General features: G+C 54.1%; 13 protein-coding genes across 32 annotated transcripts; 6 read left to right on the forward strand and 7 right to left on the reverse strand.

Annotated features, from left to right (window-relative positions):
• Positions 1–26,188: 26,188 nt before the first annotated feature.
• Positions 26,189–34,372, forward strand: TNMD (tenomodulin). Its single transcript, XM_058847967.1, has 7 exons — positions 26,189–26,236; positions 26,360–26,494; positions 29,573–29,713; positions 30,496–30,597; positions 32,305–32,458; positions 33,613–33,785; positions 34,089–34,372. Exons 1-7 carry the CDS (start codon positions 26,189–26,191, stop codon positions 34,296–34,298), a joined length of 963 nt encoding a protein of 320 aa, XP_058703950.1. The 3' UTR covers positions 34,299–34,372.
• A 2,688-nt stretch (positions 34,373–37,060) lies between these two features.
• TSPAN6 (tetraspanin 6) lies at positions 37,061–42,265 on the reverse strand. The gene is made up of 8 exons (XM_058848185.1): positions 42,115–42,265; positions 41,832–42,020; positions 41,542–41,616; positions 40,913–41,011; positions 40,555–40,710; positions 39,817–39,900; positions 37,974–38,073; positions 37,061–37,768 (listed from the first exon to the last, which is right to left on the reverse strand). Exons 1-7 carry the CDS (start codon positions 42,199–42,201, stop codon positions 38,005–38,007), a joined length of 759 nt encoding a protein of 252 aa, XP_058704168.1. The 5' UTR covers positions 42,202–42,265; the 3' UTR covers positions 37,061–37,768; positions 37,974–38,004.
• Positions 42,266–45,090: 2,825 nt separating this feature from the next.
• SRPX2 (sushi repeat containing protein X-linked 2) lies at positions 45,091–51,444 on the forward strand. Of its 2 annotated transcripts, none has more exons than XM_058848233.1 (10): positions 45,091–46,050; positions 47,886–47,969; positions 48,051–48,242; positions 48,826–49,002; positions 49,318–49,444; positions 49,538–49,659; positions 49,766–49,945; positions 50,075–50,208; positions 50,276–50,397; positions 50,689–51,444. In XM_058848233.1, exons 1-10 carry the CDS (start codon positions 45,981–45,983, stop codon positions 50,867–50,869), a joined length of 1,389 nt encoding a protein of 462 aa, XP_058704216.1. In that variant the 5' UTR covers positions 45,091–45,980; the 3' UTR covers positions 50,870–51,444. The 2 variants fall into 2 exon arrangements, with proteins under 2 accessions (XP_058704216.1, XP_058704217.1); XM_058848234.1 differs by lacking the exon at positions 45,091–46,050 and adding an exon at positions 46,076–47,370 and having other exon boundaries at positions 47,480–47,969.
• A 359-nt stretch (positions 51,445–51,803) lies between these two features.
• SYTL4 (synaptotagmin like 4) lies at positions 51,804–58,621 on the reverse strand. Its single transcript, XM_058848134.1, has 17 exons — positions 58,538–58,621; positions 57,689–57,835; positions 57,342–57,557; positions 56,710–56,819; positions 56,434–56,548; positions 56,166–56,273; positions 55,800–55,914; positions 55,608–55,692; positions 55,331–55,434; positions 55,136–55,222; positions 54,626–54,804; positions 54,337–54,439; positions 53,352–53,513; positions 52,820–52,925; positions 52,620–52,719; positions 52,177–52,385; positions 51,804–52,064 (listed from the first exon to the last, which is right to left on the reverse strand). The coding sequence occupies exons 2-17, from the start codon at positions 57,796–57,798 to the stop codon at positions 51,922–51,924; spliced, it is 2,052 nt and encodes a 683-aa protein (XP_058704117.1). The 5' UTR covers positions 57,799–57,835; positions 58,538–58,621; the 3' UTR covers positions 51,804–51,921.
• Positions 58,622–59,362: 741 nt separating this feature from the next.
• Positions 59,363–61,996, reverse strand: TRMT12 (tRNA methyltransferase 12 homolog). 4 transcript variants are annotated; one of them, XM_058847832.1, is made up of 7 exons: positions 61,777–61,996; positions 61,503–61,650; positions 61,237–61,426; positions 61,008–61,158; positions 60,829–60,938; positions 60,358–60,515; positions 59,363–60,289 (listed from the first exon to the last, which is right to left on the reverse strand). In XM_058847832.1, exons 1-7 carry the CDS (start codon positions 61,857–61,859, stop codon positions 59,843–59,845), a joined length of 1,287 nt encoding a protein of 428 aa, XP_058703815.1. In that variant the 5' UTR covers positions 61,860–61,996; the 3' UTR covers positions 59,363–59,842. The 4 variants fall into 4 exon arrangements, with proteins under 4 accessions (XP_058703815.1, XP_058703813.1, XP_058703814.1 ...); XM_058847830.1 differs by having other exon boundaries at positions 60,829–61,426; XM_058847831.1 differs by lacking the exon at positions 61,777–61,996 and having other exon boundaries at positions 61,237–61,770.
• A 71-nt stretch (positions 61,997–62,067) lies between these two features.
• Positions 62,068–69,056, forward strand: CSTF2 (cleavage stimulation factor subunit 2). Of its 3 annotated transcripts, XM_058847827.1 has the most exons (15): positions 62,068–62,345; positions 62,468–62,546; positions 63,194–63,363; positions 63,833–63,969; positions 64,062–64,181; positions 64,275–64,430; positions 64,537–64,660; positions 64,969–65,031; positions 66,124–66,183; positions 66,781–66,922; positions 67,287–67,438; positions 67,735–67,997; positions 68,359–68,469; positions 68,612–68,737; positions 68,861–69,056. In XM_058847827.1, exons 1-14 carry the CDS (start codon positions 62,288–62,290, stop codon positions 68,732–68,734), a joined length of 1,758 nt encoding a protein of 585 aa, XP_058703810.1. In that variant the 5' UTR covers positions 62,068–62,287; the 3' UTR covers positions 68,735–68,737; positions 68,861–69,056. The 3 variants fall into 3 exon arrangements, with proteins under 3 accessions (XP_058703810.1, XP_058703809.1, XP_058703811.1); XM_058847826.1 differs by lacking the exon at positions 66,124–66,183; XM_058847828.1 differs by lacking the exons at positions 66,124–66,183; positions 66,781–66,922; positions 67,287–67,438 and having other exon boundaries at positions 62,163–62,345.
• Positions 69,057–69,538: 482 nt separating this feature from the next.
• On the reverse strand, positions 69,539–74,574 carry NOX1 (NADPH oxidase 1). Of its 2 annotated transcripts, XM_058847823.1 has the most exons (13): positions 74,454–74,574; positions 73,345–73,440; positions 72,573–72,683; positions 72,402–72,486; positions 72,183–72,325; positions 71,925–72,106; positions 71,602–71,740; positions 71,402–71,494; positions 71,020–71,246; positions 70,780–70,942; positions 70,550–70,696; positions 70,222–70,346; positions 69,539–70,051 (listed from the first exon to the last, which is right to left on the reverse strand). In XM_058847823.1, the coding sequence occupies exons 1-13, from the start codon at positions 74,496–74,498 to the stop codon at positions 69,925–69,927; spliced, it is 1,683 nt and encodes a 560-aa protein (XP_058703806.1). In that variant the 5' UTR covers positions 74,499–74,574; the 3' UTR covers positions 69,539–69,924. The 2 variants fall into 2 exon arrangements, with proteins under 2 accessions (XP_058703806.1, XP_058703807.1); XM_058847824.1 differs by lacking the exon at positions 74,454–74,574 and having other exon boundaries at positions 72,573–72,781; positions 73,345–74,381.
• A 286-nt stretch (positions 74,575–74,860) lies between these two features.
• XKRX (XK related X-linked) lies at positions 74,861–86,850 on the reverse strand. The gene is made up of 4 exons (XM_058847825.1): positions 86,755–86,850; positions 80,516–80,870; positions 78,343–78,602; positions 74,861–76,882 (listed from the first exon to the last, which is right to left on the reverse strand). The coding sequence occupies exons 2-4, from the start codon at positions 80,806–80,808 to the stop codon at positions 76,137–76,139; spliced, it is 1,299 nt and encodes a 432-aa protein (XP_058703808.1). The 5' UTR covers positions 80,809–80,870; positions 86,755–86,850; the 3' UTR covers positions 74,861–76,136.
• A 1,582-nt stretch (positions 86,851–88,432) lies between these two features.
• On the forward strand, positions 88,433–93,853 carry ARL13A (ADP ribosylation factor like GTPase 13A). Of its 2 annotated transcripts, XM_058847889.1 has the most exons (9): positions 88,433–89,248; positions 90,271–90,341; positions 90,568–90,817; positions 91,118–91,223; positions 91,634–91,773; positions 91,847–91,940; positions 92,022–92,226; positions 92,555–92,656; positions 92,959–93,853. In XM_058847889.1, exons 1-9 carry the CDS (start codon positions 89,190–89,192, stop codon positions 93,033–93,035), a joined length of 1,104 nt encoding a protein of 367 aa, XP_058703872.1. In that variant the 5' UTR covers positions 88,433–89,189; the 3' UTR covers positions 93,036–93,853. The 2 variants fall into 2 exon arrangements, 1 of the variants encoding a protein (XP_058703872.1); XR_009278538.1 differs by having other exon boundaries at positions 92,022–92,656; positions 92,959–92,996.
• Positions 93,854–112,565: 18,712 nt separating this feature from the next.
• On the forward strand, positions 112,566–155,150 carry ATP11C (ATPase phospholipid transporting 11C). 5 transcript variants are annotated; one of them, XM_058847737.1, is made up of 30 exons: positions 112,566–112,686; positions 118,740–118,859; positions 120,276–120,365; positions 123,816–123,896; positions 124,851–124,958; positions 125,511–125,639; positions 127,959–128,062; positions 128,638–128,688; positions 129,512–129,576; positions 130,113–130,197; positions 130,576–130,726; positions 131,501–131,698; positions 132,841–133,002; positions 133,103–133,260; positions 134,146–134,217; positions 135,090–135,163; positions 135,785–135,888; positions 136,440–136,621; positions 137,170–137,433; positions 137,773–137,947; positions 138,599–138,701; positions 139,233–139,378; positions 139,748–139,807; positions 140,854–140,981; positions 143,343–143,478; positions 145,210–145,275; positions 146,237–146,340; positions 147,706–147,859; positions 150,702–150,797; positions 151,920–152,051. In XM_058847737.1, exons 1-29 carry the CDS (start codon positions 112,579–112,581, stop codon positions 150,792–150,794), a joined length of 3,471 nt encoding a protein of 1,156 aa, XP_058703720.1. In that variant the 5' UTR covers positions 112,566–112,578; the 3' UTR covers positions 150,795–150,797; positions 151,920–152,051. The 5 variants fall into 5 exon arrangements, with proteins under 5 accessions (XP_058703720.1, XP_058703723.1, XP_058703718.1 ...); XM_058847740.1 differs by having other exon boundaries at positions 130,116–130,197; XM_058847735.1 differs by lacking the exon at positions 150,702–150,797 and having other exon boundaries at positions 151,920–155,150.
• Positions 155,151–158,326: 3,176 nt separating this feature from the next.
• LOC131583418 (basic proline-rich protein-like) lies at positions 158,327–158,962 on the reverse strand. Its single transcript, XM_058847460.1, has one exon. The coding sequence runs from the start codon at positions 158,960–158,962 to the stop codon at positions 158,327–158,329; it is 636 nt and encodes a 211-aa protein (XP_058703443.1).
• Positions 158,945–222,099, forward strand: MCF2 (MCF.2 cell line derived transforming sequence). 8 transcript variants are annotated; one of them, XR_009278533.1, is made up of 31 exons: positions 158,958–159,096; positions 170,215–170,283; positions 172,609–172,723; positions 179,841–179,931; positions 186,549–186,668; positions 188,559–188,675; positions 189,313–189,462; positions 194,755–194,879; positions 195,343–195,457; positions 195,816–195,935; positions 197,020–197,211; positions 198,449–198,640; positions 198,780–198,951; positions 201,604–201,692; positions 202,239–202,327; positions 202,551–202,617; positions 204,273–204,388; positions 204,499–204,568; positions 205,266–205,358; positions 205,668–205,760; positions 206,721–206,846; positions 207,568–207,789; positions 211,374–211,466; positions 211,743–211,821; positions 212,342–212,405; positions 213,064–213,170; positions 213,245–213,357; positions 213,612–213,724; positions 215,103–215,203; positions 215,455–218,398; positions 218,443–218,585. XR_009278533.1 is itself a non-coding variant. In XM_058847794.1 (30 exons), exons 1-30 carry the CDS (start codon positions 158,961–158,963, stop codon positions 215,505–215,507), a joined length of 3,399 nt encoding a protein of 1,132 aa, XP_058703777.1. In that variant the 5' UTR covers positions 158,957–158,960; the 3' UTR covers positions 215,508–215,555. The 8 variants fall into 8 exon arrangements, 7 of the variants coding, with proteins under 7 accessions (XP_058703781.1, XP_058703780.1, XP_058703783.1 ...); XM_058847794.1 differs by lacking the exon at positions 218,443–218,585 and having other exon boundaries at positions 158,957–159,096; positions 212,345–212,405; positions 215,455–215,555; XM_058847796.1 differs by lacking the exons at positions 215,455–218,398; positions 218,443–218,585 and adding an exon at positions 220,231–222,099 and having other exon boundaries at positions 212,345–212,405.
• Positions 222,100–223,106: 1,007 nt separating this feature from the next.
• F9 (coagulation factor IX) lies at positions 223,107–237,654 on the reverse strand. The gene is made up of 8 exons (XM_058848187.1): positions 237,334–237,654; positions 234,742–234,905; positions 234,392–234,416; positions 229,393–229,506; positions 226,780–226,908; positions 224,619–224,860; positions 223,983–224,106; positions 223,107–223,819 (listed from the first exon to the last, which is right to left on the reverse strand). Exons 1-8 carry the CDS (start codon positions 237,398–237,400, stop codon positions 223,272–223,274), a joined length of 1,413 nt encoding a protein of 470 aa, XP_058704170.1. The 5' UTR covers positions 237,401–237,654; the 3' UTR covers positions 223,107–223,271.
• Between the last annotated feature and the right edge of the window lie 35,490 nt (positions 237,655–273,144).

Below are 273,144 nucleotides of genomic sequence, written 5' to 3' on the forward strand. Positions count from 1 at the left end.
CAGTCCGGAGCGCCGGCGGGCGGCGCGGGGGCGGGCGGCGCGGGGGCGGGCGGCGCCGAGCCGCAGCCAATCAGCGCTCGGGGGCGGGGCCGGCGCACGGCGCCGCAGCCAATGGGATCGCTCCGTCGGCCGGGGGCGGGGCCGGGGCGGGGCCGCCGGGGCGGCGCGGAGCGGGAGCGGAGCGGGCACGGAGCCGCGCGGAGCGGAGCGGGCACGGAGCGGAGCGGAACGGGTCGGAGCCGCTGCCCGCGCCGGGATCCCGTTATCCCGGCTGTCCCTGCTCCCCCTGCCGCCCCGCGCCGCTCAGCCCGTCTCGCTGCCCGGGAGCTGCGGACGCAGCGATGTTTTGGCTCCGCGGCCGCGGTCACCGATGGTTACCTCTTCAGCGGGTGCGCACCGGGCGGTGGCGGATCCCCGCGGGCAGCGCGGGGACCGCCGGGTCCCGCGGAGCGCTCCAAGTCCGTTCAGTAGAGACTGAGCCCTCTGGGGCAGGAGGACCCCGCCCCGCCGGGCAGTGCTCCCGGGAGCCGGCGAGGGGCCCGGGACCGCCCAACGCCCCCGGGAGGCTCCAGCCCCGCAGCACTCGCTGCACCGTGCTGATCCCCGGAGAAACCACCTCGGCACCGTGTCCTCCTAACAATGAAATAAAGCGTTCCCGTCTGCGTGTGCCCGTGCCTTACCTCCTGTCTCCGTGCGCGCCGTACGCACGGTCCCGGGGGCTCTGTGCAGGGGACCGGGGACGGTCTCACCGGGAGGGGGAGGCGGCTCGGCCGCGGCGGGTCGCGGATCGGAAACCTCCCAACACGCCGTTCCCCTCCCCTGGTAAAAGGGGGCCGGTGCTGGCGCGGCTGTCGGCAAACCACGCCGCAGCCCGCCGGTCGGTAGCGGTCCGGCAGCGGCGGGGAAAGCGGGGCGGGCGGGGGTCCGCGGCAGGCACAGGTCCCATTGCGTGCTGGGCATCGGGAAGCGACTCCTCGGCGGTGCCGCGCCCCGCGGGCACGGCCCGGGGTGGCCCGGCCCGGTCCTCCCCGCCCCGTCCCGCTCGGCCCGGTCCAGCCCAGCCCTCCCCTCCCGGTCCCGCCCGGCCCGGCCCGGCCCGGCCGCGCCGTCGGGCCCCGCCGCGCCTTCCCAGGCACAAGGGCGCCATCTCGCGGCCGCGCGGGGGGCGGCACCGGCACACGGGAACACCGGGACACGGGAACACCGGGACACACGGACATCGGGACACGGGGACACACGGACACACGGACATCGGGACACACGGACACACGGACATCGGGACACGTGGACACACGGACACACGGACATCGGGACACACGGACACACGGACATCGGGACACGGGGACACACGGACACACGGACACACGGACATCGGGACACGGGAACATCGGGACACACGGACATCGGGACACGGGGACACCGGGACACACGGACACAGGGACACACGGACATCGGGACACGGGAACACCGGGACACACGGACATCGGGACACGGGGACACCCAGACACGGGGACACCCGGCCCGGGCTGGGCTCCTCTAGGGCACGGCACGGCCCGGCCACGGCCCCTACACGGCTGGGAGGGATAGCACCTGTCGCCAGGGACAGCGTCCATCCCCGCTCACCGTGCCCGGGATAGCATCCGTTCAGAGACTCCGTCCCCGTGATCCCATCCCGCGCCACTGCGTCTGCCCGGGGACACCAGCGGCACCTGTCCCGGCCAGCATCCATCCACTGACCGCATCCCCCGGCACAGAATCCCCCCGCGGACACCGCCCCGTGAGCTGCCACCCGCCCAGGGAGGGATAGAACCCAGGACAGCCGCGGGGAGCCCCCTCCTTCCCGCAGGGCTCCTCCATTTCTGCTGCCAGTGGGACAAAACCGGCAGAGGAAAAAGCCTTTGCCAGGTGTTCCTCTCCGAAAAGCAGCAGCGTAGGTCACTGTGACCCACGGGGGAGCGGCAGTGGGACATGCAGGGGTGGCAGGTGGGGATGGCACGAAGGGGCAAAGCCCTGTCGAAGTCTTCCGTGAAAAAATTAATTCTGATGACTTGAACTGTGCCATGCGGATTGAAAACCTGGCTGAGGGATCATAAACAAAGGGTAATTAGAAGCAGGAGGAGGTGTTTATGGGGTACTGCAGGGATCTAGGTTAGGGCTGCTCTCATTTAATACCCTCATTAATGACCTGGAAAGAGGGAGTAAACTACACATTAATGAATTTGGCAGATGATGCTATACTGGGAGGTGCTGTGAGCTCCAGCAAGCATAGAAAATTAACACAAAAAGGGCCTAGTGAGATTAGAAATATGGGCAGGAAGCAGCGAAAGGAGCTGCGCCTTGGACAGATGTGAGCGGGCGCGGCTGGGACGCAAAGGCGAGTCGGAGCGACAGCAGGACAGGCAGCGATGGCTGAGCCGAGCCAAGCCACGCCAAGATCCAGAGCAACGCCCCAGAGAAAGGCCCGGGGCCAGGGGCCAGCAAGGGGGACGCAGGAGCTGCTGTGTATAAGGACAACAGGGACAGGGACGGGGCAGCCCCCGGTGCCGGGTCCCGCTCGGCCGGGGGCGGCAGGGAGGGGCTGGGGGCTCAGGTGTGGCTGCAGCCCCAGCACGGGGGTCCCTCGGCACAGACGTGTTGGCGGCAGTTCAGAGGGAAGCCACACAAATGATCAAAGGCACGGAGAGACTGATTTCTGAAAGAAGATTAAAAGGCTTAAATATATATATTGCTCGGTTAAGAGCTGTCCATGGGGAGACAAACTAAGAGCCTTACAGATCTGGTTGGAGTAAATAGAGAGGGAGGGAAGGAATTATTTAATAGAGTACAAGGGGCATCACCAGAAGGGATGACAGGAAATGAAGAAATGGAGCATTTAGGTTGAATGTCACAGGGGAAAAATCCCCTCTGCTGACAGCGAAAATTATGAGGCTGCGACGTGGTTCCCTGGAGGGAAAAAGTCCTGTGGCTTGAGATATTTAAAACCAGACAGGATCAGGCTGAATATAAAGGCACCTGGGATCAGCTACTGGCAGGGGCCGTGCAGAGGAGCAAGAGCTGGGCTGGGATGCACCTCATTTCCCAGCTCTTTTTCCACTAAGTATTTCTTTATGGATCACACCTATAAAAGACCTGCATTTTTAAAATGTATTGCATATATGTATTTCTGCTGCTATAAAGGAAAGCACTGACACAATGGATGCTGTGCCAGTCACCTCATAGCCAGGCAGGGCTAAAAATGCCTTGAAATCAGAGGAACTTCACCTCTGTACAGATATAAAGGAGAATCAGAAGTGGGTGAATAACTGATATCAGGTTGCTGAGTGTAGAACCTGAACAGTGCCTTGGAGCACAAGGTCCCCAGGTTTGGCTTCTGTAGAACATCTCATCTCTCAGTGCTTTTCTGCAGGATGCTCTCCAGTTGACCAAGGGAAGCCAGGCCACAGCTGGCCAGCAGCAGAGCACCTGTAACCTTGGTTAACACTCCATCTGCTCACCCCAGCCAATGCTCGCTTTGGCAGAGGCTGTGACGGGATCCCTTTGGAGCAAAACAAGCATCAAATGCAGCCCCACCTCTTCCCCATCTCCTGCCTCACTGGAGGTCTGTGCGTGCTGTCAACAAAATGGATTAATAGTCCTATTATCAGTTCAGATGGATGGCCAGGGTAAGGAGAAAACATCGCGTCCCAGGGAACTCAAGTAGGCACATTAATAAAGATGCCACACGTTGGCTCTGAAATCCAAAAGCTTCGCTCCACTCCTTGCAACACAATTAGCAAAGCCCAGCACCCCTGTTGCAATGCACCTGATGATGCCCTTAGCATCTCTGCCTGGTGGCCTGGCTGGCAGGGAGGGAGCTGCTGACACGGTGGTCCCCACGTTCCCCTTGGCCAAACCCCCCTGCAGGAGCTGTCCCTGCAAGCCCATTTAGGAGCAGCACCTCATGCTGCTGCTGGGGAGCTGCATCATCCCCTTGAGGCATCAGGCTGGGGGCACAGGGGGGCACAGGAGGAGGATGAGGAGCAGGGTGGCACCAGGACCTGTCCTCACCCACCTCATTGCTGGGGCTGGGCAGCACGGAACAGAGATCCTGATCTGAACACGCTGTAGAATAAGGAAAGCTTTGAATTATAAGCAAGTGGTGCAGATTGCAGCCCTTTCTTTGAGCACTAATGTGAGGACTCCTCTCCAGCCCAGCATTTACAGCTGTCTCTCTCATGCCTGTCAAAAAGGAAATCTCAGCATCTGAAACACGAATATTTAAAACCACGGCATCGGCGGGCTGGCAAGCCAGGGGGTTTATGAAACATTCCTTGAGCAGGGATGAGGGAAAGGGACAAGCAGGGGATTGGCCCTTGCTCACAGATATTTCCTGCCTGAGCAGCTCCTGCTCACATCCCTGCCTCTCCTGGGCTGTGGGACTGCAGAGGAGGGTGAGCTCTGGGGTTCATTCTCAGCTTTACATCCCTCCCTAGGCAAGGCTCCCTCAGCTCCCTGCACCAGCTGGGACCCAAACCTGCCCCAATCCTCTGCTGGAGCCAGGGGACAGCAAAGCCATGCCCCAGACTCTCTGCAGAACTGGAGACAACACACACAAAATAGTTTGAAAATTTGAAATTTGTTTTAAACATCAAAGAGGAACTTTATCTTTTTAATTTTTCAGAACCTTCCTTTTAGTTTCTCAGTTCTGAAGTGTTGTTTTCCCCCTTTCCAGCACCTTTTTCTTTTAGCTACTCGGTGAAGTAAAATAAATGATGTAGGTTTATTTTTTCTTTTCTTTGCTTATCCAGTTCTGCACAACTTGAAAGCTTTTCAAAGTATCTAGTGTCAGGAGTTACAGTTTAGGTTTGTGGTTTTTCTTCCCCTAGAAATGTTTCTAATATCATGGTGAAGTAGAAAAAGAAAAAACCTGTGGCATAGAAAAAGGAAATGAAAAAATTGGAAAACTCAGAGCAAAATCCCTAGACCACTCAGCCATGAAACATCTACTGTGTGATGAGAAAGGGAAGCCCTAAACAGAGAAAAATACAAGTTTTATATATATTTAGGGGGGTGTTTGGAAAATAAGACAAAGTATTCAGCTTAGATTGAAACACGTTTTTTCCCTTTCATCTTGCAGGAATTCAGTGCCTGTTCTCAAGAGGGTTTGGAGTAAGATCCTGGCCAGCTCTGCCCATCAGCCCTCTGAGAGACAAACTTTATCGAGCATCTGCAGGACTTGCAGACATCTGTCTGTGTAACTCTGTGAGCAGTTTGCACATAATGCAGATAAGAGACCGCTGCTGTAAAATATTGAGTCTTTAGACTATAAAAAACTGTCTTTCTAAGCTGAAATCTAACTTCATTTGTACTCCTGCAATTCCACCCAAGTCAGCAGGGTTTCCTGGCTGTTAGCAAGGGCAGTGTCTGGCACACTCCTTCCACTGAAGAGGTTAAAGTGCCAAAGAGAGGACAACATCGCTCTGAGGAATTCGATAAACTCCTATCACTCAATAGTTTAATTCACTTTTACTGATGCAGCATCTTTTATCAAAGATTACATAATGCTGAATAATCATGAAGCACATAATGCAGAGCCAGACAGGCAGTCATAATCAGATTTAAAGCCTATATTAAAAAAGTGACAGGTGCAGGGCTAATTCTCTGCTCCAACACTGGTGTCGGTCCAGAGGAAGCCCGCTGGACTCACTCCCAATTTACACAGCCTGCCTGGCAGCAGAACCTGGGGAAAGGGGAGAAAGAATGGGATGGTGCTTTCTGAAGGTACCTGAGGAGCCAGGCAGGCACATCCTGTGTGAACAGAAGCAGCACAGGGCACAGCAAGGAGCTGGGAGGGAGCTGCCTCTCGCCAGCCTGCACAGGACAAGAGCAAGGCAAGGACAGCCAGCAGCACAGGATGGTGTGGGCTGGAAGGGACACGAAGGATCCTCCTGTTCCAAACCTCCCCACAAACCTTCCGCTGGCCCAGGTTGCTGCAAGCCCTTCCAAGCTGTCCTTGAACACCCACAGAGATCTATGGGGATCTATGGCTTCTCTGGGCAACCTGTGCCAGGGCCTCCCCGCTCCCATAGGGAAGAATTTCTATCTGATATCAAACCTAAATCTATCCTCTGTCAGTGGGAAGCCATTTCCCCTTGCTCTGTCATTCCATGCCCTTGTTCAAATCTCTCTCCAGCTCTCCTGTAGTGCCTTTAGGTACTGCAAGGGGCTCTAAGGTCTCCCTGGAACTGAGACATGAAGCAAAAAATACTGCATGATTCAGGGGGCTGCAATAAGTGATACAGCCTTTTCCCCCACCTCACTGGGCTGTGTCCTGCTGGCTGCTGCAGGATCACACCAAAAAACTGAGCAGCTTGCTTGATTTAATCCCATATCTTGCAAGAAAAGATGACCTGAAGGTCTGGAGAGGGCTGCTGATCACCCCGGAGTGGCTCCCCACAGTGCAGTAGCTCACCTGCACCTGGCAGCCTGTGGGGAGACACACATTCCAGCCATGCTGGCTAAATATTTCCCAAGCAATCAATTCCAGGGTATAAAACCATCAAACAGGATAACCTTGTGATCAAATGGCCAACAGAGAAAAGTGCTTAATATTACCCACTCCAGGTAATGAGCCGTATTTCCAGCTCAGGCCCCAAACACACATCACCGTGCGCTAAATGCCCTGCAATTGCTGCACAACAAGTTAAGCAAAGATTAAAAGCGAGGAGGAGCAAGGAGGGAGGGTAGAAAATGAAGCACAAGGAGATGGGGATGTGTGCAGGAGGTGAGCCAGGGAGCAGCTCACGGTGCTGGACCTGCCTTGCACACAGGCCTGGCTGCGGCACAGACTCTGCTCGGTATGGACCCTGCTCAGTATGGACCCTGTTCACTGTCCCCTGTTCACTGTCCCTGTTCACTGTCCCCTGCTCCCTGTCCTTGTTCACTGTCCCTGCTCACTGTCCCTGCTCCCTGTCCCCCTGTCGCTGCTCACTGTCCCCTCCTCACTGTCCTTGCTCCCTGTCCCCTGCTCTCTGCCCCCTACTCACTGTCCCCTGTTTGCTGTCCCCTGTTCACTGTCCCCTGTTCACTGTCCCTGCTCCCTGTCCCCTGTTCCCTGTCCCTGCTCCCTGTTCCCTGTCCCTGCTCCCTGTCCCTGTTCCCTGTCCCTGTCCCTGCTCCCTGTCCCCTGTTCCCTGTCCCTGTCCCTGTCCCTGCTCCCTGTCCCTGTTCCCTGTCCCTGTTCCCTGTCCCTGCTCACTGTCCCTGCTCCCTGTCCCCTGTTCCCTGTCCCTGTCCCTGTCCCTGCTCCCTGTCCCTGTTCCCTGTCCCTGTTCCCTGTCCCTGTTCCCTGTCCCTGTTCCCTGTCCCCCTGTCCCTGTTCCCTGTCCCTGTTCCCTGTCCCTGTTCCCTGTCCCTGCTCCCTGTTCCCTGTCCCTGTTCCCTGTCCCTGTTCCCTGTCCCTGTTCCCTGTCCCTGCTCCCTGTTCCCTGTCCCTGCTCCCTGTCCCTGCTCCCTGTCCCTGTTCCCTGTCCCTGTTCCCTGTCCCTGTCCCTGTTCCCTGTTCCCTGTCCCTGTCCCTGTTCCCTGTCCCTGTTCCCTGTCCCTGTTCCCTGTCCCTGCTCCCTGTCCCTGCTCCCTGTCCCCCTCACATGAGGAACAGACAGCCCCAGGCTGCACAAGGCAGCGATGCCACGGATGAATTAAGAGGCAGCCAAACCTCTCTCTGCAGGAGATCCACCCGCTGGTGAAGGTTATCCCAGGTGATGGGACAATCTCTGCTCTTTCTACCCTGCTTACCAGCAGCACATCTTAATTCAGTCTGCGGGCCCCTGCATGGACAAACAGATTGTGAAGGTCGGGGAATAAAGACACCTGGGGAAAGACAGTGATTTAGTGAAACAGAGCAGTGCAGTGTCTCAGGTCTGATCAGCTCCACAGATAACACACAGAGCTCAGCCAGCTCCTCACAGCCGCTCCAGCAACACCCATCCCATCTTTCAAAACACTCATGAACAGAGCTAAATCACTCGTTCTGCATTTCTCGTTCTTCTTTTCTCCCCCTTTATTCCTCCTACATGCTACTTAGTCTGCTGCTGACCCCATGCAAGGGGTCAGAGACACTGCAATTCTTCCAGCACAAACTAGATACCTGGCACTGGCAGAATGTTGACAGCTCCCAAACCCCACAAGCCTCCTTCCCAGCAGGCCAAGAGCAGGATGCATTTCTGGGATATACAGCCTCCTGCTGCCGCACTGAGCATCAGCTGGGGGATTTCAGCAGCATTCCTCAGCTGCTGTGGTTTGTCCTGGCTCCAGAGCTGCCGATGGAGATCCAGCACCAGCTGAGAAGCAGCCGTGGGGCTGAGACCAGGCTCCAGCTCCATCCCACCAAGGTGCCCACGGCAGGGAATCTGGCTCTGGTTTTGATTTTGGCATTCCAACGCTGCCTGCCTGCATCCCACACCCAGCAATTGGCAGCCCAGGCACCAGCCTGCACTTCCCTCCTCCCTGCCATCCCCTGAGCTGCAGACCCAGGGAAACTGTGGGATGCACCCATCACAGACCCAGCACTCCCCCAGCATCACTACGTGGGTCATTTTCACCTGTCAAACTGAGATGCTCACGTTATGGCTCCTCACCTGCACTGTCTGCAGTGAGCCTGATGTTCCTGCACCGCAGCACAGCCAGCAGAGCAGCGGTGTTTGAGCTGGGGTCGCCAGGAAAAGTGATTTGTCACATAACAGTACCTGTGAGAGAAGGCAGAAAAAGCTAGAAAAACGCCTAACAATTGCTGTAATTATGTCCTCTTGAAATGGCTACACCATGTCAGACAAGGGCTGGCATATCTTATCACAACTGAACCTGGGTGGATGCTGTTCCAAGACAGTGATTAATAGTCTGCAAGGATTTGTTTTGGCATGGTGGGGAAAATGAGTACAGTGTCTCAAAAAGATGCCAGATGGATGGCCTGGAGCAGAGCCCCCCAGCTAGCCACCAGAACACTGCAGAGCAAGGGCTTGCTCCTTATTTGTGGGGTAACAGCATCCTGGCAGGGACCAGCTCCTGCTGCTGTCCTGGCACTCCTCGAGCTGCTGCCAGTGCCTGGCAGAGCAGGTGGAATGCTGGATGCAAGGGGCAGCGTGCAGGCAGGGCTGCTGGCTCTACCTCCTGCAGCACAGGCATGTGCAGGCAGCCTTGTCACCATCCCTGCATCAGCTGCACCTCCACAAGTTCCTGGGTCTCATTTCCAACGGGAGTGCCATGACCAAGCCTTTCTTCTGCAGCCCAGGCTGGTGTTCCTCCCCTTCCCCAGCAGGCAGCACTCGTTTGCTCTGGGATGAGGAGACATCCCCGTGTGGGCACCCAAAACAGCAAAAGCACAAAACAGCAACCCAGCAGGGCAAAAGCACAAAGCACCGTCCCTCGAGAGGCCACCCACCTGCCCTGGAGCAGGGGTGCAGGGTGCCCAGCCTGGGGAGGATCTGCCCTGTCCCCAGAACCCTGGGACAATGTGCCACCACTGCCAGCATGGACCTGTCCTTCAGAGAAGGACGTGCTAGGGAGGTGGCAGCAGAGCCCGTCCAGCAGCTCACATCACTCATCCCTTTGGAAGGGAAGAGGCAGATCTTGGCTGTCCGTGCCATCAGGTACCAATCTCTCAGTGTCTGCTGATGCCAACAGATCCTGATTGTGAGGCTCAGGATAAAAGTGAGCCCAGCTGGGCCACAAGATATATTGTTTGGATCAGGCTGAGAATCACTTATGCAGTGTTTTATTAACCATAATGGATAGCTGTGCCTGGTAAAATGAGTAATAATCTTGTTTAAGGGCTCGCTCCTGAATCACAGAGTGTTGTTGCCAATACTGCAAACTTTTCTGTCTGCTCTGCAGGCCAAATTCTGTCCTGGAGCAAGCGATACCCTGAACAAAAGACCACAAATCAGACAGAAACAGCTTTCTGCCTTTTTTTCCATAAGAAATAGAGATAATATAATAGGTAACATCTCCCATCTCCCAGTCCCTCTGATTTTCACACTTCATCTCATCTCAGTCCATCAGCAGTGCTATCTTACCCAGCACTTACCCAGCCTGCTGCTCCACATCCAGCTTGGGTGTTTCCCTGGGACAGAGCTCTGCCTGGGGTAAATGGCTGCTGGCTAATGGAAGGAAATAGAGGGAAAAAGTAATTTAGATCAGCTAAGCATTCAGTACACTGTTATTTTGTGATCATCTATAATTTTGATCTATTAACAGTAAAAGGTGCATCTGTTCCCTGGGTTCATCTTGTTTACAGGTGATGTAAACAAGAGCGAGACACTGGGCTGCTGTTTGAGGCAGGTTTGGTGTTTCTGCAGCCATGAGTCACCCCTGCCAGCGAGGCTGGAGCATGGGGAGAGCCAGCACCCACCCCATGGAGGAGCTGCCTTTAAAGCAACACCTGCTCCAGTGTGTGACACACTCAGGAGTGCCAGGGGAGCGAGGAGACAGCACTGCCATCACCCCAGCTCTGGGGAAGGAGCAGAGGGAGGCACAGACACCCAGGCACTGGGCAGAGCTGGGACCAGAGACCCAGGCTTGGCACCAGTGGGGATCACTGCAGGATCCCAGGGAAAGTCATTGCCTGCAGCTCTCCCTCTACATCTTCCTGACACTTCTCTTCTCCAAGCAGGTAGTGATGAGACAAGGGGAAATGGTTTTAAACTGAGGGGAAAGGCTTGGATTAGATGTGAGGAAGGATTTCTTTATTCAGAGGGTGGGGAGGCTCTGGCACAGGCTGCCTGGAGGAGCTGTGGCTGCCCCATCCCTGGAAGTACCCAAGATCTGGATGGAAGCGGCAGCACCGTGCATGGACAGTGTCCCTGCCCATGGCAGGGGGTTCCAATAACATGAGCTTTCAGGTCCTTTCCAGCCCAAGCTTTTCTGTGATTCCCATGGCAGGGGGTTCCAATAACATGAGCTTTCAGGTCCTTTCCAGCCCAAGCCTTTCTGTGATTCCCTGGTCCTCCACACAGCATCCAGGACCCTCCTGCAGCCAAGCTGTGCCTGTCACCCAGGGCATGCAGCTCTGGGGCAGCCAGGGAACAAGTGACCATTGAAGTGAAGGCAGGCACCACGTTCAAAGGGAAAAGCAGCAATTACAGCCACGTCAGAGTACACAATCCACTGCGTGACAACACACCCTTCATGGCAGGGCTGCTGCACAGCCCTACCTGTCACCACTCTTCACTTTAATTAGTGGGTTTGTCAGCTGCTGGGGCAGCCAGGGGTGGCACTGGGTGACAGCTGAGGGGCCCAGTGGAGCCAGCCACCAGCCACAGCTCCTCACAGCCCCTCGCAGGACACCCCTAAGCCGGAGTTAAGCTCACAGGGTGCAGGTGGAGGGCTCAGCTGTCCTTGCCCATCCATGGGGGAACGCCTGAGCAGCCAGCCCGTGACCAAGATCAGGTTTCCAGCCCTGAAGAATGCAAACAGCTTGCTGAAATTGCGTCTGCCTGGGCAAACAAGGCTGGCTGCTGCTCCGGGCTGGGTGTCCCAGCTCTGCACGCACAGCCGGGCACTGCCATGGACTGCACGCTGCTCAGCCTCCTGTAATGAACAAATCAAAGCAAATAAATACTAATTAGGTCTTTTGCAGCGCTCACAAATGCCATGGGGACCATCCTCTTTAGTGTGAGCTGGCTGCCCACCCAGGGAGCCTCCTTTAAGCTCTGTTTCCCCCCAAGCCCAGCACTGCATTCCCTTTCCTGGCTGCTGCTGAGGCCAGCTCGAGGTGGCTGTCCCCTGCTGTCCTCCCCGAGGGGATGTTCCTGCCCACACCTGGAAGTGGAACATTCCTCCTGGGAGCTGGAATAAGACCCCTCTCTCCAGAAATCACAGCCACCAGCAGCAGCTCTGCCCAGCGGGTTCTGGCTGCTCCTGTCATTCTGGTGCTGAGATTTTCGTGGCTTTGGGCTCTGCAGAAGCCGAGCTGGAAACGGACAGGGCTGGTTTAGGCATTCAGCAAATCTGCAGCAAACAGCTTATTGGAAACATTTAGCCCTCTTTCTGTTCATTAACGAAGTTCAAACATGCTTTGATTTTCTTCATATTTGCTCATTATTTGACATTGCTCAGGGATGCTTTACCGGGGATGTTCTGGAGCGGGGACAGCCCGGCCAAGGCAGCAGCAGCCGCAGCACGTCCCTGCTCCAGCCCCGACACGCTCCACGGGATGGAAACCTGGCAGGGATTCAGGCTCCTGCCACCACCCCAGACCTCCCCTTCTGCTGCGAGCAGACTGCTCCAGACGCAGCAGCGCTCGCTGAGAGCGATTTGAAAGGGTTTGCAAACAGCAGCGTGGTTCCTGTTGGAACAAACATCCACCATGTGCGTCACCAGCCGAGAGCACCGGCTCTGGGAAACATCTCCCCAGCTGGGCTGGACACCGTGCCACAGCAGCAGCCCTGGAGCATCTCGGCCACAGGCAGCGTCCTGCCAGCCCTGGCCATGCCACAGGGCAAGAGGGGACACCCCTGGCCAAAACTGTCCCCGTGGTGGGAGCACCCAAGCCCCGGTAGAAGGTCAAGCACACATTCTCCACCCACAACAATTCCTGCATGGATAACAAAGCTCCACCAGTGTGAGGCTCCCACACAGGCAAGGAAAGGCAGAGCAGGGCCGTGAGATATCTCCTTCCCCTGCTGCTTCAGCCATCTCCTACCTGGCCCAGGAGGCCTGAGGTGACCCTGGCTGCTGAAATCAGGAGAGAGAACTGTGGGGTAGGACAGAAAGCTCCCATTCATCATGTGAAGTGTTGGTGCCCCTGCCACATCTCCCAGACTGCAGAGGATCTCAGCAGGCTTAGCAGAGCTGTCCTGCCCCTGCTGTGGGATCAGCAGCCAGCACAGGGATTTTCCAAACGAGGAGCCGATACCGATCAGCAAAAGGGTTTTGTGTGAATGCTCCCAACCACTGCCAAAACTCCTGCAGGCTGAATATTCCAGACCTGCTGTGACATTCGGGTTGCTTCACATATATTGCACAGTCTCAGTTTATTTTGGGAATTACATGGTGATGGATAACTAGATGTAAGGAAAGGCCATTATACACTATAAAAAGCTGCAGAGTCTTCCTGACTGCTCCGTGCTCTGTGACAAACCATCTGCTTCTCCTGCACCTCCCTTTGTTTATCCTGCTCAGCTCAGCTGAAATTAAAATTGACAAAAGCAATTTCTCCCGATCAAGTTGGACAGATAAGGAGAGGGGCTGCTGCACACAGTGCCACAGGAACCTGGGCTGCTCCAGCACTGCCTCCTGCCCGTGCCCAGCCCTGAAGAGCCCAGCTGCAGGGGGAACATCCCCCCTCTCCTGCCAAAGGAGAAACACAGATGGATTTAGCCACGGGAGATCAAGCTCACAAACGCAGCGCTGAGAAGGAGTTTTGTTTTATTCCTGTTCCCATCCCCTCCCCTTGGATTCAGAAGTACAAAGTGGCCCCTTTGATTAGAAAAGCACATTTGGATGAATTTGGAATAATTTCCCGTTCGAGGGAAAGGAAGGGGAAAGGCAACATATTTTGTTGGAGAACATTTCTGGGGCATTTGAGAGCCTTCTAGGTTATATTTACACTGCTAAAGCACTTTTCAGATCAAAGCACTCTGAAAAATACAGGTCCAGGCTGCAGACACAGCTGTAGCTCATCTCTGGCACCAAGCCCCCCGGATTCAGTCTCACAGCCTCTGACAATACACCTGGCAGGGGGGTTCAAAAGCTGGAGGATGGAAGAGAGCCCCTCATCAGCTCTCCTCAAAGGGCTGGGGTTCAACATTCCCCCTTTCAGCCCAGCAGGGTCATCTCCTGAAACCTATTTGCATCCCACAGCGCTGCTGTGCTCAGGCAGGAGCCCGAGGCAGGGAGTGCAGCTCTTAAAAGATGAGGGACCTTCATATTTCTACATCCAATTTCTTTAGACATGTTAATAGCACGAGGCCTTTTTTCTCTGAGATGCAGGAGCAGCTGCTCAAGTCTCCACTGAATTAAGCTAAGGGCAAGTTTTATGTTTTGAAGAGAGATTTTTTTTGGGTCTGGTATTTTTCTTTCAAACCTGAGAGCAAAGAAAGACATCACAAAAACATCAAGCTGCAAGACATGCCATTTTCCCTGTGCTGGTATAACTCAGGAATTGCTGAACAAAACCACAGTCCATGTTCCTGACAAATTCCCCAGTGGGCTGAGTAAAGGCCTGAGAAATTCCACCCCAGAAGGTAATTACTTCCTTTTTTTTTTTTCCTTCCTGAAATTATTAGAGTCACAGGAAGGCCTTGCAGCAGAAGCACCTTGGATGACAGGAGCAGCATCCCCATGTGTGCTGGAGCTCGCTGCCTGGGCTGCAGGACCAGCCTTTGCAGGGCAATGCAGCAAAGCAAGGGAACCAGCACATGTCACAGCCTTCTACTCCCTAAATTCACAGCTGGAAACCTCCAGGGCCCAAGACAAAGCCAAGGTGGGAGCAGGAACCTCGCTGACACAGAGTGCAGCTTTGGCAGGCATCTGTGGCTCCGTGGCCACCTTTCAGAGCAAAGGAAATGTCCCTGAGCTCAGGTGCAATGGGAGCAGGGGGTGCCTTGGCTGTCAGCCAGCGCTCAACCTCCTCCCTCTATTGTACTGCAGTGGCCTCAGGATGGAGCAGGAACCACTGCCAGAGCTGCTGACACTCACTGCCAAGAGTTCATCAAGATTCATCAAGATTCATCAGCAGCTTTGATTGCATTACACACTGAGGGGAGATAACGCCGATAAACCCCTCCCAGCCAGCCCAAACACGCCAGCAAATCCATGGAGCCACTCGGGATTTGCATAGGATGCATTTCCTTAGGATCTGGATCTGCTCCTGGGCTTGTCCAGGATAAGCAAGATTAGATCTGGATCAATCCCAGGCTTACTGGGGCTAAGCAAGATTAGACCACAATCGGCCTACGTATTGATCACGTAATTTGTCACTCCCATGCTTGGGAAAAACATTTCCCCAGCAGATGACAGAGGCTGCCCTGGCACGAGGGGGTGGCAATGCCAGCCCTGCTCCCCTTGCTGTGTTCATTAGATGTGTCACTCACTCAGCACTGCCACTCTTTTCTGTGATAATGTACTTAAAATTCAGCAGGGCACTCGTCCCCCACATTTAAACAGAAACAGATTTACTCTGAGACATGTATTTTGCATTAAAACGGTATTTTAAGAGTTGGAGTAAGGGTTCACAGCAGGAGTGTGCAGCCTGCCAGGGAAAGCTGGGGAGAAGGCAGCCAGGTACACAAAGAGAATGGGGAATGATCCACAGCACCACTGCTTGACAGCATCTGCTGGCCCCAGCCAGTGCCAGGTGACATTTTGGTGCCTGGGAAAGGGACATGGCTTCGTCCAGACCTTGCTAAGTTCCCTGGGATTTTGAAGGGTTGGATGGTTATAATAACTGGTTGGGGGTTTTTAGGGTTTTTTTTGTGTCATCTGCTTTTTATGCATCCCTGGCTGGAGGAGTTAGAAGGAATCAAAGACTTTCAAAGCTTCTGGCAGCTCTGGGGCCCACAGCCCACTGCAAGCAGGGAAGGGAGGGAAGAGCTCTCCTGGCCTCTGAAGTCTCCTCAGGGAGCGGTGGGAAGTTATTTCTGCAGAATTGCAGCTGGATCAACCAAGGAGGAGATGAGGCGAGATGAATGAAATAATGGTGTTCTGTGGGCTGAACAGGGAGCAGGGCAGGATATTGCCCTGGCAGCAAGCTGAGCACCAGGCAGGGAAACCAGGCACAAAACTTCTGCCCCAACCTTTTGCCTCTAGCAGCAAGAAGTTCTTCTGTCTGCAGCTTTCCTGTGCCTGGTCCCCTCCTGTGCAAGCGAGGGTTGTTTCCAGGTGCAGAGACAAGTTACTCTGATCAGGAGCACTGAACCCAGCTGGATTTGTTCAGTGGGATGAGCCCAGTGCTTGTTTTTATCTACCCAAGCAAACACCTCCTAAGGTGTCCCTGTGCTGCTCTTCCTGACTGTGCTATTGGAAGTTACCTGCTAAAGAAGAGCATTTTTGTAAGCGTGGCAAGTGGCACCAGTAAATCACTGCCTCACACTGCTGCCAGGGAGACCCTGATGGGCCACCTAGTTTGTGGCCCTTTCAACCCCCCTCTGCCCTCATTTTCCTTTTCCACACCAGGGTCTTCCTTTGTTGTGTGCTGGGAGTCCCTGGAGGCTTCAGCCACATCTGCAGACGCCAGTGTCTGCAAACAACCCCTGTGCAGGTTTTCTTCCCCTGCTTATCCCAGTAAATATGTTTCAGTTAATCCAATTTGCTCTTGCATTGAGTCACATCGAACACAGTGGCTGCCAGTCAAACACTCAAGGTACACAAAAAGCAGCTCCAGCCCCTTGCTCGTGGTTTGGGAGAGGAGGCTCCGTGTGGGCATCACCCATTGAGGGGGCAAAAAATTCCCTTGGCCCCCGAGACACAGCTGGGGTGCAGCAGCAAATAACACAGGGCAAAGGGCTTAATCACATTTGTACACCCTCCTCCACTGGGTTTCTCTGCGTTATTTAAGAGAAAACATGTTCTCTTCTAGTCTTCATTCTTTTGTACTCAGTTCCTGCTGCAGGCAGGTGAATCAAACCAAACCCTCCTGACTCTGCCTGGGACCATCACAAGACAAAACACGAGCCTGGGGTCCCCAAGGCAGGCACCACTCACCAGCACAGCCCCAGCTCCTCACTGGAGCTCGAGCTGGGGCTGCAGGACCTGCAGAGCCACCACACCAGGCTGTGCAGGTGAGCCCACAGGTCCCCCACACCTTCACCACCCTTGTGGCCTTGCAGGAGGAGCAGCACATTCCCAGAAAACATCCCCTCCGTGCCCAGCATGGGTGACACAGGGGCACCTCCTACACACTGAGAAAAGGAGGGGAGCTGCTTCCCCTGCTTGGCAGGGAGGGAATTCTGACCCCCTGAGGGAACCCATAAGGGCATGAGGTTAGAGCAGACACCAGCATCTCTATGGATAACCCACCCCTGCAGGGCAAAATTGACTTTTTTGCATTAATCTCTTTACAGAGCTGGAGTTGAGCTAGCTCTAGGTGCTATTTAAGCTGCTTTCCCTGTGCCTCATGTTCAGCATCTGCATGGGGGGATTAAATCAGATGGGGGAGCAGCAGTAGAGGTACAAGCACCTCTGGGTTCCTGAATCCTGCACACCCAGAGCAGGGTCTGAACCTCCTCAGAGCCCTCCATCCTGCGTGCCTAAAGCATCCCCTTGTCAGGGGAGCAGCAAAGCAGCCCCAAAAGCTTTAGGGTGCTGCATTGGAGGGTCAGACCCCACCAGCCTGAGGTGCTCCAGCTCAGCAGGACCCTCAGCACCCTCCAGCAGAGATCCTTCATGCTATGGAAAAAAGCTTAGCGAGGAGGATTTCTCCTCTCTGTCATTAACCTGACATAATGTCTTTCCTGCTGGCAGCTTTCAGGCTCAGCAGGTTTGTTATAAAATTCATTATCAGATATTGCAATCACAGTCACCTTTATTGGGCTCTGCATTTACAATAATTAGGCCAATAAACACTGATTTATAAAAATGACAAACAGGAACTCCCGGTAAGCAAGAAAAATGTGCTTTCTTGAGCGAGCAGCTTCTCACAGGACCAAAAAAAAATTGTAGAAAGGTGGAAACAAATCACTGTAGGTGACAACAGAGTAAAGCAGATTCTCCTGGGAATTTCCACATCCCAGCTGAGACATCAGCAGGGACAGAGGCAGGGTGCAGACCCCAGTGCCAGGGTCCCTTCCCAAGGGCTGCAGAAGCAGGGAGAAGGGGAGATGCTGGAGGTGCAGTGGGAAGAGAAGATCACAGCAGGTGGCACAGAGAGGGAAAGAGCAAGGAGGAGGCAGCAGGAACCAGGAGGGAGAGTGGGAACAAAGCAACGGCAGAGAGAAAAATCCAACAGAAGGGAAGCACCTTGGCAGGGAGGGAGGAAAAAAAAGAACCTGCCAGGTGTAGCGAGGGGAGAGCAGAGCAGTAGAAGAGAAAGAGCAAGAGATGAAGCCTCAAGCCTTAATGTCAAGGAAAAGAGAGGAGAGAGGGAGGTGTTATCTGAGAGAGGGCACTGCAGATGCTCTCTGTGTTTCCAGACTGCTCCAAAGGCACAGGGGCTGGGTCTCAGGGGGCTTCAGGAGGCACAGCCAGGGGGGACAGCGAGCTGAGCCCCCAGAGCAGACCCTCAGGGTGCATGGGGTGGAAGGAGAGGGCAGACACACCCCACACCACAGTGCCATGGTGTCCCCCTGCACCCATCTGCCAGCACACCTGCCTGGGGCATGGAGAGTGGCACAGGAGGAGGAGGAGGAGGAGGAGGCCATCCCCTGCCATCACCGCCCCAGCCTGCTGCAGGTGCCCAGAGCAGCAGGGCTGGTCAGTACCTGCCTCACTGCCCTGCCCCACAGCTCCCACCTCACCTGTGAGCACCAGAACCTCCTCCCAGCCCTCTTTCCTTCCTTTGCCAGTGTTTCCTCTCGCTGCTCCTCAGCACACATTGCTGCTGGGAGCCCTGCAGCCCCACCCTGCCAGCCAAGGGCACACCCCAAATCCCCCTGCATCCCCCCAGCCCCTGTGTACCCTCCCAGCAGCTCAGCAGCCTTGGCTCCAAGCACCTCTGCTCGTGAAGAACTCCTGATGCCCCAGGAGGAAGCGTGGCTGTCAGGAGTGCCCCCCATCTGGGCACCCCCAGCTGCCAGGGAGCATCCAGAGGGGAGCCAGCATCAGCTGATGAACCCCAAAACTCCTGGGTTACAGAGCCTTCCATCACTTTGTTCTATTTGAGGCAGACGTGGGCAACCACGCTGACTTTGGTTCATTTTATTTATTTTATTGATTTTTAAAATAGCTGGGTTTTTTCCAAAAGGGCCCTGGGGCTGTGAACAGCTTGACTGTACGTGTGAGAGCTGGGAAAGTGCAGCAGCAGAGCTGGAGGCCCAGCAAAACAGGTGATGCTGCATGGAGACTTCACCGAGAAAGAACCAGGCAAGCCCCCATCTCCTGAGCCTCAGAATCTCCCTTGGTGCACCCAGGAGACCTGGGGAATTCATCCCCCATCACTGGGCTGCAGCTGCCTGTGGTCCCAAAGGACAAGGGAAAAATGTTTGCATCATCACTGGGCAATTAATGGTAAAAGCCATCAATGGGAGGTTTAATGACAATCAAAGAAAAATTAACTGTGTTGAAATTCTTCAGTTTAATGGATCCTTTCTTGATTAGTAGCATGTGGGAGTAATCTCAACTCTTTCTTTACTTGCTTTGGAGTAAACAACGTTAATGCATGTATCAGGTGACAGTAAAATAAGGCAGGAGACATTGTGGTACTGCACTGATTGAGTAGGAAATGTTCAATATGTTAACATTAAACACTGTGGGTTTGCTAAGCAGTGACAAAATGCTGGTTATTCTCTTCAGAGCAATGAAGACCCTTTTACCAAAATTTGTCTCCTCCCTGTAGGCTTCCCCCTGGCAAGTTCTCAGTTGAGGGAAGACACTGAGCTGGCAGTTCCTCAGGTGGGACCCTGGTGCCACTCTGAGTGCTGGTGAGTTTATTGCTGGTACCCAGAGCATCCCTGCATCCTGCCCTGCCCCCCACACCTGCAGCACCACACCTGCACCTCTCTGAGCAGCCAGGCCGGCCTCATCCACCTCCTTCCCCTCAGACACAGTCATCACAAAATTGCCTGCTGCTAATGAAGGAGGCTGGCAATTAACTGCTGCCAGCAGAGCGTTGGCATCGCTCCGAGCAGCCGTCTGCTGCCGTGAGCAGGGAGCCCAGTAACACCTGCGGTGATTTTGGGTGATGGGGAGATCGCTGCAGGGCAGGGGACACAGCAACCCATCACCCCCAGGTTATCCCCTTCCTGCTCTCCTTTCTTGCACATCCCAGAGGAGCTGCCAACTATTCCTTAACAACCTCAATCCAAACTATTTTTAATAAAAGGCATTTTGGTGTGGCACCAACACACACGGAGCTTTCAATTACATTTTAGCTGTCCCAGTAGGAAGCAGCTCTTTATTGGGAAAAGTGACTTAAGATAGTGCAGGATTATGGGTTTGGTCTTTGCATTACAGGTATTCAAAGCCCAGTGAAAATAAAAACTGCTCAGCACACATTCCATAGCTGAGCTAAGCCTCGTGCAGGGGGAAGCATTTTGGAAGAAGTTAAGTGTTTGAAGTAAAACCGTGTAGTCATCTGGTAGAACAGAGACGTGAAATTGTTATTTATCAAGATGAAACTGGCATTTGGATAAAATTCTCCAGCGCTGTTAATAACTTGTGTTGATGAGGGAGTTGTGAGAGCAGCGCTGAGGCAGCTGTCCCCGGAGCCCAGAGTGGGATTTTTCATGGGCTGTGAGCAGGGGAAGCTCGTGTCTGCTGTAATAACATTCCAGGAGCCTCCGTCAGAACGGCCACCACGAATTTATCTTTTTCTGTTCTCTCCCAAAGCTTTGTCAGTTTTGAGTAATTTGCTGTGAGTAGCAGCTGCTGGAGTGCCACATGGCCACGTGCGTCTCTGACACGAACTCCAACTCCCTGAGCAGTTTTATCATAATGATTAAGTTTCTTAAGTTGAATCAAGGATGTCTCTGGAGTTTCCTACGACGATGTGAACTTAAGATAAACAATGAATGATGAATAGGCCAATTACTGAAAGCTCCCTTACTGAAACCTTGGGCTGAGGCTGGATGTGGCTGCTTGATAAGAGGAGGCACACGTCCTCTCATCTGGCAAATGTTACCCAAAATTGGACGGTTTGAAGCAAAGACAGCTCTGGGTAATCAGGCACTGGCTAATGAGCACCTTTCTTTTAGATGTGCTTTTTCCCTTTCTGTTTGCTGTCCATATTGCTGGAAGTGGAGAGGGAGCCATCAGCCTGAGCCACGTGCTGCAAATGCTTCACCGTGGCACAAATCCCTGCCCTGGGCCCCCACAGTGCAGCCCAGCACATGGCCCAAAAGCAGCAGGACACTGTCAAGGGTGGTCCTGCACATCTTCTGGGGTAAGGAAGCCTTTCCTGAGAGACCCACCCAAATGAGAGGAAGGTCTACCAGCAGTCTGATAAAACTTCATGGGTGCAGCTGCAGAGGGACACAGCCCAGCTGAGCATGGAGGGAAAAACACCTTGGAGCAGGGATGCAGCACTCCAGCCGTGCTGTCAGACAGTGTTCTGGACATCCCTGGGGCTGAAGCACCAAAAAGAGCAAAGCAAGAGGCATTTTCCCTATTCAGGGATCTCCCAGAGGCAGACAAAGGGGACAGAGGGGTCCCTCAGTGCTGTGGCTCTGTGCTGCTCCTCAGGAGCAGGTGTCACCACTGCCAGCAGTGAGAGCTGCATGCACCACGTGCCACAGTAAACGATATGATTTACTTACTACCTATGGAATTGCCCAATTAATTCACTATCCACATTAATATTATGGCTCATTTTTAACTTTACTGTCTCCATCGTTCCAATTTAGTGCTGCTCAGAGATGCTGCCACTGACCTTAATGGGTTTTTCATTATAACAAAGAGCACGATATTAATCACGAGGGGCTTTCAGCTGCAGGTTGCTGCCCAAACCCCACTGCTTTGAGGAGCTGCTTTTTAGTGGTTTGGGGACCTATTCTATTTCTGCCAAGCTGCTCACCCCTGCTCACACCGTGTACAATCCTTTGTGCTGTCCAGGAGGAATTTCTGGGTATAACATTTCCAGGCACAGAGGTTTTATGCGGCAGTCAGGCTGTGCTGCAGACATGATAGATTTTTCTGGGCAAATTGGAGCAAGGAGTAGAAAACTGAAAGGATGCACCAGTCATAGCCAATGAGTCTCCTATTGTCCTGCATAAAAATCAAATGGCTTTTAATCATTTCAAATGTTCTTCTGGGTATCAATTAGTCACACATTAATATCAGCATTGCTTCTCTTCCTCAGTTCACATCAGATTAAATTCTCCCCTGTCATATACACTCTCTCTCATTAGCTTCATGGAGATTAGTAATTGTTCCCTCTCCATTGGCACTGATGGGAGATTTTCTTCAGAACTGCTTTTTATACAGAGAACCTGGTTGTCGTCTTAAGGACACAAAGGGGTTTCCCCCAGAATTGTTGTCTTTTCATAAAAAATACTTTTTTTTACTTTTTTTTTCTCTTTTTTTTTTTACCCTTTGAAACCCTGAACCCCAGAGCACTGGGGAATAAGGTGAAAAACCCAACATTTTTCATGAGTGTCATCCTACAGTTTCTGTCCCTCTCTGCATCCCAGCTGCCACTGAGACAATATCCATGTCCTTGTCAGGATCCAGTGGCTCCAACACAGCCACAGGTGCTGAGGGGGGACACTGGGGTTGCAGGGGGATTTGGTGCTGTCAAAGCCCCCATCCAAGGCTGGCTATTCATGGCAGCCTCTGTGGAGAGCAGCAGTGTGGAGGGCTCTCATCCTGCTCCCTGCTCTCCCTGGGGCCAGGACAGTGTGGGCTGAGCTGCCCTGGGTGTGCCCGTGCTCACCCCTGCTGCCCCCAGCCCTCCTGGCAGCAGTGCCAGCTGTGCCAGCTGTGCAGGGGCAGCAGTGCCAGCTGTGCAGGGCAGCAGTACCAGCTGTGCAGGGCAGCAGTACCAGCTGTGCAGTGCCAGCTGTGCAGTGCCAGCAGTGCCAGCTGTACAGGGCAGCAGTGCCAGCTGTGCAGGGCAGCAGTGCCAGCTGTGCCAGCAGTGCAGGGCCAGCTGTGCAGGGCCAGCTGTGCAGTGCCAGCAGTGCCAGCTGTGCAGGGCAGCAGTACCAGCTGTGCAGGGCAGCAGTGCCAGCTGTGCAGGACCAGCAGTGCCAGCAGTGCAGGGCCAGCTGTGCAGGGCCAGCTGTGCCAGCAGTGCAGGACCAGCAGTGCCAGCTGTGCAGGGCCAGCTGTGCCAGCAGTGCAGGACCAGCAGTGCCAGCTGTGCAGGGCAGCAGTACCAGCTGTGCAGGGCCAGCAGTGCCAGCTGTGCAGTGCCAGCAGTGCAGGACCAGCAGTGCCAGCTGTGCAGTGCCAGCAGGGCCAGCAGTGCCAGCAGTGCAGGGCCAGCTGTGCAGGGCCAGCTGTGCAGGGCCAGCAGTGCCAGCTGTGCAGGGCCAGCTGTGCCAGCTGTGCAGGGCAGCAGTGCCAGCTGTGCAGTGCCAGCAGTGCAGGACCAGCTGTGCCAGCTGTGCAGGGCCAGCTGGGCCAGCAGTGCAGTGCCAGCAGTGCCCAGGGCTCCAGCCACAGCATCCCCCACACCCCCAGCACCCGCTCTGGCCTCTCCATCCCCAGCACTGCCAGAGCTGGAAGGGCCCTGTGATATTTATTGAGTTTTATTAACTCCCAGTCCTGGGAGGTTCTCACCTCTTGCAGCTGATTCAGACACCCGGCTCCTGATGGAGTTACAGTGATTGCCATTAAAAAGCTTGACATTTACCTTACAACAGTAATAAAATAATAATGCCTAATTTGGTTTATGAGTGGTATTTGCAGTGTTTCCTGTGCCTTGAGTGGGGGATATGGTGAAGATCTGCTGATCAATTATGTCTGCTTAGCAGCACTGCTGTAATTCTTTCCTGTAATCAGAACCATCTTTCAGTAGAGCTGCTCCAAAGTTTTCCTCTGAAACTCTAATTTTGACAAGAAAAGAAAATGTTTTCAAATACTTGAATTTCCAGTGAATAACAAAAGCTTCCAAGCTGGAACTTTCTGGAGAGAAGTGGAGACAGACAAACCTGGTGTCTGCACAGATTTGCTGCATTTAGATTTCCAAAACCTCTCAGATGTTTTCAAAGGCTGCCTGCAATTGCTTTCCATTAAAAAGGGTTTTTTTTTTTCTCCTCCAAACAACCTCATCAGTATGATTCCCTTCTGCTATCACCATCTCAAACATTAACCCCCCTGCAGGGTTTGACACCCCTGGTGCTGCTGGGGGGCTGTGGGGTGAGGAGCTGCTGCTGCTCTGGGGCCAGGGAGCCCAAAGAACTTTGCAGGGAGCAGAGAGACACCAGGGCAGCCCCAGCAATACACACATGAGCACAGTGCTCTCCCCAGGCTGTTCAGCATCTCTGTCCCTCCAGGATTTACCCCAGGCTGCAGGCAGCAGCATCCCAGGGCTCACAAAGCCAGTGCCAGACCTGCTAAAAGCAATTTCTTTCTCCATTTCTCATCCTGAGCAAAACTCGATGTGGATTTTCTTTTTTCAGTGCAATTTTAATTAGTGCATGATGCACTTTGGGTTTTTATTAGAGTAAACAGCTTGGAAAAAAAGTCCATGCCAGCTCTTCTACACCAGGGAGCCTCATCCTGTTCAGACCAGAAACCTCACACCGGATTTCTGAAAGCCTTTCTTAAGAAGGGTTCATTTCCATGAAGAAATGCTACGATTTCAACAAATGGAAAATTTTGAACATATTAAAAAAGAAAAAAAATTTAGTCAGGAAATTCCTGGCTAGACCAACTTAGGGGTAGGGCTGTGCACCAGGCAGAGAGCTCAGGCCTCACCCCACACACGTGTGCACGCTGCATGGCCAGGCACAGCCATGCACACCCTGCTCACGTGTCTGTACACACAGAGACACACAAACACACACACAGACACACTCACAGTGACACACACAAACACACACACACACACACACACAGACACACACACACTCACACACGTGTGCACACTGCATGGCCAGGCACAGCCATGCACACCCTGCTCACGTGTCTGTACACACAGAGACACACAAACACACACACACAGACACACACACACACTCACACACACACACAAACACACTCACAGAGACACACACACACACACACATTCACACTCACAAACACACACACACACAGACACACACACACACACACACACACACACACACATTCACACTCACAAACACACACACACACACACAGACACACACACAGACACACACACAGACACACACACAGACACACACACACACACATACACACACAGACACACACAGACACACACACAGACACACACACACACACACACAGACACAGACACACACACACACACACACACACACACACACACACACAGACACACACAGACACACAGACACACACAGACAGACAAACACACACACACACAAACACACTCACACACGTGTGTGCACTGCATGGCCAGGCACAGCCATGCACACCCTGCTCACGTGTCTGTACACACACACAGACATACACACACACAAACACACAAACACACTCACACACACTCAAACACAAACATTTACACACACGCACAAACACAGACAGACAAACACACACACACACACACACTCACAAACACACTCACACACACACAGACACACACGTGTGCACACTGCATGGCCAGGCACAGCCATGCACACCCTGCTCACATGTCTGTACACACACACAAACACAGACAGACAAACACACACACACACACATTCACATCACAAACACACACACACACACACACACAAACACACTCACAGAGACACACACACACAAACACATTCACACTCACAAACACACACACGTGTGCACAGGTGTCTCCCTGCCATGCCTGTGTCCCCATGCCATGTCCATGTCCCCTGCCATGCCCCTGTCCCCATGCCATGCCCGTGACCCCGCTGGCAGCTCCTGGGCTGTTCCCACACATGCACAGACAGTGTGGCAGTGTCCCTGTCCCCAAGCTCACAGGTACCCTGCAGTCTGGGCACCTCCAGCCATTGGCACACAGGCAGAAGGGAAGGGCAGAAGGGCAGACCAAGCAAGGAGAGAGCCCTGGACGTGTCTGCCAGCCAGGGCACCGTGGGGCCAGCCTGGGCACCTTGGGGTCACCCTGGGCACCGTGGGGCCAGCCAGGGCACCGTGGGGCCAGCCTGGGCACCTTGGGGTCACCCTGGGCACCGTGGGGCCAGCCTGGGCACCATGGGGTCACCCTGGGCACTGTGGGACCAGCCAGGGCACCGTGGGGCCAGCCAGGGCACCATGGGGTCACCCTGGGCACCATAGGGCCAGCCTGGGCACCGTGGCCCTGGCACTGGCGCGTCCAGCGGCCTGGCACCGGCCGGGCCCCATGGCCAGCAGCGCTGCAGGGATGCTGGCTGTCCCTCCGTGGGGGTGGCCGTGGCCCAGCCTTCCCCCTGCATGTGCAGCCAGAGCCTGTGTAACTCCACCTCGGAGCAGGCTGGCTGCTCACACACGGGACACCATGGGAGGCACGGCTCAGCGCAGCCCGGAGCGCTGCCGCGTTCTGCACGTAAGTTCATGGCTTTGCCTCGCCACCCTGCATCCCTGCGCTGCCACAAACGCCTGAGGAGTGTCCTCCTCCCTCGGGGAGCCCCCAGCACACCCTGCCTGCCACTGCTTTCTCACCCAATAGGCAGAAGCAGCCAAGCCCAGGAAGAAGAGCTGCCCCGGGTACCAGCTCTGTGGACTGCTCCTCTGCGTGCTGCTCCTTTCTCTTATTCTGATATTTTTTGGTGTCAAATACCTCTGGAACCCAGCACCCAGAAAAGTAAGTAAAAATTCTTTGATCCTGCATTTCAGAGCGTTGCTTCCCCAGAGCTGTCCCCCTCCCCTTGACTCTCTGAAACTTTTAACAACTCTCCAAAACCCAGGCAACTTCACAAAATGCATTTTCTCAGACCACAGGTATTCATGGGACTTTTAAAAATCTTTGCATTATTCATAACTAGCTTTTACTTTACACAGGCTGGGTTTTTTCCCTGTCACCGCATTCTTTCCCCAGTTGACAATTACAGGGGATGGGAGCTAAGCCATGAAGAGTTAAAGTTACTCTTATTTCACCAGCAGCAAATTTTATGACAAGTAAGAAAATATTTTCCATTTCATTTCAATTATCTTGCCAGAAACCGGTGGAAAAGTCATTATGCCACCGCATAAAGAGGAGAGAAAGCCAGGACGCAGCGGTGATTGATTGTCACGGATTATATTTCTTACTTTAATGTGTCTGCAATGTGAGGGACGGTGAGAAGGATTAGCTTCTGGAGGAGCTCCTGCTAACTGGATTGGGCTCTTTCATTCCCAGCTGCAGACGGACACTGCTGCAAGTGCCGAGCGTGTTGGGGCAGCAGCAGGACTGAGCATCTCCAGGCACAGCCTCTGCCCACTGCTGCCAAAGCCCTTTTTTATCCCACACCCCAAGTAAATTGTTTAACCTCGAAACCAGCACCCTGCCTGCTGCCTCTCATCCTCCTTTCCTTTGAATTTCCATGCTCATCCAGGAGGCCCCTCTTTGCACCCCATCACCAGTGGGTTTTTCTAGCTCTTCACATCTCCAGAATTCCTGTGCACAGCCAAGGCAGGCTCTTTCCCACGCTGGCATCTCCAATCTCCCCCCTGCCCTATCCTGGAGCTGCTCCAGCCTGGCCAGGCTGCCCTCCTGCCGGGCAGAGGAAGCACCCTGCTAGCTGGAAACTTTATCTTCTTATCAGCAAATGGAAATAAATACCCCCCGAAATAAAAGAGAAAACAATAAAAGCCATATGTTCCTCCAGAATCCTGCCAAGACGATTATAAAGTCTCTACTGTTCCTAGAAAAACAGGGGTCATGCCAGGCATGAGGGGAAGAGGCTGTTAACCCCTGGAGGGGCGGTTTTCTCTGGGCAGGCAGCACAGAGACAATGCCACAGCCCCAGAAAGGACATCCAGAACTTGGTGTCCTCACTGGTGGCACTGGTGGAGGATGGAGTCCATCCAGCACTCCCCAGCACCTGGGGCAGGCAGGAAGGGTGTGAGGTGATGGGAAAGCAGAGCTGTTCCTGCACTCAGACACTCCCAGAGCCAGCACTGCCCCGTCCCTGTGGCTGTGGGGCTTCTTCAGCCATAGGAGTCCTCAGGACACAGCAGGCTGGGGGGAGTGGCAGTTTGTAACGCTCAAAAATATCAGCCAAGGGGAATTCAACTCTTTAAAGAACATGAAACCCTTCAAGCTTCCTTTGTGTAACTGAAGAGTGGAAAAAAAACTTGAAAGAAGAGTTGTTCCTCTGAGGGGTGGCCTTGGACACGGCTCTGCCCTCTGCACAGCAGCCTCCGCGCTGGCCAGCGCAGCTGATGATTCAGCTAACGAGGGCTTCATCACAGCCTTGCAGAGGGACATATTTCAACCATTCACCAGCAAGTGTCATTTTTAGCCCTATAAAACATCTCACAGCTCTCTGAGCAGCACAGAGCTGGCAAAGCCCAAGTGGGTTAGCTGGCCGCTGTGCTGGCCAAAGTAATTCTTTGTAAATGGAGAGGCACTTGAAGGTAAGGTGCCACCTGGGATCCTTCCCTCCTTGAAATGATTTATGGCACTGTGTGCATTTTGTCAGTCAAAACCAGCAGCCTTCCACCCATCTCAGGCTTCAGACTGTTTTACCATATCATAAAATCCATTGAGAGCTATAAATCTTTACAAAGTCTTCCTGCAGACCAGCAGATGTCCGTGGCTGCCGAGGCACACATCACTCCTCTGACCTTTAAGCAGGGGTGACTGTACCCATCAGTTCCTGCCTGCACAGCCAGTTCTGCCCCCAGGGGGATGCCAAGCAGGGGATACCAACGCTGGGAACAAGGCTGAGAGACTTTGAACAGCCCCAGGGCAGGGATGTGCAGGAACCAGGGGACTGTGCAAGGGGGTTTGGGCTGGCACTAAGGGCAGAGCTCCTGCCCCACACCAGTGGGGCCAGCATGCTCCTGCCTGGTCCCATGGCCACACCCTGGGATGAACAGAGCTCTCCCATCCCTGTGCCTCCATCTCTGCTCCCTGCCCTGTGCATTTGAGGGGGTTTGCACAAGCCCTTTACATCCACGTGGCACTGTTCAATTTGGGAAGCGAGGCTCCCCAGGGCCTGCTGGAGCTCACCGTGCCAGCAGGACGGGCTCTGTGCTTCCAACAGCATCTGCCACTGCTCACCCTGTAAGGGCTGGGCATCCACAGGGACCAGGGACTGCTGGAGCACGGCCAGAGCTGCTCCTGCTCCCCTGGGATGATGCCGGCTGCTGCGCCCCGAGCTCTGCAGCAGCTCTCGAGGAGCTCTTTGATCCGCAGGCAATCCTTGATCTCCTCCAGGCAGAGAGAGGCTCCTGCCTCTGCCTTTCAGGAAAACCAGAAGGCTCAGAGATGGAGAGAGTAAGCTGGGGAGGACATGGTGGAGCAGGTGAGCCGGGGACACAGCGATGGAGCAAAGAGCCGGGGATGCAGCGAGGAACAAGCGAGCCAGGGAGAAGGGAGAATGAAGTACCCGTGGATTTGGGAATCCAGTCCAGCCTGGGATGTAACCAGGCTCATGCCACAGAAAGCACCAGCTGTGGCAAAGCTGCTGGTGCAGGTGTGGGATCTTCTCCCAGGCTTGAGTGGCATCCCAGGGTTGACATCCATTACCCCTCGTCCTGGCTGCAGCCTGCTCTTTCACCCAACCCAGGATCTTCCCTGGGAGCTGCCTCTCCCCCTGCTACCCTGGTGATTGCTCTGGCTCAGAGCTGGGCTGTGAGGAAGCAGCCAGTCCCCAGCAGTGGGGGTCACACAGCTGGGCAGCCTGTGAGGCTGGAGGGGTGCTGAGCTGAGCCCCGTGTCACTTTGGCCTCCCAGGTTTATGACATGGAACACACGTTCTTCAGCAACGGTGAGAAGAAGAAGATTGTGATGGAGATTGACCCACTGGCCAGGACAGAGACCTTCAGCAGCGGGAATGGCAGTGAGGAGATCCTGGAGATCCATGACTTCAAAAACGTGAGTGTGGCCGCTCGTCCCTGAGCCCTGCAGCAGGACTGATGGGATCCTGTGACACTGGAAATCGCTGCAGCAAGTCCCAGGACTGTTTATTCCTGCATCAAGGAGAGCAAGACCCAGACAGGCTGGGGATGCTCTCAAAGGAAAGGAGACATCTACATAAGATTCCACCTGTATTTAATAGTGGCATGGTTCAGTTCCAGTGAAATACATCTTAGAAACAAGACCTAGTTATTGGATTTACCCTTGCAAAGGAGCACAGTGATCATCAGTCTATCTGAGCCCAGTGCATTTGTCTGTCTGGAGAGCATTAAAACCTCATGACGCTGTAGAAGGCTCTCTATGAAACCTAATTAAAATTTGTAGGGAAATACCCTGTGCAGTGACATATGGCAAAATTTTGAGCTAATATCCTAGCAGGAACTGGGGGCTGGATGTTCATATAACCATAACGGTCAGATGCTCTTCTGCATATTTTTATTTATGATAATGAGAGCTCATGATAGTTAGGAGATAGGAGAAGAGGAGCAGAATAACATTTTATGGCTACCTGCCTTAAAATATTTGTAAAAAGCCCAGTTCTCCCAAACCATAAAATGCAATATCCCTTATGAGAACCTGTTAGTACATCTTAGCACCACTGCTGAACGGAACTGGCACAAAAATAGCAACAGGAAAAATATGACTAAACCCTCCTCCTCCAGCTGTACCCTGCCTCCAGTGGGTTATTCATCCTACTCTTTGCCCTCACTGCTTTTTGGGTGTTTACTTTGTTCCCCTAGGGAATAACCGGCATCTTCTTTGTGGGACTTCAAAAGTGTTTCATCAAAACTCAGACCAAAGTCCTACCCGAGACGACAGAGGCCAAGATCCCTGAGCTTGAGGTAGGTGAATAAAACAGGGCTCCCCTCTGCCCTGTGAAATCCACTCCTCTCCCTGCCACAGGGGCTGCCATTCCTCCCATCTGCTCCAGTCTACCCAGAGATGCTGCAATAAAGAAATAATGACTTGTGATCGCTTCATAAAATGATCTTATTTCAGAGCATTGCTTATAAAAACAAGTGAAAAGAGATGGGATTAGACAGCGACAGACAAAAGCACAATACCAGAGATCAAGAACAATAATCCTGTTGTAGTCAAAAGGTCGTAAGGCAGCTCAGGATTAGCAGGCACCAAAAAGTCAATTAAATTGTTTTCTCCAAGATTAGAGCATCATGTTTTCAAACAGAATGAGGCAGAAATAAGTGATTTAAAAGAGAAGCCACATTTAAGAAATGCAGATTGAGAAAACTCTTGGCGTGCAGACGTGAGAGGTGGGAAAAGCACCAGGCTGGGGCCACTTCCTTGTCCTGCATGGACCTTGATCCCACTGATGTGCCTGATGGCATCCTGCTGCAAGGAGCCTCATGGAAGCAAGTGTGGGCTCCAGAATTTAACCCCTCTCTGACAGTGTGACCTGGAGTGACAGCTCAGTCCCTTGACAGCGGTTGTCCTTTGTCCCTGTCCCCATCCCCGAGGCCCTGGTGGTGGCACAGCCTTCCTGCCTCCCCATTTGCAAGAGGATGGGTGTCAGCAGATTGAATCCCCCCCAGGGGAGCTGCTGCAGATAAAACGCCAGCAGGACACGTGTTTGAAATGAAGCGTGGGCAGAAACATTTCCCTGAATCATGACCCAAATTCCCAGACACCGATTCTTTGATTATGCCCTAAGAAGCTAATAGATCTTTTCAGCTACCGTCGTAAAAGGGATATAACTTCCCAGGCTTTAGCAGAACATTGCCCCGGGTAGAGAGCTGAAATGTAAAACCCAGTGAGATAAATGTAGATTTAAGCTCTAGTCATGTCCTCTCGGAGCCTGCACGCTGCCAGGTCTGCAGGCAGCACCTCCCCGACCCCGCGGCTCCCACCAGAGACTCCAGAAATGACCCAGACTGGGTCAGGTTGTGTTGGCTCCTTCCTATGACTTCCTGAAGCCGTAAGGAAAAACTCTATAAAAGAGATATACAGCTCTAGATGCCTTCTGGAGAGAAAAATGCTTTTTGCCAGCTTGCTCTATGGGCTACCACCACCAACACAGACAACGTTGCCTTGGCAGAGAGCTCAGCACAGACCCACCCAATAATCTTTATATATCTCCCTCCCTAAGTGCCTGCCAAAACACACCATGGACTAATGCGACGGCAGAGACATGTGGTATAAATTACAGAATACAGCCATGCAAAGAATTTCTGTGAGGAGTAAATTAAAGTGTTCCATCAAAAAATCAGTAGCAGAAGGAGAGAGGAATTAAGTCCTAGGAGCAAAGTAGAGCAGAGGTGCTTTAATCTTGTGTTTTAAATGACATGGGGGGCTCCAGAAGGTTCTTGCAGGAGAAGGGTCTTGGATGATGAGCTAAGAGAGAAGGGAGCAGGGTGGTGAGGGCTGTGGGGGTATTGTGTGTGCATCCCATGAGCACTGAGAGCCAAGGCAGGTGAAGTCCAGCTGCTCTCAGGGAGGGGAGAGGTGCCTCTAAGCCAAGGGGAGGAGAAGCAGCCAGTGGTGGGAGCAGGGTGTCTCACCACACCAGGGTAATGGCTCACTCTTCCTCCCAGGGAGAAGAAATCACCACCACCTACTTGGAGCAGTCTGTGGTCTGGGTGCCTGGGGAAAAGCCCATTCAGAACAAGGAATTCCTCAAGAGCTCCAAAATTTTTGACATCTGCAAAAATGTGACCATCTTCTGGATCCACCCCACGCCGATAGCAGGTACAAGGAGCCATCTCCTCCCCAGGGGGCTCCTGAGCCCTCTCACTGGGAACAGCCCAGTGACACACCTGTGGCCCCCCTGCCACCTCCCCCTCTGTGACACGGTGGGACACTTGCACAGCCTCGTTGTGCTTGGCAGACATGAACACAGTGCTGCCCACGACCGCAGGAGGTCATGGCCAAGGTAATAGCAGGGGCTGAAGTTTCTCTCTGCAAAGCACTTGCTTCTGCCGGCTCCCCGCCGCCCTGCACTTTGCAGAGTCACCACCCTCCTCATAACAAGGGGGAAAAAAGACAATCCCTTGTACCTGCAAAGGAAGCAGCGCTGCTGGAAACTGGGACGCCTAAATTCTCGTCACCACATGAACATCAGAGTGCGAGCAGACATCTGCATCTAAATCACACGGCGGGGTTGCCACCTCCAGCTGCTCACTACACAGCCCTTGCAGAGGTTGTGGCCTCTGAGATCTGCTGGTGTAATTACCCACTCTCTCTAACCCACTTCCAGCAGAATGAGGCAGTTTAAAAAGCCCTGCTGAGAAAACTCCCTCTGCTCTGCAGCCACAGGGGCACACGGCATCGCTCACAGGTACTGGCCAGCTCGCCAGTGATCCACAGGGCAGCTGGGCACCACAGCTCCCTGATGCAGGGGGAGGCTGCTGTCCTTGACTGCTGTCCCCTTGTTAGAGGACATCTGCAGCAGTGTCCTGGGCCAGTGAGTCCAGCTGGGTCACCAAGGTGCATCCAAAGCCTTTGCCAGGACAGCAGCATCCCAGGGCTGTCTGGCATCTTCCCTAGCACAGGAAAGTTTTGCTGCTGTGGTTCTTTCCTAAGCTAAGAGAGCTGTAGCTGGGCATGATCTGTCCCAAATGATGCTGCTTAGATGGGGCCCTACAAATCCACCTCCCACACAGCCACAGCCCCATGCAGGAGATACCAACACCACCCACCATGGGCTTGGGGATGGAATGGGCCATTGTGTCCTGCAGCCCTGCCCCAGGCTGGGTGGGAGCAGGAGGTAACAGAGCACTGCTTTGCCAGTGGGATTTTCGTGTACCCTGGCACCAAATTCTGCTAGAGACATTAATTCTTGCTGCTGCATTTGTCCGCCTGTTCCACGGTTATTGACAGCAATATTTGGACTCTTCCTGTAGCTCCTGAGCTGTCCAACCTCGAAGGGGCAGAAGAAGAAGACCCTGAGCTGCTGATGGACAACCAGAGCTGGCTGGACGTGGGGAGCGAGCGTGAGCTGGAGAAGGAGGCGCAGGCAGGGCCCAAGCGCCGGGCACGGCAGCTCACCGAGGAGGATCTGCCCGTCAATGACTACGTGAGTGAGGGAATCCCACCCTGGGCTGCCCTGGCCGCAGTCCTGGTGATCCTGGCGGCAGTCCTGGTGATCCTGGCCGCAGTCCTGGTGATCCTGGCCGCAGTCCTGGTGATCCTGGTCGCGGCCCCAGGCTGTCCTGCCTGTTCTCCTTGGGATGCCCTGTGCGTGTCCTTGGGGCGTCCCCATGTCCCCAGGGAGCTCTGCTCCTCCTCTGGGCTGCCCCCTGCCCTCCCAGGCTGTCCTGCCGTGTTCCTGGGGTGCCACAGGACCCCTCCCCGCACCGACCGTGTCTCTCCCCGGCAGTCGGAGAACGGGCTGGAGTTCCACCCTCTGTGGGATGAGCGGGGCTACTGCTGTGCCCGGTGCCGCCGTGCCAACCGCTACTGCCGCCGTGTGTGCGAGCCCCTGCTGGGCTACCACCCCTACCCGTACTGCTACCAGGGCGGGAGGGTCATCTGCCGCATCATCATGCCCTGCAACTGGTGGATCGCCAGGATGCTGGGCAGGGTGTAGCGCCCGCCGCTCCGCCCTGGGCTGCGCGCTGGCACGGGACAGCCCGGGTGATGTCCGGGTGATGCCCGGGTGATGTCCGGGTGATGCCCGGGTGATGCCCGAGTGATGCCCGGGCGATGCCCAGGTGATGCCAGGGTGATTCCCAGGTGCTGTCCGGATGATGCCCGCACACCTGCGGCCCCGGCACCTCCCGGGTGATGCCAGGGTGATGTCTGGGTGATGCCCGCACACCTGCGGCCCCGGCACCTCCCGGGTGATGCCAGGGTGATGTCTGGGTGATGCCCGCACACCTGCGGCCCCGGCACCTCCCGGGTGATGCCAGTGTGATGTCTGGGTGATGCCCGCACACCTGCGGCCCCGGCATCCCCCGGGTGCGACCCCCGCACCCTGCGCTGCTGCCGCGGGGCTGGGCGAAGCCGCGCCCGGCAGTGTAGCGGAACAGCAAGAGGCAAACAATAAACGTCTCGTATGAGCGATTGCAAAGAAAATGGAAAGTCGTTTCGTCTCGGTCTGATGCTTAATGGGTCTGCGAAGTGATCTAATTGCGCGGCTGCCTCCTCAGGAGCATCCATAACTCAGGTACGGGCACTGCCAGCGCAGTGGGAATGTGCAGAGGTCCCTAATTTGCTCCCTGATGGTGCTGGGGGCTGCTCAGCATGTCCTGACCCTCTGTTCCAGCGTGCTCTGACGTGTTCAGCTCAGGGGTTCAGCTCCCCTCTGGAGCTGTGTGCAGCACAAGGAGCTCCTTGAGGAGCCAAGCAGCCAAAGTCAGAGGGAATCCACACTTGTGGTGGACCCCAGGAGCCACCAGCTGTCCCCAGCCCTGTCACCAACAAATGGCTGAAGCCTGAGCTGTTGCAGGGAAGAAGTAAATCCTCAGCACTGCAGCTGTCCTGAGCAGGACACTGCCTGCTGCAGGGCTGAAGGCTTACACCAAAATCCCTGGGCAGATTTCTGCCCATGGCCTTGGAGCTCGTGCCAAAGCCAGGTCCCAGATTTCATCCCAGGGAGCCAGGGCTGCCGAGGAGCTGTGACATCCTGCAGGTGTCACCTCCTCAGTGTCACCAAGGGAGCACAATGCACATCCAGAGCAGGGAACAGAGGCAGGTGCCAGGTGTGGCACTCCCAGGGCTGCCAGACCCCCTTCACGTCCCCGCAGCTCCCATGGGGATGTGAGCACGTTTTAAGGGCAGTTCCCCTCCTCCCCACTCTTGGCTGCTCTGACAAAGTGGTTAAAACACTGTGGGCACAGTGCAGCACAGCTCCCCACACACCAACCCGCCCTGGGGACACCCAGCATTTCTGCCGAGTCCCTTGGGACATTTATCCCACTGAGAGGGGAGGTGCAAACACCGTGGGGGGATGTGTGAAACCCAGCCAGCCACAGCTGCTGTAGGAAACCAGAGCCCTGGGGCCAGCCAGGAATGCTTTTGTCCCTGCTCTGGGTGTCCAGACAGGTGACCAAGGTGCAGCCAGTGCCTTTGCCAGGACATTGGTCTCCCAAGTCTGTCTAGCATCTCCCCCAGGACATGCCTGTACCTTTAGAGCATCTCTCCAAATTAAAGTGAGTCATCTACATAAGTGCTATTTAACCAGATAAGATCCACACCCTCTGATGGCTGCAGTGCTTTTGCTGCCTGTGGGGATGAGCAGGCTGCACCAGCCTCCACGTTCCCCAGGTTGGCACAACTCATGCTGGCTTTCCTGCAGCTGCTTGGAAACCTCCAGGCTCCCCATGCCACCCTCTGCCAGAACCATCCCCATCCACCTGGCATCACCTTCACCAGGTGTCCCAGGAAGGAATCTGCCTGCAGAGGCAGGGCACAGCCCAGGGCAGGGTCCCTGTGTGCAGGCTTTCAGATGACGATGGCTTTATCCAAACCCATTCCTGCTTCTCACGTGTCCCTGCCCTGTCTCCATCCATCCGTTCACTCTCGGTAGCCGATTTCCAGCCTGGCTTCCGTGCTCTGACGCACTCTGCCCAAGCCAGGAGGCTCTCAGCCAGCCAGGAGCTGACAACCAGGAGTCTGATTTACTCACCTGGGATAAAAGCAACAGGAGGATTTGGGGCGTTTCCCTCCAGGTTCCTCCGTCAGTCATTGCTGGGCTGGGGCAGCTCACCCAGCACCCAGGCAGCTTTTGCCAGAGGGGTGACACTGACAAAGGGCCACCACTGCTCTGTTTACACCTGCCTCCTCCCCAGGAGCTGTACAGGGGCCCTGCATCCAGCCAGACACGGCTCATTTGAGTTCGGTGCTTGAGACCCAAAAAATCCCCCAAGCTTGGCAGAGGGGTGCTTCACCACTTCACTGTGGCACCAGGCTCACAAAGGCAGAGGCTTGCTGACAAAACTGCCCAAAAATGAGCAGTAACAAATGAATTCGAAAGCTTAAATCCACATTTCTTGCCCTGGGGAGCAGCTGGGGCCTGGCACTGCCCTGCCCTTTGCTCCAAGCCAGCAGCTAGCAGGCTGAGGATGCACATGTTCACACTGGGCTGAACTCACCCACCCAGCTCCTGGGCTGGGGTGCTCCAGGCCCTCTGCTCCAGCACTGTTACACAACATGTTATGAAGAAAATTCAATTACAGCAGTTATTTGCAAGCAGAAGTGCACCAGTGCACGTTGGAGGAATGCAAACTGCAATGGCCACAGGTTCCTGGCTGCCCCAGAGTGAGCACATCAGCCTGGGGGGACTTGCTGCTCTTCAAGCAGAGCAATTTCCAGGACATGAAAAGAAAAGTCAAGGAGGTTTCATAGAGTAAAATATCTTAATATTTATTGTGTCTCAGGACAAAAAGAATTCTACTTAATACATAAAATGAGTTGAAGCAGCATATAATACTGACAATCAAGTCACAGCTGAATCGGTGCAAGGACACCTACCAAGGTAAAGGCACCAGGAACTACATCACCAAACCTCACTACAGCTTACAAAGAACCACTACAGCCTGTACTTAAAGAAGTACAACTATAAAAAAGTATATAAAACCCAGGGGAGGGGTGAGACAGCTTGGCAACAACCTTGGTGAGCCAAGGCTTCAGGCAGGCAGGACTGTGTTTTAACAGCCCTGTCTCAAGAACAACTCTGTCTGGAGAGTGAGGGGATGTCAAGGGGCTTCCAGGGGGAAGGGAAAGCATCGCTTTCCCAGTGGAGGCACTGAAGGTGAGCACTGGGACACCTGGGAGGCCACCAGCACTGCCAGTCCAGCACAGTGTGGCACTCAGGGCAGGAGCTGGGGGCTGCAGAGCCTGGAGGAGCGCCCTGGCTGCAGCCACCACAGCCACACCAATTACCCCAGGCGGTGGCACAGCAGAGTAGTGTCAGGACAAGTCCCTGAGTGCACCAGGACAGCTGCTGCACTCCTTTCTATGAGCTAGTTGAGAAGAAGAATCAGTCAGTTCAAAGCAAGATTTCACGAGACGGCATCCGGAGGAAAACGAGGTGGAGGAATCCTCCCCAGCCGTTCCCTGCAATGCACACAGCAGAGTTAGCACACAGGATGGATTTATACACAGGCTAAAATGACCCAGGGTAAAATGATTCAGGGTAAAATGACCCAGCAGACACGGTCTTGCAGGTGTCCCCTGATCCTAAACACGTGGCACCCCCACCCCATGGGTGATCAGCAGCTGCCAGCGGGGCAGAGACAGCCCACCAAGCCTACAGACATACCCAGGCACAGGCACAGAGCGCTGGGGGCCAGCTACACCATCTCATACTGATTGTTGGTGATGTACCGGGACAGGCAGCAGGAGAGAACAATGCCAATCAACTGAAAAAGAGAAAAAACAAAGCCTGCATGTCAGAGGTAGCCAAAACCAGGGAGAGGTGTTTTCAGGAGAAAACCTGACAAATTGATCCAGGGTTTTATCAAATCCAAGGATGGACAGTGGGGTTCACAAACCACAACAAGGGCTGCTGCACCCTGCCTCAGAATCACTGGAAGTGGCTGAAGCACAGGATCCTGGCAGGCACCAACTAAACAAGCTCCTCACAAGAGATGCCCCAGGTCCCATCCCGTTTCATGTTGCTCCACGAAGCATGTACAGCTTTATGGTAATTGCAGAGATTACACAGATATCAGGAGTGTCACAGGCAATTACACAGCCACCGGAGAATGGCAGCACCTCTCCCTGCTGCAAGGACAGGGGGAAGCAGGGCTGCTGTTCTCACATCAGGAAGGCACTGCTGTTAACACAACACGCTCTGTTATCAAAGCACAGCCTCCCAGCACCTGGGCAGGCTTCAGGGCCAGATCCTGCATGACTCCACAAGCAAAGTTAGAGGCACATTGGCACAAAAGGTCCCCGTTAGATGCATGACCCAACCAAGCTTGCTGAAGAGGCAATAAAAGCTAGGAACTGGTTACAATTCCCAAGCCTGCCATCAGCTAAGTTAATGCTGCAGCTGGGAGTGTGTGTGTGCAGTTCACCATTCATGTACCAGCCACATCCCAAAGAGCCCAGAGCCAGCCCAGCCCAGCCAGGGAGGATCAGGGCGAGCAGCGGGCACAGCACAGCAGCTCCAGCTCTCAGGCTCTCCCGAAGCACTCAGGAGCACCAGCTGCAGCCAAGGGCTGCTGGCTCCCACCTCTGCTCCAGTTCAGTCCATCTGCTGTGGGAAACACGTGGTGACAAGCTGATTACAGCCCAGTATCTCGGCAGGTTGCCGCTCCCTTTTCCTTGACGCTCACATCACAGCCTCTCACATCACAGCCTCCAGCGCTGGCTCAGGGGGAGGCAAAGTTTGAGCCCCTCCAAAGTCAAGGCTGGCTGCTCAGAGCCCAGCAAGCTTCCACAGTGCAGCTGAAGGAGGGCCAGCTGCACATCCTGCAGCCCGGCTGCAGCGCATCGGAAAGCCCTCGGCACCTCGGGAAACACCAGCACAGCGTCAGCACCGAGCTGGGGGCAGGGGCCTCCCGTTTCCTGCTGGATAGAGCTGCTGGAGCTGGGCTGCTGGAGCTGGGCTGCTGGAGCTGGGCTGCTGCTGCTGCAGGAAGTGCCCTGCACATAAAGGGAAGGAGATGCTGGGCAGCACGAGCGAGAGGACACGGCGGCAGGGCAGGGTGGCCCGTGGGGTGGTCAGCCAGCAGCACAAGCGGTGCCAGGAGGCACTGCCAGAGACCCCACCACACAGAGCGATGCCAAACCCCTTCCTGATAACAGTGGTGGCTGGGTAGGAAAAGGAAGGGCACGAATTTGATCCCTGCCAACAGCAGGCGCAGTGAGTTTGTCCATCTCCGTTTGGTTTTTCTTGAAGTCTTTTGTTTCAGAGAGGAGCTCTATCCAAATAAACCTGAGCTCAAATAGAGCTGGGGCTTCAGCCCTGGGTGTAAGAGACTGGGGCCTGCACAGCAGTCAGATTAAATCCAAGGGGAATCCACAGAGTAGCTGCTCCTCCCTGACTGAAACCAACCGTGCCTTTTGGACACAGCAGACTGCACTGAAATTCAATTTCTCTGGAGATGTGCTGGCTTCACTCTGCACTCCTCCCGAGCCAGACAAGGGAGATTTACCTGGAAACACGCAATGCCAAAGGAGATTCCAGCCACAACGCTCATTTTGGACTCCATTGTTGATGTTACCAGGAAAAAACAACCCTGCAGAGGAAGCAAAGTAAGAAGGTGGGTGCAGTGCTTTCCATCCCCAGGAGTACAGAGCAGCTCCTCCCCACAGCACCAGCAGCTCCAGGGGAAGATGCTCCTGTGCAGGCAGCAGTGGCTGCTGGCTGCTCCCCTCCTTCCAGACCTCAGCAAAGCCATTTCCCTAGCAGGGCTGTCCCAGCCTGTCTCCCAGCCCAGGTGCCTTATCAAGGGGAGCACTGCCCTTGGGCTGCTCCCAACCTCAGCAAGGTGACTCATCAGAGGAGCTGGCTTGCATCACCCAGCCATCCCTGTGGATGTCACACGCCCTCTCCACCGGGTCAGGACTTTGCACCAAAGGGAGATGTCAGCGCTGCTGGAACAAACTCTCCTGGAAAACTACTTCCTTACTCACCTGTTCTTCAAAACACACATCCCCAAAGGCCAGTGCTCGGGTCTGGCTGCTCCCTGACCTCGAAGGAAGGAGTGGTGGAACCTCAGACAGAAGGGAGGATTCCATACCCTTACCCACTCCAAGGGAGTCCCTGGGCCACTGAACATCTGCATCAATAGGGCAGTTCTCCTTTCAAGCTGCCAGGGACAGACTAGCCCTCCTCCACCCACCCATCCCTGCCCAGGACTGGCAGGCGGATTTTTCTGGGCTCAACTTACATCCACAAACACTTTCAGCTTGGCCTTGTTTGGGTCTTTCAGATCTTCCTCTGAGCAGTCGTTCTGGTTCTTGCAACAGCTCTGGGGGATGCCCTTCTGGCTGAAGTATTCAGTCTTCTCCCAGTCAGAATAGCTCTGCACCCCGCAGCAGTGCAGCTGGAGCACATTTGGGGAGCCTGGTCACAGCAGGGAACTGACCCCTAGTCCCACCATCACCTCCACGGCTCCCCCAGCCCCGGGCAGCTCACCCAGCATCTGCCAAATCCCCAAGCCCGTGATGGGGATGCCACAGAGCTCCGAGGGGACACCCTGGGCCGAGGGGAGCATCCCCTCCTGCTGCCCAGCCCGGGGCTCTCACCGTTCTCTGGATGGTGTCCACGGCCTCGCTGTGCCGATCCGCAGTCACGTTGTAGTCCTTCAAGGCCAGCTCCAGGTTACTCTCAAAGTTTGTCTTTATCTGTAAGAGAGAGGTGTGAGCGGCGGTGCCGTCCCCTCCTGCCCTGCAGGACCCCATCCCGCGTTAGTCAGCGCTCGGTGACGGCAGGAATGACTCCGGCCATGGCCAGCAGACACTTGCCAGCCACCAGGCAATTAGAGGCTGTATTAAAGGGCGGGCTGGATGCACTGTGGCAGCAGGGATGCTGTCTGTAATAACAAGGACATGCACCAAGCCAGCTCCCTCCCAAGCAGGCACAGGAACCCTCCGAGGAGCTTTAATTACTGAAATTATTGCAGAAGATAGACCAAAGCCAGAAATTACAGTCCAGGGCTACTCTGCCTGTCCTGATGGAGGGATAACGCGCCGTGCTGGACTGACCCTGCACCCAGGCTCATCCTTCTGGGTCCTTACAGGGACCAAGCTGCTCTTTGTGCTGGTTTAACCCTAGTTTTGCTAAACTAAGCACTGCTGTCCCTCCAGTGACATCTGCACCTGCACTGGGGTGAAAGCAGCATCAAACTCACCCTGCAGTGGCCACCCAGACTCACCTCGTGCCTGAAGACGAAGCCCACGATGGCGGCCACCAGGACGATGAGGAAGATGAGGGACAGGAGCATGGCGTACTGCGGGCAGAAAGGATGGGATGGGAGGGGATGGAAGGGATGGGGCAGGACAGGAGGGGACGGGAGGGGACAGTGGAGGAGGAGAGGATGGGACGGGGTAGGGTGGGGATGGGATCAGACAGGAATAGGTCGGGATGTTTCGGGATGGATCAGGAGGGGTCAGGAAGGATCAGGAGAGGATGGGGCTCCATCCCGCCCTGTCCCAGGCCACCCACCAGCTTGAGCATCCAAGTGCTGCCGCGGCAGGTGGCGAAGCAGCCGAAGGTGCCCAGGAGGACAACGACGGTGCCAGCGCCCACCAGGACGAACGGGACATTGGTGGCTTTCTCGTCCAACAGGGAGAAGTAGACGGCCAGGCTCACCCTACCCCAGATGCCCACGGCCAGCAGCACAATGCCCGACACCTGGTGGGGAGAGGGGAAAGCCGCGGTGGCTCGCGACTATCGCGACAGGGCGGCGCAGCCGCGGCTCGTATCGGGGGTTAGGGCGGGCGCTCACCCAGAAGACGAAGGTGTAGGTGAGCAGGACGCTCTTGAGGCAGGTGATGACCGGCTTGGTCTGCAGCCGCCGCGAAGGGGACGCCATGGCCGACACGGGGCGACTGCGGGGCGGGGCCGGGGGAGGGGACACGCCCCCGACACGCCCCCGACACGCCCCCAGCCGGGCCGGTCCCGCCCCCCGCCGGACGGGCCCGAGCTCTCACGGAAATGACCGAGCGCGCCAGCAGGCCCGGTGCTCTTCCCTCTTCGTCCCGCAGAGGGCGCCAGGGACACCCCCTGTGCTGTGACACCCCCTGTGCTGTGACACCCCTGTACTGTGCCACCCCTGTCCTGTGCTGTGACACCCCTGTACTGTGACACCCCTGTACTATGCTGTGACACCCCCTGTGCTGTGACACCCCCTGTGCTGTGACACCCCCTGTGCTGTGACACCCCTGTACTGTGACACCCCTGTCCTGTGCTGTGACACCCCTGTACTGTGACACCCCTGTACTATGCTGTGACACCCCCTGTGCTGTGACACCCCCTGTGCTGTGACACCCCTGTACTGTGCCACCCCTGTCCTGTGCTGTGACACCCCTGTACTGTGACACCCCTGTACTATGCTGTGACACCCCCTGTGCTGTGACACCCCCTGTGCTGTGACACCCCTGTACTGTGCCACCCCTGTACTGTGACACCCCCTGTGCTGTGACACCCCTGTACTGTGACACCCCTGTACTGTGACACCCCTGTACTGTGCTGTGACACCCCTGTCCTGTGACACCCCTGTCCTGTGACACCCCTGTGCTGTGACACCCCCTGTACTGTGACACCCCTGTACTGTGCTGTGACACCCCTGAACTGTGACACCCCTGTCCTGTGACACCCCTGTCCTGTGACACCCCTGTGCTGTGACACCCCTGTGCTGTGACACCCCTGTGCTGTGCTGTGACACCCCTGTGCTGTGCTGTGACACCCCTGTACTGTGACACCCCCTGTGCTGTGACACCCCTGTGCTGTGACACCCCTGTACTGTGACACCCCCTGTACTGTGCTGTGACACCCCTATACTGTGACACCCCCTGTCCTGTGACACCCCCTGTACTGTGCTGTGACACCCCTGTACTGTGACACCCCCTGTACTGTGCTGTGACACCCCTGTGCTGTGACACCCCTGTGCTGTGACACCCCTGTGCTGTGACACCCCTGTACTGTGACACCCCTGTACTGTGACACCCCTGTACTGTGCTGTGACACCCCCTGTGCTGTGACACCCCCTGTCCTGTGACACCCCTGTACTGTGACACCCCCTGTGCTGTGACACCCCTGTACTGTACTGTGACACCCCTGTGCTGTGACACCCCCTGTGCTGTGACACCCCTGTCCTGTGACACCCCTGTCCTGTGACACCCCTGTGCTGTGACACCCCCTGTGCTGTGCTGTGACACCCCTGTGCTGTGACACCCCCTGTACTGTGACACCCCTGTGCTGTGACACCCCTGTACTGTGACACCCCTGTGCTGTGACACCCCCTGTCCTGTGACACCCCTGTACTGTGACACCCCTGTGCTGTGACACCCCTGTACTGTGACACCCCTGTACTGTGCTGTGACACCCCTGTGCTGTGACACCCCTGTGCTGTGCTGTGACACCCCCTGTGCTGTACTGTGACACCCCCTGTACTGTGACACCCCTGTACTGTGACACCCCTGTACTGTGACACCCCCTGTCCTGTGACACCCCTGTGCTGTGACACCCCCTGTACTGTGACACCCCTGTACTGTGACACCCCTGTACTGTGACACCCCTGTACTATGCTGTGACACCCCTGTGCTGTGACACCCCTGTACTGTGACACCCCCTGTCCTGTGACACCCCTGTGCTGTGACACCCCCTGTACTGTGACACCCCTGTACTGTGACACCCCTGTGCTGTGACACCCCTGTGCTGTGACACCCCTGTACTGTGACACCCCTGTACTGTGCTGTGACACCCCTGTACTGTGACACCCCTGTGCTGTGACACCCCTGTGCTGTGACACCCCTGTACTGTGACACCCCTGTACTGTGCTGTGACACCCCTGTGCTGTGACACCCCCTGTACTGTGACACCCCTGTGCTGTGACACCCCTGTGCTGTGACACCCCATGTACTGTGCTGTGACACCCCCTGTACTGTGCCACCCCTGTCCTGTGACACCCCCTGTACTGTGCCACCCCCTGTCCGGGGCCACTCCCTGCTTAGCCCGTGCCACCCACTGCCTCCCCTGTGCCACCGCCTGTCAGTGTCACTCCCTGTTTGCCCTGTGCCACCTCCTACCTGCTTGGCGCCATCCGCTGCCCCCTCCCCGTGCTACGTCTGCCACCCCCTGCCCCACCCGTGCCATCATTCCCCGCCTCCCGGTGCCACCCGCTGCCACCGTGCCGCTCCTGCGCGGTGCCAGCAGTCCCTGCTGTCCTGCTGCAGCCCTGTGCAGGTGTCCAGCGGGACAGACAGACACCCCGCACCGGCACACGGCACCACCGGCACGCCAACAACGCCGGCCTTCGTGCCCTGGGCGGGCTGAGCCTCCCGGGGGTGTCCCCGAGCTGAGCCCTCCCGGGGGTATCCCCGAGCTGAGCCCTCCCGGGGGTGTCCCCGAGCTCAGCCTCCCGGGGCTGTCCCTGAGCCCTCCTGGGGGTGTCCCCGAGCTGAGCCCTCCCGGGGGTGTCCCCGAGCTGAGCCCTCCCGGGGGTGTCCCTGAGCTGAGCCTCCCGGGGCTGTCCATGAGCTGAGCCCTCCCGGGGTGTCCCCGAGCTGAGCCCTCCCGGGGGTGTCCTGAGCCCTCCCGGGGGTGTCCCTGAGCTGAGCCCTCCCGGGGGTGTCCCCGAGCTGAGCCCTCCCGGGGGTGTCCCTGAGCTGAGCCCTCCGGGGATGCCCTGAGCCCTCCCGGGGGTGTCCCCGAGCTGAGCCCTCCCGGGGGGTCCCCGAGCTGAGCCCTCCCGGGGGTGTCCCCGAGCTGCTCCGGGCTCCCCACACTCGGAGCGGGGCCTCCCGCCTGCCCTCTCCTGCCCAGGACAGCGTGTTATTAATTAGTGCATTCAGCAGCCTGGCCGCCACATAATTAACCCTTTGAGCCAGCAGCACGTCCCCCCTCCGCACACCCCACTCGAGCGCTCCTACCTGTCCGTACCCGGCTCACCCCCGCTCTCCCGTGCCCTCGTGGCCCCGTGCTCCGGAGCCCAAATCCCCGGTGGTTCCAGCTCCTGTCCTGCCTCCCGCCCGACCCCGCGGGCTCCTCACGAGGGCTCTGCGGTCCCTCTGCCTCTCGGGGGCCGAGCTTCGGCAGGGAACAGACCCCAGCTGCAAGCGCCTGCCTCCGGAGCGGCTCCGGAGCCTTCCGTCTGCAGCGGGGTCTCTCCCTCCCTCCTGGCAGGAGGCTGGAAAGGGGACCCGGCTCCTGCGCTTTTGTGCTCGTCCCGGCAGGCCCCCCGTTCCCGGAGCCCGTCAGAGCTGGCACAGGCTCGGTTTGGCTCTCTCCTGTGTCTAAACAGGCTCCTGGCTCTTCTGCTCGCAGGAGAAATCCTCTTACAACCTTTTAAAGCCCCGGAGAAGCAGGAGGCGCGTTGGAAAACGGGCGATCCCGGGATTTATTATTTTTTACAATCTCATCATTTTGGGCCTGACTCACGGCTTTTGAATGTTTGGGATGGGCAGCCAAGGGGGAAAGTAAGTTTGCTCAGCACAAGCAGAGCGGCCAGGCAGGAGGGACAGACATCTGTGCAGTGACAAGGCGACAGGGGGGGCCGGCATCCTGCCTCCAGCTCCTCTCCATCCTCGCCAGGGCTCGCGGCTGCTCCCGGCCCCGGCCCGGCAGGCGAGCTGCCCCCCGCAGCCCCCCAGGATGGCACAGGAGGCAGCCCCCGTCCTGCTGGTTGTCCTTGCCAGGCTGGTGTCATCCACGTGGCACGAAGGTGAGTGCGGGGGTGTGCCGGGGGTGTGTGGGGTGTGCGGGGTGTGCGGGCACGGCGGAGCTCCGGGGGCTGCAGTTCTGCCGCTCTCCTCCTCCTGAGGAACCTGGTGGGGAGGGATGGAGGTTCCCGGGTACAGCCATGCCGGGAGAGCATCCGTGCCTGAGGTGGGGGTGAGCTGTGGGCACAGGGAGCGATGGAGGGGATGCTGGCAGGCATCCATGGAGCAGCAGAAAAGCAGCTTCTCTTCCTCCCTGCCCCGCCTGCGGGAGCGCCGGTTCGGGCTGACTCCCGGCCCCCACGGGGACCGTCGGCCCGCAGATGTTCGCTGGACGGAGCACACAGCCCCAACCGCTGGTCACAGGCCTTGTTTGGGGCTTGGAAGCTCCCCTGCTTCCATCCCCTCCCCTGGCCGTGCTGCCAGCACGCCCGGGGATGCTCCTGCCCAGCGCAGCCGGGGCTAAGCTGGCCCCAGGTGAGAAGGAAAAGGCAGCAGTTGCAGTAGAAGGAAACATCACCATTAAATGGCACATCTGCCTGCGGGGACACGGTGCGCTCTGTCCCCAGGGCCCCGGTGGCAGTCTTGGCAGCCCCCCCAGGACACAGCTTTGTTCTCCCGGTCACGGACACACCCCCACTGCCGCCCCCATGGGGACCGTCCCTGCTCCTCTGCCCCCGAGGATCCCCGGCAGTGTGAAAAGGCAGCAGGACAAACGCATTGTGAAAACCACTTGTGGGAAGCGGCGGGGAGCCGCTCCGTAGTAAAGTTCATTTTGGAAAAATATTCGTAATGGAGTTTCCTCCCCGTGACGGCGGGGCTCCTGCTCGGACTGGCCCCGGCGGATATCCCCCTCCCAAAACCCAGAGCAGGGACAAGGGGAGACTGGGTGCAGCCACGTCGGGGCTGCGGCCTTTCCTGGGGTCCCCCCGAGGCCGAGCATCCCCGGAGGGGAGCGCGGGGGGGGTGGGCTGGCGGCGAGGAGGGGGCAGCGCTGGCGGGGGCAGCGGAAACGCGGCGGAAACGTGAGCTCAGTGCTGGGGAATGCCGCGGCCGGCCGAGGCGCCGAGGGGACACGGGGAATGACGCCGGGCCTCTCCCCCTGCACGGCTCCCTCCCCACCGGAGAGTACCTGGCCCATGAAGGCCCGCGAGGATGGCGCAGGCTGTGCTCACCCCATTGCGGGGCCCCGCTGCGCAGCACGGGTGGCGAGGGGCCAGCATCTCCGGGCAAGCCCCTTCAGCAGCTTCATCCTTCCCTGGAGCACGGGCCAGGGGCTGCACCCCCGCCACCCCCGGCCGGGCAGCTGGGCATCCCTTGCCTTGGTGAGGGCATGGGCAGGAAAGGGCAGGAAGGGGCAGGAAAGGGCAGGAAAGGGCAGGAAAGGCAGGAAAGGGCAGGAAAGGGCAGGAAGGGGCAGGAAAGGGCAGGAAGGGGCAGGAAAGGGCAGGAAAGGGCAGGAAGGGGCAGGAAGGGGCAGGAAGGGGCAGGAAAGGGCAGGAAAGGGCAGCTCTCCTCCTTCCCTTGGGATGCCCCGTGGCAGTGGCGGTGCCATGGGAGCGGGTGGAAGGACTTCCCGGCAGCACGGAGCTGGGGGTCAGTGCCAGCCCACTCGGTGCCAGCTCCCGTTTCCTGCCACAGCCCCGGCTGCCGCTGTTTAGTCTGCGGCTGGAGCCAGCGCACATCGTGTCCCTGGGGACCGCGCTCTGCCCGCTTTAAGCCTTGCCCGCAGCCCCAAGGACAGGCTCTGCCCGGGGCTGGCACTGCTCGCTGGGAGCTGCGGGGCGTTTTGCAGCCATGAGCTACCCTGCAGCCTGCTCGTCTCTTCCTCCCTCCCCAGGGTCTGGCTACTACCTGGAGAGCCGCACCAACGAGGTGTACGCAGAAGAAGCCGCCCCTGAGCCTGCCCTGGATTACCGTCGAGGTAACGGCGCCCAACCTTTGGGTCCTCACGGGGAAACCGAGGCACGGCAGAGTCCTCCCTCACCTCTCTGCTCTCCCGCAGTGCCCCAGTGGTGCGCCACGCTCATCATCCACCGCGGAGAGGCCGCCTGCTACTCGCCCCGGGGCGGCTCGTACCGCAGCAGCCTGGGCACCCGCTGCGAGCTGAGCTGTGCCCGTGGCTACCGCCTGCAGGGGCCCAGCACAGTGCAGTGCTTGCCCAGCCGCCACTGGTCCGGGATGCCGTACTGCCGGCGTGAGTGAGCCCCTGCCCCACAGCCAGCCCCACAGACAGCCCCACAGACAGACAGCCCCACAGACAGCCCCACAGCCAGACAGCCCCACAGCCCCACAGACAGCCAGCCCCACAGACAGCCAGCCCCACAGCCATCCCCACAGCAAACCAACCCCACAGCCAGCCACACAGCCAGCCCCACAGCCAACCAGCCCCACAGCCAGCCCCACAGCCAGACAGACCCACAACCAGCCCCACAGCCAACCAGCCCCACAGACAGCCCCACAGCCAGACAGCCCCACAGCCCCACAGACAGCCAGCCCCACAGACAGCCAGCCCCACAGCCATCCCCACAGCAAACCAACCCCACAGCCAGCCACACAGCCAGCCCCACAGCCAACCAGCCCCACAGCCAGCCCCACAGCCAGACAGACCCACAACCAGCCCCACAGCCATCCCCACAGCCAGCCCCACAGCCAGCCAGACCTACAGCCAGCCCCACAGCCAACCCCACACCCAGCCACACAGCCAGCCAGCCCCGGCGGCTGTGCCCACTCCCACGGCCGCAGCCGCTTCCCTCCCCTGTTCGCTCTCTCCATCCCAGAAATCCGGTGCCACGTGCTGCCAGCGGTGCTGCGGGGCTCCTACGTGTGCTCGGCGGGTGTGCAGATGGATTCCCGATGTGACTACACCTGCCTGCCCGGCTACCAGCTGGAGGGGGACCGGAGCCGTGTCTGCATGGAGGATGGCCGCTGGAGCGGGAGCGAGCCAGTCTGTGTAGGTAAATTCTCACCCCACGCTGCTGGGGCACGCAGGGGCCCGTCACCCACAACTGGGGTGTCTGCAGGTGTCACCCCACATCCAACCCGGACATTTCCTGCGCCTCCCTCCCTTGGCAGCCTGTCCCTGCTGCTCCCCGCAGTGCCATTAGCCCTGGAGCACAGGCACCAGCCCGGGGCTGGGGCACTCAGCGCCGGATTTACAGCATGTCCGGGGAGCTCCGGGGTCCCTGCGGTGGTTCAGCACCGGGCCTCGCTCTCACAGCTCAGCCAAGGCATCCACAGGTTCCGTGAATCCCTCTCCTCCCTCTGGGCAGATCTGGAGCCTCCCAAGATCCGCTGTCCAGACTCCCGGGAGCGCATAGCAGAGCCGGGCAAGCTGACTGCCACCGTCTACTGGGACCCTCCCCGCGTCAGGGACTCTGCTGACGGTGTCATCAAGAGGTGAGGGCAGAGCAGGCGCTGCCAGCCAGGGCTGGAGGCCGTGCCGGTGGCCCTGCCCGGGATGCTGATGGAGAATGCCGTCTGTCGGGTCAGGGTGATGCTGCGGGGCCCGGAGCCCGGCTCCGAATTCCCCGAGGGAGAGCATGTGATCCGCTACACCGCCTACGACCAGGCTTACAACCGAGCCAGCTGCAAGTTCAGCATCCGCGTCCAGGGTGAGCGGGCTCCCGTGGGGCCGCTCGCTGCTGCCCGCAGCTCCACAGCCACGGCCGGGGCTGTGCCCCAGCACCCCCAGCCCTCAGCCCGCTCCCCTCTCTGCAGTGAGGCGCTGCCCCGTCCTGAAGCCGCCGCAGAACGGGTACATCTCCTGCACCTCCGACGGCAACAACTACGGTGCCACCTGCGAGTACCTGTGCGATGGGGGCTACGAGCGCCAGGGCACCTCCCTGCGGGTGTGCCAGTCCACCCAGCAGTGGACGGGCTCCCAGCCCCTGTGTGCTCGTAAGTGCTGCGGGCAGGGCAGGGCTTGCCCGTGGCCGTGCCCAGAGCTCGGGGGGACGCTGCCTGATGGGTCAGAGGGGTGATGGGGGGCACGGTGGCACCTCCCCACACGCCTGTGTCTTGCCGCAGCCATGCAGATCAACACAGATGTGAGCTCGGCCGCCAGCCTGCTGGATCAGTTCCACGAGAAACGCCGGCTCTTTGTCATCTCGGCCCCGGACCCCTCTAACCGCTACTACAAGATGCAGATCTCCATGCTGCAGGTGAGGAGACCTTCCTGCTGCCCCCTCCCCACCTCCAGCACCCCCTCACTGTCCCCCCCGTCCGCAGCAAGCTGCCTGTGGCCTGGACCTGCGCCACATCACCACCGTGGAGCTGCTGGGGCAGCCCCCGCACGAGGTGGGACGGATCCGGGAGCACCGGCTGTCCCTGGGCATCATCGAGGAGCTCAGGTAGCGGAGATGGGGCTGCCCTGCAGAGCCGGGCGGCTGTTCCAGGGGACAGGGAATGGGAATGCCTCTGGGAATGGCAGAGCATGAGGCTGCAGCTGGGTTGATGAGGAGCCCCTTTCTGCTGCACCGGAGGGGCTGGTGCAATGGGGGAGCCCCCTGCAAGTGTCACCAGAGCTTCCCAGAGCCCGCAGCCCCAGGAAGAGGTGGGAGCCCCTATTCCAGGAGGATCTGAGCATGTTGCAAGAGGTGGGCAGGCTCAGCCCTCAGAGCGAGCCCCCCTTGCACCTGCAGGCGCTTCCTGCACCTCACACGCTCCCATTTCAACGCGGTGCTGCTGGACAAGGCGGGCACGGACCGCGAGCGCTACATCTCCCCGGTCAGCCCCGACGAGCTCTTCGTCTTCATCGACACCTACCTGCTGAGCGAGCGTGAGGCGGCCAGGCGGGCACAGAGCGGGGACCCCTGCGAGTGAGCCAGCCCCGGGGAGACCCCCGGCCTGCCCCGAAGGGATGGACCTTCCCTTGCTGCTTTTCTAGTCGCCACCGTAGAGGAGGAGCAGGGGGGCCAAGGAGCTCCGGGGCAGGGGAGCCCCTCTCTGGCCGTTGTGGCACACAGAGGTGAGCCAGGAGCGTGTGCCAGCAGTGTCCCCTCTGCCCAGCAGCCAGGAGCTGTTTCCAGCTGGGGATGGTTCAGGACCCTGGCAGGAGACACTGGAGTGTCCCTGCTCAGATCCCAGGGCAGAGGGAGACGGGGGAGAGTGGCAGGGCAGGGAGGGCAGGCCGGCCAGCAGTGTGACAGCCTCTAACACAGCAGCTTCAGCCTCCCCACGGCTCACCCTGGCCACAACCTGGACCCGATGCCTCCCACTCTGAAAGCCCTTATTAAAAAGCAAATGGCCCCACGCTCAGCAGAGCCCACAGCAGCCAGCCAGCGCCCAGTCCCCCCTCCAGTGACCCTGCCACTGCCTCCCTCTCCCACCACCCACGGGGAACCCTTTCTAGGAGCTGCTTTGGCAGTAGAATATTAACTTGAAATAAATAAATTTGTATAAAAAGTCAGTGCTAGCACATGTGTCACTGAGAGGCCTGGGAAACAAATGTTTCCTGGAGACCACAATCCTCAACCCTCCCAGGCTGACCCCACACAGTTCCATCCATCCAGTGCCACAGCTGGGGCTGGGCTGTGTAGGGGGAAGAGGGTGGAAAGGAGAGAGCAGACCATGGAACAGGGTGGTAGGAAAAAGAATGGGAAGAAATAAAAACACAATGACATTTCAAAGCATTTTGCCTGGGGGAGAAGAAGGGAGGGTCCACAGGGACTCCCGTTCAGCCTGAAATTTGGTACAAGGCTTATGACAAGAGAAAAACCCTTTTAATGAAGCTAAACCAAGAAGACTTTCTGCCCAAGCCTGTTTAGAGAAGGTCATGTTTATTAAAGTGTAAGTAAAAAGAAATCACGGTGCGTATTTGGCAGGCTGTGCACAAGTGTGGCTCCCGACAGCGGTGCCAGTGCTGGTGCCACAGCCTACAGCCTCAGCTTGGCCATGCTGGAGCGGAGCTGGAGCGTCCCCTCTGCCCAGGAGCCCGGGTACTGGCACATCTTCTGCCACAGGTTCAGCTCCTCGCCCGTGGAGTCCATCCAGTCCACAGCCTGCCCATTGCTCATGCCTGGGGAAAAGGATGGGATCAGTCACTGCTGGAGCAGCCTCCTGCCCTCAGCACAGCAGCCCCAGCGAGGCTGCTGCTGCTGCTGCTGCCCAGAGCTCGGTGGGCTCCTCACCATTGCCCACCCCCAGACGGACACCCCCGAGGAAATCGTTGCTGGACAGCGGCTCCCGGTCCCAGACCGTCAGCTCCAGGCAGATGTGCTGCAGGTCCTCGGGGTTCACACCGTTGTAGACAAAGGTGTGGTTGTAATGAGGGTTCAGGGTCTTCTTCACCACAGGCGTCTTCCTCTTGGAGGCTTTGTTTTTGTGTGGCAGGAGGTAGCTGGGGGAAGCAGCCCCTTGGGTTAGCAGGACACGGGCACCAGCTCGGGGGGCTGGGGCACCTCAGCACCCAGGACCTGGCCTGGAGCCACCCTTCCTGCCTTTCCTGGCACAGCTCAGGGAGAGGGACCATGACACCCTGCAAGGGTTCCTTCTCCAGGTCCCCCAGCAGCTTTGGGAATACAGCCGGGGAGGACAGTGCCCTCATCACCCCTGCCCCAGCACCCTCACTCACCCCTTAACAAAGCTGTCTGAGGTCCCCCCTGACTTGGCTGCTGTGAGGTTCTTGGCTTCCTTGATCCAGACCTGGAGCTCACCACCTTCCCCTGTTTTGCCTAGGAAAAACCCAGCACAGTAGAAATTAATTTAATTTTTACCACTGCAAACTGTAGCTCCTGCAGGGCTGCACACTGATCCTGGAGCTTCAGCACCTACCTTTCCTGCCATTCCCAGCCCCAGGATGCTTGGCAGATGGGATGTACTTCATGGAGACAACCAGCTCCCCCTTGTACTGGTGAAGACCAGCAGCATCTGCCCCAACCTGCACAGAGGTGAGAATTACCAAGCACTGCAGAGAAGCCATGGCACACACAGTGACAGCCTGGTGTGCAGCACCTCCTCAGGCTGGGACAAAGGACTTGGCTTCTTCTAGATGTGGCTGAGCTGGCACAAGTGCCTGCAAACTCTCCCCAGCATGACCAGTGGAGCCCAGCTCCTTTGGGATCTCATTTTGGCCCAACCACCTGACAAGGAGGAGGGAAGGAGGAGGGAAGCTAGGTTCAAGGCAGAAGATCTGCCTGCCCTTTTTTACTGCAACAGCACTGCTGTCTGCATCTGGGGTTTTCATATCTCCAGACATTGGCACAAGCCCTTTTGAGCAATGCTGAGGTCCCCACACCCCTCTGCCCACTGAGGGCTATACCCCCAACAGGACCAGGCAAGGGAAGCTGCAGGGGCAGGGGCACACCTTGCCATGCAGGGGCAGGAACTCCTCCAGGTGGCTCTCGAAGTTCCAGGCATCCAGTGGGACCTCCACCTCCCCCAGGAAGGTGTTGCGGCCAAAGCGATCGTGGTGCCACACCGAGAACTGCAGCGTCCTCGCGAGCAGGAGGGACTTGCTAATCTCATACTGGGGACAGAGAGGAAAACCACTGCTGAGCAGGCAGCACAGGACAAATGGGAAATTTCATCAGCTACAGCTCACGAGCATGAGAGGAGACAGGCTGGAGAAGCAATGGATGTGCACAGGAGCTCCTCTTTCTTTCCACGCCTGCTGAAAGCTCAGAGTCCCAGGGCAGAGTGCAGGAGCCTGTGCTCTCCCAGCAGATGGATGGTTCTTGGAGCCAGGACTCATCCAGCCATCCCACCACAAGTAGAGCTCTGCCAGCCCACAGAGCCTCAGGTGGTCAGAGCACAAGACCTCAGCAAACCTGGCTGTGGGAGCCTAAAAACCAAACCACAGCTCTCACTTCCTCCTGCACAAGAGTGCCCGGCCTCAGAGGTGCTCTGCCAGGCTCAGGGACAGAGCCAGCCAGCAGGGATGGTGAAGGGCAGTGCCAAATTGTTCTGTCCTGGAGCCCAGAACTGCCTTATCTCTGCCCCTGTGGTGTGCTGCCCTCCCTCCTGCCACTGTGACCTGCCACCAGGGGCCAGGAAGCCTGAAGAATGAAACATCCAGGGTAAGCACGATGCCTTTGCTCTGGGGAGCGCCACAGGAACCAGGGACATGTCCTGGCACACGGTCACATCTGCAGCTGTGCCTCCAGCCCACCATGGCACTGGGGCTTGGCAGCATGGCCACAGCAGAGCTGGGAGTGCAGGGATTTCAGGCTGCAGTCTCTGGACACGGGTCCTCTGCAAAGACCCCTCTGCAGCATTGGGAGCTCACCCCTCCCCTTGCTTGTTCCAGCAGCATCCCCTGAGTAGCTGCAGCCCAGCCCATCCCCACTCACCTTCAGCAGCTCGTTGTACAGGGGATTGATGGTGTTGCGTTTGATGGTCGTCTTGCGCTTCCCTTGCCGGGATTTGTCGGGCAGGAGATAGGTCTTCACATACCTGAAGGGAGAACAGGCAGCACTTCAACAGGGCCCCCTCACAATCAATCCTCCGAGCTCCTCAGGGCAACCCCAGACCTTCTGCCCCAGCAGGACCCTCCCACTTACAGCTCCCATCTCTGGTGGGACCCCACAACCCGGCTGGGCACCACCAGCGGTGCCAGCAGCTCTCTCCCCCTGCTCTCACGGGTTGGAGCGCTTCCTGCCCTCGTCGCCGTAGGCCAGCTGGCGACACTCCTTCACGTGAATGAACAAGGTCTGTGTCTTCTGCTCGTAGCTCAGGGAGAAGGAGATGCCCCCGGTGACAGCCACGCTGCCGAAGTCGCCGGCCTCGCTGTAAATGCTGACCATGCTCCCCAGTGTGCTCTGGAAGATGTGGCAGGGCTGAGCTGGCACAAGATCACCTGAGAGCCCCTCTTCAGCAAGGTTATTCCCTGTGCCTCTTCTGCACAGCCCCACCTGCCTCCCCGTGGCTGAGGATGGCCACAAGTACCTCCCACCCACACACAGCTGCCTGGAAGAGAGATGAGTCTTTGCATTTTGATTCCCTTCTAGGGGAAGAAGCCCCCTCACACAAGGCTCTTACCCCTTCTCTCCAGGAGCTGCCTGCCCTGCCTCCCTCCACCCAGCCCTTTGGCAGTGCCTTTCTCCATCACCTCTCCCTGCAGTGGAGCGGAGCACAGCCACAGGAACTCACCGAGGAGGTGCCGCTGCGCATGCTGCCCCGGGCCACCCGCTGCCGGTGGATCTCCACCAGGTTATCGATGTCCTCCTCCTCCTCCTCCTGAAGGAGAGAGACAAGCCGCCTGTGTGGGGAGTGCTCAGGCACAGCCAGCCAGCCACTCGGCTCCTCCACCCAGCAGCCATCCCTGTGGCACTCTGAGGGTCTCACCAGCTCCGTGTTGAGGCCAGGGACTGACTTGCTCCTGTCCCCCAAAGAGCCACCTTCCCCCACAAGGTCCTCGGGGCGCAGGTCGATCACGGACTTGGTGTAGTCTGCACAAGAGGTGGTGAGCAGGAGGCAGTGGCATGAGCAGGATCAGCAGAGCCCTGCTGCTCCCTCACACAAGGGGCTCCCCCAGCCTCTCCCATCTGCACTGAAAGCCCTTCACAGCCCCGGGAGGAGGAGCTGCCCACCCCGGCCGTGTCAGCACCCGCACATCTCTCACCCGCAGGCCTCACCACCCGCCGGGGGTTCTTCTTGAATATGGTTTCATGCTCACAGGCGCTGCTGCGGGTCCCCACAGTGGCATCCTGGGCAGGAAGAGTCCCTTCAGAGCAGGGCAGGGCTAGGAGCCCTGCAGGGTGCCCAGCCCCACGCCCCAGGACAGGGCTGAGCCTGCTGGAGCAGCGTCACGCACCCGTCCATCAGAGAACGCGTTTTTGGAGCGGAGAGGGAGCGTCAGGCTGGAGGAAGCAGGTCCTGCTGGCACAACAACCTGTTTTCCAGGGACAGCTCTCTCCAGGGAGTTCCTCCTGTGGCAGACACAGAAAGGTCTGTCCCAGGCCACAAGCACAGCGTGCAGAGCAAGTGCTGGCCAGAAGTGCCATTTGAGCTGCCTGTAGCAGCCTGGGCACAGAGGACCTTCCTGCCCAGGGACAGGCTTCAGCCCAGCCAGAGGAGCCAGCTTCCCCTCGCTAGACTGAGAAAAAACACACTTCAGATGAAGGTCCCCTCCTCTGCCAGCCAGTCTTGCCAAGGACAACCCACCTCAGGATCCTCTCACCTGCCCCCCACATCAGCAGGACTAGGTCTGTAGCTGTCCAGGCTCATGTTTTCCATGGACTCTGTGTCGCTTTTACCATCCCGAGGGTCTGAGACATCTGGAAACAAACTGCAGACAAGAAAACCACAGGTATGTCCTGTTTGGCGAGGAGGCCGGTCTGAGAGAGCTTCTGCACCACTGATGATCCGTGTGGAGCAGCAGATTCCTCTCAAACCCGCAGCAGATGGGAGCTGGTGCCTGGAGCATGGGGGTCAGCAGGAAATCTTACCTGGACCCCTCCCGGGGTGCAGGGGGGCTCGGCTGCCGGACTGCAGAGGAGCTTTTAGGCTCGCTGAGCTGGGCTTTCTGGAGGAGGGTTTGTCCCACAGTCTCTCTTTTGCTGGCTGGAAAGAGAGAGGCATCAGGAGGAACACTGCTCCAAGCTCATTGCCTGGAGCAGGAGCTGTTCCCATCCAGCTCCACGCTGGGCAGGGGTGCACTGGGGAAAGCTGGAGCATCCCAGATGGCTGGGCTGTGGGACACAGCATTGCTGTGGCACCCCTACCTGCCGGCCTGTGCCGCAGGGACAGCCGCACCATGTCGCTGCCCAGGTGGTTGGCGAAGCGGTTCACCCTCTGGTCATAGAACCAGTCACCCGTCGTCTTCTTCAGCTCCCTGCAGGGCAGGGGGTGGTGGGGGCAGTCAGGGGCAGCAGGGGCTGTTTGCTGTGCCCCAACCCACCCTCGGTGCCACCTCAACCCAAGGACACAGGTACAATGGGTAAAATCAGCAGGTGACAGGGCAGAGACAATTCACCAGGCACTTGGCAGGCTCAGCTACATCCTCAGCAAACACGGGAACAAGCCAGGTTTCGTAAGACAGGGGAGGCCAAAAGGGAGGAAACCTGGGATGCTTGAAACACAGTGCAAGGGGCACTGGGGGATGCTGCAGTCAAGTCAGGGGGTGAAGGAGCAGGGTGGACATGAAGGAGACAAGAGTAGGATATGATCCATTTCTCCATCGCCCAAACATGAGAACCCTCTCCAGGAGTGACATCAGAGCAAGCTGCCCAGCACTGGAGAGGACCAGCCAGGCTAGGAAAGGCTGGCTGTGGGGCATCGAACTGAGGCAGCCGAGAAGAAGAAGGGGACAGGAGACAAGTACAGAATGTGCCTGCCACTTGTCCCGGCTACTCACGCCTCCTTGGTGCAGACTTTGCAGCGCCAGGAGCCGCTGGGGCTGCAGGAGCGGCAGTCCCGACACACCAAGTGGTTGCAGCCCCGGCAAGTGTTGGCCTTGGGGCTGACTCGGCCCAGGCTCTGCTGGCAGCGGGCACAGGTCCGCTCGCTGTAGCGCTGGCTGCCCCGCTTGGCTCCCTTGCGCCGGATCTCCAGCAGCTCATTCTTGAGGCGCCTGCTCAGAGCCGACACCAGGAGCTGTCACAGGCGCCCCGGGACCCCGGGGACACCCGCACTGTCCCGCACCCACCCGCTTCAGAGCAAAGCGGGGAGCCAGCTCCTGCCCGGCTCCTGCCGCCTTCGCACCTGATCCTCCTCTCCTCGGCTTTGCGGAGCTCCTCGTCGCGCTGCAGGACCTGCAGGATCAAATCTCTCTCCGCGTCCGACAGGAAGGACAGATCCACCGCCTCCGACATCGCTCCACCCGGCCGGCCGGCCCTCCCCGGATTCCAGCTAGGGACGTGCCAGCTGTGAGCCCGGCTCTCGCCCCGCCAGGTGCCCCGTGCCCGTTCCCGGGATGGCGGCAGCCGGGACAGCGGCCCGCCCGCCGTCTGCAGCGCCCTGCCCCGGGCTGGGCTCGGGCCGCCTGCCAGCCCCGCCGCCCCGGTGACCTCAGCCGGCTCCGTGGGACCGGGCTGACGCGCAGCACCCGCGGGCGGCCCCGGCAGGAAGGAGCCGCCCCGGGCTGCCCCTCCCACGAACGCACCGGGGCTCGGAGCTGCCCGAGCCCGAGGATCCGCCGGGAGCGGACCCGCGGCAGGGACAGGAGCCGGCTCGCAGCACCGGGACCCGGGCGGCCGCTCCAGCCTGGATGGAGCCGGAGCGCCTGCTCGGGGGTGCAGCCGCTCTCCGCTCCTGCCCGTCCCGCAGCCGCGCTCCGACGACCCTCGGGGAGGAGGGGGCGGCGGGACGGAGCCCAGGCTCCTCTCTGTCGGGGAAAGGGGGGCCGGGACCGGTGGCACTGCCGGGGCTGGGAACTTCCTCCGCCCTGGGACACCGCGGCTCGACCCCCGGACCACGGAGCGGCCACAGAGGGACCCCTGGCTCCCCCCGCGTCCCCACCAGCCGAGGGATCCCCGTCCTCCCCCGTCCGCGGAGGAGCCCTCGGTACCCCCGCCAGCGCAGCGCCGCCCGGTCCCACGATCCAGCCGGTACCTGCAGCGGCTCCGGCCGGTACCGGCAGCGGCTCCGGCGCTCCCGGCAGCGGGAGGGGAGCGAGGGAAGCGAGGGCGGTGCCGGTGCCTTAAAGGAGCCGCGCCGGGCGCACCTGCGGCACGGACGGGGCGGCCCGTGCGGGAGGCGGTGCCCGCAGCCTCCAGCCCCTTCCCCCGCCCCATCGCCCCCGGCACAGCGGCCGCTGAGCCCCGCGGGGCCCGCTGCCACACGGCCCTGACGGGTGGGCAGCTTCTCCCGAAGAGCACGGAGCGAACCGACACCCGACCCGCGGTGTCCCCCCGCATCCCCAGGGCCGTGGTGTCCTCCCGCCGCCGGGCTCCAGCCGCTGCCCTTGGCCTTCGTAGCAGAGATACGGTCCCCGCCTGCGCCTCGCCCCCCGCAGCACAGGGAACCCCCAGCACACGCGGCAGGACGAGGCGCGGGGCTCCACCCGTGGGGAGCTGGTTTCTCGCCACGCAGGACAGCTGGGTGCAGCCCCAAGGCAAACGAGAGGACGCGGCTCTGCCCACACTTTCGGCCGCACCCCAGGGACGGGAGAGCCAGAGGCTCCCAGCCCTGTGGGAAGCGATGGGACACCGACACAGTGGAAAAAACCACACAGACATCAAAGGGCCAGCGGGAGCTTCCTCATGGGGCAGGGGAGTACACAATAAATACGTAGAGGGCTTTGGGCTTGTAGGAAGACAATGCCACAGGCTTTGCTCCCTGAGCTCCTCCACACACCACCCTAGAGCCCAAAGTCCCCAGGCCAGACCCCACACTCGCACCAGCGTTCACATTTTAATTGGACACCAGCAAGAGGTGGTGAGAAAGATCTTTATTTCTGAAAAAGAGCTAGGAAGAAAGTGAGATGAACAGAACTGTTTACAGTACATTAAAAAAGCATGCTGGGAAACACAAGCACAATGCTTGTCCCTGACCTGCTGAAATGAACTCAGCAGGAACCCAAGGCTTCTCAGCACTGTGGCTCTCTCCTGTGTGAAAATGGGGCTCAAGGTGCTACCACATGTCCAAGACCTGGGCAGAGCCAGGGCAGAACACTGGAACTCTGAGCCCCAACTTCCTCCATCCTTGTCTGGATCCCGAAGGGATCTGCCATGGGAGCACAACCCTGGGTGCCCTGGGCAAGGGGAGGCACTGCCAGGCAGTGCTGCCACCGGGGAACCGGGGGACATAAGGCACATCTGGGCTGGCAGCAGGACACTGCTGGAAGCATCTCCCTGCCCCTGCTGCTCGACACCACCCTTCCACGGGAGCTGGAGCCCCAGCGGTGCCCATGCCCTGCTAATCGGGCAGCAGTGGCCGGCACTCGAGGTCCAGCACGAGGTGATGCACGTGTGGAGCGTAGGACTTCACCACCTCCACGTGCAGGACACTGGTGCGCCACGGCCACCCGTGCAGCTCTGCCAGCAGCCCCTGGATCCGTGTGGCCGTGGCTTCAGCCCACCTCTGCCACTCGGGTCTGAGCCTGGCCCCCAGTGTCTCCTCCCCACCGTCCTCTGTTGGCTGCTGTGCCTCTCCCCCAGAGCTGGCTGTCTCTGGAGAGCTGCGCTCAGCCAGCAGCACCGCGGGCTGCGGCGGGGCCGGCGCACGGGGAGTCTCCACATTGTGGTGGATGTGGAGAACCCCACCCGTGTTCTTCCTCAGGACGCGGCAGGCCACCGGCCAGCCTTCCTCCGAGCTGGGAATCAGCCCCAGGTTCACCCTGTCTGCCACATCCCGCAGCTGCAGCTGGGAGGAGACAGGAGGTGAGGGCATGCCAGCGGGGAGGGGTTCCGCGGCCAGGCGGCAGCGCTCACCTGCCGGCTGTCCCCGGCGTGGATGTGGCAGCGATCCCGCACCCCGTTCAGCACCAGGGTCCTGTGCAGGGCCTCCACGGCGTGGCTGTTCCACTCACAGGCATGGACAAAGGCAGCTCCCGCGTGCACCAGGAAGGGCAGTGTGAAATAGCCGATGCCTGCAGGCAGGAGGTGGCAGTGGCTGAGGGCAGGGACATCCAGAGATCCACACTCCTGAGGGCAGGATGCACACTGCCACCCTGGCTTTCCAAGTCTGCTCTGCTCTGGGTCGGGAAAAGCCCAAACACTGGAAAAATGGAAATTTATCCTTCCCTCTTCTGCAAAAGTAAAATCTGCCTTGAAAAATGTTCAGAGGACCTTATTTTACTTTCAGTCTTTGGCCATCCTCCTGAGTATTTTTCATTCCAAGCTAGAAATGACATTTGATGTCTACCATCAGCACCTGCCCCGCCCCTCCTCCATCCCCGTTACCTGCATAGAGATCCACCAGGACCTCCCCGGAGCAGGGCAGTGAGGCCACACGCAGCTTCTCCGTGATGTTCCCCGGGGAGAACATGCACTTGGTCACGTCAAAGGTGTACCTGGAAGACCCCACACGGGTGAGGGCAGTCCCTTCCCCAGAGCAGCCACATCCTGCAGCTCCTGCCCACCTGATCCCGTTGTCCACATGCTCCACCCAGCCGTGCTGGCCCAGCAGCAGGGTGACACGGGGGGTCCGCATCCCATCCGGCATCACCCGTCCTCTCCTGGCCACCCGCCGGGCTCCCAAAGCCGAGGCGACCGTCTCCCAGAGCTCCGGGCCTGCAGCACACCACGGCGGCACATTTGGGGGATGCTCGGCAGGCAGGAGCGGGGCGGGCAGGCCCTGCTCGCCCTTACCCAGCCTCTCCCAGGGCTCTCCCTTGAAGCTGTCCTCGCTCAGCAGCACCAGGTCGCCGTGCCTCTGCCAGGCGTGGGGCACATCCCGCTCCAGCTGCTCCGACCAGCCGCTCCCCAGCAGCCGCCGCAGCTGATCCCGCAGTCTGCGGGCAGGCGGGCACCGGCGGGCGGCCCTGGAGGGCACCGGCTCCTGCAGCAGGGACGGGGCACATGGGGCTGGGTGCCACCGCCCCACGCAGGGCTCAGGGCGAGGCAGCGCTGCCAACCTGGATCCGGAGCAGCTCGCAGGGCATCTCCGGGGGCAGGCAGAGCTGGGACAGCTTCTCCTCCAGCACAGGCAGAGCCACACGGCCCCCTGGCAGCCGCTGCAGCTGGAAACGCCCGTCCGAGAGCCGCTCCTCTTCCAGACATTCCCTGCGAGGCAGGGCACGCTCAGGCCCTTCCCAGCCCCGCGGACCCTCCTGCTGCAGGGCTGGCCCTGTGACCTCCTGTGGGAGCGGCACGGGGCTCCCATTCCCCCTCCTTCCCGCCGCCCTTCACCTGAGGCGCTGGGCGAACCTCCGCTCCGTGGCCAGCGCAGGGACACCCATGGGGACAGGCATGGGGACATCCGTGACCTCCATCCTGCCGAGCCCCAGGCGGTGTCAGCCCCGCCGGGGGCTGTGCCTCGGCACCGGTACCCGAAACAGCATCCCCGAGCCCGCGGGGCTGCCCGAGACCGGCTCTCGGTGTCGGGGGATCCCCGAGCCCGGGGGGCTGCCCGGAGACCGGCTCTCGGTGCCGGGGGATCCGCGGGGCTGCCCAAGCCCGGCTCTCGGTGCCGGGGGATCCGCGGGGTTACCCGAGACCGGCTCTCGGTGCCGGGGGATCCCCGAGGCCGCAGCAGCCCCGCTCGGGGGTCCCCGGGAGTCCCGCAGGCCGCTGCCGCCGGTGCCGCGTTTCCCGCCGGAGCGCGTTCTCAGAGCGCCGCTGCCCTGGAGTTGCGGAAGCGGAAGCGGAAGCGCGAGCGGGGCCGGTTTGCGCGCGGACCGGAAGCGGCGCGGGCGGCGCCATGGCGGGGCTGTCGGTGCGGGACCCCGCCGTGGATCGCTCCCTGCGCTCCGTGTTCGGTGAGGCCGCGGGACCGCGATCTGCAAAGGGAAAGGGGCAGGGACGGGCAGGGGCAGGCGGGGGGCCAGCGGGTTTCCCCCTCTCGCCGTGCGCTGACCGGCGGCACCGTCTGTCTCCGCAGTGGGGAACATCCCGTATGAGGCCACGGAGGAGCAGCTGAAGGACATTTTCTCGGAGGTTGGGCCCGTGGTCAGCTTTAGGTGAGAGCGGCCGCTGGCGTGCCCCGGGTGCCCCGACTCGGCGCAGACCGAGCCCCGCGCGGTGCGGCTCTGGAACCGGGCGATCGTAAATCCATAACGCCGGGAAGGAGCTGGAAAAGCGTCCAGCCCGGCCGTTCCCTCAGCACTGCCAGGCCCACCGTGTCCCCAAGTGCCACATGCACCTTTTGACCATTTCCAGGGATGGTGACTCTGCCACTGCCTTGGGCTGCCCGTTCTAATGCAGGACAAGCGCTTTGGCGAGGAACCTTTGCCTAATGTCCCATCTCGGGTGCTGCTCGGGCTCTGTGCTCCTCACTCCCGTCCCTGTCCCTCTCAGAGGTGTTTTCCAGCCTTGGCACCAGGCCCTGGGGAGCTCTCAGTTAAGGTTTTGGGAGTTCTGGGAGGAGCCAGTCCCGTCCTGTGCCTTGTGGGGTCACGGCAGGCACAGAGCTGGCACTGGTGGCCCCACAGCTTTGGGAACACCCATGCCAGGAGCCAGCAGCCCCCTTGGCTTTGGCACAGGCCTGGCTGCTGCGTGCCTCGGGAGCCTTGACCGTGCTCGCAGCGCTCCTGCGGGCTCCAGCCCCGCAGCCCCCCTGGAGCTGTGGGAGCCGTGGGCACAGCGGGGTGCTCTCCTCGCCGTGCAGGCTGGTGTACGACAGGGAGACGGGCAAGCCCAAGGGCTATGGCTTCTGCGAGTACCAGGACCAGGAGACGGCGCTCAGCGCCATGCGCAACCTCAACGGGCGCGAGTTCAGCGGCAGGGCCCTGCGTGTCGACAACGCCGCCAGCGAGAAGAACAAGGAGGAGCTCAAGAGTGAGTTGGGGTTTGGGGGTTTCATGCTGGGCCTGGCTTTGGCAGTGCTCTGGGGAGTGTCTCTTCTGCCAGGCTGGCAGAGCTGGCCTGCTCTGAGAGCTGTAGTTCCCCAGAGGGATGCGTGGGCTCAGCTCCATGTTTTAGCTCCCAGATGATCACAGAACCACGGAATTATTTAGGTTGGGAAAGGTGTCTAAAGATCACGGTCCAACCTTTGACCAAACACCACTGCATCAGCTGGCCTGGAGCACTAAATGCCACATCCAGTCTTTACTTAAACACTTCCAGGAACAGTGCCTCCACAGCCTCTCTGTTCTGATTCCTCATCACCCCTTCTGTGAAGAAATTCCTCCTAACATCTCCCAGTTTTCATTGCCTCCTTTTCCCCCTGCTGGGCTGGTGCTCCCCTCCTGATGAGCCCATTAAACACCGTTCGTGTTGCAGTACCAAGTCACCAACTGTATTGCAGGCCTGGGCACGGGTGCACCCATCATAGAGTCACCCTATGGGGACCCTGTCAACCCAGAGGATGCCCCCGAGTCCATCAGCCGGGCAGTGGCCAGCCTGCCACCCGAGCAGATGTTTGAGCTGATGAAGCAGATGAAGGTGAGTGTGAGCACAGCTCCTCCCACCACTGCCCGCACCCTCCCAGCCCCTGTGGCACCTTGGCAGAGCTTGACCAGTGGCTGTCTTGTCAGCTGTGTGTCCAGAACAGCCCCCAGGAAGCCAGGAACATGCTGCTCCAGAACCCACAGCTGGCTTACGCGCTGCTGCAGGCCCAGGTGGTCATGAGGATCGTCGACCCGGAGATCGCGCTGGTTTGTCCCTTGCTGCTCCTCCAGGGTTGGGAGGATATTGGTGGTAGTCTTTGTGGAGTGGCAGTGGAAAAGAGCTCCTTTTTCTTCTCCTAGAAAATCCTGCATCGCCAGACCAGTGTTCCTCCTCTCATCCCAGGCAACCAGCAGCCAGTGGCAGGGCCAGGGCCTGGGCCAGGACCAGGGCCTGGGCCAGGGCCCAACGCGCAGCTGAACCCGCAGAACACCCCATCGTCCCAGCCACAGCCCATAGTAAGAGCCTGCACAACACATGAGCTGTGCCAGCCCCAGCTCTCCCAGCTGGGGCACACACCCAGGGGTTGGGGTGTCCCTGAGATCCAGTGTCTCTCCTGAGCAGGGCGGGATGCACGTCAATGGCGCTCCTCCTCTGATGCAGCCGCCCATGCAGGGGGGAGTGCCAGCCCCAGGACAGATGGCAGCCCCTGTGCAGGGCCCAGGCCCTGGCCCCATGGCTCCAGGAGGTGAGTTTGGGCCAAGCTGCCCCACCCGTGAGCACACGGGTCCTGCAGACGCCCCCCTCTGCCTTCCCCCAGCCAGAGGGCTCGGCCCTGTGAGAGCACACGTAATCCTGTACTGTACATTGTGGTTGTGCTGCTGCCAGAGGTGGCCTGCAAAGTTGGAATACCCCTGGGGGGAGCCAACACCAAGGGAATAAACCTCCAGATGCTCCCTCAGGAGCTGGGAGCGAGAAGGTATTTGGGGCCAAAGGAAGGGGTTAGTCATCAGGGGTGGCTGAGGAGGGGTCTGATCTCTGCCTGTCCCCTCTCAGGTGGGATGCAGCCACAGGTTGGGATGCCGGGTGCGGGGCCCGTCCCCTTGGAGCGCGGACAAGGTAAAGCAGACGTGTGTAGAGCTGTGTGTGGTGTGAGCCTCGCTCCAGCGAGCAGCGCTGTGCCCCAGCTGTCTGCAGCCTGGCTGTGCCCAGCCCCGGGGCTGTGCCTGGGTTTGTTCACTGAGGCACAAGGCTGTGCTTGCAGCTCCCTGGCTCCCAGGGCTCGGCCCGTGCCCCGATTGGCTCCCAGCTCGTTCTGCGCCCTGTTGTGCAGTCGTGCCCTGGAAGCCAGGAGAGCTGCCTGTCCCCAGGGGGGACGTGCCTGTGTTTTCCACCTCTGCGAGCCCACGTCTGTCCCTGTGCTTGTGCGGGCAGGCAGAGCTTGCTCTTCTCTGGTCCTTGTCCTGCTCCTTTGCTGCCGGGGTGCTGGGGAGCAGCTGGTGCGGCCCCGCGTCCTCCTGTCCGTGCCCGGCAGAGGGAGCTGGGTCTCCGTTTTGGCTTGAGGCTTGGCAGGGGCTCTCCGGAGGGTGACGGCTCGGCATTCCTCCGCAGGCACGGTCTGTACGGCCCAGCCCTGGGCCCCGATCCCTTATGGTTCACACATTGCCATATGTAGGTTAGCTCGACCCAGGTGTTCCTGTTCTCCCAGCACGTGCAGACACCTGTCACCTCTGTTGCCTTGACTTCTATCCTAGGCCTTGTTGCAGCTACATGGCAAACCTAGTCTGAGATCCTTTGGCCTTAGGGGCAGCTGACTCTCATTTTCTTTGGGGTGGGCACTGTCTTCCTGAAAGCTGCCTGATAGTTCTTGGCACCCAAAAGGTTTTGGAGAGCAGAAGCTGTGTGTGCGTTACAGGGCCAGCATGGGCCCAAGGAATGCTGTGTCTCTTGGCAGGATGTCTTCTCTCCCTGCCTCTCTCCCTGAGTGAGGGAAGGACTGTGCCACTCTGGCTGTCCTGCCTGTGGTGACAAAGGTGGTGTTAACGGAAGAGGTTGATAAAACCAGACTTGTAGCATTTTCTCTGTAGGTTTTTCTGGGGACTTCAGGGGGCGTGATCCTGCAGGCAGCACTGTCCCCAGCACTGGTCGGTGCATGTGTGCATACACTATTTACGTGTCTGCTCTTTCCCTCTTTTCCTGCTGCTTGCCCAGGGAACCTGCAGCTCTCGCCCGTGGGACCTGCCAGGCCTGCGTCTATCGAACGCGTTCAAGGTATCCCGGCAGCCGCCCGCTCCCTCTTCCCGTGGAGCTCCTTGTGGAGTGTCACCCCGCTGTTCTCAGGGCCAGGGGCTGGCATGGCACTCCTTGTAGCCTGACAGCAGTAAGAGGAGATGAAGGAGGCAGGATTTCCTCTAGGGCTACAGGAGAGAACAGGCTAGAGCCAAGCACGGAGCCTCCAGTGGGAAAGGAGAGCCTGTTTGGAAGGGCTTTTGCCTGAGATCCAGCCCCCTTTGACACTGTGCTTCCAGGAGCCTTCCAGGTCTTGCTTTGCTCCTGGCCCCACGTCAGCAAGGTGTTGATGCCCGCGCTTGTAGGGATTGCCATAGGGACACCCATGCTTGGTGTGGCCCCTGGTGCCATAAGGAACCTGAGACAAAAGCAGAGAAGAAAGAGAGAGGAATAAAACTGGCAGTCAGGGAAGGGGCTTTGGTGTGCTCCAGCCTCACGTGTGGGGCTGCATCCCCAGCAGACAGCACAGCTCAGGGGAGCAGCGTGGCTGCCCCACACCCGGCAGAGAGCGCCGGGGACAGTCTTGGCACGGCACTGGTCATGCAGATCCTCACGAGTTCTTGTGTGTCTCCCTGGCAGTGCCCATGCCAGACCCGAGGGCCCCTATGCAGCGTGGACCTCTACCTGCTAGTGGCCCGCCGCCCCGAGGCCTTTTGGGAGATGCCCCGAATGACCCTCGCGGAGGGACCCTGCTCTCAGTCACTGGAGAAGTGGAGCCCAGGTGAGGGGAGAGGGAAGGAGAGGAGCCCTTGGCACTGTCCCCTGCCCAAGGGTAACCTCTGGCTGAGGACAGGGATGGCACCAGCCTTCCGGGAGTCACTGCTGCCTGGTCGGAGGCCCGTGTGCTGCCAACCGTGGGGGCCGGCCCGTTTCCCCGGGGAAGGGATATCCCCGGGGTGATGGCAGCTGCCCTGTGGCATGGGGCCACCAGCACCCATCCCTGTGCCAGCCTCCCCTCCTCCCCTGCGGCCGGCTTCGGGGGCAATCCCAGCGCTCTGCCCAGACCGTGCCAAGCCAGTGTCTGATTCACACTCTCTCGCTTTTTCTCCTCCTCCTGCTTTGCTCTCCTCGTCTCTCTGCGTCAGAGGTTACCTTGGGCCGCCCCACCAGGGAGCCCCTATGCACCATATGCCTGGTCATGACAGCCGTGGCCCCCCCCATGAGATGAGGGGGGGACCCATGGGAGAACCCCGACCACTGATGGGAGAGCCACGGGGGCCCTTGATGGATGCTCGAGGTGAGAGAGGGGGCATGAAATACTGGGTGGCTTGGACTGTGCAGGCAAGAAGTCAGAGCAGAGCCGGCTGCCCCGACCCAAGGCACGGGAAGGGGTTTGGGCAGTGAAATGACTGACTCCAGGCGAGGAGGGACAGTCCCAGGGTGCAAGGGACTTTCTGCAGGCATGTCCCCTCTGCCCCCAGCCCTGCACCTCTAGGGTGCTTGCTGGCCCCCAGACGAAGGAGGCAGCAGGCTCACTCCCACACTCCTGCAGGACTGCTTCCTTCAGGAGCTTACCTTGTGTTTCCTCCGCAGTCGGAAGAGATCCCCGGGGGCTGGAGCCGCGCGGGCTGGAGCCGCGGGTGATGGAGGCGCGAGCCCTGGAGGCGCGAGGCCTGGAGCCGCGGGTCCTGGAGCCACGAGTGCTGGAAGCCAGGGCCATGGAGGCCAGGGTCCTGGAGCCCCGGGGCCTGGAGCCTCGAGGGCCTGGTCCCAACCCGCGTGGCCCGATGCCTGGTGGGATACAGGGTCCTGGGCCACTTAACATGGGAGCCAGTGGCCCGCAGGGGCCCCGCCAGGTACACACGGCTCTGCTCAGCCGCTCGGGCACCGACAGCATCCCGTAGGCTGGGGCTGGGGAGGGGGGTGTCCCACAGAGCTGCAGCACCAGGCTTTGGTTCTGAGGGGTCAGGACATCTGTCCCATTTCCATCAGCTGGGGACGGGACAAGGCTCAGGCCTCTCTCCACCTCTTCCTGAGGCACAGGAAGGAGCACAGGAGTTGGGAGAGGAGAGCACATAAAATGCACTCTCTCTTCATGCTCAGGCGTCTTCAAGCAGTCCATGAGGGCATCCATCTGATCATCTGTTTTACCTTCCTGCATTTGTATGGCTGAGTGCAGAGACCCCTCAATCTTTAACCCCTCTGTTACTCTCCCAGGTTCCTAACATGGCTGGGGCAGGCATTCCTGGGGCAGGAGTCCAAGGAGCTGGTCAGCCTGGAGGCTTTAGCCCTGGACAGAGCCAGGTCACCCCCCAGGATCACGAAAAGGTGAGAGAACAAAAAGGAAAGGGTGAGACAGTGGGAGCAGCACTTCCTGTGTGCCTTTCTGTGGCGGGGTCAGCCCCTCCCTGGCTCTGGCATGCTGTGGCTGCTCTGGCAGGGCATGCCTCTGACCCCTCTTTCCCCACAGGCAGCGCTGATCATGCAGGTGCTGCAGCTGACAGCAGACCAGATCGCCATGCTGCCCCCAGAACAGCGACAGAGCATCCTCATTCTGAAGGAGCAAATCCAGAAATCCACGGGGGCACCCTGACAGGTGATGCCCTTAACCTGGTTTCATCCTTTGCCTGTTCCCCTCTGGTAAAACAGCTTCCTAGGATGGGACTCTGCCCTGCTTCCCTCTGTGCCAGGCTCACCCTCCTCCCCTTCTTTCTGGCAGACCCAAGATGAAGATGCCATGTGCTTGGATAGAGTTGATGCTCCAAGGCAGCTGCTTCCCATTGCTACCTGAGCTGATGGTGCATTTTGGGAGAGCTTGTGTCACCCTTGAGAGGCTTTTACCTCCAGTTCATGGGTTTTTTTTTTTTCCTGTTTATATTTTATGATGTTTGAAGTAAAGTTTTGGTTTGAGTAAATCCATGTCCCTGGCTGCCTTGTTTGGTCTCTCGTGGAGGCCACAATGGGAGTGTTGGTTTCTGGGAGCAGTGTGGCCTGGCTTCAGTCTTGTCCAAACCACTTGCCATCCTCCCTCCTCCCCACACCAGGGCAAGAGCTAGTCATGGAATTTCTTGTGCTGTGCAGTTTACAGGGGGTAGGGGAAGGGCAGGACAGAGAGCTTGGCTTTCCATCCCTGCTGGAGGGGCAGGAAGGGCTCTGGATCCGATTGCAGTATCACTTACCACGCCAGCCTGCTCGGGGAGCGGGGTTTCCCTCTGCGTACACTGGAACAGAACCTGAGGGGAGCTGAGCTGTGTGCTGGATGCAGGCTGGCTCTGGGGCTGCCAGGGTGGCAGCGAGCCCCTGCTCTTCTATTGCAGCCCTGCAAGGGGGCAGAGCATGGGCTCCTTTGTACCTGCACAGCTGAGTCACCACGGAGGCTTTCATTACAAAGAAGTTTAATTTATTCTTATACAAAAGACTGTTTAGGCTCTGAGGCATGTTTGGCCCCTGACACCTGCGTGGATGCCCACGTCCCATCCCCATCCCGTGGTTCTGCCCAACCTGCTGGGCTCCCACTGCTTCCCACTGCTCCAGCAGCATCTCAGAACGAGTGGTTTCCCAGTGAGGGGGCTGCCAGGAGCTCCAGGCCCACTTGCTCCATGAGGACCCCTTGTACACCAGGACAGGTGGACAGCAGTCTTTGAACCTGGAGTTTCTCATGGAGACGCAGTACCTTGCTGTGTCCTGCCTGCCTTCAGTGCGTGCACAGATGCTCATCCCTGGCCTTGCTTTGGAAGAGGCAATCAGGGTCCCTGCCCGCTGGGGCACCAGCCTCGCTGCCACTTAAAAGTTTTCCTTGTTGAAGTAGAATTTGACCTTCCTGGGGTCCAGGCTGGAGTGCTGGTGACAAGACTTCTGCAGGCTCTTTGCCAGGGCCTCTGGCCCACAAAGGAACACACCGACCACTGACCTGCAAACAGCACGGGGGTGTCAGTGCCAGGTGGGCAGCTCAGGGAAAAGTGATTCCAAAGCTTTTTGGGCTCCCTGGGGATAGCACACCTGTCCCAAAGGCAGCCCCATGCTGAGTGCCAGGAGGGTGCCTCCAGCTCTAACATCCCAAATTCCCTGCTCAGCTCTCACCTGGGGTGGGCTGCAGCCACCGCTGCAAACTCCATGTTCCACATGGGCCGCCCGAAGATGGTTTTGTGCCTCAGCCCTGTCACTGTGTCCGTAGCGGTGTCGAAGTGGAGCGCCACGTTGTTGGCCTGGGCAGGCAGGGAGGGTGAGAACCCCAAGCACCACCCATGAGCCTCCCCTCCAATCCCTCACCACAGAGGAGCATCCATTGTTCATCCCACCAAACACCGTGCCTGGACTCTATGCCCAAAAGCCATTGCCCTGCTTGCCCTGCCCTTCCTGCCCAGCTCGGCCACCCTGTGTCCCCCGTGCCAGCCTGTGTTTGACTCACAATGCTGGTGTCCCAGCCTGTGAGGAAGAGACGGTAGGTGAGGAAGTCTGCCTTGCCCGACTCGGCCATCTTCTGCTCCAGGGAGGCAAGCAGGTCGTTGAACCAGGCAAAGGCTCCCGTGTCCCGGCAGAGCCAGTAGAAGTAGATCTGGGACGCAGGGGAAGAGGTGCTCAAGGTGCAGCAGAGCCAGAGGGAGAGACCCACAGCTGGTCCCATGAGACATTCCGTACCTTCTTGGTCTTGAGGGTCTGGTCAGCCTGCTGGAACTTGTACCAGATGGACTTGAGGATGGAGGCGAAGGGGGTGACACCGATGCCCGCTCCAACCAGCATGGCCACCTCGTACTGGAACACGTCTTCGCTGGCCGTGCCAAAGGGACCATCCACCTCGATCCTGCCAAAGCAGGGCCTGGGTGAGAGGTACGGCCTCCCCAAGCCCCTGCATGACCTGTTGGACACTCTCCAGCCTACCTGGGTATTTCCAATTGGAAGGTGTCAATGAGACGCTCTGTCCAGTCACCAGCTGCCCGGATGTGGATGGAGAAGAAATCCTCCTCGGGTGCAGAGGTGAGGGTGAAGGGGTGCCACTCCAGCGGGGAGATGGAGGGGCAGTTGATGAAAATGTACTGCCCCACCTCCATGCAAAAGCCCTTCTTCTGCATCTGCAGCTCCAGCACGCGGGCAGGGTGCATGACCACCTGTGGGCACGGGCAGGGCTCAGAGCCCAGCCTGGCCCTAGGAAGGGGCTGGAGCTGTGGCCCCTGCCCACCTGCCCACGGCCACCACAGCAAGGAGCTGTGGCACCGGTGACTGCAAGGGTAGGAGCTGGCACAGGAGCACCTGCACCACCCACCTTGGTGACAACCACCTTCTGCTGTGCACGCCAGACCCGCAGGATCCGCTCAAAAACATAGAGGATGATGGGGGCAAGAACCCACTTCCAGGACTGTGAAGATGGAGGAGAGCAAAGGATTGGGAAGGGCCAGGGCCAGAGCATCCCAAAGGCAAGGGAAGAGCTTCTCCCCCACCACAGCCATCCCACCACTGCCCTACCTCGGCAGGGATGCTCCCGAACTCAGGGTCTTTGCAGCAGTTGTGGGTGCAGTTCTGGTCCCGCAGGGCGAGGTACTCGGAGCAGTGGTAGGGGTGCACCTCTGCCATGCTCTGCTCCGTCTGCCCACGCACCAGCCCACTGCAGGGAGGTGAGGGATGAGCCCAGGGCCAGGGCTGAGCCACGCTGCGTGAGGCCAGCTGGGCTAGCCCGCCCTGGCAGTGGCAGTTCACAGCCCCACTGGACTCTCCCCACGGCTGCCCCAGCAGAGATCTGTGTCCACTGCGCCCTGCTGTCCTGCCCTGGGGAGTGAGAGGAGCCTTACGCGATGCCGTGGATGACGAGGCCAGCGAAGTAGACGAGGAAGAGGTGGTGTGTGTACCAGAAGAGCTCAAAGTAGTTCCTGCGGATGAACTCGGTGGAGGATGTGACCATGAGGATGAGTGCCAGCGTGATGATCACCCCCGTCAGTCCCGGGATGGTTGTGAAAGCCACATACTCGACGGTCTGTAGGGGCAGCAGGGTGGGTTAGGGGAGCAGGGGCAGCTCGTGGAGGGCTGCTGGATGCCGAGGCCACACTCACTGTCTGGTTGGAGTGGATGGGGTTCAGCCACTTGCTGCCCTGTAGGTGCATTTTGGAGAGGACAGCGGGGAGGCTGCCATCGGTGGCCTGCTGGCTCTGGTTGTAGCGCTCCAGGTTGAAGAGGTGGGCGATGGTGTGCACAGCTGGACAGGGGACAGGCAGTCACCCACCGGGCAGCTCCCAGTCCCCACCGCTGCCCCAGCCCAGTCCAGGGGGTACCTGTGAGCAGGGCCAGCGTGTAGGCCACCAGCTTGTGGAAGGTGAGGTTGTGGTCCAGCTGCTTCCGCAACGTCCGCCGGCAGCACTGCAGGGAGAGGCGCTGGTGTCAGGATGGGGACGGGGATGGGGACAGCCACGGCCAGGATGGCTGTGCCACCACGGGACACTCACAGAGCAGGTCCCGCGGAGGAAGGAGAGCAGGTTGCGGCAGACGGGCAGCAGGACCAGCATGCTGTTGAAGTTGAGGCACTTGGCTGATGCTCGAGCCCACGCCAAGGCAGACTGCAGAGAAGAGAGGTGAGCACCACTGTCCTGTCGTGCTGTGCCAGGACTGGGTCAGTTCAGTGCTGAGCTGGGACTGAGTGATGCTGGGCTGGGAACTGGGATGGAGAGATGCTGGGCTGGGAACTGGGATGGAGAGGTGCTGGGCTGGGAACTGGGATGGAGAGATGCTGGGCTGGGAACTGGGATGGAGAGATGCTGGGCTGGGAACTGGGATGGAGAGATGCTGGGCTGGGAACTGGGATGGAGAGATGCTGGGCTGGGAACTGGGATGGAGAGATGCTGGGCTGGGAACTGGGATGGAGAGATGCTGGGCTGGGAACTGGGATGGAGAGATGCTGGGCTGGGAACTGGGATGGAGAGATGCTGGGCTGGGAACTGGGATGGAGAGGTGCTGGGCTGGGAACTGGGATGGAGAGATGCTGGGCTGGCATGGGGACTGGGAGGGGGAGATGCCAGGCTGGGCTGGGATGCTGTCGGGCTGAGACCACACAGGGATCAAGACAGGGACCAGCATGGTGCATTGCCAGGCCACAGAGTGGGAAGGAAGAGGACAGAACGTGGAAGGGGTGTGGGACATTGCAGCCCCCACCCCACTGCAGCAGGGCCCCGAGGGGCTGGTTGGCCTGGGCAGGCAGGGTGTCGTGGGGCAGCACCTTACCCCAAGGATGGCTCTGGTGTAGAAATACTGCTCATCCCGGTCAAAGAACAGAAAGTAGTAGGTGAAGAGGAAGATGTTGATGCCCAGCCAGGCTGCCTGCAGGGGAAAGTCACAGCCTCATGAGAGACCCTGTCCCGGGAGCCTCTCACACTGCAGCACTCAGGGCTGGGTGCAGCCAGAGGGTGTCAGGGCAGTATATCCCATCCTGTTTCCTTATGAGCTGCCCTGTCACGCACAGGGCTGGGACACAGAGCCAAAGATGGGGAGAGAGAGGTGTGGGAATCTTGCAGAATTGCTATCTTGTCACACACACTGCCCTGTGCATCACCCATGCATGAGGAAGGAGGAAAGGCAGGAGCAGGCAGCGCCTGTGTAACGGGAGGGAAGGCAGATCCGGAGGGTGCTCGGGACCATGTGGGAAAGATTCTGGGAGAAGGAAGTTTCACAGGGAGATTGCTCACCTGGCCCCACTGTACTGCTGTCCCCTGCCTAACACTGCATTCCACACTGCCGCCTCTCACAGACGCTGAATTTTTTGCAGAGTTCCCAAAAAAAACCCACCCTGCCATGTATTTGGTTTTTGGCTGTTTTCTTTTTCTTTTTAAAGTAACTTAAAAAATTAAAATAGCCCAACTGTCTGTAAACCCCCATGTTCCCATGCATTCACAGCTCCTCACACAGTGCTGAGCAGCTGATGGGTGCTGGCCAGGCAAGCTCTGTTACACCAGAGATGCTGCAGCAGATCTGGCAGATGGTCCCTGTGGTGCCAGCTCCTCATCCTGCCACGAGTTTTCACAGAATCCTCCTCCTCTCACAAGGGGAGCAGAGGCACGTGGGAGGCTCCCAGCCAAAGTGGCTGGGCAAAGCAGCAGCACTTAGAAATTTTCCAGGACCCCCTTTCCCGTGAGCTGTGTTTTCCCCAGGAGTTCAGTTTTCCAGGGCCATCCCTCCCCTGGCTGCGGGCTGGAGGAGCAGAGGGGACGCTCGTCTCTCCCCACAGCCCAGCCCAGGGCAGCTCATCAGTCCCCACCCCAGAGCCCCCCAGGGCCCGTAGCCCCCAGAGTCCCCCCATCGTGCCTCCCTGTGAGCCCCCAGCCCCAGCCACTCACGAGGACGGCGGCTGAGAACCAGTGGTTGACCAGCCAGTTGCCCATGGTGCGATGTCCCCGCTGCCTGCCCGCCTCTGGCCCGTGTTTTATGGCAGTCCCGGCTGCGGGAACGGCACCGCGGGGACTTTCCCCTGAGGAGACTTTAAGGAAATGCTGCTGGTTTCAAAGGCCACCTTCCAGGAAGGCAGGGCTGACCCAATCGGCCAACACCGAAACGAGCCCCTTGTGCTGGCCAGGGACGGCCCCTGCTGGGAGATCCCCCGTGGCCCCACGGCTGGGTGACACAGGGTGTCTGGCTGCTCCTCTTGTGGTTTTGCAACCTCTGAGCACAAAAACAGCCTTTTTTTTAGGGTAGGAATTTCCTGGGAAGCAGTTGTGGAGGATCTGTCCTGTACCTGGCTCAACAGCTCTGTTTTCTCTGTTTTCTCTGTTTCTCCCTCGCCAGCCTCCACTGCCCGTTTGGCAGGGAAACCACCAAAGGAGGAGAAGCATCCTGGGATCACAGTGCTGTGCCAGTGCCAGGATCCAGCCCAGGCATCCATTGCAGGACAGGTGATTAAGATCGAGCACCAGAGGTGCTGCACCTCCATGGGCCCCCCAGGGCCCCCCAGAGCATCCTCAGTCCAGCACCCAAACTGAGCTGAGCCCAAAAATGGGTGCTGGGGTGGGGGTGTCACACTCCTGGTTTGGGGCCAGGATGCCTGAGTCCCATCAGCACCCACTGCCACTGCTGTGCCAGCCTCCCTTCCCCTCCTGCCTGCCCTCCACCGCAGGGCCCTGAGCCCTGGGGTGTCCAGTGCTCCAGCTGGGAACAGCAGCCTGTTCTGGGCCCCTGAGCCTGGAGGAACAGGTCGGACAGGCTTGCTCCTTGCTGGCATGCTGCTCCCTCCTGGCCTGCAGCCATGCTGACGGAAGCACAGGATGAGGCCAGCCTCTATCCTGCCATGCTCCTGAACCCTATGGGCTCCATGGAGGGGCTCCCCCATCCCCACTTCCCGCTGGCACAGCCCCATTCCGGTGCCTGCAGAGGAGAGGGTTACGTGACCAGCAGGTGTGTGCAGCGTGCCAGCCCCGGTGGGACGGTCCCCACCCTCCGCGTGAGTCACTGCAGCACCCAGACGCAGCCACAGCAACGTTTCTTTACTGCTTAAAACAGTCCCAGTGGCACCCATGGCCCGAGGTCACCCTGTCACCATAGCAGCAGTGGGGGCACCCCAGGGACAGCCAGCCTGCAGGGGCAACTGCTTGGGGCACCCCGTAAGTCACAGAATTGTAGAACCGTAGAATAGTTTGGGTTGGAAGGGACCTCTAAAGGCCATCGAGTTCAGCTCCAGAGATGGGCAGGGACATCTTCAGCTAGGCCAGGTTGCTCAGAGCCCATCCAACCCAGCCTCAAGTGTTTTCAGGAAAGGGACATCCACCATCTCTCTGGGCAACGTGCGCCCGTCCCTCACCACTCTCACTGTAAAAAACTTCCTTATGTCCAATCCAAATCAACCCTCCTTCATGTTCATGAGTGGTCCTGAGCGGGCAAGCACCCCCCTGCCACCGTGGGGATGCACCGGGACCCGCTGCCACCGCAGGACCGTGGCACTCGGCCCGTGCCACAAGCATCCCCCGGCTGCCGGCGCAGCCCTGCGCTGCCCATCCCCGTGTCCGTAGCTGGCTGGAGGAGCCGGGCGCTCAGACAATGCTGTGCCTCACGCCCGGCTCGAAGGGCACCTCGAGGCACAGGGGGGTCCCTGCCGCGTGCCGGCGGCAGCACACACAGTGCAGGAAGTCAGCGACGTTGTGCCGGAAGAGCTGGCGGCAGGGGTGCAGGTACTGGAAGAAGAGGAGCATGAAGTAGATGCCCAGGCAGTAGCCGAGGAGCAGCTGCAGCACCAGCAGGGCGGTGCAGACGTTCTCATAGACATCAGTCTTGAAGAAGTACCAGAGGATGACGAGGGCCGTGTTCTCCGCCAGCCGGGCCACGTAGTACACGGCCAGGCGGCCCCAGTTCTGCGACTTGTCGATGAGGTCCCGGTCAGCCAGCTTGAGCTGCACGGCCGACCAGCAGAACATGTTGATGCTGGAGTAGAGGAGGGTGAAGGCACACAGCACCACCACCGTGCCCAGGCGGCTGAAGTTCTTCTCGATGTTGTCAGGCAGGCGGCTGCCGCTGCGCCAGAACTGCACCCAGGGCAGGAAGAAGACCACCAGGAGGTTGGCCAGGGCGATGGGGATGATCCAGTGCTTGAAGACGGTGCTGAAGAGCACGAGGACGGCGATGCGGGTGGAGATCTCCAGGCTGCGCCACAGCACAATGCACAGGAAGGCCAGTGGCCGCAGCTGGACCTTGTAGTCATCGTACTTGACCTGGATGGCCAGGATGTTGCAGACCAGCGCTCCGTAGGTGACTGACACCAGGCAGATGGCCATGAGGACGGCTGCAGAGGGAGACAGCAGCAGAGTCAGGCAGTGCTGGACACCAGGCTGTGTCCAGCCTCTCCTCTGCCTGGGGTGCAAAGTGTGGGGTGACAACCCCAGGTGGGAAACGTGGGGTGCCGATCCTGGGTGAGAAGAACAGGGTGCCAAACACCCGGGCTCATGGCAGAATCAGTGTGAGCACTGTCAGAACAGCTCATGGATGCTGGTGACAGTCCCCACGATGAGGTGGCTGTGGGGGTTGTCGGCAGCAGAAGGCTCAGAACCCAAAGGTTCTCCCTACACCACTAAAACACAAACCTTAGCCAAAGCAGAGCCATTTCTGTGGTTGGACCATGCCCCAGCCCCCCTGCCCTGTGCAGGAAATGCTGCTCAAGGGTAAGGGAGCACAGCCTGTCTCTGCCTTCATCCCAGCCAGGAGCCACACTGCTGTAGCCCCAGAGGCATCCCAAGAGCCAGCCCCATCCGAGGGCTGCAAAGCCAAGGTCGTTTGTAGGGAATGCCAGCAGCTGCTCACATTCAGCACAGCCAGGAATACCACGGAGAAAAATGGAAGAGTGCAGCTGGTCCCATCCGTGGTGGCTGCCAGCTGCAGGGCTGAGCTGGCACTCCAGCTGCGAGGGAATCACCCAAAACACATCACTTGGTATTTACTTCCTGCATCTACTGCTAGAGGAGCACTGGCACTCGTTCTTCCTGTGCATCTGCAACTCCCCAAAATGCCTTTGCAGAGGGCTGTGGCCAATTAGGGGATTTCTATGTGGCATCTCCTGTGCTTTTCCTTTTCCTGCACCTGCTGTGGGCACAGGTGACAAGGTCTGGGCTCCCAGCACTGCTGGGATGAGCGGGTGGGTGAGGGAGCTCCTTCACCCAGCACTGAAATGGGAATGGTGCAGGGGCACGCTTGTGTGCCCAGCTTGGTACCATGCCAAAATGGGAGTTAAAAGTTTGCTTTGGCATATCCACCCCCAAGCACATAAACATCCTGGGAGCAGGCAAGGGAGCCTCAGAGTGGGAGTGCTGGGCTGGGAGCTCTGGCTGTTTGAAAATGTGCAGAAATAGATACAGTGGAGGGACTTGAGGGAAGCCAGAGCCTGTAGCTAGATGGAAAAAAGTGGAAACTGGAGCAGGCCAGGACAGGGACCTGGCATGACATGAGACATGGCACTGGGAGGATGGCTTGGTTCTGGAGGGCAGATCCAAGCATGGGGCTGGGAGCAGAGCCTGGCACCTCAGTCATGCCCACTCTTTCCCACTTTGCATCACTGCAAGCAGGAAAGCAGAGCTGATGAGTGCCCAACTTCTGTGGGTTGTGCTCCACATTTAGGGGAGCCCAGTGGAAGCTGTGTCCCAGGGAATGACACTTTGGGTTGCCCAGATGTCACATCAGCACAAGCAGCTAAGGAGCTGCCACCGTGCCCTGCTGGGGCTCCTGGGGAGCTCCCGTGCCAGGCGCCCTTACCTCGGGCCACAGGGACGTACTTCTCCAGGACGCTGATGTAGAGCTGCAGGGTGAGCTGCGGGGTGGAGCCCAGGAAGGCCTGGATGACCGCCATGCGTTTGAAGGCGTTGCGGTGCGTGGCCAGCCGGCGCTCCGAGTGCCCCACCTCCTGCTCCATCTCCACCTCGTAGCCCTTGTGCAGCCGCCGCTTGCGGGTGATGGTGACGTAGGGCTCCTCCTCCCTCCCTGACCAGCAGTACACCAGCAGGGCCTCCACACACCTGTGGGGACACAGGAGCTGTCACCCCGCTGGCCATCCTGCTGTCCCCCACTGCCAGCACCTCCAGCCCCACCTTGCTGCTGCTGGCCAGACCCCAGTCCTGCTGAGTGCAGCCCAACCGTTTGGGAAGGTGTCCAGCAGTGCTGTGGGCAGTCCCTGACCGGCCACACCAGGACCATGGAGGTGTCTGGTGGCTGCTCCTCTGCTCCAGCATTCCGGGTGAATCATGTGAAACAGGGGAGCAACAACTGCTCCAGCTGCTGGAGGAAGTGCAGCATCCAGGGTACCAAGCAGTGACTCTGCTGGGAGCTACAGCTACAGGAAGGTGTTAATCACCCTTGGGTGATCACCCTTGGCAAAAACACCTTCCTCTAAGCAGAGGCAAAAGAAACCCTGAAATATCAGTTGAACATCAGAGTTTTCTTTGATGTCTCATCTTGAGCAGAAGGCTTCCACACTTCCTCCCTGGTGGGGGCAGCAGGAAGGAGAGCGCAGGGTGAAGCCATGTGTGGCATGGGCAGATAAGGCAGCGCTTCCACAGCCCCTTCTCTGCGGGTGCTCACGTGTGGGCAGGGCTGGGGCTTTCTGTCCTGACAGGGGGACCCCCAGCCCCTCCACACAGCCATGGGGTGGGTGTGTGTGGCCACAGGTGCCCAGCTTGGCTCCTGCCTGGGGACCAGCTGGCTCTGGGACCAACAGGACAACTTTGTTTGTGTGCGCTTATCAGGACGGCACAAATTGCCGTGGATCAAACCCAAAAGGAGTGAGGGTTTAGGATAAATTCTCTTGACAGATGAAGCCAGCACTCAGGGCTCATTGCAAACTCTACCAGGAAAACAGTTTCATCCCAAAGGCCCAGCTTGCAGGGTAGTCCCAGCTGGCCCCCAGCGCCCTGCCAGACCTTCTCAGCAGGCTGGGCTCCATCTCCAGCCCGAGCAGCCGGCTGAAGCAGCCCCGGCTGGCTCTTACAGGCAGCTGGGCAGCACCATGCCCACCTCAGACAGCCCCAGGTGGTGTGGGGAGAGTCACAACACTCCTGTGGGCCAGCACGGGCTGGCAGCACCTAGCCTAGGCAACTCTGAAGACAAGGCACGGTGACAGGGACACATTGGTGCACGGCTTGTTTCCGATGACAGAGGAAGTGCGGAGCAGGTCCCACAGCGTTTTTGAGGCCCCATGGGTACAGTGAGCCCCAAAGCACGGCTGCTGGCCTGCCCTTGGGAAGGAGCCCCATGGAGATGGTGGCCTTGCCACACCGCCCACAGTGCGTTCCCAATGGGTGATGACAGCCCGGGAAGCACCGCAGCATTCCCAAGGAATGAGGGATCAGCTTGTGCAACATCCATCCACCCCTCACTGTCCTCTTCCCAGCACAGCCCAGTGGCCCCACAGTTCCCATGCCAGCCCCACTCCCACACCTAGCTCTCCTCCTCTCTGTCCCATAACCCCCACTGAGTCCCAGTCCTGGCCCTATGCAGGACACCCCAAGAACCCCACTATGTGCCCGAGAGCATTGTCCAAATGTTTGTTGTACTCAGACAGGTGCTGTGACAGGTGCTGTTTCACAGCTCCACCACCCTCCCTCTGCCTGTAAAACCTCTCCCGGTATCTAATCTAGACCTCCCTGACTCGGCTCCATACCACGTTAGCATTCACCCACCGGGATTCCCATCTGTGCTCCCAGCACAAGCACGGTGATGGCAGAGGCTGAGTGAGTGAACCGCTGGCTGTCCCCGGTGCTCGGGCAGAGCTTTCCCAGCAGCCGGGATGCCGCGGGCTGGCAGAGCCGTGTCCGGAGCGGGCTTCAGCCGCAGCCGCGGCAGCAGCGGCGAGCAGCGGAGCCGGGGAGCAGCTCCGGCCCCGGGGTGCCCGTCCTGCCGGCACCGAGCCCCGCCGGGGTCCCCCCTGGCTCACCTGATGATGGGCCCGAGCTGCAGCAGGTGCATGAGCAGGACGAGCGGGCGGTCGCGGCTGAGGTCGCGGTGCACGAAGATGAGCGTGAGCTGCACCAGGACGGAGGGGCAGAGCACGAAGAAGACGGTGAGCGCCAGCCAGAAGCGGTCGTCGGAGTGGCCGTAGGAGAGGCAGAGCACGGCGGCCGCCGCCCCCTCCCCGCAGAACAGCGCCGTCGAGAAGACGATGCCGAGCGGCAGCTTGGCCCGCGACGGGGCTGCGGCGGGCGGGCAGCCCCCGCTCGGCCCGTCCATGGCGGCCCCGGCCCGGCCCGGCCCGGCCCGGCCGCTCAGCCCCGCCGCGGCGCCATCCCGGGCTGCGGCGAGAGAGGAGCGAGCTGCGGGGCGGGCCGGGCCGGGGCGGGGCTCCCCCGCCGCACCGAGCCCCGACGGCCGGCCCCGCACAGAGCATGGCACCGAGCCCGAACCGAGCCCCGAACCGAGCCCCGACGGCCGGCCCCGCACAGAGCCCCGCACAGAGCCCGAACCGAGCCCCGAACCGGGCCCCGCACAGAGCACGGCACCGAGCCCGAACCGAGCCCCGAACCGAGCCCCGACGGCCGGCCCCGCACAGAGCATGGCACCGAGCCCGAACCGAGCCCCGACGGCCGGCCCCGCACCGAGCCCCGCACAGAGCACGGCACCGAACCCCGAACCCAGCCCCGCACCGAGCCCCGAACGGAGCCCCGAAGCGAACCCCGAACCGACCCCCGCACTGAGCCCGAACCGAGCCCCGAACCGACCCCCGCACAGAGCACAGCACCGAGCCCCGAACCGACCCCCGCACTGAGCCCCGAACCGAGCCCCAACCGAGCCCGGCACCGAGCACGGCACCGAACCCCACACCGAGCCCCGCACTGAGCCCGGCACCGAGCCCCGCACCGAGCCCCGCACTGAGCCCGCACCGAGCCCCGAGCCGAACCCCGCACTGAGCCCCGCACAGAGCATGGCACCGAGCCCCGAACAGAGCCCCGCACAGAGCACGGCACCGAGCCCGCACCGAGCACGGCACCGAGCCCCACACCGAGCTCCGCACCGAGCCCCACACCGAGCTCCGCACCGGGCCAGGCGGCGCTCCGGGACCCCCCCACCCACAGCCCGGGGTCACCGGCCAGGCAGCCCCCCTGGGTCCGTATCCTCCCGCCCCGGGCCCCGAGCTCCCGGCACCCCAGCCCTGCCTCGGCCACCGCCCTCGGGCTCCGGGATCCCCCTCACTACTGAGCCCTGCTCCCCACCAGGTGTGGAGGTCCCTGCCCCAGGACAGCCCCACCTGCACCTCTGCCCCAACACCCTGTCTTGGACCAGGATCTTTTACCGAGGATTCCCCATCTCTGCAGGGAACCGCGTCCCCAGGGCAGCCCCAGCGAGGCCAGCACGCACAGCCCAGCAGCCCCCCGCAGCACCCACTCCCCAGATACCGAGCTGATAATCCCCATGCTGTCCCTTGTGTGTGCCCTTGAGATTTTGGAGCCCTCCTCCAGACCCCCCTGTCAAGTCCAGGCCCAATCGATTCCTGACTGGGAATCATTTACCAACACCCCAAGGTGCAGCAACACGTGGAGGGTCCCTCCAGGGGAGAATTATTAGGTAGCCCCAGGGACACCGGGGTTGCACTGTGGGGCAGGAAGAATGCCAGGGTGGGTGCCAGCCTTGCCTGAATCAGATAGCTGCCAGAGAGCTGCCTGCACCCACCAGCACCTCAGATCTGGATCCTGACCCCAGCCCCAGCCCCAGGAATGGCAGCACATAGCCCTGCGCTCGATGGGGCAGCGTGTGGGAGGGAGGGTGCTGTCAAGGCAGGGAGAATTTTGGTATCTTGCAAGACAAGCTGTGCCAGGGACACCCGGTCAGGTCCGGGGAGTGCCTGGTGTGTGTAGCAAGATGTGGAACTATGTGACACGGGGGATTCCTCTCCTGTATCTTGGATGTTCCTGCTGTCAGGTGTGACCTTGTGCGACAGCTGAGCAAGAGTGCTTTTCCCTTCACCTTCGAGGACCCACCCTCAAGATAATGGCATCTGTGGACTCTCTGACAGAGCCAAAGCTCCCAGCGCTCAGCCCCACATCCCTCCTGCGCATCCCACCTTGATCACAGCCAGGGGTGGGAACACAAGGCTGTCTGGGCTGCTCCCCCCCTCCCCGGCCATGGGGGTCCCTGCTCTGCCCAGCACACGCTGCCTGCAGCTCCAGCCCTGCCCACCTTTGCCAGGAGTGCTGCCCAGGGCACACACTGTCCTGCCTGAGCACCCACTGCCTGCCAGGCCACTCAGCCCAGCCTGGGACACATGGGACAAGGCAAAGAGTGTTTGACATTGGTCAATTTTCCCCAGTTTAGGCAGACCGGGATTTTTTAGGTAACTTTTAAACAGCTCTCAGTGCTCAACCCTTGGCAGCTAGGCCAGCTCAAAAAGAGGTGCCCATGCTAGCAACAGAGACACTGTCCACTCACCTGCCCTGCACAAGCCAAAAGCACAAAGCCTCCCAAACCACTCACATAAAAGTTTTCCCCCTTTCACCAGGCTGGAAGCGTTACCAGGACTATTTGGTTTATCAGCAGGAGCGCTGAGAATAAAACTGCCTGAGACTTTGGAGGCCGTATCTCCCCCAGCAACAGCTCCCACACAGAAGCAATCCCTGTCCCTGCAGCTGCTCAGAGATTTTATTTCCAAGCTGAACAACTGCTTTGGGAAATCACAAATCCCATGAGCTCACAGGGACTGGCCTGACTGGCGGGGACAGGAGATCTGTGTGACCACTCAGCTCTGGTATGACACTTACATATATTCAAGCTGTTTTTGGAAAACAGCCTCTCCAAAAAAAATTCTGGCAAGGCAGAGGGTGAAAGCAGTAGTGTCCAGGCTGACTGGTGATGGTGGCCAGCCAGGGTGAGAGCTGTGCACGGGAGCAGCTGTGCCCAGCTGGGTGCTCAGCCAGCAACAACACATCCTGTGGCACTGCCAACTGCACCCACGGCTCTGTATCAGCAGCAGGAGCAGCGTGCCGTTTGTACCATTTATGCAACTTCCACTTATCCAAATTAAAAGCATTCCCCAGGAGACTGGCAGGTCACCAAGCCCTCGGCTGAGCAATGCCTGGGCTTCGACTCATCGTATTTTTAATTTCAGCTTCCCCTGCTTCATGATGAAATTCTTAAGAGCAGTTGCTTAAGCAAGCAAGAATTCCAGTCCTGGATCCATAAGCACCAGCAGTGTTGAGAGGAATGGAGAGACAAAGCCTCACAGCATCTTCCACACCAGTTATTATCCCATTTTCCGTCCCAAGCATTGAGAGGCATCGAGCTGTTCACGCTGTGAGTCACCTGTACAGCCTGACCCCACCTGTGTGCAGCTCAGCGCTGTAAACAGCAGACACACCATAAAAGTGATGTGGGTCACAGATAGCATCAGCTCCTGTCCCGCTGCCCTGCCACTCCCTGGCCCTGTCAGCACATCTGGGGCTGCACAGATGCCCTGGGACACCCCTGCCACAGAGAAACTGCTGAACCAGAGCTGCCACGGGCCAGCAGGGCCAGCCAGGTCCCAGGGACATCCTACCCAAGTGTCCCCACTCGACAGTGGCATTCTGGAGCAGCAGAGCTGGTGGCTGCTGACTGGCTCTCACCCTGGAACCCCCAGAACAGCCCCTGGGATGGTGGATGTGAAGTGACACGGAGTCACAGAATCTCCCAAGCTGGAAGGGACCCACGAGGATCACTGGGGGTGCCCAAGGCATCAGCTTGAGCCTCACTACCACCTGCAGATGTCAATTTTCCTGTTTCCTCAAGTGCCTGCCCTGCCCTGGACAGCATCCATGCTTCATTAATTTCTTAATCCCAGCCTCCATCATTTTTATTTTAATCCCAGTGTTCACACAACACACTTTGCACAAAGGGCAGTGCCGGTGGTGGCCGCCCACGGTGTGACACCGCAGGGTTTGCTGTGCAGCTTTCCCAGCCCTTGGATGTGCCGGGACATTTGTGTGTGGGAGCCTGGGCTGTACGTGGGGCGGGAGCAAACTTCCTCACCGGCTCTCAGTCTCAAAATAACCCTGTCTGCTTCACACACGCCTGCCTGGTGCCTCAGCTCCTCTAAAAGGAGAAGAGAAAATTGTTTGGAAAAGACAGAGAGCTCCGAGGCAGGCTCTTGAAGAGCCCAGGTGGGGAGAGCTGCCAGCACAGGACGCTCCCCCAGCTCTCCTCTCTAGGACCCAGAGCAGACACCGCTCCCAGGGGCTCGTTGGGACATGCCAAGAGCGCTCTGCTGCCTTCCCAAATATAGCCCTGCACACAGAGGTGGAGACAGTGCTCGGGGTGTGGGGCTGGCCAAGCTCCCTGGCTGCAGCCCTGGAAGCTGCTCAGGAGCACGGGCTGCACCGGGGGTTAAACATTCGGCTGGGGACGTGTGGATCAGCAAAGTGCCCCCTGTGCCCATGAAGTGGCACTCACAAAGTGTCCCCCGGCTGGACGGGGATGTGAGAAGGGGACACAGTTTTGTCCCCTCATGGCAGCCACGCTGCCCTACCGGCGGGGCTGGGAGCTTCCCAGGAATCTGTGAGCTGGGAATTTTTTACTTAGTTTGGAAATAGCTTTGCAAATGACTGGTTTCCACAGCCTAAACTGTTTGGATTTTGCATTGCTTTCACAGTAACTCAGCTGTAATTTTCCCTGCCCCAGCAGCCTGTGGAATAGTTTCTGGTTGAGGAAATATTTATTCCATTTGCTTCATCATGCGATTGCTTTTACCTCTCCAGTTCCTCATCCAGCCTCACTCTGACCCTGCTGGGAGAGAATCTGGTATCTGTGCTGAGGATCTCATCCCTCTAAACCTCACTGGAGGCTGTGCTGAGCCCCCTGGGATCTGGGCACGGGGCTCAGTGCTGCAGGAGCCAGGATGCTTGCAGGCAAAGCTCAGGCCATGTCAGCGCTGCCTCACGCTTCAATTCTTTACTGAGAAAGCAGAGTTACCTTTGGGTGCATTCGTAGGTCTTTGTGATAATTACACATTTTGAAGTCATGCCTCCTTGGCTACAGTCCCAGCACAGGCAGTGGGTGATGCTGTAACACTAAACCAGGCAGGAAGGGTTAAAATGACCCTTAAATAACTGATTCCCCTGATCCCACCTGCTGTAAGGGTACACAGCCCTGGCAGAGTTCTAACCCAGTGGGGCTGTGCCTGTGTGTGCCCTGGGCACCCTGGCAGGCAGGAGGAACAGTTTACACTCTCCTCTTCCCCCCTGCAGGAAAGCAGCAGGAGCACCAAAATGCTCCCAACAAAACCACTGTAGGAGCCTGGGATGGGCTCGTAGCCATGGCAGGCCCTTCCCAGAGCTGTGTGCGTGGTGCAAGGAGCGAGGAGGCAGCAGGGAGCAGAGCAAACAGAGCGCTCAGATCCAAGCCTCTCCTAGAAATGTGTGTATGCTTTGGCTGGGAAGCACCCTGCCAGGAACTGGGTGAAAAGCAAACAGCTCCCTGCGTGCTTCCTGCCCGCTTCTGCATCCGACACAGGGTGATGGTACCCGTGAGGGGGAGCACGGAACACTGCAAAAAACATCTCCCTTGCCCAAAAGAGCTCGGGGAATGGTTGCCCACAAGGGCTGCATGGCAGTGGGGTGCAAACCATCCACCCTCCCCAGTGCCATGCCAGCAAACCTCCACATGCCCCAGTTCCTCACCAACAGGTCTGGGTGTCACAGGCTGTAAATATCCTGCGTCCCCAGCCTGGCTGCGGGGCGTTCGCCTGTAATTAGCTCTTGGGATTTGGGAGCTGGTGTGATCCGGGGTTATCGTCAGCCACCAGCGCTGGGCTGGGATTTAAAGGGACAATGCAGATGTCTGCATACCTCCAGATGTCTGCATACCTCCGGCCTCAGTGTGCTGTCATATGACACCTTAAATACAGAGACGAGGCTCTCCTCAAAGCCTGTGTGTGTCCTTGCCCACCACAGACCCCTTTTCAGGCAGAGTCGATGTGGTTCCAAGCAAAGCAGAGCAGCTTGCTAATATTCCTGCCAGGACTGTTCGGTCTTTGCCATCACCTTGGCTTGGTGTCACCTCAGCTCCAGGCGCTCACGCCGCAGGCAGCCCCCACTGCTCTGCCCACCTGTTCCCGTGCAAACCATCACTCCCCACGTCCCCGGCCGTCCCCCCAGCCGTGCCCCGGGGTGTCGGAGGGTTCCCGGTGTGCCCGCCTGGGCACGTACTCACGGGGTTCAGTGGAGCCAGGGCAGGGCAGCCCGCCAGCCCGCGGCCTTCTGCGCTCCTCCGTGCTCGCTGTGCCTCATCCCCTCTCCTGCGGCATCCAGCGGGCAGAAATAGCCCCAAAGCATGTGCTGCCTTCCGGGGAGCGATGCCAGGGGCACCCTGGGCACTGCCCTCCTCGGGGGCTGCTGCTGGCACTGGGGGCACTAGGGGCCGGGGCACGGGCTGCTTACAGCTCGGCTGAGGAACATCTTCATTTATCTGCCAAGATAATAAATTCTGCCTTAGAGTTTCTCACCTGGCAACAGTCACCAAGGAAACGAGAATGGCTGCTGCGGGTCCCCGCTGGCACCGCCTGGGGAGGCCCGGTGGCCCTGGCAGAGGGTGGCCAGCGGGCTGTGTGGGCACGGGGCCACTCAAAACCCGAGCACAGGCCCAGCAGAACACACATCCGTGTGGGCTTGGCCCTCGTGCCGCCTCTCTGGAGCCGAGGGTGGGTTTCGCCAGATTTGGGGTGGATTTTGAGGTTTTCCCGGCTGTTGATCCTGGTGTGCCTGCACTGGGAGGCGTGACCTGGAGCTGCCCCAGGCTCCTGGGGGGTCTCCCTGTCCCCAGTCTGACCAGGGATTTTGGACACTTGTTTTAAAAGCAGTGGAACCCCAAGTGTTCAGAGATCTCTGGAAATCCGCTGGTGCCAGAGGGAGATCAGATCCTGTTGCCCCTCAGAAGCTGAGCCACCGCCTGCAGGGCTGCCTGACACATGGCACTTCTCTATTTATAGCACCTGTGCTCATGTCATAGCACATTGCTGTCCCTGCTGGGCTATCCCCTGACAGTGCCACCCCTAAACAGAGATGCAAGAGCTGACATTGGAGCACACCATTTCAGCCCTCACACAGCTAATCCTGCAAAAAGCATGCCAGCCCCACGCTGTGTGTGTGGCCACTGCTGCTGCTCCCCACAGGCTGCTGGCACAGGCACGGGACAAACTGGGAAAAGCCATGGGGATGGGGACAGGGAGGTGCTGCCACTGCCCCCCATCAGCAGCACAGTCACCCCAAAGATGCCATCTGGCTGTGATATCAAAACAGAAATTTCATCAACCATTAACCATGCGTGGCTGCCTGCCCATGGCACGGAACTGGGGCACCTCCCTTGCCCGGGACAAGTGCCAAGCTTCCCAACAGTATATGGGGCTGGGGAGAAGGGTGTGGGGCTGGGGAGAAGAGCAGGGGGCCGTGTCCATCCTGGGCTTGCACCCCTGGGGCCAGGGCAGTGTCTCAGCATCTTTGGCTCGTGGTGCTCAGCTGGTCCAGGTAGTGTGGCTGCTGCTGGGTGGTTTAGCACAGGCTGATGTGAGGCAGCAGGCTCCCTGTCTGCTCCTGGGTATGGCTTTTGAAGGATCTCATGCCTTTGTCCCTCTTGACTTCACTTCCCCCACCCAGAGCTCCTGCAGCTCAGACATCCCTGTGTGACTTCTCCTCCACACACATCAGTGGCAGCAAGCCAGGGAGGGCAGCTCTGGCTGAGAAAAGAAGCAGGAAACCTGAGAAGCAAGATAAGAACTTCAGAGCTGAAGATCGAGGAGCTGCGGCTTTTATTTCTCCACTCTCTGCCCTGTGGTCTGAGTGTCTCCACCACTTCCCTGCTCCCAGGCAGGCTCTTGCTGGGGCTGGTGGCTGTTTGTACCCCGGGGAGCTCAGGACCTGCTGCCACTCAGGCCGTGCCCTGCTGGGGCACGAAACACAAGCAGTGAGCAGTGATGACCCCCAGTGCGGCTCAGAGGGGACCCTGGGTGAGCAGCAGGGCTGTGCACACCGTGAAGGGGATGCTCCTTGCAGGGGCTGCAGACAAACATCCCCTCAGGGTGGTGAGAGGGCAGAGATGCTGTTCCTGGCCCCCAGTGCTGCCCGCACGGGCTCCCAGGCAGTGTCCCCACCACAAACCAGTGAGGGGACACGAGGCTGCAGCGGGCTGGGTGAGCCAGTGCTGTGTCACCCAGCGTGGCAGGCAGTCCCACCACAGCCGTGTCCCAGCGGCCACTGGCCCAGGCTGACCCACCAGGATTAAGGAGCCTGCAGGAGTAAGTAATTTAAATCCAGATTAGATTTAAGAAGCTGCTACGCAAAGGGCATGTGAGCAGAGGCTGTGCAGTGGGGATGAGCAGGTGAGAGTCTGCCTGGCACTCCTGATGTGAGGGGCTGCCAGGGCAGGGTCTGTGCCCATGGGGTATTGCCCAGGACGGGTTTTTCTCCAGGCTTGGCTTGTGTGCAGCAGAGGGGAGGCAGCGCTGCTGTGCCGTGGGACAGGGCACCTCGGGATGAGATGTTCCCTGCCGTGAAGAGAGAGCCCAGGCAGGAGGATGAAGCACAGGGACACGCTGGGCTGCTCACTTCGTAGGTGCTGGAGAGAGGCCACCCCTCTGGGCAGGGCTGCAGACCATGTTCCACCTCTTCTCCCACTGCTGGTCGTGGCTGCAGGCCATACAGGAGCCCATCAGGTAGGTCCCTGTGCCCACTCCCGGGGCTCCCAGGGGTGACAGTATTTAGCCTGTGTTTATGAGTGGTGAGGGCACCATGTGGTGACAGGGAGCAGCAGGTGCCCTTTGCAGGAACTGTCCCCAAGCTGCTGAGCAAGGTACACGAGTGTCCTCGCTGCCCCCGCAGCAGGCAGGAGCTGGCAGGCAGGGAAGCAGGCTGGGCAGGGATGCAATGCAGGGAATGGTTCCACCGGGATTCCAGCTCTGCAGAGGCAGCAGCTCCCCAGGAAAGCTGGGGAGAATGCACTGAAACACCTGCCTTGCTTGCATGTATCAGGACATCCACGTTAATTCCCTGGGACAGCACTGCAAGGAGGTTTATGGTCCTGTCCCTCCAGAATGGGCACCTCACCTGCTGTAATGCTGGAGGTGGAGCTGTGCCACCTCCACTGCCATGCAGCCTGGTGTATATGTTAAAGGAAGAAAATGGTATTGCAAATAGCTGCAGTGGCTTGTCAGTGGCAGAGAAAATATTTGTGTGGCTCCAGTGGATCATTTTGCTGGAGAGTGAGCAGGACTGTTTAGCAACAGGAAAAACACCTGAGTCCAAGCAGAAGCTCATAAAATCATCCTTGCTACCTTTCCCTAGCTGGGTATGGTCAAAACTTCCTGCAAGGGAGGAGTAATCACTGACTGCATATAAGGAAGAATGCTGGCCTGTGCATATGATTGCTTAATCCTATATGATTTGAAAAGAAATCTTTGCCATAGGAAGCACCATGAAGGCTCTGCAGTGTGGCTGTCCCATGGTGTTGGGGTGGCTCCAGGCACTCGTGCCTGTCCTCACCCTCTGCCATGCACCAGGGATTGTCCCTGCACTTGTCCCCAGCTGAGACAGAACCTGTGTCACCATCCTGCCTCTCTCCTGGCTGAAATGTAGCTGCCATGGGCAGGGTGCTTTGCCCGGGGGCCAGCAGTGGTCACTGCTCCCCAGGGAGCACAGCCTTTTTCTGGGATGCTCAGCTGCTGCTGTTGCTCCCCAGGAAGGTGACCCTCCTTGTCATGGGGCTGGACAATGCAGGGAAAACCTCTGTCATCGTGGACATAGAGAGAGGTGAGGAGCAGCACGACCGAGGGTCGGCCTCAGGCGGCGGCAGCAACTTCACGGTCCTTTGAAACCAAAGGGCCGAGACTTGTGAAGTGCAGCCGCTGTTGTGGGAGGGCACCGGCCGTGTCCGGGCAGCCCTGGGAGCGGGGATGTGGCTGGGGCAGGAGGGGCACACGGCACAGGGATGCTCCTGGGCTCCTGTGCCAGCTCTGTGCCCTGTCCACACTCGCAGTGCTGGCCGGCGAGGCGCTGCCCGATGCGCAGCCCGGCCAGAGCCGCCTGCGGGTGGATCGCTTGGAGGTGACGCTGCTGGAGCTGCCCGGGGCCCAGCGCTCCCGCAGCGCCTGGCGCAGCCACTACAGCGAGGCACACGGGCTCCTCTTCGTGCTGGACTCGGCTGACCTGGCTCGGATGGAGGAGGCCCGCAAGGTCCTGAGCCGCGTCCTGAGCCATCCTGATGTTTCCGGGAAGCCACTCTTGCTGTAAGACCGGGACGCAGCCCGTGAGGTTGGGGTGAGGGGCTGGAAGCTGAGCTGGGGATGCTGCGGGGATGTGGTGCCCAGGGAGCTGCGGGGGGCGCGGGGACACGAGGGGCCCGCAGCGCCCGGGACATCGGAGCATCCGTGGAGAGAGGCGAGGAGGGGCTCCGGTGCCGGCTGAGGGCTGGGGCAGCGCTTCACCGGATCGCAGCCAAACCGGGAGAAAGCACAGGCAGCCCCACAGGCGCACAGCGAGGCGCCGGGGCCGGGGGGACGGTGACAGCCGCTCTCCCCGTGCCCCAGGCTGGCCAACAAGCAAGACTCGGCTGCTGCTCTGCTGCCCTGCGAGCTGATCGAGCGGCTGTGCCTGGAGAGGCTGGTCAATGAGAACCGCTCGCCCTGCCGCATTGTGAGTGCGGCCCGGCTCCGCTCCCAGTGTCCCGATCCCAGTGCCCCGATCCCAGTGCCCCGCTCCCAGTGTCCCGATCCCAGTGCCCCGATCCCAGTGCCCCGCTCCCAGTGCCCCGATCCCAGTGCCCCGATCCCAGTGCCCCGATCCCAGTGTCCCGCTCCCCGCTCCCAGTGCCCCGATCCCAGTGTCCCGCTCCCAGTGCTCCTCTCCCCTCTCCCCTCTCCCCTCTCCCCTCTCCCCTCTCCCCTCTCCCCTCTCCCCTCTCCCCTCTCCCCTCTCCCCTCTCCCCTCTCCCCTCTCCCCTCTCCCCTCTCCCCTCTCCCCTCTCCCCTCTCCCCTCTCCCCTCTCCCGGTGCCCGCGGTGCCGCCGCCCGTGGCTGCCCGCTCTCATCCCCTCCCTCCCGCAGGAGCCCTGCGTGGCCAAGCGGGTCCCCTCCTGCGGCCCGGCCCGTTCCACCGTGCAGGGGCTGCGCTGGCTCCTCCGCGCCGCCGCCGCCCCGGGCCCGCCTGCCCCGAGGGTGCCCCGCTCCCGCCCGGCCGCCCGCAGGTTCGTGCCTGTCCCCGGCCCCGGCCCGGCCCCGCAGCGCTCGCCCCCAGCCCCGCCGTGCTCTCTCCTGCAGGGACCGGCCGCCCCCCGGGGAAGAGGCTCGGGAGGGCGCGGGGAAGAACGGGGAGCCCCGGCCGGAGCGCCCCGGCTGCCGCCTCCTGCCCCTGGTGAGGGACTGAGACCCCGGCATGGGACCGGGTGGGAGAGGGGCTCTGCCACCCTCTCCTCATCCCCCTTTCCCTGCCCAGGAGGAGAGCGCTAAGGGCCCCAGGAGGAGGAAGAGGAAGGTGAAGGTGAAGAAGAAGGGCTCGGGGCAGCCTTGCCCAGCCGAAGAGCCGGAGGGACCGGGAGCAGGGGGTGACAGCCGTGCGGGGGCTGCCGGGGGGCTGCTGCTCCCCAACAGGGTCGGGCAGGAGGAGCCCACACCCGTCGGGATGGTCACTCCCCACCCAGGTGAGAGGGACTGGGGGGGCTGCCAGCTCTGCAGGACCCCCAGAGCCGCCCTACGGGGAGTTTGCCAGGCCTGGCAACGTGACCAAGTGTTGGGCCAGTGGTGGCCGCCACTTCCATCAGCTTTGCTTGCAGATCAGCTGAGCAGGGAGCCAGCTCACGGGAACCCAGAGGGGAAGAGGAGACACGCTTGAGCATCTCCACAAGGGATGATGCACACAAGCAATGGAGGACTGCAAACCTGCCACCAGCGGTCCTCTCAGCTGGTTTGGTGACAAAGGCACCCTTGCTCAGGTGTTTGGTGCCTGAAATTTTGTATTTCCCCATTCAGCGCAGGGTATGAAAAAGAAAAAAAAGAAGAAAATCAAGAATAAAATCAAGTCACGGGAAGCTTCTCTGGAGCAGCGGCGTGAGGAGGTCTCAAGCACCTTTGGTTGGTATTTCTCAGGACGGGTTTTGCTGAAAGCACCAGGGCTGTGGCAGCGGGCTGTGAGCTGTGGGGGGACACCTGGCCATGGGGTGCTTGGTGTGGGGACAGGCACAGGAAAGTGCTGCTGCAGGGGGAAAGGTGGGGGCTGCTGTGGAGGCAGATGCTGCTGCCTCTGCTGGGAGGTGGGATGCAGGGAGGCCACACGAGTGTCCTGTGCTGGAGCCTGGGCTGTCCTGCAGCCCTTGCTCAGCACAGCTTGCCGGGTGGAGCCGGTCCCGGTGCCCGACTGCTTCCCTTGTTCCCAGATCTGTACCGCCGGGCCATGCTGGCTCTGAAGATGAGGCAGGAGCAGAGGAAGCAGCCATCGTCCATCGCTCCCTGAGCAGGGAGGGACAGGGCTCGGTGGCAGTGGGACCCTGCTGGGGCGCTTGGCCGGGGCTGACAGAGCTCCTCGGCCATAAACAGCATCACTGTCCTCTGCAAGGCTTGAAAACCAGGGATCCGCAGGGCCGAGCCGAAAGTCCCTCTGTCAGGGCTCCTCTGGCAGTGGGACTGCAAATGCAGCTGGAAAGGGAGCGGCTGCCCCTTGCTGCCCCCTGCTCGCATCCTGCGGAACGCTCCGTCCAAACCCGGATCAGCCTGCGGAGGATCCGAGCACCATCGCAGGGGGAAATCTTGTCTCTTGAATTGCCCTGTGCCCTGGGAAAGCTGTCTTTGCAGGCCAGGGGCTGACCCGACCCGGCAATCCCTCCCTGGCTGCTGCCTGGAGCAGTCTGGTTCCTGGCGCTGGAGGGTGGAGGGCAGTCCCGGGAGATGTGCAGAGGAGCTCAGCCCAGCCCTGGGCCACATCTGGCAGGGCTGCCAGGACCCTCTCCACACACGGGAGGAAGGTGATGCCGTGCCTGTGCCTCCTGCAGCCCGTCACTGAAAATTTAACTTCAATGGCAGGCGGTGGTGGAGGCTCCCTGCCCGGGCTCGTTCCTCCCGATCCCACCATCAATTCCAGAGGGACGGTGCCACTGGCAGCCTGGCACTGCTGCCCCAGGATCCCCGATGCACGGCTGAGCAGGGAAAAGAAAAGAAACTGGCTACTCTTGCTGGCCTGCCATAAAGTTCTGTCTAACTCTGCTGTATTCAGTGGTTGGTGACTTCATGGATTATTTGTAAATCAATTGTAAATAGCAACAGCAGGAGTTGTAAATACAGCGCTTTCAGTAACCCCCTGTCTCAGGCTGGTGGGGGTCCCTGTGGTGGGGCTGCTGTGGGGTAGAGGGTGAAGTGGGCACCACAAATGAGATGGTGGTGAGTGGTTCCCTCCCATGAATTTTGGGTTTGTTGGAAAGTGCTGGAGCTCCAAATGTGCTGAGCAGCAGGAAGCAGTGCCTCAGCAACTGCTCTGGAGAGACACATTTTCCATCTCTTGTGCATAGTATCAACAGCATTTTCTACAGGGAGCCAGCTGGTGACACAACCCTGCTTTGCATTTCAGCACTTGGATATTATCTAGCACATCCCTCTGCTCCAGTTCCCAGAGAAGCTGACTCAGGAGCATCAGGGTAAGGCAAAGTGTTGTGCCTGGTGCCACCAGCACTGTGGTGGTGCCTCAGCTGGGCTGTGGCTGCATTCTTGTGAAGAGCTGTGTGAGTGCTGCAGTCCTGCAGCTCTTGATGCTGCTCACCCAGAGACCCTCATCTGCCAGCAGGGCCACCAGCAGCTCTCTCCAGCTGGGTCCTTCTGAGATTTAAGGACGGAGAGAGGTGGAAGGAGGGAGTCTCCCCTTGGCTGAGCTTTGCTGAAGTTGATGACTGTTTGGTGCTGCCAGGAGGAGATGAAGAGATGTTTCAGCAAGTGCCTGTGGGAATACACCTCCCACCTCCTCATACCGACGTCACTTTGCACAATTGGATTGTTTCCTGATGCCTGTTATCACGATCAAAATTTAAATGTGTGGGCTGGAAGTTGAAGAGTGAGACTACTGCTCTTTTGTGAAGAGCAGTGCTTGGTCAGTGTTAAAAACACGGCCAAGTTCTCCTGTGTACAGGACCCCAGGAGTCTTTCCAGCAGCAGGAAGCCCCGGAGGAGAGCCTGGAAGATGGGTCCGTGTGCTGGGGCTGTCAGCTCCACCCGTGGCCCTGCAGTGCTTTCTCCAGTGTCACTGAATTTCACTTTCTGCACACTGGCTGGGCTTAGCCAGCAACTACACCTGATGTCATAGCCCCTCCTGGCTCCACTCTACCCCAGAAATGGGTGGGGAGGGTGATGCTGGCTCTGAAATCTCCTCTGAGAACCCTTGATTTGCCCCACACATGGGCAGGGCAGGAGGCTCCCCACACCAAGCTGCTGCTGCACATCCACTGTTGTGTTTTACTGAGAAAAACTGAACTGGGTGGTTCTCCCATGTACCTTTGTGTTTCCAGGGGAGTGGGAACCGTTGTGGATTTCATAATAATTTCCAGGATTTTGATGGAGGATCAGCCTTCTGAGCACCTGCAGTGGGGATGCCCCGTGCTCCGAGGGGCAGACAGGGAAGGTCCCAGATCGGTCCTGAGGGGCTCCACAGCAGCTGTGGGGTGGCAAAACCCATCAGCAACCAGGTCTGACAAAGGAAAATAACTTAAATAAGAGACAGAGATTTGTGATGGGTGAAAAACATGGCAGTTCTTTGTTCTTCACTAAACTAAATTTATAGAAGGAGCCAGCAAGTGTTTTTTTGAGAGCATCTCAAACATTGGAATTTGAGCCCTGATTTAGGGCAGTAAAGGGAGTTAACTGCAAGTGATTCAGGTTAATGAGTGTTTCACAAGGCAAATGGAATGGATCACATCCTGTGGGGTGCCTGCAGGTAACTCTCATTCCCCACCAAGCCATCTGTAAATCCCATCACCTGTCCTGGGGCACATGAACAGCCAGAGCGTGGGCAGGGGGTCCCTGGAGTCCAGAGCCTGGGCTTTGGGTGGTGAGGGGCTTTCACATGGAGCTCTCCCCTTCCTGCTTCGTGACAGAGGTACAAAAATGAATTCAAATACATCTCTTACCTCACCACAGCAGTGCCTGTAGGGGAAAGGTGAGCAGCCCCTGCTCCTTGGCTTTGCTGTGCCTTGGGAGGCACTGCTAAGGTGTGGGGCTCTTTCCCACGTTACACTGTTGTCTAAAAGCTGCTTGTAGTATGTACAGACTTAAATAAACATGCATAAAAAAGGCTTTTAAACCTTGGAATGGGTGTTAGGGTTGATAAGAGCCTGGGGTGGGTGGTTTTTTGTGCTTGAGAAGCTGGTTGCTATGTACACTTTCTCCTGCTTGCAGGTTCTACCCTCTGACTAACTTGGGTGGGCTGGGCCAACATGCTCCTGTGGAACTTTCCCTGCTGAAAATATGAGTGTTGGGGAGTGGCTAAACTGTTTTTAGATGAGCACACCAGGGTCCAGGTGACTTTCAAGAGATCATTCAAAATATTGCAATATATGTGATAACAGGCAGCTCTCGGCAGGGTGAATAATGAATAACCATGCACAGAGTTTCTTTTGGATGTTTTGTTATCTGCTGCAGACCCTCTGTTGTGTTACACTGAAAATGAGACCTGCAGTGCTTGATGAAAAGCTGTTAGGAAAAACAAGGCAGAACTCATTGACGGTAACTCCCTAAGCTTCTTTTGATTGTCATGGAAGAGGCTATTAACACTTTGTAAGCAACGAGATGACAAAGGACTGGAAAATGAGAAACTATGAAAACTTCCCCTTTCTGGGTTAAATGAGCCTTGTTGTATCTATCATTGCTGGCAGAAGGAAGAAGGATATAGTCAAATTTATTTAATAGCTGTGTTTGTCTTGGGGCACCAGGAAATATGCTGGAGGTTGAGGTATATAGATCACATACCAAAAATATTTGCTGGGTTTTCCCCCTTTGAAAAAGAAAAAGCCTTCTTTTTAAAAAGGGACATTTTGTTAACTAAAATTTGTATTCTCTTTCATAAATTATCACTCTGTGAGTTGCTGCATATTTGAATAGGTTATTTCACACTATAAGGAGAAAGTGCCTCTTGGGAAAGGCTATCAGTGTATTAATTAGAAGGGCTTTTGCTACAGGATATCCCTGGATGTGGGATCAAGAGCAAATTTATTAACCAAAGTTTTCCATTTAAAAGTCAGCTGCAGCAATCAGAGCTCAGGCCTTGTCTGTGAGAGAACTTCTACCTTCATAAACTGTACTTCTATTCCAGTGCAGCTGAGTTTAGCAGGGCTGTAGCCCAAATACCTGACTGGTGGCATAAATCTGCTTGCTCCCCAAGCTCTCATCTGATTAGACTGAACACCCCACCTTCCATGCACAGTGCAGCCGTAGGAGAGGTTTGGGGTGATTTTGTAGGGTTTTCTATGTTTATTTTTTTTATAAAAAACCCTATAATAAATCAGCTGTCACCCTACACCCTTGGAGCAACGAGACCTACTCCAAGCTGTAGTAACTCTAAATACGAGCCCGCAGAACCCGTCACGGGTGGGAAGGACCTTGAAGAGAAGTAGCGCATCTCCACTGGCTTCATACGACACCTGATATTATAAAAATCCGTACGATATTTGGAAGATGTGGAAATCCGATTGCTTGTTTTGCAGACAGCTCTTCATCCTCCTGGCCACACGATGGCAGAAGAAGCAAAGAACACGGCAAAAATAAATGTTTAAAAAGAAGGTGAGGGTCAGTGTGAGCCCCAAGGGCGGAGCGGAGCCCGGGTACCTGCCAGGACCCAACTTCGAAAAGCTCCATCGCCCTGAGCAGGCAGCACAAGGACAGAAAAACTGTTTGTGAGAGGATTTAGTGGATTTACCCCAGCCGTGAGGGCTCAATGCAATCCCTCGGGTTTGTTCTCTGCTCGCAGTCTGAGCGCTCGGCTGATGCACTGCTTAGCTCATTTTTGTGTTAATTGAAGCGGAGATGGACCCAACCAAGCTGTGTGGTGTGAAATGCTCCCTCGGAGAGGGACCTGTCCCTTGTGGTCCCCTGCCATGGGCTGGGTGTGGGACAGTCCCCGCAGGAGCCCTTCGGGTACTCCTGAGCCCCCGCACAGCTCCGTCTGTTCGCGGCTCCAAAAAGCGCACTGAAAACTGATTTATTTCCCTTGTGGAGAGCCGTGAAACGATACAATTGCTACCAAATGGGCAGTGGAACCGTGCCGGCTGTTCCAGGGCATGGAAAAGCCCAGTGAGGCTGGTTGGCTTCCCTGTGCTGGGCTGGTTTCTGCTGAGACCGGGCTTTGCTGCCCCGAGGCCACTGTGTCAGCAGCTACCGGGGTGACAGCTGCCTCGATTTCCCCGGTGAAACCCTGCCTCGATTCCCCCGGTGAAACCCTGCCTCGATTTCCCCGGTGAAACCCTGCCTCGATTCCCCCGGTGAAACCCTTCCTTCGGCTCCTCGGGGTGGAGGAAGGACATTGCTTAAATCCGTCTATGTGCTTCACAGCAGGATACAGCAGCTTCTGCTCTGGCTGGGCTTGGGAGACCAGAGCTCACCTGGAGATCTGTGCTTGGATTTATTTCATCCAGGAGCTGCCTGAAAAGGGTGGCTGTCCCTGTGGGCAGTGCATTAAAGCTAAATATCTAATGTTTAATGCTGTACCACAATCCAAGTCCTGCATTTTGCTTCTAATCCCAGAAAACTTTTTAAAAAATTAAAACATTTCAAATTAAACTGAGTAGGGGCTGCATCCTGTGCAGCACAGGAGTTGTAAGGACACGTGCAGCTGCATGGATTCTCTCTCCTGCTGCTGAGACAAACTCCCCGTATCAATTAATGCAGGTGAAAGGTGAGGAGCAACTGTACCTGTAGCAATATAGTGAGGAGAAGAATAGAGCTATTTTTCTGTGGGCCAGGTAGATTGCCAGATTGCCTTTGGAAACATGCAGGTGCTTAACTCCAAAGGCTGGGGGTTCTCTGGGCATGGCTGGTCGGTTCTGCACCTACCACAGAGCCCTGCAACAGGAAAAGTGTCTGAGAACAGCAGCTCCCTCTTCCAGCCAACACAAACAGGCCAGAAAAACATCAGGAAAGTGCCCAAAAAGCAAGGCTAAAGCTGCAGGGTGCTGTTGGTCTAACTTTAGTTCTGTTGTTTTGTGGGGGAGGGAACTCTACAGCCCAACTGGTTAGGCATTATATGAAGATGTTTAACAATTACCATTCATTATTTTAAAATGCCTGGCATTGTTTTCTGGTTTCCTCTGTTGTGGCTAGGCCTTTGTGTGCAAAGGTGAGTAACAGCCCAGCTGCACAGGGAAGAGTGGCAAGGTTACACTTGGGATGCAGATGGGCTCTGGCTTGGGAATGCTGCCTTGCCCCACAGGGATGTGGGAGTCTCCACTGATCCATCTGCTTGCTGCCTCGGGAGAAATGGGGTTAAAATAACCCCACAGATTCCTGCCTGTCCGACACCTGACTTCTATTTTGGTGCTAGGGCAGGCTTAGATATATCACACTGTGTAAAACTGCCAGACAGTGGGTGCTTATGTAGAGCAAATGTGACAGGGTTTAGCCTTGGTAAAATCAATATGATGCTGTTTTCACGTTCAAAATCCAAAGTGAAAAATGTGTGTGTGTTTTCCAGGTCTCTGGAAGATGCCAGTTGCTCTCTAGGCCCAGCTGTGGTGGCACAAGGTGAGTTTTGCTCAGTCTCCAGGAAGAAGCTGACTTTGAAACGGGAGCAGTGCAAGCTCCTGGGTGCTGGGGTTGAGGAGCCTGCCTGCTCCTGGAGGTGCTCAGAGCTGTCAGCAAGGGACAGCACCAGGAAAAGTCCCTGCCCTGTTGCAGAGAATATTGCTCCAGAAAAAAACTGTTTTATTACTAGGCAATAATGATGTTGAAAACATAACAAACACATGTAGATTTCATTAGGTTACGTGTTGTCTTTTTCAACTGGATGTGGAAAACATAACACAAACATGTAGATTTTGTTAGGTTACATCTAGTCTTTTTCAGTTCTGATGGTTTACATTAATATTCTCATGCACTGTGCCTGCTCAGCTAGGAAGAAGCTCCCTGGAGGAAGCATTTCAGGTGAGTTTTGTTTTCCCTCGTGCGCTGTCCCAGCCCCGGGGAAGGGGATGTGTGCTCAGCCCGAGTGCTGGGGCTGGGCTGGAGGCACCGGGGAGCTCTGGGCCAAGAGGCTGCCCTGGGAATAGGCTGGCCTGGCTGAGCCACGCATGGCAGCAGGAGTTTCTGGTGGGGAGAAGTACCCAGAGACTCGAAACAGCTTCTGTGGTCACTCATGACTTGGGGAAAACGCTCCAAGGTGTGTTTATGCTGCTGCTTTGAGCATGGTGGCCGTGAGTGGGCTCTGCAGCAGAGGGGGCAGGACTGTGTGCTTGCAGTCCAGAAAGCCAACCCTGCCCTGGGCTGCATCCCCAGCAGCTGAGGGAGCGCGTTCTGCCCCTTATTCCTTACATCTTGAGAGTCTGCCCTTCCTACCTTGAGATCCCCACCTGCAGTGCTGTGTGGATCTGCCGGAGCAGGTTCAGAGGAGGCCATGAGGATGCTCTAAGGGCTGGAGCATCTCTGCTAGCTATAGTGCCAGGCTGAGAGAGCTGGGGGTGTTCATTGTGGAAGAGAAGGTGCTGAGGAGATTTTTAGAGTCCCTTCCAGTGCCTGAGGTGGATGTAGGATGGCTGGACAGCGACTTTTAATGGGGCATGTAGTTATAGGACCAGGGCAAATGATGCTTTGGGCAGGTCACACAAGGGCTTGCCCTCTTTAAACTGGGGGGGAAGCTTCGGATTAAATATTAGGAAGAAATTCTTCCCCCCGAGAGTGTTCTGGCACAGGTTGTCCAGAGAAAAGCTGTGGATGCTCAAGGGCAGGATGGACAGGGCTAGCGGAAGGTGTCCCTGCCAGGACAGGGTGGAACGCGGTGGTCTTTGGGGTCCGTTCTGTGCCAGTGGCACCGCAGAGGGGGCTCTGCAGCGGGGACAAGCCGCGCTCGTGGGTCCCGGCTGTCCCCGGCTCCCGGGTGCCAGTGGCTCTGTCCCGGCTGTTCCCGTTCCTGTCCCCGGCTCCCGTGTGCCCGTGGCTCTGGCAGGGCCCGTGTCCCGGTGTTCCCGGTGTCCCCGTTCCTGTCCCCCGCTCCCGGTGTCCCCGTTCCCGGTGTTCCCGGTGTTCCCGGTGTCCCGGTGTTCCCGGTGTCCCCGCTCCCGGTGTCCCCGTTCCTGTCCCCGCTCCCGGTGTCCCCGCTCCTGTCCCCCGCTCCCGGTGTTCCCGGTGTCCCCGCTCCCGGTGTTCCCGGTGTTCCCGTTCCCGGTTGTTCCCGGTGTTCCCGGTGTCCCCGTTCCTGTCCCCGTTCCCGGTGTCCCCGGTGTCCCGGTTGTTCCCGGTGTTCCCGGTGTCCCGGTTGTTCCCGGTGTTCCCGGTGTCCCCGCTCCCGGTGTCCCCGTTCCTGTCCCTGTTCCCGCTGTCCCCGTTCCCGTCCCCGTTCCCGTCCCCAGCCCCGTGTGTCCGTGGCTCTGTCAGGGCCCGTGTTCCCGGTGTTCCCGGTGTTCCCGGTGTCCCCGCTCCCGGTGTCCCCGTTCCCGGTGTTCCCGGTGTCCCCGTTCCTGTCCCTGTTCCCGCTGTCCCCGTTCCCGTTCCCGTTCCCGTCCCCAGCCCCGTGTGTCCGTGGCTCTGTCAGGGCCCGTGTTCCCGGTGTTCCTGGTGTTCCGCTGTTCCCGGTGTCCCCGCTCCCGGTGTCCCCGCTCCTGTCCCCGTTCCCGTCCCCAGCCCCGTGTGTCCGTGGCTCTGTCAGGGCCCGTGTTCCCGGTGTTCCCGGTGTTCCCGGTGTCCCCGTTCCTGTCCCTGTTCCCGGTGTCCCCGCTCCCGTCCCCGTTCCCGTCCCCAGCCCCGCGTGTGGCGGCCCGGTCCCGGTGGCTCCCCCTGGCGGCGGCGCGGTGCAGGCGCTGCGCTCGCTCCCAGGCTGCTCCGGGGCGGCGCCGCCTCCAGCGCGGCGGGACAAAGCGGGGCCGGGCCGGGCAGCGCCGGGCCATGGAGCGCGGCTCGGGACGGAGCCGGCGGCGCGGCCCGCAGCCCGAGTAGGAGCCGGGCCGAGCCGGGCCGAGCCGGGCGATGCGGCGGTGAGCGCGGCGGGGCCGGGCGCCGCCGCGATGCTCCGCCGCAGCCTCAGCCGCCTGGTGAGTGCGGGGCCGGGGCGGCGGGCGGGGAAAAGTTGGCTGTGGCGGTCTCCGTGCCTTGTGCCGGGGCTGTTCTCCGCGGGGCTCGGCACGGGGGGCAGCCCCCTGCCCGCGGGGTGCGGCCCCGGCCCCGCAGCGGCGGCTCCCTCCGAGCCCTCCTGAAGTTGCCTTTGCTGCCGGAGCCCAGAGCCTGGTTTTGGCTCCCGGAGCCGCCGGAGGTGACTCCCCGGGCCGGCAGCGCTCCCCGGGCCGGCAGCGCTCCCCGGACCGCGTGGCTCTTCCTGCCCTGGGCGGGATGCGGGGCGCCGCCAGACCCATCCCGGTCCCGCTCCCTTCCCGCTGCCACATAACCGCTGGGACATCTCGCCGTGACCTCACTGCTTGGCCTGAGCCCCGTAATTCCTCATTTTTTCCTGTTCCACAGCGAATGTGGGGAAAGCGGCGTTTTGCCGTGGTTCGGGGCGCCGCTGTTGATTCAGCAGTGTCACTGATTGCGCAGTGCGTAGTTAGCAAAGTTGCCGGAGTTCGGGCGGTGCTGTGTGCGGTGGGCACAGCCCCGGCCCCCGGGCAGGCTCCGGAGCCCTGCCCGAGGCTCCAGCTCTTCCCTGCCGGGAGAACGGGCTCTGCCCGCCAGGCCCGGGCCGCGCTCTCGCACTCACTTCTGCTTTGGAGCGAGATATTTGTGCCAGATTTCGCATCCTTGCAGCACAAGGGACTCTAAATCTCCTTTCTAAGTCTGGTGGTAGCTCGGCGGGGGGAGGAAATGGGTTGATTTGGGGTTGATTTTCCGCTTGTGGGCTGTGTTTCTGTTGCAGGCTCCGGGTTAGCCCTGTGGAGAACACACCTACCGCAACCATTGTTTTGCAGCCTCGGGGACACAGATCAGATGGAAACTCAGTGCCCTGATTTTCTGCCTTTGATGCGCTTGGAGTTTAGCTCTGCCCTAAGTGCTTCCTACCCCACCCACCCCTGCAGTTTTCACCCCGTCGTGTCGAGAGGCGTTTGTGGTTTGAGGCATCTCCAGTGAGTTGAGTTAAAAGCTCCTTTAGGTGGCTGTGAGCAGGTACCTGCAGGAGCCTGGCTGGGCTCTGGATCCTCGCTCCGAGGAGGGGTCCCTGCCCTGTCCGGGGGTCCCGCACAGTCTGTGTCACCTCTCGCAGCCCCTCGGTGAGGGGACAGGACCTTCGGTGCTGCTGGCGTGTCATGTCCTTTGAGGTGGAGGAAAAAACATCCCAAGCACAAGCCGGGTATTTCTGAAGGCTCTGTGCAGGGCTGAGCTGGTGCAGCCCCTGTGGGGAAGGGTAGAGGTGCTTTTCTGGCTAGAGGAGCAGCTCTGTTCAAGGAGCAGGACAGAGTGCCAGGTCATCCGCAGTGTTGGTGTGGGGTTTACACATGGTTTGCACCTCCTGGCTCTGTAAGCAGCGTTTCAGCAGCAAGGAGGTGTTTGTTATCAATCTGGTGCCAGTGGCACGGGTCCCCCCCGTATCAGCCTTTGGCTGATGGAGCAGCTCCTGCCGTGCTGCTGCAGCTCTGCCCTGTCCCAGCCCTGCAGGTGCCACAAGAGGCTCGGGTCAGTCCTGTCCCTCCTGCTCCGTGGGAGGAGAGGGCATCCTGTGCCAACCTCTGTGGAACTGTCCCCGAGGTGCTGTCTTGCCCTCAGTCCTGCGTGGGTACTGCTGGCCTTCAAGGGATGCTCATCTTGTGGCAGTGCAGAAATTCACTGCAGTTACTGAAGGCTGCAGATTTTCTGACACTTAAGATCCCATAGGGCTACTCAGTCAAACGTTGTAACCTCTCCACTGTGTGGTCTCTGCCTGAGGCTCGTAAATACCAACAGATGTTAAAAATCCTCTTTTCAATTGTAACTCACAGCTTAGGCACAATGGACGTGACCTGCCCCATCAGCACGACTGTTTATGGCTCTGTTTTTCCCCTCCTATGAACTCTGTCCTGGATAGGGTGTGAAATGGGATGGTAGAAAAAGCAAGAAGGGTAGAGTGGTGCTTGTGGGTCTGCTTAGCTACCCAGGGGTACAGACTGATGCTCTGCAGAAACAAATTGGATTCTGAACTTTGATTTGCACCACCGAAATAATCCCTGTCAAAAGAAGAGTGGGGCTGGGATCACTGCGGGGAGGTGGGATTGAATTGCCATGGTTAATCCACTTTTAGGAGATACTGCCAACTTGAAATATAACTTTAATTCTTTTTTGGAAACAGATTCTAGCACTGGAGTCTTATTTTTAGTCTCCTGCTGCTCGTACGGCTGCTGTGGGGAGGATGCGGGAGCGGAGTGGGGAAGTGTGTGGGTGTCTGGAGGAGGGTTGGGGTCCCTCTGCTGTGCTGGGCTCCTCGCAGGGCTGGGGTGAGCACTGTCCACTTCCCGACCCTCTGGGCAGTGCTGTCCCTGTGCTGTGCATTGAAGACACTGCTTTTTCTGACATGTTACCCTGCTGTGTCCCTGGGAGCGTGCAGACAGCTGCACCCCGGGGCACAGCTCTGCACCACAGTGCTGCGGGGCCCCTGCCCATCGGGATGCTGGAAGGAAGAATTGAGACATGCAAAAAAGAGAAGTTGCTGATGTCCTCGTTGTTTTCAGTTTTCCTCCCAGTTGGCTTTTATTTAAGGCCGGTCTGGAGGTGAGGCCTGGGAGCTGTGGTCCTGCTGATGGTGCAGGAGGGCTGGGGATGGTGGGTGAAGCACCCCGGGGTGCTCTCCCTCCTCTTGGGGTGCCTGGTGCTGGCTGAGCCCCTGGGCTGGTGCTCCCTGTCGTGTGCTCTGTCCTGGGTCTCCTGCCTCTGCAGTCAGTGCAGTTCCTCACTCTGCTTCTCTGTGTTCACCTAGGACAAGTAAGAAAACAGCAAACATTCTGTAAGTGGGAGCAAAATTCTTCTGAGTGTTTGTGCAGCGTGTAACAATAGGACCTTAGTTGTGTTGTTCCAGTTTAATTAAATACCTTGGGGCCTGATCCTCTTTGCAGCCTGTGCCCTGGTAGATCCCTGGAGCTTGGTGAGCACAGGGCTTGGTGTGAGCTGCTGGTTCTCAGCACTGTTTGCTTGGTGCTGGGGGAAGAAGGTGTCTCTTAGCTGGGTGGGCAGTGGTTGTCCCTGGGCTGGACCTGAGTGGCTCTGTGCCTTGTCCAAGGCTGCAGTGATGTTCTCTCCTGGGGTCTGCATCCCTCTGTCCTGTGCCAGCAGTGGGGGCACCCCCAGCTTGGTTATGGGGCCCTGTGGGGCAGGTCCCACCTGGAGCTCTGCAGGAAGATTCCCCTCTGAGACCTGGTCAGATGGCTGAGAATGGGAAAGGGCCCAAAGTCACTTCTCAGGTGGGAAGTAAATCCCCCCTGGCACTGGGGAGTAGGTGAGAAGGGGCAGAGGGGGACAGCCCCTGGATGTCCTGGGCTGGTCCCTGCCCAGCTCGGGGGGATGCTGGAGTAAGGCTTGTGGAAAGTGTCCAAGGCTGCAGTGGAGGATGCTGATTTACACTCCCATCTTCAGGCTGTGCAGCAAGTGTGTAATAAAACCTATTTTTGGAATCAGAGCACATCTGTGATTTTCTTTCACACTTGTTTTTTTTTCCACAGAGTGTGAACAAACATTAGTGTGTGATTGCTGTTCCTGTTCTAATAATAAAGATGATTACACATAGGAGTTGGAAGCTGTAAGAATTGTCTTTCCCCCCCCAGTCCAGCCATGTTAACACCTGGAGAGTGAGGCTGTACATCAGGTACCTTTTACCTTCAGGTACATTTTACCTGGCTGCCAGCTTCTGCAGGAAGTGTTTTTCATTGATGTGAAAAACCTGCAAGCAGCAAAGGTTGGGGCTGGGGTGTCTGTGACACGAGCTGGCAGTTCTGCTTGGAGAAACCCCACACTTCCAAAGAGTATGTATTTTAATGAAGCCACTGGAATTTTTCATGGAAGTTGCTGGAATTTTATTTTGCGAGATGTGTTTAGTGTGATAGCAGCATTCCACGTACGTAGGCCAGTTCCCCTGTAGCAGCCACAGGGCAGCTTGACCACAGAGAAAGGAGGCTCAAACAGGGAAGCTGGAACTGCAAAAAGCTTAGGGTTGCAATCCCTTATTGTTGCCCCTTCCCTGAAAAATGGGGGCACAGGAGTTTCTCAGATTCCTGTAACCATTTCCTCTTCAATGTCTCCTAGCTGTAGCCTTATTCCTAGAAATAGCTCAGCCATTTGGCTAAAAATAAATAAGAATCAAGCAAAAAACTTGGCCTGGGATAAAGAGCTATGTGGGAGCGTTCATGGGTGCAGTTAAAGTTTGGGGAAGTTGGAAATCCCTGTAGGGAGTGCTGGAAAGCACCGGTCAAACATTAATGATAAGTGATGCTTCTAATTAAACCTGTGGTATGCTGAAACTTTTCTGTGGAGAATAATGAGTCTTGGCTGTATTTTGTGCTCCCCTCCATACCACTTTTGTCCCTAGCTGGTATTTTGGTAAGAGTAATGATGATTGTCTGGGCTGTGTGGGAAAGGTTCATAGCTGAGCTGACTGGAGCTGCAGCTGAAGGCATGGCAATTTGCTTTTAATAATAAAATTTGTAAAAGCAAACAGGACATCTATTAATAACAAGCTTTTCAGCTTTGCCTTTAATTTCATCCTGTTGCCTTTGGTTTATGGGTTTCCTTTCTGATTAAAACTGCTGTTTTCTGGCTGTAGCTGTCTCTAGCAGAGAGATTTATTTGCTTTTAACTAACTCTTAAGCTGGTGGAGAGCATTCGTGGTGTCTGTAAGTCAGGTGAAACCCTCACACCCAAATGAGTTGTTGTCCAGTGATGATGTTTTTAGCAGTGCAGGTTTGGTCCCTATGAGCATCCTCTTCCCATGGCACCATGCTCACATCTCTTATCCCAAATGTGTAATTCCTTGCACTGTGGGACCGTGTTCCTTGGGGGATCTCAACCCACGATCTTTGCTGAGGAAATGCTGGACTGGCCCAGTGGGGGAAGGTCTCTGTGCCAGGATGTGCCTGCCAGAGGAGCTGGCATTGCAGGGGAAGGGAGTCACCGAGCAGGGAAGGGGGAATTTTCCAAGCAGCTTGGACACAGGGTGAGCGAGTGTGCTGTTAACTCATTTGCTGGGGTGGTTTTTCAGGGGAGTTTCCTGTATTTACTGTGTGGGAGGCGGGTGCTGAGGCTGGAGGGCAGCAGGGAGGGTTTCCTGCATGGCTCTGGTGCTCACTGCGGTGCCTTTGTGCCCAAATGTGTCCCCTGCCCAGGGGAGAGGGCAGCTCGTGCCCTGTGCCAGGACAGGCTGTCCCGAGGTTATCTTGGAAAATGCCTCACCTCTGCATCTAGACTGAAATCTGCTTCTCTCTGCTGATGTTGGAAATATTTCTGTGTTTTCTGAGGCCTGGGAAGGACGGGCTGGTTTCTCCCGAGCAGGTTTTGCCAGTGCTATACGCAGGGTGCTGTGGACTTGACCTGCCTGTGCTCTCCCCAGGCAGCACACCTGTATCCAGAGCCAGCTTGGAGCCCCAGGGGTGATGCTGTGGCAGCCTGGAGAGCCTGGCACCCATCTGCAGCTCTGCCCCTGCCAGCTCCCTCACCTCTTACAAGTGGACAAGATTTTTTTTTCCCTACTTCAATTAGCAAGCAATGCTGAGGTTCAGTGGTGGAGTTTTTTGGTGTTTTCCCTTGTTTGCCTGGATGCTTGCAGCTGTCTCCAGCTTGTGGGGACCATGCAGGCAGGGTCCCAGCAGCTGGGGCTGTGTTTGGTGAGCCCTGCTGGGATGGATGTGCCTGAAGGACACACAGAAATGGGCTGTGCCCAGACCCTGTCCTGCCCCAGGGACACGCTGCCAGTGGAGGGGTGTGCTGCTCCTTGCAAATAGGTGACAAGGACACTGCTGCTCACCTTGCTGACGATTGTAAGCCATTTCTGGTATTATTATTGAAATAATTGTACAATGATCTGGTGTGCTTTGGCTCCCCTGAGGCTCCTGCACCCTTTCCTGGGCTGGCCCCAGGAGCAGCCCCTGCTGCAGTTGGCCAAACTGCCTTGAATTATCCAGCACGCCTCCCTGGCTCGTTCCCTGGGTTTGCCTGAACTGGCAATGTTTGATTTGGGCAGTCAGGATTTTGCTTTTTTGCAGTAAACTTGACTCCAAGACTTGAGCATGGAGCTGTTCCCTGGAGTGCCTTAACCCTGCTGTGGGAGGAGGGTGATGCTCTGCTGCCCGTGCGCTGCAGGGGATGGCAGTGAGTGGCAAACTGCTTTAAAGCTTGATTTACTAACTTGTAGCCTGGGGAAATAGTGAAACTTCCCTGTTTTAAAAGGTCTCCTCTGGCTCCTGCCCTCATCTGGCTCCTGCTTGGCAGCAGCACGGCTGCTGGGTCAGGAAAAGCCTGTTTTGCCCAGAGGCTGCAGTGACTTCAGTAGATATATATGCATTAAATACACATGCATGCAATATATGCACATTAAATATGCATATAAGCAATATATAGAGATGCATTAAAAATATAGATATTTATTTTTGGTTATGGGCTCTTTCTCAGGCTTGGCCAAAGCCCAGGGAGCTGCTGGGCAGTGATTGGCACAGGGCACCACTCTGATGGTTGCAAAGTGCATTTGGGTACGGAGTGGGACAGTGGGGTGGGAGAGGAGCTGAGGCTCCCAGGTGGGAGCAGAGCAGTCCTAGGTTTTGCTTCTCGTCCCCTCCATCATTTTCCATGCTCTCATGAGGGTGCTCACTGCAACAGATGCTGATCAGAACCAATGCTCTAAAATGTTTAGCTCCTTATGCAACCTCTTCTGCACATGATTTGCACTTTGTCCACTCCTCTGGGCACCTGTTGCATCCTGCTGACTCCAGTGGCTTTTTTTCCCCAAACCTGGGTTGTGTTGCTGGGGATAGAATTCCAGCTGAAGGCCATTTAGTCTAAAAGCCTGTCTCCTCTGGCCATCCAGCCTAATTGATAGCGCTTCAGAGACATTTGTCCTGCCCTCCTTAATGAAAGCTTAGTGCATGATCCAGTTGTTTGTAAAGAGCTTTTTGTTTTCCTCCTGCAGCAGAAGGAGGGGTAAGCCCCTTCCAGGCTGTTCTAGCTGGATATTTTGCTCTTAAATCAGGCTGCTTTTTTTTGTTTGCCATCTTGAACAGGATTCCTGTTAAACTCCATTGTGGCCTTTGCTGAGTAATGCTTTGCTGCAGGCTTTTTGCACTTGTTTTCAGCTGAATTTTCAGGATCTATAGGTGATGGACTCCAGCCTTGCTTATGGAGAGCTTGGTAATTCCTCACTGTATGTTTCCAAAGAATCTTTTCATCTGGCATGTCTTAAAATGTGCTGTACACCTTAACAAGATTCTGTGAGACGATTGAAGTGGGACACAGACATTGCTCACTCGGTCAATGTAATTTGTTTGCAGTGTTGTGGCAAAGGCAGCGATTTGCAAACCAGAGGGATCCTCTATTTCTTGTGCTGTAAAGGACCTAGAAAAGCTGAGTAAGATGTGCAACAGGCAAGAGCAGACAATTTGAAGCGCTTCTTTGGTACTGCCATCCAAGATCTCTTCAGCAGTAATACAAATTAAATACTGCTTGACTGCAGCGACGCTGTGCTCTGTTGCTGGAGTCTCAATTGGCTTAAGAGGGGAAAAAAATAAAAAAAAATAAATCTCACTGCCGGGAAATTAAATGCAGGGGGAAAAAAAAAAATCCACTTTTGTGAGCAGCCCTTCCATCTTTTATTATGATTTCTGTGTAATTCCTCCCCAGCATTCATACAAAGCCAGGCAGCTGCTATCTGTAGGGACTCAGACTGCACTCGGGGAGGCTGCAAAGCCAGCCTTGAAATGCAGTATTAATACATTTTTTTTGTTTGCTTTGGGTGGTGTTTTGCATGCCACTTCTGTTCAGTCTGAGCTGTGGAAGGTTTTTATTCTTTTTGTTTTTTCCTCCTTCCTTACAGCTCACCATTTCTTACATTGTTTGCTCAGGGAGGGAGTGCAGTAAAATGAGCTGCGATGCCCAGAGGGCTGTTGTCCTGTATCAGCCACATTGATATTGTGGAGCAGGTAATTTCCATGGGCTGGTTTCTGCTAGGGCACTTCACTGGAGGGAAGTGGGGCTTCCCACTGGCCAGGTATCATTGCAGCAGGTGCAGGGTGGGGAGCAGGCAGAGAGAGGAGACCTAGGGTGAAGGAGCTTGTGTTGGTAATGGTGAGAGCAGGAATGCCCTTGTCTAGGGAAAGAGACTGATGGGATGCTGTCCTGTTCTCCAGCTCTGCAGCTGATGGAGCTGAGGTGCACCACAGAGAAACCCCCAAGCTCCAGGCCTGATGTGCCAGGGCCAGTGAAACCTCAGCTCCTGTGTCCTTGCAGCTTTCCTGGCTGCTGTGCTGGGCAGCGCTCGGTGTGGGGCTCACTCAGCCTCTGCTGCCTTCCCCAGCCTGGCTGCAACAGGAGCCAAAGGATTTCCTGGAGATAAACAGTTCTAGGCCACATGGTGAGGATTTCTCTCCTGATTGGGTGGATTTCACTGATATCCTGGTGTGACTGTGCCTGCAAGCCCCAAGGATAAATCTGTTGGTCATTATTGTACCCAGAGATGAAGATGTTCCCAGTGTGGTCTGGGTCCTGTGGAGCAAGGGGTGAAGTAGGTGACTCCTATCCTTTGTCTCCTGGTGCTTCTAAGGAAACACTTGTCTGTAAGAAAACCACAGCTTTTTATGGTTCTGGAGTTGGAAGAGTTGATCTGACCCGGGTGAGGAGCGTGGGGAGGTGCTGGGTCCTCGGGTACCCATTGAGGGCACCCCGGGATGCTGATGCAGGACTCGGGGAGTCCCAGCAGGCTGGACCTGCCCTCCCCTCCCTCCTGCTGGCTCTTTGGGATTTAGGACAGCTTCCCTGGCGGCTGGGCAGCCCTGGGTGCCAGCCCTGGCTCCTGGGGTGCGGTGGTGAGGTCTGGCTGGGCAGTCTGCAGCCTCTGCCCCTGCAGTGGGGACAGCCAGGCAGGCTTGCTTCCCAGGGGAAAGGGAAGAAACTGCTCTGGGAAATGGGCTTCTCGCCAGTCAGCTGGCAGCCTGGCTCTGAAATGCTGGGAAAACTTAAAAAGAGGCAAAATGTTTGTAGGTGGCAGAGGTTGGAGTAATGTCTGGCCGAGCTGGGATGCATACCATAGCATTTAGGGGTTTTTTGCTTCCATAACTGAAGAGCTCAGCCTTTCAGAGGACCAGAAAACAACGGGAAAACCAACAAATTACAGCTCTGCTGGGTGATGCAAGCACTGACAATTGCAAACTGGGAGGTTTTTTTCCATTTTGCTCTTATTTTAATTTTTGCCAGGCCAAATCACTGCTCTGGAGAGCTTGCTGCCCTGCTAAAATAGCTGCCGATGAACAGACATATGTGCACAGCTTGAGCCGGGGAGAGGAGGGAGGAAGAGTTTTGAAGACAGGAAGACCTCGTTGTATTTGCTTTGTGACCTCTGCAAAACATTTGGCTCTTATTCAAAGTCCTTTTTCTGTTCTCCAGCCTGAAGTGTTCCTATGAGCCTGAGTTTTATATGCTGGCGGCATGCTGGTCGAACTTTTCTTTTGGACTGCCAAAAATAAAGATCTGCTGCCTGTATTTCAAGATGAGCAATGGTTTCATAACCCTGGCTGCCAACAGGGCAGGGGGAAAAAAAGAATTGAGATGCTGAAAACTTGTGAAGGTCGGTGGTTGTGTTTGAGCAGGAGTTTCACAGAACAGCAGCACTGAAGTAGTGCTGCCCCAGTGGATCCAGTCTGGCCTTGGCTTTCTGGATCACTCATGAGCCCAGCTTTGGACCAAGTGCTGCTGAGCAGAAGCTGGGGTTGCAGCCATGGTGGCACATTTGCTGGGAAGATGCAGTACTGCCTGGTTTGAGGGTAGACTGCCTCCAGAAGGAAAAACAGAATCTGTGCCAAAAAAAGGTCTTTTCAGCTGTCACCCCTGTCCATGGCACTCCTCAAGTCCAGGATAGGGCTGGGCTCTCCTTTAAATTTATTATCTAGGGGAAAAACTCTTGTATTTCCTCTCTCCACCCTTTCAAGTAGCCTTTTCCCCTGTTCTCTCCACCCAGGCATGTCTCTCTCTGCTTTTATCAGTGGCTTTGTTGGCCAAGTCAGTTTTTCCAGGAAATGCAGCCTGGTTGGGCTCTGCTGTTCCCCACCCGCTGTCCTTGCTGAAGGTGATCTCCCTGTCAGGCCATATGGTGAGGCAGCAGCTCTTGGGGACATGGGGCTGTGCTCTGGCTGGCACCCCTTGCTTGGCTGCCCTTGCACTTGCATTAAGGGTGGTGTGGTCTGGTTCAGTGATGCTGTGCTAGAGCTCATCATGTGCTGCTTTATCATCCCCAGGGCTGAGGTCTGGGTGTTGAGCCCCATCACGTGCAGCTTGTGGTGTAAAACCCCCCAGGTTCTGGCCCTTTTCCCGTGGCTCCTCCTTGCTCTTGCCTTTTCTTTAGGTCTGGGGGCTCTCGGGGTTGCCCCTGCTGCCCCCAGCCTTGGCTGGAGCTGGTTTAACCCAGCGGTCACTCCCTGCTGCTCATGTTTTGTCCCTGGCTGAAATATCAGTGGCAGCTTCAGCCTCAGCACAGGAGAAGGGATACTGGTTTAAATTTCAACTTTGTGTTTTCCCAAGGTGCCAGCCTTCCCGTCCTGCTGAGGAGTGAGCAGCAAAGTCCCGTCCAGTGGGAGATGAGATGGGGCAGTGTGTGCCTTCAGCCCTTCCTCTTGGACCTATGAGCTCTCAGCATTGCAGATCCAATGCTGGCTGTTTGTTTTTTCCAAGGTCTGTGCATGTTATTGACCCTTTCATCAGGCACAGGGACAGTGGTGGGGTCGATCCTGGTCGATGGAGTTCTCTCTCTGAATCAGGAGATCTGCCTGAATATGTGGTCGGCGTGGGTAAGCACATTTGGAGCTGCTGAATTATGAAGGGTGTTCTCAAAGCATGGCTTGTGCCCTCACAGGAGTGACTGAGGACAAAGAGCCATAGGGAAATTGGCAAGAAGAAACCTCAATTAAAAATACATCGGTTGGGCAGTGAGGCTGATGGGCTGAGCAACTTCCCGAGGCTGATGGATGTTTTGGGGAGGTTACGGTAAATTTATGGAGGCTTTTTAAAATTGTGGATGTGTTTTCCTTTGTTCTTCTGAGGCTAAGTGAAACAGGAGCTGGAACAGGCTGTTTTGGGAGGTGCTGTTATTTTTGCAAGCTTTTTTTGTAAATCAGGTCGCCTTCTCTACTACTTTTATGATAAATTGAACAATACAGGAGCAATTAGACTTTAAAGTACTCATGAGATTGAAGCCAAGTAATGTGATTTAATCTTTCTTTTGCATATATTTAATATAAGCTGCGATTTCATTCAAATGTTTGAGCTTTGTACTTGTACTGTATAATCTCTGGGTTTAACAGATGACTTTTTTTTTCAAATGCCTGTGGTTTTTATTAGATCTGTTTTCTATGAGTTATTTGTGTTTACTTTGTGGCTTAAAGTTATCTTCAGCAAACATGAAAGGAGAGGTTTTTTTACTGGTTAGTTCTGGTTTTGGTGCTTTCTGGAACTGTAGTAAATCAAATGGTGGTGGTTTTTTAGTTTTTCTTCTGCCACTGTTTTTTTTTTTTTTTTTTTTTTTTCTGGAAACAGGGCCAGAAGGTAGCACAGACATTTGCTTTCCATATGGGGGATATAATTAAACACTCTGTTTGCAGCTGCCCTAGAAATACTCCTCTTGAAGTGGCTCCTTGTCAGCGCTGACTGCAGAGCACAGGTTCACCTCTCCTGTTGAACTCAGTCTAACTCCATTAATTTTTACCCAGGCTTGCTAATTTTTACCCAGGTTTGCAGCTTTTATCCAGTGCCATGTGGGTGCTGTGGTGGGTTCCCAGGCAGTGGGGAGGGTGGGAGCAGTTGTGCTCCACAGGATCATTTCTGTGGGAGAAAGGTGAAGAGGCACGAGGGGACAGTTGCCTGAACTCAGGCAGAGAATTTGGGGACTGCTGTGGGCTGCAAATGTAATTCTGCCACCTCTGTGTAATGCTCCCACTGCTTCAAGTCATCAATATGTTGGGTTATTAATTGCATCCATGGGCAGTTTTACTCCTGGCCTGATGCCTTCAAATCATACCCATTGTTACCTCCTCAAAGAAAAATTAATAGTGAAACTCCAAGCCTCAGGTGACCATGGGCGCGTAGTTGGGCTTTTTCAGAATGTAAGAAAATATCCATTATCCCCCTCAATGCCTTGATTTCAGAGCTGCTGCTTCTGGCAGTACGTGGGCTTGATAAAAGGTGCAAGCATGGGAAGGCTGGGTTGCATCAAAGCATTTGACAGAACACATTGATGTGTGAGCTTCTCCCTGGCACGAGAAGGTGCAGCAGCAGCAGCAGCAGCAGCAGCCCTTTGCCCTGCCAAGCGTGGGCAAAGGCAGGACGGGCAGGCAGCTGCCAGCCCGAGGGATGCTCCTGGCACAACAGCCTTGCTTGCCTCCTCTTCATCTCCTGTGATTTCTGTCTGACTCTCTGGCTGCTGTCTTCCAGCTGAGATGCTTCAGGAGAGATCTGCCCCTGCTGATGGGCTTGGTTAGGCTCTGGGGGAGTGAACAGGAGCTCTGAACTGAAGCTTGGAACGTTGCAGGAGAGCCCTGCATCCCTGGGCTGGTCCTCAGCAGATGCAGGCAGGATAGTGGCTCTGCTCCATCCCTTCTCAGTTCCTGGTGTCTGCAGTGTCCCCCTGTGCTGCTGTGTGTCTGCCAGCTGCTGGGAGCTCTTCTGGACACGGGAGAGCAGCTGGGTCTGTGTCACTTGCCGGCATCCCCAGATCCTCCAGGCTTGGTGGGGCCATGCAGTGTGGCTTCCCTGGCACTGTCCCCACACTGTGCCCAATCTGACTCTGCTGGTCCCTGCAGACAGCTCTGCTTCTCCCAGTGCTCACACAAACACCTCTGGCCCAGGGAGGTGAGAAAGTGCCTGTGAGGGCAATGCAATTGTTTATTTCCTTGAATAATCCTTGTGGCAGGCTTGGCTCTAAACAGCAGGAGAAACTCTGGCTTTTGCCTGGTGCTCACTCCAGCACTGTGGACTGCAGGCTTTATAGAACCCAACGAGGCAGCTGCTTGAATTGCATCCAAGTAATATTTTCTTTTATTTTTTTGCCATCAGAATTACATTTTTTCATGAAAGGCAGTTGGAAAAAGTCATTTAAATCCTCTCCCTGCTAATCTGCATATTTTATAATTTTCCCAAAAGCCTGGCAGTTATTCCCTAAATCTGCCTCTAAGTCTCTGTTGAGAGCTGTTATTAAGACGTAGCAATCTATTAACGACCCGGCCAGGGCCCGGGCTGGGCTCGTCAAAGTGAGAGCTTTTAATTGCTGAGTTCAGCCAGCACCTCCTGCTGCAGGTGTCTGGTGTGTGCTGGCTCCTGGGGGGTGGAGAAGGGAGATGTGGAGTGAAGCCTTGCACTTCTGGTGTGGCTGTGGGAAGGTGTGATGCCGTGGGAATTGAGGCAATGGGAAGGGAAGTGCTGGGAGCCTGTGAGACCGTGGAGGGATGCACGGTGGGTTACAGTGTCACTGCTCCCCTGGCATCACTCACCTGTGTGGGTGATGCTGCAGGTGAACAAAGGGGCTGGGGGATGAACCCTCCTAGGAGCTGGTGCCACCTGGGTTTAGGTTCCCTGCTCCTGAGGCTTCACACACACCGTGCTTCCTGTGGACACTCAGGAAATCCTTGTGTATACTTTTCCAGAAGTGCTTTAAGCAGAACTTGGTGGTTTCTGTGCCAGTGTGTGCGAGTGGCAACCCTCACCCTGCTCCTTCCCAGCGTGGCAGGGGAAGCTGTCGCTTCCTCCCTGGGCTGGAACTGCTCCCCAGGCACTGCTGGCTCCAGAGCCTGGGCAGGGCACGGTGGGGACCACACGTGGGGACGTGTCCCAGCTGCTGGCCCTGCCGTGGTGTCCGTGGATGGCTCTGCCTCCTGCTCCCGGGGCACAGCTTGGTGGCACCGTGGCTGGCACCTCCACAATGCAGCAGGTACGTCAGGGACCCTCCTCTGGCTGCAGTTTGTAGTTTGCAAGAGGGGCTGTTTGCTGCTGCAGTGGTGGTGCATTCCCTAGCTGGGGGTGTGTGCCAGCCCTGCCCAGCTTTGGGGTGCTGTGCTTGGGGGTGTGTGCCAGCTGTGCCCAGCTTTGGGGTGCTGTGCTGGGGGTGTGTGCCAGCCCTGCCCAGCTTTGGGGTGCTGTGCTGGGGGTGTGTGCCAGCCCTGCCCAGCTTTGGGGTGCTGTGCTGGGGGTGTGTGCCAGCCCTGCCCACCTTTGGGGTGCTGTGGCTGGGGGTGTGTGCCAGCCCTGCCCACCTTTGGGGTGCTGTGGCTGGGGGTGTGTGCCAGCCCTGCCCAGCTTTGGGGTGCTGTGCTGGGGGTGTGTGCCAGCCCTGCCCACCTTTGGGGTGCTGTGCTGGGGGTGTGTGCCAGCCCTGCCCACCTTTGGGGTGCTGTGCTGGGGGTGTGTGCCAGCCCTGCCCACCTTTGGGGTGCTGTGCTGGGGGTGTGTGCCAGCTGTGCCCAGCTTTGGGGTGCTGTGCTGGGGGTGTGTGCCAGCCCTGCCCACCTTTGGGGTGCTGTGCTGGGGCTGTGTGCCAGCCCTGCCCAGCTTTGGGGTGCTGTGCTGGGGGTGTGTGCCAGCTGTGCCCAGCTTTGGGGTGCTGTGCTGGGGCTGTGTGCCAGCTGTGCCCAGCTTTGGGGTGCTGTGCTGGGGGTGTGTGCCAGCTGTGCCCACCTTTGGGGTGCTCACTCTTGGGGGTGCTGGTGGCTGCTGCCTGTTGGGAGGTGCAGGACGTGGTGTAGGACATGAATCCTCCTAGCACTGGAGCTGTGAGGATGGTCAGCACCTCCCCAAGTGTAGGCATGGTGTAAAAACACTTCTTTAACTAAAGGTGCTGCAGATGTGGGTGGGAAACAGAGGAAGGGAAGAGCTGCCACTTCCTTTGGGTAGATCTGCTCCTTGGGCAACAGGATCCATTCGGTTGCTGCTGCTCTGGGTCCACCAGTTTTAACTGTTTAACTTTTTGGTTTTGACACTTTTCCCCATGAGCAGTTAGTCCCAGGCCTTCTGTCAGCATGTTTTTCTTCAGAGCACCTTTTCTCTAGCAGGGTTTTGTTTGTACCTTGACAAGCTGCCTGCCATGAGCCCTTTGGACAAGGGGATGCTGATGCAGGGCACTCCCAGAGCATTCACCTGCAGCAGGCTGAGCCCGTGCAGCTGACATGGGACAGGGATTTGGTGTTTGTGACACCTGCTGTGGTGAGCTTTCGAAGCAAGCAAGCTGTAGGGTTGAGGATTAGCGTGACTCAGTGGGGTATGAAGAGTATCTGCTGGTGTTTTAGCAGCCCTGCTGCCTGCTAATGCCCTCGAACCATAGGCTGTGACAAATGCCTTCCCTATTCATGCCTTAAAATTCAAAACCTCAACTCTACGTAAATCTGTCCCTGGTCTAACACCACTCTTTTCCCCCTCACCCATCTTCCCCCATTTGCTCTTGTGGACACTTTAAATTTACTGTGCAATTTTAAGTTCAGCATCACAAAATGCTTCCTGCTGCCAGCCAGGTCTTCTCCCTTGGCTGTGAGCATCTGTGGCAAGGACACTTTGTTGTATGAAAGGGGGAACCTGGACAGAATGAAAAACTGATTTTTAAACTATTGCACAGTTCTGTTGTTTTTGAAAACAAAGTTTTCTGGTCCACTGAGAAACTTGTGTGCTGGGCTGGCCAGAGCTGGAGGCTGATGGAGATGGAGCTCACAGTGCTGCCTCAACCACTGAGAGCTTCCAGTGGGCTGCAGGGACCTGCCTGGCCTCAGCTTCCTCACAGGCTGGGAAAGGCTTTAAAAGAAGCTTCAGGGAGTTGGAAATGTGATGTTTAAGAGTTACACTGAGCTAGACAAGGCCTGGTGCTTTTGGTGCGTTCAGGTCCTGCGTTTACATTTAACATCTCTCCTCTGGATGGGGAGGCTCTGTCTGTTTGGGGGGTGCTGTCTCCTCCCATGTGTGGCCTGGAGGGGCTGTGGGGAGGCTGGGGCTGTGCTAGAGCCCCGTGTTGCTGATCACAAGTGGCTCACAGGTGGCTCTGTGCAAGGGCTGCTGTCGGGCAGAGCAGCCCTGCTTCCCTGCTGAGGTTTCTCTGCTGCAGTTCCCCCATCCTGCTGCTGAGCACCGGGGCTGTCATCGAGCCCCCACGACATGAGGCTGACATTCACTTGTGACATCTCATTCTGCTTTAAATTAAACCCCCAGCAAGCCCAGCTGGCTTCCCAGCAACCCTGTGTGTCATCTTGAGGAGTTTGTGATGTGAAGCTGTCTGCTTCACGGTTCGTGATGTTAGCTGGGATTTTTAAATAGCAGAAGCAGACCTTGTTGGTTTTTTGAGCTGAGTACTAAATCTGTGTGTGCCAGTGTGCTGGTGAGCCATTTTGTGTGGGCTGGAGGCTTGGACAGAATGAGTGTGAGGGAGCTGCCATCGTCCTCCATGCAATGAATAAACCCAGAGCTGAAGGATTCTCCAGGTCAGGACTAGGAAGAGATGTAAAGATGCTAAGTTATATTCCTAATGACTTCAAGTGCTTGATAAAGACATCTTCTCCCTCAAGAGGGAAGAATAAGCTGGCACAGGCTGCAGCTGTCCTGCACAGGCAGGGTGCAGTGAGCTGTCCTGGCGGGGTTACCATGGCTGAGCAGAGGTGTGCCTCAGGCTCAGCACGTCCTTGATTCTGCCCAGTGACCTTACGTGTTCCTCTTCACTCTCTGTGCTTTGGCTGGGGCAGACAGGTGAATTTTTGAGCTCCAGCTGCCTCATTTCCAACAAACAGCACGGTGCACTGAGAAGCTGGAAGCCACGAATACAAATACCTGAATTCTTGAGCTAAATGCTGTTTTTTCCTTCTCCTGCGTGCCCTGACAGTGTGCTGGGGAGGAGAAGCGGGTGGGGACGCGCACCGTGGTGGTCGGGCACCGGCCCGTGTCGGACACCGAGGCGTGCGTGGCACAGAAGTTCTGCGACAACAGGATCGTCTCCTCCAAGGTGAGCTGCCCTCTTCTGCTCCTGTTCTCACCTGCTGCTGTTTGGCAGTGGCCTTGGAAGCCAAGAGCCCGAGTTCCTCGAGGATGAATGCAAAGATTCCCCTGCAAGCAGAGCAGCCTGGTGCAGCCCTTACACACAGCTCCAGTCTCTCAGTATTTGGGTTTTCATCCTGTCAGTGCCAGTGGGGGTGTGAAGTTCCTTTCCTGTAGGCTGGATGAGAGCAAAGCACATGGACATGTTGATTTTGTAGGTTTGGGGGGGGTTTGGTCTGTTTTTTAAAATTTTCTTGCATCCCCTTTGGGAAGAAAAGACAGGGTAGGTGTATATAGTACAGCATGAGGTAACAGCATCTCAAATTTGTAAAAGAGACTGGCCATTATTTTATAAAGGGACATAAAAATATGATTTTTTTTTTTTTTTAGTTCTGTGGGATTTTTCTTTCTTGAGATAGGACAAAAATAACCATGCTCTGTTTATCCCTTTGGATGAAAGGGGGGGAAACATTCATATGGTATTAATGCAGCTTTTGTTTATGGTGCAAAACTGTGATGACACCCATCTGCCTTCTGCTTAGCTTTTTTCCATGACATTCATGAAGCTATTTCAAAAGATTTGGAGCCAATTGGAGTAAAATATCAAACAAGTGGCATTCCATATTGTCAACACAGCTGGATACGTATCCCAGCGCTGGGATTTGTGATGCTCAGCATACACTTATTTTAACACTTCAGTTTTGCTGTATTGAGCTGCAAGGGGGTTTTTCCCTCTCCTTTCTTTCTTTATACATCTTGGATCTTATCTGTTTTTGTATGCCTGGGGGTTTTTTTGGGAGAAGTTTTCCGTCTGTTGGTGTTTAACTTGTGTAGCATTCCCATTGACGTTTCCCTGGCACGCAGGGGGAGCCTTCAGTGAGGACACCTTCCCCTCTCTGTTCCCTCCCTGACAAATGGTTTGCTTTAGCACTAATTTTAGTTCTTCCTTGATTTATTTTTGCATGTTATGTCCTTGCTCTTTTTTCCCTTTTATATTTGCTAGGCCTGGGACCTGACCAGTCTCTTTTATAATTAAATGGACATTGGTCTTGAGACTTGACTGCTTTTTTTTTTTTATTCCAGACAGACTGAAAGAGAGATATTAGACCCATTATTTTCCATGTTGTTCTTAAATTCCACGTGCTTTCCAGAGTAAATTATTCAGCAGCCTTCTTAAAATTATAATGAAGCACAACCTAATACTGAATTTGTATGAGCAGCATGGCTCTTCTTTTGCCATTTTTTTTTTTTTTTAACAAAAGCAGCTCTAAGATGGTTTTGGGAATTTGGAAAAAAAAATGTCTTCACTGTGGGTTATGGTGTGATGATGTCCCCATCAGCCACGTGCCTTGGTCTGTTTGTGAATCCCCCTCTCTCCCCGCAGTACACCCTCTGGAATTTCCTCCCAAAGAACCTTTTTGAGCAGTTTAGAAGAATTGCCAACTTCTACTTCCTCATCATCTTCCTCGTGCAGGTAAGAGCTTTGATGCTAAGAGCAAGTTTTATTTAGGCACTGATGTTAAACACAGCTCAAACAAGAATTGAGCTTTAAAACTGTTTGTGCTTATAAGAAGTTTGGAAATTTTTGATTTGGAAGCTGCATTAGAATTCTGCCACACCATCCAAGGCATAAAAATAATTTAAATATCTGGGCCTGTCTGAGATGGGGTCTGAATGACTGCTGAAACACTGAGAAACCATCTTATTTCTAACTGTTAAGATCATTCAATCACTGAAAATACACTTGATACTACACAATTAAGGTCTATTCTTTTGTCACCATTACTTCTTCTGTTTCATAGCTCTGTATTTCTCCAAGTGATAGGATATTTTTGTCTCAAATATGAGTTTCAAGTCAAGCAGGAGAGATAGGATGTACTCAGTAAAATTCAGAAAATGCATAGGATGAGTTTGGGAAACCTGAAGCTTCAGGGAGTTGCTCTTCATGGGCAAAACAGCAAATTTATTACAGGCAGAAACTTTTCCTGCTCTGCTCTGTGGCTTGAGTGCAGGGGCAAATCCTGAGGAATACTCATTGTCTGTTCTGTCATCCAAGAGAAGCAAGCTGTCAGAACGTGCTGGGGCAAAGGGAGTTTGGCAGAATGGCTGCAGTGCCTTTGCTCACCTTTTGAATGCTCAGGCTGAGCACACAGGCAGTTCTGGGCTGGAAACAGACCCCAGAGCAAAGGGAAAGGTGTGCTGGGGTTCTGCTGCTCAGAGCTGGGCTATCACTCTCTCTCCTGTTTAAGCCATGAGTGCCTGCAGTGCTCAGCTGTGCAGGGAAGGGTTCTGATTTCCAGTCCCTGTGGCTGCTGCAGGAGCAGGGATCCCAAGCCATGGCTCCTCCTGGCAGTGTGACATGAAAGGCCAATTTACTCTGGCTGGCTTGCCTCCATCTCTTCATTTCACTGGCATTGCTCCATTCTGTCAACCCCAATTTGTAATTTGCCTTGAGCTGAAGCGATACCCTGGAGTCGGGATGTCCTTTTTGTGTAGCTGGCCACTTAGTGACGTGCTATTACATTTTATATTGACCCTCTGGCCGTGGAGAGCATGGAATATTCCTGATTATAATTACAAAGCGGGTTCCAGTCTAGCTGTGTGCCCGTTTTAGGCACAGGTCTGTGCAGGTGAGAGGAGAACCTGGCTGTTCCTCCTTGTCTGTGTTCTGTGAGCACCTCAAAACTGGGAAGCAGCCCTCATGATCAATTAGAGAGCAAACAAAGCCAAGAGAGCAAGGGCCAGCCTGGCAGCAGGGATCCACTGGCTGCTGGATGGAGCAGCCCTGCCCCTGGGTGCTTGTCCTTCTGGAGATGGCACTTGCCCTAAAAAGGCATTCCAGGCCACTCCATTCATTTCAAGTAATACAAAGGCTGATACCTTGAAAATGCCACCTGTATCTTAAATGTTTGTACTTATATTTAAATTTCTGTGAATGAATAGGGCTGTCCCACCCGATTGCTGCATGAGGAGTGAAGTGTCAGTGCTGGAGGAATTGCCTGCTGTATCTGTCCTGGCTGTTGGGGAACACTTTAGCAAAACATCTCTTTCTCTGAGACTCCAGATCCAGCTCTTTAAGACAAAGTATGTGCATTAAACATAAAACACTGCACAAACAGGGCTGCAGTTCTTTGGTTCATCTGCTGCAGCTCTCACAGGAGCCTGCAGGGAATCTCCTGCTGGAAGGGGCTGGCCTGGAGTGAGCACAGTCTGAGTGTGTGTGGACAGACTGAGCTGGTGGCAATCAGCTGTTTCAGGAGACAGCAGGAATGAAAAGAGTCTCTGAGGAGGAAAGTGGAGATAACTTCTGGAGTGTGCTCCTTAGTGTCCTAAGGAATCTCGTAAGAAGGAGCTATTAAGTAACAGGAGGACTTTGTCACTTCTAAGTGGATTCAAATTAAGCTGTTGAGGTCCTAAACCAGTCCAGAAATAGTTTCAGAGGGGTCTGCCTGTGTCCTGGCTTGTTACTTGTGTGTCCCTCAGCTTTTCACCAGCCACAAAGGGGAAGAGTAGAGTCCAGCCACAGGGCTTTTGCAGCCAAACTCCAAATACATGTATTAACTCTTCCAGGCACTTCATCTGATAGTGTGTTCCTATATCTGTAATCCTAGATCTGTGTGGGCAGACATTGTATTGTTTTTTTACATAGATAAGCACAACTCCATCTTGTCCAGTGCAGGAAACTCTCCTGCTGGACAGCAGGAGATGCTTTACTTTGCCATTCTCAGCAGAAAGCCCAGGTCCTTCTTGGATTGCCAAGACCTGTCCAATTTTTGCAAGATAACTTTTGGCTTCCTGGCCTGTGACACTGCCCTGTGAGTGGCCATCCCATGTGCTGTGTGCAGTGTCTGTGTGACACTTGGCACTACCCTCACTTGAGGCTGTTCCTCCAAACAAAGTGTGCTTTCTTCCAGACTTTCTGCTTGGAAGCATTTTATACCCTTTTCAGTGATCCAGGCTTTCATGTACCTGCAAATATTTTTGGTGTTTATCTTGGCTTACCCTCCTGCTACTTAACTCATCTGCCATTTATCTGACTGCTTCTTGTGGTGTATCTCTTCCACTTCAGAATCTTTTGGCTTTTCTCTCTGGGTTCAGTAGTGCAGGGTAATATTACAGCATTTCACAGGCAAAAATGTCTGTGTAGCTGGTAAGAGGAGCCCTGTCCTTAACACAGCTTTATACAGGCAGCCTGAAACAATAAATATCCAAATGCTGCTGTTTGTGAGCATGCTGGGGAAGCACAAACAAGAGACAAAGTCCCTTTGTGGGGACACAAAGCCTTTCTGCTGAGTTTCCCCTTTCATCAGAGCCCTCATCATCTGCCTCTCGTGCTCACAGTCTCTCCAGGAACAGCAGGGAACATGAGCAGTTTGTGGAGTATTGGCTCAGAAGGTGGAAAGTGCTCCCTCCCACTTATGGACCTGTCCTACCATTCTCACCCTTTCAGGGCCTGGTTCAGTCAGAAGGAGCAGTGGTTTCCCACAGCCTGAAGGTTGAATTAGTGATCCAGGGCCTTGGCTGTTTCCCTGGTGCTGCCTGGAGCCCTGGGCTGAGCTCAGGGAGGATCCAGCTCTGCCCAGGGCCCCTGTGCAGCCACAGTGCTACATCACACTCCAAACTCCAAATCTGAGAGCTTAAAGACAAAGCCTGCGTTTCTGTTTTACTTAAATATTCATGTTCTGTTCTGCAGTGTATTTTGTAGGTAATTTGGGCTGATGTGTGTTATTTTTAGCCTCCCAATGTCAGTGGTTCAAGATGACTGGTACTGCCCTCCCTTTCATAACCAGCCCTCGCTTCCTTTTCTCCTCTGCTAGGCTCTGACCTGCCCTCAGTGGGATGAGCACCCTTTTCCCTCCATAAGCAAAGTTTTGGTTTCTTCTGGTGCCTAGCCCAGGGCTCAGCAGTGTTTTTCTCTCTGCAGGTGATAGTGGACACCCCAACCAGCCCCGTGACCAGTGGCCTCCCGCTCTTCTTTGTCATCACTGTCACAGCTATCAAACAGGTACAGTGTCTGTGGGGAGGAGAGGATGCTCTTTGAGACAGGTAGAGAACGGATTTAAATAGACTCAGAAGCCACCAACATGTGCTGGGAGGTTTGGTGCACCCTTCTTAGAGGGTGAGATGGGCACTGGTGCTTTTCAGGAGATTTGCATTTTGAGTGTGGGTGTCTCCTGCTCTAGCAGTGTAAAGCATCCCTGTGCTGCTGAAAGCAGGCCCTGAGGGTCAGCAAAGCTTTCTGCTGTAGCTCTGGTGTTACTTGAATGTTTTTCCTCTTAGAAACACTCTGAGTCCTTGCAGAGACGTGTTCCAAATGCAGCCCACGCTCTGCTCCCATGTTGGTAGGTGGAAAGGACAGGTTCTGTTCAGCCACTCAGCTAGTCCTGAAAATGTGTAGTCCTCATCTTCTTGCAGTGTTAAAAGACCTTTTGCCTCCCATCACAGGCACACATGCCATTTAAAATTTCCTGGCTGAATAATAAAAAAACAAGTTTCTTCTACGGGGGCTGGAAAGGGAGAGCTAGAATAAAATCTCTCTGCTTCAAATCTCACTGTTTTATTCTTCCAGTAAAGACTGAAGAGGAAGAGTCTCATCCTGCGTTACCATAGGAAAGAGATGCAGGCTGCTGAGTGTATTATTCATATTATCAGTCTGTTCTTACCAAAGCTGAGAATAATAGAAATATGTTACAGTAGTTTAGCTGCTCGTTGCATGCCCCACATGTAGATTATTTTTGTGTTATTTTAATCTGTTCTGAATCTGTCAAATATGCATATGAAGTTTTTAAAATAAATCGATTCAGTCTGAGCTACTCTGGTTGATGTTTTGTCAGGCATGAAGGAGGTCTAAGGGCGGTTGCCTTATTCATTGTTTTAATTTGTCCCTCTCATCCTCTCTCCTTTTTCATTAGTTTACTCACTCTGTTACAAGTTTGTGTTGCCTGTGTCTGTGCCTTAGGGCTACGAGGACTGGTTGAGGCACAGAGCTGACAACGAAGTGAACAAAAGCAACGTCTTTGTTGTGGAAAATGCAAAGCAAGTGCGGAAAGAGAGTGAAAAAATCAAGGTAAGTGTTAACTGAGACCTTGCATGTGTGCCTCACTGAGGCTGAGGGGACAGGGCAGGGAAGGAGGGCTGTACTGGTTAGAGCTGCTCACTTTCAGATGAGGTGCTCCCAGAGCTGTTCCCAGTTAAGGAGTGAAGCTGCCTTTGATTGCTTTTGAAAAGCTGTCTCACAAAAGCTGTACCCGTGCTGACAAGTGACAGATCTGTCAGCATTTTGCACTTCTCCAGGACAGGCAGTCCTCTTCTGTTTCCAGCTCTCCCAAGGACACCAGGAAGGTACATTTAGCTTTGATGTTGATTTATCACACCGCACTTGAGGCAAGTGCAGTCTCCTGCTCCATCAAGATGTAGCAGAGAAATAAAAGCTGGCTGTGCCACGTGGGTGCTGTGAGTCAGTGTGGGGCTGGTGGCCCCAGCAGGCTGGGAGGGATGCTCAGTGCACCTCTCACACCCTGCTTTCCCTTTTAGCCAAGGTGATGTAGGCTTTGAGAGAGGCTAAATCATGTAATAACAGCTGAGAGGACTTGTCATGTGGATGTTTCCTTTCCCCTAGGTTGGAGACATAGTAGAAGTGAAAGCAGATGAGACCTTCCCCTGTGACTTGATATTTTTGGCCTCCAGCAGCACTGATGGGACCTGTTATGTGACTACAGCGAGCCTTGATGGCGAGTCCAATTTCAAGGTGAGGGGCAGCGTGTGGAGCTGCTGCCTGGGGATGGCCCTGCCTGCAGGGTGGGTGCTGTGCTTGGCTGGAGGCTGCTGCCATGGAGCCCATCCCCACAGCTGTGTGCCTCTGGAACAGCTTCTGCCTCCTGTCTGCTTCCAGTGTGTCAGCAGTGAAGCCCTGGGGGATTGTCTGTGCTCTGTTTTGTCTCCAAAGGCCATTCCTGCTGGCACTGCCCCAGATTGGATTGCCATTTATCGATATGGCTTGGCTGTGTTAGTGCTTCCCTGCTCCAGCCCCACTGTGAGCTCTGGTGCTGCAGGGCAGCAGTGCCTGCAGCTCTGCAGCTCCTTTCCAGACCTGCCAACACTCCTGTTACTTAACCAAGCATTTCCAGTGAGATTAGGGACTTCTTTCAGGCAGCATGTCTGCATTCATTTGGGGAGTTTTTCACCAGCGTGAGAAAAGCATCACTTCTGGGATCTTCTCTCCCTTTCCCTGAAGTGAGCAGTGAAACTTGACACTGGTCTTGCTCAGGATGAATGTCTTCAGTCTATTTTCTTTCTTTCTCTATCTCCCCTCCTCTAAACTGGGGAAAGAAGCAACAAGAACTGATACACGTCAGAAGACACGAACATTTGGTTGCACTTGAGTTTGATAAATATTTATATAGATACTAGCAGCTGCAGTAGTAGGACTGGGAGATACTTTAAAATGGCATGATTCATTCCAGCATACTCTGAAGTCAGTGGGAATACCACTGTGTGTGGATCTGGTGTGTTTATCTGGGATTTGTGGCTCTTCCCTCTGGGTGGCTGTTAATTGGTGCTGGATAACCTGTGTGGGAGCTGGTGGCACAGCACTGGCTCCACTGCTGAGGAGGAGCTGGAGCTTTGAAGTGGCTTGAGGCTAAAAATAGCTAGCCATGTTAAAAGGCTATTGCTTATTTGTGTCAGGTGTATTATATGCATGAGTTCACATCACTTTTGCAGAGTCTTGGCTCTCACTAACTTGTGAGTGTGGAGATGCGATGCTGAGTTTCTGTATCAAGCACTGTGGTGTTTTTTTCTTGGTTTGTGGACTCCTGTAGGTGATTGGGAGCTGCCTTCTGTTTCATGATGAGGTGAAGATGAGCTTGAAGGGGAAGAGAGAATAGAAAAGCCAGCTCTGTTTGGGGAAATAGATTGGACATTAGGAACCAGAGTTTGCTGCAAAAGGGGGGTTGAGGGGAGCACACTTGGGTAATCACCAAACCTCATCTGCAGGGGTATCTGCTGCCTTCCTGGTGGGGATTTTGCTGCTATTTGGGGCATGTCAGATGCAGGTATGAGAGAGGTGCCTGATTAAGTGTAACTGGAATAGTATTGTGGAAGAGATTTTGTCAGGGCTCTGTCTTTGAAGCACAAATCTTTGGCCATATATTAGCTAAAAGAACATGTGTTTCCTAAATGCACTGAAGGATGTGAAGATCGTGGAATTGATTGGGAGGTGGCTTTGAAGTATCAGTCAGCAACTGCAGGATGTCTCTGCTGATGGGAGCATCACAAAACCCCACACAAGGGCTGGCTTTGGTGCTGGGCGCTGCAGGAGCAGCTTTGACCTGTGCTTGACAAAAGCCGTGATCTATTGCAGGGCTCCACGTGTGCTCGGGCATTTTCAGCTGGAAAAGGCAGGCAGGTTAGCAAAGCAGCACCAAGGTGGGGATTTCTACTGCCATGACTACAGCGTGTGTAACGTGGCCGTGCCTCCCGGGACGCGCAGGGAAGGGGACGCGCGCGTCAGGAGCGGAGGAAGCGTTTTAATGAATTTGTTTATGAAGATGGATTGAGGCAGCCTGCCGTGACTTGGAGCTCTGAGTAGCTCCTATAAATAGAGCCTGAAAGGCAGCGAGCAGATCCTTTGTGGGCTTTTCAGTTAATTATGAGAGATGAACCTTTGCAGCAGCAGCTGCTAAAGATAGCTCAGAGTCTGCCAGTGCTCCACCCGATCCCTGGTGCTGGAGTCTGGGTACCATCAGGAGCCAGGGCAGGTGGTCCCCAGGAGCCCCTTCCTCACCTGCAGCCTCCCCTCCACCCAACCAGGGCAAAGCCAAGGATGCTCTGCTCTTGGTGGATGCCTGAGAGCAGCTGCTTGCTGCTGTGGTTTCTCTCAAGCATCACTGACTTCATTCTCTGCTGAGGGACGCTTCAGCCGCCTTGTGGGAGCGTGGTGAGGGCTTGGGAGAGCTGCTGGTGCTGGCAGCCTTGTGCACAGGGCATTTTAAGGGCTGGGGTGTGAAACTGGGGGCTGGGATTGCTGCTGGGGCTCGTGGTGACATTGCTGTGCTCCTGTGCCCAGACTCACTACGCGGTGCGCGACACCACCGTGCTCTGCACTGACGAAGCCATCGACACCCTCACCGCCACAATCGAGTGTGAGCAGCCACAGCCTGACCTCTACAAGTGAGTGTGTCCCTCCTGCACCCTGCCCTGCCTGCTGTCACCCCCTGCACACACCTCAGCACCATCACCTGAGGCCATCTTCCTTCCATCAGAGACCAAAAGCTGTCTGGGGCAGTGCGAGGCCACTGGGCCCCCTCTGAATGAGGATGGCAAAGTCTTCAAAGCTCAGTGTCTCTGCAGAAAAGCCTCCCTTGTGCAAGACTTTGTGTGATATAATGAGCTGGTTTTTGTCAGCTCAGCAGTAGTAATGGTCCATGTAGCTATTCTTAGGCCACTCTACCTTCCCAGCAAAATGCACTGGGCTGAATGACTTCCAGGAGTGAGTGATGTGTGTGGGAAATCCTCGAGGGAGGTTTTCTGGGGTGTGCTGCAGTCTGTAATGGGGCTGTGCTGGGGTGTGTGAGCACTCCTGAGCCTGGCCAGTGTGTGCCTTCTCCCTGTCCTGAGCACAGCCACCCCTCTGAAACATTAAACTCTCACATTCACTTCTTTCTGTATTTGCTTCCATTTCATGTTAATTTCTTTGATTATCTATAATGTGTTTGTAATACAAGTTTCTCATATTTTTATGACAGATTTGTTGGAAGAATTATCATCTACAGAAGTAACCAAGAGCCTGTAGCCAGGTTGGTCTTGCAGCTGTCTGTTGGTCCTCCTCAGAGGGCTTGGGTATCTACAGAGAATTTCAAGGATTTGAGCTTTTCCTGCCATCATTTGGGAATATTTTTTTTTCTTAACCATTCCTAAGATTTCATTCTAAAAGGAGGCCTCCCTTCTGCCATCCTGTGGTTTGTTTGAGCCCCTTTTGGGGAAGCAGTGCAGGACCACCTGGGAATGTCCTGCCCTGCTGATGCAACACAAATTTACCAGGCAATGACAAAATATTGTCATTGGAAGGTAAGAAAAACCTCAAACATCAGAGTGTTACACAGAAAAAAAGAGCAAATAATGTTCATAAGCCATCCAAAACAGCTGGCTGTCACCAGAGCACGGTGGATGGGTTTTGTGCTCTGGTGGGTCTGTTCATGCCCTGGAAACAACAGAGGGTCACTCAGGCTTTCAAAGAGAAATAAAAACACAAATGGGGCTGTCAGCTTTGATGGTGCCATTGATTGACTGGGCTGGAATGGACAGGCTTCTGATGATTTTAGCACTGCATTTTTATAAAAGTACTGGAACATACTGGATCTGAGCATTTTGCAGTTATTTCTCAAAAGCCTTAATGAAAATCCCCCAATAAGAGTGGAGCTTTGCATTGGAGATAGTATTTGTAAGGTGAAATGGAAATGTAATTACATAAAGAGAAACAAATTCAAGCAAGGCCCCAGTTTAACATACAAATCCTGTAACCAGATGTAAGGAACCTTAGTTTATATCCTATTTCTGATTTTATAAAGTAGTTTGAATGTTCTTCAAGTGATGTAATGTTATCATTTCTTTTATGTTTAGGTCTTTGGGTCCTGAAAACCTGTTGTTGAAAGGTGCTACCCTCAAAAACACCAAGAAGATTTATGGTGAAGTTATTTTTGTTTGTTTATTCAAGTAGTTCTGATAAGTAATGACAAATGTAGATGTTCACTACGAAATCTGGAGAGGGAACATATTTCTCTGCAGCCTGCCTAGCTGGGCTGTACAGCTGTGGCTTTCACACAAGCTGGTTGCAAAGTGGCCAGGGTGAAGTTGGGAGGCACTGTGCCTGTCTGCAGGGCTGCCCAGCTCTGTTCAAACACCAGAGCAAGCTGTTCTTGCCTGAGCCACGATGGGCAGGGAGCTGTGCCCAGGTGCTGAGCTGGGGGCACAGACTCAGACACTGCTGGTGATGGCTGTGATGGGAGAATGATGCTGCTCCTGACTGTCCCTGGGCTCTGGGACACAGCAGGGACATTTCTTAGCAGCCTCAGAGTTTGTGTGGTTGAACAGTCCCTGGGTAATGGCTCTTCCTGCAGCTGGGATTGGAGTTTGATGTAAACACCGATGCCCCTGATGGCCAAGTGCCAGCTGGGTCCCTCTGGGGCTGCCTGTCCCTTATGAGCCCTGCTTTAATACCCAGCAGGAGTTGCAGTCTATACTGGAATGGAGACAAAAATGGCTCTCAACTACCAAGGGAAATCTCAGAAACGGTCTGCAGTAGAAAAGTGAGTATTTATGTTCAGAAAAATGTCAGTAAAACCTGTTTGGTTTGGGTTTGTTTTTAATGGAAGACTTGTACAGAAATAATCCCCTAATCCGCTGCCTTTTGTTTCAGATGCTCTCTGATTGCATGGAAAAATCTGGGTATTTGAGAAAGCATATCTTGCAAGGATCATTTTTAATTTTAATTTTTTTTTTTTAATTTAAAAACAAAATTAAGAAATGTTAACATATATGAACCTGACCCTGACTATCAGCAGTGTCAAAAGCACTTGTTCTGTAATTCCCTTCTTAAAAGTAAGGAGGTCTTGTTCCTGCCTATTTACATGTTTTTCTGTATCAAAATAGCTGCAAGAATTTAAAAAAAGAAACCTGTTTTTCAGATCTATCAACGCTTTCTTGATAGTGTATTTGTGCATCTTGTTGGGCAAGGCCACTGTGTGCACGACTCTGAAATATGTCTGGCAGAGTAATCCATTTAATGATGAGCCTTGGTACAATGAAAAGACTAAAAAAGAGAGAGAGACCTTCAAGGTAAGTGGATTTGTATTTCAGCACCTCCTCCAGCTTTACTTATTCTGGCTGTTTTGTTTAATCTGATAGTGCCTGCTGCCAGCCCTGGGAGTCCTGTTTGCTCACAGAAAGTGCTGTTGTTTCCTTCAGTCTCTCCTGCTGTTTGTGTTTCTTTTGTGCCTCTCTCATGCTTGTGCACAGTGATATTTGTGTGGAGCAGGGCAAAGCATAAATAAATACTATATAATACAGAAATGCAGCTGATTTAACCTGGGTCCTTATCTGAACTTGAGCTGTCTTTCAGCTTTGAATAGGTAAACTTCAACTGAGGCCATGTCAACCAGTTTGTTAAAGCTGCCAAGACGTGGGCAGTCAAGCCTGAGAGAGTGAGTGTGTAGAGATCTTCATTTGATGGGTTATTGAGGAGGATTTGCAGGGATGTCACTGCACCACTTGTACCCTTGCCACTGGTCTCAAGGCACCTGCTCCTTTTTCCTGCTTGCTCGGGGTCAGGATGAGCCTGTAGCAGTATATTCTGACCATAAATACACTTATGAAGCATTGCTTTGCTCACTGTGATGAAGCAGTGAGGTGTACTCGTGTACTGGTAGATCTGCAGAAGGCAGTGGGATTTTCTGTGCCAAAGGAAAATGGGATTTAGCCCTGTATCTGGGCTGTGTTTGTTTCTGTGTTGTTTTTTCCTGTTTAACCCTTTCTGAGAAGCTGTCTGGAATCCCAGAGGTGCTGCTGGAAACTGCCCCCAGGTCCTGACATCTTCTCCTCTGTCCTTTGCAGGTCTTGCGGATGTTCACAGACTTCCTGTCGTTTATGGTCCTCTTCAATTTCATTATCCCTGTCTCCATGTACGTTACAGTGGAGATGCAGAAGTTCTTGGGCTCCTTCTTCATCTCCTGGGACAAGGAGATGTTTGATGAGGAAATACAAGAGGGAGCGTTGGTGAACACCTCGGACCTGAACGAGGAGCTCGGGCAGGTCAGCACGGGCTGTGTTTGCATCTGTCTGGATGAAGATGTGGATGGAAGTGCCCTCCCTGCAAGGAGCCCTTGTAGTGGCATCCCTCACGCTCCCCTGGGGCCAGAGCTTCACCTGCTTTGGTGGCACTTTCCATTTAATGTGATTGCACTGGCTCTGTGAGGCAGATAAGGTTATAAATAGTGCATGAAAGAGCAGGAATTGGGTCACGCCAATTGTTTCCATATTGGGCAATACCAGGCGCAGCTCTGCGTGGCAGGGTGCTTTGCTTTCACTGCTTCAATTAAAAATTAAAAATCCTCTGACTCTTTGAGGATTAATGAGAAGGTCTGCCCAGTCATCTCCCTGGGCGTGCAGAGCACGTGCAGCTGTGCTGCTGCTGCCTTGCTGGGGCACCTGGGCAGCTCAGGCTTCCCTTTCTGATGAGTGCAGGGCATGTCTAGTGCCTCCTGCTTTTGATTATGCTTTAAAAACAATAATAAAAATACACTTGGAGGAGTAATAAGCTCATTGAAATACAGCTCCAAGATGAGAATCCCCCAAAGGAGGCAGCAGACCTGCAGCAGCAGCTCTGTGAGCAGCAGGGCTGTAGCAGAGGACCCAAGAAAGTGAATGAGGGGAAGGTGAAGAGCCTGGAGACAGATTTTAGTCTTCAGAAGCTGCCTCCCATCACCTGTGCTGAGAAACAAAGGGGCAAAGCAGCAGAACTACACAGTGATGTAGCGGGGTGTTACCACTGAAGATGAATAGATCACACGGACACAGGTTGAGGTGTGGTGAAAGAAAGAGCAGAGTTTATTTTCCCTCCAGGATTTATAGGCTCCTGCCCACAGCCAGGGATGGATGGTCAGGATAACACTTCCTCACTTCACTCGCCATGAGAGATGCCCATCACAAGACGTGGAACAGAAAGAATGTACACATATCTATGTTTACAGTTACTGTCCTGAGAAAGTCTTTAGAAAACCATGTCAGCAAGCTCAGAAGCTGAGTTTTCAGGGTGACAGCGGGGCACCTGTGTCTGTTGTGCAGTGGGGCTGGGAGAGCCAAGCACTCCCCAGCACTGGCCCAGATGCACTGAGGTGCCCCAGGCTCTGTCTGGGCTCCTTCCCCAGCCCCTGGCAGCTGTGTGGTGCTTGCAGGTGGAGTACGTGTTCACAGACAAAACAGGGACACTGACAGAGAACAGCATGGAGTTCATCGAGTGCTGCATCGACGGGCACAAGTACAAGGACTGCCTTTCAGAGGTGGATGGCTTCTCCCAGACCGATGGACCCCTCAAATACTACGGCAAGGCTGAGAAGGTAAGAAGTGTGTGTGCTGCTGGCTGGAAGGGTTTTGTGGGCAGCTCCTGGCTGGGTGAGGCATTCAGCTGGTAACGAGCCCTCCCTCCCTCCTGCCCAGAGCCGCGAGGAGCTGTTCCTGAGAGCCCTCTGCCTGTGCCACACGGTTCAGATCAAGGAGGCAGACCAGGTGGATGGGCTGATGGCACACCCAGAGCGCAAATACACCTATATCTCCTCTTCCCCAGATGAAATCGCTTTGGTGAAAGGCGCAGAAAAGTAAGAATGTGAAGATGTTGGCTTTTTAATTCACCCTCTCTGCTGGGAAGGAGGGAGGTGAGGGTGGTCTGAAGGTGACAGATCCCTTTGCATGGTCTCTCTGGGAAGTGTGTTGTGGTAGTGGTGCTGAAGCTGACCTGCAGTCCTGTGAGCCTGTGGGTTTGAATGAGCTCTCTGTTAAAGGGATGCTCTGTGAGGGATCTCCCCTGAGCAGCTCCCTGGGATGCCATGGTTTGTGTTCACTGAGAGCAGCCCCAAGTGCTGCAGTGCCCAGCTGTGGCAGAGGCTTCTTTGCTGCAGCCCACATGGGCTTTAATCCCCTAGAAACAGAGACCAGCTACCATGTGCACATTGCAGTGAACTTCTTTCCTTGCCATGCAGTGGCAAAATAATAGGATGGTTACTTTTGTCAACCCCACATCTGAACCCTGCCAGAGACGCTCCAGGGCAGGCTGGGTGGGGCTTACAGTGACCTGGGCTAGTGAAAGGTCCCTGCCCATGGCAGGGCTTTGGGTGATCTGTAAGATACTCTCAGCCCAAGCCATTCAGTGATTCTGTGCTCCTTGCAGCCCCTCGGTTTTAGATGGAGGCTGGTGCAGCTGTGTGTACTTGCTCATGGCTTGTAAAGCTGCCAGAGAGCCAGTGGACCATGTCCAGAGGCTCTGTGTGTCTGTGTGCTCCAGTGCCCAGGCTCTCCAGGGGATGGGAGCAGTGCCAGGACATCACAGCAGGCTCTTCATGGAGCAAACAAACATCCAGCCGTGCTCCTTAGCTCGGGCTCACCCAGCTCTCCTCTGCAGTGCAGAAGGTGAAACGAGAACATTGTTGTATGATATGTGCCAATGGGTGTTTTCAATGTTCTTCTGTCCTTTTGTTTATTGACAGGTATGGTTTCACTTTTCTAGGACTTGAAAACAATTTCATGAAAATACGAAACCAAAAGAATGAAACTGAGATGTAAGTGCTGCTGGGGCTGCTGAGGAACGGGGCTGCTCTTCTGCACCACTCCCACCCAGCTTAATTGAGTTTGGTCAGCCTGGCAAGGTCAAAGCTGTTCCCTGGGGGCTGTCAGACCGTGCTGACCTGCCCCAAAACTCCTGTCCCATTTACAGAGCACAGCACATCAAGGTGTAGGTGACTTTAAAGGCTCACTTGCAGAAATCCATGGGTGGCTTTCTGATGTCTAAATTCAGGTCCCTCAAGAGCCTGCAGTCCTTTGTGTGTATCCTTCACCTGCACCAGGTTGTGCAGGTGGCTGCTGGGATTCATGAGGTGGCTGCTGACCTTATGGGCCGTGGCTGGGGCTCACAGCTGGACACTGTAAACCTGAACTTGTGATACTGCTCCATACCCTGTAACCCCTTTCTTCCCCCTCCTGAGCTGAAAATAGTTAGATTTTACCCTGTGCTCACAGCTTGGTGGGCATCTGTGAGTCACTGGCCTAATCCCAGCACTCCCTGAGAACTTCCCTTCACAAGCAAGTTTCACTTCCTACTTCCCTCATGAAGAAACTTCTTATTTAAGTGGGAGACTCGGTGTAACTGCTTGTGGCACGTGGTGCCCCATTCCCTGCTGAGCCCCTGCCCAGCCTGGGGCCTTGGTGCACTGGTGGGTACCCACACCCTCAGTCCCATGCTCAGAGCACCACAGGACTGCTGGAATTTGGGTTTTTCCTTCCATTTTCTCGTGCAGTAGCTGTGAAATTCATTCCCAGGTGCCACATGTAGGGTGTATTGATTTCTGCAGCTCATTGTTAGTGATTTTCTGTCTCAAATAGTTATTTTTCTATTTTTCCTTTACTGAGTCAAAGCTTTTTTCTTTTTCCAAAGGTACCAACTCCTGCATGTGCTGAACTTCGACCCCGTGCGGCGCCGTATGAGTGTCATTGTGAGAACCAGCACAGGTACAGGCCAGCTGCTCTTGTGGCCTCTCACAGCTGTGTGCACAGCTCTAAAACACATCCTCCTCACTCCTGTCACCCAGACCAGCTGAGCTTTTCTAGGCTGAATTCTGTACTGGGTTAATTTTCCTTCCTAGCAGCTGTTTGGGAGCAGCAGCAGCTCAGGGGATGAGAACAGTGACCCTTGGAGAGCTCCCTGCCTGCCTTGTTCCAGGCTGGAACAAGTACAGGGAAGACATGTGAGAATGTCCCCTGGGTGGGATGGGGTTTCATGGGAATAACAGACAAAAATTCAGAGCTCACCATCCTTCTCAAGTGTCAGTCCTGTAAAGTTTGGGATGCTGGTTTTACCCTCCCTGGAAAGATTGCCAGGGTTTACAGATACAGTGTCCAGCCTGTTGCAGAAAACTTGCTCAGAGGCAGGTGGGGAACCCAAAGTCTCAGCCAGGTCAGCCACAGGTTTTTCACAGGCTGGTCAAAGGCCATTTTTGGTAGCCAGTTGGGTTTCTAGCAGTTCCCTCTTCAGTCCTGCCAGAATTCCTCCCTCTGCATCACTTGCTTCTATTGACATTAAGTCATTCTGCAGCTTGTGAGTGCTATAAACTATTTATAATTTGCTTTTAGGAAAGTTGCTTCTCTTCTGTAAAGGAGCAGACTCCTCTATTTTTCCAAGGGTGCAGCAAGAAGAAATCCAACAAACAAAAGTCCACGTGGACCGCAATGCTATGGTGAGCACACGGGTGGAACTTGGCTGGCCCCTGGGCTCAGGAAAGCCTTATTCCAAAAATAGGGATGTGACCTTGCTTTGGAGGGAAGTGTTGAAAATGTGAGTGTCACTTCACATTGTTTTGGTGCCAGGCTCCTTTCCTTTTCTGTTTGGTTGGCTTCCACCTTTATTTGATATACTTATATGGTCTCCATCACAGTTGTGTCCGAGCATCTCCCAGGCAAGTTAAAAATAGAAGTAACATCAGCAGCCTGGTCCCAGTTCTGGTGGCACCCAGTCCCTGCTGCTGCATTCTCTGAGCCCTGGTCCTTCTCTTAGTTTCTTTCTGCACATAATAAGCAGCACCATGATTACTCTGGTGGGAAGAAGTTACTGTATAAACACAGAAAATTGCTCTTTTGACACAAGCCAACAAATTCTCCTTGCCCTCAGGGTCAGTACTGCCAGAAGGGCTGATGGTAGACAAAAGCACCAACCCTGAAGTGAGGAGCTGTAAAAAATCTGGATTTTAGGGCATTTGTCCATTTTATTTTCTTTCCCTCCCGCTGCCAGGATGGCTACCGAACACTCTGTGTGGCCTTCAAAGAGCTGAGTGAAAAGGAGTATGACAGAATTGACAGACAGCTCAATGAAGCCAAGATGGCTCTGCAGGACAGGGAGGAGAAGATGGCCAAGGTTTTTGACGACACAGAAGCAGACATGCACCTGATTGGGGCTACTGCTGTAGAAGACAGGTAAAGAGGTGACTGCAGCACCAGCCCTGTGCTGCCTGTGGTTTCTCTGTGATGTGGCCTTGCAGCCCAGACTCGCTGTGGTGGAACTGAACAGCCAGGCAGGTGCTGGCACTGTCCAGGGCAATTAATTACACCATGGCACAACCCATTTCACAGTGCCCTAGTTGCTTAAATTGGCTGGTGTAGTAGGAATTGGGATTTATTAATGAAACTACAGAAATACTTGCACTTCTAGAGAGTGAATTAAGCACACAGCATTAATTTGCACATCAAAACAAATTCAATTCCACATTCAGTTATAGTAACTGCAAGTGTAAATTAAACTCTTACTGTGAGGCCTAAGAGTCAAGAGTATAAAGCAGTGATTTCTCTTGTTGCCTGCAAATAAAAGCTTGGTATTGCTGACTTGTAATCCTGTGGCAGGGGTCTCCCCAGCATGGGAACAGTCAGTGAGCTTCTCTTGGGCTGCTGTTGTGTACCTGTAGGGTCAGAGTCAGGGCTGTGAGGATGGGCTGAGGCCGACTGTGATGCTTTGCTTGTGCTCCCAGGCTGCAGGAGCAGCTGGCAGAGACCATCGAAGCCCTGCACGCAGCTGGCATGAAGGTTTGGGTGCTGACAGGAGACAAGATGGAAACTGCCAAATCCACCTGCTACGCCTGCAGGCTGTTCCAGACCAGCACCGAGCTGCTGGAGCTGACGGCCAGGACGGTGGGCGAGAGCGAGAGGAAGGAGGATCGGCTCCATGAGCTGCTGCTGGAGTACCACAAAAAGCTGATTCAGGATGTTCCCAAGAACCGGGGAGGCCTGAAGAGGTAAGCCAGCCAGAGGAGCCGGCCCTGCGCCTTTCTGATGCAAATTTGGTAAAGCAGGAGCAGGCTGTGGCCCTGGGGACTGGTTCCTTGCAGGCACTGCGACTGCTTCCTTTGCTTTGCTCATCATCTCTGGTATTAGCTGGCTTTGAACTTAATTGCTCTGTTCCTTTAGTGAAGGGCACGTGTTAAGTCTAAGCTTTTTAAAATTGCTAAGCCCTGAAAAATGGATGGGAAGAAGATTAACCCAAAACCAGTTTTTTTTTCACTAAGATGATAAAAGCAGCTAGGCTGACTTCTTGGTCTGATTACATTTCAAACGTGTTCCTTGTTGTGCTGCAGAAGCTGGACGTTGAGTCAAGAATATGGACTGATCATAGATGGCTCCACGCTGTCGCTGATCCTCAACCCCTCTCAGGACTCTGGCTCTAGCAATTACAAAAGCATATTCCTGCAGATCTGCCTGAAGTGCACTGCAGTCCTCTGCTGCCGGATGGCCCCGCTGCAGAAAGCACAGGTATTTCCCTCTCCCTGCCTGGAGCACGTCACTGCTGCTGTGACGCACGCTGCATTCATCAGCTGCGACTTGACCTGATCATCCTGATCGAGCAGGACTTCTCCAGGCTATGTGTAAGCCTCGTCTGAGCTTCAGAGCATGATGAAAGCACACCATTCTTTCCAATCTGAATGCAGACCCTTTGTTTAATGTGCTGGCAGGAGCCCGTAAACCCAGGCCAATTAGAAATAAACAAAACCTCCCGGTTTGCTCTTTTTTTATTTTTTTTTTCCCTTTCCAAATTTGTCAAGTGGAGTCCGTGACTTCCTCACTCCAGCAGATGATGTCCCAGCCTGATAAGTGATGTGTTTCTGCACCCTGAGAGGCGTGAGAGAACCCACCCTTGGGAGAGCAGGGTCTGGCAGAAGGGAAGAGCAGGATGCTGCTGCTGGGGTTTGTTTTTAAATACTGTCCTTCAGCCCTGCACAGCTGGATTGGGCTCTTGCTCTGGTTGTGACTGCAAAGCAAGTAACAAGGGCTTTTATTAACCTGGTGTTGTGTTGCTGCTGTAAAAGCCTGATTGCTTGTCCTGGGGGAGCAGTGGGAAGGTCTCTGGAGGCTTTTGAACTGAATTTTGGGTTCTGCTGCTGTCCTTTTTTTTAAATCTTTTAGATTGTGCGAATGGTGAAGAACACAAAAGGAAGCCCGATAACCCTGTCCATAGGGGATGGTGCAAATGATGTCAGTATGATTTTGGAAGCACATGTTGGAATAGGTAAGAGTCCCTGAAACACCCATCTCACAGCCCAGAGCTGCTCTCCTGTAACACCACTGGAGAAGGGGCATGTTCTTCACTTGGGGCTGCTGGAAATGCTGTGGTGCCTCCTAATGAAGGGAATCCAGTGCAGTTCATTTGGCTGTGGCTGTTGTGAGCAGAACAGCTCTGTGGGGGTGTCTCAGGAGGCTGAGCAGCTGCAGGGGAATAACTGAGCTGTGAGAGATTCAGGCCAGCCCACGGGGAGCCAGTTCCTTATCTCTCATCAGCTTTGCCTAGACACCCTTCACCACCCTTACACAGGAAATCACAGAGCAGCCCAAATACAGCTTAAAGACTCCAGAGGGCAGGTCTGAGTGTTGTGGAGCCAAAACCACACAAAGTGTTCGTGTTTGGTCTCCTGGGACACTCAGGAGGGAAACTGGGCCTTGGTCATGCCTTGGGACACTGAGAGATGTGAGCAAACCCAGTGGGCAGCGTCCAGATTCCAGCCCCCTGGGGATTAACCCCTTGCCATGCTTCTGTCTCCAGGGATAAAAGGCAAAGAAGGACGTCAGGCCTCCAGAAACAGCGACTATGCTGTGCCAAAGTTTAAACATTTAAGAAAACTGCTACTAGCACATGGGCATTTATATTATGTGAGAATAGCACACCTTGTACAGTATTTCTTCTATAAGGTAAGGGGCAGTGTGCAGCTGATTTTCTTTGTTTATCCTATGCATTTCTTTGACAACAGAATAAAATAATAAACAGGAAAAAAACCCTGTGGGATATTCTGTAGTTCTGTTTTCCTTCCCCAGGACAGGCTGTGTCTGCCATGTGCCTGTCCACTGACAACAGTGCTTCCAGGGGAATGTGAGCGTTCTATTGTCTCCTGCAGACAGTAACTGCTCACTGGATTGGTTTTGTGCTTGATTGAACAAGTGCCCTACCTTGTCTGATGTTGTAATGTCAGACACTAATGTCTGATAACAGGAAAAACTGCTTGGATTTAGACTGAGAAGTCAAGTGCTTCCCTGCTGACCATTTGTCTTTTGTTTTCCTAGAACCTTTGCTTCATTTTACCGCAGTTTTTATACCAGTTCTTTTGTGGATTCTCACAGCAGGTAACTTCCAGTAATTTGCCTATAAAAGCAAGATAGACCAGATAAAAAGCAGGTGGCATAATGAGGTTTCCTAGCAGAGACTTGGCTTTTGGCATCCTGTCCTTTCTTCACCATCTTGCTCTAGAGGACAGCAGGAGCTGACCTTGTTGCTCAGCACTAGATCTGGAACATAACATCTTGAGACAATGACTGAAAACAAAGCAATCTCCTTTCTTTCCTTTCCCATCCACCAGCTGTAAACACAGGTGGACACGTTCCTGAAGTGATGAGAGAAGGCTTGAGCTGGTTTGTCAGCGCCTGAGTTTGCTATTTCTGCTTCTCTTATGAGAACAGGTTTTGAAAGGTTTCCTGCATTTCACTGCATTAAAAATGTCACTCAGAAGGAAGAATGGTTCATTCTTTTATGGCAGCTTTAAAAAAAGACACACAATGAGTGTTACAGAGCTTTGCTTAGTCCAAGTAGGCATCAGAGGGGCAGATCCATGTGGTGAGTGGGTTCATGTGCTTGGAGACAACAGCTTTGGCTTTCGTGTCAACTTAAGGGGCTTTTGTGTCTATTTGGGCTCAAAAGTAAAAGGAAGAGTAAATGGTGAGAGATAATTCCCTGCTTGTTTTGGCAGAAACACTTGCCTTTTTCTTTTTTTTTAAAAAAGAAGCTATAGTTCCTCTAAAACAGTCTAGAGAGTCTTTGGAGAACCACGGGAGGCATCAAATGTATTAATAGAAACGGCAGCACAAGAGCAGCAGGAGGAAAGCTGTGATAAGGGCTGTTTAGTCATGTTTTCCTGGAGGATAAGCTGGAGATGAGACCAGCCAGTTACAAACCTTGCTGTCAGTGGGAGCAGGTCCCAGGGCACGCAGCCTGCGGGTGCCTGGCTCCCCCAGCATTGCACAGAGCACGGCTCCCATCCAGCAGAGCTGTGCTCTGTGACAAAGGGATGGCTTCGCAGGGTATGTAGGAGACAAGGGCTGGAAATTCATGGTTTCATTTCTGTGTGGAGAGGCCTTTTTCTGTTTCTCATTTAACCTTTTCTTCCTCTTCTAAGCCACTGTATGATGCTGCTTATCTGACCATGTACAACATCTGCTTCACATCGCTGCCTATCCTGGCTTACAGCCTCCTGGAGCAGCACATCAGCATCGACACGCTGACCTCGGACCCTCAGCTCTACATGTGAGTGGTCCTGGGCTGGGTAAACCTCTGTCAGCCATGGTTCAGTTCCCTTGGTGCAGGAGTGTGAGCAGGTGTCACTGTCCTGTGTCAGGGGTGGGATCACTGAAGGGCAGGAAAAGCCATTTCTGCCCCTCCTGGCTCAGCTGTTCCTGCAGGCAAACTGAGCAGCCTTGTCTTTTCAGCCTGTTGCTACTTGTTTATGCCCTGACAGTATCTGGTCTGGCAAATTGCACTGCTGTATCTGTGTGAAAGAGTCAGCTGTAGGTGGAATTCATCCATAAGAAAAATGGAGCAGTGAGTGTGGCCAGAGCGTTCATTCACGTTACCTTTGAGCCAAGCACGTGATGGAGCGTGTAATGTAGGGAGGGGAGATGCAGCTTTCAGGAGGAAAAAAGATCCATTCATTTTCAGAAAGATGGATGTTTCTGAAGCCCAGCTCAGGCAGGTGGTTTCTCAGCTTGTCTAAATGGATGTGGTCCCCCAGGCTTCCCCTGCACAGGTCCCCTGTCAGAACCCAGGGAGCTCTGCTCATCCATCCACACACTCAGTTTTCTGCCACGTTGCCCAGGGAAAGGAGAGCTTAGACTGTCTCTCTCTGCTTTGTTTGTTGTTTTCTCTCCTTGGCTGCAGCAGGGAGAAGCTCCAATCTTGCACAGAAACACAGACAAAACACAGAGATGCTTTCCATCTTCCTCCCAGCCCTGCCCACACACGTGCTTGGGGCAGCCCTTAGGAAGGAAGATGTTTTTTGGAGGAAACTGCTCTCTGTGCATCCCTGTTGCTAATTCCCCAGCCTGGCAGTCAGCTCAGCCCTGTGGACAAGGCCAGCTCAGGGCTGCTTTGGCCAGTGGCTGTTGCTGTGGTGTGATGCTCCTCAGCAGTGAAGGAGCCACATGTGGCACGGCTGTGCTCGAGCCAAGGGTGATCTCTGTGCAGGGACAGCAAAGGGAGTTATCAGGTGCCTAAAATATTGTGTGAAAATTGCCTTGGGTATAGAAAAAGCAGTGAATGCAGCAAGAGCTGTAAGGCTGGGAAGAGGATTGGGTGGTTTTGAAGTAAACAATCAGAGCCATGGTCGATCAGAGCTCTATATTCCTTCACTCTATGGCAAAATGCCACAGTCTGTATTTTTAAATAGCTTGGTAATTGAATATTGTGCAACAGAGAGCAATAACAGCAGGCCCCTGTTCCTTCCCCTGGTGGGCTCTCTGATCTCTGGGCTCTGTCTGTTGAGGGGAAACAGCCTTAGTTTGAATATTCATGACTGTGCATGTGCTGCTGGATGCAGAGCGCCCGCTGCGCTGCTGCTGGAGAAGTGCTGAGCTGCTGCAGTGCAGATCCTGACTCTGGAAAAAGCCTGTTTACCACGAGCACTGCAGGACAGAAATGGGAATGCAAAACAGAGCTCACACGAGGAAGCTGCTTGTATTTTCTGTCTTTGCAATACCCCACACTTCCAGTCTGGTTTGTCTTTGCTCTTTCCTCAGACCCAAACTGTGAAATGTTGGAGCGTGGTCATGGCATCGTTGTGTGTAGGTTTCAGTAGGGTCTCGTTTCAGAAACTGCAGTTGCAGGAGCCCAGCACCACACAGGTTTGCAAAGTGCATCGTGCTGGAAATGGATGTATTGCTTTAGGAGTTAAGGAGAATAATGCAGAAAAGATGGGGACTCTAAAGAAAGCAATCTGACAAGATAATGATGCAGGGAACTGTTTTTATCTCCCTCCTGCCCCGATAGCTCCCCTGCACTCCCAGGTCCTGTCCCTGCAGAGCTTTGCTCGTAGCCCATCCGTTTGTTGCTGCTGCTCCATGCCAGATCTCATCCTGTATTCAGCCAAGAGCCTCCTGCTACAACCCCTGTGATAAAAACACCCACCATACAATTCAGGAGGTTATTTTCAGCCTGTGCAGAAAAACACCACTTCAGGGAACAGGGCTTGCAGAGCTTTTCTCAAAAAAGAACTTTGTGCATTCAACAAAAAGAGGGAAGCACGCCACAGATTTTGTGCATCCCATATAGCTGCTCTTCAGCCTTACCCCACTTCTAAAATTGAGCAGATAATGTCAGATACCATGGGCAGCACAGGGGCTGCCAGAGAGGTTCAGGACAGCTTTGCCTCTGTTCACTCTGTGCTTTTTTCATCCAAGTTACCTAGAGGAGAAGGACAAAACAATTCATATGCTGAACCTCTTGTGGTTTCTCATGATCAGCAGCTGCACATGAGAAATGTTCTTTATGTGCTGGCAGGTATTTCTGTGGTTTCCCCTCTTGCCTCGTACTCCAAAGCCCCCCAGTCCCCTTTCTGCTTTCCAGCACATCCTGAGCGTGGTGTGATGGGCTCGTTACTCCATCTCTTGGCAGGAAGGTGTCGGATAATGCCATGCTGCAGTGGAGGCCATTCCTGTACTGGACCTTTCTGGGCGCCTTTGAAGGACTTGTGTTTTTCTTTGGGGTTTATTTCCTCTTTCAAAACTCATCGTTGGAAGATAACGGAAAGGTAACGCCAGCAGAGGGAAGGAGGATGAGTGTTTGTTTTGTGTGCTGCCTCTGATACGCCTGGCAGGGAATATCTGCGTGCTTAATCTGTGCAGCGTGTCTCGAGTCCTGTCCAACAGTGCAGCCTTGCTTATGGTGTGATTCTGCAGCAAATGCTTGAAATAAAACATTTTCCAGATCGCCATGGAAACAGGGCAGAGCTGGTTACACGCACTAGGTAAAAGGACTAGTCTCACACACAGCTCTGTTCCAAGCCAGTGGGCTTTGCACTGTGCTCATCCCCTGCTGTGTGTGGTCCCAGGCAGTGGCCCAGGGCAGAGCAGTGCTTGTCCTTCCCCCAGTGCCAGCCTGACGCTGGGCGTGTGCTTGGCTGGCTGGGAGCGGCTGAATTAGCGCACCTTGATGAGATGTCAGTGCAGACACAGTGCAGGGCTGGCTCTGTTTGGGGCTGTGATTCCAGCCCCTGATTCTCCCTTTGCCCTGGGGAAGGCTGGTGCTGACCCTCTGCTCCTGTTCTGGAGGCAGCACAAGTCCCCAGCTGCTGGAGCAGCAGGATGTTGTCCCTGCTGCCTCCTGCTCGTGCCTCTGCTGTGGGGACCAGCACTTGTGCCGCCACGTCAGTGAGGTGTGGGAATTCCTGGGGTTAACTTGCACAGGAAGAGGAGGAAAAAAGATGGAGGTTTTTTTAATTTTTCCTTTTTTCTTATTTTTTCTTGTTTTGCTGGTTAACTGAGTACAGAGCAAGGCGTTAGTGCAGGGCAGCTGCCACGTGTTATTAGATTTTGGCTGATGGGAAACTTCTTTACAGCATCATTTACGGCCCTTGAAAATACCTAAACTTTTTTTAGTGGCTAACACTTAGGGAAAATTTCAGTTTATGTATGTATATTCATACATTGCATCAATGCCAGCATTTATGGCCCCAGGCAGATGTTGTCAAGCCCCTGTATTGTCAAATCAGTGCTCTTTTGTATCTATAACCATTCTGGTTGTATTTGAATGAAACATGAAGCACTGATCTGTTCTGCAAATGCCTTTGGAGGTCAGGTCTGTGTGGCACTACAATGAGATCTGTGGTTATGTTCTGTTCTGTAAACACTTATGCCTGTAAGAACTGCTACCAGCAATTGTTCATAATATCCATGTATGTTTGATTGACTCGTTTTTCACTCCTATTGACTTTAATTTTTTTGCATTTTTTGGAAACTTTTACATTTCACTTTCTGTTTTAATGTATGCATTCAGATCTTGACAGCCTTTGGTAAGCATCTCTCCCATTCATTGCCATCATTTGGATTTATATACAGTATCTGCTTTTCTTTGTGTGCGTAGTCACTAGTACCCACAAACCAAACCAGGTGGAGCAGTACCCACCGGTGCCTTCTGCAGAGGGGCCTGCAAAGAGATGGTGATGATGATGATGATGATGAGTGTGACGAGAAAGCAGAAACTGAGTAAATTGCCAAGAAACCCTGAAATGCAGGTGGTGCAATGACTTTGTGTCCTGGATCGACATTGCTGTTAGTAGGAGGTTGTCCCTGTCACCGTCCCAGCTCTGGTCACCCGTCTGTGTGGCGCTGCATGGCTCGGGGCGGCGCGAGGCGTGCGTGTGCCTGGGGCCCTGCCGGGGCTCCCTGCCAGCCCCCCCGTTCCCTGCTTGCCCCCCGTGCCCCTGGCTGTGCCTCCCCCGAGGGGCTGGGCTGCCTGTGGCAGTGCCGTGTGTGTTTTCCAGGTGTTTGGGAACTGGACCTTTGGGACGATTGTTTTCACCGTGCTGGTGTTCACCGTCACTCTCAAGGTCAGCATCTCCCTGCCTCCCTCCCTGCCTCCCCTCCCTCCCTGCCTCCCCTCCCTCCCTGCCTCCCCTCCCTCCCTGCCTCCCCTCCCTCCCTGCCTCCCCTCCCTCCCTGCCTCCCCTCCCTCCCTGCCTCCCCTCCCTCCCTGCCTCCCCTCCCTCCCTGCCTCCCCTCCCTCCCTGCCTCCCCTCCCCTCCCCTCCCCTCCCCTCCCCTCCCCGCTGCAGGCTCAGCTGGGCACTGCGGGATCCTGAGCTCAGAGTGCTGAGGATCAAGTGGCTATGAGCATTTTCTACCACACTTAAATCTTCTTTCTTCCATGGAGGCAGAAACTGCTTACTTCCCTTTGTGTAGTCTGTGGTTTTCAGGTGTTTGTTTTGTTTCAGTTATTTTTCTAATTTTTTTCCCCTCTTTTGAGGACTCCAGTTGGTTATGGTTGACTTTTCCCCATGTTTTCACCTCTTGATGTTCAGTTCCAGCAAGAGGAGAGGAGCAATAAAGAATTTGGGTTTGTCCACCTTGTTTCAGACAGGGCTGAGTGCCAGAGACCACAAAAGCACGTGTGTCAAATAACAATAGCAAACCTATTTTGTTTCATGGAGCTTTCCAGAACAAACTGTTTGTGTAAGACCTTACAAAAGGTCTTTTGTGTTTGGTTCAGGACAGCAGGTGGTGACAAGAGGCAATTACAGTCCCTGTAACCTTTAGATGTTTCTTTCCTGTAGCATCAGGGGTTGCATCAAATTTATCCCATTAAAAAGTGTCACTTACAATTAGGATGTCACTGTTTCCCTGCTAACACTGTGCCAGACTGTGGACATTGAAACTGTTTTTCCTGGTGCCCATATGCACAGAGGTTTGGAGAGCCTTCAGCCTTAATGTGGCACCAGTCTGAAGTTTCATATCAATGCAATCCAGTACACTCTGCATCTAAAGCCTGTTTTGTCTCTTTTTATTCCCACAGCTAGCGTTAGATACCCGATTCTGGACGTGGATGAACCACTTTGTGATCTGGGGCTCCCTTGCTTTCTATGTGTTTTTCTCATTCTTTTGGGGAGGAGTCATTTGGCAAGTACCTTTTCTTCTTTCCACGGCTTTCTTAGGGGGGTGCCCTGAGCTCCCTCCTTGGGGTATCCTGAGAGCTGGGGGTGCCAGGGCATGCACTGCCCTGCTCCTGTCCCTGCTCACCAGTGCTGGAAGGGGCTGCTGTGTGGTCAGAGGTGTTTGAGGAGGGCTCAGCCCACCAGAGCCTGTCCGAGATAATGCTCTGGGCATCATCCAGGTGCTCAGCTTTGGCAGGGAGTGTTTGCTTTTCTGCCCATGGTGTCGTTTCTGGTGCTGAGGCTCTTGCCTTTATCAGGAGGCTCTAGAGTAAACCTTTTAGGGTGTATGTGGATGAGAGAGACAGAATTTGTGGTGGAAAGAATCCCAGGGAAGCAGAAGGAGGGAATGGATGAGGCAGAGCAAGAGGACCTGGCCCTCTGGGACAGAGGGGAAGAATAAACAGGAGAAAGCCAGGTCCTGGTGTTGAAATTATGAATCTGAGTAAAAGAAATTCTCATTGATTTGAGTGCACCCAGCATTTTTAGGTTTAAATGCAAAAGCAGGTGAGCATTATCACATTACAAACTTTGCCAGTTTTGTATTTGCTGTGCTGCAGTAAATGTTCAGTTGACAAACAGCATCTCTGGTTTACACCTTTGCTTCTCCAAGGGCTGTTGGCTGGATCCCTGATCCAGCAAGCTGCTAATGAGAATGTGGAACAGGTTTAAATACTTTGTGTGGGGGGTCACAAGCTTTAGCTCTTCAGTTACCTTTTGCTGACCAGCAGATCCAGATCTGCAATCTAGCCACATCTCCTTGTTAAATGTGAGTTCTCTGCTGAAAACTCTTTCTGCTGTTTAACTTGCATAGCTCAATATTTTTGATCTAACGGTAAACAAAAGCTGCTTTGGGATCCTTGTCATCAGTTATTGATGAGGTGTTTTTCACAAGCAGCTGGTTGTTCTCCCTCATCAAGGAAAGGAGGAAGGGGCAGATAACCTGTTGTGATTGAGAGACTCTGGATTTCCACTATCAAAACCAAACCAGAAGCTACAGCAAGGCCTGAGGTTGAAATATAAAATTACCTGGTTTTTGGTGAGGTGAATCATTTATCTTTCAGTGGTGGTGGCTAAATTCAAACCCCTTCCCACCCTGAAAAGAAACAGACATGGAAGGTACAAAATGGATCATGACAAGCTTCCAGAAATAGTGCAGCTGGAGGCAGGAGATGGATTGGGAGGAGGATGGACAGTGTGTTTCTGTGCTGTATCCATCTCTGTCTGAAAGGGAGGCATAACTGCTAATAGCTTTACCTGAAGTCTCCTTTGATTCTGGTCTTCTTGGAAAACCCATGTTAACCAGAATTTATTTGTATCCTTTCTTTTTCAGGCCTTTCTTGAAGCAGCAAAGAATGTATTTTGTATTTGCTCATATGCTGACTTCTGTTTCCACATGGCTGGCAATAATTCTCCTGATTTTTATCAGCCTTTTCCCAGAAATTCTTCTAATAGTTTTAAAAAATATAAAAGAGAAAAATCATCAGGTAAGGAGCAAGATGATGCATCACACTGTATTTTTAGGAAGACCTTTCTTACCCTTAGGCACCAGCTGAACCTCTAACAATACCACATACCACTCACATCTCTGTGGAAGGCTTTTCTTTCACATGCCAAAAATGTCAAGAAGTTATTCTAGAAATACTGCCTGGATCTGTAGCAGGGAGTCAGCCTGAGCCTTTCCTTAGCTGCCTTCCCTGGCTGGGAATGTGGTGTCTCCTAGAGAGGTGCATAAACCTTGTCCAGCCTGGTCAGCAAACACACCTTAGCTTATCCTGGGAACTCCTGCTTGTTTTGATGTCAAAAGGCAGGAGCAGGAGGCTCCCCTGGGTCTGTCCTCAGCTGCTGGTGCAGTGGGAGCAGGGCCAGGCTGAGTCACGTTTGCCCACCCTCCATAAATAACCAAAGGCTCAGCCCGTGGTGTTCACTGTCCCTGGAAGCTGTCTGGTTTCTTAACAGCTTTCCTTCACTGCTGGGGAGGAGGGCTCCCTTTACAGCTGGGAACCTCTTAAAAAGTTACCTCCACTGCTCTGGCAAGTGGTGAAGCACTGTCAGGCTCACAACTCGCTGTGCTGAGCCCCCTGCCCCTGTCTCTGGTTTCCCAGAGGGGCTGAGCATCCCCTGCTCCCCCTCCTGCAGCATCAGCAGGTCCTGCCCTGGGCCAGCACAGGGGAACTGCAGCCAGCCCTGGCCCTTGCCCTGGGGTTTGTGTGTCCCCAGGCTGCTGCAGGGCCCAGCTGAAGGGACATGGGCTGGGAGAAGAGAGCCCCCAGCCCCTGGTGATTGATGGACTCACAGAATGGTTTGGGTTGGAAGGCTCCTGAAGGATCACCCATTTCCAGCCCCCTGCCATGGACAGGGGTGCCATTCACTAGATCAGGTTGCTCAGGGCCCCATCCTGCCTGGCCTCAAACGCTTCCAGGGCTGGGGCATCATTAAAGTCACAAACAGTTGAGATGGTAAGAGAGCTGTGGTTGTATTTTGTGAGGATCCATGTCACTTCTTCCACTCCAGTGTGATGTTACAGTTTCTAGCAGGACAGTCCTGTTGAGGAGGCTGGGAGGGAGTTGCTCTCAGCTGCAGACGTGGGACAGTTTGGGGACAGTGCCCTGGAAGGGTGACCTGGGGATTTCTGAGCCCCAGCTCAACTCACCTGGGAGATGACCCATTTCTGCCTTCAGCTGCTGACCAAAGATCCATCCCCTCTTGCAATACTTTCAAGAGTGCTTTATATTCGTTTAACAAAGGCCCTTGTGAAATCACTTAGCAAAGCAAAGTGAGTGTCAACTAGAAAAGTCTCTTCAGATGTGCATCCCAAACTAAACACAGGCTGAGCCATATTTAAATGTACATTTTGAGTAAGAGCTTTATTATAAGTGCCTGAAGGAGATGCCAGCTCTGGATATCTGTGCCAGCCATCAGACACCCTGTCAGCTGCCTGATTTGTAAAGGCATCTAGACCAGGTAAATGATTTCAAATCAAAACCCTTATTGAGAATCCTGACCTTAATATTGAAATAAAAATAAATAAATTGAAATAAAATAAAGCTGCCCAAGGGAAGCATTAAGTGAAAAACAAACTTAGGGACATTGTAGAGGGGCCTGAACCACAACCTGGTGGACAAGGTTCCCTTCTGGAAGGGGAGGATGGATTTGAGGCCAGGTTGTTGGGCATTTCCCCATGATCCCAGTGGGACAGGCTCTCACCCCCATATGGTTTCCTATAACCCAGCACATCAGCTCTGCTCAGCCTTTATTAAATTTTCTGTGTGGGAATGTGGTGATTGCTTTCATTTTGTTTTGGTTCTGTTTGTTTAACTGCAAGGCGCATTTGTGTTTTCCTTGGTTTCTGCCTTTCTCTTTCTTGTACTGCAATTTTCTGTCTTTTGTGCTGTTGTGAACTAGGTAACGAAGCGCCTTCCTTCCTCAGGAACATCCACTATCTTCATGCTTTCTCAAACTTCCAGCAATCACAGCTTTTCTTGGAGTGAATAAGGTGATTTCCTTTCTGAGTCGCAATGTGTTGCTTGCTCAACTGCTTTTTTTTCTTCCTTCTGATGCCTAACTCCTGAAAGCCCACGTTTAGATTTGCTCACACAGCAGAACCTTGCTTTCCCCTACTTTTGCCTTAATTTAACTCTTTCACTCAAGTGTTTCGTCTGTCTCTCCCCTTGGGTCTCTTGCTGCACCTCAGGTGGGTGAGCTGGTGGTGCTCAGGATGTCCAGTTGAGGTGGACACAAGGCTGGTTACCCTCTCCTGCCTGGCTGCAGTTCGGTGTCACTGGACCAGATAGGATTGGGACAGGGTGGAATTGATTTGTCAAATGGCTCAGGCTTGTCTGCCCTGGGAGGAGCTTCCCCCATGCCCAGCTCATGCCACCTGTCAGTGCTGCCCCTGTTCCTTGTGTGGGTGATAAATCCACAGCCCAGAACCCTCTCATCAAGGGACAGTCTTGGACTTGCTGGCCACGGGACAGGCAGGGTCACCCACAGCACATCCCCGGTGTTTGGGTTCACTGCAGATCTTCACCATCACTTGCTCTTCTGAAAATGCCAGTTGTGTGGAGATCAGGGGTGCCTTCCTCCCCCCTCAAGAGCACCATAAATCTCCAAACATTCAGAGGAGCAGGGCTGGTTTGTGAACGCCTGCCGTGGCTCTTGCTCTGCCAAGGCCAGGCAGTGTTAGGATCACCAGCACCTAGCGAGGGGTCAGCGTGTGTTGCTCCATCCTTTGTGGAAGGCTGTAGCTGTAGCAGGGGCTGTGTCTGGTGCTGTCTGAGGCAGGCTGAGCTGGTGTGTGCTCTAAGTGTCTTTGCCTCGCTGTTGCAGAGCAGCAGGAAGGCCCCTGATTCACTGTCGGCCAGACCTTCTGTCAGACCACTTCTTTTAAGAACATTCTCAGATGAGTCTAATGTGTTGTAACAGGTACCCTGTCTGGAGGAGTGGGGATGGTTTTAAAGGCATCAATTAACCAAATGTAACCCCCTCCAAATCAATTAAACCGTGGTTCTTGTAATCCTCTTGCCTATCGGTGTGGGGCACCTGTCCTTGTGGAATAGAGATGCAATGCTTGGGATGCATTTTAATTTGGGGATGTTGTACTATCCAACTTCTCCAGAATCCCTTATCTGTACAGATATTTACACATATTTGGCAATATGTAAACAAATATTTCAATCTAGCAGCTATTTCAGTCTAATATTAGCAGAGAATTGGAGAGGGCAGTCTGAATTGTGCTAACCCTGGCTAATGCCAATACATTTATGGTGAAGGATGGAAATCTCAGCTGTTAAAATGATTCCAGTATTGCATCTGATTTGTACCAAAATCCCTTTCTCTAGGGTGCATGCTGTTCTGTCGGATAGAAATAAGTATGTTTTAATTCATCTGCTAGATGGGAACTAAACACATGTACTTACCTGTGTGTCAGCACATGGGACAGAGGCATGGCTCGGTGTCCGTGTGTCTGCACACACACCCAGAGCATCCTCCTATGAGTTGACTTGATTTTAAACTTTATGCCAATAGCAGAATAAAAGAGGTAAAAGTGCCTAATTGAATTCACAATTCTGCTTTCAGGGGAGATGTTACGTGTGGTGTCTGCTGCAAACAGAAACCTGCAGATAATCGAGGAGCCTCTGGCACCTTTGTGGCCAGCCCTGCTGCCAAGGCAATGGGGTTTATGGGCATGGCAGGGCCAGCAGGCAGGCTTGGCAGCCAGCCTGAGCAGCCAGCCCTTCCCCACTGACATTAGGTGGTGCTCTCCACCAGCACATTCTGCTGTGGGAGGTGGCTGCACCAGCACAGAGCGGGAGCTGCAGGGGACAGCACGGCAGATGCTGCTGTTAGACCTCAATGCAGCATCTTGAAAACTCTGAAAATTCATTTATCATCTGATTACTTGGTTGTGAATGATATTTGGCACTTTTATTATGGGCTAATCATTCTTCTTCTCCTATAAAATTTTTTTTAATAACCCAGGAAAAGGTTTGAGTTTGGGAATGTAACAGTTGCAATACATGTCTGTGTTCCTTCTGATTTCTGCAGGCTGGCCCCTTTGATCTGCCCGTGTTAGTGTCATACAAACGTATAGAGAATGGTTATGTGAAGGCTGAAGATGCTGTCACTAATTTGGCAGAAAGATATCCTCTCAGGATACCTTAAAGTGCTCCACCCAACACTGCAGATTGTCATGCTGTAGGAGAGCCGTGGTTTTACCCTGGCAGTGACCTTTGATGTTCCAAGACCTGTGAGCAGCCGGGGCACTGGCCCCACGGTACCCGTTAGTCTTTGGTCTCGTGGCTTCCCTGCCCTCCCAGAAAAACCAATTCTGCCAAATCCTGCATCGCTGGAGGCTGAGAAAGCATCTTTAGGCATTCACCCCAAGCAGCATGGATTGAAGTGCAGGAGTGCAGTGCCAGCCCCATTTCACACGGGGGCTTCCTCTGCCCGCTGCAGATCTGTCTGAGAGCTGCTCAAAGCTCTTGCTCTGCCTGACCAAAGAAGTAGCACAGACTTCAACCCAGAAACATTCCCCTCCAGTCCCTGAAGGCACTGGCAGGAGGCTGCTCCCCTCACCCAGAAGGTGATGCAGCCCTGCAGCCCCTCCCAGCCGTGCTTCCCAGATGCACACGGCAGGACCAGCCGAAAATTCGGGAGAAATCCTCGCTGCTCCCTCCTCCAGATGGAGCTGGAAACCATCTGTGCTCTGTCCACAGCAGCTGTCCATGTGAAGACCTGCAGTGCTGGGAAGTGCCAGAGCATCCTCCCACAGCCGCTTTGCTGCTGGGTTAATTCCAGGAGGGTGAAGAAGAGCTTTTGTGGCTGTCTGGGACGGAAGGGAGCTTTGGTGGGGGAGAAGGGAATCCCACAAGTTGGGCTGTGGCAGGCTCTGAGCCCCAGTGGCCAGGCTCCTGTGGCTGTGCTTGCATTACTGCACTGTGCAGTTGCTCCAACACTTTGAAGGCCTGAGGGACAGCGCAGTCCTTGCTGATCCCAGGGACATGGGCTGTGCCTGTCAACCTGCAGGTGTACAAAACTGCATCTTGAATTATTTGCACTAAGAAAAAAAGAAGACAGTTTAAAATTGAATACATGAACCTGATTTCATTTTACATTTTATTTGTTTTTTAAATTGGCATGTTCTTTTTAAATCTACCTGTACCATGGTTGTAGGAACTTTCCTCTTTAGGTTCTGCACAGCAAAGGTGAGATGCCTGACTCTCGATATTTTTTTTTTCTCTGATACTTCGTACGTGGAAAGAGCAGCTTTTTCTGTTGTGTTAAGTCATGAGCAGTGACAGAGCAGCCTGTGTGCCACAGGTTGGTGTGACAGCCCCTCCCTCGTGCTGGTGTCCCCCAGAGGAGCTCTGAGAGAAGCTTGGAGGCTCATTCCAGGAGCAGCGAGCTCTGCGCCGCCGCTGCCTTTGGCTCGTGCTCACTCAGGCTTTGTCACTCATGTACAGCAGAACAGTTTGGGACTGGACAGAACATTCCCCCAGCCAGTTTTGTCGAGCTGCAGGTTGTTAATGTTTGTAAGAATCCGGTCCTGCTCTCTGGCTGCCATCCCTACGGTTCGGAGCGGTGCGGATCAGCTGCCGGCGAATCCTCCGGTGCACGGTGGGCTTTGGCTGAGTGGAGAGGGGAGAGCTCGGTGCCAGCAGGGAGGGGACAGACGGACAGACAGGACACTGGACCATCCACTCTGCACTGGCCACACGCGGCGGCTGCGCCGTGGCAGCGAGCGCTCCTCGCATGCGAGTCGGGAGCTGCACTGCCAGCATGTGTCCCCTGGGCAAAGCTTTCCTTCCCTCCTTTCCTTTCTCTGTTTTCCCAGCTCATTTCACAGACCTAGCATTCGACTTGCAGACCTTGTCCTGTTCTCAACTTGCTGAAATGTGGTGCCTACGGATCAAGTATACGACGAATACGATGAAGATATGCTCTATATGCCAAATCTAACCATTCTCCTTAAATATACAGTTGCTGACTTGTGTTTACATAACCTTTCAAAAATGGGCGCTAAAATGCCTAATTCCTGTGATTCAAAACCATTCCAAGCCCAAATGGTCCCAAGCCTGATGCCTTGCTTCTCAGTTTGTTTTGTGTCATGCTCTGCTCCAAGGGTCAAAGTCTGTTCCTCTGCAATTCCATTGTGGGAACAGTGAAGCTCAGCGTGTGTGTGAACTGTCCAAATAGTCACATAAACGGGATAATTTCTGCTGCCTGTTTCAGGACAGAGCCTTCTGAGAACCAAATCTTCCTCTTGGCATTTCCAAGTGTCCTGTCTCCAGCTGGAAGAAGCCACTGCAGTAGCTGTATGTTCAAACCCAAGGTGTGCTTGCTGACAGGTGGGGTGGAATTCACATGCAGTGTCTTGCAATAGCAGCTTATTTTGGGAAAATGCAGTTTTCCTTGGGCTTGGATCTTCAGCCAGTGCACTGGTGCAGTGCTGGGTGCCAGGACAGCCCGGCTGTCCTGCACAGGAGCTGATCCTCGTCACTCAGCAGCGGCAAAAACACAATTCCTATTGCTGTGGGTGACTTGTGGAATCAGGGGATGCCCTCTGAGGACAGAGAGGGGAAGCAGAAGCGGTGGTAGGGGCTGTAAGGTGTGAGGCAGCAGGGTTGGAGCGGCAGGAGGGGGACAGGAGGCTGTGCTGGGTGCTCGTGTTCCCTGAACACGCTCCCGGTGCTCAGTGAAAGGTCAGTAAAGGCTTCTCAGTGGAGAAACTTGAAGGAAAAAACGCTGGGGTTTGCTCATAATAATTTGTTGAAGTTTTATCACTGACTAGTGACACTGAAAGATAAGGAAAGTAATTAAGATTCCCTCTAAAACTCTCATGTGATAACAGTGGAGCTTGGTGTAGTCGTAGCGACTTCTCAAAAACTAATCCTAATCGTTATGAGAATATTATAAATGACTTGGAATTGCATAAAAGCTTCAAATTGAATTTGTATACACACAGTTGAGAAACTTTCCTAATACTGCACCATTTATCCAATTTCCCAGCTACGAATTTTTTTAAAAAACCATGTAGTGTATAGAAAATGTAAATTATATACAGGCAATGAACAGATACATTTTCAGCTTCTTGCAAAGAAAAAGGACTGCAACCTTACATTTTTTCACTTAAATGCAATTTTATACATTTATGTTGCTTTATATCAAGGAAATTGAATGTGAATGTTACCTTTTATGAATGCAACTTGCTCTTTTTTCATTACAGAAACTTTTGTTTGAAGTAATCAATAAACTTTGGTATGTTGTTCTGATTAATATATATTTGTTGTCTGTCTCATTTCCTTGGATACTCCCAGGGGTGGCTGAGTGTGTGGGCTTGTGCAGGGACAATCAGCATTTTCACTGGGGCCATGCTTGGTTTTCTGACGTGGAGCAGCATTTGCTCAAGGAAATACTGCTTGCTTCTCATCCCTTTTTGTTTTTCCAGCAGTGTGTTAGCAATGGTATCAGCTGCTGCACAGAGCTGCTCTGTGTGCTCTCAACTCATGTCCCTCAAAATGAATGTTTAATTAAGAAAGTGAATCCTGTCAATTAAGTGAATAAATTGGTTTAACTTTCTAGAATAGGTGAACCCAGGGCTTCAGCTGACATTTAGGAACTGTCCCCTGTGCCTGATTTCCATTTGTGTTTTCCTTGCTGCTCTGTTTTGGTTCTTGGTTCTGTGCTGTGGCTGCCTCTAATAAATAAGTATTTTTTAGTTCAAAGCCTCGAAACACACAGACGAGGTTTGCAAAGTGCCTGCTGCTGGTGAAGTTCAGGCCCAATATTTGCATTGATGAAATTCCAACAACACAAGGAAAGTGCTAAAGCACGACTCGCAGTGTTTGTATAATGCACAAGAAAAATATATAGACTTAACTTTCTTTTTAAGGACACGGGTCTGTTTGCAGCTGAAATGTTTGTAATGAGAAAGTGACAGTTTGAAAGATTCTGTTTTGGCTGCTTCGATCCCTGCAGCTCCCATCAGGCACCGCAGGACAGATGGCTGAGCTATTTAAAACAAACTCTAACCTTTGAGGAGCAGCTCGTACTATTGGAAACCAGATACACGCATTGAGAATCTTAATAGCGCCACTGAGGGAGAGTGGAAATTGTCTGAAGGGCTGGAGAGGGCTGTGCTGTGAGCTGGCTCGCCAGGCTGACGGGACAGAGCTGAAATGCAGCGATGGATGGGAGATGACCGCAGGTCACCGAGCATTTCACAAGCACCAAAATTAACATTTCAAACGCCCACGTCGCCCTTCTTGTTAGAAAGGAGAAGCAAAGTCATGGAAGGTGATTTTCAACGAGGACAGCAATTTTTTAAGGTCAGGCTGCTGGCGTGTGAGGGCTCTTGGCACGTGGAGGGGTCACGGTGTGCCTGTCCCTCGCTGTCCCCTGCAGCTGTTGCAGGACATGCATCCACAGCTCCTCACTGCCGGGATTGGCCTTTGCTGCTGAAACCTTCTGACGTCTGGGGATAACCTGCTGAGCTGGAAAATACCCAGTGACCTGCACAAAGGGTTTGTGTGTGCACCTGCGAGTGTTCCTTTCCAAAACCAGGAGCTGTAACAACGAATCGGGCAGCTCTGACTGACAAGGGGAGAACAGAGCCCTTTTTTTCCTCTCCACATTCAAGCAGGAGACACAAACTCCTCCTCCTGATTAAACCTGTGCAGCTGTGGCTGGCTCCAGCGGGGCCAGGGTTTCTGTGGAGGGTGTGCTCTGCCAGGCCCGTGCTGGGCAGTACCCCTGGAACGAGGGTGATGATGCTGTCTGCACGAGAAACCCTCCTGAAATCCCTGTTCATGGCAGCCAGCCCCAGGTTAATGACTCCCTGCACGAGTGGTTTGCTGTTCTGTGCTTACTCCAGAGCTGAGCAATTCCCTTGGACATCACTTTGACTCTAACCTGTGTTTAGCCAGCTCTGCTTTTCCAGTTCTCAGTACTTGACTGAACAGGTATTTTTGAAGAGTGATTTCTCAAAGCCAAATAATGGCTCTAGTCTCAACCCAACCTTCTAGCCTTAATCTGGGGAAGGGACAAAAAAAGTTCAGTTTTTTTTCAAATTCAAGAGATTTTGAATTTTGCTTGAGTGGGTTTTTTCAGCCTCTGATCTGGAATTAATGAAATTAATTGGAATTCTTCCTACACCTTCTCCCTAAGATTAGATTTAAGGATGAGGCATTGCACCCACATGAAATAATTCTCTGCAAACAGGTGCTGCAGGTGCTCTCAAGATTTCCCACAGCTTTGAAGGGCTTTTGTCCTTTACACACAAATTTGCACTCACCACCCTCAGACAGAAAGGGCCTGGACAGAAATCCCTGAAAAAGAAACAGCCTTGGTTCTGTCTGTCAGTGTTTCCTTCTTCATCTGTCTCCTTGCTGCTGCTCTCTCAGTTTATCATCTCCTGGGCAGGCAGAGAGTGATGCTCAGCTCTGGAGGGGCTGGATGTGCCAAGGAGCTCCTGGCAGTGGGAAATGTGGGAAGCTGGGTGCTGCAGAATGCCTTGCTGGGATTGCTGGGCATTCCTGGTGAGCTGTCCCAAAGCCAGGGTTCCAAACCACGAATCTTAGCGGCCACAAGGAGAAGCCGTGAGCAATCGCCCTCCAGGCTGAGCGAACACAGCTTTTCCACGCCGTGAGCTGCTGGGGCTGCCTCGGGTGAGCTGAGCTGTCTGCAGGAGCTGCAGCTTTGGGATGTGCAGGATTCCTGCCAGCACCCAGGGCCATGGCCCAGCCCACCTGGGCTGCAGAGACCTGATCCAGACCCTGTCCTAATGACTCTGCCTTCTGTTCAGAGAGCAAGAAATGCATTGATTGCAGAACCTTGGGGGTGACAGCTGCCTCTTCTGCTGGGCAGCTTCATTTTCCCCAAATCCTGTGTCAGAAGTGGGTGACACTCAGTGGGGATCAGTCCCAGTTACAGCAGAGCATCCCCTGCACAGTGGGAGAGCAGGACTGAGACTTTGGGCACTTGGATGGGTCCCATTTCTCCATGAGCCGTGGCAGTTTAGGACAAACAGCATTCCTGCGATAAGAACACAGCAGGAATGTGTGTCTTGACTTGGAGCCTTGCCTATCAGACTGATTTTTTCATGAACTCTCCCTGTCACACAAGAAGTTCTCTATGACCAGACAGAAAATCATCTCTCCAAACTGTTTGGTAGGGAGAGCCTGCTGTGTCAGGAACAAGAAGCACTGACTGAATGGGTTGGTTTTCCTTGGAAAATTCTGTATCAGTGTAAGAAGGGCCTACCCAAAGATGCTGGGGTTTATATTACCATGGCTCTTTAATTAATAGTCCTGACTGCTGAAGTGTTGGGAAAAGGCTGCTATTATTGTAAAGAGCATAATTGAAAGGTTGTTTTGGAAAAACAGGAACATCTGCTTCTCCATGCTGCCTTCCTGGGCAGCTCCTGCTCCTGTTGAGAACGAGCCGGCATCATTTCAACCAGGGCCGGGGGCGGTGCCGGGGAGGTGTCGGTGCCGGTGCTGGTGCTGGGCGGTACCGGGTGGGTACCGGGGTGGTGCCGGTGCCTTTGCCGGTGCCTGGTGTGTACCGGGGCGGTGCCGGGGAGGTGTCGGTGCCGGTGCTGGGGCGGTGCCGGGGCGGTGCCAGGTGGGTACCGGGGGGTGCTGGTGCCGGTGCCGGTGCCTTTGCCGGTGCCGGGGCGGTACCGGGGCTGTGCCGGGCGGTGCCTTTGCCGGTGCCGGGCGGTACCGGGGCTGTGCCGGGCGGTGCCTTTGCCGGTACCGGGGCGGTGCCTTTGCCGGTGCCGGGTGGGTACCAGGGCGGTACCGGGGCGGTGCCTTTGCCGGTGCCGGGTGGGTACCGGGGCGGTGCCTTTGCCGGTGCCGGGCGGTGCCTTTGCCGGTGCCGGGCGGTACCAGGGCGGTACCCGGGCGGTGCCTTTGCCGGTGCCGGGTGGGTACCAGGGCGGTACCGGGGCGGTGCCTTTGCCGGTGCCGGGCGGTACCAGGGCGGTACCGGGGCGGTGCCAGGGGCGGGCAGAAGCGGCGGTCCCGCCCGGCGGGCCCGGGGCGCGGAGCGGGCGCTGCGGGCGGGGAGCGCTGCCCGGCCATGGCGCTGGCCCCAGCCCCGGTCCCGGTGCCGGTGCCGGTCCCGGCCGGGCCCCCGGCGGGCGGCACCTCGGCGGGGGACATGGAGCGCTACTACCGCCTGCTCCGCACCGCCGCGCTGCTGGAGGCCGCCGCCGGTGAGTGCGGGCCGCGGGCCCGCGGGGCTCGCTCGTGTCCGGGCGGGGGGACAGCGCCTTTCCCCGGGCACCCGCGGGGACAGCGGCACCGCTCCCGGCCCCGCGGGGCCCCGCAGGGGTGCCCACAGGTACCCACAGGTGGGCTCACAGGTACCCATAGGTGCTACCACAGGTGCGCCCACAGGTGCACCCACAGGTACCCACAGGTGCTCACACAGGTGTGCTCACAGGTACCCACAGGTGAGCCCACAGGTGTCCCCACAGCTGCCCACAGGTGCTCACACAGGTGTCCCCACAGGTGCTCCCATAGCTGCACCCCCAGGTGTCCCCACCGGTGTCCCCAGGTGTCCCCACAGTGCCCACAGCCCCCGCACCATCCCTGGCCGCTGCCGGTGCCGGTGCGGAGCGCGGCGGGCGCGTTGTGCGCTCGGGTCCCGCTGCCCGCAGAAGGGTTCATCGGGAATCGCTCCTCGCTCATCGCTCCTCGCTCCTCGCTCGTCTCTCGCGGGTGCCCGAGGATTCGAGCTGCTGTTCGGTGTTATTTATGCAAGGGACAGCCCCGGCTCTCCGGGATGCTGGCAGTCCCCGACATGTCACCGGGATGGCTCCGAGGGACAGCCCCGGCTCTCCGGGATGCTGGCAGTCCCCGACATGTCACCGGGATGGCTCCGAGGGACAGCCCCGGCTCTCCGGGATGCTGGCAGTCCCCGACATGTCACCGGCATGGCTCCGAGGGACAGCCCCGGCTCTCCGGGATGCTGGCAGTCCCCGGCATGTCACCGGGATGGCTCCGAGGGACAGCCCCGGCTCTCCGGGATGCTGGCAGTCCCCGGCATGTCACCGGGATGGCTCCGAGGTTCAGCCGCTGCTGTTGGCCTGCCCGAGCCCCTGCGCGCATTCCCGTGGCCACAGCCGCGGAACTCCTCCCTGGCAAGCTAAAGCCCGGCCTGCTGGCCGCCACTGCCCGAGCCCAGGGTGGGAAGCAGGGAAGCAGGAGATGTGTGTAAGGTGTGCATCTCATCATCCCTCCCGTGTCCGTCTGTCCTCAAACACCTCTGCACGCCAGGCTGTGCCCGGAACGGACTGAAGCGGCCGAGCTTCTGTGCCTGCACAGCCTGAACGTGAGAAGCAAACGCAATCTGATCCCCCACCTCAGGCCGTAGCTGCCTCAGCGATGTTTCCTTTGATGGACAGTGATCTGCTCAGAAGCTGTGTGGAGCCCTCACGTTTTCATTATTTTCCTGTTCTCCTGTGGGGAGTTCCAGGTATTTTTGCAGTGAAATCTTCCCTAAAGCAGGAAGGGAAGCGGCCCTTGGGTGACCCCAGCCTCAGCAGAGGGTGCCCACCTGTTCAGGAGTGGGAAGCAGGCAAAGGCATCACTTCTCATCTGTTTGCAGCTGGCAGAGTGCTTGGAGCTGTGCCAGGCACACAAAAGACACACTGACCCAAAAAAAGCTTCCTGTCTGATGCCAGCTTCCTTGACATCTTTGAAAGGCACAATTGGGGGTGCAGGAGGAATTTGTCAGGGGTAGGGCACAGGTGAGGACTCTACCAAGGTGTCAGCTGCTCCCCAGGAGCTGCTTGTGTCCGTGCCCCTCTGCTCAGCTGTCCTGCCCTCCTGGCCCTGGTCGTTTCCCTGCACCCTAAAATGGGGAGATAAATGTAGGCAGGGGTGGTCATGGTCAGTTAGCAAAGGATGCTGCTGGAATGGATGTGATTAAATGCTCCTTGTGCTGCTGTCAGCATGGAACACCCACGCTGCAGGAGCAGGGGCTGGTGACACGGCCATGGGGACACAGATGGTGCACGTTTGCCATGCAGGGAACCAGGTGAAAGCAGGCAGTGGGGTTCTTCTGAGCACGAGCCCTCTGTCCTAAGCAGCTCTTGGCAGATGACCTCTGTGTAATGGTCATCCAGAGCCAAAATATCCCCACAAAGACACACTTGTGTGGTTATAGCTGCAGGATCCGGACCCATGATTTGGCATCTACACAGGTTCTTAAAATAAAATATGGAGAAAAAGACAAAGTTGAGTAAGGTTCTCCAAATCATGAGATTAAAAATAAGTCAGAAGGTTTTATCCCTTATTGCTGATTTCTGAGCATCCAGCCTGACCTGGGACCATGTTTTAACCATTTCCCTACATGTAGCAGTACTGGAAACTCGTTGGTTGTTAGTAGAAGGTGATCTGCCTTAGACTGAGATAAAAGCCTGTAAAAATCCCAAGCCTTTTATGGCCATTCTCTTCTCTAGAGTGGCTTGGGCTCCCTCAGAGCGTGGCAGAAGCACAGCAGCCTCCAAGAGCTCTGTGCTCTCCTCAGCCCGAGCCTCTGGCTGCCCCAAGAGCAGTAGTAGTCTGGAGCAGTCAGTAGTACGTGGGATGTGCTTCCTCTCCCTACATCACATTTCTACAACCACTTTAATGGCTTATCACTCACGTACCAGGACAAAAGTGAAGTGACAGCAGGGCTGTGTGGGAGGGAACAACTGAAGTGTAAAACATGGGGAGGGAAAGCAAGAGTTTTCCAAAGCTCTCTCCTGGCCACTGAGCTAGAGGATGCTTGGGGACACAGAGCTCCCCCCGTGTGCACTGGGGTTTTAGAGCTGGGACATTGCCCGTGGTTGTGCTGCCGTGGGAGCCTTTTGTTGGTGCTGGTTTTGGCAGTAGGACTTGCAGGGACATCCTGGAGCCCCACATCCTGCACCAGTGGTGGCTGGGGACAGGAGCTGAGCGCAGGGCAGGTTCCTCCTCAGCCTGCTCTGCTGCCACAGCCTCACCCAGCTCATCTTCCAGCTTCCCCAGCACAGGGAAACGTCAGGCACTGGAAGATGGGTGTGCAGAGGAGCTGCAGTGTGAGGAGTGCTGGTGGAAGCACTGGGTGGGGCTGCCTTGTTTTCCGAATCCCTTTTCCTCGCAGGCGATGCTGGACTTGGTTTGAGAGCAGAGATGAGTCAGGGTGTCCTGGGACAGAGCTGTTCCCTGGGAGCCAGCACACAGCACAGTTATCCTGCTGCTCTGGGCTGTGTGTCCAGGGGCTGGCTGCTGAGACAGACAGCAAACACCAGCAGTGTCCTCCCCATCCCATTTCCCATTGCACAGGCCTGCTCCTGCTGCAGGAACTCCCTTAGCTGCCTTTGGAAATGTCATTTAGCTCAGTGAGGAATGCCAGAATCGGGCATTTCCATTTTCAGTTTGGGAAAAATTCTGCTTGTTTTCCCCTGTTTCACAGTTGAGTTTCCAGGTGATGCTGCTGGAGGAACCTGGCTGCATAATTTCATTTCTTGGCTGTATCAGCTGTGAGAGAAATTGTTCCAGTGTCCTCAGAGAACTTCATTCCAAGCTCCCCAGGCAGGTGGTGGGGCCCCAGGATTTACTGCTGAAATATCTCCCAGGAGTTACTCTGTGCTGGAATTTCTCTTTGAAAAATCAGTGTTTGCATGGTTCTGAATGAAGATGGGAAAGTTACTGATGTCTGTATATTTTTATTTGGTTTTGGAAGTCTTTTGTGCTAAAAGGGCTCTGGTTTAGGGGCTGAAGGTTTGGGCTGGGAAGATGTTTGCTAGTGGCAGATGCTAAATGTGCCTTTTCATGCTCGCAGTGCTGATGTGCAAACAGCTGTCCTGCTCTCTTTGGTAAGGGAAGAGTGGCTGAAACTGGAAAAAGGAGAGAACTGAAAGTACATTGAAGCTCCTATATGTTAGAAATGCAAGAAACTAGATTTTCTCCACTCCCACATTGTGCTTGAATCCAAAAGAGTGGGTGTTGAAAATCTTTTATTACATTTCTTGCAATAGACGTGAATTCATGTATGGTAGAGCTGGCTTTTATCTTCCCCAATTTTTGCTTGGTTTGGTGTGATACGAGAATAGAGTTTTTCTGATTGGACATGGAAACAGCATAACAGGAGGTAACAGCTAAGCCTCATTGCTGCTTAATTTACTTTTGCTTCACCTTTTCTTAGCAAAGCTTCCACAGTTTCTCAGCTGCTAAATATAAATTGGAAGAGATTTCCGCCCCCAGCCCCAAAACTCCACGGTCTCCAGCACACAGGGTCTGTTAACCTCCCCTGAACGTCCTCGTGCTCGCTCCAGGTGCCAGGATGGTGAGGAAGGATGGCATTTCCATGGCTGTGGGATCTTTATCTGGCTGCAGCTGGTGCTGCTGGCAGCAGTGGTCAGCAGGGGTGAGGCTGTGCTGTGCCTCAGCGGTGCCCTGGCTGCTCCTGCTGTGTCCCAGCCGCTGTTTCCAGCTGCAGGGATGCCTGGCAGTGGGATGCTCCTGCCCTGGGCTGCAGCTTGGCTCTGCAGCCAGGCCCAGGTGGCTCCGTGGATGTGTTGGTCCCACCCTGGTGAGCAGGATCAGCTCCTGCTGGCACTGGGGATTGTCCCTGAGTTCATCCCTCCATGGCTCACTCACACTGCCTGCATGCCAGTCCTCAAACCTCAATTGCACCCACTTAACATTTCCTGTTTCTTCTCTTCTATTCCTTTCACAGCACCTTTTTTTTCCCCCTCTTTTTCCTCTTATCCTCAGTGTGTCTGTATCTAAGCCTTTGGAAAAGGTCACTCCAGTTTTTCAGAAGCTTTCCATTTTTTGCTGTGTGGTGTGTTAGCTGGGCAGGTCTGGGCCATGGGGATGTGTGTCTGCACTGGAGGGAGCACTGACTCACAGAAAGCCTGGAAGGCCTCAGAGGAGCAGCACAGCCCTGGGTCAGAAGAGAGAACCAGAGAGAACCATCTGGTGCTGCTTCCTACGCCGTGCCAGAGCAGCTGCCTGGGGAGAAATAAAAGAAAGAGCTTGAAAATAGAGTGAGCCTTTCCTTAAAAGTCTTCCCCAGTCTGAGAAAAGATAATTTAAGGAGTCCTTGAAGCTGGTGAGGTGACCAAGCCATCACTCCTAGGGATGGACTCACCCTGGTGGGACTTTCATGCCGTGTGCTAGATATGCAGGGGCCATCTTCCTCAGGATCAACACATCATATCTTCCAGGAAAACAGGCATTTCTAAACCTGCCCTCGGCCTCGAGATGAAGACCTGGCTGTGGACAGGCTGCAGGTGCCTGCAGGCTGAGCCAGGGCTGGGGGTGCTCCCCTGAGCCCCTGGCCACAGAGAGCTGTGAGCTGTGCCTGGGGGACAAAGGGACCTGCAGCAGTCCCAGGTTTTGAAGCTTTTCACTTTTTTATTTTAATGTGTCTTTTGTGTCACTCACTTGGCTGGGGAATGGCTGCAGCACCTGGGATTACCAGGAACCCCCTGGTTTACCCTGCTGCCCTTGGGTGCCAGCTCTCACCCAGCCTGCACACACGGACACCTGCATCAGCCTGGGGCTGCAGAGCTTCCCTGCTCTTCAGACCTGCTCTTCAAACGTGCCCATGGCCCTCTGCTGCCTCCAAATCCCACTGGCACTGCTGCCTGTTCTGCTCCAGATCAGGACCTGAAGCCACAGGAGACACGATTTGCTCTTGGCTGCCAGAGTTCCCTCTCACATCCAGAAGCAGCCTCGGGACCTTGGCTGGCTGTTCCCTGCTCAGAGCAGCTCCTGCAGGTCACCTTTGGGTGGACAGAGCCGCCTTGTTGAGGAGCACAGGGTGCTGCTGTGTGCCACACGTTCTGCAGTGCCACGGGTGTCTCCATCAGCCTCGTGCCGCCTGCCCAGCCCCTCCTGGATCCCACAAATGCTGTGCAAACATCTGCCCTGCCTGTGGCCAGCAGCGTGTCCTGTTCTGGGCAGGACACACACAGCAGGTGCCTCTGCTCACGTGGAACCAGGATCCTGCTGCAGGTGCAGGCAGCTGGGGAAGCAGCAGCTGGGGCAGGTCCCCATGGCCTCCATCCTCCTGTCCTGCTCTCTGCAGCCAGCAACAGGCACCTGGAACAGCTCTGTGTGCACAGCTCTGTGTGCATGCTGGGTGTGCTCCCCCATGGCCTCCATCCTCCTGTCCTGCTCTCTGCAGCCAGCAACAGGCACCTGGAACAGCTCTGTGTGCACAGCTCTGTGTCCATGCTGGGTGTGCTCCCCCATGGCCTCCATCCTCCTGTCCTGCTCTCTGCAGCCAGCAACAGGCACCTGGCACCTGGCACAGCTCTGTGTCCATGCTGGGTGTGCTCCCCCATGGCCTCCATCCTCCTGCCCTGCTCTCTGCAGCCAGCAACAGGCACCTGGCACCTGGAACAGCTCTGTGTGCACAGCTCTGTGTGCACAGCTCTGTGTGCACAGCTCTGTGTCCATGCTGGGTGTGCTCCCCCATGGCCTCCATCCTCCTGTCCTGCTCTCTGCAGCCAGCAACAGGCACCTGGCACCTGGCACAGCTCTGTGTCCATGCTGGGTGTGCTCCCCCAGAGCCTCCATCCTCCTGTCCTGCTCTCTGCAGCCAGCAACAGGCACCTGGCACAGCTCTGTGTCCATGCTGGGTGTGCTCCCCCATGGCCTCCATCCTCCTGTCCTGCTCTCTGCAGCCAGCAACAGGCACCTGGCACCTGGCACAGCTCTGTGTCCATGCTGGGTGTGCTCCCCCATGGCCTCCATCCTCCTGCCCTGCTCTCTGCAGCCAGCAACAGGCACCTGGCACCTGGAACAGCTCTGTGTGCACAGCTCTGTGTGCACAGCTCTGTGGCACAGCTCTGTGTCCATGCTGGGTGTGCTGTTCACAGCAGGGCACTTTGCAGACAGTGTAAAGCAGATTTTTTTCTCCCCTGTTGAATCCCTCTGTCCTTTGTGGCCGTGGTGTGTGGGGAGGGAGTGCTGGGCTGCAGGGTCACCCTTTGGGGTGTGTGGAGGGGGTATGGCAGTGCAGGCAGGGCTGGGGATGGACTGCAGCTGCTGCAGGGCTTTTCCTCAGACCCAGGGCTGCATTTCTGTTCTTTGCCCCAAGGAATGTCCAGTTTGGAGTGTGGAGCAGCTTCAGCAGGAGAAGCTGGGCAGGCCACTGTCCCCACCGTGCTGGGTTCATGGTTGGGGTGCTCTGCTCCAAGGGAGTTCAGTTCCCATTCCTGCACAAAGCAAAGATGGGAATGACTTAACCCTTGCACACCCAGTGTGTGTGTGCTCTGTGGGCTGTCTGGGGAGGCTTGCACTGACACTGCCCCCTGTGCCTGTGGTAGCTGGAGAAGCCCAGCTCATTGAAGGTCCCCAGAGCTTCCTGCAAACCCTGCTGGTGTGTCTAGGGCTGAGTTAAGGCTGTGTCTGGGGACTTTCTGGGGCAGGAGAGCCTTCCTGTGGTGGCACAGCCCAAGGCAGGCGCTGGCTGGCTGCCCCAGCTAGCCCAGGAAGCCACCAGGAGACATGGAAAGAGGTTACAAACGTGCTGATTTGGATTTCCCTCAGTACCAAATGAATGCTGCTTTGCTGGGTGCCCAGAGGAACAGGCAGCTGAGAAGAGGCAGATCATGGAGACAAAGCTCAGTGTGATCCTTTACACTTTTCATTTGATTTACTTCAGTTTTGTTTCCTAGACTACAGCAGCAGCCCCCACAGGAGAAGCTGCTATTCTTCATTCACAGAGCTGTCTCCAAGTGGGTTCCATAGCAGCAGACAGTGTTTGGTCAGTGTGGAGAGCTTGGCAGATGTGTTACACAGCTGCTGCCTGCTCGTGCTGCGGGCCTGTGAAGTTTGGGAAAGGAAGGAAAACAAGAGTTGCTAACAGCAAAGCACTTCAGAGTTTAACTGAGTGTCACGAGAGGGATTTGGACTGGGCCAGGAGCTGTCCCCTCCCTGGGTGTCACTGCAGACCCCCACCAGGCAGGGAAGTCCCTGGGTGCCTGGATCTCCTGCAAAGGGGAGATCTCTGACAGTGAGCATCGTTCTCAGCCTCGTCTGGGCAGTGCTCTCCAGTTCATCCCTCTGCAGGGACCCTGAGGTGTCCTGGGCTGTGAAACCAGAGATGGGGACAGGACAGAGACCCTGAGATGTCCTGGGCTGTGAGACCAGAGATGGGGACAGGACAGAGACCCTGAGGTGTCCTGGGCTGTGAGACCAGGAGATGGGGACAGGACAGAGACCCTGAGGTGTCCTGGGCTGTGAGACCAGAGATGGGGACAGGACAGGTTCAGCAGGGACCCTGAGGTGTCCTGGGCTGTGAGACCAGAGATGGGGACAGGACAGGTTCAGCAGGGACCCTGGGATGTCCTGGGCTGTGAGACCAGGAGATGGGGACAGGACAGGGACCCTGGGATGTCCTGGGCTGTGAAACCAGAGATGGGGACAGGACAGGGACCCTGAGGTGTCCTGGGCTGTGAAACCAGAGATGGGGACAGGACAGGGACCCTGAGATGTCCTGGGCTGTGAGACCAGGGATGGGGACAGGACAGAGACCCTGGGATGTCCTGGGCTGTGAGACCAGGGATGGGGACAGGACAGGTTCAGCAGAGCTCCTTGCTGAGCCACACTGCCTGTCCTCAGTGGGGTAGGGAGCTCTCAATTCCCCCTTTGTCTTTTCCCTTCTTGGCCTCAGGCAGCCTCCAAAACTCTGTATCATGGCAGCAATCTCCCCCCTGCAGAGGAGTCTCTGAATGTAAAACTGCAGCAACATTTCATGAATGCCCATTTTAGAACATCCATAAAAATTACACTCTTGTGACAATTTACCATCCAGATGCTGCTGGTTTTTAGTAAGACCCTAAAACTTGAGGTCATGCCAGCTGTGTGGGGACAGCAGTTTGTAAAGTGCCCTGAGATGCTGCAGCATGGGGAGTTCAGGCTGGGTTTTGTTACAGGTGATGATCACCAAGCATCTTCTTGGCTTTGAAAGAAAGGAGTGGACTTTACTGGAACCTTGATTTGCTGTCCCCTGTGCCAGGAGCGATGCAGGCTGGCTGTGCTGGTCATGGCCAGCACCCTGGGGTCTCTTCTGTACTGTCCCAAGAGTGTCCTTTAAACAAAAAACCCCAGTTTGCTGCAGAGCATCAGCTGAAGCCTTGTTTGAGATGTCTTTGGTGCCTTTCACTGCTCTTTCTGCAGAGATTAATGTTTGAGGACAAAGGTCATGCTTCTGTTGAGGATTTATTGCAGCATCCAGCTGATGTGCCTCAGGCACAGCAACACACCCGTGGATTTGGTGCCAGCCCTTGATTTTCCCTAACATTTGCCCAGGAGGGTGACTTCAGAGGCCAGCACAGGGTGGGTGCCAGGGTGAGTTCAGAGGCCAGCACAGGGGGGGTGCTGGGGTGAGCTGGCCCAGAGCAGCTCTGAGCACACCACAACCACGCTGTAATTGTGCCCTGACCTTGCCAAAGGGCAGATCCTGCTCCTCTGTCACTGCTGGATTATCCTGCTCCCCAGAGGATGGGTGCAAACTCCCCCTTTCCTCCCTGGTTAGGTGGTTCTCAGTGAGAAAACATCACATGAAACTTTTAAATGAGGTGATTTTCCTTCAGCATGGAAGGGTTAAGCTCCTTTCTCAGCCCATTTCCTGATCAGCCTCAATGAACTGGCACATCCCTCTCCTACCAGTGCAGAACCCAAACAAAAACCTCATTTTCTGTCAGCCTGGAGCTGGGTTTGCCGTTGCTGTTGAGCACTGGAGTCTCAGGGGACACAGCACGAGCTGGGACCGTGCCTGCCTTGGCTGCTGCTGCGTTTTGGGGAGCGCCAGGGCTGGGCAGGGTGGGCTCTGAGCCTTCACCCTCCTGGGCACACAGATCCCCACACTTTGTCACAGATACCTGGGCACAGCTTGGGCTTTGTCTCGCATTTTCGATGGCACACGTTTGATATCATCTAGTTCATGTGTTGGAGCTCGTTACGTTGTTAAATGTCAGTTTTATCCGTTGACCTGGTAAAAAAAAATCAACAAGTAGAGAAGAAATCTTTTGCTGCTGCTTGTCCTCAAGTTGGGTGAAGGAGCTGAATGAGAGGCAAATATTTGAAATATCCTTGCAACACAAACTTCTTCCTCACCAAGACCAATTCTAGGGCCTGTTAAAATCAAGAATGTTTCCGTAGATAAACGGGACTGAGGCTCGATCATCAACAAACAAAAATCCCATTTTTATCTCCGAGAGGGAAATGCAGCAGTGTGTGCAGGGAAGGGCAGAGAGCAGCCCTGGCTGCTGGGGCTGGGGGAGGCAGTGTGCCCCCACATCTGGGCTGCTGTGCTGCAGCACCCTGCAGCCAGGACAGGCCTGAAAAACCTTTGGATAAAGTGGAAGTGACCAGAAAAAAGGGAAATAGAATAAATATTGATTATGCTGGAGTGTGCTGAAGTATGCAGCCTGTCTGATTTAAAACAGCCAGGAGATTATTCCCTAGGACCAACTCTGTGAGATAATCAGTGTTTAAAATTTGATTACCAGAAAGCCCAAGGGCTTTAATCTGTATACATGTGCTTCAAAACATTTATTTGCAGGAACAAGGATGTTTAATTTTTAGCTGTCATTCCATTTATAGATAATCCAGAAAAATGTCTATCAGCTTTAAGCTCCTCTTGTGTTTAGTCAGTCTGGTCTTTGTTTCCTTCTCCTGGGGAAAGGTGAAGTTGTGTGTGTTGTTCTGATGCGCTTCATTGCCACTGAAATGATGGTGGTGCTAAATATGGTATTGAAACAGCCTCTCCCATTATTTAATTAGGAAGAAATCTAATAACTGAACATAAGAACAGCAGCCTCTCCAATGTCTGTGGCCCCATGCCAGGTGAAAACACGATTTCAGAAGCTTATTTGTTCAAAATTAAAGACTGTAACAGTCTGAAAGCCCAGCCTTGTTCCCAGTGCAGCAGCCTTGGACGCTGCAGCTCCCAGCAGAAACCTCAGCCCATTGTGCTGCCAAGGCTGGGAAGCACTGGGAGACTTTGTAAAACAAGCAGTAGAATTACCAACTCCAAAATATAAAAATTTACATTGGATATGGCCCATGGAGGGGAGGGCACTCAAGCTGAGGGCCAGTGCTCCCTTGGTACATTGAGTGGAATACATTTGTTGCTGACTTGTGGCTTTCACCCTGTTAGAGTCATTAGAATCATTAGCATTAACATCCCTGAGACCCATATATCCTTTATTACATAATTTCATGTTGTTTAGGGAAGCTGCACTTGGTTCAAGCCCCACCTGTGGATTAACACATTGATAAATGTGTTTGCTTTGCCTTTATACTTTATTTTGATTGCTGCTTTTGCCTTTCTCCAGAAACTGCAATTCCCATCTGTGCAAAGGACATCAGTGATGATCTGATGAAAGAGTTTGCTTTTCTGTCTGGTGAGTACGAGAACATCCTCAGGGTCTGTCCCTCTCCCTGTGGTAATGAAATACTCCAGACAAACTTTGCTGTTTGTCAGAGTGATACTCCCCACGGGCTATTGCCCATCAGGTGGTGTCCAGTGCCTCTAGAAATGTTGTTAATAAAAGATGGAGGCAGTTTGAGAGAGCAGATTGGGTTTCTGTCTCGTGCCACACTGTACAATGTTCTCACCCCCAGCACTCAGTGCATTCACAGGTGCTTTACTGTGCAAGGTGTTTCTGTAGCTTCCAGCCCAGTGTGATTATTTGCCCTTTCTCTTCTGATTTCTTTTGCTGTCCTGTGTAAAGGACACCCAGTAAATGAAGGAAATACCTGCATTTGTTTCTGGCACTTGTGTGTTGTGCTTGGACTCTGGGGCAGCCTCGGTTCGGTTTTGCTGTTGTGGTGATGTGAGGAGCCCCTGTTCCTGTTCTTGCTGTGAGCTGGCTGTGCCTGGGCTCTGCTGCTGTGTCCTGGGCTCTGCTGCTGTGCCCTGGGCTCTGCTGTTGGGCTCTGCTGCTGTGTCCTGGGCTCTGCTGCTGTGCCCTGGTTCTGCTGCTGTGCCCTGCTGCTGTGCCCTGGTTCTGCTGCTGTGCCCTGGGCTCTGCTGCTGGGCTCTGCTGCTGTGTCCTGGGCTCTGCTGCTGTGCCCTGGGCTCTGCTGCTGTGCCCTGGGCTCTGCTGCTGTGCCCTGGTTCTGCTGCTGTGCCCTGCTGCTGTGCCCTGGGCTCTGCTGCTGTGCCTGGGCTCTGCTGCTGGGCTCTGCTGCTGTGCCTGGGCTCTGCTGCTGTGCCCTGGGCTCTGCTGCTGTGTCCTGGGCTCTGCTGCTGTGCCCTGGGCTCTGCTGCTGTGCCCTGGGCTCTGCTGCTGTGCCCTGGTTCTGCTGCTGTGCCCTGCTGCTGTGCCCTGGGCTCTGCTGCTGTGCCTGGGCTCTGCTGCTGGGCTCTGCTGCTGTGCCCTGGGCTCTGCTGCTGTGCCTGGGCTCTGCTGCTGTGCCCTGGGCTCTGCTGCTGGGCTCTGCTGCTGGGCTCTGCTGCTGGGCTCTGCTGCTGGCCCTGGGCTCTGCTGCTGGGCTCTGCTGCTGGCCCTGGGCTCTGCTGCTGTGCCCTGGGCTCTGCTGCTGTGCCCTGGGCTCTGCTGCTGTGCCCTGGGCTCTGCTGCTGGGCTCTGCTGCTGTGCCCTGGGCTCTGCTGCTGTGCCCTGTGCTCTGCTGCTGTGCCCTGGGCTCTGCTGCTGTGCCCTGGTTCTGCTGCTGTGCCCTGGTTCTGCTGCTGTGCCCAGGGCTCTGCTGCTGGGCTCTGCTGCTGTGCCCTGGCTCTGCTGCTGTGCCCTGGGCTCTGCTGCTGTGCCCTGGGCTCTGCTGCTGTGCCCTGGGCTCTGCTGCTGTGCCCTGGGCTCTGCTGCTGTGCCCTGGTTCTGCTGCTGTGCCCTGGGCTCTGCTGCTGTGCCTGGGCTCTGCTGCTGTGCCCTGGGCTCTGCTGCTGTGCCCTGGGCTCTGCTGCTGTGCCCTGGGCTCTGCTGCTGTGCCCTGGTTCTGCTGCTGTGCCCTGGGCTCTGCTGCTGTGCCTGGGCTCTGCTGCTGTGCCCTGGGCTCTGCTGCTGTGCCTGGGCTCTGCTGCTGTGCCCTGGGCTCTGCTGCTGTGCCCTGGGCTCTGCTGCTGTGCCCTGGGCTCTGCTGCTGTGCCCTGGGCTCTGCTGCTGGCCCTGGGCTCTGCTGCTGGGCTCTGCTGCTGTGCCCTGGGCTCTGCTGCTGTGCCCTGGGCTCTGCTGCTGTGCCCTGGGCTCTGCTGCTGTGCCCTGAGCTCTGCTGCTGGGCTCTGCTGCTGTGCCCTGGGCTCTGCTGCTGGCCCTGGGTTCTGCTGCTGTGCCTGGGCTCTGCTGCTGTGCCCTGGGTTCTGCTGCTGTGTCCTGGGCTCTGCTGCTGTGCCCTGAGCTCTGCTGCTGTGCCCTGGGCTCTGCTGCTGTGCCCTGGGCTCTGCTGCTGGGCTCTGCTGCTGTGCCCTGGGCTCTGCTGCTGTGCCCTGAGCTCTGCTGCTGGGCTCTGCTGCTGTGTCCTGGGCTCTGCTGCTGTGCCCTGGTTCTGCTGCTGTGCCCTGGGCTCTGCTGCTGTGCCCTGGGCTCTGCTGCTGTGCCCTGGGCTCTGCTGCTGTGCCCTGGGCTCTGCTGCTGTGCCCTGAGCTCTGCTGCTGGGCTCTGCTGCTGTGCCCTGGGCTCTGCTGCTGTGCCCTGGGCTCTGCTGCTGGGCTCTGCTGCTGTGCCCTCCTCAGCAGCGTGCCCAGGGGAGCATCCTTGTCTTTTCTGCAGGTGGAAGAGGGAAGGACAAGGCTTGGATCATCACCCTCCCCGACAACGCTCGCTTCAACGAGGTGCCCGAGGAGAACGTGGCCAGAGTCTTGACGTACCTGACCTCAGTGCCCAGGTGTGAGCTCCCTGCTGGCCCCTGTGCTGGGCAGAGGGGAGGTCCTGCAGGGTCTGCTGGGCACAGGGGAGGTCCTGCAGGATCTGCAGGGTCTGCAAGGCAGAGGAGAGGGTCTGCAGGGTCTGCAGGGTCTGCAGGGTCTGCAGGGTCTGCAGGGTCTGCAGGGTCTGCTGGGCAGAGGGGAGGGTCTGCAGGGCACAGGGGAGGTTCTGCAGGGCACAGGGCAGGTCCTGCAGGGTCTGCAGGGCACAGGGGAGGTCCTGCAGGGCACAGGGCAGGTCCTGCAGGGTCTGCAGGGCACAGGGGAGGTTCTGCAGGGCACAGGGCAGGTCCTGCAGGGTCTGCAGGGCACAGGGGAGGTCCTGCAGGGCACAGGGCAGGTCCTGCAGGGTCTGCAGGGCACAGGGGAGGTCCTGCAGGGCAGAGGGGAGGTCCTGTAGGGTCTGCAGGGCACAGGGGAGGTCCTGCAGGGTCTGCAGGGTCTGCTGGGCACAGGGCAGGTCCTGCAGGGTCTGCAGGGCACAGGGGAGGTCCTGCAGGGCACAGGGCAGGTCCTGCAGGGTCTGCAGGGCACAGGGGAGGTCCTGCAGGGCACAGGGCAGGTCCTGCAGGGTCTGCAGGGTCTGCTGGGCACATGGGAGGTCCTGCAGGGTCTGCAGGGCACAGGGGAGGTCCTGCAGGGCACAGGGCAGGTCCTGCAGGGTCTGCAGGGTGCAGCCCATGGGGGTGAGGGGCTTCTTCAGCTCTCAGACACGCAGAGGGGTGCCAGCCCTCCCAGGGTCCAGGGGAGGTGTTTTATGTGCCAGGAGCTGCAGAGTAAGGAGTGGACATCATCCCTGTGACCTGTCAGCTGGAATGGGTCACACATTTCGTTGATTAAGTTTCTAATTAACAACAAGCTTTCCTCAAGCTTTGGCATGTGTCACCGCTTAAATATGCCATGCCACTGCAAAATAATGTTTTGACACGTACAAATAGAGAGTCATTACTGTGGAAAAAGAGAAATGGAACCCGAGGAAGAGACTAATTACAGGAACAAAGCGTTTGGGGTGGCCGTGACAGGTGATGGCTCAGCAGAGAGCAGCAGCTCACATTGCCTGCCTGTGTGTCAGGGCTGAGCTGCTGACAGCCTGCCTGTGCCTCACACAGGCCTGTATACTTAGATTAATGACCCCCCTATTCCTTGCTGCTGAGCCTGGTGACTCAGTTACCTGGAATGTTTCATTTTCTTGAATAATGCCTGTTCTGGCAAATTTCTTCCTGCAGGGAGAGCAGGCTGACCTGGCTGGATGGGAGCTGTCCAGTAGCAGCTGCTTTGGTTGAAGTGTGGAGTGTTTAGGCACCTCTGTTCAAAAAATACAGCGAGCCTCTGGCTGCTCTGTTTTGATGGGCTCTGAGGTTTCAAGGGCTCCTGGCCCAAGAGCCCTGGCCCAGCAGGAACAGGACCCTGCCAAGTGTTGGCCAGAGGGGTTTCTCCTTCATCCTGTGCAGGCAGCCCTGGTCTGTGCATCTGCACTTGCCAGCTCTGTCTGCTTTCTCCAAGGCTTCTTACTCCATCTGGCTGTAAACACCCTGGCATTAGCATGATGAGCAGTCTTGCTGTCCCTGTAATAGGTCAAACTCAATCAAGAAACTAATGAGAGCTGCGAGCTTGCTGGTGGTTCAAACACGTTTGGCATGTTTTTAGTAAAACCACTTTAATCATCCTGCTCTGCTTCTCCTACCACCATGACAGCCTGTCCCAAAGTCTGATCACCCTAAAAACGTGTTCTCCCTGACACTTTGGAGCTGAAAGGCTCAGGTGAGCAGGCAAAGCATCACCCAGGGGAGGGGGACAGGGTGTCAGCCCTGCTGCCCCTGTGTACACATCCCTCAGCAGCATCACATCGTGGGATCAGAGCTCAGACTTTGGCCCAGAAAGTCCCTAAAAGAGGTCAATATTTACCTGCCAGAGGTAGTTTATTTCCTCAGATATCAGGGTTAGGTGTGGGTGCACCAGCAGCTCCTTCCCTGTGGATGTGCAGGGGCAGATGGAAAGCACACACCCCCTGCCTTTCCTGTGCATTGTGTCCCACCAGAGCCAGCCTGAGAACACCCCATGGCTGTCAGGTTTGTACTGTTTGGGGGAGCTGAATTTCATCAGGCATATTTCTCCTGGAAATAATTGCTAGATAAAGGAGATGATGCTGAAAGCTCCTCCTGAGTGCTCAAGGCGAGGGCATTAACAGCAGAGCCAGGAGGAAGGTGAGTCCTGTAGGCAAGTTCATTTTTAGTATTCCTGGGATCTGTGCTGCAGGCAGGAGGCAGCTGCAGAAAGAGCTCGTGTGGATGAGCTGTAAGGGAGAATAAGTAGGTGCCCACTTTCTATTCCATGCACATCCAGCTGAAAATGCTGCCCTGGCTGCCTCCAGGCTGGCTGTGCTGAGCAGCACCTGCAGCACTTGAGGCACAGGGAAGTGTGGCAGATGCTGGGATTTGCAGAAGGTGAGTGATAAAGCAGCACTTTATCCAGGCTTGGACTGAGGGCTGTGATACTGTGGTCTTTACAGCAAATACAAATCTTTTCTCTAGCCTGAAAGAATTTATCTCTTCCAAATTAAGCCAGAATTCCAGTAGAAGCTTAAAGAAAAAATAAAAATCAATTGAAGTCAGTTATGATATCTGTAATATTGTTATTACAAAAAACTGTCTTAATTACTATTAAAGTAGGATTTGAAAACTAAAAACATCCCTCAGTGTGCAGCACTGGTGTGGTATTTCCTTCAGTGCTGTGTGCAGTTCTGGGTGCCACATTTAGGAAGGATGTGAAGGCCCTTGGATGTGTCCAGAGGGAGCAGGGGATTGAAGGGATGTGCTGTGAGGAGCAGCTGAGGCCTCTGGGCTGGGCTGGTGTGGAGAGGAGGAGGCTGAGGGGGGATCCCATCGCTCTCTGCAGCCTCCTGAGGATGGCATGTGCAGAGGAAGGTGCTGAGCTCTTCTCCTTGGGATCCAGGGATGGGATGTGTGGTTCAGCATGGCCTAAGCCAGGCAGGTTTAGGACAGACATTAGGAAGGGTTTATTTGCTGAGAGGTGTCAAACTCTGGAACAGTTTCCCTGGAGATATCTTTGATTCTCCAAGCTGTCAGTGTTTAGGGGGCATCTGGACAATGCCCTCAACAGCATCTTCTCACTTTTGGTCAGCCTGCAATGGTCAGAAATTTGGACAGGTTATCACTGTGGCTCCCTTCCCTGATAGATCCTGTTCTGTTCTTTGACTCTGCAGCTCTTTGGTGTTTAGACAAGCTTTGCCTGTTTCATTTGGACTGGGAGGTGAGGTGCAGAGTGGTTTGGAGCTGTGGCTGCTAACACAGAGTGGTGGCACAGTGGAGGGTGCTGGTGGCTAAAAATACCTCTGAATTCCAGTATTGGGCAGGTTGTGACGGCGTGCTCTGATCCCACCAGCGACAGGGATCTCTCAGTCCTGTGCTAAACCTCACAACTGCAGACTCCAGGGTCCAATTTCACCTCCTGCAAAACACCCCAGGTCTTTATTTTTAGTCTGGTGCATCCTGCAACACATGCAAAGTTAAGGATGAGGGGGAAAAAGCGACAAAGGACACTCAGAGAGAAGTAATCCTTCCCTGGTTATCTGTCTCCATCGTTCTGCTGCTGGATGCAGACAAGCAGTCCTCAGAGCCTGGGCAGAAAGCATTGATTTATTTTTATTGTCAGTCTAAGAGGTACATCACAGCCTGGAAATCTGATAAACCTGCAAGGCCTGGCTTGCAAATAGTCACAGACTTTCTCCACTGGCCCCAGAATAAATGACAAATTTCCCACAGCAGGTGTCAAGGCTGTCAGACTGCTGGGAACTTTCCTCTTTGTTTCTCTAAGGGAACTGATAAAAACAAATTAGCATGCTCAGAGGCTGCTCTCTGAGCATAACCTTGTCCTGCCTTACTTCAGCTTTTCTTAACTGGCACTGCACTACTTTTCTCAATTCCTTGGGTTCTGGGGGTTCCCTTCAGGTTCTGTTATGATTACAGCAGTTCTGTGTACACACAATTTATGTTTTTCAATTGCAGACTCTTGGCAAACACCATGGGGAGTTTGGGAATTGTTTCTTATAGCTCAGAGACATACCTTTGAAATTTTAGAGTGTGCTGGAATACCAAAGGATTTATTTTTGCCTTAAACCAAAGGATCCTTTGGCTCCCACCCACCTGGGTCACTTAGCTCCTGGTGGGGGTGAACAGAAACCTGCAGAATTATCTCACCTTGCCTAAACTGTTCTAAGCAAACAAAGGTTTTGGCTGAGCTCACCATGCTCACAACTTCAGGCTTCATTACATGTAGAAGTTCTGTGTATGACCAATATGTAAAATTTGGTATTAATTTTCTCTGCTCTTTTCTTCTAGGCTTCAAAGCCACTGAATAAATTCAAATGAAACCTTTGCACTTTGGGTGTGACGTTACAGATCCATAAGATCTGTCACAGGATAGCTTGGGAGTTGGGTGCCTCTACATATCTTCAGTCAGTTCTTCTTGTGGATCCAAGGGAGTTTTATTTTTTATCCCTGCGAGCACAACTGTTAATTCCTCTTAAATATATTTGTCACAGTTGTGTCTACCACAGACCCCAGCAGCAAGATGTGCACTGGATGAAAGCTGCACTGGCTTCAGGTGTCTTTTTCTCTGTTCTGTAGTGGAGGTGCCAAGCATTGTGTGCCACTGCTGGCTAACCCAGCGGGTGTTTGCCTCCCAAGCTCTGTGTGCCACTGCTGGCTAACCCAGCGGGTGTTTGCCTCCCAAGCATCGTGTGCCACTGCTGGCTAACCCAGCAGGTGTTTGCCTCCCAAGCATTGTGTGCCACTGCTGGCTAACCCAGCGGGTGTTTGCCTCCCAAACTCTGTGTGCTGTGTGCCACTGCTGGTTAACCCAGCAGGTGTTTGCCTCCCAAGCTCTGTGTGCCATTGCTGGTTAATCCAGCAGGTGTTTGCCTCCCAAGCACAGCAGGTGCTGCAGGTGATGCTGGCAGGAGGCTCCTTGCACAGGGTGTGCCCACAGCAGACACCTGAGCCCTCTGCGAGCCAGCACGGGCCTGGGAGACCAGCACTGGTGCCTGGACATGTGTGGGACATGTGTGGGACACGTGTGGGACATGTGTGGGACATGTGTGGGACATGTGTGGGACCTGGTGTGGGACATGTGTGGGACATGTGTGGGACATGTGTGGGAGATGTGTGGGACATGTGTAGGACACGTGTGGGACATGTGTGGGACCTGGTGTGGGACATGTGTGGGACACGTGTGGGACCTGGTGTGGGACATGTGTGGGACATGTGTGGGACACGTGTGGGACCTGGTGTGGGACATGTGTGGGACACGTGTGGGACATGTGTGGGACCTGGTGTGGGACATGTGTGGGACATGTGTGGGACACGGTGTGTGACATGTGCGTGACAGACACGGTGTGTGACACGGTGTGTGACGTGGCTGTCCTGTTCCAGCACACACAAAGTCAGTGTGACACGCAGCAGCCGTGTGTCGTGTGAGCACTCTGCAGTGAGCAGCGCTGTGCACTCTGCAGTGCAGTTTGTCACTGCTGCCTGCAGTGTGTGCTGCCCCAGCTCATCTGTGCTGCCCCAGCTCATCTGGGGAGCAATATTGCAATTACTGACCATTCCATACTGCAGTGTGTGCTGCCCCAGCTCATCTGGGGAGCAATATTTCAATTATTGACCATTCCATACTGCAGTGTGTGCTGCCCCAGCTCATCTGGGGAGCAATATTGCAATTACTGACCATTCCATACTGCAGTGTGTGCTGCCCCAGCTCATCTGTGCTGCCCCAGCTCATCTGGGGAGCAATATTTCAATTCCACACCATTCCATACTGCAGTGTACAGCTGGCTGCCTTGGTCAGACCGGGCATTTCAAAGGAGCTCCAGGGATTTGGGTGTTGAAAGGGATGTCAGGAGCCTGTGCTTGCCGAGGCAGCCGGTGTGTGCTGGGAAACGCCTCGGAGCAGTGGCTGTGTCCCCTGCAGGACGGGCTGGGACAGCCACCACAGGCTGCTGGAGCAGCAGAGCTGCCCTGGGCCAGGCTGGCACTGCCTGCTGCCACCCCTGCTGTGGGCTCAGCCCTGGAACTGGAGCCAGGGGGCTCAGGGCTCCGGCTGGGGGAGTTTGCTGGCCAGGGTCACAATCAATGACATCTCCTCCAGCCTCTGCAGGCTCCTGCTCAGGAGCAGCTCGGGGCTCAGGAGCAACCTGGGCTCCAGCAGCCTGCAGTCCCCACCTCACACAGTCCCCAGGTGATGCTCAGCCCTGGGCTCCAGCAGCCTGCAGTCCCCACCTCACACAGTCCCCAGGTGATGCTCAACCCTGAGCTCCAGCAGCCTGCAGTCCCCACCTCACACAGTCCCCAGGTGATGCTCCACCCTGAGCTCCAGCAGCCTGCAGTCCCCACCTCACACAGTCCCCAGGTGATGCTCAACCCTGAGCTCCAGCAGCCTGCAGTCCCCACCTCACACAGTCCCCAGGTGATGCTCAGCCCTGAGCTCCAGCAGCCTGCAGTCCCCACCCCACACAGTCCCCACCCCACACCATCCCCAGGTGATGCTCAACCCTGGGCTCCACAGCCACGGAATCACAGAAGGATTGGCTGGGAAGGGAACTGTGGAGATCAGAGAGGATGGCCTGGGTCTGAAGGGATCCTAAAGATCACCTGTCCAACCCCCCAGCCACAGCAGCTTCACCTGGAGCGCGCTGTGCTGGAATATCTGGAGGTGTTAACTGCCCCAGGTGGGTTTTGGAAATACCCAGAGAAGGAGATTTCACAATCTCTCTTCACAGCCTGTTCCAGGGCGCTGCCACCCTCAGCTGAAAGACATTTTTCCTCAGATTCAGATGGAATTCCCTGTGTTTCAGTTTGTGCCTGTTGCCCCTTGTCCTGTTGCTAAGCACCACTGGAAAGAATTTGCGTGTTCAGGAATTTTTTTCAAAGGGAATTTCAGGAACTGTAGAAATACTAAAATGGGGTTTGCATTCTGAGTTCTTGGATTTGGGTTTTTTTTAGGAACAGAGTCACTTTTGTTGGAACATTATCTGGTTATTGGTATTTTCTTATCTTGCAGTCAACATGAGTCTGACACTAAATTTATCCTAATCCTGGATAGAAGACTGGACACATGGACATCTGTCAAAACAACTCTCCAAAAAATAGCAGTAAGTCCTCTTTAATGTTAATTGCACTGAGTCACCATGGCTTTATGTATCTCCTTCAGCAGCCACTGGGAACCAGGAGCAGTGATGCTTCTGCTTCCTCTCTAGGCAGTAGTTTACTTTATGGCCCTGTAATTAATTTCACTGTGCAAATGAGCTGTTTGTGTATTCATTTGCTTGTTTGATCCATTTGCTGGGTTTTATACTCTTTTGCAGTGGTTCAAATGTGTTTTGTTCTATGCTTTTGATGGGTGGAAAACTTTGCTTCATACATGTTCTTTCTTGACACTGGTTTGTAGTTTATTTTATCTAATTGTTGGTGACTGAAAGTTTTAGGTTCTTTAAACAGGCTTCAGAAGCATTTGGATGTGGGCATGGGTGGAAAAATTTATTTTAGAAGTGTATGGATGCATTGATGTGTTTTAAATGATCTGGCACACACATCCATGGGCTACACAGCATCAGCAGATACCTGAACACAGCTCACAGGTGGGGTTTTGCAGTTCTGCATTGCACTGGGTCTTGGAATCAGAGCTTGGATTTACAGCAGGGCCTGCAGCTGTAGGAAAGTCAAATTTATGGGTGCAGGGGAAGGTAAGAGCTGACAGACAAAGCCTTTCCCAAGCACACCATGCCATGTGGGTAGGTCAGGGGAAATATTCTGGGTGTATTATTATTGTTGTGTTTGTTTCTGCCCATAATCATTGGATGGTTAAAGATATCAATCCCTCTGAGAAAGGATGAGAATCTGTGCTGAGACAGAAAATGCTTACCTGGTTCTGATAAAGTTAGATCTTCTGGTATTTTAAATTGTTAATACTGATACAGCTGAACTTGGTGTTAGAACTTGGCTTTGCTGGCATTTTGCTGCTCAGCATCCCCAGGAGGCAGAGAGGGTTCCCTTTTCACAGTGTGAATCAGATACCACGAAGTATTTTTGGTTCTGAATGTTAGAAACTGAACTTGAGAGTGTGGTTACCATGCCACTAGAGAAGAAGCAGCATTTAGGAAGTTGTTCTTTAAAGTGATCATCAAAATTCAGTTCTGCTGCCAGCGTTTGAACAGGTGCTAATACCAAGAGCATCCTTTAAGGATGGTGTGCTTGCTTTGCATAGTCTGGAAGTTTCAAATGGGAAAAAAATCCTGTCTTCATTTGCAATTGTAATTTTTCTACAAAAGTGCAATTCATTTTGTGTTTAATAAGAGAATTTAATTCTTTGAGCACCCAGCCAGGTTGTGTATGAGTGTGCCATGTGTCCATGTGGGGAGCTGACTTTGCCTGCAGTCTCAGGGCTGTCCATGCAAAGAATGGGAGGTGCTCTGTGCAAAGAGGGATGAGAAGCAGGAAACCCGTGTCCACTAAATCTTATTGCTTTAAAAATAGAGTCTGGTCCTACATGGCTGTCTGTGTCCAGAATGTATAAGGACAAAAAATTAAGTCTTGATTTTTGTTTCTTTTCCAATCGCACATCATAAACCCTGATGCAATTTAAAAAAAAAAAAAATCTTTTTTTGATCTTTGTACAGTTTTGGAGTAAAGGATTGCCATGAAGCTGAATTTAAACTACAGAGTGTGTCCTATTTTTCCCAGCATATGTATATGCAATTGCAGCTCTGCGGTTGTGCATCTGATCTTGAAAATTCTTCTATCACACTGTACAGATTTTTGTTTTAACTCTTTCTGTGTGGCTCTAATTGCCTGGCAAGCCAGGCTAGCGCTGGCTGTGGGAAGCGGTGCCGGGGCAAGCCTCGGCTTTTGGCCGGAGCAGCTTTCCTCAGTTTCCCCCGAGCAGCTTGGAAAGGCACCTTGGAGATATCGGCAGGGGGGAAAGGGAAGGGTGAAAGCTCTGAGCTGAGAGCCCAATCCTCGCAGGAAAGAGCGTCTGCAGCATGATTTTTGGCATTCCACCTTAAAAGCAAAGCCGGCGCTGGGGAGGAGAGCCGGGCTGCAAGCCGGGAGCGGAGAGCCGGGAGCCGGGCGAGCTGGGGCAGAGCCGGCTGCCACCCGCGACATCCGCAGCATCCCGATCCACGGCATCCCTGCATCCCGGCATCCTGCATCCCGGCATCCTGCATCCCGCATCCCGCATCCCGCATCCCGCATCCCCCATCCCGATCCACGGCATCCCCGCATCCCGCATTCTGGCATCCCGCATCCCTGCATCCCCGCATCCCCCATCCCGATCCACGGCATCCCTGCATCCCGCATCCTGCATCCCGCATCCTGCATCCCGCATCCCCATCCACGGCATCCCTGCATCCCAACATCCCTACATCCCTGCATCCCTCATTCCCGCATCCCGGGGCCCCGGCGGCTCGGGCCGATGGCGGAGGCGGGCCCGCGGCGGGGCGGGCGGCCCGCCCGGGATCCGGTAAGGCTCCGGGCCCGCCGGGCTGCGGCCCGGGGGAGGGCAGGGCCGGCGGGAGCGGTGCCCGCAGCGCTGGATGTGCTGCGGCGCTGGGGAATCTCAGCGGCATCTTCCGAGCGGGAGCGGCCGGCGCTGGGTACCGCTGGTACCGCTGGTACCGCTGGTACTGCTGGTACCGCTGGTACCGCTGGGTACCGCTGGTACCGCTGGGTATCGCTGGTACCGCTGGTACTGCTGGGTACTGCTGGGTACTGCTGGGTACCGCTGGTACCGCTGGTACCGCTGGGTACCGCTGGTACCGCTGGTACTGCTGGGTACCGCTGGTACTGCTGGTACCGCTGGGTACCGCTGGTACCGCTGGTACTGCTGGGTACCGCTGGTACCGCTGGTACCGCTGGGTACCGCTGGTACTGCTGGTACCGCTGGTACCGCTGGTACCGCTGGGTATCGCTGGTACTGCTGGTACTGCTGGTACCGCTGGGTATCACTGGTACTGCTGGTACCGCTGGTACTGCTGGGTACCGCTGGTACCGCTGGTACTGCTGGTACCGCTGGGTACTGCTGGGTACTGCTGGGTATTGCAGGGTACTCCTGGGTGTCCCTGGGTGTCCCTGATGTCTCTGAGTGTCCCTGGATGTCCCAGGTGTCCCTGGGTGTCCCTGATGTCTCTGAGTGTCCCTGGATGTCCCTGGGTGTCCCTGGATGTCCCAGGTATCCCTGATGTCCCCTGGTGTCTCTGGGTGTCCCTGATGTCTCCTGATGTCCCTGGATGTCCCTGATGTCCCTGGGTGTCCCTGGGTGTCCCTGGTGTCCCTGGTGTCCCTGGATGTCCCAGGTATCCCTGGATGTCCCTGATGTCCCTGGTGTCCCTGGTGTCCCTGGTGTCCCTGGTGTCCCTGATGTCCCTGGTGTCCCTGGTGTCCCTGGTGTCCCTGGTGTCCCTGATGTCCCTGGGTGTCCCTGGATGTCCCAGGTATCCCTGATGTCCCCTGGTGTCTCTGGGTGTCCCAGGTGTCCCTGATGTCCCCTGATGTCCCTGGGTGTCCCTGGTGTCCCTGGGTGTCCCAGGTATCCCTGATGTCCCCTGATGTCCCTGGATGTCCCTGATGTCCCCTGATGTCCCCTGATGTCCCTGGGTGTCCCTGGTGTCCCTGGTATCCCTGGGTGTCCCTGGATGTCCCTGGTGTCCCTGATGTCCCTGGGTATCCCTGGATGTCCCAGGTATCCCTGGATGTCCCTGGGTGTCCCAGGTGTCCCTGATGTCCCTGGGTATCCCTGGATGTCCCAGGTGTCCCTGATGTCCCCTGATGTCCCCTGATGTCCCTGGATGTCCCTGGTGTCCCTGGTGTCCCTGGTGTCCCTGGATGTCCCTGGGTGTCCCTGATGTCCCTGGATGTCCCTGGTGTCCCTGATGTCCCCGGGTGTCCCTGATGTCCCTGGATGTCCCTGGTGTCCCTCCGCCGCCGGGCTCCCCGGTTCCCGCAGTGCTGCTCCCGGCTCTGCTGCTCCTGCAGGGAGGGGAAGCCTGTGCTGATCTGTGTCCCAGTGGTGCTGGCAGCATCTCTGGGGTTAATCATCGTGCAGCCGGCCGAGGCACAGCCTTGGGAGGCTCATTCCGGCTCTGGGGGAAGCAAAAGCTGAAATGAGCAGTGCCTGGCGTTTTGTGCATGACTTTTCCTTTAAGGGGCAGCAGAAAGTCATGAAGTTCAGCACCTGTTTAAGGACCCCCGGCCTGAGTCTGCAGTGCTCAGAAAGAAACTTACTGGCAGTTACTACTTTTTATTAATGTTTATTGATTACCAACCTCATGGATGCCCCAGTGAACTGCAGGGTCTCTGAAAACTGAGTTCCTAAAACTGGGGGAAATGGTAAAAAAGTGCTAAATGTGTCAGATTGAGATATTCAGTAATGAGGCAGTAACTGTGATGCTTTCAGTGCATGTCCTTTCTTGTGCTTTATTAGCCCAGTTCCTCTGTATTGATTCAATCAGGGATCTCTGTGTGGTTATAGTTAAATGTGCATTTAAAAAGTTGCTGAACTGGCTTTAAGGTATCAGTGTCTGAGTCCTCGGGAGGGATGTTGTGAGCGTGGGCTGTGGTCAGTGAGAGAGTTAACAGTAGTGAGATGTTCCTGATTTAGTGGAATTGTGCTGGTAGTGTTCTGCCTTTCCTGGGGTGCTGCAGAGGGCAAAGGCTTTAGAGGGTTCTTTAGGTGTTCTGTTACATAAGCCCAGCTTTATCAAGTTCACAGGATTCTTTTTAGTCTTACAAATTATAAGATAAAGCATAAGGCAAGATTAAGGATCCTTTTGTCTTTGCTTTCTTTAGTATATGGTGGGAAAGGGTTTTTTGGAGCAGTATCTTCATTAGGGTTCAGTTTTCAGGAAACTTTTCTACACTTCAGCCCTGAGAAAAATGAAAATTGTTACAATGAGTAAAAAAAGATACAATCCCTACAGCAATACTATGTTGAGGAATTCCTGGTCTATGTAGGTTTTTTTCCTAACATTTCATCCTTTCCCTTAATTCTCTAATGGGGCACAGGACATGGCTTGTTGGTGTCTGTCTTTCTACAAACTTATTTCTTGTCTCGTTCCTTTTTTGCCATGCTTGGAATACATTAGGTATCATTTGCAAAGTTGTGTTTCTTGTTTTGTAGCTACTCAGAAGTGCTGACCTTGATCCTGTATGTATAAGATCAGCTGAAAAAAACCCAAATTCTTTCTAAACTGAATGGCAACCAAATCATGTGCCCTGGAAACTCAGCTGCTTTGAGGTGAAACATCAAGGAGCGAGAGGGAATTGTGTTTGGAGACTCAGAGCTCCTCCAGGAGTTTGCTCTGTGCCCAAAGGGTGCCAGTTAAAAAGGACTTGAAGGAGAAAGAGAGGCCAAAGCTCCCAGTGCCAGGCAGGGTTGAGGGGGAATGATGTCAGACCCAGGGAGGGTGAATTTCTGCCTGGTTGTTCTCAAAGCTGTTCCTGATGCATTTTTCAGGGGAGGCTGAAGGTGGGAGCACAAAGCTCCCAGAGGAGGCATTATGTGGTGCCCAGGTGTGGAGCAGGAGGCAGCACCAATGTCTCTGTATTTAATGGTTTGCTGTTGTTTCCAACGCCAGCTCTTTGTCCCTGGCACCACTCTTGTTGACTTCCAAAGGGTATGAGTTTGTCATTTCATTCACAATCTTTTTTTTTATTTTTTTCTGCTCATACTTAAAATAACAGCAGATCAATATATTGGATTTATGTGGCTTATATGATCCTAAAAGTCGCTGTCCATTTCTAAGGGAAGTTGTGGGCAGTGGAAGCCACAACCTGTCCCTTCCTACCCCAAAAAACCAAGCAAATGAGTGACAGTGCAGTTCATGGGTGCCAGATCTCTCTCAAGTGTGAACCAGGCCTGTTTTAAACAACACTAATGAATGTTTGTGGGAGTGATCTTTGTTCTGAAGGCACAGATGAAGTGCCCTGCAGTGCAGAGTACCTGAACATGTTCATTATTCTCACCCTTGCTACAGAGGTTATTTTATCATGTTTCATGGTGGAGGAGGATAATGTAAGGAAGAGAGAAATGTAACCTGGCCTGGCAGGATCTCAGAGTAAACCATGTCTTAATTAACTCAAATCTTTGTATCATGTGCTTATCCATAATTTAATGATGCAACTCCTACTTTCTTGAAAATTCTTTTTCATTCTCAAGAACCCTTTTCACAGATCTATTTAAAAATGCACCTGCCAACCATATGCTTGAGAAAAGGCTCCAGCAGTGTAGACAGGAAATTCCAAATTCTTGCCACAAATTAAATGTTGCCTGGTAATTACCAAGGACAAGATGAGTGTGCTTGATGCAGTTATGGGATGATTAGCGAGTTTGGCAATAAATTTTGCTTCCTCAATCTGTCATCCCTCTCAATGTTCCAGCCCTCTGTTCCCTGCTAAGTCATAATTTCACTCCCCAAGTTATAATGATCAACAGTATCTGTATTATTAAAGTTTATAGGAAGTGTTCCTCTGAGGGCAGGGCTGAACTCCTGCCTGCTCTGAAGGGGAGTGGGGTGGACAGCCCTGCTGCAGTTCTGTCCCATACCCCGAGCCACTCCCAGCATCTCCCTCCTGTTTTAAAAAGAAGAAAAGGCAATCAGCAGCAATGAGAAAAAAAACAACTCCTACAATTGAGTGATTCCCCCTGTTTCCAGTGCACTGAAAGCTGTTGTTGGAGCTGCCCAGGGTGAATGTCCTCTGTGTTTCCTTGCAGGCATCCTTCCCAGGGAACCTGCACTTGGTGATGGTTCTCCGTCCCACCGGCTTTTTCCAGCGCACCTTCACTGACATTGGATTTCGGTTCAGTCAGGAGGATTTCCTGCTCAAGTTACCGGTACAGAGCTGGCTGTGCAGAGCTGCTGTGTGGGCAGGGCTCGTGGGGCTGGGCTGGCACTGCCCTGCTCTGCTGGTGCCCCAGGACAAGGACGGGGATCCACTGGAACACATCCAGAGAGGCTGAGAGCTCAGCCCCGCTGCCCTGGAGCCAGGCTGGGAGACTGGGGCTGCTCAGCCTGGAGAGGAGAGGCCTCCAGGGAGAACTCAGAGCCCTTCAGGGCATAAAGGGGCTCTGAGAGAGCTGGGGAGGGACTGGGACAAGGGATGGAGGGACAGGACACAGGGAATGGCTCCCACTGGGTAGACATAGATCAGATATTAGGAAGAAATTCCTCCCTGGGAGCATGGGGGGCCCTGGCACAGGTGCCCAGAGCAGCTGGGGCTGCCCCTGGATCCCTGGCAGTGTTCAGGCCAGGCTGGACACTGGGGCTGGAGCACCTGGGACAGTGGAAAATGTCCCTGCCCATAGGAGCAGGGCTGGAAACTTCATGATCTTTAAGGTCCCTTCCAACCCAAAACATTCTGTGTGAAGAGTAGCCAAGAATTTGTTTAATATCTGAAAAGTCAAAAGACGTGTCTAGTGGAGCTTTAGCTATGAATTTTACCCATATCCATCTAAGTGTAGACTCCATACCAACATCACGCTGGTATTTGTTCCTAAAATAGCAACTGAAATGAGCTTACAGTCTCAACTCAAAATTTCCAGACTTTTAAACCACCTTGATTATAGGACATAATGAAAATAATTAAGCAAAGTACATTTATAGAATCTAAGGTTGATGCTGTAACACTGAAAACAAATGAATGCTTTCCTTCAGGAAATAGCATGATTTTCACAAACTTAACATTTTTCACTCTAAAATGCCTGTTCTCTGCACAATATCAAACATTCCTGACATATCCCATGGCAGATCAAGACACACAAAAAAATCATGAGTACTTATTTATGTGAAATTGGTCCGTGCTTCTAACTTATTAAAATGTATGTGTTCTTTCCAGTTTACTGGTCATGCCTTGCTTAAACCTGCATCACTTTGTTTCCAGCCCTGCTCTGCAGCATCTCACTGTGCTTTGCACTTGGGAAAGAAAGCACTTGGAGATGAGGGGTGGCTTACAGCAATGGTCAGACACATGGAATAAAAGCTGTGTTAAGCCATAGGTGTAAGCAGGGAGCCCTGCTCCAGAACAGGATGTAGAGCAGACTGAGGTTTGAGGTCTGTGAAGGATCGGTGTGCTGGGCAGGGGGGATGATGGGCAGGGGTGATGATGGGCAGGGGTGATGCTGGGCAGGGGGGATGCTGGGCAGGGATGATGCCAGCTGTGCCCTGTGTGTGTGCAGGTGATGATGCTGGGCAGGGATGATGCCAGCTGTGCCCTGTGTGTGTGCAGGTGCTGATGATGCTGGGCAGGGGTGATGCCAGCAGTGCCCTGTGTGTGTGCAAGTGGTGATGATGCTGGGCAGGGATGATGCCAGCAGTGCCCTGTGTGTGTGCAAGTGGTGATGATGCTGGGCAGGGATGATGCCAGCAGTGCCCTGTGTGTGTGCAGGTGGTGATGCTGGGCAGGGTGATGCCAGCAGTGCCCTGTGTGCGTGCAGGTGGTGATGATGCTGGGCAGGGGGGATGCTGGGCAGGGGTGATGCTGGGCAGGGATGATGCCAGCAGTGCCCTGTGTGTGTGCAGGTGGTGATGCTGGGCAGGGATGATGGCAGCAGTGCCCTGTGTGTGTGCAGGTGGTGATGCTGGGCAGGGGGGATGCCAGCAGTGCCCTGTGTGTGTGCAGGTGGTGATGATGCTGGGCAGGGATGATGCCAGCAGTGCCCTGTGTGTGTGCAGGTGGTGATGATGCTGGGCAGGGGGGATGCCAGCAGTGCCCTGTGTGTGTGCAGGTGGTGATGCTGAGCTCGGTGAGTGACCTGCTGACCTACATCGATGAGCAGCAGCTGACCCCGGAGCTCGGGGGCACCCTGGAGTACTGCCACAGCGAGTGGGTCATCTTCAGGACGGTGAGTGCCACGAGCCCTCTGCCAGCCAGGGCTCCCTCAGCAGGGTTTGCAGCACTGGGGGGCTGAAAGTAACCCCCAAAGGCACTGCACCTCCCAGGCCAGACGTGCAAAGGAGCCAAGGGGTGTTTGATGGGTTTGCAGGGGAGCTGGATGATTGACTCCCTCAGGCTCCCAAAAGATCTGTCTTCATAAATCTTTATTAAAATTCCCTTAATGGGAGATACCAAATAGGACTCTTTATTAATAATGGTCGCTTAATGTGATTAATATCAGAAGTGTGTTTGGGAAGCAGGGTAATGAGACTGCCTACTGCATACTGACCCAATGCAGACAATTCACAACATTTCCTTTTGGGTTTGTTTCTTTCCCTTTGCAAGAACTTTCCTTTCGTATTGCCAGGAACCAGGAGCTGTGCCTCGCTGTATGTTTTTACACCTCCTGTGCACTCTCAGTTTTCCCTGGGATGTTTCTCCCAGATGAACAGTCGGATTCCCAGTGGGATGTTCTGTCTGTCTGCCGTGGACATCCCACCCAGCTCTGTCAGCTCAGGCTGCTGGGCTGCCCTGTCCCTGCAGGCACAGCTCCTCGAGAGCTGGAGGTGATTGCCAAGCTGATCTCAGTCCCTGTGTCCCCGCAGGCCATCGAGAGTTTTGCGCTGACGGTGAAGGAAATTGCCCAGATGTTGCAGTGCTTTGGCACGGAGCTGGCAGAGACGGAGCTGCCGGAGGACATGTACTCCATCGAGCGCATGCTGGCCCTGCGCACCGAGAGGTACTGCCAGCTCAAGGTACGGCCTGGCACGGCTCTGCCTGTGCCTGGGGACTGCCTGGTGGTGTCTGCTCCTGGCCTGCTTGGTGTCTGCTCCTGGACCACTCAGTGTCTGCTCCTGGACCACTCAGTGTCTGCTCCTGGCCTGCTCGGTGTCTGCTCCTGGGCCACTCAGTGTCTGCTCCTGGACCAGTGTCTGCTCCTGGGCCACTCAGTGTCTGCTCCTGGGCCACTTGGTGTCTGCTCCTGGCCTGCTCGGTGTCTGCTCCTGGGCCACTCAGTGTCTGCTCCTGGCCCACTCAGTGTCTGCTCCTGGCCTGCTCGGTGTCTGCTCCTGGGCCACTCAGTGTCTGCTCCTGGCCCACTCAGTGTCTGCTCCTGGGCCACTTGGTGTCTGCTCCTGGACCACACAGTGTCTGCTCCTGGCCCACTCAGTGTCTGCTCCTGGCCTGCTCGGTGTCTGCTCCTGGGCCACTCAGTGTCTGCTCCTGGCCTGCTCGGTGTCTGCTCCTGGGCCACTCAGTGTCTGCTCCTGGGCCACTCAGTGTCTGCTCCTGGCCTGCTCGGTGTCTGCTCCTGGGCCACTCAGTGTCTGCTCCTGGGCCACTCAGTGTCTGCTCCTGGGCCACTCAGTGTCTGCTCCTGGCCTGCTCGGTGTCTGCTCCTGGGCCACACAGTGTCTGCTCCTGGCCTGCTCGGTGTCTGCTCCTGGGCCACTCAGTGTCTGCTCCTGGGCCACTCAGTGTCTGCTCCTGGGCCACACAGTGTCTGCACCTGGCCTGCTCAGTGTCTGCTCCTGGCCCACTCAGTGTCTGCTCCTGGACCACTCAGTGTCTGCTCCTGGCCCACTCAGTGTCTGCTCCTGGCCTGCTCGGTGTCTGCTCCTGGGCCACTCAGTGTCTGCTCCTGGCCTGCTCGGTGTCTGCTCCTGGGCCACTCAGTGTCTGCTCCTGGCCTGCTTGGTGTCTGCTCCTGGGCCACTCAGTGTCTGCTCCTGGGCCACTCAGTGTCTGCTCCTGGGCCACTCAGTGTCTGCTCCTGGGCCACTCAATGTCTGCACCTGGCCTGCTCGGTGTCTGCTCCTGGGCCACTCAGTGTCTGCTCCTGGGCCACTCAGTGTCTGCTCCTGGGCCACTCAGTGTCTGCTCCTGGGCCACTCAGTGTCTGCTCCTGGCCTGCTCGGTGTCTGCTCCTGGGCCACTCAGTGTCTGCTCCTGGGCCACTCAGTGTCTGCTCCTGGCCCACTCAGTGTCTGCTCCTGGGCCACTCAGTGTCTGCTCCTGGCCCACTCAGTGTCTGCTCCTGGGCCACTCAGTGTCCACTTGGTGTCCTCTCAGTGTCTGCTCCTGGCCTGCTCGGTGCCCGCTCAGTGCCTGCTCCTCACCCACTGGGTGTCCACTTGGGTCTCCCTCTGTGCCCTCTTGGTGCCCGCTCGGTGTCCACTTGGTGCCCGCTTCTTGCCTGCCTAGTGCCCGCTCCTCACTCACTCCTCACCCACTCCTCACCCACTCCTCACTCACTCCTCACCCACTCCTCACCCACTCCTCACCCACTCCTCACCCACTCCTCACCCACTCCTCACTCACTCCTCACCCACTCCTCACCCACTCCTCACCCACTCCTCACCCACTCCTCACCCACTCCTCACCCACTCCTCACCTGCTCGGTGCCCACTCGGTGTCCACTCCTCTCACTCCTCTCACTCCTCTCACTCCTCTCACTCCTCGCCTGTCCCTCGCCCATCCCTGGCTGCCTGCCATGCCCATGTGCTGCTGTCAGACGAGGCAGGGCACTGATGATGATGATGGCACAGGGCACTGATGATGGTACAGGGCACTGATGATGGCACAGGGCACTGATGATGGTACAGGCACTGATGATGGTACAGGCACTGATGATGGCACAGGGCACTGATGATGATGATGGTACAGGGCACTGATGATGGTACAGGCACTGATGATGGCACAGGGCACTGATGATGGTACAGGCACTGATGATGGCACAGGGCGCTGATGATGGCACAGGGCACTGATGATGATGCAGGGCACTGATGATGGCACAGGCACTGATGATGGCACAGGCACTGATGATGACACAGGGCAGTGATGATGGTGCAGGCACTGATGATGGCACAGGGCACTGATGATGGCACGGGGCACTGATGATGGTACAGGCTCTGATGATGGTGCAGGCACTGATGATGATGCAGGGCACTGATGATGGTGCAGGCACTGATGATGGTGCAGGCACTGATGATGATGCAGGGCACTGATGATGGTGCAGGCACTGATGATGATGCAGGCACTGATGATGGTACAGGCACTGATGATGATGCAGGGCACTGATGATGGTGCAGGCACTGATGATGATGCAGGCACTGATGATGGTACAGGCACTGATGATGATGCAGGGCACTGATGATGGCACAGGGCACTGATGATGGCACAGGCTCTGATGATGGTACAGGCACTGATGATGGCACAGGGCACTGATGATGGTACAGGCACTGATGATGATGCAGGGCACTGATGATGGTACAGGCACTGATGATGATGCAGGCACTGAGGATGGCACAGGCACTGATGATGATGCAGGGCACTGATGATGGCACAGGGCACTGATGATGGTACAGGGCACTGATGATGGTGCAGGCACTGATGATGGTGCAGGCACTGATGATGGCACAGGGCACTGATGATGGCACAGGCACTGATGATGGCACAGGACACTGATGATGACACAGGGCAGTGATGATGATGATGGCACAGGCACTGATGATGGCACAGGGCACTGATGATGGCACAGGCTCTGATGATGGCACAGGGCACTGATGATGGCACAGGGCACTGATGATGGCACAGGGCACTGATGATGATGATGGTACAGGGCACTGATGATGGCACAGGGCACTGATGATGGCACAGGCACTGATGATGGCACAGGGCACTGATGATGGCACAGGCTCTGATGATGACACAGGGCAGTGATGATGGTACAGGCACTGATGATGACACAGGACACTGATGATGATGCAGATTTCAGTGCGAGCACAGGGTACAGAGCATCCACCATGCAGTCCCTGTCTTCATGAGAGCCTTCAGATTTTGTCTTAAACAACATTTGTTTCTTGAATATTTAAAAATTTTTTTCAACTGTCTGTGATTGTGATTAATATTATTATAGGAGTCAGTGGAAGGTTTAGTGCAGCCAGCTGCTGCTTTATCAGCCTGTTCTCTTCTGTGCTCCTGCATCTTTCAGGGAGCAGCACAGGCCTGGCCCCAAACCCTTCCTTCAGAAGCAATCACTGTTTTAATAGTTGTTCTGTGTGGCTGGAGAATGAGCTCCTTTGCTTTGACAGGTTTCATTTACCTAAGTCAAAGAATTGTATCTATTTTAATTTATAATCATGTGTCATTCATGTGACAGTGAATTCCCAGAAAGCTGCCTCTAAGAAATACTGAAAATGTCATCCCAGTTGTGCTGTGTGTAGGCATAAATACACGTGTGCATGTTTAGAAAGCACCACTACAATATTGTCAATGGGCCTCCATCTCTTCTTTGAAAATGAAGAGAGTAATATAAAATAGCAGCTGCACCTATTGCAAGGTGGCTCAGTGACTTCAGCTTCGTGCTCAGGGCTGTGGCCACAGTGTAGGGGGCAAATACCAGCTCCACAGTGCAGGTCTGTGTATAAACCAGTCAGCAGAGCCCACTTTTCTCTGCAGAGAAATAAAACACGTGATGAATTTTCATTTGTGGAGAAAGCACAGCAGCGCTCAGTACAAGCCATCTGTTGCTTTTAATTCCTCATCTATTAATTTCAAATATCAAAACCACTCCTTGGCTTTTGTCTGAAGTGAGGTCTGTTGGCTTTTTTCTTTTGTTCCTTCTAAGACCACGAAACACAAAAGCAGATGAGGAACTGCACAGATTGTGGTGACAGCAAGACATGGGATCCTTGTCTCTCTCACACACCCCCAAGACTGGTACAGTTGACTCCTAAATCCAAATAATTAGTCAATCAGAATAATTTATGGAGCTGTGATGCTGAACAGAAACTGGCAGCAAGCACAATGAAAAATGAGAGAAATTAATTAAACAGAGTAACTAAGAAATGAACCCCATTGATGTGCTGAACAGAAAAAGTCAAGTTAGCACCCATTTGACAGTTGGGCCACTTTGCTTTATGGATAATGAATGGCTTTGAATCAAAAGGAGCATGGGTGTCTGGAGAGTGAGGTGTAAGGGATGAAATAACAGCCACCTGCAGTCTTAAACATGCTGCATCATTCCTCTTCTCCTCTTCTCGTGCCTGTGGCAGTCCCAAAAGGAGACAGGTTTTTTGCCTTGTAGTCATCTTCCAGGGTGTTTTAGTGACAGGGATGCAGACTGGCAGTGGACACTGTGTGTGGCAGAGGGGAAGTTCCTGCAGCTGTGTCCTGCTGCCCTGAAGCTGGGGTTATGTTTGCTGTGAGCTGTCTGGGGCAGGCAGACATTTAAGCAAGTCTGGGCTTTCTGAATCTTCTCCCTGAAGAGATTTTGCCATTGTTTCTCCTGCAATAGAAACCTGGTCCTCTCCTAGGCTGGGCTCTTACTCCTCCAGTGACCCAGCTCTCCAGTGGAACCATGCACAGGTCACTCCTCCAGGGCCTCTTCCATCTCAGTTCATCAGCTGTGTGTGTTTCCTCCCTCCTCACTTCTGTTTGGCCTCTTTTTTCTCCAGATAGTTGACACAATGCACATGTTTGCTTGGGGGCTGAGCCCAGCCAGCACAAAGCACCTCAGCTGATGCTAATGCCAACACCAAGGGTTTAAATTCTCCCCAAGCAGAGCTTGTGTTGGGAGTGTTGACTTTATCAGTTGAGGTTGTGGTGAGTGGTGCTATGTGGGCTCAGTCCTGGCTTTGTTCCCCCATGGGATGCTCCTCTTACACCCTCCTCTCCTGACCTTGGTGGAGAAGCACCCTCAAGCTGGGGGAATTCTTGCTTGAAGATGTGAACTTGTGGGAAATGTCTGACAGCACCACCTGCCCATCAGGGGAGAGCTGGGGCAGCGCTGGCCTCCTGCATCATTTTGTGGCCTGATGTATTCATGTGTGCCAGTTTCCACCCAGCCTGGTGATGGGTCCATGGCTCGGCTTGTGCAGCTCTAATTCTATGTTAAGAGGACTAAAACATCTGCTGGAATCCTTTGGTCTGTTGGGTATTGGTGCTTCGTTTCACACAGGGAAACGAAGGCAGGAGAAGCACAAAATGACTTATCCTTACCTCACAATAAGTAGCCTGAATGAGAAATGTTTTGTGTTATACAGGAAGATATTACAGCAGTCACAAAAGAGGGAAAGTTGCTTTTGAGCAGTTTTGAAGAGCCTGACTCTGGGGAATGCAGTCAGGACCAGCAGCAAGAGAGGCCTGGGGACTGGGAGACTGTCAATCGGTGAGTGCACCCTGCTCCCAATTCCCTGATTTTTCAATGGAAACACTCCAGTTATTTAGGTGTGGATGTGTGAAATCACCTGTTAAAGACAAAGATACCAGAATTTTGCTCCAGTCCATCAGATTGCTGGGTGACTTCTCTCATGATTTTGGCTTGCTCTGATTTTATCCCCTGTGTTATGATGAGGCTGTGGGGTGGATGCAGGGCTCTCCCATGCCAGGCTCTGGGGTTTTACCCAGATAAATGGAGCCAGCAACAGCTGCTTCACACAGATGCTGTCCTCTGCACTGATGTTTCATTAAATCTCTCTCTGAGATAATCTCATGTCATATTTACATGTCTGTTGACTTCTTCTGAGACCTTGGGTCCAGAAGACCTGTGTAAGTGATCTCTGGGTCTTGTCCATCTCTGCTTATCCTCTGTTTGCAAACTGTTCCAGTCCTGTCCTTTTTCTGTGCCCAAGGTTGCTTGGTCAGCTGCGTGAGATGGAGACTGCTTTTGATGGCTTCTGGGAAAAACATCAGTTAAAAATGGAGCAATATTTACAACTCTGGAAATTTGAGCAAAGCTTTCAAGAGGTAGGAGCCAATGTGCTTCCATTGGCAGAGGGGAGAGCTGGAGATCTGATGGAGAGAAGTTTCAATGCTTTTTATTTTGAGTGTTTAATTTATGCTGCTGTTCCCTGACTGTGGCAGGGCTAGCTAGCTTGGGGAGATGGCTGTGCTTTCCCACTGAGAGCTAATTTAGGTGTCACTGCCCTGCAGTGACGTGGATTTTGCTGATGGAAGCATCTTTGAATTTAGAAATTAGTGCTTGGACACTACTTGTATTATTTGATTTAGCAATCTTAGCTCAAGTGTGATTAATTTTGGGCTCAGAATGATTTCCTGCCTGTGCTTTGTATCCTTTTGCAGCAGTCTTCTTCTTTGTGTCTAGGTCAAGAACGCCATTGAGTTTTTAATGGGTCAGCAAGCAGAGCTGCCCGACACTGGTGACAGCATCCCCCAGGTGAAACAGAGGCTCAAGGACTTGGATCATTTCGATGGCATGGCTCAGGTGAGATAATCTTGCACAGAAGAAGCGCTGCTGAAACACAAGAGCCACATTCTGTACTTGTGGTAGGAGGTCTTTGCTGAAGTTACCTGGTCCTGGTGTAATTTATTGGTAAGTGCTGCACAAAAGGATTGATTTCATGTCTCTGCTCTGAGCAGCAATGCTGTGATCACCCTGAAAGCCAAAAACAGGGTATTTAATTATCAGAGTTAAAATAAATTGCTGAGCCACCATGAAAATCCGGAACAGATAAATGTCTGAACGTGGGGGAGGCGTGGGATTTAATGAGCTGGAAGAAAAATTATTGATATTTTAAGTGCTTTAGCTATGCTAATAGGCAGAAACTTGTTACCAGGCACATGGAGTTGCAAAAAAAGTTGTATCCTGACATGTCTGTGACTTGAACATAACATATGGGTGAAGACTAAGAGAAGTAGGGGAAAGAAGAGTGAAGAGAAATGATTCATAGGAGCCCAGCTTAGGATGTGACCTCTGCACAGGGATGTGCTGGGTACATGGGCCAGGCTCAGCAGAGAAATCCTGAGGGATCTGGGCACTGGAGAGAAGAGTTCTAGAGAAAGGTCTGAGGCTTGCTGGCCATTTGGAAGAAGTGTTTATGGAAGAGGGAGGAGGATCAATGAGGCAGGCAGGGTTCAGCTGGAAAGCCTTCCCAGTGGAAATGCAGCCCTGGAGAAACCAGAACCCTTGCACTGAGTGAGGTGTGCAGAACAGATCTGGTGTTCTTGGCATAAGATACCCCTTAACTCCTGCAGTTCCCTTTGGTGCTTGGGAGCAGAGTGGGCCTGAGCTGGGCATCAGCTGTGGTTTATTTGGGGTGTAGCTCCTGGAGGGGCAGTGCTGCATGGCCAGCAGCTGCTCACAGCATCACTGCTTTGGTGAAACACTGCTTTCTTCTCCATCCTCTTTGTGACAGCAAAGGTTTTTGTTCCCAGCTGCTGGGTGCTTCCACCCTGGGTGAACCCCCCACGCTGGCTGCTCCTGAGGGCAGTGATCCCCACGAGTGCCTGCCCACGAGTGAGATGGGTACCTGGGCATTACTGCCGTGTGTTGTGTCCCTTCCCTGCAGGATCTGATAGGGAAGGCTCAGGTGGTGATACTGCACGGCCACCAGCTCGCAGCCAACCATCACTACGCCCTCAACCTGATCTGCCAGCAGTGCAACGAGCTGCGGCACCACTGCGACCTCCTGGCTGACGACATCAAAAGGAAGCAGATGCGCCTGCAGAAGACCTTGGACCTTCACACCCGCCTTCAGCAGGTGGGGCTCAGAGATACAGTGCTCTGAGGACATGCTTGGTTAGCTTCCCCATGGGGTTAGCCTCTTCTTAGCTGGAAGCATCTGAAGTTTGCAGCTTTTCTTCAGCATTCGATGGTAGGGAGGTGTTGCTGGAGGCTGGAGGAGTGGCACACCCCTCCCTTAGCTGGGGAGTCAGCAAACAGGTACCTGTGAGGGCAGCACGAAGAGCTGGGCATCTCCACAGAACACCACATTCCCCTGCTGCTCTTGGTCGTGCTTTCATGCTGCACCCATGTATTAATTGACTTTGGAGTTTTTCATGGCCGGTGTGACAGAGGTGATGCTTTCACATAAACTCCAGCCCTTTCTTCTCAGTGATTTATTGAGAATGAACATAGCTGAGTGGAAAATAAGGTGACAGATTGGTAGATAGGCACAGCTGCTGTGTTCTAGCATGGAAGTGGAATCATGTGGTTCCAATGCTTTTTGATAACTTAATCAGCATCAAATATTCATTTAGGAAAATTCACGCTAATTAGGCCAGAAGGCACAGGGCTGTAATGTGCTTGAGGCCAATTAAGAGAAACAGTGAATGTTGACCCTGTTCCATTTCCCTGTTTTGGGGAACTGGGGAGCTCATTTTTCCTCTCTGTGTGCTCCACTTCAGCATTGTGCTGATCTGTGGGGACAGAGAGTTCCTTGGCAGGACAGGGGCCTCTCCTGGGCTCCTTGCAGGCCTGGTTGGTGCCCAGGTCTAGCCTGGGGCTGTGCTGGAGCTGGTCCTGCTCTCCATGTCTCCCTTCCCCTCACTGCACTGGGGATGCTCTGTTGTTCTTGACTGGAGCATCTTCTCAACCTGGAGCACACCACAGTGTGTGAGTGCCAATGAGCCCCAGTTCAGGTCTGCACTGAGCCTGGGAACCTGCCAGCCTTGCTGTGAGCTCCAAAGTGCCCACTGCAGCTTTCCCAGCTGGAGAAATGAGCATCTGCTTGTCACTGGGGTCAGCTGTGCCTCCATGGCAGGTACACCACTGATGTCAGCCAGCTACAAGTGGGAACAGCTCAGCTGGGTCTGTTCAGGACTGCAGTCACCTTACAGGAAAAATGTGGCCTTTCTGCTTTCTAATCAATGCACAGTGAGTGCTGAGGCCTTTGGGAGGGCTCTTTAGCTGCATCCAGAGCCCATCAGTGATGTTCCTCGTGAGAACCTCGCTGCAGAGGAGGGAGCCCTGAGGTCTCACCCCTGTGCTGTCCCCAGGCTCTGCAGTGCTGTGATGAAGGTGCCTACCTGCTCGCCAACCAGCAGATGGATAAGTGCCAGTCCAAGGAAGGCGCTCAGAAAGCACTCCAGGACATAGAAAGATTTCTTGAAAACTCTTCAACCTACTTAAACTATGATCCCCAAGCCCTACACTACGATTTTGAGTCAGTCTTAACATCTGAGTTGAAGGTAAGCAGTGCCTCCAGTTCCTGTCACACAGGTGAGAAGCAGGGTTGGACCGTGTGGCGGTGCTGTCACCTTCAGAGTCCTCTGCTTTGGGCCAGAGTGCAAATGCAGAGTGATTGTGTGAGTCTCTCTCTCTCTGCAGTGCCAGATCCAGTCAGTGCAGGTGAAGCTGGAGAATGTTCGCAGCATGTTTGAGAACCGCCAGTCCTGCTTCAAGAAGCTGCTGGACAAACACGTGCGGCCCGTCCAGCTGGTGGCTCCTCGGCCAGAAACCCCACCCAGATCAAAGTCACCCTTATTCTCTCCTAAACACGGTAAAGTACTGTGGCCTTAGGGTATTTTCTGCTGGTAATTTTGCTTTGAGGCAGGAAGAGTAAGGTTTAAGAGGGTTTTGAGGAGCTAACTTAGCCTTGCTGGCGGATACAGTTATTGGATGGTGTTAAATACACAGCAGGTGATTTATTACCTTTCCTGTGTTTGTGTCAATGTTCCCATACCTGTGTGAAGGATGAAGGTGGTTGCTTGTTATTCATTCCACTTCCTACTCAGTAAAAGAGCTGTAGGTAGTGCACACCAGTTCTGCTTTACTGGCATCCTGCTGGGCTGGAATCTGGTGAGTTAATACCACAGGGAAAAAAGGGCAGGGCTTATAAATTTATTAGCTTGCCTATTCTCTGTGGCTGTCTTGAGCTGGAACTGACATCAGGTTAGACTGATGTTTGCAAAGGAGCTTGGGGAAATGAGGAGCTCAAATCTCATGAACAGAAATGAGCTGGATGCTTAGCTCCTTTTGATTCCTTCAGGGTGTCTTCCCTAAATCCCAGTTGTGGAATAATTAATGCCCATAAAGGTACAAATTCTCATTGAACCGAGGTCACTGAATGTTCTGTCTTAGTTTTGGTAATGGGATGTGGCACCATGTTAGCTTTAAATGATTAACATTAAAACTTTCATCCTTGGCAGCCCTGAGTGTACCAGACAGAATTAAAAGAGATTCCAAAGTAGCATCCATGTATTTCCAACCAGGGACTTTCTAAATTATGTCAGAATATTAAATTCAGTGATCTGACTACATAAATGCAATTAAACCTTTGTGTTTTAACACAGGGCTTTTATGATGAATTAACAAATATTGGTTATGGTAAGTTGTAGCAGGTGTCATACAGCAGCAAAAGCAGCTTCAGTTCAGGGAATGAGAAATGGAAATTGCCAAGTGGAGGGGTGGGAATGAAGCTGGATGCAATGAGGGAAATGAAACTACTCCAGATGCAGGTCCAGTCCAGTAAATAAATCCCAGATTTCCTCTTCCCAGGCTGCTGCCACCCTCTCTAAAGCACATTACCTTCTGAAGCCCTTTCCTCAATCAGTAAAAGCTCTGAGTCTTCAAAGTAGAGCACTGCCTGTTTTACCTAGCACAGCTTTTCCAGCTTCCTAGAAAGAGGAAAGGGTTAAAGGCAAATCATTGACTGAAAGAGTAGGGTAAATGGGTGGCCACCTCTGTGGGATGTTGTGAGATCATCATCACTCAGCTGGAATTATTTCATGCCTTTATGGCATGCAGGTTTTTCTAGCAGAGGCACTCGGTCACCTGCAAAGCACAGGCATCCTCCATTAATCCTCTGCCTGAAAGTAATGATCAAGTGTGGGAAAGACAAAAGGCTCCTCTTTGGCTAGATCATGACAAGAGAGCTTTTTAATAAAGTCTGTTTGATACCAAACATCAAACTGCTGCAGGCCTGCTGGTGTGATGGGCAGTGTCAAAGGCACACGCTGAGCTCTGCTGGGAGTGCTTTGAGATGGATGGGTTTTATGGTGTGGCTTGAAACCAAACCAACTCTGAGCACATCACTTTCGTCCTCTATTCCTTCCTTTCTTATATTTCTATGCCCCTTTCCCCCCCTTCTGTCTCTGTCTGAGAACAGATGCTTCCTTTGATCTTTGCCCTGGATTTGAAGCCTGTCTGAGAAATGTGGGTCTAATTTTTAAACCATTTTTTGGGGGTGGGGAGCAGGGGAAAGGGTAAATCTCTCCCTCCCTGAGCCCTCAGGTGTGAGATGTGCAGAAGTGGCACTGCAGGCTGTGGCAGAGCCCAGGTGCTGGAGCAGAGTCACTCTTGCAGGAGAAGCTGGTGCCCATCTCCCATCCAGCTCCAGCCCCTCAGCAGAACCCCTGGTGTGAGTCCTCATCTCTTTTGGGTCTTCCCATGTGTGATGGACCCACACCTCTGGTCTGTCTGCAGCATCCAGGAACATCAGAGCTCTCTGATTACCCTGCAGCAGCCAGGCCATGCTCACTGCAGCTCTCACAGCTGCCCCAGCTGCAGATGTGCTCTCCACACCAGTTTGTCCTCAGAGCATCCCCTTGGCTTCTCTGGACTCTCTCCAGCATGTCCACATTCATGTCCACATTCTTCTCACAGAGTATTTCAGTGATGTCATACAACTCATTGGAGAGATTGATGCTTTATTTTTGAGCTTCCAGTTACCTCTGTAGCTCAATTACAGCTTGTAATTATTTACTGACAATATCAATAAATTTGTGCAAGATGAAGAAAGAGTTTATTACAGCTGAGCATCTTGCCCTATGTTCATAAAAGGACCTTAAAACAGTGGCCTAGTAGGGGATGTTCTTTTTTGTAGTTTATTTGCTTTTATTGTTTTTGCTGTTATCCTATGCTCGGGCTTCAGAGACTTTGTTAGGTTTTGGTTACTGTGTTCCCTTAGTGGACATTTTGTTTTTTCTAAATATTTGTACTTTATGGCCTTTATGACCATCAGATGTGCTGTGTGGAATCACTATTGTTTGGGATAAACACCCTTTATTTTGGCAGCTGCTATTAGTACGAGCTAACTAATTATTTATTCTTTAAGTGTATCCCATTTTTCTTCCTGATTTATTAGTTTCTGTCTGAAGAATCTCCTTCACTCTAGATGTACATTTTGTAACTCTGCTTTTTTCTACCCAAGGTGTAGATTTTAATTCCAGTTTGAAATTTTCATTTGATCTCTCTCTCCCTGGGAAGAAAACTTCAAGAAAAACTCCAAGTTCTCGCAAGGTAAAAGTTATTAATGAAATTTGAGTCAGCTTTATACACAGAAAAACTGAAGATACTTTAAAATTTGGATTTGGAGATGGTCTCTTTATTTTCTTTTTCCTCTTAAAAACATCAAGCAAACCCAAACCCTCTTCTATCCATCTGGTTTAGTTGGATTAATCCAACACCTGAGCTCTATCTTGATTGATTTTCCAATATCCAGATACCAATTTCCTGTGTGTTATTCCCTGAGCTTATTTCTTACATAACAGAGGTGTGCATTAGGAAATATCCCCATCCTTGAATATTTCCCCTGTGGAAACTCTTCTCTGGCCTCTTCACTAATGAATTATGTTGCCAGTGGTTTCAGATTTTATGTAGCAGAGTAATTTCTGGGAAGATTTGGCTCCCCATTCTGTGTTTTTCCCTGTGAAGGTTTGCTGCCCCAGGGTTGTTGTAGGGAAGCCCATTTCATCCTTCCCCCAGGAGTTTCCTGGCTGGCCCCAGGGGCTGGGCTCCTCCTGCCCCTGCAGGGCCCTTCCTGCAGCTCTTCCCTTTCTCTTCCAGATCGAAGTCATGCACGACTACCAGGAGAAGCGGAATTCCTTGCAGTATTTCATTTCAGACAGTGATGACAGCTTAGATATACTGAAAGGGTGAGCACTCACCCCATCTGCATGACCTAAACTGCTGTTCATTTCTGGCCAGTCCCTGCCCCATCCCTGTGCTCCTCCAGCCTGTCCCAGGTGTGGTCTCTTGTGCTTTTACCTCTGGGTTATTGATGATATCACACATGCTTTGGGCTCCTTGGCCTGCACTGATCACCTGTGGGGCTTTTTATTGACCTGAAAATAATACACTTCTATTTTTTCATTTTAGTCATGTCATAAATGAGCTCATAGAAACAGAGAGAGTGTATGTGGAGGAACTCTTCACTGTTTTGACGGTGAGTGACTTCTCCAGGTTGCTCGCTACAGTTCCCTGTGAATTTGTGACTACAAAAGGGCCCCTGCCACTGTCAGACTGAGCAAAGGTGTGACAGGGCAGCCTTCCACCAGACTGCCAGGTCCCAATCTAGTCAGAAATGCTCCAGTTTGCTCTTTAGGTTTTCTTTGTTGGAAACATCTGCAGGAGGTGTCAGGATGAGCTTTTCATCGACAACAAAGGAGAATCCTTCTGTTTGTACACAAAAGCATTGGTAATTAGCCTTAGCAGGGCCTGTAAAAGATACAAAAAGCTGTTTCTTTTTACAGTTCTCTAATTTCCTTTACCTTTAGGAAACAAAAGGAAACAGCTTGTGCTCTATCCTTGGGAGAATTCTGTCTCAATACTATGAAGTTCGTGACTGTATGAAGCACATTACTTTAGAAAGCAGATAATGATTTCTCATACTGTCATTTACACTTTATTACTACTTTACTCCAAAATAACTCTTGCTGATGGCCAAAACAAGTTGGCTGTTAAATAGCTCCCCCCTGTCACATTTCTCTCACCCAGGAGCAAGCAGGATATAAATCTGATGCACTGCAGGTAGTTACACATAATTTCCCTGCACTGATTGGGTTTTTTGTTAAACCACTCTCTGTGATGAAGCAGTTGGCAGGTACACAGATTTATGGCTGTGCACATCGAGTCTAGATAGAGAAAAATGGACAGATAGACTTCAGTATTCTGGAAATTGTATTTCCTTTAAAGAGGGGAGCCTGCTTGCTGGCCTTAAATAAAAATGACTAATTGTCCAGATACTTATCATCTATTGCATCCTTAATCAACTACAAAATGCCTGCTTAATACAAGGAATATTGATTCCAAGCACAGGGAGTGTGAGAGATTAGTTTGGGAAGGCAGAGGAGATGTGCTGTACATACTGAACACATTTTCTGCTGATGGAGAAGGGCCTCAGTCCTTGGAGAGCAGCAGGGCCAGCCTGAGCTGTGGCTGATGCCATTCCTGGGGGCTCTCTGCACTGCTGAGCTCTGCAGTGAGGAGATCTGCCATACCTGCTGCACTGATGGGCTGTTACCCTGGGGAGCTTTACACTCTTCCCTAGTTCCACCCAACAATTCGTATTTCAGTGTTGTCCCTTCCATCTCCTCCCCAGTCTGGGAGCCTGGAAGTGATTTCAAGGGGCAAGTGGAGCCACAGAATCCAGAATTCTGAAGCATTGAGCAAGACCCCAGTGCTCAGCATGCCTTGTGCAAGGGCAGAAAGCCCATTGACTTTTGATTTGATCTCCAGCTGTGTCTGGTTTGTAGCTCAGCTCTGGCTCTGGTTCTGGTGAGGCTGTGTGGGGCTGCACACACACACTGCCATGACCCACACAAGCACTCCTGTGCCTCCTCTCCTGCAGCCTTTGGAGAATTGGGAGCATCTCTGCAGTGCTGCCAGCCCCACAGGAGCTGTCCCACACCATTCCCTTCTGGACCACAGCCCCGTGTGCCCAGGGACTGAAAGACAGGGATTTAGAGACCAAAAAACAGGGAGTAAAAGGGATGTTGCACTTGGAAACAAAGAGATCATATTGAAAATGTGTTCATGTCCCCTTTTCACCTGCCTTTGAGGGGATGGCAGCTGAGTGATGAGCCCTTTTTCATCTGGCAGGGCTACAGAGCTGAGATGGATAATCCTGCCATGCTGATGCTCCTGCCCCCCGTGCTGAGGAGCAGGAAGGACGTGCTCTTCGGAAACATGCCCGAGATCTATGACTTCCACAACAAGTATGGTGCTGCTGTGTTCCCCTTTTATCACACTGATCCTGGAATGCTGGAATTCCCCAACCTCACCTTGCTCACTGCTGCCTTTCTGTCCCTTCTCCCATCTCTTGCAGAATCTTCCTGCACAGTTTGGAAAACTGCCTGGGAGCACCCGAGAGAGTGGGATGTTGTTTCCTAGACAGGGTGGGTGAATCATTTTCACGTAGGAAGCAGAGTGAAGGCCGCTGTTTCTCCTGGTGTGTGGCACTCTGCAGCACCTCGCTGATGTTGGTTGAGTGAGGGGCTCCTGCCCCTCAGGGCCAGCAGAGATGGGGCAGAGCAGGCGCTGTGGGGCCGGCTGTGATCCCCAGCTCTGCTTTCCTCAGCCACACTCACTCACTGCTGGCCATTGAAGCTGGCAGCAGAGCTGAGGGCACACATCCTCTGGTGCTGGCCATTAAAGCTGGCAGCAGAGCTGAGAGCACACATGCTCTGGTGCTGGCCATTGAAGCTGGCAGCAGAGCTGAGAGCACACATGCTCTGGTGCTGGCCATTAAAGCTGGCAGCAGAGCTGAGAGCACACATGCTCTGGTGCTGGCCATTGAAGCTGGCAGCAGAGCTGAGAGCACACATGCTCTGGTGCTGGCCATTGAGGCTGGCAGCAGAGCTGAGAGCACACATGCTCTGGTGCTGGCCACTGAAGCTGGCAGCAGAGCTGAGAGCACACATGCTCTGGTGCTGGCCATTGAGGCTGGCAGCAGAGCTGAGAGCACACATCCTCTGGTGCTGGCCATTAAAGCTGGCAGCAGAGCTGAGGGCACACATCCTCTGGTGCTGGCCTCACTTGCTGCCCAGCAGGGTTGGGTCCCTGGGGTGACTTGGCTCTTGGCTTGCCTTGCAGAGGGAGGATTTCCAGATGTATGAGAAGTACTGCCAGAACAAGCCCCGCTCCGAGTCCCTGTGGAGGCAGTGCTCCGAGAGCGCCTTCTTCCAGGTCAGCTGCTGCTTCCCACCCTGGGGCTTGTCCTAGATCCCCTCCTCGAGGAGCCACAGCTCTCCTGCATTTTGGTTGGTGTTGTGTGAAAAAAGCACCCTAAATTCTCACAAAAAGGGATGCTGGAGGTTCTGGTACCCCAGGAGTGCAGATCCACTCGTGTTACTCTGCAGGTTGTTGTAATATTTCTTTAGTTGTAGGTACCATTCAACACTTGGACATGAAATCTTTGAAGTCCTCAAACCCCACGGTGGTGCTGTTGGAATAACTACAGATGGTGCAAAACTTGCTCTGAATTCTGTGTTCCAGGAATGCCAAAGAAAATTAGAACACAAACTGGGGCTGGATTCCTATCTGCTCAAACCAGTGCAGCGCCTGACAAAATACCAGTTACTTCTGAAGGTATTTCATGTTCTGCTTTCAAAGGGCATCAGCAGATAGATTAGATTTGTTTTATTTTTCAATTAAAGGTTACCTGTAAATCAGCACTAAGCTTTGGATGACTTATTGCTTATCTCGGCCTCTCCTGAAGCGAATTTCAGTGAATATGAATGTTCACATATCTGAAAAAGGAACAAGTGCTTTTAACAGGCTATTTTTTAAGGACAGACTGTTTGAATCTGTTCAGAGATACAAAATTACAGAAGCATTTGTAAGAAAACCGAGCTGAAGTTGATCATGGGAATCGGATGAATGAAATATATTGTTGCATCTCTTCTTCTCCTCAGGTGTTGATAGCACCTGTAATCTTTAATGCATTTATTCTTGTGTCCCCTGTCTGAGGCAGGGCAGCGCTGTTATTCTCACTTTGGAAGGCAGGAATAACACTTGGGTGGTACCTTCTAGCCTCGTGAATGAGTACTCATGCAGCTGTAGGTGGGCACAGGAGATTTGAAATGAAACTAATTTTATCTCAGTGGTAAAATTCTGTCTTCCATTTGCTGACTTGAAGGCTCTGGATGTTATAAATTCTGTTCCTTGTGTCTGCCAGTCTGAAGACAGGTATCTGCTGCAAGCTCATTTGAGGGCATATTGGCAGCTGATGAAAAACCCCAGCCTTATTTGCCATATCTTATCTTACCAGGCAGGAAAACACAAGACAGAGAATCAGAAGAATGTGATGCTGCTCTATGCTGACACCACCTTAAGGAAACACATTAAAAACAGGCCATCCCTCCTTGACCTGTTCCATGCCTTGTACTGACTGTTCTTTAGAGGGAACCTTTATTCCTTTTCCCTTTTTCAGTGACATGAAAAAAGAAACTCGGTGTAGGTCACTTCTGGGCACTGGAAACTTCAGGCAAGGTGGAAAAATCTGCTTTGTTCAAGTGCAAACACGTGCTCTCCTCTTTCTATTTTCAGGAGCTGCTAAAGTACAGCACGAGCTGTGATGGAGTTCAGGAACTTCAAGAAGCTCTGGTTGCGATGCTGGATTTGCTGAAGTCAGTCAATGACTCCATGCATCAGATTTCAATCACAGGATACGATGTGAGTAGCTCTGAGCAATGAGAGCCCTTGCACGAGGCTGGGAGGTGTTCTGGGAATGGAGGGTGCCCAGAATGTGTGAGCTGAGTTCCAGAACAGCTTCCAAGGGAGTGGGCTCGGGGAGCCCTCACAGGTGACAATCTTCCCTCTGATTCCAGGGCTTTGGGAATATCCAGAGCCACACGGTGCCCACACTTGCCACCTTGTGGTTTTCTGCAGTATTTTTCCAGTGAGTTAATAACTCACCTGGGGTGTTTTCATAGCATTTCCCATTCTGTGCTTAGCAAGTGACTCTGAGGCTGATTCTGAGCCTTTCCCATTGCGGTGGTTGTCTTTCCTTGGCTTTCAGGGAAGCTGCTGGTCCCAGGCCTGGCCTCCTGGAGAATTCCATCTTCTGAGACTCAGTTCAGGCTCAGATCTCACTTCCCTGGCCCAGAGCTCTCAAAGTGCTCTTCCATAGGAGCTGGATGGTTTTCTGCTCTTTTTAGTTCTTCCAGTTTCTGACTTTCTAGACTCTCTGCAGCCCTGCATGAGACCTGTGCATGGCCCCCCCTGGCACCAGGTCACCCCTCCCAAAAGATCCTCTGATCCTTCTGGGAAGACCTATTCTTAGAGGGACGTGCCTTGGAACAGAGTCCCCTGTGTCCCATCATTGTTTGCAGAGTCCTCTTACGTCTCAATTGACGTCTCTTTCTTCCTTTTTTGTTTGTCACGCTGTCCCCAGGGTGACCTGAGCGAACTGGGGAAGGTATTGATGCAGGGATCTTTCAGTGTTTGGACAGGACACCGAAAAGGGCCAACAAAAATGAAGGATCTGGCCAGGTTCAAGCCCATGCAGAGGCACCTGTTTCTGTATGAGAAAGCTTTGGTCTTCTGCAAGAAGCGAGAGGAGCACGGAGATGGATATGACAAAACCTCATCTTACAGCTTTAAGCACTTCCTGAAAGTAAGGAGTTTATATTTTTATTTATGAAAGTAAGGATGTTTTACACAGCCATGTACATTGCAGAGCAGGAACTGCAGAGCCAGGGGGGATTTCTTCTCTGACACAGTGTCCTGTCTGCTGCTGCTGCTGAGGGCTGTGATGCCTCACAGGGATGTGCCATGTCCATGGAAGGCTGTTGGGTGGGTGAACTCTGAACATATCCATGGAAGGCTGTTGGGTGGGTGAATTCTGACCATATCCATGGAAGGCTGTTGGTTGGGTGAATTCTGACCATATCCATGGAAGGCTGTTGGTTGGGTGAACTCTGAACATATCCATGGAAAGCTGTTGGTTGAGTGAACTCTGAGCACCCCCAGAGCTGAGACAGCAGCTGGGAGAGCCCCTGGACTGGGGGTCAGGGCTGGGGCAGTGCCAGGGAGATGGAGCTGGGGCAGTGCCAGGGAGATGGAGCTGGGGCAGTGCCAGGGAGATGGAGCTGGGGCAGTGCCAGGGAGATGGAGCTGGGGCAGTGCCAGGGGTACAGATGTGCTGGTCTCCTGCTCCAGTCCGTGTTCCAGGAGTGCCTGAGGCTGTGGAAGGGCATTGTGTCCTCCCCAGCCCACCTGGGAGAGCAGGGGGCTCCTCCTGGCCCAGGGCAGGCTCTGTTCTCCTGAGCCCTGTTCTCCACCCCAGGAGGATGCAGGGTTAACTCCTCTTCCTCCCCATTCCCTTCTGCTTTGGCAGGCTCCAACTGCAGCTGAAAGGACAATTATCAGATGACAGGGGTAGCCTATGGCAAAATGTGAGGGATGTAAACAACTGTCCCAACCCTAGAAATACTATTATCAATAAAATTCCCAAAGTGCTGCTCTAAAAGAGGCCACCTGGCACACTGCATGTGATCAGCAGTTCTAATATCAGCATTTTCTCCTCAGTGCTCTGCCTTCTTCTTCTTGAAAAATGGAAGCCCATAGGGGTATATTTTAGATTGGGAGCACTGAGAAGCTGCAGGCAGAGCAGATCCCTGCTGCAGGTCCCTGCTCTCAGTGGGGTCTGGGGAGGGATTTAAGTTGTCAGAAAACAGAGCAACAGCAGAGAAGTCTGTTCAGCTCTGGTGCATGTTACAAATGATGTAATAAAAGCAAGTCTCAGGCCATATGCTTTGGTACCCAGTGTTTTCCCCAAGAAGCATCATTGTCTTTCTGGAGAGCTTGTTTCCCCTGCAGGGCTTGTTTTACCATGAATGCTTTTGAAAGGACTGAAGAGGTGCCAGGGGGAAGTGCAGCTCAGGGGAGAAAATCCCAGGCTCAGGAGTCCAGACAATGTGTCCACAGGTTTCCTCTGCCTCGAGAGGACTCATTTTCCAATTGTTTGGTTTGACACAGAGGGTGGACTTAGAGAATCCGTGGATGTGACAGGATTACATCTGCTCTCGTATGTTTTGAGAATTGCTGTACTGAGGGCAAAACCCTCTTTCTGGAGCTTGACATTTATTTGATTTGTAATCACAGACACTGATAGTGGAAAAGACCTCTGAGATCACTGAGTCCAACTGTTAAACCAGCACTGTCAAATCCACCACTACACCACGTCCCTAAATATCAGGAAATTGTTTTTCTTTGCAGCAATGTATTTTGGGGATTCAGGATTGAAATGAGTTGTTGGGTAGATGCTGTGTAATGGATCATCCATAAAACAAACAAAAGAAACCCTCAGGATGATGTTCTGCATCCTGAGTGAAAGGAGCAGTGGTAAACACCTCTTCAGGTGAGTCAGTGACCCAGAGGATGCCAGGGAGATCTGCCTGGTGCCAGGTGGAAGCTGGTGCAGGTCAGCACCATCCCAGAGCTTTGCACTAACCCAGCTTGGGCTGCACTGCAGTGATCCAGCAGCTGACAGTAAATCCTGGGCAGGGAGAGGAAATGGAATTTTAAAATCCACTGACCTGAATGAACAAACCTTAAATCTGTCTCTTCCTGGCACTTGTTCTTTGCATCACCTTCGTAGATCATCTACAATTTCTAATATCTTGAAGCCTGGGCAGTTTTGTGGGAGCCTCTATAAATTGCCAAGGTGAACAAGAGGCACAGAGCTGGGAATTGCAGTGCTGGGATGAGGTGCTCTCTAGGCTGCTCTTCCAAGAGCTTTCATCAATTTTAAGTTTTTATAAAATTAAAGCAGAGCCTCATCCAGCTTTCTGAAGGGGAAATGGCCTCAAGTTTTCCCAGGGGGGTTTCCCTGGCTATGAGGTGTGGCCAGGCACTGGCACAGCTGCCCAGGGCAGGGGGTCCCCCATCCCTGGAGGGATTTAAAGGCACTTGGATGTGGCACTTGGGGACAGGGGTTTGTGGTGGCCTCAGCAGGGCTGAGGGAATGGTTGGTCTCAGGTCTTTTCCAGCCTAAATGTTTCTATGATGTCAAGATCAGCTTGGTTGCTGTCCCTGAGGCTGTTCATGTCCCTGCAAAGGGGCACCAGCACGTGAAGCAGTTGGAACAGAACATTTGTCCATGGTACCTACTCTGTAAATCATCAAAGTCTTTCAGAACAAAAGCTCTGGGCACACACACATTATCAAGGAGGAACAGCAGTGTTGAGCAGATGTTATTTCTAAGGTTTTGTTTGTGTTTGTAGTGGATTTGTCTAATCCAGTCTGCGTGAATAATTTATGATAGATGATACCTTTATTATTACATCTGTTCCAGAACATGCAAGTGAGATACCTGAGCTATTTTTGACCATCCTTTAATCAGTGAGTAATTGCCAGCAATCCCTGCTTTAAGGGAGAGGATGGTTCATGGGGTATCAGGTATCACAGCAGTTTTCATGGCCTCACAGGAGGGAGGTCAGGGGTCTCCTGTTGCTGAAGGTTTCTTGTCTCTAATCATGGTTTGAGCTTGGTTCAGGTGGGTCACATTGTGCAGATCCTGAAGGATTTGGGCCTTTGGTGTTTTCATCCAAACTATCAAAAGTAGTGGCTGGTAATGAGTAAAGCACAATTCAGCTTCAAGCCTGCAGGTCCTGGAGGCCAGGCTTGGGCCAGCTCAGGCTGTACCCCAAAAATTAACCCTTTCTTTGGAAAGAAGGGCTCATTCTTCCTAGGGTGCTGTCACCACTGCAGGGATGGTCAGGGGCCAAAAGGCATTGAACTCAAATTCCCTTAGAAGGAGCGAAGGGCTTCACAAATGGGTTTGAAAGATCACTGGCAAAGGGAAACAAAGAATTTAGTGAGTAAAGAATAATATGGCAGAAATAATGTATGTGGGCAAATAAGGTGTCATGTATTTATAAATAAATCCTCATGTGCCAAATCTGAGAAATTCTGTGCTGAAAGAGGCAGCTGAGATGATGCTTCAGTTAGTTCCACTGATTCCCAAATGAAAACTTCCCAAAGGTCCATTGATTTGTTTTGGAAAGCTTATCCAAAATGCAGCTGATAGAAAGTCAGGAGGGATGAGACAGATAATGACTTTCAGTTGCTACTTAAATTAAAATTGTTGAAACATGTTAAAGTCAGTGAAAACAGGTTTAACTTGCTGTCAAAATTCTGGATTCCTGGGGAAGAGGGAGCTTTGTGTTCTGTTTAATTTTTTGTTTGGATTTGCAGATGAATGCAGTTGGAATAACTGAGAATGTGAAAGGAGATCATCGGAAGTTTGAGATCTGGTACAGCGGGCGAGAAGAGGTTTATGTGGTGCAGGTTTGTAGCTTCAGAAATCTGGAGATTTGCACATCCTCAGAAAATGTCTCACTCATCTTTATGGTTGTAGTGATAGCTCTACAATTTCCACTCTGCCTTGCCTGGATGTGGTGGGAATCATCAATTTTAAAAGATCAAGACTGTTTAAAATTTAGTAGTAGCTTTGGGAAAAAAAGAGGATTTCAGATAATTACAGCATAGAAAAGTAAGATTTTATTCCTACATTATAATGGATGACTCTTAATTCAAAATTCAGACAATTTTCTCTTCTTCCAGGCCCAAACAGTAGATCTGAAAATGGCATGGTTGAATGAAATAAGAAAAATTTTGTTCAAGCAGCAAGAGCTTATAAAAGGTACATTTGATCAATTTTCCTGTGACTGACTCTGAAGCAGAAGCTTTCCTATTGTCACACTGCTGATCCTCAAGTCCACTAATTCTCACTGGAGAATTGATTTTTAGGAACCTGGTAGCAAAACTCTGGAGTGAGGCCTTACATTGCAGGGAAATAACATAACTTGGAGCAGTAAAAACTGGGTGCTCATGTGAAAATAGATCACAGAAGTACATTTTTCTGGTTGTCATTACCTTGGGGATTATTTCACATTGGTTATCATAGGTTTAATTCAACAAGACACATAACAGATGCCTAATTTTAAGCATATTGTGGTCCTGGGTAGCATGCTCAGTGTTGGATTTGTGCTGACATTCCTCTTTAATCATAACCAAGCCTGTCCTTTGCAGGAGTCCACAGGTGTGTTTTTCTCTGAACAGAAATCAGTAGGGCTGTACAAAAGGGCTCATTTTCGAGGTAATGCTTCAAGGGTGAGAGCTGCTATTAAAGAGCTGTGTTTTGTCTGTGCTTGCCCTGGCAGCAGTGGAGAAGCAGCAGCCTGGCTCGTGCTCGGAGCTGCCACTGTCCTCGCAGCTGGGTGACAGGTGAGTGCCAGCCTGGGGTGACAGGTGAGTGCCAGCCTGGGGTGGCACCCAGTGCCAGCCTGGGGTGACAGGTGGGTGCCAGCCTGGGGTGGCAGGTGAGTGCCAGCCTGGGGTGGCAGGTGAGTGCCAGCCTGGGGTGGCAGGTGAGTGCCAGCCTGGGGTGACAGGTGAGTGCCAGCCTGGGGTGGCAGGTGGGTGCCAGCCTGGGGTGGCAGGTGGGTGCCAGCCTGGGGTGGCAGGTGAGTGCCAGCCTGGGGTGACACCCAGTGCCATCCTGGGGTGGCAGGTGAGTGCCAGCCTGGGGTGGCAGGTGAGTGCCATCCTGGGGTGGCACCCAGTGCCATCCCTGGGCAGGGGACAGCAGGGCTGTGCTGCTGGGGACAGGGGCTGCCAGGGGCACCCTGGAGCAGCTCCAGCTGAGCTGCAGCTCCTCTGCAGACAGAGACAGAGCAAAGCCAGGGCTCTAACTCAGGGGAGAGACTGCAGCAGCTCCCTTCCCTCTCCCAAAATGATTGAGAACTGGGCACTAAGTCCTTTCTCTTCCCAGAAACATTACAGTAAGAGGTACCAGTATTATTTCTGACCCTGTTTAACAAAACCTTAGGGAGTTTGTGTGAAGTAAAGCCGAGGTTTTTTTGTTATTTTTGTGCCTGTTCAGGAAGCAGCAGAGAGCCTCCATCAGCTCCGAAGAGAACGACTCTGAGCGCAGCAGCCCGGTGATGCTGGACAGCGGCCTGGTGTCCCCCCAGAACAAGCCCCACAGAAGTATGGCCCCTTCCCTCCCTCTGGGGCCCTCCTGTGCCTCTGGGCTCCAGGATGAGCCCCACGCTCTCTTGCAGGCTGGCCAGGAATGTCCCAGTCGCTGGAGATCTGCGAGGGGCTGGAGGAGTGGTCGGGCCACCAGTACCTGTCCAACTGCTCAGACACCGAGGAGGAGGATGGGAACCAGCTGGTAGGTGAAGGTGGGATAACCTCAGAGCCTGGGGGTTCTCACCCTGCCCTGTTCTCCTTACTGTCTTGTCCAAGTCTCTCAGAATTTCCATATCTCAGTTTGGGGAATGAGAAAGTGTCCCAGCCACCGTTTCTTGAAATAATTTTAATTAAGGTAGCTGGTAGGGCTCTGTCACCTTCCCTGCAGCAGTCAGAAATCACAGCTGCATGATATGAAATGCAGCTAAAAAAGTTAAGTTTTTCTCTCTACCACAGTCTCCAGGAAAATACAAAGCCCTTGCAGACTGCAAGAGGAGAGGATCAGAGGATCTGCTGGTGAAAAACGGGGATGAAATTCAGCTCTTGCATGAAGATGGTGAGGGACAGTGGTAGGTATTTTAGGGTTACTTTGCCTTATCTGTGAGGCTTGCAGGGCAGTCCCTTGAAATGTCCCTTGCCTGGTGATACTCTGTGCTCTGAGCTTCAGATCATTCCAGAAAGCTGGAGAATTCATTCTCTTGCCAAGATCAGGTGCCATCCACGCTGGCTTGGCCTGGGGAAACAAGTCAGGACTTCCCTTGCCACGGGTCCCTGCATGAGCTGGGTTTTACCAACACCTCCACAGCCCCTCTTGCCGTGCTCTTCCCACTTCAGATGGTGCTTCCCTTTGCCCAGCTCCAGCCTTTGTTCCTCTGGGCTTATTAACAGCCACAGGGAGTAATTACCAGGCATTTTCCTCCCTCAGCCAGCGGCAGGAGTGTTTCCTGGGGTGGCTGCAGACTCTGTGTGTGAACAGAGAGAGAGAACTCCTCAGAGCTGCTGCTCTGCTGGTGGCTGGGAGCATCCCCTGGGAGCATCCCCTGGGAACACCCCTGAGTGTTCCAGCAGAGTCCTTGTCTGGAGGGGCCCTCAGATTCACATCAAGTTGGCTGAGGTTTCTGGCTCTTTCCAGGGTGGTTCTGAGCAGCTCTCATCAGCCAGCTGGGGTAGTAGGAGGGTGCCCAGTGTGCTAAAGCCCTGTTTGGGGTGTGGGAAGGGTGGTGTTAGCAGGAGCTTGTGAATGCACAGATGTCAATGCCCTGTGCAGGATTCCTGGCTGACAGCTACAGCCCTTGCACTTCAAGGGAAATCAGACTAGGATAAAATAGAATATTTCAATTGCAAGGGATCTGCAAGGACCATCTGGTCCCACAGCATTTTGAAAAATTCAGTTTGTTGTTATCAAAAGCAGATGCAAAGCATCTCAGGTTTGCTGCAAGTTCACCACTCCTGGGGGCTTCAGCCAGTGCCAGTCAAAGATTTCTCACACCAAGCTTTGTTGTTAGCACAAATTTCACTGCATGAGTGAGACAGAGGGTTGCCATGAGTATGAGCATGAGTATTTCCAGCTGCCTAAATCTTGGCTTGAATTTGGTTATAGTTCCCTGACTGAAATCATCCCACCAGACTCAAGAGCAGAGGAGTGAGAAGAATCATTGCCCTTGACTCCTTCAGTAGCCAGTTTTCCTCAGCTGGCATCTCTGGAGGTCTCAGGCAGAATGACTTGACAGGGAGTCCTGTTCTTCATTGTCCAAAGAAGTGTAGGTTTTTAATTAGGTTCCTAAATTTAGGTGGGAAGAATACTTTAAATGCATGGCCAGGTCCTGTTAAAATGCTTCCCTGGTTTGAACAAACTGTTGCTTGCACCCCCAGCTGTGTAGAATGTGCCCTCACCAAACTGCTTCTGGCTTGGTTGGCTTCTGTTCCTAATGCTGTTGTCATTCCAAGGTTGGTGAAAAACCTAAACAGAAGAAAAGAAGGCTGGATTCCTGTGCACAGTCTGCAGATTGTAGTCGGTGACTGCAGATTTCGGAATGCCAAAGTTGCAGGTATTTGATAGCACGCCTAGCAGAAATATTTCATATCTCAAATCAGGTCTTTTCAGCCATTGGCATTACACTTGATGTACTAAATCTGGCTGCATCTGCCTCTGCTGGAAAAATAGAAAAGCAAGCAGCTATTCCAAAAAGCCTGCAAAACTAGTAAATTAAGCTTTTTGCTTGTTTCTTTTTTTAACACTCTAAGACGTTTCTGAGACTTTAGGCACTAGTAAATTAAAACCAAGCATTTAAAAACATAGATTTCATTGCAAGAGCACTGGGTAGAAGACCGGGGAGAAGAGATGGAGTCTGACCAGGGATCCCCGTGACTGTTTTGCCTCCTCACTGCTGTAGCTCAAACCCCGTGTGAACAGGAGGTACCTGAGCAAAATCCCCTCCTGCTGCAAAAGACATCGTGGCCTGACCCCAGCACTAAAGGCAATACTTCCTCCTTGCTGCCTCTCTCCTGCCCTCACTGCTGCCTGCTGGTTAATCCATCCTTAGATAAAGTTTATAACAAACAGCTTTCCAGGTTTCAGCCAAAGGCTTAGAGGCTCCAAACCCACATTTCTCATTTTCTAGCTGTACCTGTACATAGAAATAGATAGGGAAGCATAAGAGACGACACAAGAAAATGCCTTAAGAGCAGCCTGTTGCCCTTGCCACAGCATCACCACAACCATTGTTGCCTCATCACCATGCTGTCCTCTGCAGATGGAGACCAGGGTTGGAGATGGAGCAGCTCAGGAAGCCCACATAGACTTAGCCCATTAAAAAAATAAAAAAATACTAGTTATGACTGTATGAAGCAAATTTTGCAAGGAGATTTCTCTTTAAATACTTCTTTTCTGTCAGAATCTATTATTTTGATGAATGTGAAGGAAGCCATCTGAAAGGCTTAAAATTCCAGTCAGCTCACAATGGGTTTTTGTATATTTTCAGTGAAATCCTTCCCATACAGGAAGGTTTTTTTATCCCCTTTGTTGCAGGGCAGTTGAATTTCACAGGTTGAAGGTTTGCTGACTTTCTGTAAGGGGTAGTTTGCTAACCAGTGTTCAGAGTTTACTGGCACCCTGTTTCCAGTGCAGTAATGGCAACCTTGATCTCCTCTCTGTGTTTAGCTACCCCACCTCACCAGCTCCTGTGCTGAAGGGTTTTCCAGCTGGGAATGCATCTCAGAAAAAGGGTGCTGGGAAACTTTGAGCTCTGGTTTGCACTGTCAGTGCTCAGATCCACAAAAACCTGGAGACTGTCAGCTCTAGACTGGTTTATAAAGCTGCTGGGTAGAGGCTGAGGGGAATTGCACGGGGTGGAACCACAGAGAATGCCTCCTGTGAGTGCCACAGCAGTGCCCAGGCACTCCAGAGCCGTGTCCCAGGGCTGAGCACACTCAGCCTGTGTCCCCTGTGAAGGTAACTGGTCTCTCTTGCTGTTTCTGCTCATGCCTGCAGGCCAGAGGCATGATTCCAGTCTTACACACCCCAGGAAATACTGGGGGCTGATGTAGGATGTTCTCTTGCTGTTTCCTAGAGCTATTCCCAGAGCTTTTCAGCAATGTGTCCTTACAGCCAGGAGCAGCTGGCACTCTGTAAACTGATTTTCACACAGTTCTTGTGCAGTGAGCACTGCCTTTGCCCTGGGGCTGGTCACTTCCCTGCAGGTGACACCGAGTCCTTGGCAGTGTCTGGACTGGGTTCTTTCCTGCTGCTTCAGAAGATGGAGCTCTTGCTCCAGAATAGCAGAGGGAGAATCAAGCCAAGCTCGTGGAGTGAAGCAGGGACAGGAGGGGGTGTCAGAACCCTCAGGGATCATCAGCTGGGTGTGCTGAAACGCTGCTGTGCATGTTGGCAGTGTAAAACCCACTGAGCTGTGGGATCCCCAGGGGCTTGGGGAGTGTTGGAGTCACTTCAGGGCTGGGGGAGAGGCAGTTCTGGCATTTCATGGGAGCAGTGCCTCTCTTATTGCTCAGCTCCAGGTTCCCCTAAATAAAACTCCATGGCCAGCCACAGAATATCATAGCAGAATTCATACAAATCTGGGGTTTGGGATTTTTTTCAGAGCAAAGCCTTTAGCTGAATAGAGTAAATGGTTCTCTTACCTTCACATTTCTCCTTAGATTTATACTGTGGCCCACCACAGGATGGCTGCTACCTGCATGCCTACAAGCTGTTCCTCTCCCCTCCTGCTAATTAGTCCATAAATATAATAAATAATTAGTATTATATGTGTTGAGCCAATACAAATCGTATTGAAGTTACAGGGAACGTTTTGCTGTCCATTTTAAGTTAGCAGAGGGGTATTTGGTAAATGCTTCACTCCCCAGCCATTCCAGCTTTGCAAATCCACTCTCCTCTTGTAAATCCTGGCCTGGATGGAAGCCATGAGGTTCTCTGGGAGAAAGGTGGCTGGCTTGGAGATGGTTTTGAAAATGGGTTTTCCTTCTGATGTGCCTCTAGCTGTAAGGTCTGAGATGAGTCCTTGCTGCTTTCTTCCAAACACATTCATTCTGTCTGCTGTGCAAACCCACGGTGGGATTTTTTAATGTGCACGGCGAAGGAACAGTTTTGTATTGCAGGTGGTAACATGCAGAGCTCAAAATGAAAAATATTTGGGAGAGCTGTGCTCAGAAAGAGCAATACTCAGAATGCAGCTACTGCTGAGGCTCTGTGTTGTGCCTTGCAAGTGGTCAGGCATTGCCTGGTTAACTGACTTGGCTTTTCCACGAGTTAACACGGAGATGCAGGATTATCTCTTCATTTCAGGGAAGGTTGGGGCTCCAGCATTGCAATCCCAGCTCCTCCTCTGCACTGGAGCAGGAGACAAAAGAGTTCTGCAGGTCCCTGGGTGGCCAGTGTGGCAGGGATCAGGCTTGGCAGCTCTGTGGCAGTGCAGGGAAGGGCATCTCAGCTCTCAGCTGCCCTGCAGCACCCATGGCAGGGATTGGAACCAGGTTATTTTTGGAGTCTCTTCCTGCCCCGGGTGGGCACAGGCTCCTGTTCTACATGCCAGACTCTCTGCTCGTTTCTTTAACATCCCAAATTCTCTCTTCCAAGCCTTAGGGGGATTCCCTGTGCCTGCTCTCCATGCCTGATAAAGCTGAGCAAAGGTTTCCCCCCAGTCACACTGCCTGAAGGTCTGAGCTTGTGTGTCCTGTGTCCCCTCTGGGCAGGGCACTGGGGACTGTCCTGTGTCCCCTCTGGGACTGTCCTGTGTCCCCTCTGGGACTGTCCTGTGTCCCCTCTGACCAGGGCACTGGGGACTGTCCTGTGTCCCCTCTGGGACTGTCCTGTGTCCCCTCTGGGGAGGACACTGGGGACTGTCCTGTGTCCCCTCTGGGACTGTCCTGTGTCCCCTCTGGGACTGTCCTGTGTCCCCTCTGGGGAGGACATTGGGGACTGTCCTGTGTCCCCTCTGGGACTGTCCCCTCCTGTGGCTCCCAGCTCCTGATCAGGGTGTTTTGGGTGCTTTCTCAGGCTGCTGTGAGCTGGCTGAACCGTGCAGGGTGTTTTGGGTGGTTTTTGCAGGCTGCTGTGAGCTGGCTGAACCGTGCAGGGTGTTTTGGGTGGTTTCTCAGGCTGCTGTGAGCTGGCTGAACCGTGCAGGGTGTTTTGGGTGGTTTTTGCTGCTGTGAGCTGGCTGAACCGTGCAGGGTGTTTTCGGTGCTTTCTCAGGCTGCTGTGAGCTGGCTGAACCGTGCAGGGTGTTTTGGGTGGTTTTTGCAGGCTGCTGTGAGCTGGCTGAACTGTGCAGGGTGTTTTGGGTGCTTTCTCAGGCTGCTGTGAGCTGGCTGAACCGTGCAGGGTGTTTTGGGTGGTTTTTGCTGCTGTGAGCTGGCTGAACCGTGCAGGGTGTTTTGGGTGGTTTTTGCAGGCTGCTGTGAGCTGGCTGAACCGTGCAGGGTGTTTTGGGTGGTTTCTCAGGCTGCTGTGAGCTGGCTGAACCGTGCAGGGTGTTTTGGGTGGTTTTTGCTGCTGTGAGCTGGCTGAACCGTGCAGGGTGTTTTCGGTGCTTTCTCAGGCTGCTGTGAGCTGGCTGAACCGTGCAGGGTGTTTTGGGTGGTTTTTCAGCTGCTGTGAGCTGGCTGAACCGTGCAGGGTGTTTTGGGTGGTTTTTCAGCTGCTGTGAGCTGGCTGAACAGTGCAGGGTGTTTTGGGTGGTTTCTCAGGATGCTGTGAGCTGGCTGAACCGTGCAGGGTGTTTTGGGTGGTTTCTCAGGTTGCTGTGAGCTGGCTGAACCGTGCAGGGTGTTTTGGGTGGTTTTTGCAGGCTGCTGTGAGCTGGCTGAACTGTGCAGGGTGTTTTGGGTGCTTTCTCAGGCTGCTGTGAGCTGGCTGAACCGTGCAGGGTGTTTTGGGTGGTTTTTGCTGCTGTGAGCTGGCTGAAGCGTGCAGGGTGTTTTGGGTGGTTTCTCAGGCTGCTGTGAGCTGGCTGAACCGTGCAGGGTGTTTTGGGTGGTTTTTCAGCTGCTGTGAGCTGGTTGAACTGTGCAGGGTGTTTTGGGTGCTTTCTCAGGATGCTGTGAGCTGGCTGAAGCGTGCAGGCTTTGTCAGGGTGTGGATGAAGTGCCCCTGGCAGTTTGCAGCTGCAGCACAGCTCTGTCCCTCTGGCACATCAGTGACTGCAGCCACAGCTTTGGTGTCTGTCCAGGGTCCCTTCGTGGCAATGCTGATTTCTCTTTGGCCTTTGAAACATAAAGCAGGGTCTCCTCTCCGAGCTGCTGTGCCAGCCAGCTTCACAGAACAGCTCTTTAGGATCACCAGAAACATTTCCAGCCTGACAAAATAAGGAGCCCAGAGAAGATATCGGCTGGCCTTGCTGTGATAACGAGGTGATAGATGATGGAAATGAGTCAAACCCTGTGGTCCTGCCTTAGTCAAGGCTCTCACTGAAGCCAGTGGGAGTTCAGCTTTTAGGGAGAAATGCAGGAGTGCATTTATTTCTTTTTCTGTTATACAAATGTTACGTGATTACAGGGAACAATGTATTTCTCGGAATAAGATGCTTTAATATTAACACCATTCTCCATTACTTTATAGATGCTGCCCTGTGTAACACGAGAAAGTTTAGTTCCCCTTGACTCAAGGGTGAACTAGTAGCATCCTATTTTCCATGCTCTTTGGAAGCTTTCAACTAAGTGTTACAGAGAAATAGCACAGTAGTTGGAGTTGTCCTGTACAATCCATCACATTCACAGACCTCCACAGCTCCATCTGCACTGAGTGGGACCGGGGTCCTAAGCAGCTTCTCATGCTCATAAAGGAAGCCATTCTCTGCTCTTTGTTTTTTTTCGCCTGTGGAAATGATGGGATTTTATTCATTTTTCCTGCTGTTTTTCCATGACATACATCATGTTTCATCAGAGAAGTACGCTACAGTTTCCTGACACTTTGTTTAGATGCTTGAAATTTCCTCTACAGGTTGAAGTAGGTTTCACCTACTTATTAGCTGACAACTGTTGAAGTTGCAAATAAGAGTTGTGTTTTGATAAACCAAAAAGAAAAAAAAAAAGCCAAACAAAGAAGCTGTATGTCCTGCTGAATTGATTTTATGGGTGGATTTTTCTTAAATATCTGCTTCAGCTATGTGAATGTAATGTTCTGTAAGAGCATCATGTGGCTGACTCACACGTGAGGATGCAATAACACTAAAGATCCTCTTTTTGCACTTAGGGCCTGACTCCAGCCCACTGCTCTCAGCCTCCTTGATTTCAGTGAGGTCTGGGTCAGGTCAAACAGACAACTCAGGGTTGTCACCAATCACTTCGGGTCCCAAAGCATCCCAGGGCTGAAACCTGTATCTAGCAAGTGTTGAAGTTTACATTAATGTATGTACTTTTGGAACACGTGCCATAAATCCAAGCTAAATCTCCATGTTTGCACTAAGGATGTTCTTGTGATAAGACTTTTTCAGCATCTTTAACAATAATGTATCTATAGAATTTTTGAGAAAGGAAAAAGAATGTTGAAGACTCCTAATTTAAATTCGTGTTTTTTGTCTAGTTTTGCTTTTGTAGAACATAGGTAGGTACAGGTGGTTTGAAGTTTTGAGCAGATGTGTGCAAGGAGCACCTGAGTGTGTGGAGAGCAGGGTCAATAATGTGCATGCAGTAGTGAATTTGCTCTGCCCCAGCCAAATGAAATGTTTATACCATGGACTGAAGGGGGACCTTTGTGATCTGGTTTTTATTTGTGAACCGGCCCTTGGACACAGTCCCAGGTTAAGTTAAAACATGCTGGGTGTGTTTTGTGACTGTTTTTGGGGGGAGGGATGGAGCTGCTGTGCTTTCCTGGGGTTCCCCAGCCACGGTGGCTGCTCCTCCCCTCGGGGTCTCCCCTTTGGGGCTCCCCTGTGCCCCCCAAGCCGGGCCCAGCTCAGTCTGCACCGGCAGCACAGTCCTGGTGCTCACAGGGCAGAGGTTTCAGCCCCTGGAGGGTCTTCTCATCTCCTTTCCAATCAACCACATTGCACTAATTAGGTGGGAAAGGAGGAGTGTCTTAAGTTACTGCTGGGGCTGTTTATGGTGGTAACAATTCCTGTGGTAACAATACACATTTTGAGGTGCAACTGTAAATATTTGTCTGAAACATAGCACACATTGCATATTCAATGATTTTAATCTTTTTTGTCTTCCATAGTTTTAAATCTAAGCTCTTATTAATTTATGAGGTTGATAAGTTCTGCAAATCTGAATGTACAGTCTGAGGTTTTTAACATTTGAAACTTTGCACATGGTATGTTCCCCTGAGTATGCTGTTGAACTAGGCTCTTCATGTATATGTAAAAATTACAGTAGAGAATTTTCTCTGACTGCAAGTTTAAATGAACTATATTGTATATGTACCTGTAAAAAATGTGTTAAATCTATATTTAAAGATTAAAAACTTGTTAAATAAATCCATCTGAGAATGTGCAATTCTGTTCAAAGAGCTGTCTGCTATAATTCTAGAGAAAAAAAGTGCTCACAGTGTTGGTTTTATTTCATTTCCTTGGAACAACTTAAAACCTTGCATGCATTTTGATTTTAAGGTAAGCAGTGGCAGATGACCCAGTTGGTTTCTTGCTGGATGCAGTGGCAATGAAAGTGGGAGAGGCACCTCAGCACTCCTGCTGAAGTCTGAAGGAGCAGCTGCTGCCACCCTGCCCTGGCTCAGGGTGTCCCCAGTGCCAGCGTCCCCTGCATCCATCCCAGCGGGGTCAGGGTGTCCCCTCTGCATCCATCCCAGCAGGGTCAGGGTGTCCCCATCCCCAGCCTCTCCTGCATCCATCCCAGCAGGGTCAGGGTGTCCCCAATGCCTCCCCTGCATCCATCCCAGCAGGGTCAGACCATCCCCAGGCTCCCCTGCATCCATCCCAGCAGGGTCAGACCATCCCCAGGCTCCCCTGCATCCATCCCAGCGGGGTCAGGGTGTCCCCATCCCCAGCCTCCCCTGCATCCATCCCAGCAGGGTCAGGGTGTCCCCAGTGCCTCCCCTGCATCCATCCCAGCAGGGTCAGACCATCCCCAGGCTCCCCTGCATCCATCCCAGCGGGGTCAGGGTGTCCCCATCCCCAGCCTCCCCTGCATCCATCCCAGCAGGGTCAGGCCATCCCCAGGCTCCCTTTCCTTCCAGCACTGGGCAGGGCTGTCAGGAGCTGCCTCTGGGCTGCTGCCCACGCTGTGCCTCAGCCTGAGCGATGTGAAAAGCTCTGTTTGAGAGCCCTGTGTGTGGCACTGGTGTGTTCACCTCCCTCCTGGGCTCCTGCTGGCCTTCCCTTGCCCACACTGCTGTGTGCCAGCTCTGGGCTCTGGTGTGAGCTGTTCCCCTGCTGCTCCACCGAGCTCTGCATTCGGGATTTGGGGATTTACAGCAGCAGAGCAGTGCCAGCGCATCCAGAAACGCAGCCATGGATCATTCAAAGGGCTTTTTATTTCCTTATTACCACATTTTCGTCGCATTCTCCCAACTTTTGCCTTCCAAGAGCAGAAGTTATTTCATTTAGAAATGTTTATTGAAATGCGATGCTATCTGAGAACCCCAGCGATGGCTGTGGGCTCTCCAGCTCCCCAGTCCCTCCTCCAGCCCGGTGCTGCCGGGGCTCAGGGGAGCCTGGTGTTCTGCTTTATCCACTTGACGTACTTGGAGACCCTGGTGTAGATGCCGTACTTGCCCGGCAGGGCACACTGCTCTCCCCAGCTGGTGATGCCCGTGAGGAACCAGGTGCCCTCGATCTCGGTGGTGTGCGGGCCGCCGCTGTCCCCCTCGCAGGTGTCCTTGCCCCCGGAGGGGAAGCCGGCACAGAACATGTTCTGCAGGATGCTGGTGGAGGTGCTCTTCAGGCAGGTGGGCCGGTCAACGAAGGGCACCTTGAGGACCTGCAGGGTGGTGGCGGTGCGGCCGCGGAAGAACAGCTTGCCCCAGCCGCTGACCGTGCCCTTGCCCTGCCGGAGCAGCGCATTGCTGAACTCTCGGCTGCCCAGGCACACCGGGGTCACGTAGCTGTTGAAGATGAAGGGCCGCTCCAGCTCCAGGAGGGCGATGTCGTTGTGGTACTCGTTGATGGAGGCGTTGTAGGTGGGGTGGGGGAGCAGCCTCACCACCCTGCGCCGCTGCTCCGTGTGCTCCTCGCTCCTGAGATCGTGTTCACCTGCGGGGAGCGGTGACTGGGGCATCCCCCGGCACCAGGGCCGTGCCCTACCTGTGCCAGGTCCTGCAGCCCCTCCTGCCCCTCGTGCCCATCAGGGCGGTCACAGTGTCCTGTGCCATCCCTTGTCCACCCTGTGTCCCTCCCCTCCTGCCCAGGTGCTCACCTGCCACAGCAGTGATGTTGTGGGTGTAGCCCGGCTTCAGGCAGTGTGCTGCTGTCACCACCCACTTCTCGTTGATGATGGACGCGCCGCAGAAGCCCAAGCCCTTGCTGTTAACCAGCAGAACCTGTGGGAGCAGGGGGAAATCACACTCTGGGGTTTGTGTAAGCCTGGACCAGTGGAGGATAGCCCTGGTCATGGCAGGGGGTTGGAACTAGGTGATCTTTAAGGTCCCTTCCAACCCAAACTGCTGGATGATTCTGTGATCTGCTGAAACTGATGGAGCTAAAAAATAAGTTGCATTGCTCCTTGCAAAACTCCCTTCCCTCAGCCTTCAGGTTACTTTTGGTACATTCATGGACTACTGGGCAATCTGCTGCTGCAGCTCAACCCTTTGTGCCCCAGCAGGCAAAGCTGCTGGGACTCTGATTTCTGCCTGCCTTTGCCAGAGGAGAGCCCCACGCAGGCAAGTTTTGTTGCTGTGGCATAAAGCTGCGGATGGAAAGAAGCTGTGCTCCTGTTAGGCTGGAGACTATTGCCTGCCTAACCTCAGAGACAGGCTCTGGGTATTTAAAAGATGAGCCTGTAGTCAGAAAGCGACTGCTGGGGTTGCAGAAGGTTTGCAGACAGAGCTGGTACCTGCCAGGGCACCTCTCCCTTCATGCTGTCCGAGCCTCCGACCACGCGTGTGCCCGTCCTGAGCACGGGGGTGATCCTGGTGGTGGCTGCAGCGCTGCTGCTGACCGTGCTGTTGTCCAGCTCCTCCTCAGGGCCATCGTCAGCCTCATCAGCGGTGATGTTCCAGTGCTCAAAGGTGTTCATGGAGCGGGTGAGCTTCCTCTTGGCTTCGGGAGCCGTGATCCTCCCGCAGGGATATGGCACTGGGAGAGGAACAGTGGCAGCTGGGCCTGGCTGTGTGGCCAGAGGGGCTGAAGAGGAGGAGGAGATGCTGCCTCACCTCAGCACAGTTTGGGGCTGACCATGGGGACCCTGCCTTGGAGCCGCAGCACCAGGGATGTGTCAATGTAGCAAAAGCACAGATTGTTTCTGGGCTTTGGAAATGACACCTGAAGCGCTTTAACAGTGACAAAGGCTTGTGCTGAGCGTTTGTGCCTGCCCTGGGCAGGATGTGTGCTGCATACCTGGGAATCCTCTGCTGGGCAGCCGGGGCTTGGCCAGCAGTGACTGCAGAACAACAAACAGCAGCTGGGAGAGGGCAGGAAACAGCAGCTGCCAATTGTACAGATAATCCTGCTTGGCACCAAGGTGAGGAAAACATTAATAAACTCTTCCTAGAGTTGTGTATTTTCTCTGTTAATGGAGATCTCATCTCTAGGCTCGTTTCAGACGAGCTCTTCCCATTCCTCTCCCACGCAGTGTGTGCCGAATTCCTGCTGGTAGTGGCAGTCAAAATAGTAAATAGCACCAGGCATTGTCTTTCATCTGAAAAGCTTTCAGAAGCACTGAGCAAACAAACATTAATGTAAAATCAGATGTGAGTGTGGCCTACTGAGACTTCATCCTTTAAACAGTTCACTTTAGGAACAGGACTCAAATGAGTGTTGAGTGATGGGAAGTGGTACCTGCTAGCTTAGCCTATGAAATGAAGGGTTCAGAGCCAACAAAAGAGCTTCTGCAGGAAGGGCAATCACCCAAGCTGAAAGATGATCTTGCTAGCTGTAAACCTTTCTGGTCCAGTGAAAGTGATACAGCATGTTGGGCAACACAGACCGAGCTCCTGATGAGATCCTTTGTTAACAGGATTCCCAGCCCAAGGTACATCCTGAGCTGACTGCTGCCAGGCAGCACATTCAGGAGCTCAGTGCTCCCTGCTGCAGCTGACACAGCTCCCCTGTGCAGGCACCTGCATGCAAGCTTGGGTGTGCAAACACGCTGCAGTCAGGTGCTAGAAATGCGACAGCATCGATGGTAAACTGACTTTGGATGCCAAAATATTGATCTGCTCAATCTCTTCTCTGCCAGATGTGCTGCTGAGGTGTTCATGCCCAATCCATCTGCTGTGGTTGGGTCTGCACGTGTCAGTGCAGTGTAGTTATGGGTATTGTAATGGTCTGGGAGCAGGGCAGAGCTGGGGAGCACGAGGAGAACCAGATGTTCCTCAGCCCTCTGGGAAGCTGCATTTTCCTTCCACCCCACCCAGTACAGCAGCTAAGCCAGAGTGCAGCTCTCACTGAGGGACTCTGCAGATACACACTGCTGGCAGGACAGCACCAGCACAAGGCTCCACGGGTACCCACCCAACCCAGATTATCGACACTGGCTCAGGACCAGCCATGAACAGACCATCAGGAGCAGTGACAGGAAGCCAAGTCCTCTTTTGTTCTGAAAAGTTCAGAGCATCCTCAGTGTAGAATCAGTGACTAACCACTAGCTCCTACTGGAAGAACACAGGAGTGAGCCCTGGCTGGGTGCTGGTGTAGCTGAACATCACCTTCGTGCCTTCAGAAAATTTCTGATCCAGATTTAGAACTGTAAGATGGCTGGAGCCTGGCTGAGCAGCATCTGAAATAGCACTTGCCTTTGAACAAATTCCTGCACAGCTACCCACCCTCTCCACTCACCCAGGCTAAAAAAAGGGATGCTCACATTGAACCCCTCCTGCCAGAGCCCAAATCTGCCCTTGGGAAACTGCAGGGTCCGGCTCCACCTTTGCCAAGCAGGAAAACAACCAACAAGGTTTCCAGCAGGATATTGCCTCTATGAAATTCATGTAACTAAATCCAGGACAAGGCCTTGAAAACTTGAACCCAAATCTCTTAAAAACAATTTAAAAGTTAACCTGTAGGCTCGCAGGACTTTCCATCTTCAGCCAGTTTGTAGCCAGCAGCACAGGAGCACACAACCTTCCGTGGGGGCTGGTGGCTGCAGAAGTGTTTGCAGCCTCCATTTTTAATAGCACAAGTAAAGTCTGAAAAAAATGGAAAAGGAACTGTGAGAGCTCTTTTGAAACACAGCTGGTCAGAGATTTGTTGAGAGCTGGGGTTTGGGCTCAGCAAGCCCCCGTGGCTGATCCAGACTATGGAAAATAGATGATTGATTGCTAGGAGATGGGGAAGAAGGACACTCCCATCCCTGCTCATTTGAGTGGGCAGGTTGAGGAGTTTTAGAGCCCCACAGAGCCCTGGCAGAGCCTCCTGCCTCCAACAGCTGCGTGCTGGCTGAAATTTGGCAGCCTGACCCTAAAGAACTCCTGCAAATATTGGGTAAGAAGCCATGTGATTTCCCACTCTTGTGCTTTTGGCAGTGGGGAGAGCAGCGAGTGTCAGCAGCAAAGCTGTGCCCAGCAGGGCTCTGTGCTGGGATCATGGCTGGGCTCAGACTGGGCTCAGACTGGGCTCAAACTGGGCTCAGACTGGGCTCCAGCCTTGGTGTGGCAGTGAGGTGTCCCAGCCTGGCCTGGAGGAGCCATCTCCAGGGATGTGTGATGGAACAAACCCCAGCCTGAGGCACAGAGAGGTTCCTGTCCCTCCCCAGCCCTCACTCCTCTGTGCTGGGAACACCTCGGAGGTGGGAAACCACCAGTCTGCAGAGGCCCTTGCAATTCTCAGTGAGTTTCCAAATAACTTCACAGCAGATTAACTCCACTCCTACTTCCTCAAGGACACCTCCCTTCCTGTAGCCATTTTAATGCCATCATTTACTATTTTTACAGAGCTCTTCTTCACGCCTCACTTCCAGCTCTATTTTTGCTCCTGACTTCCCCAAGAAATCTGCAATGAGACTATTTAAATTTGATGCAACTTTGAAATGCTCTTTTTAACGTACACTCCTCTCTTGCCAGAGCAGAAACACAACTAGAAAGAGAATCTTTTATTAGTGCAGCGAGTCTAGCACATTATGCGAGTTGCACAGCCCCTGATTATATTATAAGAGCTGAATATCCCTCTTGCTTAAATTATCAGCTGTTTGGTTTTCATAAACTCCTCAACCCATCAGGAAAATATTTGCCTTTTATTTGCCTCCAGAATCAAGGTTGCTGCTGATAATTATAATTATGAATTAAGCAGAGTGCCATTGAGAGGAAGTCAGGATAATCCTGCCCTGCCCAGCACCTGCTGCTCAGCCTGGCGTGAGAAAGGGAAAGGGAACAATGGGGGTTCCATGGGGAAACTCTGCTTTCAGCAGGGTGTCCCTGGCTGAGCAGGCCCAGAAGGGCTGGGGCATAAAGGGAGGGCTCTGTGTCAACATTTGCCATCAGCCAGAGCTGAGCCAAAGACCTGGAGTGTGCAGGGAGCCCTCCCTAGGAGCAGAGATGGGATGGCAGGAGCAGAGGTGGGATGGCAGGAGGAGAGGTGGGATGGCAGGAGGAGAGGTGAGATGGCAGGAACAGAGATGGGATGGCAGGAGCAGAGATGGGATGGCAGGAGCAGAGATGGGATGGCAGGAGCAGAGATGGGGATGGCAGGAACAGAGATGGGGATGGCAGGAGCAGAGATGGGGATGGCAGGAGCAGAGATGGGGATGGCAGGAGCAGAGGTGGGGATGGCAAAAGGAGAGATGGGATGGCAGGAGCAGAGGTGGGATGGCAGGAGGAGAGGTGGGATGGCAGGAGGAGAGGTGGGGATGGCAGGAGCAGAGGTGGGGATGGCAAAAGGAGAGATGGGATGGCAGGAGCAGAGGTGGGAGGGCAGGAGGAGAGGTGAGATGGCAGGAGGAGAGGTGAGATGGCAGGAGGAGAGGTGGGATGGCAGGAACAGAGGTGGGAGGGCAGGAGCAGAGGTGGGAGGGCAGGAGCAGAGGTGGGAGGGCAGGAGGAGAGGTGGGAGGGCAGGAGCAGAGGTGGGGATGGCAGGAGGAGAGGTGAGATGGCAGGAGCAGAGGTGGGGATGGCAGGAGCAGAGATGGGATGGCAGGAGCAGAGGTGGGGATGGCAGGAGCAGAGATGGGATGGCAGGAGGAGAGATGGGGATGGCAGGAACAGAGATGCGAGGGCAGGAGCAGAGGTGGGATGGCAGGAGGAGAGGTGGGATGGCAGGAGGAGAGGTGGGGATGGCAGGAACAGAGGTGGGATGGCAGGAGGAGAGGTGAGATGGCAGGAGCAGAGGTGAGATGGCAGGAGCAGAGGTGAGATGGCAGGAGCAGAGGTGGGGATGGCAGGAACAGAGATGGGGATGGCAGGAGCAGAGATGGGGATGGCAGGAGGAGAGGTGAGATGGCAGGAGGAGAGATGGGGATGGCAGGAGCAGAGGTGAGATGGCAGGAACAGAGGTGGGATGGCAGGAACAGAGGTACCCACTGCTGCATCCCCAGGCTGTTCCCCTGGCAGCCCCAGTGCAGCAGGCTGCATTTCCCCGTTCCTTACAGCACAGCCCCGAGTGTCTCGAGCCTCTGGGCAGGAGAGGAGCTCTCCCAGGTGCCCTGGGGCTCTGCCAGAGCAGCAGCTGGCACGTACCAATCTCACAGTTCTTGCCTTCGTAGCCAGCGGGGCACCAGCACACGTAGGAGTTGATCTGATCCTCGCAGGAGGCTCCGTTCTTGCAGGGGTTGGGGTTGCACTGGTCCCCATCTCGGAGAGAGGAGAGGAGAGTTAATGAGCACAGGTTCCTGCACGGCTGCTGTGCACATCTGGAGCCTCACTGTGCACAGCTGGAGCCTCGCTGTGCACATCTGGAGCCTCACTGCACATCTGGAGCCTCACTGCACATCTGGAGCCTCGCTGTGCACATCTGGAGCCTCGCTGTGCACAGCTGGAGCCTCGCTGTGCACATCTGGAGCCTCGCTGTGCACAGCTGGAGCCTCACTGTGCACATCTGGAGCCTCACTGTGCACATCTGGAGCCTCGCTGTGCACAGCTGGAGCCTCACTGAGCACAGCTGGAGTCTCACTGTGCACCCTGGAGCCTCACTGTGCACATCTGGAGCCTCGCTGTGCACATCTGGAGCCTCACTGAGCACATCTGGAGCCTCACTGTGCACAGCTGGAGCCTCACTGTGCACATCTGGAGCCTCACTGCACATCTGGAGCCTCGCTGTGCACAGCTGGAGTCTCACTGCACAGCTGGAGCCTCACTGTGCACATCTGGAACCTCACTGTGCACCCTGGAGCCTTGCTGTGCACAGCTGGAGCCTCACTGCACATATGGAGCCTCACTGTGCACATCTGGAGGCTCACTGTGCACATCTGGAGCCTCACTGAGCACAGCTGGAGCCTCACTGAGCACAGCTGGAGCCTCACTGTGCACAGCTGGAGCCTCACTGCACATCTGGAGCCTCGCTGTGCACATCTGGAGCCTCGCTGTGCACATCTGGAGCCTCACTGAGCACAGCTGGAGCCTCACTGAGCACAGCTGGAGCCTCACTGAGCACAGCTGGAGCCTCACTGTGCACATCTGGAGCCTCACTGTGCACATCTGGAGTCTCACTGTGCACATCTGGAGCCTCACTGCACATCTGGAGCCTCGCTGTGCACATCTGGAGCCTCACTGTGCACATCTGGAGCCTCACTGCACATCTGGAGCCTCGCTGTGCACATCTGGAGCCTCACTGTGCACAGCTGGAGCCTCACTGTGCACATCTGGAGTCTCACTGTGCACATCTGGAGCCTCACTGCACATCTGGAGCCTCACTGTGCACATCTGGAGTCTCACTGCACATCTGGAGCCTCGCTGTGCACATCTGGAGCCTCACTGTGCACCCTGGAGTCTCACTGTGCACATCTGGAGCCTCGCTGTGCACATCTGGAGCCTCACTGAGCACATCTGGAGTCTCACTGAGCACATCTGGAGCCTCGCTGTGCACATCTGGAGCCTCACTGTGCACAGCTGGAGCCTCACTGTGCACATCTGGAGTCTCACTGTGCACATCTGGAGCCTCACTGAGCACAGCTGGAGCCTCGCTGTGCACATCTGGAGCCTCACTGTGCACAGCTGGAGCCTCACTGCACATCTGGAGCCTTGCTGTGCACATCTGGAGCCTCACTGAGCACATCTGGAGTCTCACTGAGCACAGCTGGAGCCTCGCTGTGCAGAGGGCAGGGCCAGCACAGCTCCTTGGTGCTGGGGAAGGTCAGGTCGCCCAGGCAGGTGTGTCACAGCCCTGGCAGCACAGGAACAGCAGCAGCAGCAGCAGCAGCAGCAGCAGCAGCAGCAGCAGCAGCAGCAGCAGTGCCTCACCCCAGTCCCAGAGTGTCCCCTGAGGGTTAACTCTGCTCCTTTCAGCAGAACCCCTCTGCAGTCACCTCACTCAACATCTCAGCTTGGCCAGATTAGACAAGTTTTGAAGGTTTGCTACCTCCAGAGTGCCCTGAGTCTCCTGAGCTGGGTTGTTCTAACACCAGCAGTGCTCTGTGACAGTCTGGGTCTGTCACTGGGGTGTGGAGACCTGTCTGTGTGTTGGGCTTCAGAACCTTCCCGTTGTTCCTTCTCTCTCAGTCCTGTACCTGTATTTATTACCTGCTCTGGCTCTTTGCTCCTGTGCCAGGGCTTTTATTCCCACAGCTGCCTCCAGCTGAGAACCCAAGGCTTTAATGAAGACACTCACTATTGCAAAACTGGTGATCTAAAACTTTGGAAAAGTGAATCAGTGGTGCTGGATGATGGGGGAAGCCCTTTGAGATGCTTGTGCCAGGGCACAGGGAAAGGGCAAGGCTGTGTTTGTGTCCTGAGAAGGGGCAGGACAGTGAGGCACTCAGTGGGGCTCCAGGGATGGGCTGCAGTGCAAAATGCAAACAGGAACAGAGTGGTTTGGGCTTGTCTGGGTCCCTGGGTGGGGGTTTGCAGGCAGGGGGAGGATGGCAGCTGGGCTCGGGTGCTGTGCAAGGGGAGCTCCAGTGGGCTGCACACTGGGAACAGCAGCTCACACTGAACAGCAGCTCACACTGAACAGCAGCTCACACTGGGAACAGCAGCTCACACTGGGAACAGCAGCTCACACTGAACAGCAGCTCACTCTGAACAGCAGCTCACACTGAACAGCAGCTCACACTGAACAGCAGCTCACACTGGGAACAGCAGCTCACACTGAACAGCAGCTCACACTCTGAACAGCAGCTCACTCTGAACAGCAGCTCACACTCTGAACAGCAGCTCACACTGAACAGCAGCTCACACTGAACAGCAGCTCACACTCTGAACAGCAGCTCACACTGAACAGCAGCTCACACTGAACAGCAGCTCACACTGGGAACAGCAGCTCACACTCTGAACAGCAGCTCACACTGAACAGCAGCTCACACTGAACAGCAGCTCACACTGAACAGCAGCTCACACTGGGAACAGCAGCTCACTCTGAACAGCAGCTCACACTGGGAACAGCAGCTCACACTGAACAGCAGCTCACACTGAACAGCAGCTCAGACTGGGAACAGCAGCTCACACTGGGAACAGCAGCTCACACTGGGAACAGCAGCTCACACTGAACAGCAGCTCACACTGAACAGCAGCTCACACTCTGAACAGCAGCTCACACTGAACAGCAGCTCACACTGAACAGCAGCTCACACTGGGAACAGCAGCTCACACTCTGAACAGCAGCTCACACTCTGAACAGCAGCTCACACTGGGAACAGCAGCTCACACTGGGAACAGCAGCTCACTCTGAACAGCAGCTCACACTGAACAGCAGCTCACACTGAACAGCAGCTCACACTGGGAACAGCAGCTCACACTGAACAGCAGCTCACACTGGGAACAGCAGCTCACACTGGGAACAGCAGCTCAGACTGAACAGCAGCTCACACTCTGAACAGCAGCTCACACTGAACAGCAGCTCACACTGGGAACAGCAGCTCACTCTGAACAGCAGCTCACACTCTGAACAGCAGCTCACACTGAACAGCAGCTCACACTGGGAACAGCAGCTCACACTGGGAACAGCAGCTCAGACTGAACAGCAGCTCACACTGAACAGCAGCTCACACTGAACAGCAGCTCACACTGGGAACAGCAGCTCACACTGAACAGCAGCTCACACTGAACAGCAGCTCACACTGAACAGCAGCTCACACTCTGAACAGCAGCTCACACTGAACAGCAGCTCACACTGGGAACAGCAGCTCCCACTGAACAGCAGCTCAGACTGGGAACAGCAGCTCACACTGAACAGCAGCTCACACTGAACAGCAGCTCACACTCTGAACAGCAGCTCACACTGAACAGCAGCTCACACTGAACAGCAGCTCACACTGAACAGCAGCTCACACTGAACAGCAGCTCACACTGAACAGCAGCTCACACTGAGAACAGCAGCTCACACTCTGAACAGCAGCTCACACTGAGAACAGCAGCTCACACTGAACAGCAGCTCACACTGGGAACAGCAGCTCACACTGAACAGCAGCTCACACTGGGAACAGCAGCTCACACTGAACAGCAGCTCACACTGAACAGCAGCTCACACTGGGAACAGCAGCTCACACTGAACAGCAGCTCACACTGAACAGCAGCTCACACTGAACAGCAGCTCACACTGAACAGCAGCTCACACTCTGAACAGCAGCTCACACTCTGAACAGCAATCCCAGCACCTCAGGGCACAGGGATGGATGGCATTCCACACTTTTCATCAGCTAATTTGTTCCAGTGGCAGGGAAACAAATGCAGTGCTGAGTTCCATCACTTGTGTTTTCACAGGACTGTCCTACAATGCAAATGTAATGTTTTTATTTTATAGTCTGGACTGAGTAATCTGAATTATTTAAGGCTTTTTACTGAGATGTTCTGGGCATTTTGCCAATCTACAAAACAGTTCATTTATTGAAATGTCCTTAAAATTAGTTTCAGATGGTGTAGTGGGCACTGAAATCTTTTTGTTAAGGGACCAAGGAGTCGTTGGGGATGGAGGCTGAAAAGGAAGAAGCAGATGTGGAAAGAAAACTGAAGTAAGGGTCTGGGAGCAATGGTGTGAATTGCAAACAGCTGTTTGCTATGATCACATTGTCTCCACTTTAATATGGCATTTCTAGGGATTGATGCTGTGCCCTCACAAGGCTGTGCCTTATCTGGAGACCTCTGCTTGAGAACAGAGCATTTGCAGTTTGCTGAAGGGGTGTTAATTATTGCTGTGGTGTTTTGCTCTGTGACAGCTGAAGCTGAAGCCCAGAGTGTGCCCTGGGCTCAATCAGATCCAGTACTCAGCCTGAACTGCTTTTGTTCCATGAGGTTTTTTGAAATTTGTTCAGAAAAACCTTGCTTGAGCAACTAAAATGCTAAGACTTTTTTGGTTTTTTTTTTTTTTTTTGGGTTTTGGGTTATTTTTTCCTTTTTTTTGTCTTGCCATGTCTATACCAACGGGACAGACCCAGGCTGGCAGCTGCAGGAGGTGGAGTGCAAGGCCCTGACTGGCTCTGTCACTACAGTTTCTGGATGCTGAAATACATTTGATACAGATACATCAGGTCTGTAGGCACTGGGACAGGAATATGAAGCATTAGAACACGAAGAAAGCAGCTCTTACCAACGTATGTTTTCCAAAACTGCATCTGCAAAGGGAAAAAAGAAAAAGTTTCCTTTGTTTTCTAATTTCTGGGTGTTGTGTGACTGAAGTGGTGCCTGGATGGCTCCGAAGCTGAAGGAAAGGCTTGCAGGGAAAGCAGCACCTCCATAATGCCAGTGGTGGCTGGGGAAGCTTTCAGAGCGGTTCCCCAGCCCAGCTGGTGGAGCACAGGTGAAATCAGCCGTGCCAGAGCTGCCCCCAGCCCTGGAGGTTCTGTGCTCACTGTTCCCCTCCTGCCCCAGCTGCAGGGCTCAGAGGAGGGGGCTGAAGGGAGCAAGGTGCTGCCATTTCCCAGCAGCATCAGAACTCACCGTTTTCTCTTCGTTCTCAAACACTTCTCGTGCCTCTTCATAGCTGCATTTCTCCTCGATGCATTCCCTCTCCAGGTTCCCAGGAATGACCTCTTCCAGCCTGTTGGAGTTGGCTCTCCTTTGCCTCTGCAGGACCGAGCTGGCCTCTTTGTTCTCAATGAACACTGAAATGGGGACAGGACAGGGGCTGAGCTGGGCTGGGCTGGGCTGGGAGTTTCTGTTCTCCCAGGAATCAGCCCTTTCCAGCTGTGCACCCCCTTTACCCCACAGCCAGACACATTTCAGGGCTCTTATTGTGCACCTGAGTTTCCTTTATTGCCCGACTTGAGCACAATCCAAACATCAAATCTGCAGATCCAAACATCAGAACAGCCAACGAGCAGAAATGACTGATGGCAAGAGATTGGGAGTGCTGAAGTTTGGTGCTTAAAACACCCTAAAGCAGGTGGTGTAAGAATCTCCCACCACAGATGCACAGACTGGAATAAGCTGTTTGAGAGGGGAAAACAACAGCTTTTGTGTGCTGCTGCTTGGTGAGCCTTGTCTGGCCACAGGAATGGTCCTGCTCTGTCTGCCTGTGCTGGCTGGGAATGGCCTCTGCCAGCAGCTGTGCCCTGGAAGCAAGGGGGCATTTCTTCCTCTCCCTCCTCCTCATCCTCAGGCCCTGGCTCCCAGGGTCTCCTGCAGGCTGGAGGGGAACATGAGCCCTCCTCACCCCTGGGCCACCTCCTGGCTGTGGGGAGCTTGTATCACCTCCAGCAGTGGCCACACGCCCAGGCAGGGCCACCAGCCCGAGCTGCTGGCACTGCAGGGACCCCAATCCAGGGGGGATGGCCACAGTGGCCACCAGCCTGAGCTGCTGGCACTGCAGGGACCCCAGCCCGGGGGGGATGGCCACAGTGGCCACCAACCTGAGCTGCTGGCACTGCAGGGACCCCAGTGCAGGGGGGATGGCCACGGTGGCCACCAGCCTGAGCTGCTGGCACTGCAGGGACCCCAGCCTGGATGGGATGGCCACAGTGGCCACCAGCCCGAGCTGCTGGCACTGCAGGGACCCCAGCCTGGATGGGATGGCCACAGTGGCCACCAGCCTGAGCTGCTGGCACTGCAGGGACCCCAGTGCAGGGGGGATGGCCACAGTGGCCACCAGCCTGAGCTGCTGGCACTGCAGGGACCCCAATCTAGGGGGGATGGCCACAGTGGCCACCAGCCTGAGCTGCTGGCACTGCAGGGACCCCAGTCCAGTGGGGATGGCCACAGTGGCCACCAGCCTGAGCTGCTGGCACTGCAGGGACCCCAGCCCAGGGGGGATGGCCACAGTGGCCACCAGCCTGAGCTGCTGGCACTGCAGGGACCCCAGTCCAGGGGGGATGGCCACAGTGGCCACCAGCCTGAGCTGCTGGCACTGCAGGGACCCCAGCCTGGATGGGATGGCCACAGTGGCCACCAGCCTGAGCTGCTGGCACTGCAGGGACCCCAGTCCAGGGGGGATGGCCACAGTGGCCACCAGCCTTGCCGTGGTGGCTGCCTGGTGAGGGCAGCCCTCAGCCATGGTGCTGTCCTGGTGTTGTCCTGGCAGGGCCAGGTCCCAGCAGCAGGGACAGCAGCAGGGAGCAGCCTGTGGCAGGTTTGCTCCTGAGCCACCTCTGCTGAGGGCTCCTCTTCACCTCCCTAAAGCACATCCTTCCAGCAGGGGATGTCCCTGCTCTGCCTGCCCAGCCTCTCCTCTCTGTGCACCCTCCCCAGCACGCTCAGCACGTCCCTTTGGTCACCAATGGCCGGGCCAGCAGCTCTTGGAGCCCTGCTCACACCTGTCCTGCCCACTCTGTTTTACAGCAGGAACACCTGGATGGATGGTGGCAAAAACACGAGGTTCTGTTCACGTTCCATTGCTGAGCAAACATTTTGGAAAGAGCCTTTTTTTTAAGCTGTTTCCAGCAATGTTTTAATGAAAGAAGAAAGGGCAGCCTTGCAGCAAACAGGAACTCACACTGGACGTGAAGCAGCCTCTGCTGGAACTGCTGCTGCTACAGATAAATCAAGGAACAGCCTGCATTACTGTGTGTGATTGCCCACATCCATCAACTGCTCTGTCTTGTCTCCAGCTCTGGCTGCATCCTACAGCCTTTGTTAAAATCACACTGGCTTTGGCTTTAAACAATCCTCGCAGGGCAAATCCAATGAGTGTTTTATGGAGGTGAGCACTTGCTTGTTCTCCAGGACAAAGTGGTGGCACACAGAGAAGTGTGACTGTCCTCCACCAGCAGCGCTCTCCCCTTTCCCCCTTCTGTGTGTGCCTTCTAAAATGGCTGAATCGAGCTCTGAAAGCTTGAAGATGCAAAAACCCATTCTTAAAATTAATCCCTGTGACACATGCTGTATAAAATCAGCATAAAAGCTATTATTTCATTCCCCCAGCAAAGAGCCAGAGCTTTAAAGAGGAGCTGTAAAATGCAGCAATGCCTGTGAGCTGTTGTCTCTTCCAAGGCTGCACAAGCTGTGGCAGCACCGAGTGACAAACTGTCCCTTTGCCGCTGTCTGCAAACCCTGCAGCCAAAGGTGAAGGGTTTGCTCGGTGTTAAATGAACTCACCTGGATTTTCACCCCCAAGACAAGCTCCCAGAAGACACATGGAGAGTATGAGGGGGATATTTGCCATCTTCTCCCCCTGCCCTCCCCTCTGGCTGGCAGCTTGGCGGGGCGGCGCAGCTCGGTCAGTGGTTCCAAAGTGCAAGCGCTGTTTACTGACTGAGTAACCCTTCGACTGAAGGTCTCCAGATGTTGCAGTGCCCAGCAAAGGCAGCTGGATGTTCTGGCACGGGCAGTGCCCGTGTTCCACGGGCTGTTCTGTGCTCCTGGGGTGCTCCCAGCTGGCAGAGCCGTGTGTGGGGCTGGGGCTGTGCCCTGCTGGCTGTGCCACTGTCCCCTGCTCTGCCCATTGCTCTGAGCCACAGCAGCCCTGGTGACTGCTAAAGCCTGTGCTCGAGCTCCTGAACCACTGTGCATCAGTCCAGAATATCAGCAACATCCCTCTGTGAGGAAAGGAACAGACATTTCTGCTTCTTGGTGTTTGGAGTTCCCTGTGTGTGCAGCACAGACATTTCTGGTTTTTGGTGTTTGGAGATCCCTGTGTGAGCAGCACAGACATTTCTGCTTCTTGGTGTTTGGAGTTCTCTCTGTGAGGAAAGGAACAGACATTTCTGGTTCTTGGTGTTTGGAGATCCCTGTGTGAGGAAAGGGCACAGACATTTCTGCTTCTTGGTGTTTGGAGATCCCTGTGTGTGCAGCACAGACATTTCTGGTTTTTGGTGTCTGGAGTTCCCTCTGTGAGGAAAGGACACAGACATTTCTGGTTCTTGGTGTTTGGAGTTCCCTCTGTGAGGAAAGGGCACAGACATTTCTGGTTTTTGGTGTTTGGAGATCCCTGTGTGTGCAGCACAGACATTTCTGCTTCTTGGTGTTTGGAGTTATCTCTGTGAGGAAAGGAACAGACATTTCTGCTTCTTGGTGTTTGGAGATCCCTGTGTGAGGAAAGGAACAGACATTTCTGGTTTTTGGTGTTTAGAGTTATCTCTCTGAGGAAAGGGCACAGACATTTCTGGTTCTTGGTGTTGGGAGATCCCTGTGTGAGGAAAGGAACAGACATTTCTGGTGTTTCTGGTGTTTGGAGTTCCCTGTGTGTGCAGCACAGACATTTCTGGTTTTTGGTGTTTGGAGATCCCTGTGTGAGGAAAGGGCACAGACATTTCTGGTTTTTGGTGTCTGGAGTTCCCTGTGTGAGGAAAGGGCACAGACATTTCTGCTTCTTGGTGTTTGGAGTTCCCTGTGTGTGCAGCACAGACATTTCTGGTTTTTGGTGTTTGGAGATCCCTGTGTGTGCAGCACAGACATTTCTGGTTTTTGGTGTTTGGAGATCCCTCTGTGAGGAAAGGGAACAGACATTTCTGGTTTTTGGTGTTTGGAGTTCCCTGTGTGTGCAGCACAGACCCAGCAGCCACAGGTGATGGGGACACGCTCAATAAGAGCCACAGCCTCGTGAGATCTGTCTTGTCTAGGTGGAAAAAATCCTTCATCTTCCTTTTCTTGAGCAAACAAAAGGTCCTGAAACCTATAATTCATCTTGTTTCTTCTTGCTCAGTTTGAAATGTTCTTTATTCATCACTGACAGGAGCTTTTGTTAGCAAATTTCTGTGGTTGATAAATGAGTTGGGATGAGGTAATGTGCTGTTGATGTAAATTGAATGCAAAGTGAAGAAGGTAATGATCGCCTCTCATTTTCTGTGCATAAGGAAGTGCAAATGTGAGAAAATAAATTGAGCTAAAATGCTGAAACAATACATCTCCTATCAATAAAGAGGAGTGTGGATAATGGCCTGCCATAACAAAGGATAATTAGAATCTCATTACTGTAAATACTTTACTTTAGAACATAGGTCAGTCAAATTGTTTTAGGTTTATGGTGCATATTTCACGTGTAAGAGTTTTTGCAACATTATTGCCAATTAATCTTCACAGACAATTCCAACATCATTAGAATAAACATGGATATTAATACAAATAATTTCTATTGTTTACTATTATTGCTGCCAACTTCTGGGGCAGTAATTTGAAAGAAAAGTGCTTCTTTTTATTTATTTTGTAAACAAATCCTCGGAATTGTGATCCCAGCATGGGCCCTTTGGAGATGAAGGCTTTGTTGTTTAGCTGGGTGACATTGATCACATCTGGAAGTTTTTGCACTTGGTGTCCAATGTTCTCGAAAGAAGAGTGTTTCAAATAGCACCCAAGTGATTTTCCTTCCTATTAAAGCAGCTTGCTGTGGCCATGAGCTGTTAGGAGATGTCTCCTGTGGTTTGATGTGGTTTGGGATTTTTGATTGCAGCAGCCCCGTTCCTGTGGGAGCAGAAGCATCCCCCAGATGGGATGGATTAAAGGCAGAGGGAGCTGGCAGGGCTGCAGGGCAGGGTCACCCCTCCAGAGGAGAGCTCTGCTGCCAGGGGAAATGAGGCTTGTGAGAAGTCAGAACCACAAAACTATTTCCATTTTAATCTGATGGATTTTTTAAAAAGAATATGCTCTGGCTTCACTGATCAATAATGTTAAACAGCCTGATGGCTCGAGGATCTTGTTAAAGGATTGTTCATAATCTCCCTTGTCTCCAAATGCACTCTTTTAAGCGAAAAATCCTCACTCAAAACCTGAAGCAATTTGCCCTTGCCCTCTAGACAGCTGTGGTCAATAATCTGTCCTTAACCAAGAGCAAACAAGCTATTTCTAAAACAAAAACCAGAACAGGGGAAGTAATGCTTGATCTTTATATTTTTTTCTCTTCCCTGTGTGATTGCTTAGGAGTGGCTGGGTTTTCCTGCAGCTCTGGCTGTGGCAATGATGCAAAGGGAAAGGCAGCAGAGCCACGGAGCCCTGCAGTGCTGCTGTAATCATTAAAATCCTGGAGAAAGTACCAGCCCTGCTCAAGTCCCCCAGCCCCAGAGGCAGCCGGTGTGTGTGGCCAGCAGAGACAGCAGGTGAGGGGTCCTGGGCAGTGCAGGGGGGCTTTGGGAGCCTCATCCCCTGGTGCTGGCTCCCAGCACACCCAAACCCCCTGGTGCTGGGCTGGGGGCTCCCAGCACACCCCAAACCCCCTGGTGCTGGGCTGGGGGCTCCCAGCACACCCAAAACCCCCTGGTGCTGGGCTGGGGGCTCCCAGCACACCCAAAACCCCCTGGTGCTGGGCTGGGGGATCCCAGCACACCCCAAACCCCCTGGTGCTGGGCTGGGGGCTCACTGCACACCCCAAACCCCCTGGTGCTGGGCTGGGGGCTCCCAGCACACCCAAAACCCCCTGGTGCTGGGCTGGGGGCTCCCAGCACACCCCAAACCCCCTGGTGCTGGGGGCTCCCAGCACACCCCAAACCCCCTGGTGCTGGGCTGGGGGCTCCCAGCACACCCAAAACCCCCTGGTGCTGGCTCCCAGCACACCCCAAACCCCTTGGTGCTGGTTCCCAGCACACCCCAAACCCCCTGGTGCTGGGCTGGGGGCTCCCAGCACACCCCAAACCCCTTGGTGCTGGGCTGGGGGCTCACTGCACACCCCAAACCCCCTGGTGCTGGCTCCCAACACACCCAAAACCCCCTGGTGCTGGGCTGGGGACTCACTGCACACCCCAAACCCCCTGGTGCTGGGCTGGGGACTCACTGCACACCCCAAACCCCCCTGGTGCTGGCTCCCAGCACTCCCAGATGCTGCTGCTGCTGCTGCTCTCGGTTCTGGGCTGTGCAGGGGGCTCAGGCCAGAGGAGATGTCTGGGCTCAGTGATGGGAAATCGAGGATCAGCTTCTCAGTGCTGCCTCTGCCGTCTCTCAGAGCCTCTCCTCTCCTCTCCTCATCCATCCCAGGGCTTTCAGCTTTCAGTTGGGCACTTTCCCTCTGCTTTTATGCTTCAGTGATTGTGCCAAGAAAAGGCTCCCTTGCAGAATTCCCTCTAGATCCATCCATTGCAGTTAGCACTTAGCTCCATCCCTCCCATTTTATTCTGGTTTTAATTAGACTCCTGAACAGGAGCACAGAGCAAACTGCTTTCATCTGGGAGGTCCTGTGGCTGTGAAATATTTACAGGAAGTAAATAACTGTCAGAAAGTAAATAAGTGCCTGACTCTACATGAGTGTAAAAGTGCTTTGAAATAGTCTCATTCAAATACAAGCTCCTCATCTTGAGTGGCAGTAAGAAAACAGCAACACAGGCAAAAAATCCCCAATGTAGAAGATAAACACAATTACTAATTCATGGAGCAGCACGTTTCCCAGCAGCAGCTTTAGTATCTTTCTTTGCAGTTTGATTTAAAATAGGCCAGATTAAAAGGAAATCTGGATTTGGTTTGGTCATCATCTTTTCAGAAAGCAGAGAGCAAGCACGGGTAGACACAGTGTGCTGCTGAAGCCACTCTAAATTTAGAATTCTCCATCTCCACTTCAAACTCTGGCTAAAGCAGGGAGGGAAAGCTCAGCTCCTGCAGGTTTGGATGGGTCAGGTAGATCAGCAGGCTCAAACACCAGTGTACAGAGCAAGAGCTGAATTAAATATAAGCTGAAAATCTGGCTCGCTGCTGGGTCTTGGCATGAGATGACACAACCCCTGTCAGGCCAGGCACGAGTGTGAGACAGAGGCTGGTGCTGCCCCAGGCTGGCATCCAGCTGAGCTGGATTCCTTCTCCACTGGCACCCAGGATCCACTGTGCCTGGTGTGGGAGGAGGGAGCTGTCTCTTTCTCTCCTTTCCTTTAACCAGAAAAGCAGCTTCAATTGACAGATCACATCAAGCTTCATTTTTGGACAGTTCAAACTGGGGTGAAACGAGTCTCAACCACACATCCAAACCAAAGCCAAAGCTTTTGCACCTACACCGAGCTTAAAGTAAAAACATTCAGTGTTCTCGTTCTGCCCATCTTCTAAATCAACATTTGTGGCTATTCCCTTGTTCCTTTTCTTTGCCTTAATCATATTTCATCTGTAGTTTTTATCTTCTCCTTGTGTCCTATTCACTTTTCCCACCTCCCTTTCCTCTTGCTCTCATTCTTGTCCTTTAGGAGCAAAGCTCTCTGTGGTATCAACACTAAAATCCAGAGTGTGCAGAGGAGAGAGAGGGATATTTCTAAGCTGTGCATCCCTGATTGTCACCACCCTGAGTCTCAGGTACTTAAAGCACTCAGAGCCTGTTCTCTGCTCTTAGGAATCCCTTGCAGCTGATGGACTTGAGGGGCAGCTGGAGGAGCTGGGACCCCTCCCCAGGGCTCTGGGACATTGCAAGAGGCAGCGAAGGTGGAAGGAAATTCAGGGGGAGGGTCTGCACAGTCTCCTGGGTGAGCTCACATCCACGCACCCCAGGCGTGAACCCACGGCTCTGGCTCTGCAGGGAGACGCTGCAATTTTCCTGCTGAGATCCCCGGTCCCTCAGAGGAGTGTGAGACCATGAACAGTGAGGGATGAATTGGTGTTTTCAGTGAGTGTGACCTACTTGGGTTTTCTGTTCCCTGACCCAGTGCCCTGGAGAGCTTTTGCTGCTAACTCTGCTCACTGATGGATGCTCTGCCTTGCCAGTTCCCAGAGCCAGCAGAGCCCTGCTCTCAAGAATAATTTGCAGCCAAATTCACCAGGAGAGGCAGCCAAACTCCTGTGCACTGCTGGGGCTGTCCTCTGAAGGCTGGGAAGGATGGCCCAGGGAGCTTCAGGGGTGCCCAGGACAGCCCCTCCCTGCTGCTGGGGACAGGGGATGCTCCATCCTCTGCTGGAAAGCACTCACCAAACTCTGGGTTCATCCTCCTGGATTTAATCATTTGCAATACTGCAAGGCCAGGAGACAAAACTGCTCTGTTAGCACAGGAATAAATAGAATAAATAGAATAAATAGAATAAATGGAATAAATGGAATAAATAGAATAACTAGAATAACTAGAATAACTAGAATAACTAGAATAAATGGAATAAATGGAATAAATAGAATAACTAGAATAAATAGAATAAATAGAATAAATAGAATAAATAGAATAACTAGAATAAATAAAATAAATAGAATAAATGGAATAAATAACCCCCACCCCAGGGCTGGAGGTGAGCAAAACTGACCCTCGGGCCTCTGTGTTCTCTGCTCTGGGTTTAAAGCACTGCTGCCAGGTAAATGTGAGCATTGAAGCTCAGTGTAGTAAACATTTCTGACCTATGCCCTGGCTGTGGGTAATTTAGCACACACTTGAAAATCTCATCTGGGTTATGTCCAATCCACAGAAGTTTATTTCCAAGGTGGTTATTTATAGACTGCCTTCCTCACTCTCGGGTTTTTTGTGGAAATGTCTGAACATCAGCTCTCTGAGAAATCCCCATAAAATTAAAATTTTCAATTTTAATGGTGAATAAACAGTTTAAAGGAAATGAAATATTATCCAACAAATCCTTCCTTTCACTTAAAGCTCTGAGACTTTAAATATTTATTAGCAGTGTCTTGGCTCTGCGGCGGCGTTAAAAGGCTCAGCACCATCCTGGGGAGGGAAACAATCCATTTGATTAAAAACAAAGAGAAAATGCCACTTCAGATTTCAGTGTTTGGAGAAATGATCAGTGCTTTTGTCTTCTCTGTAGCACAGCCAGAAATGGGGTTTGGGTTTGTTTCCCCCTTTGCCTGACACATTTTTGGGGTTCTTGTCCCTGTTGGAGCAGTGCTGGTATTTCCCTGGGCACATCCACCAGTGCTCCCCACGCTGAATTCTTCATGTGCTTCATGTTCTTCATCTGTAGATGTGGCACCTTTGGGGGCTTATTGTTCTATTTTAGCTTCTGTTTTTCCCTTTAGCTGTAATCTCAGAGGACAATAACTTAGGGTTTGAGAAATCTGAGGAAACCTTTTCTCCCCAAATGCCTGTACTTCTTTCTTAAAAAAAAAAAAAAAAAAAACCAACAACAACAAAAAACCCCAAAAAAACAACTTTAAAACTTTCAGAGAGTTCTCGACACAGTAGAGAACAGAAGCAAGGTGTGATTATTGAATAGGATTTCAAATTGCACAGTGTCCCCCCTCCAAAATCTGCTATTTCAGCTGGTGAAGCCACACCCTGCTCCCAGCTGAAGGTGCCTGGATTGGGAACTGAGCCCTCCAAGGGCTGCTGCAGCCAGGCTCCATGGAAAAGGTGAGGTGGCAGCAAATTGTCGGTGGCTGAATGAGGGAAAACAAATGATGGTGCCTGAAATCCAATGCGTTTTAATTAATGTTTCTAATCCGTCTGGTGAAAGTTCTAAATGCCATTTGGGCCTTCATTTTTGCTGTAAACACTGACAAACTCATCAGAGACAAGCAAATTGCCACGTGTGCCACTAAAGGCAAAATATACCAGAAGTGGAGTGACCTGGGGGAGAATTCCATTGTGGGAAACCTCCTGCAGCCCTGAGGATCAGGTGCCACCTTCCACCTCCCTGGGCTCAGCAGCCTGGGGCTTGTCCTGGGTTTGTGCTGGGGTTTGTGCTGGGGTTTGTGCTGGGGCTTGTCCTGGGTTTGTGCTGGGGTTTGTCCTGGGGTTTGTCCTGGGGTTTGTCCTGGGGCTTGTCCTGGGGCTTGTCCTGGGGCTTGTCCTGGGGTTTGTGCTGGGTTTGTCCTGGGGTTTGTGCTGGGGCTTGTGCTGGGTTTGTGCTGGGTTTGTGCTGGGGTTTGTCCTGGGGCTTGTCCTGGGGTTTGTGCTGGGTTTGTCCTGGGGCTTGTCCTGGGGTTTGTGCTGGGGCTTGTCCTGGGGCTTGTGCTGGGGTTTGTCCTGGGGTTTGTCCTGGGGTTTGTCCTGGGGTTTGTGCTGGGTTTGTCCTGGGGTTTGTGCTGGGGTTTGTCCTGGGTTTGTCCTGGGGTTTGTCCTGGGTTTGTCCTGGGGTTTGTGCTGGGGTTTGTCCTGGGTTTGTCCTGGGGTTTGTCCTGGGTTTGTGCTGGGTTTGTGCTGGGTTTGTGCTGGGGTTTGTCCTGGGGTTTGTGCTGGGGTTTGTGCTGGGGTTTGTGCTGGGTTTGTCCTGGGTTTGTCCTGGGTTTGTGCTGGGCTTGTCCTGGGGCTTGTGCTGGGGTTTGTCCTGGGGTTTGTCCTGGGGTTTGTGCTGGGGTTTGTGCTGGGTTTGTCCTGGGTTTGTCCTGGGTTTGTCCTGGGTTTGTGCTGGGGTTTGTGCTGGGTTTGTGCTGGGGTTTGTGCTGGGGTTTGTGCTGGGTTTGTGCTGGGTTTGTGCTGGGTTTGTCCTGGGTTTGTGCTGGGGTTTGTCCTGGGTTTGTCCTGGGTTTTTGCTGGGTTTGTGCTGGGTTTGTGCTGGGGTTTGTGCTGGGGTTTGTGCTGGGGTTTGTCCTGGGGTTTGTGCTGGGTTTGTGCTGGGGTTTGTGCTGGGTTTGTGCTGGGGTTTGTCCTGGGGTTTGTGCTGGGGTTTGTGCTGGGGTTTGTCCTGGGTTTGTCCTGGGGTTTGTGCTGGGTTTGTCCTGGGTTTGTGCTGGGTTTGTCCTGGGGTTTGTGCTGGGTTTGTGCTGGGGCTTGTCCTGGGGCTTGTCCTGGGGTTTGTCCTGGGGTTTGTCCTGGGGTTTGTGCTGGGGTTTGTGCTGGGTTTGTCCTGGGGTTTGTGCTGGGTTTGTGCTGGGGTTTGTCCTGGGGCTTGTCCTGGGGTTTGTGCTGGGTTTGTGCTGGGGTTTGTCCTGGGGTTTGTGCTGGGGTTTGTGCTGGGGTTTGTGCTGGGGTTTGTGCTGGGGTTTGTCCTGGGGCTTGTGCTGGGGCTTGTCCTGGGGTTTGTGCTGGGATTTGTCCTGGGGTTTGTCCTGGGGTTTGTCCTGGGGTTTGTGCTGGGTTTGTGCTGGGGTTTGTGCTGGGTTTGTGCTGGGTTTGTGGCTGCTCCCAGCCCGGCAGCCTGAGCACTCCTGCAGTCACCCCAGCCCTGCTCTCCCCTCTGGAAGGGTCTGGCTGTGGATTTGCCCCAGCCCTGTGGATTTGCCCCAGCCCTGTGGATTTGCCCCAGCCCTGTGGATTTCCCCCAGCCCTGTGGATTTCCCCCAGCCCTGTGGATTTGCCCCAGCCCTGTGGATTTCTCCCAGCCCTGTGGATTTGCCCCAGCCCTGTGGATTTGCCCCAGCCCTGTGGATTTGCCCCAGCCCTGTGGATTTCCCCCAGCCCTGTGGATTTCCCCCAGCCCTGTGGATTTCCTCTGCAGGCAGCCCCTGCAAAGCCACCCTGGGGATGGGGAAGCTTTGTCTTTATCTGGAGAAGGAGCTGGAGCCATGCAGAAGGCAATTTATTCAGAGTTAAATCTGAGTAACACCTTTTCCCCAGCACAGGCTCTGTAGAAGCCTAAGCAAGATGAGCTGGTGCAGATCTTTATTTTTTATGTCCATTCAGTTTTCCCCTTTCATTTCCTCTTAAAAGTTACAAAACACCTAACTGCAGAAAAGAGCAAATCTACATCTGCCAGTGTGTGCATAGCCTGCAGGTTGGAGATGTTCCACAACACTGAGGTGAGGTCTTTTCAGGGGTTTTGTTGTGGTTTGGCCTTTTTTAATCCAAATTTTGTGTCCTGCAGGAGGAAGGGAACAGTGCTTTAAGAGCAGAAGAGTAAAAAGCAGTAATAAATAAAGAGGGGCTTGGATTTAAAGGCAAGTCCCTCGCCTGAGAGTAGGAGTTTGGGAATGTCCAGTGGCAGCAGGGATGGGGGTGAGTGGTTAAGAAAAAAGCTTTAAAGCACCTGGAGGGAACAGCAGGCAGCCCAGGGCTGGGGTGGAAGGGGACAAAGCTGAACCTGTGATCACAAAGGGCAAGGTTGATCCGAGCAGCTGCCCTGTGGCCATCAAGGGAGGAGTTTTTTGGGTGGAAAGACCCAGTCCCAGCTGGAGCAGAGGTCCAGGGGCTCGCAGGGACACGTGAAATGGAGCAGAGCTCTTGGGTTCTGCTGAGCCCAGAGCACCTCAGGCTCTGCCATCCCTAGAGGAGCTGAGTGTGTGTCCCCCGAGCCTCTGCTCCAAAGCTGCAGCGATGGAAGCTGGGTCAGAGCTGCCTGCTGACACCTCCAGGGGCAGGAACAGCCTCAGAGAAACCTGAGAAGAGATTTATTCCACTCGGGGTCTTCTGGAGCCCTTTCTCACCCTCTTGAGGAGATGCAAATGTTCTGGATGGTCTGAAGGACACGGCCAATCTCATTCTGGTTAATTACTGCAAATGAGAGGAGACTTGGAACTGCAGCAAGCCCTTCTGAAAAGGAGCCATTGTTTTTCCCATCCTGCAAATTTGATGCATCTTGATTCTGCGGGTGCTTAAATGTGTGAATAATCTGTCAAGAGCCTCGAACGTTTCTCTCTTTTCCATTCCACAGAATGTGGCAGATCTCTGTAATCTCCTGTCCTATGGCCTCTGTGGTACATTTAACAGCAGAAAACAACCAGGGCCTTAAAATAAAAATGAATTTAGGTTTGCATTAGGATGCAGAGGGAAGGAGTTATTTTTGCTGCTGTTTTCTTTCCCTGCTTGTTTTTTTACCTGCTCCAAATAGAGATTCTTTTAAGTCTTGGGTGTTTATGCTTCAAGCTAATGCAAATAGAACAGTGACTAAACCTGCTGGGTTTTGAATGTATGCAGAGAATCACAAATTTTATGGATTGTTTATGTTATCTAAAGAAATCTCAAAGAATTAGATCGAGTAGTGAATTATAGAAGGAAAAATTTCCTTCCTTGTTGTGGGTTAAGGGAAATGTAATCTATTTGATGGAGCCCAGTGTAGTATTTTGAGGTGAATTTACAAGTTTAGCTGATGGAAACACTTGGGTTGATACAGCAGAATATATTTAGGCTTCAGCAAAATAGGTAATTTTGTATCTCAGAGCCCTTTGTATTAAGTAACTAGAGAGCACAGAAATGAATAAAGTCTGTGTTAGGGGGATATAAAATCGTGTAACTAAAGTTCCTCCAAACCATCACTGTCAGCTGCTGGGAGCTCTCCAAGGCTCAGCTCCTCTCCCTTTGCGTGGTGCAAATCAGCTGACTGGAAAAGGCACTGGCCAGAGATTCCAGCCCACAAATCCAGGGCCAAGGATGGCCACTGGGAAAAACACAAAACAGGAGTTCACATACAGGAAAATGTGAGTGTGCTCCTTGGTCACAGATCCTTGGAGAGGGAGCAGAGCTGCTGTGCAATAATTGCTGTATGAAGAGTCTGTCTAGGCCAGCAGCTCAAAAAGGTTAATCAGGGTCCCCTCTAAGAGGGTTTACAAAAATAATTGCAGGATTCATTAACGTGCCTTGTTGTGAGAAACCCGAGCAGTTTGCTCAGCTGTTAAAATAACAGTTTTGTGTTAACCAAGGCGAGTCTGAACTCTCCACGTTTGGAACAAAAGGTTGTAAGGGGAGCCCTTCCAATAGAGCAGATAAAGCTCTAATCACATCCTGGGAGTTGAAAAGAAGCCTCTTCATTCAAGAAATACAAGTGGATGGTCACTGGGACAAATACAGAGGTCATGGTCAAGTACCATTGCTGCAGAATTCTAGATGCACTTAGCATTGATGTGGAATTAAAAAATGATGCTTTGGGATGACCTGTGGCTCCTGCTGCACAGCTCAGGTCAGAGTTTCAGTGCAATTCTTTCCTGGAAATTAGTTTACCCTGTGCCAGGGGAAGAGTCCCAAGGCCCCTCTGAATTAGCCCCACTAATCTGAGCACCTGAAATGTGCCAGTCTGGGGGAAATTGTGCATTTTCAGCATGTCCTGGAGACAGAAACATCCCGCCCCGTGGGCTCTGTGAAAGGCAAGCAGCATCTCCAGCAGCCTGCCCCATCAAAGCTTTAGCTCTTCTCTGTATCTCACTGTCTTTGCACAGAGTGAAGAACCAAGGATGCTTTAGAAACAGGAACTCTGTTTCTTATTCAACATTCAGGCCTGAAAGCTGATGAAAACAGCAGCAATTAGAGCGGGTGAGAGTGAGTAAGGTGCCTCTTCCACTTCATTTAGTAAAGAAACTGAGTTGTCTCCCCTAGGCACTTGTCTTGCAGCTTGTGTGACTGCAGATGGCTGGCACTTTGAAGGAAGCCTGTAGTTTAAAAGCAACTCTGAATCATCCTGCCTGCTTTTCTTGGCATGACACCACTTCCCCGTGCTGCTCTGCAGAGCCCAGCGCTCCCTCCCGGCTCCCTGTCCCTGCCTGCAGCACCAGGGAGCTGGGATGGGGGGGATGGAGGGATGGGGGTGATGGAGGGAGGGGGGTGATGGAGGTGATGGAGGGATGGGGGTGATGGAGGGATGGGGGTGATGGAGGGATGGGGGGGATGGAGGGATGGGGGGGATGGAGGGATGGAGGGATGGGGGGGATGGAGGGATGGGGGTGATGGAGGGATGGGGGTGATGGAGAGATGGGAGGGATGGGGGTGATGGGGGTGATGGAGGGATGGGGGTGATGGGGGTGATGGAGGGATGGGGGGGATGGAGGAATGGGGTGATGGGGGAATGGGGGTGATGGGGGGGATGGAGGAATGGGAGGGATGGGGGGGATGGAGGGATGGGGGGGATGGAGGGATGGGGGTGATGGACGGATGGGGGGGATGGAGGGATGGGGGGGATGGAGGGATGGGGGGGATGGAGGGATGGGGGTGATGGGAGGGATGGGGGTGATGGAGGGATGGGGGTGATGGAGGGATGGGGGTGATGGAGGGATGGGGGGATGGAGGGATGGGAGGGATGGGGGGATGGAGGGATGGGGGTGATGGAGGGATGGGAGGGATGGGAGGGATGGAGGGATGGGGGGATGGAGAAATGGGAGGGATGGGGGTGATGGAGGGATGGGGGTGATGGAGGGATGGGGGTGATGGAGGGATGGGGGTGATGGAGGGATGGGGGGATGGAGGTGATGGAAGGGATGGGGGGATGGGGGGGATGGAGGGATGGGGGTGATGGAGGGATGGGAGTGATGGAGGGATGGGAGTGATGGAGGGATGGGAGTGATGAAGGAATGGGGGGGTTGGAGGGATGGGGGTGATGGAGGGATGGAGGTATGGGGGGGATGGGGGTGATGGAGGGATGGGGGTGATGGAGGGATGAGGATGATGAGGGGCTGGAGAACACAGGGGAGCTGCTGGTGCTGCCTCAGCCCTTTTAGCACAGAGCACTCAGCTCGTGCTGCCCGTGCTCCCTCCCCTGCCCTCACCATTCACCATCCCTCTTGCACTCCTTCCCTGCACATCACAGCTGTGATGCCTGGCACTGTTGCAGGGGGAAACTGAACAATTCTTGGGATAAGACAGAAGTGAGGGCTCAGCTCTGGCTCGATAGCTTGGGGTGATTCATGGATTTCTCTGTGTAATGCAGAAGGGATTTGAGTTGTTACACTTCCACATACAGCCACCATGCCCAGCCCTGGGGCCTCCAAATGGGGTCTGAAATGCAGCACCATCCCCAATATTGTAATGATTCCAGTGATACCTCAGGGTAGCAGGAGTAATTAAGTTACTTTATTATTTATTAATGAGTGTTATGGCCATGTGGCTGCAGATTCATCCCCCTGTGCTGCTTCCTCTTTCCCATCTGCCGTTCTCCTCTTTGCTCCTCGTCAGCCTCCTGGCCTGGGGAGGGATGGACAGGAGCCCCTGGAATGGGAAAATGAAATCCTGAACTGCCCAGAAGGATGCTGTCCCCTGGGTGCTGCAGAGGCCACCAGGTGTCTGATGTGGCCACCAGGTGTCTGATGTGGCCACCAGGCTCCTCCTGTGGGTCCCTGTGAGGAGCAGGGCACTGAGATCTGCAGCTCTGCCCAGCTCCTTCTGCCAGGGCTGCTGGGCCAGCGCTGCTGTGGGCACTGGGCACTGCTGGGGTCAGAGATTCAGCATCACTGCTGGGGTCAGAGATTCAGCATCACTGCTGGGGTCAGAGATTCAGCATCTCTGCTGGGTTCAGAGCTCCAGCATCACTGCTGGGGTCAGAGATTCAGCATCACTGCTGGGGTCAGAGATTCAGCATCACTGCTGGGGTCAGAGATTCAGCATCACTGCTGGGTTCAGAGCTCCTGCATCACTGCTGGGTTCAGAGCTCCTGCACCTCTGCTGGGTTCAGAGCTCCTGCATCACTGCTGGGGTCAGAGATTCAGCATCTCTGCTGGGTTCAGAGCTCCTGCATCACTGCTGGGTTCAGAGCTCCAGCATCACTGCTGGGTTCAGAGCTCCCAAACCTCTGCTGGGTTCAGAGCTCCCAAACCTCTGATGGGCTCTGAGCTGCTGCTGCTTTGGGAACTTTCAGCTGCTTGCCTGCTGCCACTGCAGATGAAAGAGATGTTTGTCCCCTTAGCAGGGTTAGCTGTGCTGGGGACAGCTCCTGCCTCCATCTGCCCTCAGGGAAAAGCCTTTGTGCATTAGCAGCAGCATTTTGGGTGGAGAACACAGGCTTTCCATTCACCTGCCCAGTAAATAACGTGTGGCACATGAAATGAGCTAATGGTATTTTTATGTAGGAAAGAGACAGGCTGATCACTCATTCACACTCATTTTTATGGTCTGTTTTATTCTCTCTGCTTCAAACCAGCCAGATTCCAGCACCTTTTCGTCCATTTGAGGAGCAGGCTTCAACACCCATCTGCCTGTCTCATTCTTGCTCCATCAAGCTCATTAAGCAAATGCCTCTGTGCAGCTCATTTCAACACCTCTGAATGTGCTTGTTCCACTCGGTACTTCCAGATGTAAAAGTCATGTAGAGACAGCCACGGACCGAGCCTTTGGCTCCTCCAGCCAGCACAGACAGCAGAAGGAAAGGAAGGATCAGCTGATGTCTCTCAGAAAAATGCAGGGAAAGTCCTCTGAGACATCAGACTCAAATGGTCCTGGTCCAAAACCAAGATTGAGGAGGAGGAAGGTAATTCTAGGGGTTAGCTACTACAGTTAGGCTGCTTTTGGGAAAAATTCTCTAGGCAAAAATCCCCAATTTTCTTCTTCCTGGAGTGGTGAAAATATGAAGCTGGAAGGGGAAACAGGTCCCAGAGAGCTCTGATTGCAGGTGGTGGAAATGTGCTTCTCCTTTGGTCTCCACACAGCCCTGCAGGTGTCCTGAGCTGGGGACTCCTTTGCCACTCACTGCAGGCTGTGTGAAGTGGGAGTGCTGCTCGTTAAGCTCTGAAATCCCTTTTAGGATGTGACAGGCTCAGAGTGCATCCTGTGTTCCTTCAGCTTTTCCCTTCTCCTTCCCCTGTTCCAGAGAAATGGAAACCAACTCTTCCAGCTAGGATGAACCAGCTTACACCTGGCTGGGGAAGGTTTGAAGCAGTAGGTGAAGACTTGGAGCTGTGAATTTCATACCCTGGGGAAGGTGAAGCTTTAATGTTTCCATGGTTCTGTGAGAAGCCCAGTGCCAAGCAGGGGCTCTGTGGGAACAGGCAGAGGATGTGCTGGAGCTGCTGCTGCTGTCAGTGCCAGCCTCACCTCTCTGTGAGACCCAAACTCACAGGCAAGGCTTCAGAGAGAGCACTATTACTATTTATATTTATATTTTATAATACTATTACTATTAATGGTTCACTTGTGGGCAATCAGCTGCACAATCTGCAGCTCCACAGACCCAGCAGGGCACGATGCCTGCTCCAGGAGAAGGGCAGGGCTGTGCCTGCTCTGAAAGCTCAGCCTCTCTGTGGCTACAAGGGGAAGTTTCACCCAGGGAAGGGAATTTGGGGTGGACTCTGCCAGGCAGCAGCATCCCTGCCTTGGGCCAGAGGCAGGACAGGGTCAGGGAACATCAGGAGAATGAGTGCAGACTGATCCTCTGCCATGTGATGCATTGCACACAAGATCACTTGAAAAAGCAGCATCATACTGTATAGGAAAATATTTATTAAAACATTGCCAATTGCTTTCCCCACATGCCTATTGCCTCATACCTCGTGTCAGTCACTGCCTGACTGCAGACCACTCTGCAAAACTGAGCTGGAAGCTCTGCACACGTGGGGAATTAACATATATTTCTACATTATCCATAACACAACTTTCATCTCTTTAGCCTTTCCACTTTCACAGCTTTATTTTAAGGATGGAGAGTCTGTAGTGCAGGGACACTCTTGATTTGATAGGAGCTGATGAATAGGGTAAGATAAATACCATATAAATATTTATTTGAAATAATGCAGTTGCTGGCAGAGTGAATCAGATGTCTGTGTCTCATGATGGTAGCTGTCACTTTATTAGACTTTTTAATTCAGCCTTGAATCCATGCTTTATAGCCAGCTATTCCTTTTCTGCTTTGTAATTTTTCATCTACAGCATGTTCACTGCACACCTGAAATATTTGCACATCTTCTCAAATGCATTTTGCAGGGAGAAATTTCAGCTGGCAGAGCAGCAGCAGTGAAATCCCTCAGGTTCACACGGGGGCCAGTGCTGGTGGGTGGCAGTCAGGCAGCTCTTCTGGTGGATCATATGATGGTTATTTGGAGACTGGAGAGAAGAATCAGAGCTGAAATGATGAGTTGTGGATATTAAGTGGATATTTTGGAGTTCCTGCACAAACAGATGCACTTCCAGAGCTCACAGTGGTCTGCAGATGCCAGGGAAGACAAGAACCAAAGCTCCCAAAGGCAGTGTCAGCTCCTGGTTCCCACTGCTTTTAGGAAGTCATTGCAGTTTTTAAGGAGTGGGTAGAGGGTTAACTTCTGGCACTTGACAATGGAAAGATCTGTGCACCCATCCAAAGCTGGAGACTCAAAGCTATCAGACAAACTTAAATGAATGATAGCCTGAGTCACCAGGATGAGTCAGGCGTGCTCTAGAAGGAGAACTCCTCTCTGCCTGTGTGTTTTTGTGTGGAGGACTAGGTATCAGTAAAGAGTTGCTGGTGTTGTCACTGAAAACAGAATAGTAAAGCAGGACAAAGCAGTGAAATTGCTCATGAAACTTGTGCAGGTGGGAAAAGTCACCCAGATCCATTTCATAGCCTTTGCAAACTGCTCTGGAAATGCAGTAATCTAGGAAGATGCGAGTGCCTGTCTATTCTCTGGGGTCTCTTTGTACTTGTTCACTGCAGCAAAATCTCTTGAGGTAGCTCTGCTTGTACTTTCTGTTGAACTGTGAAATGCTGGAAGATGTATTTGCAAAGGGAGATTTTCTTAGGGCAATGTTCTCTCCAAAGCAGCAGCTGCTTTCCCAGCCACCATTCTCTTCTGGTTTACCTGTTTCACTTCTATCTTTCAGCAGCATTTTCTGGGCAGCACACTGAAAATTGCTTTCAGCCTGATGGGTGAAATGAACTGGGATCTCTGCCTGTGGATTGCAGGTGCCACGTTGATCCAGGCTCCAGGCAGATCTGCTGTGCTCAATCCTCTGCCAGCCAGGGAGGGCATTTGTCTGGAGCAGCCTTGGAAAGCCAGAGGATGGCACTGTCTAAACAAACGCTGCTTTTCTTATTGGAATGGCTCCAAAACCAACTGTAATAACAAAATTTGGGATTTGGGTTGCAGCTGCCAGCCCCTCGCTCTTCCCTGGGTGTTTTTTTGTGGATGACTTTATTTGTTGCCTGAGGAAGAGGGTGGGTGAGATGGCAAACAGATGGAGAACTGGAACAGAGAAATGAAAATCCCGAGCCCCCAAAACCCAGAACTCAAAACTAATAATATCACAGTGTTGAGAAAGATTAGGCTTTTGATCCTGTTGGCAAAACCTGCTGTTTCCCAGCTGGTCAGCCAGCTCTGGCATCCTCCAGTCACAATTGCAACTGAGAAATGACTGGAGAGCTGCTCCTGTGCTCAAATCCTCGCTGCCAGATGTACAATTATCGCTACTGAAGGAGAGAAAGGCTCTGGCTTGGAACACAGCAGGCTCCAAGCAGCTTGATTTCCTTTGGACAGCTGTAGCTCTCCATTTTGTGCCTCACCTCTAATTCTTGAGCACGGCTGACATCCCTCCCCCCTTGACCTGTGCTGTCCTGTGGCTGTGATTACTTCAAATGGCTAAAATAGCTGAGAGTATTTATAAGGTCAGGTAAGATAAGGCTAAGGAGAAAGGTGGAAGGGGCAAGTCTCCTTTCAATGAGATCTGCTTTTCCTCTCACAGATATATGGCTTCCCTTCTTGACTTCTCCCTTAATTAACATGAAAATGGACTCAATATTTTAAGCAAATCAGAATTTCAAGAAGCAGCTACAGCAGTGTCTCATGTTTAAATGTACGCAGCACTATGCACGTCATCATTGAATAATGAATTAATAAATATATCTGAAGGAATTTTTAGCCCAGAAAGCATTCCCCATTTTAGCTTCCAGTCAATTGCCCTATTTACTGCAGGGTTTTTTTTAGCAACACTATCAGTCCTGGAAGTAGCCTTGTCAATATTTTAGTTGCTTTGGTGCACAGAGCCATAGCATTCAGTTGAATTGTAATCCTTAAATTGGCAAGCAAACAGGTTTGCTCAGCTTGCCTGTTCCCTTTTTTTGGTATCAGAGACTTGGACACCCTCCTGTCCAGGGGAAGGATGAAGGCTCTTGTCTGACACAGCCGTGAGACTCTGCTGTCCATGGTCACACCTCTCCCTGAAGCTGCTGACTTGGAGGGTGCAGAGAAACTTCCCCAACAGAAAACATCTTATCCTGGCTTGATCCAAGCCTTTCAAAGCAGAGTCTGGGGCACAGGGAGGACTCTGGGGCACAGGGATGGCAGTGCCAGGAGCTGCCTGCTGGTCTCAGCATGGTGAGCAGGCTCCAGCAGGAGCAGTGCCAGCCCCCAAAGCAGATGAGGAGCACATCTGGCCCTGCAGAACAGCTCCCTGTGCCTGCAACTCCCTCTCCCAGGGCTCCTGTCCTCAGTTTGTGCTGTAATTCCCTCTCCCAGGGCTCCTGTCCTCAGTTTGTGCTGTAATTCCCTCTCCCAGGGCTCCTGCCCTCAGTTTGTGCTGTAATTCCCTCTCCCAGGGCTCCTGCCCTCAGTTTGTGCTGTAACTCCCTCTCCCAGGGCTCCTGCCCTCAGTTTGTGCTGTAATTCCCTCTCCCAGGGCTCCTGCCCTCAGTTTGTGCTGTAATTCCCTCTCCCAGGGCTCCTGTCCTCAGTTTGTGCTGTAATTCCCTCTCCCAGGGCTCCTGTCCTCAGTTTGTGCTGTAATTCCCTCTCCCAGGGCTCCTGTCCTCAGTTTGTGCTGTAATTCCCTCTCCCAGGGCTCCTGTCCTCAGTTTGTGCTGTAATTCCCTCTCCCAGGGCTCCTGTCCTCAGTTTGTGCTGTAATTCCCTCTCCCAGGGCTCCTGTCCTCAGTTTGTGCTGTAATTCCCTCTCCCAGTGCTCCTGCCCTCAGTTTGTGCTGTAATTCCCTCTCCCAGGGCTCCTGCCCTCAGTTTGTGCTGTAATTCCCTCTCCCAGGGCTCCTGCCCTCAGTTTGTGCTGTAATTCCCTGCTGTGCCTCCTGCTGCTGGTGACAGGAGCATCCCGTGCACAGGGAGCACTGTCAGACACAGGACACACCTTATCACCAGTGCTGATACATTAATGATTGACAAAGGTGTCAAGAAAATGCACTGGCAAACAGTTTTCCCTGGAATCTCGTTTTATAATGGCCATATCAAGTGCTACTTCCAATAGGGGAGGTGAGAAGATAAGGTGCCTGGGGAAGGAGATTTTTAATGGAGTGCTATTAAGCTGTGTGTGAGACAGGATTTGGGTTTGGTGTTGAGGCTGTGCACGAGGGAGAGCAGAGAGCAGCACTGGGCTCTGCCTGGCACTGGGGTCACACAATTCTGGAAGATGAAACCAACATTTGTCCAGGCCAGGATTCAGCTTGGCTCTAAAGCATGTGTATTAAATCCCATTGACTTCAGTGGGACTATTCGTGTCCTTTTAAAGTTACACAAGGGCTTAAGTATTTTGCTGTGTTGAAGCCTCCCATTGAGACTTAAATTCATTCTTCCATGTAACATAAAATATCCCAATGGCAACATTTAGTTCTAGCTAGGAAAAGCCAGAGAAAAATGAATTAAGTTTCTCATTGAGTCACACTCAGCATTCACACAAACGGTTTCTGAGGTGTTTTCTCATCAAAATTACACATGTACCATTTATCTGAACATATTCTGAGGTCTAAAATTGTATCTTTGTTTCTCTTCCATTTCTTTAACATAAAAGCAACTAAATCCAGTCTCTGAAGACTGGTCAATCCTTTAAGTTATGTTGATTAGCCTGCCAGCAGGGCACTTCCCTCTGAATGGCCCTGGAAGGGGAGTGAGAGCCAGGATGGAGCTCAGGAGGAAGAGAAGCAGCCCTGGGGGAAGGGATGTGCTTCTGAAGGCTTCACGAGGCAGGAGAGGACATGAGAAAGAAGAACAAAATGTAGAGACCCAGGGCTACTGCAGGAGAACCAAGAGGATAAACCCTTCTCCCTTGGGGGAAAAATGGCACAAAGGAAACAGGGGAAGCACCCAGCTGATTAAACTGTGAGTAAATGGCACCAAACAAGTTCTTACAGACCTCAGCTGTGCCAGGGGTAGCAGGACATGAAAACCCCAGCGTGGGGCTGTCCAGGGGAGCAGAGGTGGGGCAGGTGCTGCTTCCCAAGGCTCCAGCAGCCCCACAGGACACAGGTGAGCTGCTGTGTGCAGGGAGGGATGGAGAAACAGCTGGGGGAGGATGCTCTGTGCATGCCAGGGCAGCTCTGGGGAGCTTGGCCACCAGCAGCTCTTGTAACCCCAAGAAGGACCAGGCTGAGCTGGTCAGTGAGCTGGCCCTGCTGGAGAGAGCTGCATTTAAACTGTAATGTAAATTAAATGTAAACATGCTGCCAGCAGGCACAACCTGCTTGTAGGACGTGGATGAGGAGTATAAAATGAACTTGTCAGATGCTCGTGGTCTCCAGGAGCATCTCTGTGAGTTTAGCAGCAGGTCTGGCAGTGCAGAGCTGTGATTCCTGTGAAGCTTTGGTGTAATTCACACTCTGGGGTTTGGTGGCTCTCACATCCACGCAGCTGATGGAGCACAGGGAGTCTGTGGCTCTGACTTGGGGCCAGCTGGAGAACCTGAACACAAACCCTGAGCTAGCCCTGTGTGCTCCTGAGGGTGGGGGTGAGGTGGCTGATGGGCACTGTGCTGCTCTTCTGCTCCCTCTTTTGATAAAAAGTGCATTTCCTGTGGCTGAGCTGAATAATCTCTTCTGCTCTGTCCTGTGCAGATGAATAAATTGTTACACACAGCTTCCAAAAGCTGTGGCTCTGTGAATAGTGGATGGCAAAGGAGCTGTCAGCCTGTCTGTCTGCTGCCAGACAAACACACAGCAAACCCCTCCAGGGCTGCCTGCAAGGGCAGAACCTCGACTGCAGCCCCAGATGTGATTTCAGCTTACAGCAGGCCTGGGCTGTGACAGAGCTACCCAGCACAGCAGGGAATGGCCAGACCTCGTTTCTGGGAGCTAACTGAGATATCTCCAGCTCTGGCAGACGGCTGAGCTCACATTCAGCCAGGTCTGCAGGGATGGATGCTCTGCTGTCCTGCCCCTGCAGTTCCAGCCCTGGCTGTGCACACTGGTGGGACTGGCAGTGATTCTGTGTCTCACCCCGTGCTGGGCAGCACCAGGTGCAGCACAGAGGTGTGAGCAGGCACAAGGAGCTTCTGCCAAGAACTTTATTTTTATTTTTTTTTAATGGCGAAGATATAAATCCTAGAGAATGGCAGGTGGTGATGAAAACACTGACTCAGTCACACTGGCCCTGCTCTGACCCTGTGTGGAGACAAGAGAGCTGTCAGCAGATGACTGCACTCTTCAGTTTTAGGAGCAATTCTCTTGGTGTGTACACCTGATTTACCTTTATTTCAGCACACTCATGTCTTTCTGCTGAATGACAAGAGCAGCCCAAGAATTAAAAGGAATTAGCAATTTCTTCTCATGTTCTCTGCTGTGATTGCTGAATTGTTTCAGCTTGGAAGCAGGAATGGGTGGTTCTAGGTTTTGGTGCTGCACAGCAGCGTTGGTGACAGGGTTCCCATCCTGGGTGCACACACCTGTACAGACGAGTCCCTCAAAGTGCACAGAGTCAGGGATCTCGGTTTAAACTCAGGATATGATATTGATGAGCTGGTGAACAGCCAGCCCTGCTCTCTGCTGGGATCCCAGGTGTCAGCAGGATGCTGAGTGCTGCATGGGCTCTCCAGGGAAGGCAGCAGCAGCAGCAGGACCACATCTCCCTTGCAGGGTCACTGCAGTTTGGGTGTTGTTCAAAGCCTTTCAGAGGTGCTGCTGTCCAAGAGCCTTCCAAGCCAAAGGCAGCTGCCACGTGTCCTTATTAAAAGGCAGAGGAGACAGTGGGGAAGAAGCTTAGGATCAGAGTGGAGGAGGATTAGAAAGAGAAAAGAAAAATTAAATGGTACCACCAAGTTCATACCAATAATAATGTGAGCTGTAACAAGCAGCTCCAAATGGCTGATTTCCTTTTGGCCATTTTTACGTAGGAGTTTAAGTATAGATTTGGGAGGCTAAATATAGACAGTCTGAGATACCTATTATGTGAAATCTCAGTTTGAAATTATTCAACATCTTCCTGTTATCTATGAATAATCAGTGTTTTATTGCACTGTGAGACTGCCTGAACAAAAATCCTTTCAGCAGCTACTTCTTGCTGTTAGTTGGGTAACTCAGGAGAGATTTCCTTTATGAAAAGCAGCCTTTGGACACTCTTCAGAAGATGAACATCTCTGCAGACTGTAATCAGGAAAGACAGCTGAGCAAGATGTGAGCTCACACGTGCCCTGTGCACAGCTCCAGCCTTCTTCAGGTTTGGGAGGGAAGTACCAGATCAGATTCCTCATCCTGAGCCTGCCATCAAGATCTCATTTACCCAGGTGACAGCAGCAGCTTGTTGTGCAGTGTTCACCATCATATCATGCTTGAGATTAAACCCCAGCTGATGAATGAACCCTTCACTTGTGTGAGTAATTGCTAACCATTAAACCTTAAACTGGCAGCAGTCCTGTGGCACAGTCAGGGAAATGGGAAAAAGTTGTAATTGCAACCTGTGCTCGTTGGAAATCATTCCAGTCTTCTTGTGCCACATACAGATTGACTGGTGCACACTAACATAGAGTATCAGTGCCTGTCCACCCCAGCAGGAACCTCTGGAGCTGCAATCCATTGAAAAGGTCTTGGAAGGCTATAAATATCCCAGCATTGCTCCCTGTTTCTAAATCAGAGCAATGGAAGCTAAATATATGCTGACTCCAGTTGTGACAGATCCTGGAAGCGATTCTTATTCATTTTGATTCTTGCCCAGAATATCTTCCTTGCAGTCCTCCTTCTGAAGCACTGAAGAAAACAACAGTGACAATTCACCCTGAGCCCTGAGCTGCAGAGAGGGGAGGGCTCTGCACAGCTGATTGCAGAGTGGAACACACTGTTGGTCATTTCCCTCCCTTCTGGGCCAAATCTGGCTCCCAGTAAAGTATCAGGGCCAGGACCTTTATCTGCTGTCCCCTGGCACTGCTGTCCCCTGGCACTGCTGTCCCCTGGCACTGCTGTCCCCTGGCACTGCTGCCATCAGCTCTGGCTCCATTGGCAGGAGGCTCCATGGCTCTGTTAGCCCAGGGGATGCTGCCAGCTCTGCTCATCCATCCCCACCCAGCAGCAATTCCCAGCTCTGAAAGGGGGAAATGAGAATCCCAGGCAGGTGTTGGAGAGCAGGGAGGGCTGTGAGGAAGGTGAGCAGTGCCTGATGCTCGGGCAGCTGCACCTTCCTGAGCAGAGGGATCACTGTGCCCTGAGCAGCCAGGAGCAGGCTCCCCACCATCCCTCTGGAGGCAGGACACCAAGGAGCAGAGCATTCCTGAGAACAAGAACACATCTAGGATTTTATTTCTTGTACATGCTGTGTACAACCTCCCAGGGAATACAGCTGCATTCACACTTTAAGGTTAAAATCCAGGCCAGTGGAGAAATGGAGATGTTATTCCTGCTGTGGAAACAGTGAAGATTACAAGGGGAAAAACACAGCCAGAGACAAGAGGAAATTCGGTTTGGTCTGTCTGTGGTACTGACATCCCAAAGACAGTTTCTCTGTTTCCAGGCATTTTGGAAGCACTGTAAAATCCCCAAGCCACAGAAATTGCAAATTTACACCTGTGGGTTTTTGGATCTCCAGCTCAGGAAATGCAGGCAGGGCTGCAAGAACAGATGGGAGCTATCAGCCAGCTCCGAAGTGATGTGTGCCTCAGGAGCTGCTTTATTTGTGGAGTTGTTGAGACCAAACAGTCACAGGAGGTCCTTGGTACCTTTAGAAAAGGGGGATTTGGTTCCTATGGCCACTTCTGCCTTCTTTCAAACGTTTGCTTTGGGCTTGGGGAGGACAGGAGGGCAGCAGGGACCTCCGGGCTCCCACTCTCTCATCTCCCCACGAGAAGCCTGGGCTGACAGAACACATCCTGCAGGTATAAAACTGATATTTCAGGAAGGGACAAGGCTCCCTTCTCCTCCTCACAGAGCAGAATGGGGTTAACCACGAGCTTTCACAAGTGCACGAGAAATGTGAATGTCAGATGCCCAAAATATTGTTAAACACCAGCGATTTGCGAATTCAAATATTACAAGGCTGCTATTTTTAGCCCAGTGGAACCTTTAGTCATTCCACATTTAGATGGCTTATCAGAATTAAATAAATAACAGCAATGGTTACTGCTCAAATTAGGTCTGTCTCGGTTTCCATGGCATCCAATCTGTTATCTCCAGTACTCTTGCCAGGATTTGTACTGGGACTCTGGGACAGCAACATTTCTTATAAGGCTTATAAGGAATTATCCTGTAGCAATTTCAGCTATATGGTTTCTATGAAACCCTGGAATAAATGGATTTATTTAAGATGAGTTGAAGGGGGGGTTTTTGGGTTTTTTTTTTTTGACTGTTTTCTATTTTTAGCACTGTAGCCTGCTCTCCCATGGTGATGCTTTAACCCTTTCAGGACGTGTCAGTGTGCAGCCTGGGGAGCCTGTGTGGTGTCTGTGCCTGTTGCACTCTCCTGTGAGAGCAGATGCAGGCTTGGATGCTTTTAAAGCAGCAGAGCATATTTGAAATCCAGGACTCAGGAAAATGGGATAACAGGAATCTTTGCTTCCACCTTTCTGCTGCCTCCCAGTCCTTTGAGGGCAGCTCCACAGAAGTGTTTGCTCTTGTTCTGTGAGTGTGGATCCTCAGAGGAATCCCAGAAATGCCCTGAGCACAGGAACTTCTGTCTGAGGCCAAGACAAAAAGCCATGGCCTCTGTCAGGGGTGTGGGTGCAAAGTGGGGTAAATGTGTGGAACACAGAGCCTTGTGTTGTGTGTCCCTGTGTCCGTGTGTCTGTGTGTCCCCGTGTCCCCCTGTCCCTGTGTCCCTCTGTCCCCGGGTCCCCATGTCCCCGTGTCCCTGTCCCCATGTCCCCATGTCCCCATATCCCTCTGTCCCCATGTCCCCATGTCCCCATGTCCCTCTGTCCCTCTGTCCCTCTGTCCCCGTGTCCCCGTGTCCCCGTGTCCCTGTGTCCCCATGTCCCCATATCCCCGTGTCCCTGTGTCCCTGTGTCCCCATGTCCCCATGTCCCCGTGTCCCCATGTCCCCGTGTCCCCATGTCCCCATGTCCCCATGTCCCCATGTCCCCATGTCCCCGTGTCCCCGTGTCCCCGTGTCCCTGTGTCCCCATGTCTCCATGTCCCCATATCCCCATATCCCTGTGTCCCCATGTCCCCGTGTCCCCCTGTCCCCATGTCCCCGTGTCCCCATGTCCCCATGTCCCCGTGTCCCTGTGTCTGTGTGTCCCCGTGTCCCTGTTTCCCTGTGTCCCCATGTCCCCATGTCCCCGTGTTCCTGTGTCCCCATGTCCCTGTGTCCCTCTGTCCCTGTGTCCCTCTGTCCCCGTGTCCCCGTGTCCCCATGTCCCCATGTCCCCATGTCCCCGTGTCCCCATGTCCCTGTGTCCCTCTGTCCCTGTGTCCCTCTGTCCCCGTGTCCCCATGTCCCCATGTCCCTCTGTCCCCATGTCCCCGTGTCCCCATGTCCCTCTGTCCCCATGTCCCCATGTCCCCATGTCCCCGTGTCCCCCTGTCCCCATGTCCCCATGTCCCCATGTCCCCGTGTCCCTGTGTCCCCATGTCCCCGTGTCCCCATGTCCCCGTGTCCCCATGTCCCCATGTCCCTCTGTCCCCATGTCCCCGTGTCCCCATGTCCCTCTGTCCCCATGTCCCCATGTCCCCATGTCCCCGTGTCCCCCTGTCCCCATGTCCCCATGTCCCCATATCCCCGTGTCCCCATGTCCCCGTGTCCCCGTGTCCCCATGTCCCCATGTCCCCGTGTCCCCATGTCCCCATGTCCCTGTGTCCCTCTGTCCCCATGTCCCCATGTCCCCATATCCCTGTGTCCCCATGTCCCCATGTCCCCGTGTCCCCATGTCCCCATGTCCCCGTGTCCCTCTGTCCCCATGTCCCCATGTCCCCGTGTCCCCATGTCCCCATGTCCCCGTGTCCCCATGTCCCCATGTCCCCATGTCCCCGTGTCCCTGTGTCCCCATGTCCTCATGTCCCCGTGTCCCTGTGTCCCCGTGTCCCCATGTCCCTGTGTCCCCATGTCCCCGTGTCCCCGTGTCCCCATGTCCCCGTGTCCCCACGTCCCCATGTCCCCATGTCCCCGTGTCCCTCTGTCCCTCTGTCCCCGTGTCCCTGTGTCCCCGTGTCCCCGTGTCCCCGTGTCCCCATGTCCCCATGTCCCTGTGTCCCTATGTCCCCATGTCCCCGTGTCTGTGTGTCCCCATGTCCCCATGTCCCCGTGTCCCCATGTCCCCGTGTCCCCGTGTCCCTCTGTCCCCATGTCCCCGTGTCCCTGTGTCTGTGTGTCCCCATGTCCCCGTGTCCCCGTGTCCCCATGTCCCCATATCCCTGTGTCCCCATGTCCCCATGTCCCCCTGTCCCCATGTCCCCGTGTCCCCGTGTCCCCATGTCCCCGTGTCCCCATGTCCCCATGTCCCCATGTCCCCGTGTCCCCATGTCCCCATGTCCCCGTCTCCCTCTGTCCCCATGTCCCCATGTCCCCGTGTCCCCATATCCCCATGTCCCCGTGTCCCCGTGTCCCCGTGTCCCCATGTCCCCATATCCCCGTGTCCCCGTGTCCCCATGTCCCCATATCCCCGTGTCCCCGTGTCCCCATATCCCCATGTCCCCGTGTCCCCGTGTCCCCATGTCCCCATATCCCCATGTCCCCGTGTCCCCGTGTCCCCGTGTCCCCATGTCCCCGTGTCCCCGTGTCCCCGTGTCCCCGTGTCCCCATGTCCCCATGTCCCCGTGTCCCCGTGTCCCCATGTCCCCATATCCCCATGTCCCCATGTCCCCGTGTCCCCGTGTCCCCGTGTCCCCATGTCCCCATGTCCCCGTGTCCCCGTGTCCCCGTGTCCCCATGTCCCCGTGTCCCTGTTTCCCCGTGTCCCCATATCCCCATGTCCCCATATCCCCGTGTCCCCATGTCCCCGTGTCCCCATGTCCCCATGTCCCCGTGTCCCCGTGTCCCCATGTCCCCGTGTCCCCATGTCCCCATGTCCCCATGTCCCCATGTCCCCATGTCCCCATGTCCCCATGTCCCCGTCTCCCTCTGTCCCCATGTCCCCATGTCCCCGTGTCCCCATGTCCCCATATCCCCGTGTCCCCATGTCCCCGTGTCCCCATGTCCCCGTGTCCCTGTGTCTGTGTGTCCCCATATCCCCATGTCCCCGTGTCCCCATGTCCCCGTGTCCCCGTGAACTGGGACCAGGCTGTGCTCTGCTCCAGCTCTCAGAGGGACCCTGAGCTGTGCTCAGGGAGCTCCAGGGCTGCACAGGGCAGGGAAATGTTCAGTGCTGCCCCAGCCATGGATTTCCCCATAGCTCCTCAGTTAAAATCACCTTTCACAGGTACATTCTCCAGTTCCCCGGCTGTTAGAGTGTTCAACTGAGGGTTTCATTAATCTTTTGTTTTCTAATGTTACCTAGGATGTAGATCCTGCTCTCTTTTCCCCTCTGGTAAGCACTAATTTACTTGGAGTTTATTTGCATCCTGTTGTGAAGAAATTCTGGACCCGTGGCATTTTAAAAATCAATGGCTCACTGGGTTTCTAATTTCCAGGTAATATTCCTAAACAAAATGTACTGTTACATAGCATGGAGATCTATGGCTAATATTAAGCAGCTCTAAACAACACTTCTAATATTTTTACAGGAGTGAACGACATCACAGATTTTCCCAGAGCTGCTGTGAGGGGATCTCAGGAGGACAGGGAGGGCCACAGTGAATATTCTGGTGTTCAATGTTCATTTATTTGTGTCTCAGACACAAGGGATACCCACACTGCCCTGCAGCCTGCAGCTGGCAGAACTGTCACCCTTTCCTCAGACACCAGTGGAGCTGTGCTGATTTATCCCAGCTCAGGGCACACCTCTGGTGCACACAACATTGCTACCATCCCTCACACGGAATTTGATTTACTCTGAATCATGAGTGAAATACAGCAGCGTCTTTAAAGCAGGCAAGAAATGATAAAGTACTTGCTATTTCTGGAGTCACAGCTACCTTTCAGAGCCAGCTGAGCAATCCCTAAGTACAATCACAGTACAAAGACTTTAATATTTTAGTGCTCTGTCACGCTGTGGTCACTATAAATTTGCTGTGGCTGGGCACCCAGCCCCAGCACAAACCTTTCTGAAAAACCCTTACCTAGGCAAGTGCATTAATGCAGAGGCTGGTTATTCATGCTTGCACACAGTCTCCCTCACTCTGGATGAAGGGAACAGAACATTTCTGTGTGAAGTGGCCCAGGGCTCCTGGCACTGGGGTGACACCGTGATTACAGAGCCAGCAGACACTGCTCTGCTTTGTGCATGGAAAAGGGGTAAAGGGTTAACATTGGTGAGCCACTGGAGCACTTATTCCAAGATTCCTGCTATTGAAGCCAGGTTCTCCTGGCTGCACTCCAGCCAGCATTCCTTCTATTCCTGGCCTCCATATTTTGGTACAATAGTTTGCTTTTTTAGCTGTATTTTCTTGCTGAGGTCTATTTTTACACCAGCATGCCCTTGAAAGGCTACAACTCCTGTGATTACAGAGGTGGCTCCAGCAGGGAGCCCTGGGGTGGGCTCTGGGGAGCTCGGGGCTACCTTGGGGGGCTCTTACAGGTGGAGCCAAACTCAGCAAGGCAAGGTTTGAGCTCTAATTCGTTGGAAAAGCTCCCAAGGAAGGGAAAATAAAGGTGGCTTTGGTACCTCTGGTGCTCTCCCAGCTCGCTCTGATCAGTTTTCAGGAGCTGCTGTGGCTGCTCCAGGCAGCTCTGCCCCAAGCTGGGGCCTGGAGCTCTGAGGAGTGAGAGAAATAACATTTTTATGCAGCTGACATACCTGGGAAAATTGTTTCATAGCTCCTCCAGATAAGGATGTGGTCCAGCCTGTTCCCACCCTCTCTGTGCCACTTACTAAATCTTCTTGAGGCTCCTCTTGTCACGTCCTCAGGGATGCAACACACCCAGAGAAAAATAAGGTGGAAATTGTACAGCACTTATTGTGGCTTTGGGCTCCTCCAAGCTGAAAATAAACACTGGGAGAAGGCACTTCTGAGGAGGAGGTGGATGCTCATGGAGAGGCTCACCCAGTGCAGAAACTGCTGGCTCTGCCTGCCTTTGAGCATCCTGCTGCTCCTTCAGCTGATGCTCCTTGGCCCTTGCACTGAGGGATGCTGAGGAAATGCCCTGGAACCACCAGATAAAGTGGCAGCCCCTGCCCCCAGGTGCCCCCAGCTGGAATAGGGGTGGAGGGAAAGGCTTTGGGGAGCAGGAGCAGGGTGAGGTGCTGTGCCTGCACACGGGCTGGCAGCCCAGGGAAGGGCTGCTCCTGCCGCTGCCTTTCTCTGCCTTCTCACTCTCCTCCTCTGAGCCCATCACCCTTTCCTCTGCTGGGAGCAAACTCCCATCTGTGGATGCCTCTGCTGTTGCAAATATCGATATTTCTGCAGCGCTGGCAGATGGAGTGGGGGGTGTATAAAGCCCTTTGTGTTTGTGGTGTGGAAGTACAGGTGTTAACTCCTTCTGACTGAATTCATCCAGGGCCACCAAGGGATTGAACCTGAAATACAGCAAATCAATAATACAAACTCTGAGCTTTGTGAGCTAAGAATAAACACCGAGCACAGATGGAGTCCAAGGAAGCCGTGCAGGGGCACAGGGGAAATGTAGCAGCCGTGCTCTGTTATTGCAGGTCAATAAAGGCTGGATAATGTTTGGCTTTCATTGCCGATTAAAAAGATTTCCTTGCAAATGTTATGAGATTAAGAGTGAGCTTTCTGTAGGTGCTGAAAGGGTACTGCTGAGCAATGCTCACCCCGTGCTGCCCGAGGTGCTGGGGTGGCTCCCACCTGAGCCTGGTTCTCACCTGGAGGGCTCAGGTGGGAGCAGAGCCTGGCCAGAGATGCCCTGGCCTGGGGGTGCAGGACCCCAGCAGCTCTGGAGCATTGCATAACCAGCAGTTATGGCTGAGGAGGCAATTTCATTACCTAGGACTATTTTTAGGGGTTTATAACTCAAACCCATTACCTTCTTGGCAGGAACTCATCACACTTGTTCTCAGCTCAAAGCTGGTACGTACATAACACTTGGCAGGGCTCCAGATAGAAGAACAGCTGCCTGGGATGTTTCCCAGCTGTGGTTTTCAGCAATTAAGAAGTTTGTTTTCACACAGTTTGGAGGATTTTTTCCTGTAAGACCTTACCTCGATAACGTGCCATGTGTGGTCTGTGCAGCCTCATGACTTTGGTCCTAAAACATACATTACATCTTGTTCCCACGTTTCTGGGATGTGGATACAAGTAAGAGCTTCTAGGTAGCTGGAATGTAGAGATGCAGGGTCTGTCAAGATGAGACAAATGAAAAATTAGTTCAAGATTAAATTCTCCCCTGGACTGAGTTTACCAGATCTCAGAGAAAGAAATATTTCTGAGAACTCAACAGTAACAGTGGCAGACAGAAATTTGCCTTTTTTTGGAAACTGCCTCGACTCAGGAATTTGCATCCTTCTCTGCAGAGAGGTAGACAGCTGAGGCGTTTAACAGCTGAATATTTCCTTTAAACATAATGCTTAAAGCTTGTCTACATTTCCGTGGATGTTCTGAAGCAACACCTGCAGTCTGGGAGATATCTCTGCCGAGGCAGAGCAGCTGAGGCTCTGAGAACGTGCTGGGAACTTCCAGAGCTGTTTCCAGTTCAGATCTCTCCAGGTTTTACCCTCTGTGCCAGGGACAAGTGCCCAGCTGAGGAAAGGCACAGCCAAGGGCCCTGGGTGGGTTTGTGATGGAAACAGCAGCAGAGAAAACCCCTCCAACACCTCTCTGTGCCATTCCTAGAAATCCTGCTGAAGGAAAGGATGCTAAAGGGATTTGTTCTGGCTTGCAAGGTGTGTTCCATGTTCCCCAAACACAGAAATTTGTGCAGGTGGGGCCAGGAGAGGAGGATGGTGATGGGCAGCCCTGGCAGGGAAGCACAGCTGGATCCCCACGGATGGGATGGGATGGGATTGATGGGATGGGATTGATGGGATGGGATTGATGGGATGGGATTGATGGGATGGGATGGGATTGATGGGATGGGATTGATGGGATGGGATTGATGGGATGGGATGGGATGGGATTGATGGGATGGGATTGATGGGATGGGATTGATGGGATTGATGGGATGGGATAGGACGGGACGGGAGCCCAGGCAGCAGCTCCGGTTTAATGAGGGCTTGCCTTGCTCTCAGCTGCTGGGAGGGCACCGAGTGCCCTGTGCTGAGCCCCTGAGCAGGAAACTGGGCTGGTGTGGTGTGAGAAGGAGGGGAGGGAGATGTGCAGGGCAAACAGAGCTCAGAGCAGGGGACGGGGCTGCTCTCCATTAACTCCTGCGTGTGAGGATGGGTGAGTGGCTCTTGGAGCACCCGGGGCTGGAGATTCCCGGGGCTGGAGATTCCCGGGGCTGGAGATTCCCGGGGCTGGAGATTCCCGGGGCTGGAGATTCCCGGGGCTGGAGATTCCCGGGGCTGGAGATTCCCGGGGCTGGAGATTCCTGGGGCTGGGCTCTGGCAGCTCTTCAGAGCAAAGGAGAAGGTGCAGGTCTCTCCTCGTGTGTGGAGGCTGCCAGGCACAGCGAGGGGAGGAAGGGACAGCATCTTCCTCATCCTGCCAGCCCCGGAGCAGCAGGTGAGAGCTCCCTTCCTTCCCACCGGCACGGCATGGCACAGGTTTCCTTGTCAGAGGTTTTCTGTCTGGAGAGCGGGCTCTTTACTTAATGAAATCGCTCAAAAGATACAAAATATTCTCATCCCTCCAGCCAGGGGCAGAGTGAAAGTAACAGCCCCTAACAGGCGATCTGGAGTCCCAGGAATGCAGCTCATTCTTCCTTTAAAAGCCCCACTATGAAATGAAGCTGAGTTTCCTCAGCAGTAAATGCCCTGGGTTACAGGAAAGGTTCTGCCAGTCTGGCTGAGGTTGGGAAGGCTCCGAAAGTTTGATGGTTCCAAATTTCCGACCGACTCCATTCCGTACTCCGGGGGAAATCCAGTCCGGGTTTTCCTAGTTAGTGACTGGCTCCATTCCGTACTCCGGGAAAAATCCAGTCCGGGTTTTCCTAGTTAGTGACTGGCTCCATTCCGTACTCCGGGCAGAATCCAGTCCGGGTTTTCCCAGTTGCCGGCCCGGGCCGGAACGCATTTTTCTCTAAAAGTTATTTATTTTTTTGTTTTTTTCAGGATCTTTTTCTCCGTTTCGGGAGATATTTAGCCCATTAATCAATTTCCTGGCACATAAAGCTGCAGTTGGACAGGAGCGAGGGGCAGAGCGCTGTGAAAACTTTTCCAAAATCCCTTCTCTGTCTTGAAGCACGGAGTTATAAAAGCTTCTCCTGCGAGGGTTAAGAGCCACATTTGTTTGTTTTCAATTGTTTCAAGCTGTTATCTCTGGGTAGAAGCCCCATGTGGTAATTTCCCTGTGTGATCTCTTTTTTATTATTATTTTATTTTAAATTCTCCATTGAACTGATACTATTTATGGTTTTCTTTTTGATGAAAATTTCAATTGCTTTGGCAGGAGCCAAAGCAGAGCAGAATATTTCTGATGGGGCTCTTTGCTACTGAATTTTCTGGCACCAAACCAACGCATTCCTTGCTTTTAATCCTGACCTGTCTTCCTTTGGCAATTGTGATTTCCCCACCTCCTGTGAATAAAACTTGAGGAAGATTTGTGTGGCTCCCTGCAGCAGGAACCAGGGCACTCGCAGCACCACGGGGGAAAAAGAGACACGACCCAAACCACAAATCTCCCTTTCTAAATGAAATGTCTCTTGGCTGTCTGATTTTAATTTTCTTTATTCTTTTTCTTCCCCCCTTCTTCCCCAGAAGATACATTTGGGCCATTAGCGATCGCAGGGTTTTCTGTGCAGTTCTGCTGGATATTTTTGTCAGTCTCAAATCAAAACGGTGCCAGATGGAAACCCCATGCTCTTCATAGATGATCATTTCCAGCATTCTTCTCTGAGGTTGTATAACATATGTCCACAAGAAATTGAAAATGCTGTTTCCTTATATGAATTGTGCACACTCAAGGGCACAGGGAAGGTTAAGAAAATAACTGAGCCAAGACTGTTCTGTACTTTTAAAACAGATTAATTTCCTAAAGGGAGGTTAGATTAACATTTAGATTGGTTGTTGATTTGTTGTGGATTGTTTTATTGCTAAAAGCACCAGCATCTGCCAAAGCAGCCATGAAACCCATCAGCAAAGAGAAGTTTTATGTTAAAAATTGTCAATTTACTAATAGGAAGGTGCTGTTTTCCTGGTTTTGGGGGGTTTTATTTGCTCTATTTTTTTCCCTCCGAATATGTTTAGCTTTAGTTTGGGGCTGTTCCCACGGAATATTCCCATGGGAGCTGAGCACTGACCCTCCTGTGCAGAATTTCCATCCTTGTGAGCTCAGCCCCTGCCGTGGCCTGCCCAGGGCTCCTGGTGCTGCTCGGTTCCCATGAAATGAGTGTGGACAGAGCGTGTCCAGCCCTGTGCCTGCCTGGGGAGCTCTGCTGGGACCAGCTGCCCCCAGCCCTGTCCCCGTGCCCAGCTGTGTCCCCCTGTCCAGCCGTGTCCCCCTGTCCATCCCCCTGTCCATCCCCGTGTCCCCCTGCCCATCCCTGTGTCCCCCTGTCCATCCCCCTGTCCATCCCCGTGTCCCCCTGTCCATCCCCGTGTCCCCCCTGCCCATCCCTGTGTCCATCCCGTGTCCATCCCCGTGTCCCCCTGTCCATCCCTGTGTCCCCCTGTCCATCCCCGTGTCCCCCTGTCCATCCCGTGTCCATCCCCGTGTCCCCCTGTCCATCCCGTGTCCATCCCTGTGTCCCCCCTGTCCATCCTCGTGTCCCCCTGTCCATCCCCGTGTCCCCCTGTCCATCCCGTGTCCATCCCTGTGTCCCCCTGTCCATCCCCGTGTCCCCCTGTCCATCCCATGTCCCCCTGCCCGTCCCCCTGTCCATCCCCGTGTCCCCCCTGTCCATCCCCGTGTCCCCCTGTCCATCCCATGTCCCCCTCTCCATCCCATGTCCCCGTGTCCATCCCGTGTCCCCCTGTCCATCCCATGTCCCCCTGTCCATCCCATGTCCATCCCCGTGTCCCCGTGTCCATCCCGTGTCCCCCTGTCCGTCCCTGCCCGCCCGTCCCCTCCCGTTCCCATCCTCTCTCAGGGCCCAGCAGTCCCTGTGCACCATTTGAACACATTTTGGGCTCATCCAAGTGCTGCCCACGTTCCTGGGGGCTCACAAAGACCTTTGTGTTTCAGCTGCTGGAATGGGGGCTGCAGCAAACACCGCCACAATTGGCCCCTTCTTTTAAAGCAATCACCCCCAAAGCCGGGCAGTGAGCGATGCCGGGATCCTGCCTGCACAGAAAGCATTCAGCTCTTCCTGGGCACTTGGCAAAAGGATGGGGATCTTGTCAAAACCAACGTCTTTGTGCTAATATACACATCAAACTTTCACTGTGCTTTTGGGGCAGGCAAGGGGAGCTCATGGCATCGATCACTGTGGGCTCCCTGATGGCTGCTCTCTTCAGGAGAGATAATCAGGCTCTTGCAAACATTCTGTGCAAACTTTCAGTCTGCTTCCCTGAGGAGAGATGTCTTGTGAAGCTGTGTCCTTTGGTGCTGAGGGGTTTGTGCCGAGGTTGTGGAGCTCTGGCTGGCTCCGGGTGCCGCACAGGGCAGAGGTTCCCCCGGAGAGGCGATGCTGGGAGCTGCTCCTGCATCCCTGCCAGCCAAACCCACGGTCACCCTCCTGTCCTGGAGCAGCTGGGCAGCTGCTGGCCCGGGATGTGGGGACAGACAGCACCAAACCCGGCACCTGAGAGCGCCCTGGGGCTGCAGAGCTGTGCCTGCCCTTCCCTGACACATCCCGGGAATCTGAACAGGGAACAGGATGGGAATGGATGGGAACGGGATGGGAACTGGAGGGGAACTGGAGGGGAACTGGATGGGAATGGATGGGAATTGGATGGGAACTGGATGGGAACAGGATGGGAACAGGATGAGAACAGGATGGGAACTGGAGGGGAACAGGATGAGAACAGGATGGGAACAGGATGGGAACAGGATGGGAACTGGATGGGAACGGGATGGGAATGGGATGGGAATGGGATGGGAACTGGATGGACACAGGATGGGAACAGGATGGGAAGTGGATGGGAAGTGGATGGGAAGTGGATGGGAAGTGGATGGGAACGGGATGGGAATGGGATGGGAATGGGATGGGAACGGGATGGACACAGGATGGGAACTGGATGGGAACTGGATGGGAATGGGATGGGAACGGGATGGGAACGGGATGGGAACTGGAGGGGAACAGGATGGGAACGGGATGGGAATGGGATGGGAACTGGATGGGAACAGGATGGGAACGGGATGGGAATGGGATGG

This window comes from Poecile atricapillus, chromosome 12 (genome assembly GCF_030490865.1).
Source record: "Poecile atricapillus isolate bPoeAtr1 chromosome 12, bPoeAtr1.hap1, whole genome shotgun sequence".
NCBI lineage: Eukaryota > Metazoa > Chordata > Aves > Passeriformes > Paridae > Poecile > Poecile atricapillus.

Coding starts and splice junctions, on each gene's coding strand:
- TNMD (XM_058847967.1), top strand. CDS start 26,189: ATGGGAGGCACGGCTCAGCGCAGCCCGGAGCGCTGCCGCGTTCTGCAC. Junction 26,237..26,359: donor AGCGCTGCCGCGTTCTGCAC/GTAAGTTCATGG, acceptor CTCACCCAATAG/GCAGAAGCAGCCAAGCCCAG. Junction 30,598..32,304: donor CCAAGATCCCTGAGCTTGAG/GTAGGTGAATAA, acceptor TCTTCCTCCCAG/GGAGAAGAAATCACCACCAC.
- TSPAN6 (XM_058848185.1), bottom strand. CDS start 42,201: ATGGCGTCCCCTTCGCGGCGGCTGCAGACCAAGCCGGTCATCACCTGC. Junction 41,617..41,831: donor GCACTTGGATGCTCAAGCTG/GTGGGTGGCCTG, acceptor TTCTGCCCGCAG/TACGCCATGCTCCTGTCCCT. Junction 41,012..41,541: donor GCTTCGTCTTCAGGCACGAG/GTGAGTCTGGGT, acceptor TCTCTCTTACAG/ATAAAGACAAACTTTGAGAG.
- SRPX2 (XM_058848233.1), top strand. CDS start 45,981: ATGGCACAGGAGGCAGCCCCCGTCCTGCTGGTTGTCCTTGCCAGGCTG. Junction 49,003..49,317: donor GAGCGAGCCAGTCTGTGTAG/GTAAATTCTCAC, acceptor CCCTCTGGGCAG/ATCTGGAGCCTCCCAAGATC. Junction 49,445..49,537: donor GCTGACGGTGTCATCAAGAG/GTGAGGGCAGAG, acceptor CTGTCGGGTCAG/GGTGATGCTGCGGGGCCCGG.
- SYTL4 (XM_058848134.1), bottom strand. CDS start 57,798: ATGTCGGAGGCGGTGGATCTGTCCTTCCTGTCGGACGCGGAGAGAGAT. Junction 56,820..57,341: donor AAAGTCTGCACCAAGGAGGC/GTGAGTAGCCGG, acceptor CCTGCCCTGCAG/GGAGCTGAAGAAGACGACGG. Junction 52,386..52,619: donor TCAGACAGCTTTGTTAAGGG/GTGAGTGAGGGT, acceptor TGCTTCCCCCAG/CTACCTCCTGCCACACAAAA.
- TRMT12 (XM_058847829.1), bottom strand. CDS start 61,846: ATGTCCCCATGCCTGTCCCCATGGGTGTCCCTGCGCTGGCCACGGAGC. Junction 60,516..60,828: donor CCTGGTGGATCTCTATGCAG/GTAACGGGGATG, acceptor TCCTGCCTGCAG/GCATCGGCTATTTCACACTG. Junction 60,290..60,357: donor ACGCCGGGGACAGCCGGCAG/GTGAGCGCTGCC, acceptor GTCTCCTCCCAG/CTGCAGCTGCGGGATGTGGC.
- CSTF2 (XM_058847827.1), top strand. CDS start 62,288: ATGGCGGGGCTGTCGGTGCGGGACCCCGCCGTGGATCGCTCCCTGCGC. Junction 62,346..62,467: donor CTCCCTGCGCTCCGTGTTCG/GTGAGGCCGCGG, acceptor CTGTCTCCGCAG/TGGGGAACATCCCGTATGAG. Junction 63,970..64,061: donor AGCTGATGAAGCAGATGAAG/GTGAGTGTGAGC, acceptor CTGTCTTGTCAG/CTGTGTGTCCAGAACAGCCC.
- NOX1 (XM_058847823.1), bottom strand. CDS start 74,498: ATGGGCAACTGGCTGGTCAACCACTGGTTCTCAGCCGCCGTCCTC. Junction 71,247..71,401: donor AGAAGGTGGTTGTCACCAAG/GTGGGTGGTGCA, acceptor CCGTGCCCACAG/GTGGTCATGCACCCTGCCCG. Junction 70,052..70,221: donor GTGGCTGCAGCCCACCCCAG/GTGAGAGCTGAG, acceptor TGCTGTTTGCAG/GTCAGTGGTCGGTGTGTTCC.
- XKRX (XM_058847825.1), bottom strand. CDS start 80,808: ATGGACGGGCCGAGCGGGGGCTGCCCGCCCGCCGCAGCCCCGTCGCGG. Junction 78,603..80,515: donor CAGCTCGGGCCCATCATCAG/GTGAGCCAGGGG, acceptor GTGTCCCCACAG/GTGTGTGGAGGCCCTGCTGG. Junction 76,883..78,342: donor GTACGTCCCTGTGGCCCGAG/GTAAGGGCGCCT, acceptor CTCCCTCTGCAG/CCGTCCTCATGGCCATCTGC.
- ARL13A (XM_058847889.1), top strand. CDS start 89,190: ATGTTCCACCTCTTCTCCCACTGCTGGTCGTGGCTGCAGGCCATACAG. Junction 89,249..90,270: donor GCCATACAGGAGCCCATCAG/GTAGGTCCCTGT, acceptor GTTGCTCCCCAG/GAAGGTGACCCTCCTTGTCA. Junction 91,774..91,846: donor TCCCGCCCGGCCGCCCGCAG/GTTCGTGCCTGT, acceptor TCTCTCCTGCAG/GGACCGGCCGCCCCCCGGGG.
- ATP11C (XM_058847735.1), top strand. CDS start 112,579: ATGTTATTGACCCTTTCATCAGGCACAGGGACAGTGGTGGGGTCGATC. Junction 137,948..138,598: donor CCCCGCTGCAGAAAGCACAG/GTATTTCCCTCT, acceptor TAAATCTTTTAG/ATTGTGCGAATGGTGAAGAA. Junction 146,341..147,705: donor TTTTGGGGAGGAGTCATTTG/GCAAGTACCTTT, acceptor TTTCTTTTTCAG/GCCTTTCTTGAAGCAGCAAA.
- MCF2 (XM_058847794.1), top strand. CDS start 158,961: ATGGCGCTGGCCCCAGCCCCGGTCCCGGTGCCGGTGCCGGTCCCGGCC. Junction 186,669..188,558: donor ATTTCCTGCTCAAGTTACCG/GTACAGAGCTGG, acceptor GTGTGTGTGCAG/GTGGTGATGCTGAGCTCGGT. Junction 205,359..205,667: donor CCGAGAGCGCCTTCTTCCAG/GTCAGCTGCTGC, acceptor TCTGTGTTCCAG/GAATGCCAAAGAAAATTAGA.
- LOC131583418 (XM_058847460.1), bottom strand. CDS start 158,962: ATGGCCGGGCAGCGCTCCCCGCCCGCAGCGCCCGCTCCGCGCCCCGGG.
- F9 (XM_058848187.1), bottom strand. CDS start 237,400: ATGGCAAATATCCCCCTCATACTCTCCATGTGTCTTCTGGGAGCTTGT. Junction 229,507..234,391: donor GTTTTGGAAAACATACGTTG/GTAAGAGCTGCT, acceptor CCTCTCTCCGAG/ATGGGGACCAGTGCAACCCC. Junction 224,107..224,618: donor AGGGAGAGGTGCCCTGGCAG/GTACCAGCTCTG, acceptor CTGCTCCCACAG/GTTCTGCTGGTTAACAGCAA.